The sequence below is a fragment of the Mustela erminea genome, chromosome X, assembly GCF_009829155.1.
Source record: "Mustela erminea isolate mMusErm1 chromosome X, mMusErm1.Pri, whole genome shotgun sequence".
Classification (NCBI taxonomy): domain Eukaryota; kingdom Metazoa; phylum Chordata; class Mammalia; order Carnivora; family Mustelidae; genus Mustela; species Mustela erminea.
In genome coordinates this window covers 112,076,661-112,363,726 of record NC_045635.1, presented here as the reverse complement: position 1 = coordinate 112,363,726, position 287,066 = coordinate 112,076,661, and the positions used below count along the sequence as shown (strand labels likewise).

General features: G+C 45.5%; 1 protein-coding gene and 2 pseudogenes across 1 annotated transcript; 2 read left to right on the top strand and 1 right to left on the bottom strand.

Moving 5' to 3' along the window:
• Positions 1–50,899: 50,899 nt before the first annotated feature.
• Positions 50,900–67,832, bottom strand: LOC116582364 (annotated as a pseudogene).
• Positions 67,257–173,547, top strand: GPC4 (glypican 4). Its single transcript, XM_032330368.1, has 9 exons — positions 67,257–67,990; positions 139,505–139,663; positions 152,986–153,377; positions 164,465–164,630; positions 169,427–169,557; positions 169,698–169,844; positions 170,439–170,575; positions 171,183–171,358; positions 171,459–173,547. The coding sequence occupies exons 1-9, from the start codon at positions 67,831–67,833 to the stop codon at positions 171,659–171,661; spliced, it is 1,671 nt and encodes a 556-aa protein (XP_032186259.1). The 5' UTR covers positions 67,257–67,830; the 3' UTR covers positions 171,662–173,547.
• A 66,695-nt stretch (positions 173,548–240,242) lies between these two features.
• LOC116582363 lies at positions 240,243–286,790 on the top strand (annotated as a pseudogene).
• The last annotated feature ends 276 nt before the right edge of the window (positions 286,791–287,066 follow it).

The following is a 287,066-nucleotide window of genomic DNA, read 5'->3' as shown; positions in this document are numbered from 1 at the left end:
CATCTGCCCCATGGTTTCACCTCTGTCTCCAAGTAGGCAACTCCTGGATCTTCCTCTTCAGCCCAGATCTCTTTCCTGGGTTCCCAGCCCATATATCCAGCTGCCTCCCCTGTGGTTCCACTTGGTTGTGGACCTCACACACTCAACGTGCCCAGACAGCACTCACCCCTCTCCCATCATTCCAGAACTACTCCTCCTCTGCTCGGTCACATGAGCCCAAATCCCTGGAGTCTTATTGGGCTCCTTGTTCCAAATTTCTATTCGGTAACAACAACCTACATATCCTACTTTGTGGATGTAGACCATATGCCCAACAAAGACTTCGAACACTGAATTAATTTCTGGCCAAGCACTCTAGGTAATACACTGCTCAAATAGAGCATGCTCATAAAATATTTTCAACTCGGGGGCACCTGGGTGGCTCAGTGGGTTAAGCCTCTGCCTTTGGCTCAGGTCATGATCTGACCTGGTCCTGGATGGAGCCCCGCATCAGGCTCTCTGCTCAGCAAGGAGCCTGCTTCCCCTTCTCCCTCGGTCTACCTCTCTGTCTGCTTGTGATCTCTATCACTCTGCCAAATAAATAAATAAAATCTTAAAAAAATATTTTCAACTCCCCTGCATACTTGACCTGTCTGAAATATACTTCCTAGGTTAGGAATGAGAGGTGGGGCCCCTATTTCTGGGACCCATTCTTTTCTTTCTATGCCTACTACCTCTTCCCTTGCCCATGACCTTGTTATCTCTCACCTAGACCATGACGAGAGTCTCCTAATGGGTCTCCCTGCCTCCAGTCTCCCCTAGTTCTGAAATCTATTCTCTACACTGACAGCGGGGTAAACTTCCAGAAGCACAGCTCTGATTATGTTGCACCTATTAAACAAACAAACAAACAAACAACAACAACAACAAAAAACTCTTCAGTGGTATTCCTTTAATTACACATATAAGCTAAAAATCTAAACTCACGGGCAAGTATTAGAGTGCCTGGTGGGCTCAGTCAGCAGAGCATGTGACTCTTGATCTCAGGGTTTTGAGGTCGAGCCCCACGTTGGGTGTAGAGATGACTTAAAAATAAACTGATTTTAAAAATGAATAAGTAAACTCATAGGCAAGTGTTGAAGATCCTTTGTGATATGGCCCATACTGATTCTTCCAGACTCATTTATTGTTCCTTCAGGGGCACATCAAGAACACACTCTTCTTCATTGCCCTCTGCCCCTTTGGTCATGTTCTTGTTCTATCTGTCTCCTTTGTTCCCTTCCTGTCCCACTCCCACAACAACTGACAAACCTTTATTCTCCAAGATCCAGTATAAATATAATCTCCTCTGTGAAGCTTTACTGAACTTTCCCTGACATAGTCACTCAGTTCCACTTAGTTCAACTAGCGCACGCTCAGCCCCTATTACACATCATGCGATATTAAGCACAAGGGTACAATAATGATTGTACTAAAGGGGCACCTGCCATGAAGGAGCTCATAGTACTGTGGGGTGGGGAGGGCATGTTAAGAAAAAATGACCAGACAGCATAGGCAGTGCTGTGGAGAGAGGATTCTACAAAAGCAATGGAAACACCTATGAGGCAGGGAAAGGTATCGTGAAGATGTGAATTGTGAGCTGTGTCTCCAACGAGGTTGTGAGGTGAGCTAGAGGAGCTAGAGGATGCAGAAGAAGGAGTGAGCTTGAGAAAGAAAATGTTGAGTTTGGTTGAGTCTGAGGTACCTGTGGAACCTCCCAAAGACACTGAGAAGGCAGGTGGAAACACTAGGGGTCTGGAGCTCAGGAGACACTTGTGAGCAGCTGATTCAGATTCAAGAGATGTCAGTGTTGGTGGTAGTGGGATCCCTGGGTGGGGGGGGATGGGAGGTCAGACTGGGAGGGAGGCTACTGCACACACAACTCCTTTTCCACAGGCTGCTGCACTCTTACATCTCACGTGCGCTCTGCGTAGCACAACTACGAGTTTGAGTGCAACTCAAGGGTAGAGGTTGAGGCTTGCCCATGTTAGCGTTTCTGCTTCTCCCCCAGCGCCTTCTCTACTGCCTGGCATACAGTAGGTGCCCCATAACTGCTCGAACAGCAGTCACTGAGATGAGGGGTGGATGTCGAGGGACTGTAGCTGTGAGGGACCATAACATTCGTGGTTGTGTTGAGGGATGCTATCAAGAATCTCCGAGGCTTTGAGATGGGATCCAGAAGAGGTTAGGGAAAGGGCTCAACTGAGAGAAGAGGGCATCAAGAAACAAGTGGATGTCCTCCTCAAAAAGCTTTCAAATGAACAAGGTCAAAACTGCCTCGTGTTGGGATCAGCTGTGGCACAAATAGATCAAAGCTAAAAGTAGCGTGTTTCTGGAAAAGCAGGACAAAATCGGATTCAGGAAATCACAGGTTTGTTTCGCTCCTAGCCCCGAGTGTGCTGAGGTCAGGCAGGCAACAGGGAATGAGCTCCAGGGGAGCCAGGCCTCCATTGCACTTTCGGCAACTGGGTCACGAGAAGACTAGGGAGAAAGAGAACCCCACTTTGCCCCAGAGCCTCTCAACTTGTGTCCAGTGCACTGGACCATGGGCTTTGACAAATGCGGACACTGGGAAGCAAAGAAGTCCTCTGCCAGCTGGCTGAAAAAGGCTAACGAGGACCAAATGTCTTCTCACTTGGTTTGGGGAACTCATCACTCAGGACTGATTGGACTGGTGATGCCAAATGCTGTGGGCTTAAGCACTAACCTGCCCGAGTAACAGCTTTATTTTCAGTCAACATTTTCCTCTATTTGCTTTGTATCGCATCGTATCCACTAACCAATCCCTCAATCCAGCCATCAGTCCATCATATTTTGGGGGGTTACTTCCACATAAGCTGTGGACATGAGTACAGTCTCCTCCCGAACGCTTGCATTCACACAATTAACTAGCATGAACGATGCATTTGGTCTTCTTCCCTTGAGGGAAAATTTGTACACAAGAACTGCACAAAGCTTCGGTATACCTGTGACGAATTTTATTTTGATGATTATACACCTGTATCTCCCAGGGTCCTATTGGAATGGGAAACCTGAGTCACCCATGCAGCCCTTGGCAGACCCCACTGTGGACTGCGTTCTGAGGTCATCGGACCGAGGACCTAATGCATTTGCAGCAGAAGCTATGGTGATCCTTGTAGGTGGAGTGGACACTAGTGTGGAAAGAGCTGGTGAGCTTTATTGAGTACAACAAATGCTAGAGAGGGCACAGTTCTCGGGCACCTGGATGGCTCAGTTTCAAACAAACAACTTTTGATTTCGGCTCAGGTCATGATCTCAGGGTCCTGAGATCGAGCCCAGCATCTGGCAGGCTCCCTACTCAGCGGGGAGTCTGCTTCTCCCTGTGCCCCTCCCCTTGCTGGCCCTCGCAGCAAACCTCAGAGTGGGGAATGGGAGGAGAGAAAATGGTGAGGAAGTCATCAGGTTGAAATTCAAGTGTAAAGAGTTGAGCATTTTTCCTTCCCACCTCACTAAATCTGGAGTTGACAGTAGTTTCAACCAGACCGGTGAAGGTTGACCTTTAAACTCTCTGCGGAAAAAGCAGGGATGGACCAGCAAGGCAATGGCTAGACATCTGGAGGGGTCTCAGAAGGCAGGTCTCCAGCCTAGAGACACCAGGACTTGGTGTTTAGCCGGGATGTGCTCCCGGCTCTCAGGACAACCATTCCTGTCATGCTCAGGCTGATGAAGATCTTTTATGTTTTTAAAAAGATTTTATTTATTTATATGCCAGAGAGAGACCACACAAAGGAGCACAAGGAGGACAGAGCTTGTCCGTCCCAGCATAGGCAGCCTACATTAGAGTCTTTCTTGGAGAGCCCTGACATCATTTATTCAAGCAAGAAGTTACATGCTGAATCTGAATTCAAGGAAGAGAGCAGAAGCCCCAGATCCCACCTGACCAAGTCCGGGCAACCCAGAGCCACTGTGTGGTCAGAGCCAGAAGCCTCCGGCCCACGGGCACTGCCGAGCAAGGGAGTGCCCAGCAGGGGCTTGCTGGGGTCCTGGGGCCGACGGGGGCCTGTGGATGGATTCCCTTCGCCGGGAGGAGAGAGCTGGAGCCCAGGGCCATTGAGCAGTTCCTGCTGGGAGCTCAGCTGCTCGCCCACTGCCAGCGCCCGGTGCAGAGGTAGAGACGGGACAGCAGTGGGGGCTCCTGGGACGTCAGACACAGAAGGGGTGAAGTCTCACCGACAGCAAGCTGCCTCTGGGCTCCCTCTGGGTTGGCCTCTTGGCTCTGTTGATCCAGGGCAAGAGAGAGATCCAGGCCAACTCCAGATTCATCTTTCCGTCAGGGCCCCTCAAGCATGATGACCCAGCAAGTACTCCGTAGTGGCCCCATAGTGGCAGAGGGAGAGGGAGAAGCGGGCTCCCCACCGAGCAAGGAGCTCAATGTGGGACTTGATCCCAGGACCCTGGGATCATGACCCAAGCCAAAGGCAGATGCCTAACCAACTGAGCCACCCAGGTGTCCCTGATAAAGATCTTTTAAAAAGTATTTGAAAGTTGAATTTTTTGCCAAGTCCGAGTACACTTCCTTCCTAGTTTTGGTGATTCAGGGCAGTCTGATGTCTTGTTCATTATAGAAGGAATTCTGTCCTGGAGAAAACTGAAGGCTGAAATGTGGTTAAGGTCAAGGCTTTATATAGCTGGCAAGGCACTCCCTTCTCTCCTCACAGACTCAAGTCTCGAGCTACACATAAGATGCCCCCACCCAGGCCGGCTATCTTTAGCAGTGCCCTGCTGACGGCCTGAGCTAACCAAGTGGGTCAGATGCCACAGCCAAGGGCAAGGAGCCTCTCCACCATGGTGACTACTGACCCACAAAACAAGTGTCGATTGTAGGTCACACACAATTATCAAAAGAGACTTCTGTTGCCAATGACTGCTTCTTAAGGGGAAGGAGAAGGTGTTGGGACCCTGTTTTTACCGTCTAGCTACCCACATCAGATAATTAAGAAAGTGGACCTAACGCTTGATTCCACACGTGTTCTATTTTAAAGATAGGCTTCCTTCCTTCTGGTGGCTCGAACGAGGAAGGGTACGGAAGAGAGTGCCAAAAGGAAAATGGCTGGGAGGGAAAGGAAGATAGAAAATAATTGGAGGGCACCTGGGTGGCTCAGTTGGTTAAGCATCTGCCTTCAGCTCAGGTCATGATCCCAGGGTCTTGGAATCGAGCCCCACATTGGGCTCCCTGCTCAGCAGGAAGTCTGCTTCCCTCTCCCCCTGTGCCTCTGTCCCTCTGCCTGCTTGTGCTCACTCTCTCTCTCTGTGTCAAAATAAATAAAATCTTAGAAAGAAAGAAAGAAAGGAAGAAGGAAAGGAAGGAAGGAAGAAAATGGTTAGAAACATGGGCACCTGGGTGGCTCAGTTGGATAGGTGTCCGACTCTTAGTGTTGGTTCAGGTCATGATTTCAGGGTGGTGATATAGAGCCCCTCACCAGCTTCCACACTAGGCGCAGAGTCTGCTTGAGATGCTCTCTCTTCTTCTGTCCCTCCCCCTGCTCTTGATATCTCTCTCAAATAAAATAAATAAATGAAAATCTTTTAAAAAAATTACTGAGGGGCGCCTGGGTAGCTCAGTGGGTTAAAGCCTCTGCATTCAGCTCGGGTCATGATCTCAGGGTCCTGGGATCGATCCCCACATCAGGCTCTCTGCTCAGCGGGGAGCCTGCTTTCCCCCCATCTCTCTGCCTGCCTCTCTGCCTACTTGTGATCTCTGTCTGTCAAATAAATAAATAAAATCTTTAAAAAAAATTATTTAAAAAGATAAAGTTGGAGGGGCACCTGGCTGGCTCAGCCAGTGGACCGTGTGACTCTTGATCATGGGGTCATGAGTTCGAGCCCCACGATGGGCATAGAGAAGACTTTAAGAAAAGTAAAATATAAAGGGGAAGGGGGGTAGGGGTTGGCAGCAGGGGTACTGAGAAAAAGAAACTGGCAGAGAGAAAGGTAAATGGGTAACACGGAAATGGGAGATAGACACAACAAGGGAAAGAGAATGAGACGGATAAGATCGGGGTATCAGCCAGGCCAATCTTTTAATTTTATTGAAGGGGAAACTGAGGTCCAGAGAGGGGAAGTGATTTGGCCAAAGACCTGCTGCTGGTTAATGCTTGACTGGCTAGAAGTCAGTTCTCCAGACTCCTGGGTCAGGAGCTTGTCCGTCCCAGCATAGGCAGCCTACATTAGAGTCTTTCTTGGAGAGCCCTGACATCATTTATTCAAGCAAGAAGTTACATGCTGAATCTGAATTCAAGGAAGAGAGCAGAAGTAGTGGCCCCGAAGTACCCGGCAATTCGCAAGGAAGCCCAGTCTAACCTGTCTCCCTCCCGCAGCTTCGCAAACTTTTTACTGAACTTTCCCAGGGCTGGATATAATTAGGCACGGAATCAGAGATTCCTGAAGCCTGCCATATGCCTACATATATACCCACACGCATGTGCAGAAAATGCTTTTGATCCCCAAATCTTATATAGAAAAGCTGCTTATAGTGAAGTTGCTTAAAAAGCCCTCATCTAAGTGGTACTTATCTTTTTCAGGAGTAAATCTGGATTTAATTCCCACTCAGCCTCATCCAACCATATAGGCAAAGATCCTCACCCGCCTATTCTGCTCTCAAAACCCTATGGAGTCTTCCTTCAGATCACTCCCAGGCTTTGAGTTATATGATCCGGGGAGGGTGAGACAAAGAGTCAGTGCTGCAAGTAAGGGCTGAAATGTCCTAGGTGGCAGGAAAAGCTGAGTAGAGTGACTAGCACATAACAAATGCTCAGGAAATATCTGCCCTAGGAATCCTTGCTATCAGTCAACCCAGCCTTATTTTGTTACAGCACAGAGAGACGCAGTGACTCGTCCAGTATCAATCAGCTGATCGGTGGCACGGCTTCCACTAGGTCATGCGTCATTTGTACGAAAGGGGGATTTTTCAAAAGTAGGATGCTTCCAGAATCACGATCTCCTAGGATTGCCAGAGCCATCTCCTTGGATCTGGCCCCCAGTGATAGGCTGAAACTGCTTGCGATTACCACCCACTAGTGTTAGTCCCACCCCTGGCTCAACCTGGACGAAGCCACCTGCTCCTACGTGAGAAAGATTCCATGAGGGTCAATGCAGCCTCTCCCAAGCCGCAGATCCTTCAACCGTTCTCCACTCTCACCATCCCCATAACCCTCCTCTGGTTCATCAAAGTCCTTCGGACATTATCAGACTGTGCCACCTCAACCAGTTCCACCAAAGGTCTTTTTCATAGAACTGTTGTCAAACTGTGTCTCCCTCAGCTTCTTTGTACAACCGAATCTTTGTAAACTCAGCCCAGCACTTCGTGTGTGTGGCCCACTATCCAAGTTGCGATCACCAAAGAAAGATGCCATTAAATTCCTCTGGGCCGGAAGGCTTAGGGCTCAATGTGGAGCCTTGAGCTCAGTGATCTTCCATATTGGCTTTTTTCCTACCAACTATATTTTGATCTTTCAGAAAATCGGGGTAATTTCTGTAAACCGCTGGCACTTAATGGTTTAACAGTGAGTGTTAAACCTTGTTGGGAAGATTGGCATTTATTAAGTGACTACTGTGTGCCAGGCACTGTTAAGTGCTTTATGGATACTACTGCATTTGTTCTGAATGAGGCTCAGGAGAGTCCACTGCCATCAAGGGGAAGAGCTGGGATTACAGCCTAGTCCTGATGAACTTCAAAGGCCATGTTTTTTTCATTTACACTAGGGGTTCTTAACCTTGGCTGCACATTGGAATCACCTGGGGAGCTCTGAAGCCTCCCAACACCCAGGCCCCACCCCAGGCCAATTAAAGCCGAGTCCTTGGAGGTGGAGGCGGGGTCTGGACCTAAATGGGGTTTAAAGCCTCCCCAGGTGATTCCAGTGGAGCCGTCAGAGTGCACTTTCCACCACCATACACAGGTCTGGCGTGGCCGGGAGTGCACTGCTGAGGCTCTCCGCATTTTTAGCACTGGCTGCTTAGAGGAACAAGGATGAAGTCATGGAAGGTGCTAGCGTCTTCACAGGGCGGTGGAGGGCCTAAGCCTGGAGCTTCCTGTGCTGACAGAGGAGATGACGGCTGCCTCGGAAACTCCAGTCTAACCTGGACCTCTCGAAGCTTCTGCGGTTCATTCCTCTGAACCACGTGCCTTCTCCTGACTGTTGTCAGCTCCAGAAGACAGGCCTGGCCCATCTTCTGCGTGACCAGCCTACAGGTGGGTCCTCCACATTCTTTGCTGCGGTGGGGGCGTTTCTGTGTTTCTTTAACAGATCAGAACCAACGTCCCGGGGTTTGGGTTCCCTCTGGGAGGTCTGCCTGTGGGGACAGAGACTCTGTGTGTCATCCTTCCTGTCCTCCTCGGGCTGGTCCTTCCAGGGGAGAGCTCCTGATCAAGGGTTTTCAGAATTAGGAATGGACATGATGCAACTAAGAAAATAATTTGTATATTAGTAGGAGGTGCAAATCCCCAGAGAGCCCAATGGGAAAGAAAAAAAAGAAAGAAAGAAAGACATTCCGAGTCAATGGGAAGTTGTAAAACCCAGCACCGTGAGAACAAAGGGCACAGCATATGGAATAGCTTAGGGGAGGGAGGGCAGCCGAGCCCGTGTGGGAACAGCGCAGGCTCCAGGGAGACACCTAGATCTGCTCGGAGAGAAGCCAGGAAGCCTTGGGAATCTGAAAGCGTCAAAGGAGACGTGTTTGGAGTAAATCCCCAAAAGATGGGAGTTAGACTATCCGTCTTCTTCCAGTTCTTAATGCGCTTTCTGGTTTTTCCTGGAGGTCGTGTGGGCACGCGGGGTGACTTGCTCACCACCCGTGGCACCCCATCCGGCCTCCGGCCCCCGCCGGAGTAGTTCTTTTGTCAGCAAATCCTGGATGTTGGTTTCCCCTTTGACAGCAGTCGGGGCTGTGTGAACAAACCGTGTATGTCTCAGAAACCTGAATGTGATCCCACAGTCGGCTCCCTGTCTAATTTAGGTGAAATACACAGGTTCCCTTGGACTGTGGCGAAAAGGGGACCACAGAGCACTTGGCTCAGTAGAGCGTGCAACTCCTGATGTCAGGGTTGTGGGTTCAAGCCCCACGCTGGGTGTGGAGGTTGCTTAAAAAAATAAATAAATAAAATCTTCTGGGCACCTGGCTGCCTCAGTCGGGTCTACCTTTGGCTCAGGTCATGATCCCAGGGTCCTGGGGTCAAGCCCCATGTCGGGCTCCCTGCTCAGGCAGGGAGTTGGCTTCTCCCTCTCCCTCTGCCTCTGCATGTGTGAGTGCTCTCTCTCTCTCAAATAAATAAATCTTTAAATAAACTAAAATCTTAGAAAAAGAGGGGGAGTAACAAGTGGTATTCTTTTTTCTCAACCTTCCTTCCTTCCTTCCTTCCCTCCTTCTGTTCTTTTTCCTTCTATCTGTCTGTGGCCTTGAAGGAGTCAGGTAATGTCACCCCCGCAGACCTCCATTCCCCCGCTGTTTGCATGGGCAGACACCAGCAAGAGAGACTTGGAAGATAAACATAACATGTCAACACATTCAAAATGTTTCCCTCGCATGGCTCCCCTCTCACACTTCTTTCTAGCACTGGAGACATGCGACATTTCCATGGGAGGAAGGTCTCAAAATAGCAAGTAGTAAACAGCGCAGGGAGCCGGATACAGCTTTGCCCGGTGCCAGCCCTCAGCCCTGCTCCTCTCCAGAGGGAAGCCAGCTCTTTCCAGCCCCGTACAGCTAAGCCAGGAGACGGGGTCAGATAATCAATGGCAGGTGTCACACCCCAGAATAAACCTGTAGGAAACAGAGGAGCATATACAACCCTTGAGGTTCGATTGCTCAAGGGGCAGCGTTGGCTGGCACGCTATGAGGACGCCCTGCCGGGGGACCGGATGGTTAAATCCCAAGTGTCCTTGGATCAGCGAGGAAGGTGAGGGGGGAACGGAAGGAACCCTGGGAAGGGCTAGATCAGGGAGCTTCCCAGCCAGGAGGGACTAAGGGAGACTACGACACTGTTTATTCAACATGCAGCGTTCATTTTTCCTAAGTAATCTAAATGAGTTAAAGAGAAAAAAAATCATCCTACTGGATTGAGTCCATCACTAAATATTTGGGACACACGCTGAAAGGTTAGAAGCAAACTCCTGCAAAGAAATGATTGCTGGAATGAGGGAGTTGGCTACCAGAGGAGGCCTGGGACGAAGGCCAACAATGACCCGAGAGAGAATGGGGAGCAGTGAAATGATCCATGAAGTTTCTTGGCATTTTCCAGCACTCCTGGAAAGAGAGAGGCTCATCAACTTCACGGAAGAATCTCCAAACAAATAGCTCAACTGTCTCCAGAAATGGGCTGGAAAACGGGACTGAAAGTTGTGGAATGACTATTTCAAGTCTGGTGTCTGGGGCTTTCTACTGCGGTTTGGGGCACCTCCGACCCCGTTTGCCCGGTGACATCCCACAAGTGGTTTTCGCCAGTCCCACCTGGACCTACCTTCTGTCCCAGCTTCCATCATGGTGAGGGAGTGGGTTTGAGCCAGGGATCTCCTTTGCCTCAAAAACAAAAACAAAAAAACAAAAACCTACTGAAATGAACCCAAGTGGCATTTGACCAATTTTCCAACAGAAACCTTGTGACGAAAGGGGAGAGGGACCAGCATAGTCAATGTTCGGTTAGACCGAATTTACACCAAAGCCAGAAAAAGTGTCCAGATCACACTTTCTAGTTTGCCCTGGGGTCACCTCTTAGCTATTGGAGTGTCCTTCCAGAATTCAGGGACCAAGGTGCTGTGAGCCAAGGGCTGAGCGGAGCACAGGGAATAACCCGGGGTTGGCACAAAGAGGCGGACAAAGAAGTAGGTACAGGAACAAGGACAGATCTGGACCCCCACCGTGAGCCAGAGTAGAGGCTAGAAGGTGTATGAGAAAAAAGCCTAAGAGACCCCAAAGACACTGGTGCCTCCAGGCATGGCCCCACTCATGGGGTCATCCTCCAATCTGTAGATAAAATTGTGCCCTGAAGGATACAGTCTTGGTTAGGACAATAACATGACTGGCATATTATTACAAGTGGTATAGGCTGAAGTATGTACTCCCGCCCCCCAGAAAGAGATCACAGTTTCTTGTCGGGGAGCACAACCCCCAAAGCAGATAATGGAAGACTAGAAACGGAGGTGTGGGCACACAGGGACTACTTGCCAGCATTCCTGAGACCAAAGTGAAGCATCACCATGGGGCTATCTTCGTGGAAAGAGGCTCTTGTGCACCTTTAGTCCTGAAGGAGCAAGATGAAATATCCTTCGATCTCTCCTCCAAATCTGAGCTTAAAATTTACCTTAAATGTTTTAGGATAAAGTCTACAGTCTTATTTAGGGCAGTTTCCAAGGATTTCTTCTACTGAAGCAATTTGTAAATGTTAGATGTCTAGGCTTTAGCAAAGCAAAACAATTATGCTGGGTTTTTTTCCCCCAAATGATTTTATTCATTTATTTGACAGAGAGAGAGAGGATCTCCACTGAGCAGAGAGCCTGATGCGGGGCTGGATCCCAGGTCCCCAAGATCACAACCCAAGCCGAAGGCAGACCCCCAATGGACTGAGCCACCCAGACGACCCATCAATTGTGCTGTTAAACCCCAAGTAGCACAGAACTAATACCGCTGAAAACATGTAATGGGAAGAGAAAATTTATCACTTCCTCAAGGCTAACCAAGACTGTGAATTCGGATTGGGAAACTCTTAGCAACGGGGCTTTGAGGTTTCAACTCAAAATACTCAAGGGAGTTCTTTTGTGTCAACCGGGGGTGGGCTAGAGGATGAGAGGTGGACTCCTGAACTTGGGGGAGCGTGGCTCAATCATCACACTCTGCCCTTTCTGGGTCACAGCTACCTTCAGTACAAGCAGAGAGGGTAGGACTAGAGCAGGAGCCAGTATACGTTTTCTGGGAAGGACCCACTAGTAAATAATTTCGGAACTACTGTCTCTAGCATATTCTTTCTTGTCCTTTTGTAACAACTTTATTGAGATCAAATATGTACGGAGATTTTATGGTTTCTTCACTTAAATATATAAATTAGTGGCTTTTCTGGGCATTCACTGTGGTACAACCAGCACCCTAATCAATTGTTTTCAAGTTTTATTTTATTTGAATTCCAGTATTGTTAATGTACAGTATTGAATTAGTTTCCGGTGTACAGTAGAGTGATTCAACATTTCCATACATCACTCCTCATGACAAGTGCCCTCCTTAATCTCCATCCCCTATTCGGCCTATGCCCCACCCACCGTCCCCCTGGTAACCAGCAGTGTGTTCTCTATAGTTAAGAGTCTTTTTCTTGGTTTGCCTCTCTCTCTCTCTCTCTTAAAGTTTTATCACTACAAAACGTAACAAACCTGTACACATTAGTAGCCACTCCCATTTCCCCCATCACCCCCAGCTCTAGGCAACCACTAATCTACTTTCCATCCCTATATGTTTGCCTGATTATAAATGGAATCACAAAATATGTGGTCTTCGGTAAATGGCTTCTTTTACTTAGCATAGTGTATCCAGATTCATCGTTGGAGCAGGCTGTATTAGTACTTAATTCCATTTAATGACCACATGATACTCTATTGTATGGATGGACCATACTTTGTGATCCTTCCATCCACTGATGGACGTATGGGTTGTTTCCACCTTTGCACTATTCTGAATAATGCTGCTGTGAACACCCACGCACAAGGTTTGTGCAGACCTGTGTGCTCAGTTCCCTTGAGGATATACCCTAGGAGAAGAATTGCTGGGCCATATGGTAACTGTATGTTTAATCTTTCGAGGAATGGCCAGACCATATTACAAATTGCCAGCACCATTCACCCATCCCACAGGCAACCTATGAGAGTTCCAATGTCTCCAAATTCTCACTGACACTTAATTATTTGTCTTTCCGATTGTAACCATCCCGAGTGTAAAGTAGTATCTCGCTATGGTTTTGATTTGCATTTCCCTAATGACTCATAATGCTGAGTGTCTTTCCACGTGTTTATTGGCCATTTGTAGATCTTCTCTGGAGAAATGTCTGTTCATACCCTTTGCCCATTTTTAAACTGGGTTACTTGTATTTTTATTGTTGAGTAGTAAGTAGGTTCATACGTATTCTAGATACAAATCCCTTCTCAAACATATTATTTGCAAATATTTTATACCATTCTTTGGGTTTAAAAAATTTTTTTAATGTAAAAACCGGGGCACCTGGGTGGTGCAGTTGGTTGAATGTCCAACTCTTGGTTTCTGCTCAGGTTGTGATCTCAGGGTTGTGGGATCAAGCCCCACATGGGGATCCGTGCTCAGCACAGAGTCTGCTGGAATTTCTTTCTCCCTCTGTCCCTCCCCACCACGCACTCCTGCATTCTCTCTTTCTAAAATAAATAAATACATCTTTAAAAATGAATGAATAAATAAATGTAAAAACTACTCCAGGCTCCTGGTTGGTTCAGTCTATGAAGCATGTGATTCTTGATCTCAGGGTCATGAGTTCAAGCCCCACACTGGGCATGGAGCCTACTTAAAAAGAAAAAAGTAAGTAAATAAGAGTATGAGCTAAGTATTTTTCTTTTCTTTCTTTCTTTAAAGATTTTTATTCATTTGAGAGAGAAAGCATGAACAGGGGAACAGTAGGCAGAGGAAGAAGCAGAATCCCCACTGAGCAGGGAGCCTGATGCGGGGCTTGATCCCAGGATCCTGGGATTATGACCTGAGCTGAAGGCAGATGCTTGACTGACTGACCTATCCAGGTGCCCCAAGGATTTTTCTTTAGAGCAGAATAAAGGGAAAGATAAGCTATCCAAAATAGTCCTTGCTAATGGTGAAAAAAACCTTCCACACTATACCTTGAGTTTAGCTTTCTCTCTACTGACCATTCCACAGAAGTATCACATTTGCCCAGAAATAAACCTTCACATCTATAGTCAATTCATCTTTTTTAGGATTTATTTATTTATTTGAGAGAGAGAGTGTGTGTGCATTCAGAGCAAGGAGCAATGGGAGAGGGACAAGCAGACTCCTTACCAAGTGGGGATCCTGAAATGGGGCTCATGACTTGAGCCAAAATCAAGAGCCAGATGCTTAACCTACTGAGCCACCGAGGCACCCCATATAGCCAACTGATTTTTTAAAAGACTTTATTTATTTGAGAGAGAGAGAGAGAGCATGAGAGAATAAGAGATCAGGAGCAGAGGGGAGGGGTAGAGAGAGAAGCAAACCATTTGCTGAGCAAGGAGTGGGATGTGGGACTCGATCCCAGGACCCTGGGATGATGACCCAAGCTGAAGGCAGACACTTAACATTTTGCACATGTGCGTCCGAAAGAATAAAGTTGTACCCTTACCTTCCATCACATTCAAAAACAAATAAATAAGTAAATAGATCAGAGACTCAAATTTAAGAGCTTAAACTACAAAACTCTCTGAAGAAATCCCAGAGGGTTCTTTGAAATGACACCAAAATCACAAGGCAGCAAAAGAAAAAAAAATAAATAAATTGAACTTCACCAAAATGGAAAACTTTTGTGCATCAAACAACACTGTCAAGAGAATGAAAAACAACCCAGACATGGGAGAAGAGATTTGTAAATCCTACAGCTGATCATTATAAACCTCCAGGAGGATCTAAGAATTCCTATAACTCAAAAACAAAAGGCAGGGGCACCTGGGTGGCTCAGTGGGTTAAGCCTCTGCCTTCGGCTCAGGTCATGATCTCAGGGTTCCAGGATCGAGCCCCGCATCAGGCTCTCTGCTCAGCAGGGAGCCTGTTTCCTCCTCTCTCCCTCTTTGCCTGCCCCTCTGCCTACTTGTGATCTCTGTCTAATAAATAAATAAAATCTTAAAAAAAAAAACCCAAAACCCAAAAAGACAAACCTCCCAGTTAAAATGGGCAAAGGACATGAAGAGACATTCCTCCAAAGAAGATACACGAATGGCTTATGAGTACATGAAATGATGCTCAACATCATGAGTCATCAGGTAAATGGGATTCAAAACCCCAGGAGATACCAAATCATACCCATCAGGGTGACTACAATAAAAAGGGGGGTAATAAGTGTTGCCACGGATGTGGAGAAATTGGAATCCTCATACATCGCTTGTGGGAAGGTGAAATGGTACAGCCTCGGCGGAAAGTAATTTGGTGGCTCCTCAAATGTGAAACCTTGCATGACCATTGGATCCAGCAACACCACAGCTAGGTATATGCCCGCAAGGAACTGGAAACAGAGATTCAAACAGCTATCTGTACCCCCATACCCATGGCATCCTTATTTACAAAGGTAGAAACAAGCCAAGTGTCCATCAACAGGTGAGTGCATAAACGGAACCCATACAATGGGACATTTTTCAGCCTTAAAAAGAAATGAAGTCCTAACATATGCCACAACCTTGGATGGGCTCTGAAAGCATTGTGCTAAGGGTGCCCGCCCGGGTGGCTCAGTCGGTCAAGTGTTTGCCTTTGGCTCAGGTCACGATCCTGGAATTCCGGGATCAAGCCCCACGTAGGGCTCCCTGCTCAGTGGGGAGTCTGCTTCTCCTTCTCCCTCTGGCCTACCCCCCCACCCGCTTGTGTTGGCTCTTTCCCTCTCTCAAATAAATAAATATAATCTTAAGAGGAAAAAACATTATGCTAAATGATATAAGGCAGACAGAAAAGGCTTGGAGGATTCCACTCATACTAAATATCCAGGACGGGCAACTTCGTAGAGACAGAGAGGAGATTAGGATGATCAGGGCCTGGCAGGAGCAGGGGAATGGGGAGCTATTGCTTCATGGGTACAAAGCTTTTGTCTGGGGTGATAAAATATTTTGGAAATAATAGTGGTGTTAGTTTTACACTGTGGAATTAATTCATGCTACCGAATTATATACTTAAAATGGCTAAAATGGTTGCTTTTTTTTTTACCAATTAAAAAAAAAACAGTAAAAAGAGGCATTCTTTTTAGCCCCCAACATAGTGAGTTGTAATGGTGAAGAGGGTTTGAGGGGTTAATGAGCAAGTCCCTGGATTGGATTAAGAATGTCCAAACAAAGAAAAAAGAGGAAGGTAACCCTCAGAGTGAGGCGTATACGTCAGGTAAACAAGCATCCTGGCCAGAAGCAGAGAACAGAAGACTCCTGGCGAGTCTGGGACCCCTGCTCACCATCAGTCTGGAGGATGTAGTCAGGTCCACCAAACACAGCACAGGTTCCTCAACTGCTTCTGGTCCACTGTCTAGGGAACACCTGTCCTCCAATCTTTTGACAGAGGGGTGCTGCAAAGCTTACAAGTCACAGCCACCATTCAGCCCCAAAGAGATGTGGGAAGCCAGACCAGGCAAAGGCCACGAACCGAGTCTGTGTACCAGAGGAGCCAGCGCCACTGGCAGTGGGGGGGTCTCATGACCGTGTCCAGCACCTGGTTACCCCTCAGGCACATGTGCGTCCGAAAGAATAAAGTTGTACCCTTACCTTCCCATGGTCTCAGGTGGCTTGGACTGTCCCATGGTCTCAGGTGGCTTGGACAACCGAGAGCTACAGTATTCATTCTCATCTGCATTTCGGATGAAACATGTCTGCTTCCATGTGGTTCATGAAACCAAGGGAGTCCGTGTCCTTATCTTCTCGTCTCCCAGTCCCTCAGTTTCCCTACTGGCGACCCTGCCACTTAACTACTCGCACCTGCCTGTTTGGGGTGGCCCACATCCCGGGACCGGGTCTTGCAATGCCGGAGAATGGAACACACTTCCGCACAAAACTGGTCTATATTCTCTAGGTCTTCTGGTTTGAGTCTTGTGTTTGTGGAGCCAAATGCTTACCAGCTTCTTACCTTCTCCCCTGTACCACCCTATGGCCCCTCCCCCCATTTCCTTCTTTTCAGTTTCGGGAACGGTCTTCCCACCTGCTCTTAGTCTCACGGCTTACCTTCACCACCAGGCTGGTGTTGTTCTTGATCGGGGCTCCCTGGGCTTTGCCCCCCTGCTTTATGTAGCCATGTTACCCCGGGGGGGTCTTTACTCCGGGTCCGTCCACCTGCTTCAGAACACCAGCTCTAATCTGACTGCAAGTTTCCTCTCTCCCAACCCACTCTGTGATTACCTTTGCCTAGAGTCTTAGCTCTGATGGATAATACCTTTCTTAGTCCTGGTGACAATGAAACCAAGGTGTAAGCCCAGCCCTTTTAAATAGAAAATAGATCTCTTAAATGTTGTTCCAAGAAGCCTAAAATTATAAAGTGATGACGAACATCCCAAGAACACATTTTACTCCCAGTTACTTTTGGAGCTAAATGCGGTCACTAAACATGCACTGGCAACAACAACAGCTTACCCAATAGACAAATTCAACCTGTGCTTAGCGCTCCTATGAAGTAAGGCAACCCCCGCCCAAAATAGTTGAAATCATTTGAGATTTGGTATTTCACAAATAGAATTGAAGGAGTCATTGTGGAAAACCCAGAATTTGTTGGGTTTCCTTATACTTATTTTTTGCTGAATATTGTTTTTAGTTGATTTACATATACCAGCAGGCATCAGAATTTCTCCACACCTAGGGTCTCCAAAGGTTTTTTATAAAACCACGGACGGCCACCTTGTGACGGAGATATGCGGATTCCCCATAATCCCAAGGGATAAAAGTGATCAAGTTCCAAAATGGGTGAGGTCTAGGTTGGCACATTTGCTTCAGGCCATCTCTTGGATGCAGAAGCTGAATAATTGAAATTCAAAGCTAAAGCAAAGCTAAGACTAACAGACGTCCAGGTTCAGGTTTCAGCGAGTCACAGAAAGGCAACTAAAGTTCAAAGAACAGGCATTTGGCTCTATTTTTTTTCTTTTTATAAAGAGCTCTTATGAAAAGAAAGTTAATTTCTGTGACTCATAAACAGAAGATCTCCAAAGCTCCATAAGGCTTCTATACAATTATGTCAGAATGACTTGATGAGAAAATCAATAATCCCATGTTTCCTATGAGTGCATCTGTGAATACGGTATGCACTTCATGAGAGCAGGGTTAAGGAAACGGTGTTACTTGTCAAGGAAAGAAGGGGACTCCCTCTGGTTAGTAACGAGAGCATCTTCACGTGCACCAGGGTGCCCAGATTTGACTTTGCCACACAGCAAGAGCATTTGTGAGAAACAGCAGCTCATTCTCCAACCCCTAGGTAGGTCCTAACTTGGGCTGCTAAGAAATTATGGAGGTAAGCCATGTGGGGGTTCCCAGGTGTGGAAAAGCCTCTACACCCTCTACACCAGGAATAGGGGAGAACAGGGAGGGCCCCCTAGGACCTCACAGCACTGAGATAGAAAATACAAGATCAGAAAAGAAGACTCAGGCAAATGTCCAAGAAAGACTCTAATATTTACCCACTAGCTTACTTGACTTCTACATGTTACCACAGCATCACAGGGAAAAAAAAAATCCTTTCTGCAAACATGAGAAAGGTTACCTCCAAAGAAGATGTCAGTTGCACATAAAGGTTCAAAGAACACACGCATTGCAATATCTCCAGCGTCTTATTCTTACAAATTGTTTCTGAAAGTGATGCCAATGGCCGGTGACCCCGAGTAAGCTCTCGGCTGACTTCAGCCACCCTCCACCCAGCTTTGGAGCCCAGTCAGCTCCTCGTCTCCAAGGGCCTTCTAAAGGAAAAGGAAAAGGGCCTCCCCAACTCCGAGGAGCCAGAGCAGTGCAGGGAGATCAGGACCTGAGGAAAACAGGCCGAGGGGACAGTAGTGGGAGGGGGAAGCCCCCATTTCACTCAGGAAGGATGGATCCTATTCTCCAGGTCCAGCTCCAGCCCTGAGAACAGAAATGAAGGAGGAGAGACCCAAGCTAGGTAGGGCCCTGCCTCCACATAGCTATCTGAGTGCCTTCCCTCAGCCAATCAAAGGTCCACTCAGGCCTCTCCCATAGAGTCCAAGTTCCTATAGCCAACTGTCTGCTCAGCTCCTCCATGTAGATGTTGGGTAAGTTTCTCCAACTGACCGCGCCAAACCCCAGATTCTGGGTGTTTGTCTGCCTTCTTCAAACGCATCCACGGTGCTCTCAACCTCTCTGAATGCAACTCTGTGCTTCCAGTTACTTGGATTGAAGACCTGGGCCCCCTTCTTGACTGCTCATTTTCCCTCAAACCCTACATCCAATTCATTAGCAAATACTGTTGGCTCCATCTTCAAACTGTATCCGGAATCTGATCACTTCTCATCTCCACCTCCTCCGTGGTGGGGCCACCATTGTCTCTGCCCTGGACGACGGCGATGCCCCCCCTCCATGTTTCTACTTTTGTTCTCCTATACCCTGTTCTAAACATGGTGGCCAGACTAATCCACTTTAACTGTACTCAGACCATGTCACTCCTGCTCAGCACCCTGCCATGGCACCCCATTCCATTCACAGTCAAAGCCAAAGTCCTAATTATGGTCCATGAGACTGTACTTGATCTGGCCTTCCATTGCGCCTTCTTCTACTGCTTCCCCTCATGCATTCCACCCCAGCCACACCTTTCACATTGTTCCTTGAAAATGCCAAGCACACTCTTACTCTATAGAGTCTTTGTTCAGACTCTTTCCCCTTTCTGGAATTCTCTCCTCCATCCCAGATCCATTTCCTCCTTCAGTTCTCCACTCAAATGGTACCTTATTTAAATGACTCCCCATCCCCACTCTGGAAATTCACAACTCTTTTCTTCAGGCTCCTTTTCCCTTTACCTGTGATTACCACTTACCACGTAGCTAGTTTAGCTTTGATCCCTCTAGTATATTTGGGTCTTGAGATGGGAAAAGTTAGACTTTCTTCTCTGCAGGAGATAGGGGCAGGGAAACCTACTCTTTTCTCTAGAAATATTCCTCAGTGTCCAATGTCTCCTGTTCCTCCTTGCAAAGCCAGAACCATCGAGAAGCTTAGAGTGGCATAGGGGTTGGCCCTACAACTCCAGACAGATCACAACTGAGGCAACTGAGCTGAACAGCTGCTTGGCCCCCATTCAGTGGGTTCTGCAGTTCAGGTGGGCCAGCTCTGGGCTGCAATACCACTGGCTCACCCCCAGCCTTCTCTGTTGCCTATCCCCATGAGTCTGTAAATGCTGCTGGATTAGGGTCCTCCTCTGTTTGGTTCACTGTTGTTTTCCTAACACTTCTATCAGTGCTTAGGGCAGAGTAGATGCTCAGTAAGTCTTTGTAGGATAACGAACGAATGAATCCATGAAATGAACCAGTACCAGAATGACCTTGCCTCCTGCCTGTATCTGCATCACAGCTCTTTCTGCATTCTTCTCTCCCAACCTGTCAGCTCTCCCTGGCTTGACTTCCTCAATTCTTTTTGTGTTCCACCTCTTACGATAACTTTTCCACATCTCCTCCCCATTCCCAGTCCACAGCCCAAGCGCTGCCTGGACCGCCAGTACGGTTGGTGGGGACCTCAACAATGGCCATCCTGTCCTGTTCACTGGAGCGCCTACTGCAGGACAGGTGTCATACTCAATGCATGGAGCACATTCTATTTGAGCCCAAGAACAATATGTGGATGACATCTCCAAACAAAGCCAGCTACCCTCCACGTGCCCTCAGATCAGGCCTCCTCCCTCTGACCAAGGGAAAGGGGTGCTTTTTCTGCCCTTGGTGCCCTAACTGGTGACCCGCCCAACTGACCTTCCTTGGCTTTGCTTCCCACGATCCCATCCAAGTGCCTTCAAGAGCAATCTCCCAGAGTCTAACTCACCCCATTCATTGTAAGGCCCAAGTTCTGACTCTCCAGGACACCTCGCCGCGAGCCCACCTCGAGGATGACCCCCGGGAGGACTGAAGCCTGGATTTCAGCTGCCGGTTGTAGCGAATTCTCCCAGAGTCCCAGTTCCCATCCTGTCCTCTGACAATCCAGCCCAAGGGACCCACATCACTGTGGAGTGCATTCTCTGTATGTTTTGTCTCTCACCGAAGATTTAAAAATCTGTGCATGGGAATGGAGTGAAAAGCATTTTTGGAAATATTCAAAACATGCATCTCTGTTCCTCAATGAGAACCAAAGCCGAAGATGTGACGTTTATAGGACCTGTCAGTGGAAAAGATTACTTTTCTTAAAATACATTTGTTAAATGATAGGTAAAACAGCAAACGGATGGGAACCTACAACTGGGAGACATCACAGGAAGGGGGAAATATGATTTTTATTATAAACATATGCATTTTATTATTTCTCCCAGTGAGGATGGGGATTGAGAGGCTGCAGCTGTGACAGGGCAGGGGGAGAGCCGTATTTTTAGACCTGTCACTTTAAAATATACCTTCTCCTGCTTTGCAGCAGCCAATCTCTAAACAAGGCCCTCTTGGAGCCTGAACACAGGCGAAGATGAATATACACGGGAAACAAATGACTAGCTCCCCTGGCCCTCAGGAACCCCCGGGGCTGCGTGGCCGCCCTAGAACTTGGCTTGGCCCCACCCCCACCCAGGCCCCACTCCAGCCAAAGCCTCAGGCCTTTGGGCTGGGGCGCAGCCCCTCTGGAACGGTGGGAAACACCAGTGACTCCCTCACCTCCCCTCTCTAGTCCTACCTGGTACCAGGTCCTATTGGTTCTTTCCCCAGAAGCCTCTTCTGCTGGGAACAAACAAGGGGCTACCGCTTCGTGGGGCCGCCTATGTGCTGTGGACACATTGCCTTTCATGTACTCCAGTTCCCCATGAGCCAAGCACGGGGATTGGCCCAGTTTACAGAGAAGGAGACAAGTTAAGGTTTCCCACTCCAGGTTAAGGGGCTTGTTAGTGGTGGGTGGAGGATTTGAACCCAGGTATGCCTGGCTCCGAAGGCCTTGCCCACGCCCTAGGCCGTGCCGTGGCTCCAGCGTGCCGGCTGCCAGCCTGGGCGAGGTGCTTCCCACCCCAGGGCCACCTCGCTGCCACCGCCCCCCTGCCCAGCCGCCCCGACGTCAGGACACGGAGCCACAGCCCAGGCCACAGATTCTTCTTTCTCCACCTCCCCGCCTTCCTAGGGTCCTATCGATTCACTGGGAATCTTATTCCAGAATCCTCACCCTGGCCCCGAACACCCTCCTTGAGCACCCCTTTCTCTCCAGCTTCTCTCCACCAGTTACCCTCCCTCGTCTCCCCCTCGTGGACACCCTTGCAGGCCCTGGTCACTCCAGCCGCAGTGTCTCTGCTGATGCTGTCACCCTCCACCGCAATTGCCTTCTGCCTACTACGCCCCCCAACCCTGGCTTCAGCCTTCACCAAGGACTCTGCGAAGAGGCGAGCCCTCTCTCATGGTCAGATCTACTTCTTGCGTGTACCCTCCATTACAGCTTCAAATTTTCTCATGCGGCTCTCTTCTGCCGGCAACACGCTGACCTACTCCTCCTCTGGTGTGTGGTCTGGGCACCATATCCGGGCACAGAGCAGGTCCCCCATGGTTTCAGGCTGGTTTTGACTTGATGCTACTGAGTCCCGGACTACTGGGGTTTCCCCAAAGCAGAGTGCGGCAGGGGAGCGAAGGAACCCTTCAGGAAGCCACCAATTAGTTCACAGCCCTGTGGCCATCTCCACACCCGAGCTGGCTGTCCAGGGAGCTGAAAAGCACTGGGTCAGGCCTTTCCACCAAGTGACTGGTCTGTTCGCATCCTGAAGTCAAGCAGTGCCTTTCTTCCTGGTGGCATCCAGAACCAAAGGCACTCATAGGCACAAATAGGAGTGACAGGCACTTTAGTACCAACATGTCATCACCTACAGGGGACGGCTCCGCCAGCGAGAAGATGAGTTCTCCAGCCACTTTGCAATGCCTGAATTATGGGTTTACTCAATCTCTCACGCTGCCAGGCTCAACATTTTCGTTTACTGCTCTTGTTACCCTTGGCGTGGTTTCCGAGCTCGGGAAGGCAGAATTCTCCCAGGCTCGCAGCTCCCTAGGGACTCCAAAAAATACCTTGCCTTAAACTCCAGCTCTTCCTTGGTTCATAGGCATCTCTGCCCCTACCCCCACCCACCTGCCCACGATGCCATCTGGGTTCTCAGGCCTGCAGAGAACATGTCCATGTCCACGTCTGGGTGCTTGTTTTCAAAACCATTTCCTAGTGAAATATCGTCATTTTGGGAAACGAGTCTGTCAGGAAGTCATTTCAGGCAAAAATCAAATCCACAGCACTCTACACAAATAACAAACAGCCTGCAAAGCCCTTCAGTGGGACTCCAAGGGCTGCTATTTGGAAGGGAGGTCAGGAAGTGAAGCATAAACATCTCATGTTCTAGAAGGCTGGCCTGGGGGCTGCGTACAGATGTGAGAAGCCACAGGCTCTGGGGCCTGGCCTCTGAGTACCGTCTCTTTATTTTATTTTATTTATTTTATTTTATTTTTATTTTATTTTGGGGGGATTGATTTTTGGCCACCAGGACACTGAGTCACCCGGACCTCAATTAACACTGGAAATGCTACTCAAACAGATTGACTGTTTATCAGGGTGATGGGCCATTTTCACTGAGTATTTATTTTTTAATTAGCCAAAGTGCTAATTTGCTTAGCGTTACTTGGCATAATGGGTGCTGAGAGGTCTTTGAATCTTCAGATGGTCCCTTTAGTCACTCGCTTTCCAATTCACGCTGGCTCCTTAGGCATTTTGCAGAAATGGATTAACTCTATGTAGTCCAACACCTTTGTTTCCTGAAACTAGTGTGAAAACAAGCACTGTGACTCCTGGAGTGTCTCAAAAGGAAGATGAGTTAACAATAGTAGACTCTTCTCAAAACACCTTTCATTGAAAGAGCACAGCGTATTTCACGAATGCTAACTACTTAAATCTCCCCCACACCTGCATCCTGAATCTGGACCATCCAGCTAGATCTCCCTGGATGAAATGTAGTCCTATCTAGAATAAAATCCCCATGCGGAAGCTATAATTGCTAGAGTTTCAAGTTGACAGTTTTTGGTTAACATCCAAAAAGTTGCTAATGCCGTAATGAGATCTTCATTGGAGGTCCCATTGGATCAAGATCTCCCTCCACGTCGCCCCCCCCCACCACCCCCATCTAAGTGGAAAGGTGATGCTTCCAGGCCTGTGTTTCTCAAATGTAACCCATGGGCTGTAAGGTGCCTTCGCTTTTGCAGGGACTGGCTTGAAATGCAAGAACAGGATGTGCTGATGGTTGGGTGAAGATCCTAGGCCAGAGCTAAAAGCAAATGGGAAGTGGAGGCAAAGGCTGGCCGAATTCATTCTGACTTGACTGCTAAAAATTCCCCAGAATTTGTAACTAAGAGAAGTGGGAGTTCTCCTCTACCACCGCCATCACTGGCCTGGGAAAAAAAGCGATGTGGCTGGTAAGGGAATCTAGCTACTTGGTGTAAGAAGGAAGCTGTGGGACTTCCTGGCTGGCTCAATCAGTGCATCTCTTGATCTCGAGGTCATGAGTTTAAGCCCCATGTTGGGAGTAGAGGTGACTTAATTTAGAAAAAGAGAGAAGGACGATGTGACCACAGGAAAGGGTGGGCTCATTTCCTCATTCAATTTATGATACATGAAGACGTCTTCTGGTCCACCTAAAGTTCCCTGACATGCCTTTACAGGAAGGCCAGGCTCAGGAAGTTCAACATGAAGTGGATTTCTAGGGTGTTGGCCCTAGGGGAGTGATTTGCATGCTGGTTTGTTTTTACCATGGCTCCCTGTCCCTTGGGAAAGCTTGACTTACTTGGCAGCTGACCTTGATAGAGTCTTCAATGCTACTCTGCAATCGTATTTTGGTCCTTAGTCATCTAAGATGATGATGACGACGACGACAAATCTAAGACTTGTCACTCTTCAAATCTGTGGCCCCCCTCTGCTTCCCCCACTCTTAACAGCATGCCTTGCAGATGCCCTAACAGACATACATGCGTCGGAATAGGAACTTTCTTCTTCCCTGCCCTGTCTTCCGATTTAAATGTAGGTATGTGTTTCCCAAGATGAGGGTGTCCTACCTCATCTCCAGTGTCTTGATATCAATCCCTCCCGGCTTGGAGCCCTTGATACGTGGCTCATGATGTCCAATTTCTATGTCTTCAAACTTTCCCTCTCTGCTCACTTCCTCCCCCCAATCCATAATTGTGCTTAAGTCTCAATTTGGAGGAGTCATCTTCTTTTGCTTGCCCATAAAAGATTAGATTCCACAGAGCTCTGTCCTCAGCTGGCTCACAATCTCCCTGCTAATCTGATGCACTCCCATTGTTCAAACACCTCCAAAACACCACATTTCCCTCCGATAAGACCCACAGCTCTCTCCCTTCATTTTGTTATGAGCTCCAGGCCCGTGTTTCCAAATGCCTTCCGATGACAGAGAGCTCCACCTAGAAAGGTTGAGACAAGGCCCATAGGCCTTTCAACACCTGTCCAAAGTGAAAACACCTTCCCTATCTCCCACTCTCAACTGGGTCCTTTACCTGTTTCCCCTCTCTCCATTGATAACAACAGCCACCAGACACCCGGGTCCAAAACATGGAAGTCACCAGCACTTGGCTCCCTGATTTTGTACATTACATCGGATATTTACATGTCCATTCTACTTCCTTAATATCGCCGTCTGGGAATTCCGTTCCCTCTGTCCGTCCATATTGTAGTAGTCAGGTAGTCATGTCATGTCAATTCTACCTGCTTAACAATTCCAGTGGCTTTGTTCTTTATTTGCCTCCCAATTTACTGATTTTTTTTAATTTATTTTTTAAGTAGGCTCTACACCCAACACGGGACTCACTCATGACCCTGAGATCAAGAGTCACAGGCTCTCCTGACTGAGCCTGAGAGGTGTCCCTGCACTATTTCTGCAGTCATGTGACTGGTCTCCTTGTTCCCTCTAGGCCCCTCCAATCTGTCCTCCCTAATGTAGAAAGAGCTGACCAGCGCTTCCTGTGAACTAACCCGGCACGTTATCTTCCCTCTACTCTAAGTCAGTCCTCAGGACAGCACGTGTTACATGCTATGATCATCTGTTCGCCTGTCAGTGAGCCTCCCACTGGATCTAGAGCTGCTTGAGGGCGGGCTCACTGTTTACTCTGACCCACTTTTAATTCAGAGTAAGTAAATGTGATTCTGTTTAGCTGCATCCAATAAAAGACATTGTCCCCATACCTACCAGAATGGCTAGTTTTTAAAAAAGACAGATAATACCAAGTGTTGGAACAACTTGAACTCACATTGCAAGGCTGAGTATAAATCAGTACAAACACATTGGAAAACCGATGTGGCCCTAAGACAGCTAGGTAGGTAGATGGGGAGAGAGAGAGAGAGTCTATGAATAAGGCACATTCACTTTTAGGTATATTCCCAACATAAATGTCTACATATGTGTACTCAAAAGACATAAACAAGGGCATTCACACAGCACTATTCATAGTAGTTCCCAGATGGACACAACACAAATGTCTGTTAACAAAAAAATACAATATGGCATTGAGAAGGAAGGAATGATTTCTATTAAAAACATGGAGAAGGAGCAGCTGGGTGGCTTCATCGTTAAGCATCTGCTTTTAGCTCAGGTCATGATCCCAGGGTTCTGGGATCAAGCCCCATGTCGGGCTTGCTTCCCCCTCTCCTGCTCTGCTTGCTTGTGCTCCCTCTCTTGCTGTGTGTGTCTTTCTCTGTCAAATAAATAAATAAAATCTTAAAAAAAAAAGTGCTTGGAGAAATCGCACAATGTTGTGCGAAAGAAGCCAAACCAAGGAATGCACAATGCGGAGTTCCATTCACAGAGAGTTAGAAGGTGGGCACAATTCCTCTACGACATCAGTTGTCCAGTTAGTGACCATCCCTGCAGGTGACTGCATGACTGGGCGGGGACGGAGAGGCTTCTATGAAGCTGGTAACGCTCCGGTTCCGAGCTGGGTAACTGCCACGTCGCTACGTTCTGACTATGAAAATTCATCAAGCTGCCACTTAGGAGTCGTGTGCCTTTTTATACATCTGTTATATTTCGTTGAAAAGTTCATTTGAAAAAAACGCGTGTTTTGAACCATAGTAGCCTCATCTTTGAAACTTTTCAAGCGTTCTCGGAGCTTCGAAAATTTTAAGGTATTTCACGTCCAAGTCATCTCTTGAAATCCGTTTCGAGGATGGCTTTCATCTCCCGCAGGGTCTGTTGCTGTTCTCCAGACGCGGCTCTGCGCTGGTCATCTCTCCCCCTCTCCACCCCGCTTCGTCCTCTCCACTAACACCCACCACATCTGCTCACACCCTCCTCCTCTACTCGAAATCCTTTAGGGGATCCTCTTCGTGGAACAAAAGGCCCGGAAACATAGCCACAGACAGGAAGACGGAGGTTTAAGAGAAAGACAAGTGTGGTAAGGAGGGAAGAGCAGGGAATCGACAGCTCGGGTCAGACCTGCAAGAACAGAGACAGGTTTGAAAGAACAACGCGCGATCAAGCGATCCGGCCCCGGAGGACGTTCTCCCTCCGCTGGAGTCGATCACACTGGAAGACTCCAGTCCGTGCGGCGAACCGTGGCCACGTCCCACTAACTCCGTGCTCACTGCTCACCCCTCCACGGGTAGCTCTGGTCAGGATGCACGGCTGCGAGGGCCACCCAAAAGCTGCAGGGACTCCCGGTGTCCCGCAGAGCTCTCTGTGCGCCCCCCCACCCCCGCACACTCCAGGGCTGGGACTTCCTTCCAGAGTCGCTGAGAGCCAGGAACCCGCAGAAGAAACCGCAGCCCTACCCCAGATCTCAGCTCCTCCCCAAGTGCATAGGGCTGAGACAGAGACACTGTCCCCTCTATTCTGTTATGGCCTCAAGGGCGTGAGGCTGATGCCCTTCTGCGGACCTTAACCCAGAAGAGGTACCGCCTCCTGCCAACCCCTTTTTGAGCAAAACTCTCATTTTTCAATCTGTCTTTAGTAAGTTCACCAACCCTTTACTCTTGAGCCCACAACAACTCTTTCTTGGTGTTTACTATACATTACCCAGATGGATTCGGGAGAGAAGCAGGTGATCATACACCCATAGAATGCTCCTGTTTTATATGATTGATATATATATATATATATTTTTTTTTTAATTTCAGTGGCTATATAAACACATTTGGATATACACACATGAAAGTATATATGTGTATACATATATATACACATATGTGTATATATATGTAATCCAATATAATTCAAATATACATATATATAAATGTGTATATATGAAAAATATGGGGCACCTGGCTAGCTCAGCTTGTGGAACATGAAACTCTTGATCTGAGTTGTGAGTTCAAACCCCACATTGGATGTGGAGTCTACTTAACATATATATATATATTTTTAAGATTTTATGTATTTATTTATTTATTTATTTGTCAGAGTGACAGAGAGAGAGCAGAAGCAGCCAGAGCAGCAGGCAGAGGGAGAGGGAGAGGCAGGTCCCCCGCTGAGCAGGGATTCCTGACATGGGGCTCGATCCCAGGACCCTGAGATCAAGACCCAAGCTGAAGGCAGATGCTTAACTGAGTCACCCAGGTCCCCCTAATTAAAAAAAATATATATATTTTATATAATATAAATAATTTATATATATAATATAATAATTTATATATATGGAAGTAAATATACCAAAATGTTAATTGTGTCTTTTAGAAATGAAATTATATGTAGTTTTATTTTCTTCTTTGTGTTTCTCTATGTCCTATCATTTTTATTTATTTATTTATTTATTTTAAATTTTTTAAAAAATGTTTATATATTTATTTGACAGAGAGAGAGATCACAAGCAGACAGAGGCAGGCAGAGAGAAGGGAGAAGCAGGCCCCCTTCCAAGCAGAAAGCCCGATGTGGGGCTCGATCCCAGGACCCTGAGATCATGACCCGAGCTGAAGGCAGAGGCTTAACCCATTGAGCCACCCAGGCGCCCCTGTCCTATCATTTTTAAATGCACATACTTTTTTTTAACAAGGAGAAAATCCCCCAACATCTTCTTTTACTCAAAAATTAAAGGGGTCACCTGGGTGGCTCAGTGGGTTAAGCATCTGCCTTCAACTCAGGTCATGATCTCAGGGTCCTGGGATCAAGCCCCGCATCGGGCTCTCTGCTCAGCAGGGAGCCTGCTTCCCCACCCCCCTTCTCTCTGCCTGCCTCTTTGCCTGCTTGTGATCTCTGTCAAATAAATAAATAAAAATCTTTTAAAAAAATTAAAAAGCATTTCCACTTCCAGGATAGCAGAATAAGCTGTTAACAGCACAACCTCCCTGAAGATAACAATTACAAATTACTCAAAGAGAAAAGAAAGAAACCTAGAGATTCTGCCAAGTAAAAAACAAAACAAGAGGCACCTGGCTGGCTCAGTTAATAGAGCATGTGACTCTTGGTCTCAGGGTTGTGAGTGTGAGACCCATGTTACGTATAGAGATTACGCAAAAAATAAGTAAATAAAATATTTTTTTAAAAAAACAGGCAGATTTTGGATGGGAACTGAAATGGGGAAGAAAAGACTGGTATGGGGTCAGTTTCCATTTTTCTAGCTTATAGCCAGAGCCCACACTACTGTTACTGTGTGACACAAGACAGCTAAAACGCCAATAGAAAACCTTTCTGGGGGTGTCTGGGTGGCTCAGTCGTTAAGCATCTGCCTTTGGCTCAGGTCATGATCCCAAGGTCTTGGGATCGAGCCCCTGCTTGGTGGGAAGCCTGCCTCTCCCTCTCCTACTCCCTCTGCTTGTGTTCCCTCTCTCGTTGTGTCTCTCTGTCAAATAAATAAATAAAATCTTTGGGGGGAAAAAAACCCTTTCTGGCCTGAAGAACCAGATGTCAGAACTCAGGGTAACTACAGCCACTTGAAAATGCCAGAAGAATTCAAAGGAGGGAAGCAGAACAGAAAAGGCCCATACTCTGTGCATAAACTTATATGTAGCCAAGGTCTCTGGCTGACCCCAGGACCCTTGAATCATACATGCCTAGGGCAGACTCAAATCACATTACGGCTAGGGCTAAAAGATCTGAACTGATAACTGAGCTGAGCTGGCAAGATAGAGTTTGCAGTCTGAGCCTCACCAACTTAATTCCTCACTAAAACAAAAAACATGAACACTGTTGGAGGACTATACAAAAATCCAGAGACTCTATACAACCTGACAATTACAATGTCCTGCATATGATCAGAATTACCAAATATACAAAACAAAAGTAAACGAACAAAAAACAAAAACAGGGCACCTCGATGGCTCAGTCGGTTGTGTGCCTGCCTTTGGCTCAGGTTGTGATCACAGGGTTGTGGGATCAAGCTTGGCATCACGTTCCCTGCTCAGTGGGGAGTCTGCTTCTCCCTCTCCCACTCACCCTGCTTGTGCTCTCTCTCTCTGTGTCAAATAAAATTCCAAAAACAAAACAAAAATAGGAAAATGTGACCCACCCATTCTAAGGCAAAAGGCAATCAGTTGAGCTCAACACAGAGATGACCTGAAGTTGGAATGATCAAGCAAAGATTTTGAAGGAGGTATTCTAATGATGGTCAATGAGGAGAAGAAAAATATGCTTGTAATGAATGTAAAAAAGAAGGATATCTCAAAAAAAAGGAATAGAAACTATAAAAATGAATGAATTTTCAAAACCAAAAAGCATAGTATTGGGGGGAAAAAAACCCTGAATGGACTCAAGAGCACAGTGGGAAAAGACAGAGAAAAAGGGAGCAAACATGAAAAGATCACTAGAAATATTCCGGTCTAACGGAGAGAGAACAAAGATCAGAAAATAAAATGACCAAAGCCACAGGGACCTGTGAGACAGTGTCAAAAGACCTAACATAAGGGAATTGTCCAAGAAGGAAGAAAAAAAATTAATAATGGCAAAAACATCCCAAAATTTGGTGAACACCAGACTGGATAAATATGAAGAAAACCATACCTAATGCATCATAATCAAGTAGATGAAAGTCAAGGATAAAAGGTAAATCTTGCATGTAGCCAGAGAGAAACAAAATATTATATAGAGAGAGGAATGAACATTCAAAGGACTGTAATCTGCTTTCCAGAAACCATGAAGGACGAATATAGTTGGAACATCTTTAAAGTGCTAAAAGAAAAGCTGTCAACCCAGAACTCTACAACCAGTGCAAGAATCTTTCAAGAATACAGATGAAGGGCACCTGGCTGGCTCAGTCACTAAAGTGTGTGACACTTGATCTCAAGGTCATGAGTTCGAGTCCCACCACGGGTGCGGAGATGACTTCAAATAAAAAATCTTTTAAAAAACAAAGTAAAGATGAAACAAAGACATTTCAAATGAAAGAAAACTAGGAGAACTAGTTGTCAGGAGGCCTGTGCTATAGGAAATAAGCTCTTCAGACAAATGGGAAATCATACCAGAGGGAAACTCAGAACCTCAGGAAAGCAAAACAAAAGCAATAGTGACCAAATATAAACTCGGTAATCAAAGTATTCATTTCGCTAAATGTCTAGGTATAAAATACTGCAGGGGGCTTAAGGACTTACAAAAGATATCAAAAGAATTTTTTTTAAAGATTTTATTTATTTATTTAACAGATGGAGATCACAAGTAGGCAGAGAGAGAGGAGGAAGCAGATTCCCCGCTGAGCAGAGAGCCCAATGTGGGGCTCGATCCCAGGACTCTGGGATCATGACCTGAGCCGAAAGCAGAGGCTTTAACCCACTGAGCCACCCAGGTGCCCCAGATATCAAAAGAATTTACTGAAAAGACAAGATTCACATAGTATCAGTAAAGCCATATGCAGCTTCCTACTATTAAAGACATAGGTAGTCTCCGGTCTTCACTATAAATATGTGAAGGCTTTAACCAGTGTGGCTGAAGGAAGTGTCTCAGAGCTGATCAAAAATGGATCACTTTGTATGTGTCTCAAGGAGGTCTTTGTTTCCCAATGGCTGGTCTGTACTGGGGTAGTGACTTTTCTCTTCTCTCTGCCATTTTTAACAAAATGCATTGCTTTTCTTCTTGTCCACAGGGGATACACGTGCACTGCTGGATACCTGGAAACTTCTAGTTTTATCTAGAAGTGTGATTTACATATACAACTGCAATGAAACATGTTTGTTAAGTTTTATTGGATTCAAAACTAAAAGTTATGATGAAATAGAGTTTGAAAACAATTACACAAATAATTTTCAGCTGCCCACAGGTCCTGTCCCCGTGCTTTAATAAGCCACCATTTTGCATCAGAGATGTCTCAAGAATTCTTTCTTGGTCATTGGCTCCGGACCTCACCCCAACGAACGTCACTTATACTCTAAAACTTCATCGTTTGGTGCCCAAATACGGAGCTTTGAGTCTTTATACCGGGACTCTGAGTTTCGGGGCAGAGTTGGGAAATCATGGGCTCAGGTCTTTTTTGGCACTCAGCTGTGCTACCTTGGATGAGTGGTGGTGCAGATATCAAGCAAACTCTTTTTCTGGCCAACTCTAACATAGAGCTCTAAAAGTAAGGAGATTTTGGAAACTGTTCTTAACAAAGATGGAGAGTATAAGATACTGAAATGAGTACGTGCCATATTAGGACTACTTCTTTAGTTTTGATCAAATGAACAATGCATAAAATGGAAGCACAGCTGAGATAGAGCTTCAGCTAATTACCAACTCTTACACAATATGAACAAGAAATAAGTATTTAATGTAATAAGTCGCTCTTGTAATTTTAGCCCACTTGACAAATAGTGAAACTGATACTGGAAGTAAGGGGCTGTCTAAACCAAAAGTCAAAAATACGTATCACTTCTTTTATTATTGGCTAAGAAGGAAACAGATCTAGAGAAAGAGTATTTTCAATGGTATTTTTTCAATGTTTTTCAATGGTATTTCATAAAATGCCCAATGGATAACTTGGAAAACATATAATGACACAATAAAATTGAGGTTTTACATGAACACTTTTTGAAATAGAAAAAAATAATTTTCGAACACAATACTCAAAGAATTGTGGTTATAATATTACTTCTATACACTGTTAATGCAAATTGGCATGATCTTCTTAAGAAGCAAAATGTTAACAAGAACTCTTAAAAATGTTCTTCCCACTTTTGGAAATTTCATTCACAAAAAAAAAAAAACAAAAAAAACAAAACCCAACAAGAAACGGATACCTGGCTGGCTCAGTTGGTTAAGTGTGTGACCCTTGAGCTCAGCTCAGATCTTGATCTCAGGGTCGTGGGTTCAGGCCCCGTGGTGGGCTCCATGCTGGCCATGGAGCCTACTTTGAAAAAAGAAGAAGAGGAAGGAGAAGAAGGAGAAGCAGCAGCAGCAGCTCTGCCTATGCAAGTGTTCAATTGAGTATAATGGCAAATAGTGTGAGGCTGAAAACAACCATTCCCAAGAGGAGGGAAATGACTCAGCAAACAACTGTCCATTAATAGGATAGAATATTGGGGGAAATTGGGGCACCTGGGAGGCTCAGTCAGTTAAGTGTCGCACTCTTATTCTGGGCTCAGGTCATGATCTCAGCATTGTGAGATCAAGCCCTGCATCAGGCTCTGTACTGGGCATGGAGCCTGCTTAAGATTCTCTCTCTTGGGGCGCCTGGGTGGCTCAGTGGGTTAAAGCCTCTGCCTTTGGCTCGGGTCATGATCTCAGGGTCCTGGGATCGAGCCCTGTATCGGGCTCTCTGCTCAGTAGGGAGCCTGCTTCCTCCTCTCTCTGCTTGCTTCTCTGCCTACTTGTGATCTCTGTCAAATAAATAAATAAATAAAATCTTTAAAAAAAAAAAAAAGATTCTTTCTCTCTCTCTCTCTCTGTTCTTCCCCTTCCCCGCGCCCTTAAAAAACATATTAGGAAACTCTTGAAATACATTATGTGAAAAACAAATAATAGCATATAAAAATGTGTGCACTCTGAGACTCACTAACAAAAGCACATGCTTATCATGATCATGACAGTACACATAGACATATGAATTCATTTGAAAAGCTTTATTGACCATTTACTTTGTACCAGGTATTGTACTGTGTGTAGGAGACACAAAGGTGAAAAAATATGGTCCCTGCTCTGCAGGAGATGTGGTCTGAGTGCAAGTCATACAATCAAAGTGCAAAGTGTGGGGCACGTAGCTGGCTCAGTCAGCGGAGCATGTGACTCTATCCCGGGGATGTGGGTTTGAGCCCCACGTTAAGTGTAGAGATTCCTCCTAAATAAAACCTTTAAATAAAGTGAAAAGTGTTATAATCCACAAACTGCTTTTGGATGGCAGAAGGAACATCAAAGCGTGCTGAAAAATAACGGAAGACTTCACAAAGGAGCTAAGACATAGGTGGACAAGAATGAAAGGGAATATAAAGACCAGAGATCGCCTGTGTTGGGATGGAATGATTAGGAGTCATTTACTTTTCCAATCTCAAATTCTTTATAATATTAGATGCGTTCATAATAAAAAAAAAAAAACCTGGAAGCTGTGAAAATAAAACCTTTTATATCTGGCCACTGTGGAAAAGCTGTGTGTGAAATAATGGACAAATATATTGTAAAAATAAAGAAAATACATTTTGAAAGAAAATGTGAGGATTCTCTGGGCACCTTTCTCCTCCTCACGTCACACCACGATGGGCCAGGCAGCTCTCCAGAGGGGGCAACGACATTTCCTGGCCCCCTGCGCATGACGCTAACACAACGTCTACCCTAAATGGTGGCCAACTTACCTCCATCACGAGGATTAGTAATAGTCCGGCGTCTTCAGTTTGGGGGTTTTTATTTTGTTTTGTATCTGAAGCTAGGAAGTAGCCATTCCAGCAGAACTCCTCAGATTTCCAGGGGGCAATACCAGTTTCGTGGGTTGAACGTTTGCCCCACAAAAAAATGCATCCGTGTCCTAACCTCCAGAAACTGTGATTATGACCTGACTTGGAAAAAGGGTCTTGGATAATGTAATTAAGCTAACGATCTTGAAATGAAATCATCCGAGATTTAGATTTAGGATGGGCCTAAGAGACAGAGGAAGAACTGGGCCAGGACACATAGAAAGAAAGCTGTGTGAAGATGGAATCGGGGATTGGAATCATGCAGCGGGAAAATGAGGAATGCCTAGAGCCCCCAGGACCTGGAAGAGGCAAGGAAGCTATGATGGTTAATTCTAAGTGTCAACTTGGCCGGACCACAGGATATCCAGATGCTTGCTCAAACATGATTACTCTGAGCTTTTCTGTGAGGGTGTGTTTCTGATGACATTAACATCAAATCAGAGGGCTTTGGGTAAAGAGATTGCCCTCCATAAGGGAGACAAGCTTCATCCAAGCAGTTGAAAGCCAGAGTAAAACAAAAAGATGATCCGACTCTCACCCCCAGCAAACTGACTTTCAGCTTGATCGGAGATATTAGCTCAGGCCTCAGCCTTCAACTGGAACACTGGTTCTCCTGGGTCTCCAGCCCGCCAGCCCACCCTGCAGGTTTTGGACTTGTGAGCCCTCATGTTCCTTATGATAAATCTCTATCACGCTCCATAGAATATACATATCCTATCAGTTCTGTTTCTCTGGGGAAGCCTGACTAACACCCAAGGATAGTCTGCTAAAGGCTCCCGAGGGGGATACCTTGGCTGACACCTTGTCAGACTCCCGGCTTCTGGAACTGAAAGAATGCACTCACATTGTCTTGAGCCTTCCACTCGGTGGTGGTTTCTTATGGTAGCCCAAGAATCTCAGAGAGTCCCCATGGCCTCTGACTTTTCAAGGATCTGGACCAATGGCCTTTGGACCATGTTCAGAAACAAGGACTTCCATGGGCATTTTAATTATTTTTTAAGATTTTATTTACTAGAGAAAGTGAGCACACGAGCAGGGGAGAGGGACACAGGGAGAGGAAGAAGTAGGCTCCCAGCTGAGCAGGGAGCCCTATGTGGGGGCTCGATCCCAGGGCCCTGAGGTCATGACCAGAGCTGAAGGCAGAGGCTTAACCAACGGAGCAACCCAGGGCCTCCTTCCATGGGCATTTTTATGTCCAACACAGGAGTCAGAGACATGTGCAAGAGTAAGAAGGCATAACATCATGGAAACACCCACACAGACCTGGATTCAAATCCTGACTCTAGCACTTACTCTAACTCTCCTGGCAGGGAGGTCGTGGAGAGCGTAAGAGCCTCACTCGACCTCCATGAGGCTATTTCTTCATCTAAGCAATGAGGGGCCCTATGAGGAAGAGACATCGTGTAGGTCACGTGCCTGGCCCAAGTACTAATGATAAATTGGGCCTCTTCTCCCTCCAACCCCTCCTTCTCCCCTTTGTGAGCTCCGTAGGCAATCCCATCTGGTCTGACATCCCGTGACCCCAGCCAGAATGCATGAACCACTTCTCCCAGCTTGTGGAGTGAGCACCCTGTTCTTGTCTCAGGAGAAAGCACCCTTTTACCAACACCCCCCAACACACACACACTAAAATCCTAACTCCTCCTGAAAGCACAGCTCACGCTCCCCTGCCCCAGGAGGTCTTGCAATGCCCAGGCCAGTGTCCTCCCTCCTTCCTCTGAACTTCTAGAACACATTCTCTGAACAGGTCCTCTGACTCTTAGTGGCGTCTACCTTTTGCTCCCTCTCTTCTGTCTGTGCAGCCAGTTCCCAGCATGCAATCAGGCAGTCTGGGAACTAGAAAACATTTCCCATAGAAACAATGTCATGGATGATTGTCAAACTAGCGGAAAGAGTACGCAATACTCTATTGGGCTTGGAGCTTCTGGAAGGCAGGCCTCCCACCCATTCCAAGTATTATAATTACGATCCGTTCTGCATCAGGAGAAGCAAGCTAGACGGTGCCCCTCTGTTCTGGTGGCACCCTCTTGCCTAGCCGCCTCCTGGACCCTGGCCCCCCAGCCTCGGCTTCCCCTGGGGTCCCAGCAAGGCCGCCTGCCTGTCGCCCAGGGCTCGGGGGACCCTCGGGAAAATTGGGTCACGGTGCGAGAAGGGGCCTCAGAGAGCCGCCAGGGCCCGTGCCCTGCGGTCAGGCGGGTCCGGGATGCGACCACCCCCACCCAGGCGGGGGCTGAAGATGTCAAGGCAGAGACCAGCAGCCCCGCCAGGCACCGGGCACAGAGCTGAAGCGGCCCAAAAGGTGCCGCCCCAGATGCACCAGGGAGGGCCCCAGGGAGGAGGCGGCCTCCTTGCCCTTGTGTGTGGCCTGGTGGCCATGGCAGCCTGCTGCGGAGGGGCTGGAGAAGCCGGCCTGGTCCACGTGTGGGCCAAGGGGAGGCTGGGCGTCTCTGCTGGGACAGGGCTGCCTTTCCAGCCCCTCCCCCTGCTGCTCAGGGTTGGGGGCTCTTCCTCTGGCCCGTGGGGAGACGAAGAGCAGCTCAGCACTCCGCCTGGGGCTGGACGGACACAACTGGGGTTTGTCCTCCGCTGTCCCATGGTCTGGCTTAACTCATTCATTGCTAGAGAGCAATATGATATAGTAGAAAGAATCCTAGACTTGGAATTGGGTAAACTTGTGTTTGCATCTTCTGCCACTTGGTTCATATATGATCTCGGGAAAGTTATTTCATTTTTCCAGGTTTTTTTCCTAATTTGGAAAATGGGAATAAAAATAGGGTCTTCCTCAAATGGCGGTTGTAAAGATTAAAAACATCTTTTAGAAAAAATTGTGGGGGGGGGCACCTGTGTGGCTCAGTGGGTTAGGCCTCTGCCTTCAGCTCAGGTCATGATCTCCCGGTCCTGGGATCGAGTCCCGCATCAGGCTCTCTGCTCAGCATGGAGCCTGCTTCCCCCGCTCTCTCTCTGCCTGCCTCTCTGCCTACTTGTGATCTCTCTGTCAAATAAATAAAATCTTTAAAAAAAGTAAAAATAAAAAAATAATTTAAAAAAAAATTTATTTTAGAGAGAGAGAGCAGGAGAGGCAGAGGCAGAGGGAGAGAGAGAAACTCAAGCAGACTCCATGCTGAGCACAGAGCCTGATGCAGGGCTTGATCGCAGGCCCCTGAGATCATGATCTGAGCCAAAACCAAGAGTTGGACGCTCTACTGCCTGTACCATCCAGGTGCCCCAAGCTTAAAAGTATCTTGAACACAACATACAGACGACAAATATTAGCACCCTTCAACTGGGGGGAGGGTTATTTTTTTAAGTAAACTCTACTTGCAACATGGGGCTCAAACTCACAACCCCTGAGGTCAAAGAGTCCCATGTTCCAGCGACCGAGCCAGGCAGGTGTCCCAACTCCCTTTCTTCTTTACCTTGATGAGCCATACCGACTTTCAAAAATCCATGTCAGGGCACCTGGGTGGCTCAGTGGGTTAAGCCGCTGCCTTCAGCTCAGGTCATGATCTCAGGGTCCTGGGATCGAGTCCCGCATCAGGCTCTCTGCTCAGCAGGGAGCCTGCTTCCCTCTCTCTCTCTCTCTCTCTCTCTGCCTACCTCTCTGTCTACTGTAATCTCTCTCTGTCAAATAAAAAAATAAAATCTAAATTAAAAAAATCCATGTCAAAACATTTGAAGGGTGGATCTCATTTTCTCAATTGCTCTAAACACTGCTTTCAGTAAATGTCCCACTGCCCAGCGTTTTTGCCAGTATTTTGCTATAGGGACATGTGGCTGTGATGTCATGATTTATATAATAGGCTCTCACCTGTCCATTCAAAGCCTTTTATTCCTTTGGTGGGCTTTTTTTTTTTTCCTGTGTCCTCTTCAGATTTGCTTTTCTCCTTCCTGCAGAACCCCAGGCTGGACGCAGGCCTCCGGGTGAGTTTTCCTCACTGCTAAGCGGAGTGGATGAATGCTTACTTGTTTCAGCAGACAGATGTTTCTGAACGAATAAAAGAGAGTACGAAATAACATATGTAAATCGCCCAGCATAGACCAGGGCTTCGATAGTGAGCAGCTGCTGTTATGATTATTATTACTTTTATTATTATTATTATTATTATTATTATTATAAAGCAGGAAAGGATAGGGGAAGACCCTTAAGAGGAAAGCTTTATCATTCCTGTCCCCTCTGGAATGCTGAGCTCCAGATGGGTGGACCTCAAAGGCCTATTCAGTCATCTCAGCAAGATATTGAGATATCCCCATCTAAAGTCAATGAAGTCCGCCCAGTTGTCAACTTGATCCCCGAGCCAGAGAGAAAGAGGAGGCTGGCCAGCCTAAAGTTCCTTTTAAAGGCTCCAGACAAAAGGTTAATAAGGAAGTGGGGAGACCCTTCCGGGTGGGACACAAAGGCAAGGCCCTCCCCTCAAGGAACTTAGACTCTCCCCTTGGCTCACTTCTTTCCCTATTATACTCACTTGTATGTTGTTTTGTAAGTGTCCTTAAATCTTTTCTCAAGAGAGTCACTTGGAGATCCCTAATTAGGCCTGTAAACCGGGCAGGGACAAGGGCCCCTGGCTTTTACTTCTTTTGTTCCCTGTGGCTCTCACAGCAGCTAGAACAGTCCTCGACACAGGGCATAGCCTCCATTGAAGCAGCAGACTGTCTGACCTTGGGGACCTGGTCAGCAGGCTAGTTAGAAGCCTCCGCTTAAGTTGTGTTAACACGACTGTGTTGAGGACTTTTGGGGACTGGGGCTGGCTAGCCAGGCTGGAGCAGATGGGGGTGGGGGAGGGGGCCCCGGGGGGAGGCTCAGTCATCTCCGGGAGTAGATGGGAGATAATTACCTCTACAACACGTGCCCAGATTACCTTCTGCGGCATTGAGTCTTTGACAGCAAAATGCCTGTTAAAAGTGATAGAAGCCGAAGGGAGGGCGCAGGAGGAGGGGGGAGGGGTCTGTTCACGCGCCAGCACACTTGGAGCCTTTCAAAGCCTGACCTTTTCAGGTGTGCTTAAGACTGTAACCAGCTGATATCTTTTGCGTGCTCCTACCACCAACGCAGTAAAGGCACTCACTCTATGGGACTTGGTGTGACATCTGCTTCTGGTGGCTCAAGAGTCATCAACCATACGAGCCAAAGCACAACATTCGGTTGACACTGCAAATTCAGGGCCGCCTTTTCATCTTGGGGTGAAGGAGAGCTCACGCGGGGTCAGAAAAGACTGCCAGTGGAACCCCTGAGATGGCATGTGATTTAGGGACTGTTGCGTCTTCTCTCGGGGGCCAGGGAACAATGCTCCTCAGTCCTGTTGATGGTGGGGGGGACACAGATTTCATCCCCGTGGTTCCTGAAGGAGGGACAGTGGAAGCTACAAGGAGGCAGATTTCCACTCTATATAAGGAAGAGCTTTCTAGCCCACTAGAGCTGTTCAAACCTAAATGGGTTGCCTGCTAAGGTAATGAGTTCTCCATGTGGGTGAGTGTTTAAGTTTCTGATTTTGTCTTCCTAACCACATATCCTGCTGCTTTGCCCAAATTTGCAAAACCGAGGCCCTAACCGCCCACGATTCAAAGGGACTAAGCATGAGACCATGGCATCCTCACCTCGGTGGCCCGCGGGTCCGCCGCCAGTCCTGGCCCAGAGGGTGGGGATTTCTCCCCGTAGAAACCGAGGCTGGGTCTCCTAAGCGGGGATCCCGGAGGAGGCGAGGCTCAGACCGAGCACATCCTGGGGTGAGTTAGGATGGTCCTGCTTTGACCCTGGGGGAGTTGGGCACTCCAGGTGCGGGGCCTTCCTTCTGATGTTGGACTTTCTGGGTGCCAGGCGGGTACGCTCGTGGAGAGTGGTTTGGACTTGCATTCTTCGGCCCCAAGGAAGAGCTGCCACCGAAGCAAGCTTGGCAAGTACATACAAGACATTTATAAACTCCCAACCATTTTTCACTAGCTCACCGGTCCCCTAAAGGATGTGAAATTAGCATTCTTGACCTTTGACCCTACACAAATCATCATTCCCTGAAAGAGTGGCTATTCACAAAGCAGAATTCAGCCACTCGGGCCAGATAGACTCCATCTGGAGATGTGGGCTTTGAGAGGCAGATTTGGAGCTCTATCTGGAGTGCCATCAAGTTGTAAATGCATTCGGCCCCCAAATGACTATTTATTTTAAAGAAAACATTAAAGAATTTTGGGTGCTACTTTCAATAATAATGCTTTACACTTGGGAGGGAGTATCCATCTCCATTGACAATTTACAAAGAATTTTCAAGATCCTGGACTTATTAATGAAAGGAGCAAAGACTCAGGCCACCACTGGAACATACGTGCTCCGTGAATCTGAAGATCTCAGCCGATAACTCACTGAGGCCCCTTGATTGTTTATATCCTCTCTTGCTGGCTCGGGACCCATTTCAATGCACTTCCATGAATGGGTACAGAGACCCTGTGGGTCCCCTCTGGGCCACCACCCATCTCCCCTTTGGCCGTTGAGAACATCAAGAGTGCCCTTTCCATGAGACTGAGAGTATCAGGGCTAAGGTGGCCATTCAGGACTGAGCCCTTTGGGAGGGGAGCTGAGAGGAACCCCACTCACCTCTACTCAGGCCCCAGATGCTAATGGGCAAGGGGAGGGGACAGAAGTGGGACAACTGTCTTGGGGCATAACTGGAAGCAGACTCAAAGACAAGAATCAGGGGAGAATCTACTGAGGAAGTTACCCCCTTTCATCCTCCAGCCAGCCCCCTGAGGTTGATGTTACTATCCCTAGTACATGGACAGATGAGAAACAGGCCCTGAGAGGCACAGGCACCTGCCAGGGGTCACACAGCCCCTTGCTTTCCAGACCTTTCTGTTCCTGGGGCTTCGCTGTGGCTCGCCAGCTGCCCCAGCACCACCTGACAGGGAAGAAGGCTGAGACCGATGACAAGAGATGCTTTCCCTTCCGGAGCGTCTGCGGTTCCCACGCACGACACTGAGCCAGGGACTGTCTGGAGCGGCTCTGCTCCCCCCAACCCCTGCCTCATACCTGTTGCCTCTTTCTGCATTGACTACCCGCCATGTACCCCAGGAACACACAGTCTTTAGTTTGCATGGCTCCCTCCTCCCCCTCCCCCATCCGGGACAAGCTGGAGCTCTTATCCTAGAATTCAACCCTCCCCGGAAGCAGGAATCTATGTGCTAATGTGTTAATCCTCCTATTCAAAAGGTCGCTACTTCCCTACTGTGGGGACCAGCAGTGGTGTATAACCCGCCCCATACAGTATTTCTGTCCTGGGGTGAGCCTTGTTCCAGCCTAATTATAGCACAAAGGGGAGTTTAGACCCACTCATGCAGTTGTTTAAATTTACTGGGAGCAAACAGGGCTAGGGGATTTGGAAGGTAGCAACAGGGTCCCGACTTCCAAGTTGGTGGAGACCACGAGATGGAAAACTAAGGGGACACGGGAGAGTCGTGCCTGTGTGGCCTCGCCAGCAAGATCCCCTGAAGGGGCAGGGGAGCGTGGGCAAATTACCCTACCGCCGAGCTGGGGCCACAGCTGGCCTCCCGGAGGACTGTGGCCCTCCTTCTGGAGTGCCATGGGAGCCTGTAAAAAGGTTGCCGGCACTGTGGGAACCTTTCCTGCCTGTGTGGGAAAGAACTGGGCTCGGGTTTCAAGCAGGCCATTCTGAGAAGGCCTGGGAGAAAGAAGGCTCAGAAAGAAGGGCATGGTGGGAGCAGGCCAGCAGGCTTTTCGGAGTGATGGTGACAGTGACTTCCCTTACTCACTGGCTGGGGCTTCCAAGTGACACAGGCCAGGTACAGTGACGGGCAATGGGCGCTTGCTCCTACTTTGCTCAACAAACAAAACAGAGGAGACTGTCTGGGAGAGGATAAGTACCTGGCATTCGCCCCCCCACCCCCCTCAGCGGGTCCTCTTCACTGGGCCTGGAAAGCTTCTGGAAGGGCCAGTGATTGAGGGGAAGGAGCCCCGGCCTGGGAGTCAGAGGCTGGGATCCCATCTCTTCCAGTCCCTGGCGCTCTGCTAGGGAACTTCGCAGCTCCACTATTCCAGAGTTTACCTCTTGAAGAGAGTCTTTAGATGTTAAAAAACAGGACAGGACATGCAACTAGAGCACACAGAGGACTCTCCCCACCCCCATCCTCCCCGCCTCACCTCAAAACTAGGAGCGCCATGATGGTTGGGCTTGGGTGGTGAGCGAGCGGCCTCACCCCCGAGGACACGCTTGTGTCTGGTCATAGAGGACTAGCCCTGGCTGCTCCTGAGGGTCCCTGGGGGCCGCTGAAGAACACAAGCCTATTATTGTTGCCCTGTAAGGACCTTCTGACTAACAAGAGACAAGTGCCTTTGAAATCTTAACTCTGGGGGCGCCTGGCTGGCTTAGTCCGTAGAGCGTTGGACTCTTGGTCTTGGGGTCATGGGTTTGAGCCCCATGTTGGGTGTAGAGATTACTTTTAAAAAGCCGGGGCGGGGGCGGGTTTGAGATCCTCATGAGCAAGCTGGGCAGAGAGGGAAAAAAATGCACCAAAATGCATCAGTGGTCAAAATAATCTTGGGATGGGGGATAAAGAAGTTTTCCCTTTTTCCTTACCTTTCCACCTTTTTCAGGAAAGTGCCTATGTCAGTTTTTCTAAAAACTGCTTTGCTCAAAGGAAGCTGGCCAGAGGCCATGATCTATGTGGCAAGGTGACTGGGGCCTTGACAGGGCTGACCTTTAATTTGGAGTTGTAGTAATCCACTAGCTGCGCATATCTAGTTAAATGTAAATTAATTGAAGTGCAGCAAAATTTAAAATTCAGCTGCTCTGTTGCACTAGCCACACTGCGGGGGGCCTAGGAGCCAGCTGTGCTAGTGGCTCCTGTACTGGATAGCACAAATATAAAATATTTCCAGCATCTCAGAAAGTTCTACTGGATAGTGTTGCCTTGGAACATCTATGGAAATGGGTTTGAATGGAATGGGTCCGACCTAACTACGGAGACAAAAAAAATATATTTTTTTAAGATTTTATTTATTTGACAGAGAGAGAGAGATCACAAGTAGGCAGAGAGGCAAGCAGAGAGAGAGAGGAGAAAGAGAGGCTCCCTGCCAAGCAGAGAGCCCTATGTGAGGCTCGATCCCAGGACCCTGGGATCATGACCTGAGCTGAAGGCAGAGGCTTAACCCACTGAGCCCCCAGGCGTCTCCAGAGACCAAATGTCTTTAAAGCATCTACTTAAGGGGAACCTGGCTGGATCAGCCCCTGGAGCAGGTGTTCCTAGATCTTGCGGTGGTGAGTTTGAGCCCCATGTTGGGTGTGGAGGTTACTTAAAAATAAAATCTTAAGGGGCGCCTGGGTGGCTCAGTCCATGAAGTCCCAGGGTCCTGGGAGCCTGCTTCTCCCTCTCCTTCTCCCTCTGTCACTCCCCCTGCTCGTGTTCCCTCTTGCTGTATCTCTCTCTGTCAAAGAAATAAAACCTTTAAAAAACAAAACAAAATAAAATAAACTCTGAGCAAAATAAAGCACTTGGAATGCTTTGCTTATAGTAATGGATTGTTCCACTTTATTGTCTCGTATTTATTCAAAGAGGCGAACTCAACCTCTTTGGGCAACACTTTGTTAGTTGTCACTGTATGATCGAAAGTGGTAAAACATTTTAATTGCTGAAAGCATGCTCTTACTGCTTTTCAGATAGTAGCTGGCCTTGGCACATCCTTCTGGATCCCAGATTTCGCTCTCATTCTAGAAGACAATCAGTCCGTTCCAGAAGCTGCTCTTTTGCAGGATGGGTGAGATCTCCTGAGAGATCCTGTAATGCCTGATAGGATTCCAAAGCAAACTGTTGCCCCCAGAACTTACTCACAGAAAACTAGACCTTACTGTGGGGGTGGAGGTGGGGGGCAGAATGGAGGTAGACAGGAGAGATGGGATGGGTAGGGGGAGAAGCCCTTGGCAACGGTGACATTTTGACTATTAGCCAAATGTTTCTAGAAAATGAAAAAAAAAATCTTCCTTCTATGGAGATCTGGAGTCCCTAGAGATTTTAGTCTTTCCCTCTGGCTCCTCCTGCAAATAAGATGCTGGGGTCTCACCCATTAAAAACTCCTCCTTGGGGTAGGTTAAATGTCAGTGACTGGGCTAGGCTACTGTGGCCAGGTGCTGTGCCAGGCACCAGGGACTCAGAAATGATCAAAACTCAGTGGTCGCCCCCAAGGAGATCCCTCTTGAGCAGGGGGCACAGACTTCTCCTCCTGCATCCAGTATGCTAGGTGCTACATACAGACACCGACGGAGTGCAGGGGAGCAGAGAGGAGGGAATGCTGCATTCGGCATGCCAAAATGAGAAAAGGTTCCTAGAGGAGATGCCTTGAGAACTACATAAAAGATGGGTAGAAGGGGGCACCTGGGTGGTGCAGTTGGTTAAGTGTCAGACTCTGGGTTTTCAGCTCTGGTCGTGATCTTTGGGTCGTGGGACAGAGCACTGAATCAGGCTCCAAGCTCAGTGTGGAGTCTGCTTGGGACTCTCTCTCCCTCTCTATACGCCCCCCTCCCATGTGTGTGTGCTCACTCACTCTCACCTTCTCTCCCTCTCCCTCTAAAATAGATAAATAAATCCTTAAAAAAACAGATGAGTAGGGGCGCCTGGGTGGCTCGGTGGGTTAAAGCCTCTGCCTTAGGCTCGGCTCAGGTCACGAGTTCAGGGTCATGGGATGGAGCCCCACATCAGGCTCTCTGTTTAGCAGGGAACCTGCTGCCCCCTCTCTCTCTGCCTGCCTCTCTGTCTACTTGTGATCTCTGTCAAATAAATAAATAAAATCTTTTAAAAAAAAACCAGATCAGTAGAAGTTAACTAGCCAAGAAGGGGTTAGAGGTGGGTATTCAAGGGAGAGGCCTGGAGCCATCTAACTTCTGACCTTGGGGAGTGGAAAGCAAAGACGGAAAGCCCATGGCTTCAGCACAGGGCAGAGGTGGGTAGGAGTGGGTGGACACCTGGGTGATGGGGTAGGCATGACAGGCCACAGAGGACCCTATGTGGACTTTGGACTTGATCCTGATGAGAATGAGAACCTACTGAAAGTCATACTGGCCAGAATGGACCAGAGGGGAGTAAGTCTGGACAGAAAACGCTAGTGGAGTGTCAGGCTCTGCTTCTCCTCCCAAGATACTTACTGGAATCACTCACTCAAGGTCTCTCAGCTTCCAACTGTCTCTATAGCCCATTCCATTGTCTCTGAGCATGTACGGCAGGAAATAGCCTCAGAATTAGCCAATAGGCTCATTTCCATTTATTTAACTGGTTTATATAATTGGCACAAGGTGCCAGGCACAGAACTATAAAAGAAGAATAAGGCATGGCCACTGCCCTTAACTCTCCTGCTTTTTAAATTTAAAAGCAAAAACGAAAACAAAACCCAGAGGGGCACCTGGGTGGCTCAGCTTCTTAAGCACCTCTTGATTTCAGCTCTGGTCATGATCTCTGGCCTGTGAGATGGAGTGGGCATTGGGCATGGAGCCTGCTTTTGATTCTCTCTCTCTTCCCCTCCGCCCCGTCCCCTCTCCACATGCACAGTCGCACACTCTTTCTCTTAAAAAACAAACAACAACAAAAACAAAAAAACAAACAACACCCAAAACATGACTTAAATAATGGAGAAATATATCAGAGGGTTTGACTGTAATTTCAACAGCAGTGAGTGTGATACTGCTCTAAGACCTCTAAACATGTTCAGAATTATAATGACTTCTAACAATAACTTTGGTAATACAAACACCTTTAGGTATTTAGATTTTCTGATTTGCCCAGAGAAGTGAGCCCATAACCAGAAATCCAAGTTAGCCAGTTCCTTCTCTGGCCTTGGATGTACTCCTTCCTCTGAGAAATGAGGACAGATCTAATAGCACTTCTATATCTGACAAGGCTATGCTAGAAAGTTTAGTATCGAGTCCCATTAACTATTTCCATATACACTCATATACGCAAAACATTTCGCCTTTCTGTTCTTTTTTTCTTTAACCAAAAAATTCCCCTTACTCTATTTCTCAGGAGGATTTGGTTCTCTTTCCCCCTATGATTTCCAGAACATTTCAAAACTCTTCAAATGAAAATATGCGAGTCATGACTTGTGGGTAGCAAGCTAGGACTTGTGGGGACAGTTAGGGGGAGGGCAAACTCTGAGATCTGCCAGCAATTGTTTTCTCTCTTGATTCGAATGAAGGAAAAGATCATGTTATTTATACAGCATAAGGTTCCAGATTTTCAGGAATGAAATCCGAGCCCAGCATGTCAACATATTGGTCTGGTCTGTCTTGGAATCTACAGTAGATGGATTTCTTTGTGCTGGGAAACATTAGGAAGGTCAATATTCTTTTCGGATTTTTTTCTTTTAAGAAAAGAGTTCATTCTCACACTCTAAAGTGGTGGTATTAGATATCATCCAGATAATACGCTCAATGGTCGTGCAGACTTCAGTTTCAAACATAAAGCCCCAGGGCAAACAGCTTTTACGTATTCAGTTACATGTTCTTTACTTTACCGATAATGTTTTTCCACAAATACTCCCAGCCTGGGAGGAGATACAGAAGTGAACAACCCAATGAAATAAAAATAATCGTGCCGTTAATAATAGTGAGTCCCAAATCGCAAAGAACCCAGCGAGGCACCGAGACCTGGGCATCCCGATCAGGGGAACCTGCTAGAAGCAGGTAGGTCAGAGGCCTTGGGGGGCGGGGCCGGGCGGGGCGGAAAGAGCGCTGGGCCCGGATCACAGGACAGGACTTCCAGGTCCTGGCCTCTTTCTGATGAGCTCTGCAACAACGTGTATAATCACTTACCCTCGCTGGCTTTCAGTTTTCTCATCTCCAAAAGGAAGGGGTTGGCCTGGACCTAGAGGAAAGGGCCCCCGGAGCCCAGCACAGCTGCAGGCCTGCCCCTGGTTCTGCCCCTGGCCAGTGTGGAACCCTGGACTGAGGTACGCTGGGTATTAACGGGATAATGTTTTCAAAGCGTCTGGCCCGCAGTAGGCAGCACTCTGGCTTCCTCTAGAATTCCCTTCCAGCGCTCGAACACCCCGGGCCCCCATCCAGTTCCACTGTCTCCAAACTCCGGTCCGTGGCTTAGCAACAGCCCTCATTCGCAATCACTGCAGGGGCACACACACCTGAACTGCTGCTTTCAGTTTTCCAAATTGCCACTAAAACTTGCTTCCCGCCAAGTATTTGCCCCAATTGGGCATCCCCTGAAGTGCGTCGCCACACTTTCTTGCTTCCCGGACTCCGCTTTCACTTCTCTTCCCCCAGGCAGAGGCGGAGCGCAGCGGAGGGCGCCCGGGACCGGGCTGGGGACCGAGTTCGGCCACCCATTTCCGCCCCTCCAGGTGTCTCGGGGCTGGCCTGGGATGGGGCGAGTGTTTCCCACGTCCGGAGGGCGCAGACCCGGCCCATCTTCCGGGTACGGGCCTTGGGATTAGCAGATCCCAAAATAGGGTCCCTTGGGGGGTTGGTCTGTTGGCGGTTTGACTGACGTGGCCCGGGGAGAGGGCCGCTGCCTGGTGGTCCTTCTTTGGGACGGGAACTCCTTGCTCGGAATTCCTTAATTCCAGGGAGGCTTCAGATACATATTTATAAAAGTAACATATATAATTTACATATATTTATAACAGGATTGTAACCACATTAGAGAAACTTTGAAAAGCAGAGCAAAAGAAAAACCCTTCCCCATTTATAATTACAACTCCCAAACGCAGAGGCTGGTAGTATTTTGCTGTGTGTTAGTTCTGTTGTGTTCTTTGAGTCCTTTCTCAAAGCTTTCATTTTCTTAGCTCTATATTCTCTCTCTCTCTCTCTTTCTCTCTCACACACACACACACACACACACACACACTTTATGCACCTTGTTTTTCACGCTGTAAACTTTTCTACCTAGATGCATCATGGTCCTTATTATTTTAGTAACTGCAGACTACACCTAAGGGATTCAGTAGGATGTATGTTACAGTTTTGTTGCTGGCCCTTTGGGTGGTTGCTGATGTTCTTCTATTGTAACTAACACAACCAGGAATGCATATTAGCATAACATCTTGTCTTCACCCAAATTTCTTTTTTTTTTTTTAAGATTTTATTTATGTATTTGTCAGAGAGAGCAGGAGGAGTGGCAAAAGGAGAGGGAGAAGCAGGCACCCTGCTGAGCAAGAAGCCTGTTGCAGGACTGGATCCTAGGACCCCCCACCCCCATCATGATCTGAACTGAAGGCAGACAATGAACCCACTGGGCCACCAAGGCGTCCCTTCACTCAAATGTCTTAACATTTCCTTTAAGTCACGTCATAGAAATTGAAATAAAAGGTTAATGAGTATGAACATGTTCATGGTTCCATCGCCCTTGCCTGGATGCGTTCCTAGGGGTTGAACCAACGTAGGCTCTTACCTAATGGCAAGTGAGCATCCTCTCAGCCCCCAGGTCCCGGCGCGGGCTCTCACCTCTGTAAAAATGTTGGTTGATTTTTTTCCTTCCAGGGTAACCATCCCCCTGGAGTTTGATTACTAGTTTTGTCTGTGTTTTAAGCAAGCCTTTTGAAGTGAGTGGGATTTGAATGAAGAAAGATGGCTTCGTGAATAAAGCCTGGGAAGTTGTCCTGTCCTCATATTCAGGGAGACGTGGTGAGTTGAAGAAATGGATGGAAATTCTTCGTGGGGAGGAAGGGACCAGGCAGTGCGGGAGGAGTTTGGGAGGGAAAAATGGCGGTGCCAACCTCCTTGATGTGACCCAAGTCACAGGTGCAAGAGGCATGGATATAGAAGCAGCAGGTTGGACCAGTTAAAAGAAAAAGAGCCTGGGCTCCAGGCATGAGATCAGCATCAAGGATCTGGTCAAGGGAGGGAGGAGGTGTGAATTTTGGATTACAGAATCTGTCAGGTACGATGGGGAAGGAATCCTGCACTCTCTCATTTTTTTAATACTTTCCCTGTGCCCATGGTTTAGAGGCTATCTCAATGAATAGGAACCCAAGGAGGGAGGTAATATCATTATCCTCATTTTACAGATGTATAAACTGAGGGTCCGAGGGGTTCCCTGTTGCAACCAAGGCCACAGATGTATATTACAAGTGGCAGAAAGGAGGATTTGAAACCATGCCTTCCTACTTCAAACCTAGGGCCTTCAGGATCAAGAACAAGATTTGGACAAAGGACAAAAGAGAAACAGCATTTATCCAGGCCATGAAAGCCTGGGGTCAGGCCTAGGTGGAGAAAGACCAATGGTCAAGAGACGTGCTTTCCTCTCCCCTACATCAATGAAAGAACGTGTCTCTTGCTCCGTTTCAAGTGCCTCCTCTTTCTGTCCCAATTAAAGTAGAAACTGTGTGGGCTTAGAGGGCCTGTACTAGACAAAGCCAGTGCTAAGATTTTTTCTTTTCTTTTTTTTTTTTTTTTTAGAAATTGTATTTTATTATTTTTTTGAAGCAAGTTCTCCACCCAACATGGGGCTTGAACTCATGATCCTGAGATCAAAAGTCACACGCTTCACTGAATGAGCCAGCCAGGCGGCCCCAGAGTTAAGTTTTCAAAGGCACTTGTCTCCTGGCTCCTTATTTCAACTTCTTGTTATTTCACTAGAAAATGCCTTTGGGTTTGAAACATGGATTGTGTCAGATGGGTCACCAGTTCAGATGTGTTCTTATCCCCCTGCTTCCTATCGGGCGTATTGTCTTCGAAAGCACGGTTATGTAGCACATACCACGTGGAGATCTCAAGGAACCAGGGAAATATCTTAGTGTGGCTGGTATCGAGGCCTGGGTTTCCAGAGGAGAGGGCTCAGTGCTCACGGAGGTAGGAAACCCAGCCGGCCCCATTGTCTTCTGAGACCAACAAACTTTTATATAAAATAACAGTAATAACAGGTAATTATTTTGATCTCCATATTCAGATTCTCTCTCTCTTTTTAAAAAAGTTTTTTTTGTTTTGTTTTTGTTTTTTTAGTAATCTCTACCCCCAAGGTGGGACTGGAACTCACCACCCTTGAGAGTCGCTCCCTCCACCAACTGAGCCGCCCGGTGTTCCCCTCCACCGCATCTCTCTTTATTTCTATTCTATAAATATCAAAGAGATAATAATATTTATATTATATAAATATAAGAGAGAGAGAAATAATGGAAGGAAATATTCCAAAACATTCGCATCAATATGGTCTGTGGCTGCCCCGTGGTCTTATAGCAAATTGTAGATTTTGTTTTGTTTTTCCTCTGAGGAACAAGAGCCAACTTTTTCATTTGTTCATTTCTTGCATTTGAAGTAGCCCTTGATGGCATCCTTGGCCTGAGATTCTTTGCCCTCGTCCTTCACTATAACACAGCTGCAAGCCAGCCCTTTGTGGGGGGCTCTCCCCGTGTGTCCCTTCCACCGAGGCCTCCTCTCTCCCCTGTCTCTTGTTGTCATCAACCTTAATTAGGTTGATTTGGTGTTCAGCACAAAGGGCCTCCCCCAACTTGACATACACAGGCCGGTCACAGTTGGATGCAAGCGCACAAAGGTGGGCTTGGCCTTGTGGAAGGCTCTGGCAGCTTTTGTGAATTCCTGGGGCTAGGGCCATCCTGGACCAGGGCAGTCTTCCTCACCCCCTTATAAAACAGTATTAACGTCCAAGATGCCTGCAGCTGCAGAGCCTTCCTCCAGGACAGGGCTGGAGCTGAGTCTTGAATGCACCAGAGTCCAGGCTTTGGATCTGCAAGGAGAGAGCTAGCTCTTTATTATACTTTCCTGTGTTTCCCCAAACTGTGCATAACAAGGACGATGAGCGTTGGTATTTGGAAAAACAGTTATGAAAACGGTAAGTTATTATTTTTCAAGACTTTATTCATTGACTTGAGAGAGGGAGAGCAAGCAAGAGAGAGCGCATGATGTGGGGGGAAAGGCAGGCTTCCCACCGAGCAGGGAGCCCGGGATCATGACCTGAGGCAGACGCTTCACCTACAGAGCCACCCAGGTGCCCCGTAAGTTGTTATTATTATTATTATTATTATTTGCAGAGTTTCAACATGTTTCATTTTATCAATAAAAAGATTAATAATAAAAATAAACTTACTAGCTACTGTGTCTTTAATTTTTCGCAGAAATTTAAAGAACTTTCTAGATTAACCTTAGGCTATAACCCTTTTATTTGCATGATTTTTTTTTCTAGTCTTTTATAGTTGTCCATCATCCTGGTACCCAAAATATGAGAAAACGTTTACATCCGTTTTCTAATTTAACGTACACAAGAATGTTAATACGCCGTATCATGGCTATCTTGAAAATATATTCTGAAATCAGTCACTTCGCTACACCTCCTGTCACGACCGGAGTCCAAGCAGTTGTAAACTCTTATAACCCTGTAGGCATCTCCGGCTAAAACTGGCTCAACTCCCTTGAGTCCTAATCTCCTCAGTGCCTGAAGGCGCTTTTCTTGTTTTTTGTTTTTTTCATTTAAATTGCATTACACCAAAATTCTGCTCAAAAGATTTTTTTTTAACCAGTAGGAATTTTTATTTAAAATGCAGTTTATTAAGCACTATCTAGGGGCTCCATCACCTAGTCTATTTTTAGTTACCTACCATCTTTTTATTTACCTGGTCTATTTTTTTTTAATTTTTAATTTTTTAAATTTTTTTAATTTTTAATTTTTTTTTTACCTGGTCTATTTTTATTTAGCATTTAAAATGTGCTGGCCTGGAGCTAGGCACAGGGGGGTAGGGAGATTCATAGGGAAATGTGTAACTGTTTCATTGAGTGCCTGTTATTTTGGTACATCTTTTAACTTATTTATTTTATTTTTTTAGATTTTATTTATTTATTTGACAGAGAGAGCACATGAGTGAGTTGGAGGAGGGACAGGGAGAGGGAGAAGCAGATTTCTCACTGAGCAGGGAGCCCAACCCTGGGCTCGATCCCAGAACCCCGAGATAAGGACCTGCGCCAAAGGCAGATGCTTAACTCACTGACCCACCCAGGTGCCCTACGAGGTACATTTTTTTTTCCACAGTAATCTCTACACGCAACAAAGGGCTGGAACCCACCACCCCAATATCAAGAGTCACAGGCCATACCGACTGAGCCAGCCGGGCACCTAAAAGGTACATTTTTGATGCTTACTCATTTCATCCTCCAACAATCCTGGGAGATCGGTTTTTACTACTGCTAGATACAGATGACCACACCCAAAGACCGTGTGCCATGGCTGAAACTAGTCAGTAAGTTAGTGGAAATTCTGGGCCAGGAAAGCAGGCCCACCTAGTTCAAAGCTTGTGCTAATTATATGCCATTTTTCTCCCATAGTATATACACTCATACAGTATGATTCCTGGCCTTTTAGGCCTTACAGTCTAGTTGATGATGAGATAAACACACACAATACCCAGCAGCCACTGGTTACAGACACTCAGCACCGAAGTCCTTGTGCAGCCCAGCGGGAAGGTCCACTTCGTGAGTGTTTGGGGAGGTTGCTCTGGGATGCGGTGAATTCGGCTTTCCCTGACCCCGGCCTGGCCTCGGAAGTGTTTAGGCTTTGACCGTGGCTGTCCCAGATCATCCAATTGCAAATGGAGGTTCTATTCCAGTCTGCCTTTAACTCTACAGGCGGGGCTTCTCCAGCCTGAATGCACATACCAATCACCTGGGGATCTTATTAAAATGCAGATGCTGAAGGAGGCGGGGTGGGGGTGGGGGCTGGGAGCCTGCATTTCTTTCTTTTCCCCCCCTTTTTTTTTTTTTCAAATAGCAGGACTTTTTTGTTTTGTTTCTGCAAGACTTTTTAAAATTTTATTTACTTATTTTTAAAGTAAGCTCGATGCCCAATGTGGGGCTTGAACTCAAGACCCCTAGATCAAGGTCACATGTTCTACGGGACTGAGCCAGCCAGGTGCTCCTGGGAGTCTGCATTTCTAGGAAGTTCCCAGGTGATGCTGGTAATGCTAGCTTGAGGGTTGGGGAGCGAACACTAAATGGAGTTAAACGGACTAACCCAGACCCAGACCACCATCCTGTCTCTGAGCCCCAGGCGGAGTGCTGAGCTGCTCTTGTCTCCCCACGGGCCAGAGGAAGAGCCCCCAACCCTGAGCAGCAGAGGGAGGGGCCTCCCTTCTCTGAGCCTCATCTCAGTGAAAGCGCAAGGGGTCGTCCAGGCTCGAGTTGGGGCTGGAAAGGCAGCCCTGTCCCAGCAGAGATGCCCAGCCTCCCCTTGGCCCACACGTGGACCAGGCCGGCTTCTCCAGCCCCTCCGCAGCAGGCTGCCATGGCCACCAGGCCACACACAAGGGCAAGGAGGCCGCCTCCTCCCTGGGGCCCTCCCTGGTGCATCAGGGGCGGCACCTTTTGGGCCGCTTCAGCTCTGTGCCCGGTGCCTGGCGGGGCTGCTGGTCTCTGCCTTGACATCTTCAGCCCCCGCCTGGGTGGGGGTGGTCGCATCCCGGACCCGCCTGACCGCAGGGCACGGGCCCTGGCGACTCTCTGAGGCCCCTTTTCGCAACGTGACCCAATTTTCCCGAGGGTCCCCCGAGCCCTGGGCGACAGGCAGGCGGCCTTGCTGGGACCCCAGGGGAAGCTGAGGCTGGGGGGCCAGGGTCCAGGAGGCGGCTAGGCAAGAGGGTGCCGCCAGAACAGAGGGGCACCGTCTAGCTTGCTTCTCCTGATGCAGAACGGATCGTAATTATAATACTTGGAATGGGTGGGAGGCCTGCCTTCCAGAAGCTCCAAGCCCAATAAGAGTACTTGAGCTTCTCAGTCAGTCTCTCACACACAGAGGCACGCACACACACTTTAAAGAGCAGGCCAAAAAGTGTTATAAATAAAATTCTAGAACATGAGTGGGAGGAATAAACAGGAAAATTTCACTGTAAAAGATGAAAATGCACTAACTTCTTGAGGGATGGCATTGCTCAGCCAACCCACAACTGTGCTATTAACCAGAACCCAGGGGGCGCCTGGGTGGCTCAGTCGTAGGCGTCTGCCTTGGGCTCAGGTCATGATCCCAGGCCCACATCCAACACCCTGCGGGGAGCCCACTTCTCCCTCTGCCTGCCGCTCCCCCTGCTTGTTGTCTCCCTCTGTCTGTGTGTCAAATAGATAAATGAAATCTTAAAAAAAAAAAAAAAAAGGGAACCCAGGCTGTGCATGCTGTTGCTCTGCTCGGATTCTTTCCTTTCCTTGTCAGTATGTGCTAGAGACCACGTAAACCCTGTTGGTTCTCAGGGTAAGGCTAGCAGGAAGAGAAAGACGGCCTTTATGGGGACAGTGTACCGCCATGGCTCACACTTACGTTGCCAAGCATTCTTTTGGTCCAACTGGACAGGGATCTGAGCTGCCAACCACACAGGTGTGGCTCTATGCTCTTCCCTCTTTCTACTCTTCCCCAAGCTGACTGTCCCCCACTCCCCCCCCCCACCGCCCATCTCCCAATTCTCATCCTCTAGACCTTTGTGCAAGGCATGCTGTTTATCTAACAGGCCCACCTAGCCCTTTGAGATCTTCGGTGTGGCTATCTCCCCTCGCCTGGACCCACCCCCAGAAGGCCCAGTGACCTCACCCCTCCTCCGATCATGAGGACCCCCAGCTATCTGGAGCCAACACGCCCTGCCTGCCTTGTGAATTAGTGGTGTGGTCCCTGCCGACAGTGGATGCTTCTGGATTACAGTCCAGCCCTGTGGCTTATTCCCTGTTCATAATTATGTACTTGACACGTGACCTTTTCCAGAACTTTAAAAAGCAGAGTTGTCCAGGAGGCAGTCCTTGTTTTGATGACTTTAATTGGAGAAGCGTAATTCACTAGATGGCTGTGTAGATGGTTCATAACTCCTGTGACCTTTCTCCATCAGCTCATTCGCCTCTTGGTCCCCCCCCCCATTTTTGGTTTAGTGTTTGTGATGGGTTAATAATTCATATTTTGGGGGCCAAGGAGTATTCTCCAGAATAATATTCATAGTTCTAGAACTACTTTCGATTCTTCTACAAACTCAAGAGACGCACACACAGAGGTTGCTAGGAAGGAAAAAGGCTTTTGCATTGGCCTCCACAAATTAGAAATAAAAGAGCCCTAGAGAAAAGATTGGTTCTGAACAGCTCAGAAGAACTCTTAGAGAATCTGCTAAATAATATTTTTGTCTGCTGTTTGTAAATGTGACTCGCTTTGAAACCATCTGTCATGCAGTCCTTTGCAGAGAGCTGAGAAGTATTTAAATCTGTGAAAATGAGTATATTTTTGTATATACCAAAGCAGGATTTTAATGGGTCCCTGCTGCATGCTGTCCAGTGCATTCTTTGAAACATGATTTTACCCAATTGTCAAGTAACATTGAAAATGGAATTCAAAGAAGGGATGTGGCAGTGAATGGAGAGGGTGTGGTGCGGGTTGTAGCTGTGTTTCTGCACAGAGGAGCCGAGAGGCTGCAAGGCAGGTGGGGGAACAGGGTTTCTTCATGAGTCAAGGGGCCGGGTTGGAGTTTTTGCTGCTTTTCCTCCTGCTTGGGGAAGCGGCCCTTCCCCAGGTTGGGCGGGGGGGCGGTGAGGGGGGTGGGGAGGGAAGTGGGGCGGGACACTATGGCCAGCTGCTCCTCATTTCCTAGTGAAGTTCTAGCTTTGTGCAGCCGGCTTTGGGCATTACTGGCAATTCAGTGCCCCCACCTTTAATGACATCGCTGTTTTCACTGTTGCCCTTGGTCCCTGTGGCTAATACCCCAACCGAGCAGAACCCAAGACGCCTAAATGACTGGCAGTGGCTGCAGCTGTTGCAGCAAAAAATTGGAACATCATTGAAAAGGCTTCCTCATGTCGAATGGAGAAAGTAGGCTCAAAGGAAAACTCTCTCCAAACAACTGTGAGGCGAATCACTAGTGTTTCACAGGTGCTGTTGTGGGTCATGAGTTCTCTCTCGGGGGCTATGTCTTGTCTGCCCACTAAAATTGTAAGTTGCAGGGTGCCCAGCTGGCTCAGTCAGTAGAGCACACGGCACTTGATCCTGGGGTCATGAGTTCAAGTCCCACATTGGGCGGGTACTGTTTACTTGATAAAAAAATTTTTTTTAGATAAAATTGTAAGTTTCTTGAGGGCCAGGATCTTGTCTAGGGCAAAATCAAGTATCAGAGCTGGAAGGAACTCCAGAACCCCAGTCGCACAGGTGAGAAAATTGGAGTCAAGAATAGTAGCAAAGTTAGGACTCAGTCGGAGGACTCCGGTTCACAGCCCAATGACTTCTTACTGTGCCATTCTCCAAGTTCTGCCAAAGACAGCCTACTCCACCACTGCCATACCAAAGGCAACAGGATAGAACCTTCTCTTAACAATACCCAGCCATGGGGCACCTGGGTGGCTCAGTTGGTTAAGTGTCTGATTCTTGGATTCGGCTTCGGTGATGATCTCAGGGTCATGAGACTGATCCTTGCATCAGGCTCCACATTCAACATGGAGTCTGCTTGAGATTCTCTCTCCCTTCCCCTCTCCCTCTGCCCCTCCTGCTTGTGTGAGCACAAGCTGTCTCTCTCTAAAATAAGTAAATAAATCTCTTAAAAAATAGTAGGTTAGGGCACCTGGGTGGCTCAGTGGGTTAAAGCCTCTGCCTTCGGCTCAGGTCATGATCTCAGGGTCCTGGGATCAAGCCCCACATCGGGCTCTCTGCTCAGCAGGGAGCCTGCTTCCTCCTCTCTCTCTCCGCCTGCCTCTCTGCCTACTTGTGATCTGTCTGTCAAATAAATAAATAAATAAAAATCTTTAAAAAAAATAGTGGGTTAATACCCAGAAGAATCGGAAATCAGAAGATGAATGGATTAACAGATTATAGTATATAAACACACACTGAATAGCCTTGTAGCTAATGATTTATGCATCTCCTTGGTTATTTCCTTAGGATAAATTCCTGGGTATGCAAAAAATGGAAACACAAATATCCACCAAGCAATAAATGGATAAATAAAATGTGTGTATCCATATGAGAGAATACTATTCCGCCATAAAAAGGAATGAAGTATTGATGCCTGCTACAACAGGAATGAACCCTAAAGGCATTGTGCAAAGTAAAATGAGCCACACAGGGACCAATACTGTAGGATTCCACTGCATGAAATGTCCAGAACAGACAAATTTATAGAGACCTGAAGTAGGTTAGAGGTTGGAAGGGGCTGCTGTGGGGCAGGGTGTGGGGGTAGGGGGGAGTGACTGCCTAATGAGGATGGAGTTTCTCTTTGTGGTGATACATATTTTTGCACGTTAATAGAGGTGGTAGTTTTAAAACCTTGAATGCTTTTATTCATAGTACCTAAAATATCAACTAAAACCAGCAATTTTTCAAGATCATACCATTTGTATACATTTATTAAAGATAAATTAAAATGAATCCAACCTCTAAAGGAAATAAAGTCAGGAGTATAGAAATTAGATTTGATTATTTAAAATCAGAAATGGAACTTCTGAAAATTAGTTTTCTTTACTTTTTTTTTCTTTTTAAAAGATTTTATTTATTTATTTGACAGACAGAGATCACAAGTAGGCAGAGAAGCAGGCAGGCTCCCCGCTGAGCAGACAGTCCGATGCGGGGCTTGATCCCAAGACTCTGGGATCATGACCTGAGCCAAAGGCAGAGGCTTTAACCCACTGAGCCACCCAGGCGCCCCTGACTTTTTTAAAAGTAGGCTCCACATCTAGCACAGACCTCCCCAGTGGGGGGTTTGAACTCACCACCCTGAGATCAAGACTTGAGCTGAAGTCAAGAGTTGGAGGTTTGACTGACTGAACCCTCCAGGTGCCGGAACTTTTCTTTTTTAATGTAAGGTCTGCACCCAATATGGGGCTTGAACTCATGACCCTGAGATCAAGAGTCACATGTTCCACCAACTGAGCCAGCCAGGCACTGCTACAAGTTTCTCTTGATAAATTTTTCTTTTTAAGCTGCCTCCTTCCCTTGACCCTGAGAAGTCAAGGGGAAGAAAGTCAGGGTTCTCTTAGAGGTGGTGGAAGTGAGCAGGCATAAGCCCCTTCCTGGGTTCTGCCCGCTTTTGCCATTCCCCACCCTCCCGCCCCTGGCCCACGGAACCCTGTATGCTGGAATACGGCACTGGGTACTCTGAGAATTAAGACCATGACGGTTTGAATTATCCAAAGTCAGGCTGGGTAGCAGAAGTGTATATACATGAGCATGAGCAGGGAGGGACATGGGAAAACCCAACCCCCACCCCCATGCTGTGTGTGCAGCCTGGATTCAGCTAGATGCTCAGAAAGTCTGTGCAGGTTCCTAGTTTCCTCGCTCATTTGAATTCATTATTGTTATAGCAACAGTGCTGTAGACATCACCCATCAGTGGTTAGAAAATGACAAATGTCAAACTATGTCTGACCCTGACTCTCTTCAGCTCTTTTTATCTGTGGTATCTCTTTGGAATAAAAATGCCTACTCCCTGCTGGGTCTTCTTAAAAATGCACATTGTCTCTTCACATAAAGGCAGGGATGGTGGTGCTATGGAAAAAGAAGAAGAAAAAGAAGAGGAGGAGGAGAAGAAAAAAGAAAAGGAATGCCATCTGACTTTGCAGGTTTAAACTGCAAGTCTCACTACCTGTAGGGCTCGATTGGCATTTCATTAAGGACTTTCTTATGTCGCTTAAAACGTTCTGTCGCTTTCTAACGGAGCCTGGGTTTTGTGGCTGGGTTTTTTGATCCTCACAGCAGGGCAAGGGGGTGGGGTGGCGGGCAGAGACAAGGTTTCATGATGTTCAGGGCCGGAGTTGGGGAGGACACCCTTCAGATCCTTGGAGTCCTGTAAGGGGGGGCAGGGGTGCTGCCACCAGATCGCTTGTTTGTTTTTCCAAACAAAGTAGAAAATGAACATAAAATGCAGCTCACGCTACCACATGTAACTACGTGTCCTTTGCAATCTCGAGGCGCAACGTGCTTGAAACCTAGAAACCCTTGTTCCCTCTGAAATCCTGACTAAAAGGAACAAGGATAGAAAACACCATCACTATTGCTCCCGTTCTAGTCAGAACCTATGTTTTGCCTCTGACCGTCTTTCCCTGGCTTGAAATTTCAAATGCAAAAGGAAAGGTCAAGGTTGAGGTGGATGGACCAGACAAATGTCAAGGTCCCTTCCAGATCTCACATTTGAGTAGCCTCTGCTTGGACAGTGCTTGGCTGCCAGCCTCTCCTCTGTCCTTTTGCTCACGCAATTTTCTCATTGGCTGCTTGCGACATGAACAAGCTGTACAAACAATTTTGAAAAATGAATGTTTCAGAAGTACATTTGCGTGTACTGGTAGTTTATTGAATCAAAAGGATATGAAGAATTAATTTTCTTTCCATCAATGTTCCATTTATGTCGGATGGGCAAATTAGAGAAGAAACTCTCCCAATTACTTGAAATGCATGTTTTACCTCTAAAGCCGTAGGTCAAATCGTAGGCCACAAGCTAGAGTAATGACTATCTACGGCAATTGTTTTTGCCGTCATCAGGAAATGTACCCAGTGCAAAGTGAGTCCTTTTTTTCAGTACTTAGAAATGCCCTTTATAAATAGACTATAGATAACAGCTTAGGGATGGGGAAGACTAACCGGCTTTCCGTGCAGAGTTTGGTCTTTGTTCTCCTATGAGCGTGAGATAGGAGTCGTCGTTTTTTTACAGAAGTTACAAACTTCCTGAAACCTTTGCCCCAGTAGTAAAGTATGAGAACATATCAGTACCAGTGACATGAGAATGTCCATTTTACTCTTTGGGCCTCTGGCATCTCACCAGGAAAATGGGCACAAGAAACATCTTTCCTATAGTGAAAGGACCCTAGCAGATAAAAATAACTCAATCCCTTTGTGTTCAACAACTCGTATCATACAACGCTAACTGTGGAGACCAATACGGATATAATTCATGTGTTCTGATACAAAATTATTAGACCAAAGGGCGCCTGGGTGGTACAGCCCATTGAGTGTCTGGTTCTTGGTTTCGGCTCAGGTTGTGATCTCAGGGACATGAGATTGAGCCCCGCATCGGGCTTCACGCTAAGCGGCGAGTCTGCTTAAGTTTCTCCCTCTGCCCCTCACCACAGCCCCCCCGTTTTCTCTCTCTCTCAAATAAATATATCTTCAAAATTATTAGACTAGGGGGTGCCAGGGTGGGCTCAGTCGGTTAAGCATCTGCCTTGATTTTTTTTAAAGATTATATTTATTTATTTGACAGAGAGAGAGAGACAGCGAGAGAGGGGACACAAGCAGGGGGAGAGGGTGAGGGAGAAGCAGGGAGAGGGTGAGGGTGAGGGCTTCCTGCTGAGCAAGGAGCCCGATGCGGGCCTCAATCCTAGGACCCTGGGATCATGACCTGAGCAGAAGGCAGATGCTTAACGCCTTCGTCACCCAGGCACCCCAAGCATCTGCCTTCAGATCAGGTCATGATGCCGGAGTCCTGAGACGGAGCCCCATGTCAGGCTCCCTGCTCAGCAGGGGAGTCTGCTTCTCCATCTCCCTCTATGTGCTCACAAGTGCTCTTTCTTTTAAATAAATACATACATCTAAAAAATTATTAGACAAATATGCTATCATACTAAATAGCATTTCAATGCTGGCAGGGCTGGGTCTGAGCAAATTGTGAAGTGGATGGAATGTCTAATAACCATAAGGAGAGTATTAGCTAATATTTACTCTATTGAGCCCCAACTTTCAGGCCCCATGAGAGAAGGGATACTGTTTTATTCGTAACTGTGCTCCCAAAGCCTTAAAGAGTGTCGATCCCAATAAATACTTGTTGAGTGAAGGAATGATCGGATGGATAGCAAAAGAGGGCTGTGTATCGGTCAGGATGCTTAGTGCTTTCTGATTAAGTCCCTGTAGTTTCTACGCCATGCCTTGTGCTGAGGGCATAGAAAGCGCTAGGGGCCAAGAGGAATGCTTTTCATACGTTTTCTCTTGTAATCCTCTAGGAGGGGTAGGTGTGAGAAAAAAAACGAGGCTCAGGTAGGGTAAGTTACTTACCTAAGGACACATGGTCAGTAAATGGCAGAACCAGGACTTAACTCTCGAGGTGGGTGGGGGGTAGCCCCACTGCCTCACCTCTTTCACTGCCTTTCCCTTTGTGTCTTTTATGCATTTGTTTTCTGGTCTTCATCTGGAATCCCTGGATGAAAAAATGCTGGGCCCTCACCATGGCTGTGGCTGCTTTCAGTCCATTCTGTGCCCCCTCGCCGCCTCCCCAGATCATTGTTTCTAAGGCACCACTTCTGTCTTTTCAGTCTCTGTTTATACATCATCAGTGCTGATGGGATCAAGATAGCACTGTCATCCCAGGGTAACATGTCCCCGTTATCTGGCACCTTCTGCCGTGCTAGTCTTCCAGATGAACCTGGACTCAGCTAAAATCAGGTTTTCACTGGTCCCCACTGGCCCCCTACATCCCCACTCTTCTGCCTGGTAATTTCTCCCTGTTCTTCAGGGTCCAAAGGCAGTCCTACTCTCTCCAATCTTTTACCCATTAGCCTTGCACCGTCTTCCAAGTTTTCCTGGGTCTGTTTCGGGCTTGGGGCAGAGTGAGAAGTGACTGTAATTGAACTTGGACTCAGAGGGCCTCAATTTAAGGCTCTGAACCATTTTCCTCACCCATAAATTATGGAAAATAATACATATTTCACAGATAATACATGTGGAAGCAATTCCTAAACTCTGTAGTACTAAGCAAATATCAGTTATTATTAGGAGATTGGCTTCCCACGGAAGAGTTTTTAGGCAAGGAGTGGGAAGCTTATAAATGATGCTATCAGGCTGATTTTGTGACAGCCCCTTGGTGGGTGGATGGAGAGAAAGAGAGAGGTTAGAGGCCAGAGGCCAGAGGCCACCTGTTAGGAGGTTGGCTCTACAGTCCAGACAAGAGATAATGGAACCTGGACAGACCCTGATGGCCATGGAGTGAAAAGGAAGACTTGAAATGTCCAGGTGATTACAGAAGAAAAAGAGAGCACAGTGGGGACCATAGGCACAAACAGGAAGTAAAGTGGCTAGGTACCCGCTGCCTGTGTTTAAAGTTGTAAACACAGATGAGCTCTCTGAGGGAGAAGGAAAGGTAAGGCAGACTTCAAGTATTAGAGAAACTGAAGGGAAGTATGAAATTAGGAGCCAGGAACAGACTACACACATCAACTCTTTCCAAGTGACTGATCCTTCAATTACTGGTACTTCTGTAAATTTCCAAAGGGACCAAGAGGAGGCTGACAACCATAGAACAAGGAGTGACTTGGGATGCCCGTCCCAGGGGACAGGCATTGCCCTGTGTTACCCTCACCATTGTCTTTCTGCACGCGCACATAGGTCCCACCTCTCCAAGCAGACAGTCAGCTGTTGAAATGCCTCCGGTCTTCCAGCTTTCCAGGGCCTTCTCGGAACCCAGCTTGGTATATAGCAAGTGGTCAGCAGGTATTACTCTCTTGGCTGCTTAAAAAGGAAAGTCACAGCGTTGCGGGGTGGGGTGGGGTGGAGAGAAGGTTACTTGGTGAAATCTAGGCTGAAGAAGGGCATAGTTTATTTGGCAAACTTTCATCACTTCTTAAGTGGTCACTAACATTTAAAAATCAGGAGATTTCAAATACATTTCTAGGTCTTTTATTCCCGTGGGATACTGGCCCAGCAGGTGAACCTGTACTCTGCAGGCAATTAAAAAAGAAAACCTGAGAGAGGGCTTGCAGAGAAAACATGGACAACGCATGGTCGTGCTGGTGCTGAACTGTCTGGGAATTGATCTGGAAAGTGATGGGGTACCATGGGGGGAGGAGCAGGGCTCAGCAGCGGAGGGTTGGGGGATTGGTGTCAGAGGCTCCCTCTGATGGCTGGGGGGAAGAGGGATTGGGTAAAGGGAGAGGCTAGAGGGCTCTGGGACAACACCAATCCTAGGAAAGGAAGTCACGTTCTACTCGCCATCCCTGTGTTTGGCAACCAATCTAGCTCCCCAGCAGGCCAGGAGATGTACCCCCAGAGCCGAGAGAGTGGACCTGACTGAGCTCGTTCTTGGCTTGGAGGAGCTCAGCGGGCAGTGCATACGTTGTTCTCTGCACGCCAGTGAGCCTACCCCAGTGCCTTACCAGGAGAAATGCCTTGCCTGGGAGAAGCAGGTATACCGTAAATGTATTCTACCTAAGAGAGCCTTTGCGTGTGGGTCTGACCCAGTGCATTCGACTGTAAACGCCTTGTGGTGTGTATGTCTTCCCTCCTTCTAGGGATGGGCAGCATTTGGCACATAGTAGGTGCTCAGTGAACATTTGTCTGAAATAGGGACGCTCCTGCAGGATCTGGGTAGTTAAACTTTCAGAGCTGACCCTAAATGAGACCCATGGGATTTGGTCAGAGGCCTTAAAATTTTCAGTCTTGGTTCAGCTACTCAAGATTTCCGTGGCTGTGAATGAGCCACATAACCTTGTCGAGACCGTTTGCTCATCTATTTTTGTTTATTTTTACTTTGGATTTTATTTTATTTTAAAGGTTTTATTTATTTATTTATTTGTGAGGGAGGAAGGGAGGGGGGGGGGGAGGGAAAGAGAACAGGAGCAGTGCAGGGGAGAGGGAGAAGCAGGTTCCCAGCTGAGCAAGGAGCCCGATGCTTGATCCCAGGACCTTGGAATCATGACCTGAGCCGAAGGCAGAGGCTTAACAACTGAGCCACCCAGGCACCCCTATTTTTATTTTTTAAAAAGATTTTATTTATTATTTGGAAGTGAGAGAGAGCACAAGCAGGGGGAGAGGCAGAGGGAGAGGGAGAAGCAGACTTTCTGCCTGAGCAGGGAGCCCGATGTGGGACTTGATCCCAGGACCTTGAGATCATGGCCTGAGCCAAAGGCAGACCAGATGCTTAACTAACTGAGCCACCCAGGCACACTTGCTAATCTATTAAAACACACACACACACACACACACACACACACACACACACACACAGAAATTTTCTAATAGAGGAGTGCAGCTGAAGGCATTCTGCAAACGGTAAAGTACTATATGACCCAATGTAGCCTATCTATAAAATGGAACACCATCCAGCCACAGAAAGGAAAGAAGTCCTAATATCTGCTCTCACACGGATGAGTCTTGAAGACCTGATGCTAAAGGAAAGTAGCCAGACACAGGTCACATATAGCAAGACTCCATTTATACCAAACGTCAGAGTAGGCAAATCCATAGATCCATACAGCAGATTAGTGGTTTCCGTGGGCTAGGGGGTGGGGAGAGAGAATAGACTTTCCTTAATGGGTATGGTGTTTCCTCTTGGGATGATGAAAATATTCTGGAGCTACTTGGTGGTGATGATGGCACACCTTTGTGAGTGTGCTAAATGCCACTGAGTTGTATACTTAAAAATGGTGAAAATGGTAAAATTCACGTTTGTGTATTCTAAAGTTCCCCAAAAGTGATATAGGAGAGTTAATCACCTTGAGAAGCTGTTGGTTCTTATATTCTAAGTGCAGTATCCAATCCATTTTTTTTTTTGGCATTCAGATAACTTACAGCGTGGAGGCATCTCCACTAAGGAGCCTCTTCCTAAGAGAAAAGCTGGAGTGGGGGTGGGGGGAGGAAAGGAGGAGCAAGGGGCCATCTGAAAAGGGAAGCTGGATGGTATTTGTTTCGTAGATTGCCAGTTGTTCACCCTGTTTGTATTTAAATGAAAGGAGGCTTTGAAGTGGGAACCGCCTCTGAGCAGGGCTTGGGGTTCCTGTCTTGTGTGGTAAAGTTCAGACTTGTCCAGATCCGTTTCTAGCCAGGGGTTACTGTTTCTGGTGGAAAAGACTCAAGTTTTGGTTAATAATACATGAGCAGGAAAAACAGGAGTAAATTGGGCGGGACGGGAGTGGGGGGCAAGGAATGAGTTCCCCCTGGATTTGGGAAAAGCAGCTTTCAGATTTGGGCTCCATGGTTTTGGGGAGGATCTTTTTTCACTTACCGTCACTGGATTTCCTTTTGTTATTACCCTCGGCTGCATCTCAGATTGTATCATCTTTGGTAAAGAACATCTTTCAGTAAATGCATCAGTCAGTGAAAGTTAAAAGTGCTGGGCTAAGCCCTAGCGATAATCTGAATGGTATCAGTTTGAGAAAAAGGGGGACTAATGGCAGGAAATTCACCTGGAGGGGAGTTTGCATATTTAGAAAAACTCCTCTGCTAGTTGCAGGGTTAAATGTTCTGCCCACCCACAGAAATTGTAAGTTTCACTAATGGGTCACGGATCTGTTTACCTTGATGATCTCCAAGAGTTAATAAAATCTAGAAGAGTGTGCAGTGGGCATCCAAAACAATAGCTGACCTAAGTTTCTACAACTCCACAGAGCCAACATGTCAACGTGGTTTACAAACAGCAGTGGACGAAGTCTCAACAAACCCTATGAGGGTGATAATTGTAATGATGGTTCATATCTTCACCCTATGTAATTTTATGGGAATTGAGAGTCTAGCCAAATAATAAGTTCCAGCCCCTTTTATCTGCCCAGTTCCCAGCACACTCCCGAGGTGTCTGAGGCACTTCTCACCCTAACCTCTTAAAGCAGATTGTAACAATAACAAGGGTAATGACAAGTTCCCAATCTGCACAGTTCCCTTCATTAAAGGAGCCCTGGGAGCTTCAAAAACACTCATTAATGGAATCTGACAAAGCTGGGAAGGTGGGAAGACTCGCCCATTTCCAGTTTTCTGGTGGCTAAGTAGAGACTGGGTCCCAGAGACCTGTGAGTCTCTCTCAAGAGGCTTGAGGGCAGAAGGGGCTTGGGGTCTTGGGCTACCTTTACTCCACGTGACCTGGAAGAGTAAATCAGGGTTCTGGACCCACACCCCAGTTGCATGCTATTAGCAAGTCGCTCCCTTTCTCTGCGCCTCAGTTTCCCTACGTTTAAGACGAAGATTTGGGCCAGGTTTCCAAAGTCTCGGAGGTCATCCCTGAATGTCCCAACGCCTCTATCCTGGGGTGAGGGGGGAGGGCTGTCCCACTTCAGGGTTTGGTTAGACTTGTAGCAGAACCGGGCGTGGCAGGGGGAAGGCGGGGGAGGAGAATGCCCGCCGGGGTTCGGAACAAGTCGGTGCTCATGGAGCACCGTTGGATGGAAAGCAGATCTGAGAGGGCCAGGTGAGGGTCTAGTGCCAGCTGGGAGTCCGAAGTCCCCTGGTGCCTGCAGCGAAACAATGCGAGTCATGTCAGCGCCTTCCGCTCCTGGCCCAGGAGCTGTTAGGGGCGTCCTCGGGGCTGCGGGGCGGCTGGGAGGGCAGGTATCGAGGCGGGAGGGCTCCCCCGCCTTTGGCCCACGGTCAACGAGTCAGGTGGCCGCGCGCAGATAGCCTGTGACTCGGCCGCGGGCTTCGGAACAAGTGCCCAGGCGCGCGGTCCCCCCAGGACTTCGGCCCTTCACCCGGGAGAAGTTAGCCCTCCCGCTTCGGGTAGGGGGCGGCGGGCATCTCCCGCCTCCCGGGGGAGGGGAGGAGGAGCGGAGGGAGGAGCCCCGCGGGGCGTGTCGCGCGAGGGAGCGCCGCGCGCCCGGTGCGGCCCCCTAGGAAGTGGATTTGGCCGCTCCGGATCCCAGCCCGCTTCCAGGTTTTCTCCCGTCCCGGCCCTGCGTGCTCCCGCCCGTCTCCGGGCCCCCACCCCCCCGCCGCCCGCCGCCCGCCCCCCTCCCCCTGAGTGCCGCCCGCTGGGCCAAGTTTGCCGAGCGTCGCCGCGCACGCCGGCCAGTCAATCAGCGGCGGAGCTGAGGAGGGCACAGCCGCGCGGCCGAGGGCAGAGTGAGCCGAGCGGAGCCGAGCCGAGCCAGGAGAGCGGACCCGCGCCGGGCAACCCAGAGCCGCGCGCAGCGAGCGCCCGCCGCCGCCCACGCCCTCCGCGGCCCCGGCGGCGCCTGCCACCTTCCCCTCCTTCCCCGCGCCCCTGTCCCACTGCCGGCCGGCGTGCCCCGTCCGCCGCCCCGCGGAGCCCGGAGCCCACCGGCCCGCGCCTCCGCTCCCGTGGGCCGCGCACCGCCTCCACGCCCTCCGCCTCTTCCCCCCCGGTCGGGCGCCTGGCACCGGGGACCGTTGCCTGACGCGCGAGGCCCAGCTCCACTTTTCGCCCCGCGTCTCCTCCCGCTGCTCTCCCAACTCCTACCCCAACTCCCTCGCCCTCTCGGTCCGCTCGCGAGTCTCCGGCCCCGCGCCGCTCGGCCCGCGCTCGCCACTCTCACCGGGTTCCCAGAGGTGGGAGCGCGTCAGCCCCGGCCCGCACCATGGCCCGGTTCGGCTTGCCCGCGCTTCTCTGCGCCCTGGCCGTGCTCTGCACCGCGCTGCTGGCTGCCGAGCCCAAGTCGAAAAGTTGCTCGGAAGTGCGACGGCTTTACGTGTCCAAAGGCTTCAACAAGAACGATGCCCCCACGCACGAGATCAACGGTAGGTGGGGGTCCTCCGGAGGCGTGCGCGGAGGCAGGCACCCCGGGGAAGGGGCCGCGGAACCCCCGCGCGGCCGCAGGTAGTCTGGGGCGGCGGTGGGGGGGGGGGAGCCGTGGGCAGGCGGCAGAGAGCGCGAGAGCGAGCCCCGGGGCAGCGCGGCCGCCCGGGACTGCGAGGCGGGGTGCCCCGCCGCCGGACCTGGTGCCACCCCGCATCTGCTCCCGCCCCACCGCGCCTTCCCGGACCCGGGGAGTCCCGAGGACTCTGGCCCGCAAAGTGCGTGTCACCGGCTCCGTCGCCTGTTCCGGGTTGAACTCCTTACTGGGCTCCCCGCTTTGTTGTGCGGGTGACGAGAGGCTGGGGGGGGGTGAGGGTCGCCGGTGGGGTGTTTGTGTGTGTCTGTGTGTGTGTGGGGGGGTGGCGCAGCCTACAGCGTGCCAGCTTCCCGGGGACGCCAAACGTGGAACTCCAATGGAGGTTTCATTGATGTTCTTTTAAAAACCCTCTCCCCGCCTCTCCTCTAGCGCTGACGCGGATTAGGAGTTTTAGTAGCTACAGCGGCTTTAGAAGTCGTGTTTAAAAAGCAAACGACTCTCTACCCCTCCAAACCCTGAATTTTGGGAACTCTCCTGCTTTCCGGAAGGTGCTGGACGGGAAGGGTACTTCCACTCCCCCCCCCTTTCTTTTTTCTCACCTCATTTTCAGGGTTAATTGCACATTCAATTACAAACCTTTGAAAGGACTGACTACAGGAAACCTGAATCCAGTTTGGAGATGGTTATGCAAATGGAGAAGCCTTAGCCTGTGAAAAAGTTCACCGGATTTGGGCGCTGGGGGGTGCGTGGGGGTACTGGTGAAAGCCCTTCTCTGAGCTCCGGGCCGGGGAGGCGGCTTTTCGGCGGGCGTCCTTCGCCCCTCCCTGCAAGGCGGCTGCCGCGGGTCCCCTCCAGGTCGCGGTCTCTCATTCGCGGAGGGCAGCTGTTGCGCGCATCCCCGCGGGCCGCACTGGAGCGGGCGGCGGCGCAGGTAGCCCGTTCGCCCTGAGGGTTCGGAAAGAACCGCGGATCTAGCTGGCGGCTGGCCAGCGTAACCTAACGGAGGAGAAAGCGGTTCGAGCCCCGGGGGGGGGGCAAGCCTCCATTCCGAACCTTTCATGGAAATGAGGAGAGTGAGCCTTTGCCTAGCGGTGCTGGTCACCCGGGTGGGGCGGGCAGGGGGGCGGCAGCCAGCAAAGGAAATACTGTAATTTTAACCAGGCGCTTCCAGAGGCTTAGGAAGACGTGGGGGTCATTTTTTGGAAAGGCTATTAATAACCTTGGAGATTAAGTGCAGTCATCAATTACATATAAATTACAAAGGTAATTGAGGGAAGTCGCTGGGCACTTTCCCAGTGTATTCAGCATCCGTCTAGAAATAGAACTCAAGAAATTGCCGGAGCAGCCTTAGGAGCCCGCTGCACCTTGGCAGTTATCAAATGACTCGCACACGACTGATTAGAGACTGTTTGCCCTTGAGCTGCTTGTCTTTTTGCGAACTCAAGTATGTCCTCACAGCGGCACGATTTTATTGGTTGTGGAGCCCTGAAAAGCCCTCTTTCTTTCCCCTCTCCCTCCTGCCCCTCCAGAAGAAGTGAAGTGAACCAGCAGCCACTGAAGCTTGGGGGCTCCACAGGTCAGACCTGGGGTCTTTGTGCCCTGCACGGTTTGGGCCTGGTCCCAGCAGAGATGATTGGCGTGAAGGTTACAGTTGTCATTCCCACATTTTGAAGGGATAGAGGCAGCGATGCACTTAATGGGAATGTGACAAGTTTTCATCTTCTGCTCCTGCAAACAATATGTGCCTTTGAGAGGGACTGGAGGCATTCAGGGAGTGGGTTGTGAGAGTGCCCTCCCCGCTTTCTCCAACTTGGCTCTGGGCAGGCTCCTCATGGCAGGACACCTTCCTAGCCAGCATCTCAGGAAAAAGGAAGTTTGAAGGGTGCTCAAGGACTCTGCTAGGTGTTCCCTTCCATTGCCCTGGTGGCCAGCAAACACCTGAGCGGTATTTTTGCATATATGTCTATCTGGATATTTCCCCCAAAGATGGGAGAGTTATTAGACCAGCAGCAGGAAATGGAAGCTAATGTGCTCACACCCAAAACATTTTATTCTTTTTGTCTTGTCCTTCATCTCCCTCCCAGGGCTGCTGCTTTTATTTCCCCTTTTGAATGACCTACTGGACTGCATTCTCCTGAGGAACAAAGGAAGTGCCTTTTTAGCTGGAATCCTTGGAAGACCACCAAGGACTTTAGCTCATGCAGTGCAATTTCGCACCACTTTCAACAATAACAAAAATGCATGACTGAATGGCTCAAAAATGTGGAGTGTTAGAGGCATTCATTTGAGTCTAGGACACTGTCACAACACAGACAGACCCAAGTAAATACCTTTAGACGGCCAGTATAGAAACAGGGGGTAATCTTTATCATCACCCTGGCCTGTCCAGATGCATATACATGAGCCTTGTCTTCCCTGAGCTACGCTCAGATAATTTTGGTCATTTTGGGGAGCGTAGTCCATCCAGTGACTTGTGTACGACCCATGTCTGAATGAATTGCCAGGCACTTTCCCTGGCCAGGGGTCTTTGTATGTGGTGGTGGTGCTGGTGGAGGGGGGTGGGGTGGGAATGATGATCTATTTTTTTTTCCTATGCAAAAAGTTCAGGATGGTTTTTCAGGCAAAGGGTCATAACACCTGGGTGCCTAGCACCAGCCTTAGCCCAAGTTTAAGGTTTTATTTCTGACAGCCTTGTACTTGCCTTCTAGAGCTTTGAACAGGCTTTAAGAATACTGTGTTTTTAAGGAGGCTCAGTCTTTTGAGATCATAATTAAGGTAATTTTGATGTGCTCTCAAGGGTGTCAGGGAGCACATCATGCCGACAGGGCTCCAGGACCCAGGTGAGGTCCCACATTGCCTATCCGCTTGACCCCCGAACTTCTCAAATAATGGGGAGTTCAGAAGGGATCTTGAACACAGAGGATAGGTATTTGTTCAGCTTTCAATGGGCATATCTATTTGGAGCACCTACTATGTGCAGCATTCTGTGCTGGGCAATGTGGAGGCAACAAGAAGGGCCGGAGGGGCCTCCGGCGCTAGGACCTTTCCAGGCAGTATGGGGACAAGCCACACGTGCAGAATCCGAATGTGACACGGAGTGAGAGAAGTACCATCTGAGTGGCACAGATAAGGAGTAAGGAGCACCCACAGACTTCCAACGGAGAAAGGATTTGGGGCCAGATTACCAACTCGGTAGTGCTAGTTCACGAGTAAATTTAAAAATCTAACCATTTTCATTGTGCCTTCCATAAAGACAGGGTTAGAGAGAGGCAACCGTTGGCATTTAATTTTATTTGTAATTTTTTTAAAAAGTTTTTATTTAAGTGATGTTTACCTCCAACATGGGGCTCGAACTCATGACCCTGAGATCAAGGGTCACGTGCACTACTGACTGAGCCAGCCAGGAGCCTCCTCAGGCATTGGGATTTTATTACTAATCTAATTTTTACCAAAATTGTCTTTAAGAGTGAGACGGTTGGTTAGGGGTGTTCTGAAGCCTGCCATAGGTCTCTTTCAGAGGGACTTTGAAGGATACCAAGGAGAACTTTGTGCCATGGTGGTGATGCTGTTTTTTTTTTTTTTTCCTGTTCCCATTCATGTTCATGAGCAATGCACTTGCACACATGCGCACATGCACATATATGTGCCTCAGAGGGTTCGGGGAATGACAAGCTATGTTAGGGTTATGTGGCAGAAAGTGTTTGCGTGTGCTGGGGAGATAGGCATCCTTTTTAATGTAGAGTTGCTTACTGCATGTAAGACACAACATATGTCCTCAAGATTTGCATTTCCTCTTTCCCACTTGAAGTAGGTGGGTTGGATTTTGCAGAGAACTTGTGATCTTCTATTCTGTTGGAATCCTCAGTTTGGTTCCCTTCGTTTTATTTAAGAAAGAGGGTCTAACTGAGCCAAAGGACCTGTCAGCGTAGAGATCGTCTCAAGTAGTATAGGAACTACTTCCTGGACATGCTCAAAAAAAGACCTTAATAAAAAGTTCTGGCTTATGCAGCTCAATCTCTAGTTAGAACATACAAATATAAAATGTTTGATTCAGCATAATTACTATTTTCCTTTTTTATTTGACTCACATTGGGTTGCATGCAATTTCAGGATTAGCTGGAGACTATACTGAGGAATGAAAAGGAAGTTTCTTGTTGTCTCTACAAGGGAAACAACATCGGCGTTAATCTAAATCAGTTGGAAGGGAGTGTCTGGCTCCCCAGGAACGTTAACTGTTTTACCACTGAGATTTTTCCTGCATATGTTCACAAAAAATACATTTTGGCCTCAAGGAAAAGAGCTTGTAGCTATTGGTTGCTTTCTCTGGACCTGGTCCTAAGCTAAGGGCTTTACATATTCCCTCTTTTAAATCCACAACAACCATACGAAGTCAGAAGTATTATTCTCTTCATCATCTTTCCCCATTTTATGAGACGAGGAATCAAAGGGCTTTGGAAATAGATTCACTGGCTCCCAGCTGGTCGGTGGTAGAGGTGGGACCTGAGCCCAGGGCTAACTCGGTCCAGAATAACGGTCCATGCATTGTTGTATAGGTCCTAAGACAGAGTGCCTTCCCGAATCCCATGGAGGGCCGGCTTCAAAAATAGAAGCTACGAGAGGACCATCGACCAGCAAAAGACCATCCCAGCCCTATTTTGATGCCGATGTAGAGAGCGGATCCAGCCCTGTGCTTTGCAGCGAAGTATTAATACCCAGACACGGACAACCTAGAAGGAATAGAAATTGTATTTCCTGGGCCTAGGGGAGCCGGCGATGGTTTCTGAGGGGGGGGAGTGTCCTTAGTGAGACTGTTTCAGGAAGAGAATTGGTGTCCCTGCATTTCAAGTGTCAGCGAGGCCGGGGGCATAAAGGCAGTGAGAGCTGTTTTAAGTACGCAGTTCTCCTTAAAAAATGTTCTAATTCCCGTAGAGCGAACATACGGCGTTTCAGGTATACGATACAGTGATTGAACAGAAGGATGCAGTTCTTAACTGGCCTGCCTTCCTCTCGGCTTGTTACCCTCTCATTCCGTGCTGACCAGCACCAGCTTCGTTTCCTTGCCACGCGGCTCTGAATGGAGTCCTTCCTCCGCTTTGAGCTTCAGTGGCTTCAAGTATCACAAATGATACTTTCATTAAGTCACCCCTGAACTCCCCTTCCTCCTAGCTCTTTGCTTGAATCAGATGGATGGTCTTCGCCCGGACTGCCTCGTGTTCTAGTTAATGGTGCGTGTGGGCACCTGTGTGCCTTCTCGGCTGTGAGCAGCCGGAGGGCAGAGGGGGCAGCTCCTGCTGTTCTGAGTACTAAGTGGGGCAGCTCAAGGCAATATTCGGTAAATGCCTGAGGGGTGAGTGGTGGGGGATAGCCGAGACCGGTCTTTCGCTTTCTCTGCCAGGATCCCAGGGCCATAGTGGGGTTTAGGCTGCCTTGATGATAGATTGTCATCCCATGGTCTCTTGCTGTCTTGGGGATCTTTTGGAGCTAGACATTCGAAGTGAAATAAATTTACAGTAAATCTCAGTGATAACAGCGGTATAGCATATAATAAATGTTTTTTATTCCTTTTTTGCGGGGGGAGGATGGAGTGTTCCTCTTAACCACTTCATTAAAAACCAAGTGCTACAGGAATTTTTCGGCAAGATCCAGAATTGTTTTTCTTCTCGCTGAGATCTCCTTTAAGGAATAGATAACTGAGACTTGCGTGTTAGGCAATTTGGAGCGAATTTAGAAGAGTGATTTAGCACATTGGATTTGGCATGTAGAGCTGTTCAGTGCACACTGGTTACCTTTTACAAAATAAAAGCTGAAGTTTATTGTCTTTACCAAGCAAAAGGACGCAGGCTTAAGGGTATCAGGATATTTTATATAAGCAGACCCACTAAAGCACCCACAGGTAAGAACTAGCATTTCAATTCCACTTGGCTAAGCATCTGTTGCTTACTACAGAGAACATGAAAGTGCAGAAAATTCATGAAGCGATTCCATCCTGGAGGTAATTTGAAATGTTATATTTAAGTTCTGATGCATTTAATTCAGCAATCTGGTGGGAGAGAAAAATCAAAGCGATCCATCAGGCAGGTATTCAACTTTTGAAAAAGAAACTCTAACAAATGTTAGAAATTAGGGAAAAAATTGAATGGAAGAGTTATCCAAAAAAAAAAAAAAGTCCATAACCTCCAGGAAGCCTGGAAACTATGTAAAAACATCTTATTGGAAGCCCAGATAAATGTGTGCCAGACATCAAAAAGACCAGCTGCTTGGGGGAAGAAAAAAAGAAGGCGGCATGACTAACTGGCAGAGTAAGAGAGGCTGCTTCAGGGGAGAAGGAATCTTCCACAAAATGGAAAGAGCTTTGGCCAGGGGGATAGGGGGAAGGCCGCGAGGTTCGGCGGGGCAGGTACAGACTAGAAAGTGAGCTAGCCGAAGGAATTGGAGGTGCACCTTGCAAGAGGTTTGAAAGGAGGCCGGGTGATGATCATGGGGGAAAGGGTGGGTTGGGAAGTCCAGCCCATCAGAGGCAAAGCAGGAAGGCGTCTTTAAGGGGAAGCCATGCCTGATGAACCTCTCCCCTGGCAGATATAGTTTAGGTTTTCACGAATTATGCAGTGGGATTCCAAGGCAAAGAATAGTCAGAAAACGCATTTCCTTTGGGATAGGTGGGAGTAGTTTTTTACGCAAGGAGGATGTGGTTCCCTGGCAGGGGCAGTCCTAGTTTGGCCTTGACAGATTCCATGTCTGATACCTTTGCTCGGGTTCTCTCTCCTTTGTCTGAAAAATGGGAGCAGGGATATGAGAATGCTGTATTAGAGCAGAGATTGTCGACCCTGGCCACACCTTAGAATCACCTGGAAAGCTTTGAAAATCTAACGCCTGGGCACCACCCCCAGACAAATTAAATCATACTTTCTGGCAGTGAGGCTAGGCCGTGATCATTTTTAAAAGCCCCCCAGTTGGGGCGCCTGGGTGGCTCAGTGGGGTTAAAGCCTCTGCCTTCGGCTCAGATCATGATCCTAGGGTCCTGGGATCGAGCCAAGCATTGGTCTCTCTGCTCAGCGGGGAGCCTGCTTCCTCTACTCTCTCTCTCTCTCTTTCTCTGCCTGCCTCTCTGCCTACTTGTGATCTGTCAATTAATAAATAAATAAAAGTTAAAAAAAAAAAAGCTCCCCAGTAGTCCCAGTGACCCAGCTCCCCAATACAGCCCTGGTTGAGAACCACTGCCCTAGAATTATGCCTGAGTCCTTTCCATCTCAGATTCTACGATTCTAAATTTTCCAATGAAATTCATCATAAAGTGTTGTCTCAGAGGAGAGCTTTAATTTAGATGCAGTGCACACTCATTTTAATTTTGGCTAACTTGGATTTAAGAGGAAGGTCTGAACTTGGAAAAAAAATATTTTTTAATCAAGATGCAAGTGACGCATAGCCTGGGATGCTTCGCTGCAGGCAGAGAAGTAAGCCGAGGCCATTGAGAGTACTTTGGAGAGAATTAGAAAGGAATCCAGTCTTGCTTGTCATTTATTAAGTGTCAGTGTGCTAGGTGATATTTCTTTCCTTTCTCCTTATTGGTAAGATAAAAAGGATCTCTTTATCCCTTACTTTAATGTCCTCTTTGCCATGTGTTTATTCTCTTCAAGTATCTTATCAAGAAATAGAAGTACAGTAAATCCCTAGGCTTCTGGCCGGCACAGCCATCCAGAACACAGCTGGGAATGTGGAAGTAAGCAGAAAAGCTACAGGATGGAAACAGCTGTCATAAGGCCTGTGCATTCTACTTGGAGACAAGGCCTTTGGGAATTTATCATCAGCAATCAATGATTGAGTAGCTCTTCTATCAAGAGTAAAATGCTAGGTGCTCAGGATTCAAAGAGGTTTAAAAGGAGCCAAGCTTTTGAGGTGCTTGCGTTCAAATTGGGGGGGAATGGTGAGAGGATAGAACAGTTATCTGCCTTCCCAGTCCCTGGCCGGTGAGAAGTAGCCTGAGAAGTAGCCGGTAGTGCTGGTTGGGGAGTGGAAGGGTCATGGGGTTGGGGGGGGGGGGGCGATGATTTTTAGAGGCAGCAAGACTTCTGGGAGAAGTGAGAGTGAAACAGGGCAGGGACAGACCCAGGACTTGCTGATCTTGATGGGGCCAGTGGCAGAGGGAGCTCCCTAAGTCCTGGGGCACTAGGGTGTTTTGGGGCAGTATTCAATCAGAGTGCTTGGTATCATTACCTAGTTAGAGAGTAGACCAGGGAAAGTACACCTATTTGAAATCCAAACTTGCCCTTGAAAGAGAGGAAGGTTCAGTTCACTTACACATTCACCATGGTAGGGCACCTCGTTTCCCAGCACTGGATCGATAGGGTCCATTCTGTGTCATTTTGTCCTTTTTTTAAAAAAAAAAACGTTAAAGACTGTGTATTATTAATTTAGTGGCTTACTCACTTCAGAGCTTTTGGTTGGTGCTCTCCTAAGTCCTCTAGAACATCCAGGTTCCATTTGGTTCCTAACTCCTGCTACTGCCTGCCGGGCTCTGCTTGGGACCCTGAAGTCAGAAGAGGCAAGAGCTGGTTTTTGGTTAGAGGGGACAGGTTTAAATATTTGAATATTGATTTCCCTTTTAAACATCTACCAAAGTGAGTAAATGGATAATGATAATTAGAGAAGCGCTAGAGGTTATGGATAGGAGTACACACATTGCATGGTCCTTGTGTTTGACCATGTGCCTCATTTGAACCTTTAAAAAAAAAAGCCCTTCTTTGCCCCTTCATGCCTGATCTGAGGCCATGGATCTCCAGTTTCTGTCACAGGCAGGTGTTCGAGCCCCATTTGTGGTTCGAAGATAAGTTCGAGCAAGCTTTTTGACTTCGGTATGTTTTGAATATTTTTCTGTTTCTCCCTTTTCAGTGAACTCAGGCGAAGCTGTTTATTTTAAAATTTCTGCGTTTAGTCGTAGACGCCTAACAAAAAAGGGCAAAAGACAGAATCGTCTTTTCAAACCTGGAAACTGAGTGTTACTTCTTGCTTGGTGGTGGGAGTAGATTACTTGATGTGGTTTGTTTTAATCCTGAGGGACAAATGGTTGCTGCTTCTACTGTCCATTCCCAATGTTAAGAGGAACCCCGCTGTACCTGCAGCAGTGCTTTTGGGAAAGGGAGGCTGCTTTTGCTCCTCCTGGTCCTTGCTTCCAGCTTTCTACCGGGAGCTTACTTCCTGCCACGTCCTCAGGAGGGGGGGCGGCGGGCCCCTGGGCAGGCTTGGTTTCATCTAGTCTACCTCAAGGTCACCTGTCCTCACTTCATCCCAGCCATCCTTTCCATTCTAGTCCTTTCTACCCCAAAAGCTACTCTCTCCCCTGGCTTTCGCCAGCCTCCTTAAGCCTGACTTCTTTCTTCTGTGCGGGGATTCTGGGCTGCAGGGAGCGCAGGCTGGAGAGTGGTGGCTTTTGGACCACAGAACTTCTCCTTCATTCTCCAAAGCCTTGACATGGGCATCCCAGCGAGCCCTAAGCCATAGGACTCCTCTCTTTTCCTCCTTCAGTTGTTTCTATCCCACCACAGTTTGTCTCCCGTTTGCGTTTGCAGCCTTGTGTTTGGTTAGAGACGAAAACAAAGCTCCGTGTCTTTGCAGACTGCAGTGTAAAGCGTGTGGTTAACAGTTACTACTTGCCACGGTCCAGTCTGAGTGGGAGTGTCATTTTTCTTGGCAGTCACTTCACAGAAAGTCCTGCTGCTTTGGTGCCAGAATAAGCAGTCATTACATTCCTTACAATTTATAGTCAAATTATTATCTGCTATTGTTAAAATTGCCTTAATTATAGAATATTTCCCCATGCTAAGATTCTCAATTGCGAAACAAGACAACTTTTCGCGGGTGTACTCTGAGCACCCGTGCTGCACAGTCGCTCCCCGGCCGGGATGCTGGAGGGACTGAGGAGGAACAGTGTTTTGTGTCCATGGGGTTCATGCAGGGGGTTCGCTTTCGACTGACTTTGAACCGAAGGCTCCCCCAGTTGGCTGCTTGGTTATTGGTCAGCCTCATGTTTTCCCCAGTTGGGGGCTAATTTTTTCTTTTTCCTGCCCCTTCAGGTCCGCGGGGCCTAGACGCTCTGGGAAGAAGGCTCTGCTGGTTGTGGCAGACCCAGTAGATGGCCTTGTATCTCTCCAGATGGAGGGCAAATGAGGAAGTCACAGCCTTCCAAAATAAGGGACTGGGTCTATTTTCTTGTGATCTGAACGGAGTCAGGAGACTGGGCGGGAAGGGCATTCTGTGGAGATGCTCTTGCACAAGCTCTACCTTTGGGCACCGCTTTCAGGATGTGCCCGGAGCCTGGCCTCCTCTCCCCACCTGGGCGGCTACTGCCCTGGCCTCCTCTGCCATCAGCCCCTGTCCGGTCTGTCTCCGCACATCGGCCAGTACCGTCCTTCTCTGTTAACGCTGACTTAGACCCTATCATTCCTCTCTTCAGAGGGCCTCAGGGGGGCTCCCCTTGCCATCCAGAGGGAAAGCCAAAGCTTATGAGGCCTTATAGCGTCTGCCCATGGCCCCCTCCCATGCCAGTCCACACTGTCTTCTCTTCTGTCATTTCCCCCAGTGCCCCCCGCGTGCCGGCCTCTCTGTTTCTTTGCCCTTATCCTTGGCACCTAGAACACTGCTCCCAGATAGCAGCATGGCTCACTCCCTCAAATGTTTTGGGGCTTTGCTTGCCTATTCCCTCAACTAAGAAGCCTTTCCTGACCTCTGTGTAAAGTTGACCCCCTACCCCAAACACACACACTTCGTCCCTCTCTGCTTTAGTCTTGGCAATTACAGTTGTGACACCTGTTTCCAAGGAGAAGGCCTTGGTCTTCGGAATGATGATCAGGGTGGAGCGTAGTTTTCTTCAGCATTTATCCCTGTAGGGCTCTTCTCGTCTCCCAGGAGTAGTGCTTTTGGACCCCATCAGGAGAGCCCCCGTTAGACACGTGAATGGCCAGGGTCTTGTTTCTGTCATTGGGTCCGCAGGTGAACTCTGGAGTACTTGGTGAAGCAGAGCAGGGGAGATGGGCCAGGCTGGTAAGGCTCACATGGAACACTCTTCTCAGGTAATAAACCTCAGCCATCATTTTAGGGGTTGGGGTGGCATGGGCACCCCAAAATGCAGATGAACTCTTGTGCGTTTCTTTTTCCATCCTTGGAGTGGGTTGCAGAGGAACCATGCCAGTACTGAGAGTCCTGAAGCCTTCAGGTTTCTGGGAAAGTTTGGCGTCCATTTTTAAGCCAATAGAGATCACAGAAGTATGATATTTTGAATGACGAGTGGCCCAAAATGAAGCCCTCGGGCCAGCTGTGATTGCTACAGGATTCTGGTTCAGCAAATTGTGGACCAGGTGCACCTGTCAATTGCTAGCAATATTCCTGCCCTCTCCAGGGCTGTGTCCGTGGTGACCAAGCATGCAGAAGTTGCCCAGAGGGAAGGAAGGAGCCAGCTCAGGGAGCGAGTGTCCAGGGAGATAGGATTATAAGCAAATACAGCCCCAGCAGTAAATTTGGGAAGGCGAATCCCTACTGTGCACCTCAGCTCTGAGAACAGGGCTTTCTTCATTTCAAGAAAGATGGGTTTTCAGATGACTTATTATTATTATTTTAAGTAGGTTCCAAGCTCAACGTGGAGCCCAACTCAGGGTTTGAACTCACAACCCTGAGATCAAGACCTGAGCTGGGATCAAGAGCCAGATGCTTAACCCGACTGAGCCAGCCAGGTGCCCCTCAGATTACTTGTTTTTAAAATTGAAATAGGATTGATATTTTTCAGAAGTTCACTTTTAAAAGTAATCTCTGGGGACGCCTGGGTGGCTCAGTTGGTTAAGCAGCTGCCTTAGGCTCAGGTCATGATTCCAGCATCCTGGGATCGAGTCCCACATGGGGCTCCTTGCTCAGCAGGGAGCCTGCTTCTCCCTCTGCCTCTGCCTGCCATTCTGTCTGCCTCTGCTTGCTCTCTCCCCCCTTCTCTCTCTGATAAATAAATAAAATCTTAAAAAAAAAAAGTAATCTCTGTGCCCCAAATGGGACTCAAACTCAGAACCCTGAGATCAAGAGCCTCCTGGTCAAAGAGAAAAAAAAAGAGCCACATGAGCCAGCCAGTTGCCCTGTGATATTGTTCAGAAGTTTAGATTAACACGGTAAAAAGGACCCTGTTTTTGTTAGTTTGTTCAGGAGCTTAGAGGCCTGATGAGGAAGGAACTGAGGCTTGGAGTGTATATGGGCTTGACCTGGCGAGTTTACTCAAGAGGGCTGGGAGGAGTCATGAAATCCCAGTATTTCAGTGTTTCCTGGTGACAAGCCAGGGTTTCTAGTCGTCTTCTAAGTCAGACCCATCCAGTTGTGAAGGGCAGTCTGCATGGCAGTGACACAGAACTGACAGCGTTGTAGTAAATTGGGGGCATATGTTTATATGCAAGGGCCAAGTCCTGCTTGGACACGGAGATTAAAGTTGCCCTATTGTACTTTATTTTTTTATTTTTTCAAGTAGGCTGTATGCCCTATGTGGGGCTTGAACTCATGATGCTGTGATTGAGAGTTTGCTCTACCAATTGAGCCAGCCAGCTACCCCTGAAGTTTTTATTTTTAATATTAGTTAATTGATGGGAAGCACACAGGTTGAGAAGCAAAGAGAAAATATTTAAAAACTTTTTAAGGATTATATTTATTCATGGGACGCCTGGGTGGCTCAGTAGGTTAAGCCTCTGCCCTCGGCTCAGGTCATGATCTCAGGGTCCTGGAATCGAGCCCTGCATTGGGCTCTCTGCTCAGCGGGGAGCCTGCCCCCCACCCGCCTCTCTGCCTACTTGTGATCTCTGTCAAATAAATAAATCTTTTTTAAAAAAAATATTATTTTTATTCATTTGACAGCACAAGTCAGGGAGCAGCAGGCAGAGGCTCTTGCTTGCTGAGCGTGGAGCCCAACATCGGACTTGATCACAGGACTCTGGGATCATGACCTGAGCCAAAGGCAGATGCTTTAACTGACTGAGCCACCCAAATGCCGCAGAGAAAGTGATTTTTTTAGAATGAGGATGGGACATCTGGCTGGCTCAGTTAGTAGAGCATGTGACTCTCTCGATGTCCAGGTAGTGAGTTTAAGCCCCATGTTGGGCACAGAGCTTGCTTAAAAAAAAAAAAAAAAGTCTGAAAAATAAAATTGCCCTATTTTAAATATGAATTTAAATATAATGATTATGCCCTGTGCCCTATTTAAAATACTTTGGCTTGCTCTCATTATAAGGAAAAGTTGCCTGATTAAGGCTAGAAATAAGCATTTTTTTTTCTTGTGTGATCGATCAAATGGTCTCTGTGCTGTCAAGTTCTCCTGGTACGGGCTAAGATGCATGAGTTCATGATAGGGCAAGCCTGTCCTTATCGGTCTAAACATAGCTTTAACTTTGGGGAGGAGTGATTGTCTCTGCTTTTATTTTTTAATTTTTTAAAAATGATTTTATTTATTTATTTGACAGAGAGAGAGATCACAAGTAGGCAGAGAGAGGGTGTGGGGGGGGGAAGCAGGCTCCCTGCTGAGCAGAGAGCCCGTTGCGGGGCTTGATCCCGGGACCCTGGGATCATGACCTGAGCTAGAGGCAGAGGCTTAACCCACTGAGCCACCCAGGTGCCCCTCTGCTTTTATTTTTAAAGCAGACACAATATGTGCTGTTTTCACCAATAACCTTTTAGTGTTTCTCTTGGAGCCCTGAGATTTCCTTGATTGCTTCTAAGCTTAAGAATGAAGTAAACCCACGTGAGATTCTGGGATAGTGGGGGCTGAAGCCGAGCTTGTTCAGCCCAGCTGGGTCTCTAATAAAAAGGTTTTGCTAGGGGCACCTGGGTGGCTCAGTGGGTTTCAGCCTCTGCCTTCAGCTCAGGTGCCAGGATCGAGCCCCGCATCGGGCTCTCTGCTCAGCAGGGAGCCTGCTTCCCCTCCTCTCTCTCTCTGCCTCCCTCTGCCTACTTGTGATCTCTGTCTGTCAAATAAATAAATAAAATCTTAAAAAAAAGTTTTGCTAAAAGCACATGAATGGCCTAGATACAGTATTAGGAGATGTTTAACACCTAGAGAGGGGGAGAGATTATTTCCGAATATTTAGGAACAACTGTTTTAATTGAAACCGTTGTGTTATCACTATGTCTCTGCTTATTAAAGTAAATCTCTAAGTTGCTTCGGTTGCTGCTGCTTCCAGGGCAGGGATCACTTAGTGCTTGAAAGTGATAAGTGTGCATTTCTTTTCTTTTTTGAAGATTTTATGTATTTGACAGAGAGATACAGTGAGAGAGGGAACATGAGAGAGGGAACACAAGCACAGGGAGTGGGAGAGAGAGAAGCAGGCTTCCCACTGGGCAGGGAGCCGGATACGGGGTTCGATACTAGGACCCTGGGATCATGACCTGAACCCAAGGCAGCCGCTTAACGACTGAGTCACCCAGGTGCCTCAGACAAGTGTGCATTTCTTTATAGAGATATTGTATAATTGTAGAGCTATTGTAAAATATTAGATAGCTGAGCCCATATTCCCTTTAATTAGCCAAATGTATAGAAGGTATTTCTATAATTGACCGTATTAACACGAGAGACTTGTGGCGCATCTGCTGTTAGGATCGAGTATTTGCTTTCCTTCTTAAACTTCCAACAGCTGTTATGTCCTCGTATTTTGCAGAAAGGGAAAACAGCCCCCAAATTGAGATGTGTTTTTAATGTGAGAGGAATGCAAGCTGATCACTAAGAATAAAGGGAAATGATTGCATTTGGCACAGTTATTAATTTCAGAAATGTCTTTGAATCTGTGCTATATGTTTGAGCGTTATGTCACTGCTTTGTGGCTTCCCGGGGTGACATTTAAGAACTGTAGATTTAGAACCTACATTTCACCAAATAGAAATTGCCTCAAGTATTAAGTATTTTTTCTAACAAAAATTGGTTGTAAAGGCATTTTTTACCATTTGCAACAGTTATTTGATGTGTGATCAGAGAGTTATGTCAAACCTTAAATTTGTATAATGTTGTGTATTTAGTCGTGCTCTTGTGGAAGAAAGTGTAACCCCCAACTGCAGACAGTTTCCAAGGGACCATTAAAATGTACTTTAAGTATTTCGATTGTGATTATCATTCTTTGAAATGAAGGGAAATTTTGGTCAATTTAAATAAGGAGGAATAGCAGGGCATTTTACTCCAGATAAATGTGAAATGTTGGAAATTTCTTCAGATGCCATGTAACATTAAGTGGTTTTTTTTTAGTTGTATTGAATTTTGTCCACTGAAGCATTCGGTTTGGTGCTGGTGTTCCTTTTTAAACAATTTATCGTAACCCTGACCGGGCCTTTCACATCTCTCTTTCTCTCCTCATATTTGTTTCGTTTAATCAGTCAATATTGATCATTTTTCCCCATTTAACAAAAACAACCAAGAAGAGACTGGCACGATTTCATCAGCCTTCTAATTGCTTTACTAATGGAAATCTGTTGGTCCTTAAACATCAACGGTGCAGTTTTAAAAGGAGCTAGTGACCCATCCGTCCACCATATGTCTTTAATTTTTAAAAATCTGGCACGGCCTGACACTTTAAGAAGTTGTGTCATTTTCTTCCAAGGTTTTTGAATTTTTAATTGTGATATAAACCCTACCTACTTGAAATTATTTGATCTATATTCAACAAGATTGCTACAATCCTGGCGATGAGGGTTGTTGATAAGGGTTGTTAATTATGATCTTAGTAACCATAGACCTCATGTACCGAACCCTCGCTATGGGTCTTTTTTGAATTCATTATGTAGATGAACCTATTTCATATAAACAGAAAAGAAAAAGACCCATGGAGGGAAGATGGAATAAAGAACTTGAAAAACATTATTACAGGGAATGAACATCATTACAGGGAATGAACCATCCACACTTGACCAGAAGGTTTTGCAGTTAGCGGAGTTAAGACATTAAGCCAGTTCTGCATTCTCTGTTTATCTGATCAAAAGAAACCTTAACAGCTCCTTAGGCGAGACATTTCCTTCTTCTTGCTAAATCTAGAAAGTATTTGTTACAGAGATTCTTAGGTCCAGCAATAAACAGTGTAATAATCAGTGTCATCAGTGATTTCATTTCTTGTCCTGTAAAAACCCCAAGAAACAACCCTTGAGAAGTCCGGTCAGGCTTTCCAGCCCACGTCACTGTCTTCGGTCTAAAGAGTCAAACTCTTCTTATCTTTATTGGTAACTGCTTTCTTTTTGTGTATGAATTCATATCTCTTGGTCTCTGAGTCCAAGCTCTCCTGCTAAGTAGCTAAGAACCCCATGATAACCGCAAACACAGCCATCTGGAATGACCAGAAAACCAGAGTCGCACACCAGGGGAAAGGTGACCTGATCCCACGGGCTGAAGCCACTTGAGATCTAGGAATCCAAACCGTCTGGGGGATGTGGATAGTACTTCCTCTGTTCCTTCGGCCGTTTTTCTTTTCCTTGCCCCAGCTCTGCTCTCTGCACTTTGAACCTGGCACTGAGTTGCTGTAGTGTCATTTGGCCTCCAGAGATTATGGTTTATGGTAGGTTATGTTTTTTTCCAGTTGAGAAGATGGTAAGATAACCAATGACAAGGGAGTAAATTCTAGATCCTTTGCTTCTCGCAGTCAGTTCCCTCACACGTGTATCCGTTTGCACTTGGTTTAAAGTGTAGAACATATGATTGGGTGGATCTGTTCTTTTTTTTATTATTATTTTTTTAAAAGATTTTATTTATTTGACAGAGACAGTGAGAGAGGGAACACAAGCAGGGGGAGTGGGAGAGGGAGAAGCAGGCTTCCTGCTGAGCAGGGAGCAGGATGCCGGGCTCCATCCCAGGACCCCGGGATCATGACCTGAGCTGAAGGCAGACGCTTAACGGCTGAGCTACCCAGGCACCCCATAGATTTGTTCTTTTTAACATGATATGAAAAATGCTTCGATAGTTCTGTACAGTTACAGTTCGAATGGCTGCATAATATTCCCCAAAGTAAATCCACTGTCTACAATCCTCTATTTTGGGCTCCCCATATGGACACTGAGATTATTTCTGGTGGTTTGTAGGTGTTCATGTTTGTGTGTGTGTGGTTTCATACCGATCACAACAGCGAAGATCTTTATTCCTCCGTGGTTGGCTTCTGTTGCATAACTTCTTGAAGTTCAATTTGATGATGAGTTTCTTGTTTGCTTTTTGTTTTTGAACTTCCAGAAGGCGTAAAAGCATGCAGCTTCCTCTTGAGCCCAAAGCCTAGCGCAGCCCAAGCCCAGTCGTTGTGCTCCAGGTCTTGCAGGGGGAGAGAAAGCGGAGGGTGTGTGTGTGTGGGGAAATCTGAGGTTTCACTCAGGTTGTTGGTCAGCTCTAAGAGTTCGCTTTTCCCCCAGCGTTTCCCAGATGCACCCTCTGAGCTCTTGCCAGGAACCTGCACCTACTTTGGTTCCTAAAAATTTCATTCAGCAATCTTCCCAGAAACAGATGAAATGTTGGCCAGTGGGAGAGGATTCAACCCGAAGGTGAGCACACATTCGTTGCCTGAAAGGCAGCGCCTTTATTCTGTGCTTCTTCTTCCCTTTACAGCAGAATTTCCCACATGTCTGTGTGTCTCCCTTTAAAAAACAAAACACAACAAAGGGGGGAAAAAAACCCAAACAAAACCCTTCCTAAAACATTTGTCATCTAAACAGAACTTCCTAGAAAGCAGTGTCATTGTTTCTAAAAGGAGGAGCTCGTAATAACTCTGCATTCACCCTCCTCTCCCACTTTTTTACAATGAAAAGATTTTATGACTATTAGTTGTGAAATGGCTTAATTCAGCTTCTTATTCTTTATGGAAAATAACTTTGCTATGCCTAATGTCTGCCTCTGGTCAAAGGGCGTTTCCTGTGTCATCGGCTTCCACGGTTTGTCTGCTCGCAGCTTTGTGATGGGTAGGGTACAGTCTCGCCTTTTAAATTGTCTGCTTCGTCTTTTATCTTTCAACAGGTCCTGGAAAGAAATCGTCCAACGGCTTCTTTCCAGTGTCAGTTTTTGAAAGATCCGTGGCTTGCTTTATTTTGACAGGTGGCTGGTGAAAGAGGTGCTTTTAAAGGGCAGGGTGGGGGAGGAGGGGCAAGCGGGAAGGGGGGTGGGGAGGGGGAGGGGAGCTGGGGTAGCTGCTGCTTTTGGGGCTGTCTGACAAACGGCGGGTGATTAGTATGCTCCTTTCCCTCAATGCGGCCTTGAAAGAGGAGTTTGCCAATAAGGCCTGCAGTTGGAAGACAGCTGGACCCTTTTTAGGACCATTTCTGGCTTTTCTGCCTTTTACCGGGGGACCCTGTACAGAAACAATGAGGACCCAGGAAAGGCGACTGGGTAAATGAATTTCCTGTAATGCACAGGAGTGATAAGTCCTTCACAACCTCGGTATCCTTAGCAGGAGGAGCTGTCCCCTTGGGAGTCCAGGCCAGCATGGTATCCCACTTGGTCCCATAGACCCTGGTGTTCAGGGTCATCTCCCAGTAGCCCTGATTGGGCTTTAGCTGTGCTCTTTTCAGTTGAGACTACCTACCAGGGATAGCAGACTGGCCAACGAGTGGCTCCTGGATGAGTGACCACTTCTTTGTTAAATGCGAAAGCACTCCCCACCTCTTAGAACCTTTGGTTGTTGGTAGCCTCCTGAGGTGGTCATAATTTGTTTTTAAAGATTTTATTTATTTATTTGACAGAGATCACAAGTAGGCAGAGAGGCAGGGATCATGACCTGAGCCGAAGGCAGAGGCTTTAACCCACTGAGCCACCCAGGTGCCCCGATTGTCATAATTTTTCATAGGACTTAATGATGTTCTAAGAATTGCAGCTATGTAGGTATCCCTTTAAATCTTCCCTCCTGTGCCAGACTCCCCCCCCCCCACCCCTGCGCCTCTCCTGCGCCATTTATGTTCAATTTACGTCTTGTTTTATGTGCACAGCACAGAATTCTACAATAATAATCCAGGTGGCTTGAAGAAAGGTAAAATTTTTCTGATTCCTGTGTCCTTCCTCTGTACGCAATCATTTTTTTTTTTTTGGTACCATGGACTACAGTACATTTAACAGATTAAAGCCTGTTAATAATTAAGAGCAGGATGTAGGGTGTGAGTGGAGTTAAAGAGGTAACCAGGAGGAACCACGGCAGTTACACTAGTGCATGATAACTAAAAGGATCTGGGATCCAGGCAGTTCTTTTCCAGAACCCCTTTTCTTGTGCTCTCCCAACCCTGGCTTACTGTCCAGACCCCCTTTTCTTGTGCTCTCCCAACCCTGGCTTACCGGCGGCCTCTTGGGGAAGAAATGGAATGATCAGTGGGGGTGAATACAGGAGTGAAAGCTGTCCACATTTGCCTTTTTTGTGCTAGAACTCGGTTGCAACAATTATTGGAAAGGGGGCCGTCTGGTGAGGCCGAGAAAGCTCTCTGTCCTTGAAGGGAGGCTTGTTGCATGGTGTTTTTGAATTCACTGAAACTTCTAGAGCCCTAATACTAAAGATGTCTCAGTCTTGTAAGTGAGGGCAATTGATAGCAATAATAATAAAAAGGTGATTGCGGGTGGGGGGGTTTCTAGGAACTTGACAACATATATAGAGCTTTTAATTCCTGTACTGACCTTTGCAGAAGGTCTAAGCTACTGTCTTTCCAGTTTGATGAGGGTATGTGCTTTGGTGAGTGCTGTGAAGTGTGTAAACCTGGTGATTCACAGACCTGTACCCCTGGGGATAAAAATATGTTTATAAAAAAAAATTAAAAAATAAATAAAAAAAAAAGTAGTAGAGAAACAAACAAACAAACAAAAAAAAAGAATTTCAGAATTGTTACACTCCGAGCAGGCTGATTTTTGTCTTGTTTTGTTTCACTTTTCTTTAAGTGGACACAAGCTATAACACAAGAACATAAGCATATCCCTGCCAGGAAGCTTTGGGCCCAGAGCCAGGAGACCTGGGTGCTGTTCCCTGCCCTGCCACCGACCGGCTGGGTGATGGGCTTTCAGGAAGTCAGCGTGTTAGGGCCCTGTTCCTGGTGTTCAGAAAATGAGGGCTTTGAACTTAGCTGGTCACTTAGATCCTGGCCAGCTCTGATATTCTGGGTTTCACTGCAAAGGCGTTGCGAGCTGATGAGATGATCTGGAAAGATAAGAGGAATGGAAGGAAAGCCCTTTCCTCATTGCATATGTATTCTTGAATACAATAAAACCTTGAAATGAGCAGTTCTGGGTAGCTGAGCTTTCTGAATGGTTTTTGTCTCCCTCCTTGCCGTCAGCTGTCATTCTGCACTGCTGTCAGCGTGCCTGCTTTTAGCCACTTCTGTCCCTCCTTCTTGGCTGCTTCCCTTGTGGTCCTAGAAACCTTAGCATTAAGCTTGGCAGAACTCTATGCCAAGTAAGCGCACATAGGTTGTGAGGAAGGGACTCTCCTAGGACTCCAGCCCTTGGACTTGGGCTGATCAGAGCCTTTGGGGGTTTATGTTTAGGCTCCAGATAGGCAGTGGGTCACTATATCTTCATCTGTCTTAGGCTAACATTAGTGTAGTTAATAAGCACATTTCTCCTCTGTGCTAATTAATTAAGAAGGAGAGCAGGTGGATAAGAGGAGGCAGGGGAACAGACCTAGGAGAGGGGGCTTGGTCGGGGAGCAGGGACGCAGCCTGTCCTTGGGGCCAGCCCTCCAGCTAGACCTGCATCAGAAGACACCTCGTCTCATAAAAGAGTAAAAGAAGAAGCAAAGAAGTTTGCGGTGAAGAGCTGGGCCAAGTTGCTCTTTGAGAAATCTGGAGGCACACTTTTGAAGCTTGGATTCTAAAGAGAAAGCTGGCTGGGGGTGTGGCTCTGCCTAAAGCCGGGCACTGGGCCCTGCAAGCTGCGCAGCCAGTGTGTGTGTTCATGGTTTGCTTATCTGGCCGGTGCCTGGCCGTTCTCACGCAGACTTCCCAGAGGCCACGGAGACCCCATTCCCCTTGTCTCGGGTCGTAGGCCCGAGTGGGAATTGGAGCCAAAGTCTTCTTTCTTCCAAAAGTTATAAACCACAAAGCATCAACATTCAGATACATACCCTCATTCCAGAGTTTCTTTAAATTGCCCCTGCACGAAACCAAACTCAGATGATCAGCCACCATGTTCAGAATAGTCTCTCCAGCCGACGGACCCATCGCAGGATGGACCCACGCTGTGGTGCTGGCCACGTGTGTATTTTGTGGTCGCCAAAGTCGCCCTTTACCACCCCTCCCCACCCCTGATCTTCCTACCTTTCCAGTTTTATGTTCCCCTCTTCCCACACCTCGTACTCTGTCTACACGTAGCCAAGTCAGACTGCTCATTTCCAAGGACTAGCTAGGACTGTGGCCTCTTCTCGTCTCCCATAGACCTTGGCCTCCCATTTTCTCTGATACCCCTGGGTGGACATCTCCCCTTCTCCCCCAGAACATTCTGCTGTGAATGAGTAAGTGGAGAAATGAATGGACATCAGGATAGTGAATTGTTCGTTGATTCCGCAAAGATTTTATTAAACATCTTCTGTGTGCCCTGCCAGTGTCCAGTACTTGGTATATAAAAACAAATAAGATATGTGCTGTATGTTAGCTGCCAAAATTTAAATTAAAAAAAAAAGAATAAGACAGACACAGTCTTGGTTCTCAAGGAAATAATCCGTTATATTAAAATTGACTGTTGGTTTTATTGCCTCTACAGGATCGTAAGCTCCCTGAAGTTCGGTATCGCGTCTTGCTTCGCTTTATAATCCTGTTGTGCCTTGCGTACAGTGCAGGGACTCAATAAGTGTGTATTAGCTTGATCTGAAAAGTATCCATCTTTTTTCCCATGACAACAAAGGGCATACATTCCCAGAAGCCCTTTCCAAGGCGACATCCTTGGCGGAGTGCTTTGATCTAATGGTGGGGATGTTAGACTTCGAAGCACGTTCTTCCCTCCATATCGAGCGGACTGAAAACACTGAAGATTAAGACTGCTCACTGCCAGGTAGAGGGGCAGGGTCCTCTTCCCAGTGTGAAGCCTCAGAAGCAAGGACTTCTGCCCATTTGTGTTCCTGGATAAGTGCCATTCCAGCCTGCCACCTACCTTGTTGCACCCAGAGTTGCTAAAGTGCCTTTAGCTGCAAACCTTTATTTATCCCTTGAAAGGATCTGATGTCATCTACATACAGGAGAGCCCAGCCATAGAATCTTCCCAGGAAGACAGTGGCTTTTAGACCACATGTGCGTGTTGGAAGCCAACTTCTGATCACGTAGCTCTTTTTTTTTTTTTTTTTAAAGATTTTATTTATTTGACAGATAGATTGCAAGTAAGCAGACAGGCAGGGAGAGAGAGGAAGGGAAGTAGGCTTCCTCTGAGCAGAGAGCCTGATGCAGGGCTTGATCCCAGGACCCTGGAATCATGACCCGAGCCAAAGGTAGAGGCTTTAACCCACTGAGCCACCCAGGCGCCCCTGATCACCTAGCTCTTGAGCTTGAGTCTACCATGAAGGCGATAGAGCTGGGGATCATTCACACCGAGTGTAAGTGGATGTTCAGAGTTAGAAACGGACGAGCTTACTGGGGGAACTCTGTTAAACGCATTTGAGCTTTCCTGTATCTGGAAAATGCAGGGCTGCAACCTCAGAAGTCTGGCGTACCGTGTGATTAATAATCAACAAACATTTCAGAGTATAAATGATAAAATTAAATCCAGCTTTCATTTACAGGAAACCCTGCCTCTAGTACAAATTATAGACTTATTAGGTTTATCTGGCCGTGCCTGTCCTTTAAGTGGTGTATAATTATTCCTAAACCTTTCAGGAAAGAATTTGAGAATAACATTTTAAACCCATAAGCCCTAATTCACTAACAAGGTGGAAATCTCATTTAGTATTCTTGGACTCTTATTTATTTAGTTGATATTCAGATATTAACCTTTACTCACCAGACTCCCTTCCCATTTGCTGCTGTTTCCACTCTGGTGGTGATAAACAACAAGGAATTAATATCACTACAAAATGCTTTAGGAGGGGCCCCTGGGTGTCTTAGTTGTTAAGCGTCTGCCTTTGGCTCAGATCACGATCACAGGGTCCTGGGATCCGAGTCCCGCATTGGGCTCCCTGCTCAGTGGGAAGCCTGCTTCTTCTCCCAGTCCGCCTGCTTGTGTTCCCTCTCTCGGTGTGTCTCTGTCAAATAAATAAATAAAATCTTAAAAAAAAAACCAAACAAACCCAAAATGCTTCAGGAGAATTATTTGCAGTATATAATTGAAACCTACTGCTGTCTTTCATGCAGCAATACTACAATAACAGGAAATACTGGGAGACCGAAGGAGAGCCTTTCAGCCCACCCCCGGGATAACTGTAGGCTTCCGTCCATGAAGCCACTTTGCTCTTGTGAATGGAGGCTGATGGCCTTGTGAAAACAGGGGCCTGTCAGGATCTGGCTGATCATAAGTCAGTGTGGATTTAAGCGGCCTGTTCACTAGGGGTGCAGGGACCCCTTCTTTATGTGCTGCACATTCCAACTTCAGCCGCAACCACTGTGCCACATTGCACAAGGAGTCCCTGGGTAAGGGGACTGGGGGCTCCTGGCTGCTGCCCGCCACCCCCCCCCCCGCCCGAGTATTAAGATAGAATCGGGTCTCTAATCGCCATGAGAACGAGCTTGGGGTCCTGAAGCACCGGGTAGATTAACATGTGAGTCATTTATTTTTTTTTTCTCTGAAATCTAATTCTGCATCAAATTAGCTCTAGTCTCAAAAACAAACTAAGCAGACCAGAAACTGGACGAGGGGGGAGTCCTTTGTACTCACAGAATAGGTACTTTTCCTTCAAGTGTGTCAGAGCGAATTAGGACTATTAATGCCTTAACAGCTCTGCCGGTTATTGAGCTGGTCCTTAAAACAAGGGAGGCAAGGGGGGTCTGAATAGACAGATCTCTGACTTAATAGCCACTTCTCAGGTTGTTCTTTAGTCTCTGAGTATATGCACCTGCCTCCCATTTCCATTAATGGCATTAAGAGCTGCATATCGCGTGTAATACAGGATCATCAGGGTCTTTATTGCCGCTCTTTGAAAGGGAATAAAATCATGTCCCTTTCATTCTCTCTGAAACATTACGTGTTAAAATTAAGAGCCCTTGTGCTTTGCCCAATTACTTTCCAGATAAAGTTTCTCGATAATGCGCCTCGAAGTAATTTTAATTTGAACAAGCAAATATGTATTCTTTGTTTAACCATTTTTCAATTCCATTTGTGTCCCTGCTAGAATCCCCTGAAAGAACTGCTTAGATTAAAAAAAGAAAGAAAGAAAACAACAAAAAAAAACCCCCAAGTAAAATGGACTCCAGTGTCCTCGCTGTTGTGGAACAGCTTCCCCTCCCCCCGCAAGGCCCTCGCGTAGGAAAAGTGGCGGCACAAAGGACCAGCATCAGTGCCCTCAGTGCAGCCGAAATCCCAGTCCTAGCCCTCTGCCAAGCTGGTATTATTTTAGAAATGTCCTTTAATTTTAGCATTAGCTTAATTATACTGATGCATCTATAATCCATCCACAAATCAAACATTAGCTTTGGCGGGGAGGTGGACAGTGGGGCAGCTTGGCAGTGTGAGGGCTTACGTTTGAGCTAGTACTGCAGTGCCCACCCTGGGTTGAGGCCGGGGAAGGTGGGGCGTGGGAGCGGGGAGTGGCAGGGGTGGGGGTATTGCAGTATTTACCTCCTAAGCATCTTCTCCCAGCTTCACAAACCCCTTGGAAGACGATTGTCATCTTCATTTTTCTGATTGGAAACCGAGCTTCAGTTTCCATGACTGTAAAACAGGATCATACCTTCAGAGCTTATGGGGAGGCCAGGATCATAAATGTGAAGACACTTTCAGTGCCCTGTGAATGGGAGACCTTGCCGTTGTTAACACAGTTCCTTCTGGGCGCGCCTGGCTGGCTCAGTCTGTAGAGCCTGAGACACTTCGATCTCAGAATTGTGAGTTTGAGCCCCACATTGCCCATAGAGCCTATCTTAGGGGGAAGAAAAACCCAAAAACTAGTTACTTCTGTTTTGTTTATAAGTACTTTTTTTTTTAAAGGTTTTATTTATTTATTTGACAGAGAGAGATCGCAAGTAGGCAGAGAGGCAGGCAGAGAGAGAGGAGGAAGCAGGCTCCCTGCTGAGCAGAGAGCCTGATGTGGGCCTCGATCCCAGGACCCTGAGATCATGACCTGAGCCGAAGGCAGCGTCTTAACCCACTGAGCCACCCAGGCGCCCTGTTTATAAGTACTTTTAAGTTGAATTCTAAACCAAAGAACTAATTCTTTTGACTGTTCCTGATGTTTAACAACTGAATTCCTTAGTGTTCCCTAAGACCATAGCGATTATGAACAATTTTATGCTCCCTTTCCCCTGCCACCCCATAAAAATTGATGCGCAAGCGTTACTAGGGCCCCCAGGTTGCGAGCAGTACTGAGTCCTCCAACTAAATGCTCTACCACCAAGTCCAAAAGACCACATTCCCACGAGAAAGTGCCAGAAATTGGTAAGGAAGGAATACTAGGCTCTCCGAGGCATCAGTTACCCGTATCAAGATACATCTTAATATTTTTGTGCAAGCAGAGGTGCGTTCGGTATGAGTCTGGGCATAGGGTTCCAGGCCCTGGGAGGGGGCTCTGAGTTCGAGAGGGTTTTGAGGGGAGGCTGAAGGGCTGTGCTTCCCGGCAGGGCTAGAGACTGTGCTGAGAAAGCCTTCATTTTTAAGCCAGTCCAGATACTCTTCCTGTTTTGTTGGGAACAGAGCAAGTGGTGGGTCAGAAAGGGGAGAGCCGGTGGAGAGCTGGTGCTGGCCGGGGAGAGATTTCAGGAGGGGGTGGGGGCGGATGGGTGTGCACGAGAGCGGACCTTGGGGCCCGTAGCTCCTTAGGGCCCTTGGTTCCTGTTAAGTTCTTTGATGACACCCTTGGGGAGTGATTCCTGACCTGGGACCTTTCAAGGTCCCTGCTTGTACACACAGTTCACCAGCCTAAGGTCTGAAGCCTTCCGGAAAAGCTTTACGTGTGCCAAAGACCATGCCCAGAGTCTGCTTTTGGCTTGGGCTCTCCCTCCTACTCAGGTAATTGTGCCGCCTTATGTAACTTTTCAAACTGAAGACAGACACATTTATAACAACCCTAAAGTTCCTCTCCTCTCTCTTTCCTCTTTCAAAGTTTGAACTTTGAGATCCTCAAAAAAAAAAAAAAAAAAAGCCTTTCTTTTAAAAGAAATAACTTTAAGTCACTAGAGATTTAACAACAGGGTATGGCCCCACTCTGGTCTCCCACTGAAGGACAAGACTGTGTGACAAGGATCCCTGAGACAGGCTTAACTTTTAAAAATTGGATAGTGCTATTCTCGCCATGGAAAAGAAAGAGAAATAGAAAGATTGTGTGGCTCCCTTTTACACAGGAGTCAAAATTGTCACAATGAGTTAGGCCTTTTACATTTTATCTTGTGCATGGCCATTTGCCTCAGATAGTGTGTTCATTTGGACGCATTAAAGTGCAATTCTTTGTGTATTTTGAGTTCTCTGGAGAGAATTCTCATGTTGCATTGTCACAGTGATGAGTGTACATGTTTCTGAAACGGTTTTCAACTTTTAACTTTGATTTTAACTTTGATTCAAGAGGTCTTAATATTTTTAACGGGCATTAGTTTTTAGAGAAATTTTAGGCTCCTAACAAACTTGAGCAGAAAGTACAAAGAGTTCCTGTGGACCTCCCACATAGCCTCCCCTTTCGTCAACATCCTGCACCAGAGTAGGACATCTGTTACAGTGGACGGATCTACAGTGATGTAGCCTCGTCACCCAAAGCCCATTCCTTATATTAGGGATCACTCCTGGTGACGTACTTTCTCTGGGCTGGGACAAATGTGCAATGACTTGTATCCATCACTATATTATCACACAGAGGAGTTTCACTGCCCTGAAAATCACGTGTGCTCTGCCGTTCATTCCTCCCTCCATACAACCACTGGCAACCACTTGATCATTTTACTGGCTCCACAGTTTTGCCTTTTCCGGACCATCCTATAGTAAGAATCATGCAGTATGTAACTTTTTCAGTTTGGCCTGTGTCACTGAGTAAGACAGATTTAAGCTTCCTCCGTGTCTTTTCAAGGCTTGATAGCTCACTTCATTTTAGCCCCGGGTAATATTTCCTTGTCTGGATTGCCACAGTTTACTTCTCCCATTTACCTGCTGAAGGCTCTGTTGGCTGCTTCCAGGTTTTGGCAATTCCATACAAAGCTATAAACATCTGTGTGCAGGTTTTTGTGCAGAATAAATTTTCAGCACATTTGGTTTTGTAAGAAACTTCCAAGCTGTCTTTCAAAGTGGCTGTGCCATTTTGCATTCCCCCCAGTGACTAATGAGAGTTCCTGTTGCTTCACATCCCCAGCACCTTCGATGGTGTCAATGCTTTGGATTCTGGCCATTGTCATAGGTGGGCATGGTATAGCATTGTTTTCACTGGCGATTCCCAGTGACCTATGATGTGGAGCATTTTCTCATATGCCATCTGTAGATCTTTTCTTTCGTTAAAGATTATTTATTTATTTGACAGCCCAGCTTCCGAGAGAACATAAGCAGTGGGGAGGGAAGAGGGAGAGACTGAAACAGACTCCCCGCTGAGCAGGAAGCATTATATGAGGCTCGATCCTAGGACCCCGAGATCATGACCTGAACCAAAGGCAGATGCTTAACCAACTGAGCCACCCAGGTGCCCCCCGCTGTAGATCTTCTTTGAGATACCTGCTTAGGTCTTTGCCCCATTTTAAAAATTAGGTTGTTTTCTTATTATTCTTAATACTGTTTCTTCCTATGACAGATGTGGACTTGGCCCCTTCTGATTGGCAGCTGGAAAGTGTGATTTTGGTTGCTTCTCCCACTTAGATACATAGGGTCTTGGGTAGACCATGCCTGGTATGTGTTCCCCTGGTTTTGCCAAAGGGTTCACTTTATTAACCTGAAGTTCTGGTGGAAGGTCAGGTAAAAAGTTAGTGATTGACTAAGTGTGCAGCCAGCACTTACCCTGTGGACTGCACAGACATTGCAGGAAAGTACAGTCAGTCCTGTTGTAACACAACATACTCATTCCTAAAGATCACTGTGCTCTGCAAAATCGGGCAGTAAAACCACAGGTGTGGGAAGATTGGGGTTAGGGTACGGCACTAAAAAACTTGACTGGGGGCATATTTGAAAACTAAGGAACCTAATTAAAAACAATAGTGTAGTTTTGCACATGCTAGGTGATTAGGAAATCCATGAATACTACAAATACGGTGCAAGGAAGCAAATGTGAAATTCACATGCTCATGGCTTCCTAAGAGATTAATCATATTGGAACGAATTCACATTTTCAAAATGAGCATTAGAGCCTAGCAGACTCATGACTACCCTTTGACGTTTTTTTTTTTTTTTTCAAAGATTGTATTTTCTGAGAGCGAGAGAATGCCGGGGGAGTGTTGGGGCATGGAGGGGGCTGGGATGGGCAGGAGCAGAGAGGGAGGGCGAGGGACAAGTGGACTCTGCGGAGCTTGGAGCCCGACTTGGGGCTCAGTCCCCGGACACTAGAGATGACGACCTGAGCTGAAACCAAACCAAGAGTCAGGTGCTTAACCAACTGAGCCGCCCCAGAGCCTCTCCTTGATGCATTCTTGAGCATAGTAGGTCCCTTTCATTCTAATAATAGCTTCTCACAAATGACCTCCTTTGTCGGTGCTTCCCGAAGTGCTGCCATCCACGGGTCCCTGACCACAGCTCTCCTCACTAGACTGTCCACTCCCCAGGGGCCTCTTGGGCAGCTTGCAGGGGGGCAGGTAGCATGCCAGGGAGTTTTATATTTGTTTACTCAAAACTGCTGGTGTGATGAAGCATTGGCCGGTGCTGAAGGGCGAGAAGGCTTCCTTGGAGGCAGGAGGACTAGGGCCGGCTGCCTGCTTGCGCCCTCTGATGCACGGTCTTCACAGAGTCATTAGAACCGTATTAGCCGCAGTCTCTCCAGAGCTTGGCATGGATTTTTGCAGGCCTGGATTCAGTGGTGTCTGCATCTCTCTTCTGTGCATTTTCCCCCTGATGGATTATAGAAACCTTTTTCTTCCCAGGGAAACTTTCGATCATGTTAAAGACTCATTTTCAAAGGGAAAACAACGCCTTAGAGAGGAATTTGTTTTCAAAAATAGACATTCCCATTGCATATAAATATATAGACAAGCACTGTGACGACGACAACAACATGCTGCCCTTCTGTTCTGGGAAAGAAGTACCTTATTTTCTGTATGGAGGGAAGGGTTTCTCACAAACTGCAAACGCTCCGTTCTCTGTGTATCCATCCCTGTCACCCCCCTCCCCAAAAATGCTTTGGACTCGGAGTGACTCTGCTATTCTCTGGAAGCCTTGGCTGAGATAGATTCTTAGCTTTAAAACTTTTTGCCATCCAGAAGCTACATCAAGTTTATGAGGCTGCCGTGCTTGATTGGGAAGGGGTCCTCGGAGGTGGGGTCTGATGTTGTTTTAAAAGGTTTTGTAGAGAAAATTCTAGATTCTCCAGTCTCCAGGTCAGAGCCGTCCTGTTTTCATGGAGCCTCCCTCCATGATAGGATTTGCTACTTAGGACCACGCTGCTAAGTAGCAGAAATGTTGACAGAAATGTCACTGTTCTAGGTAGAGAATAGGAGCTGGTATCTTTGCTCAGGTTTTGATCCTTGGCTCGCCAATGGCTTCTCTTACTTGAGAACTTTCTATGTGTCAGTATTAATTTCCATGTGTTCCCTCCTTAATTCTCACAAAAACATGGTTAAATCTATTTTGCACTTAATGGAACTGCGACGTCTGCCACTTGTGTGGGATTAAGCAACATGAACTTCAAACCTAGGATTTAAAAAAAATTTTTTTTTTAAAATGAAATCTCTACCCCCAGTATGGGGCTCAATCAGACTCGTAGCTGTGAGACCAGGAGTCACACACACCACCAACTGAGCCAGCCAGCTGCCCCAGGATTTTTCCTTTTTCTTCTTAAAGATTTTATATTTATTAGAGCGCAAGTGCGCACGTGATTGCAAGACTGGTGGGGTGGGCGGAGGGAGAGGGGGAAGCAGACGGCTTGCTGGGTGGGGAGCAGGACATGGGGCTCTATCCCAGGACCCTGAGATCATGACTTGAGCTGAAGGCTGACACTTAACTGACTGAGCCAGCCACCCAGGCCCCCCAGGATTTTCTTTTGTAACTTTTTTTTTTTTTAAAGCGTTAGCATCTTTTTTTGGTTGTTTTTGTTAAGATTTACTTAATTGATTTTAGAGAGAAAGAATGTGAGCGAACATGGAGAAGGATGGAGGAGAGGGAGAGAGAAACTTGAGCAGACGCCTGGCCGATCTTGGAGCCTGGCACAGGGCTCGATCTCATGAACCTGAGATTATGACCTGAGCTGAAACCAGGAGTCAGACGTTTAACCAGCTGTGCCACCCAGGGTCCTGTTTTTTAACTCTTTTATTTATTTATTTTTTTTCTTGAGGTAAATTTCACATAACAGAAAATTTACCATTTCAACCATTTTAAAGGGTACAGTCCTGTGGTGTTTCGTGTGTTTACAAAATTGTGCAACTGTCAACAGTCAACACTCCAATTGTAGAACATTTTCGTCCTCTCAGAAGTAAAATTCTGCACCTATTAAGCAACGATTCTTCATCTCCCACCGCACAGCCACTGGCAATTATTTTATTTATTTATTTTTAAAGATTTTATTTATTTATTTGACAAAGAGAGACCACAAATGGGCAGAGAGGCCGGCAGAGAGAGAGAGAGTAGGGAAGCAGGCTCCCTGCCAAGCAGAGAGCCTGATGTGGGGCTCGATCCCAGGACCCTGAGATCATGACCTGAGCTGAAGGCAGTGGCTTAACCCACTGAGCCACCCAGGTGTCCCACCACTGGCAATTATTAATCTTCGTTCTGTCCCTATGGATTTTGCCTGTCCCGAATATCCCGTGTTAATGGAATCCTACAACATCTGACCTTTTCTGCCTGGCTTCTGTCACTTAGCATGTTTTCAAGGTTTATCCCCAATTGTTGGATCTTTTGGCACTTGATTTCTTTTTATGGCTGAATAAGATTCCATTGTGTGGGCATACCATATTTTTCATCCACGTGTCATTTGGCAGACACCTGTTGCGGCTAGTGCTGCTGTGAACATTCACTGGACCCGGGACCTGGGGATCATGACCCCGAGCTGAAGGCAGACACTTAATCACCTGAGCTACCCAGGTGCCCCTGGCCGTTTGTGTTATCAGTGAGGTTTCTGGTCAAGAGTAGGCTATTAGTAGTTAAGTTTTCAGGGTATCTGGTATTCAGCAGATTTTTGACTGCGTTGGTGGGGGGTGGGGGTCAGTGTTCCTAACCCCTACGTTGTTCAGGGGTCAACCGTGTACATGTAACTAGGAGTGGAGTTGCCTGGTCATATGGTAATTCTACGTTTAACTTTTTGGGGAGCTGCCCAACTGTTTCCCACGGTGGCTGTGCACCATTTTATGTTACCGTCAGTGGCGTGTGAGGTGAACACAGGTTTTCCTGACTCTAGAGGCTGGGCCCATTTTTCTTGGGCCATGCTCTCTCACTACTAACTTCCCCAGGGCTCCAGCACCCCCTCCCCCTGGCAGATCTCCCCTCCAGCCAACAACAGAAGCACGTGCACAGGTCTCGTGTTTTGGGGAGAAATTGTCGGTTATAATATAGATTTGGCTTGGGGAAGGCCAACCCATATCTATCTTATATGATATATCTCGAACCCCCCATTTTGAGGGTTTGAGATTTGTCAGTGGACATCCTCCTCTTCCTCAATGTCCCATGGTGGTTGAGAGTATAGGTTCTGAACCACACACTGTATGATTCCAGTTCTAAGAAAAGGTCCACAACGGGCAAATCTAGAGTGTGTAGGAGCAGTGACTACTGTCTAGCTGCTTAGGACCTAGGAAGTGATGTGATGACTGTGGTACGGGGTTTCTTTTTTGGGGTACTCTTGATTGTGGTGATGGCCACACAACTCTAAATGCACTAATAGCCATTGGGTCGCACACTTTAAATGGGTGAATTATAAGGCATGTGAATTCTATCTCACTGAAACGTTACAGAACAGCATAGGCTCTGGAACCTTCCTGCCACTTACTAGCTCCGATCTTAGGCAAGTTCCTTAGTGACTGTTCCAGGCTTCACATTGGTGGAAGGAGGTAAAATAATTGTTAGGTACCTACCTCATAGAATTGTGATGATCAGAAGAGCTAAGACAGATAATACGGTGCTTGACTTGGTGCCTGACACAACAAGGGCTTGAAGCATGTTGCTAACTATTAATATTAGCATCATAAAATAGTTTTGAAGGTCCAGCTGATAGACGGCATCCATGATAGTGCAACAAAAGCAGGAAATGGGGACAATTCCTCTTAAAACTTAAGTTCTTAGTTCAGCCCTGCTGCCAAGGGACATGCACAGTACAGGACAATGTAATGAGGCAATGATTCGGATAGTAATGAGAGATATGAGGTCATGTGGCAGGGGGTGCTGGGTAGACCTGGGGGCTAGAAAAAGCATATCGGTGGTGATGTGGGAGAGGAAATTGTATTAAAAACGCTTCTCTGCCCTCACTGACAACAGATGTTGGGAGGTCTTGGGCTCTGGGCTCCAGGGCCTCTGACCCCCTTGAAATTCTCTCCAGTTCCTTTGGAGGTCATGATCCCACACTCGGAGGAGTCCTGGTGTAGATTAGCTTCCTTGGGCATGTTTTCCTCTCTCTCTCTTGAATGCCTCCCTCCCCAGGCTTTTGAGGACCTTGGAGGTAGGTGCCCATACTAGTAAAGAAACCAGCAGCTTTTTCAAGGGAAATGGAGGAAAAGTCCAGGACGGGCGACAGGGATCTTGTGAGTGCCAGGAAAACAGAACAAAGCAGTCCGTCCAGGGGCTCTCAGGTCGAAGGCCCTCCCCTCCAGAAAGGGCATGCCACCGCTGTCTGCGCTTGTCCTCGCGGGCTCCAGGCCTCCCCAGGCAGTGTCGGTCAGCCTCCCACCCCCGCCCCAGCTCCTCGAGGTGGCAGGCTCGCGGCACGCATGGAAGGGCTGGAGAACCCTTCCAGATGGCCAGCAGTGAGCGCAAGCGGACAGGGCCCGGGTGGTCGGGGCCCCCGCGAGCATCCTCAGGTCAGATCCGTCATCCAGGTGGGAAGGATTCCATCACCAAGGTGGGAAGGCTGTGTTGGCCTGGATGCACACTTGGGCGGTGGGGGCCCTCGTGGGTAGCTCAGGGCCTGATGGCCGGGGAGTGGGAAATGCCACTGGCAAGGAGCGGGCAGCCCTGTCTCCCTGGGGAGCTGTCTCTGGGCGGTGGGAGAGGACCCCAGGGTCAGATGTGTGGCTTCTCCCTGCCCTCCCCCCACCCCCCATTCCCGGCCTGCTGTCTGTCCATCAGCTGCAGGGCTGTCGTCCGGAGCATGCGGGCTGCTCCTTGGCTTTGAGCCAGTGGCGAGCTGGGAGCCTGTGACTTTGAGACTTGGCCCTTTTCAGTTCTCTTTGTTCGGAAAAAAGTTTCATCCTGGCTCTCTTCAGTGGCTGCCGAGGATTAGGAGAACCCCGGGGAGACTTGGCTATAGGACAGCTCTCAGAGCTGCGCTGGGAAATTTGAAGAGGGGCCATTTCTCTCCGTCTGATTTCACGTTACCTTCTTCTCTCCCTTCCTGAACGAGTTTTTACTGTTGCAAACTCTACGGTGTAATCCCCTGCAGCTACGGAGGGGATTAGACCAGTAACTGGACCAATAAAATATTTTAAGGACCGTTATAATGGACAATATGAAGGAAAGTTTCAAATCTAGGCACTGGTTTTTTTAAATAGTCGCACCAGTTAGAGCCACTGCTTGCTTTCCTGGGTTAGCATTTCTCATTCTTCGGGGGGGAAAAGTTCCGCTTTTCAGTGGCTGGAAAGCATAAGAAAGAAGGGAGGCTTTGCTCTCCTGAAGAGAGCTTGGGAATTGGATTGCTAAAGGGCCAAGGGCAGTGGTATTCCTAAGTACAAGTGGGCCATTTTCAAGAATGTGTAACTACTTGTAGTTTTCTCCAGTTAATATTCTTCAGAAATGGAAATTGCCTCAGCTGTAAAGTGGTTTCCTAGTAAGCTTTCTTTTTTTAGTGGCAGTGGTTTTTTACCTTTAAAAAATGCTATTTAGTCTATGATTATGAAGAAATTGTTTTTGAGAATCTGGTCACCACAATAGATGGGCAGATTTTTGCATTTTCCTTAAACTGCCCTTTGGTATAAATCTACAAAAAATGCCTCTATCCATCTTGTTACCACGTTTCTTTTGGTTCTCGGGGAGAACTTTGCTGTGAACTGCTTCCATTAAAATTATTTCCTTGAGGACACATTAACAAAGCAGAAAGCTGTGGACTACTACATATACACATACCAGGGGTGGGTAGTTGGGTTTTTGTAATCCCACAATACACAAATGTTGGCAGGATTTCAATGATCGTATTAATCCTGTGAGATTCTTTGTCATGCATGATAGATGATATTTACAAATTGAAGTTCGAAATGGTCAGAAGCTTTGAAGACACTTTATTATGCAGTATGTGGAAGTGTTTATATTACTTGTTTTAGATGATATTGGCCAACCGGGCAGCAAAAAATATACAGTCTCCTAATAGGCTGCAACAGTTTCATAACAAACCTGCAGGTTCCTGGGGAGTTTTTACAGCCTAAACCAACAAAGTTTGTCAAAGGTTTTGCCAAGGTCTTAAAACCCTGTGGATACTTGGAGGCTTTTGGTATCTCCTGTGAAATGCTAGCCCATTTTATATGCCATCCATATGCTTGTTGAGTGACTTTCTTATAAGGTAAATTTCTGTATTGGGAACTTAGAGTGGAATCTGATAGCCCTGCCGTGAAGAGCTCCTGGTTCTTTAAGGGCTCTGCTTGATTAATGGGAAAGGATTTGAGCATAATTAGGAATCACAGTGCGTTTGAAGACTGGAAGTGGAAGCCCAAGAAGGGTCACTGATTCGTTCTCAAGGTCCTAGAGGCAGATTGACTTGTTTCCTCCCAACATGTGTAACCAACTGTAGGTTGCTTTTGTTTTCCCTTCTCCGCGCCCCGCCCCCATCTCGGCACCCCCCTCTCCATTTTGGGTACTTCCAAGCTTTTAAAGGTTTCCATGATCAAAGAAGCTGGGTTCACCCTGGCCGTACTCTTTGTGACTTTGCACATTTTATTTCTCTCTTCTTTCCCTGTCTCTCCCACTGGGCTTCTACCTTCCTGTGACTTTTTTTTTCTTTTTTCTTTTCTTTCTCCCCACCGCCCCAGCCCTTCTCTAGAAAGTCTCTTCCATAGTGTTCCTGAGTTGTAGAATAACATGGTACTCTGGACACAATCGCATTACCCTTTTGTAGAAAGAGTAGGGCTGTGGGGGGGGGAGGTTTTGGTTTTTCTTAACCCCTCCTTGACATGCCAGGCACTTGCAACCACAACGGTATGATAGATCGGTGGCTTTTTCTTCCCCAGTTTTATTGAAGTATAAAGCATATGCTATAACACTCACTCCAAGTGTATAATTCAGTGGTTTTAGGATGTTTCCAGAGTTGTGTGGCCATCACCACAGTCTGTTTAGAACTTTTTTGTCACCCCAAGAAGAAACTTTGTACCTTTTAGCAATCAGTCTCTATTCTCCTTCTCTCTGGCCTAGGCAGCCACCAATCTGCTTTCTGAGTGGAGACTGACATCTTGGGAGCCCAGTAGCAGTCCTTCCCTGGGACGAGAGGAGTCACTTGGCCCGCCCACTTGCTCACCTTGGTGGTGGCCTTCCTGATTTTTGCCCATTCTTCCTCATTAGCTGGGCCTGCTGCTGACTGCTGTAGAGGCAAGTCAACTTGAATGAAGACGAGTGTATTCTGCCCTGCCGTTCCTCTGCTAGAGGTGCCAAAATAGGGCCTTGGAGAACCTCGGTGAACTTTCTCTCTGACGTCTGACTTCCTGCGACCTCATTTTTGTCAGAGGACTGCTTACTCTTTGCCCCTAAGCTCTGGTCATGGGAAGCCCCGGACTGGAAGCTTTGTCAAGGCAGGGACTTTGTAACCCAAGCTCCAAGCTATTAGTACATTTCTGATCAGTGCCCAAAATGGGATACAACAAGAATTTATTCTGATATCTGCTTTACATGCAGTTTTTTAAAATGAATTCTACAGTCAGGTTAATGAAAGAAAAGCACCCAAAAAAGCACAACAAGAACAAAGAAAAGGACAACAGCACAAATAAGCTTGATTAGTTAACAGGGACAGGTTTGTGTCAAAAAGCTGGGGTAATTCTGGGGTGTCCGGCTCTTGGTTTCAGCTCAGGTCATGATTTCGGCCTGCCTGAGACATTAATAGACTCTCAGGGTGCACTGAGTGAGTGAACTTCCATAGTGATAGTAACAACGATCGAATGACTCTAGTTTTCATTTTTTTAAAGATTTTATTTATTATTTGACAGAGGGAGAGCAAGGGAACACAAGCAGGGGGAGTGGGAGAGGGAGAAACAGGCTTCCTGCTGAGCAGGGAGCCAGATGCGAGCCTTGATCCCAGGACCCTGGAATCATGACCTGAGCCAAAGGCAGACGCCCAATGACTGAGCCACCCAGGGGTGCCCCTGGTTTGTTTGTTTGTTTGTTTGTTTTAGATTTTATTTATTTATTTTAGAGAGCGAGCATGGGGGTGGCAGCACAGGGAGAGGGAGAGTCTAAAGCAGACTTGCATTGAGTGCAGAGCCCAACGTGAGGCTCGATCCCATGACCCCGAAATCATGACCTGAGCTGAAACCAAGAGCCAGACACCCCAGAATTACCCTAGCTTTTTGACACAAACCTGTCCCTGTTAACTAATCGAGCTCATTTGTGCTGTTGTCCTTTCTTTTCTTTCTTTCTTTCTTTTTTTTTTTTTTGTTGTTGTGCTTTTTTGGGGTGCTTTTCTTTTATTAACCTGACTGTAGAATTCATTTTTTAAAAGATTTTATTTATTTACTTGACAGAGATCACAAGTAGGCAGAGAGGCAGGCAGAGAGAGAGGGAAGCAGGCTCCCTGCGGAGCAGAGACCGATGCAGGACTCGATTTCAGGACCCCGAGATCATGACCTGAGCCGAAGGCAGCGGCTTTACCCACCGAGCCACCCAGGCACCCCATGTAGAATTCATTAAAAAAAAAAAAAAACACGTAAAGCAGATAATCAGAATAAATTCTTGTTATATCCCATTTGGAGTACTGATCAGAAATGTACTCTTTTCTCAATACCTTTTGTTTCCTGTCCAGGAGCCAACAACATGAGGCTCTGTGAAGTGTCAAAGGGGGGGCGGGGAGAATAGTAGAAGGTTTAAAGTACCAGTTAGTTGTGTTTTTACTTTCCTACTAATGCTATAGTAATCTGTGTGGCAGGTAACCGCTTTGATTCGTTGCAGCTCTTTATCTGCGGATGAGCATCTGGTAAGGAATGCTTGTACTTGCAATCGACAACATGCCTGTTGCAGTCAGAAAATAAGTGGGAGTGAACAGTTTCTATCCCACGTTCCTTGGATTGCTGTCCCCGAGGGCCTGGCATAGAAGTCAAGAAAGTCCCAGTAACTGTTAATGGGGCTCCCCCAAGAGCTCAGGGCGCTCTGAGCCACAGCACACCCTCCCTGCCCTCCAGCAGCCACAGAAATTCAAAAGTGAAGCCCATTGGGTCATTCGGTTTCAATGTTGCCCAACAATAGGATATTAAAAGCCGCACACTCAGGAGGAGAATATTGAAAAGTGCTTTGAAGTTTTAAAGCTGACTATCTAAAATATCCCGGCAACTTTCAAAAAGTGACAAGCAGCCAGTGCAACGGTTCCTAAGACATGTGCTTGCTCTTAAGCAAATGCCTAAAATGTTCCTAATTTGTACCAGAGACCTTATCAAAGGGCTTTGCAAAACTTCAGTTCGGCAATTACGCGTATTAATTGAGCTTAACCTCTTGAGTCATGGGGCGGGGAGGAGGGAATTATCATTTTGTTCTACTCTCAGCTACGGAGGCAGGTGAACCTTTCTAAGAGTAGACAGTGGCCTAGTGGGAAAGGATTTGATAAGAAAAGGAAGGGAATTTGAGAGAATCCTCTTTTAGAAGTTGGCACGGCTCTCCTCCAAGAGCACTGTTCCAACTGTGCGCTGAAGACGCGCGCGCGCTCCGAACAAAAATGTTCAAACCCCAGCAGTGCAAACCACCTCGTGTTAAGCTTTGGATTTTCACTGCTCCCACCCTCAGGCCCCATTTTAGCTCTGATCCAACTAGGAAACGAGCCTTTTTGAAAAATGGCTTCCACTGGCAATTCTTAGGAAAGAATGTTTAACAGTCCAGGAGACAAAACTGCGTGTTAGGAAAGTAAGTGACATGCATCTTGGTGTCTGTGGCCTTTATGTAATAATAACTTGTTGTCCCAGAATTAGGATCTGTGTTTCTTCAGGAGAAGCTTTTAAGTAGATTATAAAACAGAGGGTCAGAGAAGTATTTTAGGAGATGCAAGGTATCTTTGTAAAGACAGCTGTCAGCAACCAGATTTTTAAGTATTGCAATCTTCCTTGGGAAAGATAAAGGGATAGTGGTTTCTTTATGGGTGAATGGAGATCATAGCTGTTTTTCTGTGACATGTGGCAATAGAGCAGTAATCTTTTACCATATTTTGCCATTTAGGAAAACTTATAATTTACTTTTGGGGTGTGTGTTTGTGTCTGGGAGAGGGTGAGGGTGAGAGAGGGAAACATGTTCCCTTTATGTCCTGTGTCTTGATTTTTAATCATTTCCAGAAAATTTTAGGAACTGGGAAAATTCTGAGTGAGCTAGTAAGTAGATGTTAGTATTGAACCAGAAACTGCATTTTCTGGCGTTTTCTCTGCGAACATCTCAGACTTGTGGTTCCCAGGAGCAACCCTGAAGCTGACTGAGGCGGGGGCGGGGGGGCGGGGGCTGGTCACTAGTAGGTGTAGGTGGTTGGAGAGCGGGTTCTAAGTGGTGAACTTTGGAGTGGTCAGGAGATTTCTTTCTAGAAAATGAACCCCAGGATGTTATGATTACCCTTAATATATACCCTTGGGGTGTATATTACAAAACAAAAAGACTTTCTGAAATTTAAAAGCAAAATTTGGGTTTCATGTAACCTCTTCCAGGCTGTGGAGTCCGGGTCTGGGTGCAGCAGCTCGGTGTTTGGGCACAGTGATGAAGGAATGAATGCACTCATTTAGGCTAGGAACAGCAGTCATTTCTGTGAAATCACCTGCAGCCCCCCGGCTCAATTTTAGAATGACTTTTTTAGAATGTCCCGGGAAGTAAATTTCTTGTCTTGGGGCCTCGGTTTCTGTTGGGTGAGTTAATTGCCTTTTCCTATGAGAAACATGGAGACTGGTCGAGTGGCCTAAGGTTCCTTGTATAACCAATTTGGAAGAAGAGAAATCCACTCAAGCATACTTTTTTTTCCCTTATCCAAGAATTGATACACCCGTTTGAAATAGAATTGATGCACCCATTAAGGACAAGCCTCGCGTATAAAGATGGCTTTATTTATAGTTAGAAGTGATGGTTGCAGGCTTTTATTTGATGTGCTTGAGATGACAAAGTGTGAGCTTGTTATAGCTTTGGGGCATTCTAAAATTCTAAAATTCTAAATTTCTAAAATTCACCCTAAGAAAACCGAGTCAGAGCTGCTTCTTAGCACTTGGTGGTTATGCCCTATCTTGTTTGTTCCTGTGGTCTTGGTAGACCCTGAGAAGAAGAGATAGTGAGGCCAGTCTAGTCCTAAAAGTCAGGAATTAAAGTAGGCTTTTAATTAACAGTTTTTAAATTTACCATAGTTTCCAATTACATTTATATTTGAACAGGAAGGCGGCTTAGGACTTGACTTCATTCCCTAATGCGCTCCTGAAATGCTGAATGGGAACTCGCTTCTAAAGGCTAATTTCAGATGTGTGTAAGTGCACACATGCACGCCCGTCCAGACGCAGGGCAGCTACGCTGAGATGGCATAGCTTGATGAATTTTTCAAATATTTTAGCAAAGGTTTCAGAGCACTCATGGAACAAAAGCATTAAGGATTGCTTGTCATAGTTAATAAAGTTTGCTTGGATCTCACTTAATTTTTCTGCTTCACTTCACAAAGTAATTGAAACTTCCTTTTTGCTTCAAGCAAACCCCCCCTTCCACCCAGAGCTACAGTCTTAAAAAGAACATCTCTGTTGGTTAGCAATTCGGTGGAATTTTTCTGAATGTAGAACTAGGTCCTCAAATCGTTATTGAGCTAGTGGTCATTCAATCCTTAGAAGGGAAATGAGTTAAATCTGCAAGTGGCTTCTGGAGGCCAAAGAACATCTAAGGAGCAAAAGGGCTTATTAGAACTCGAGCACTGAAAGCATCTCTTGAGTAAGCCTGGAAATGTGATCCCAGATGAAAAGTAGAGATGATGGAACTGTCCCTCTGGAACAAAGAAGTTAGGAAAAACTGAGCTCCAACTGGCAGCAAAACTGAAGATGAGTAAAATGACCAACTTCTTGTGCTCCATGTCTAGCTGTGCTGCTTTATTTCAAGTGGTTCTCTAGAAAATTGCCTTTTCCAACAAATAAAAACAACGCTGCAACTCTTAACCGACTCTTGCAAAACAGCTCCCTCCTTCCTTCCTTCCTTCCACCCATGTTTTGTTCTGGGTTAACAGTAAAAGACAAAACAGATTGTTGACTTTACCAGAAAATTTTCGGGACAGATTTTGCTGCTGTGGCTGCCGAGGTGGACAAAAACCTCAGATTGCATATCCTCTCTTCTCCAGGCAAAAGCTTATTTTTGGAGCGATGTGGGTGGGTTTTGAGGAGCTCTTCTGTTTTTGTTTTAAAGCATTTGGTAAGAAGACACTTGACTTTGAAATTTTATTTTCATGTGTACTGGCTTGAGAGACCTGACCTCCCACCTCCACTCAATCTACCTTGTCAACTTTCATTTTTAACTAAGTAATCAGCTAGTTGACATAACTTGCGTATTTTAAAAGCAATCATATGGGAGTAATTTGGCCTTTTTTTTTTTATCAAGTTGAGTGTTAATTATTTTGATCTGCCTCTTGAATGGTGGGTTGTTCATAGTAATATTAGTCGCAGCTGGGCTGTGAGTGCTCGCCCCAACATTCCTTGGTTGAATGTTTCATAGGTCACTAAACAATTTTCTGTTGAAATGATTTATTTAAACCCCAGTTCTCAACCTGTCTTCCCCCATCCCTAAGGATAATTAAATAGCCAGTCCTGTACGTCTAACTGGTTACTTGCTGTTCACGAATTCTCATTTAAATGTTCATATCATATGCACAGAGAATGATTTATCCTGGGAAGAAAGCTTTGTAAATACTGGGTTTTTAAATTCAATTTAAATAAATTTTGAAGAGAATAGCTCCATGGATTGAGCATAGTACTTTTATCATCTAAGAAAATATTGAGAAAATTTCTTCAATATAGAGTAATATAATATTGGGTGGCTGACACTTTTTATTACTTTGACATGGCTTCTTTTTTATTTTTTATTTTTATTTTTTTAAGATTTTATTTATTTATTTGACAGAGATCACAAGTAAGCAGAAGAAGAGGCAGACAGAGGGGGGTGGGAAGCAGGCTCCCCCGTGAGCAGAGAGCCCGATGTGGGGCTCTATCCCAGGACCCTGAGATCATGACCTGAGCCGAAGGCAGAGGCTTAACCTACTGAGCCACCCAGGTGTCCCGGGTTCTTTTTTCTTTTAAAGACAAAGTGTGCATGTGCATGTGCATGTATGGGAAGGCGGGTAGAGGGAGGGAGAGAGAGAGAGTGTGCTCCAAGCAGACTCTGTGCTAAGTGTGGAGCCTGACTTAGGACCCATGACCCCGAGCTCCTGACCTGAGCCAAAACCAAGAGTCAGATGCTCAACTCACTGAGCTGCCCAGGCGCCCCCACTTTGACGTGGCTTTTTGATTTTGTTCATATATCCAAGTGCAGAATCCTACCTTACACATAGGTGTGCAGGCGGAAGGGGTCCTAAATTACAGTTCTTTAAGGTATGCAAAACCAAGGAATTTCATTGTGACTGCATTATAAGTCACTATGCAAGCGAAGCACTTGAAAAATATTTTGACAGTCTTGACTAGGTTTTCTTGCCATTTTTTAACCAACTGCATCATAATGTTAGGTTTCTTTGCTTAGCTCACACTGTCTAAAGGTTACAAGTTCAGTATCATTTAAGACAGACTTGAATTATCTCATGTAAATGATGGTTCTGTGAGAACTGTAACTTAACAGAAATATAAGAAAAATAGGAACTAGGGGCAAAAGCCCCACAGGGTATAAAAGGGTCGTAACCTTTCTCTGAGCAGGCGAACTTAACTGATGTAATAGTTTTTCAAGAGCGCTCGATCGTGTGAAGGAATACGGTAACAGGATTGAAAGCAAACATAAAACACTAATAAGGATTAAATTAACTGTACATCCTACTTCTTGGGGGGATTAAGGCTGTGGTTTTCTATGAAATTATTTAATTGCAAGTGGAATAAAATGAATTCCCTGGTTTTGCCTGTCATAAAGTATTGTAATTTATGACACCTTCCATGTATAGACCCATGTATAAGGTAAGATCTTCTCTTAGATGTGTGAACAAAGTCAAGAAGCATCCAAGCATAGAAAGACATTACCTGGGGTGCCTGGGTGGGTCGGTTGGTGAAGCATCTGCCTTTGGCTCAGGTCATGATCAGTCTACTTCTCCTTCTCCCTTTGCCTGCCACTTCCCCTGCTTGTGTGCGCTCGCTCTCTCTCTCTCTCTCTCTCTCGCAAATGAAAAATTTTTTAAAAATGTTACCTAATATTATATTACTTTATATTGTTCTCTCTCTCTCTCTCTCTGGAAATAAAAATCTTCAAAAAAAGTGTTACCAGTATTATATTACTTTATATTGAAGTAATGTTCTTTTTTTTTTAAGTGATGTTCTCAATGGTTTCTTAGATGATAAGATCACCGTGCTCTTAAAAATCTTAAGAAGGAAGCTGTAAATGAATTAAAAAAAAACCTTCTTAGATGATAAGGAGTAGAAAACATGTCGACACATAGCTGATGTTTTTTAAAGGTTTTATTTACCTGTTGGAGCAGGAGCAGGGGTGAGTGGGTGAGGGAAAGGGAGAGGCAGAAGCAGACTCCCCGCTGAGCAGGGAGTTGGACCTTGGAGATGAGGACCTGAGCTGAAGGCAGATATTTAGCGAACCGCACCACCCAGGCGCCCCTGAAAGATGGCTGATTTTATGAATAGCCCTTTCGTGAATTGAAAATATCCTCTTAGACTTCGTTGTGGAGGTTGGCAGGAATGCGGGCCACAGTCAGTGTGGATGTTGGGAGCACTGAGAATTGTGCCATATTGTTGTCTCTGGAGTGCCTTGTTCAGGGAGACCTGCATTCTCGTTGAAGGGCCTACATGGGCCTACATTGGCCTTCCTGGTAACTTTGTATGCTGTCGGGAAAAGTACCGAGCACGCCAGTTCTTCTCCATTTCAAGATGATTCACAGCTGGAAGAGATGGCAAGGAGTTATGTGGGTTTTTTTAAAAATTTCCTTCTTTTTCTTTGAAAGAATCTCAACAGAAGATGATTATAGGTAAGGGAGGGCTCTTTGTTCCGGTTGGCCCGGTGCAGTTCAGGCTCATACCTGTTGTCCCAGCATGATGGTTAGTAGGGCCCCCTTTCACTCTCGGATGTGTCCTGGTGTGGACTGTCACTTAAGGTCACCCTGAGGTCAGGAAATGGGATGTTTGCGAAAAGAACCTGAGTTAAAAATGAATTGAGATAGTTTTGCTTCAAGAAAAAGGCTAAGTGAACTTTAAATTAGCCTAAGGTGGAATGAAGCACCAGCAGGTTGACCTCCTGGCCGGGCAGGTTACGCGAATGTTGGGAGAATGCTTCTCAAAGAGGCCAGAAAGCTGTACATACTGCTGTCTGACAAGGAGCCCTACTGAATAGAGTTGAGTCTGATTCTGACGGCGTGCCGGGGCCATCGTTGTGAACATCCCTTCTCATGGCCCTCGGCACGCGTGCGGATAGAGTCCCAACTCTGACTCTGTTCTGTTCTGTAGGATTCCTTTTCAGACATCAGTATAGATGGTTTTGGCTCCCTCCACGGAGCCTGTGTGTGCAAGTTGAATGCATGGTATGCAGCCGCGTCCCTCCAGGGCCTGCCAACATTTTGTTTTTGAAACGAGCGGTAAGGCGAATCTGCTCTATGCACCTCCTCCCAGGGCACAAGGAGGAGTAGCAATGAAGCGTTCTTTCCTGTTTTATTTGTGCACTTTGTTTTTTAAAGCTGGTTACAGTGCTGTAGGCTAAAGTGTGAATTATGGTTTTGTGCCCAGCGATCACATATCATCAGCCTCGGGAACACCGTAAGACCCCGAGCCGTGCAGAAATGTCCAAATAGTGTAGAATAGGTGTTTTGGAATCAGATTTATGTGTTTATTGGTATGGCATGTGGTTTAGTGGCCTTGGAGCTAGGAGACTGATTCCTGCACGGTATTAGATGACCGTGGATAGGTCACTTAATCCTTCTGTGCCTTCGGTCCCTTTTCTACTTTCTGAAGCTTAAAGAGGATACAGAAATCCTCTTCTGGGGTTAAAGAAGGGAATTGCTTGCTTCTAGGAGATGGATGCACTTGCTCAGCTTCGTGTCTCACTTGCCAACATAGGGGAGGCCCCGAGCAAGCATAACGCGCTTCAGGATGGGGAGGGCCCCTGGACAAGAATGTGCGCCCCCCCCCCTGCCGAGTGTAGCGGCGGCTGGAAAGGCTTTCATGATTAGGTCTAGTTCTTGGGGCACTGGGGTGGGTCAGCTCTCTTTCCAGCAAACTAGAGCCTTGAGTGGCAGGACCCCCAGTGAAGCCGTAAGCCCGGGCAGGGTGGGATCCCAGTCGAGCCCTTGCTGAGGACAGGAAAACTTCGTTATTTGGGCAGCAGTGGGTGAAGACAGTTAAGCTACTTGCCAGCAAATATCTCCAGAAGATCACTCGATTCCCAGGTAGCAGCTGGTAAGTGCCCCCGAAGCAGTGCGGTTCGGAGGGGAGTCCGCGCAAGGAGGAAGGACGGGGCCACAGATCTCCGGGTTTTGAAAAGTGCCTGAGCTCATAATGTCCAGATTCATTACGTAGAAGTTTTGGAAACCCTCGCAGCATGATCTCCAGGGAGTCGCGTGCCCCTGTGGCTCACGGTCGAGGGCTTCAAGTGTGGACCGTTATGGTGGTGTGAACAGGCTGATTTAGATCTGCTGACTTCCGGTTTCAGGGGCTATTAGAACACTTATTAGGATTTTATTATTTCAGTCGATTGCAAGTGATTTCCCTGGATTCCTTTGTATTGAAGTCTAGTTGACACACTGTGATCCATTGGTTTCAGGTGTACAACCTAGTGATGTGCCCGTGGTGTACGTTAAGTGGTGCTCATCTGTAGTCCCCATCTGTCACCAGACAACAGTATTATAATATTACTGACTAAGCTCCCCATAGGACGTATTTATTAATTTTGTCCCGAGGAGTTTGTGTCTCTCAGCCCACCACCTGTCTGGCCCATCCTACACACCTTCTTTATCCGTTCATCTGTGGATGGGCACTTAGGTTGCTCTGATATCTTGGCTCTTATAAATAATGCTGCAGTAAACAGGGCGCATCTGTCTTTTCCATTTAGTGTTTTCATTTCTTTGGGCAAATACCCAGTATTAGAATTACTGGATTCTATGTTATGTCTGTTCGTAATTTTTTAAGGAGCCTCCATACTTTATCCACAGTCACTGCATCGATTCACATTCCCACCAACAGGGCAAGAGGGTTCCCTATTCTTTCTTTGTTCTTTAAAGATTTTATTTGTTTATTTAGAGAATGAGCAGGTGAGCAGGGGGAGGGGCAGAGAGAAAGGGAGAGAGAATCTTAAGCAGCCTCTGGACTGAGTGTGGAGCCTGACATGGGGCTCGATCTTAGGACCCCAAGATCATGACCTGAGCCAGACACTCAGTCGACTGAGCCACTGCGTCACCCCGACAGTTCTAGTTCCTTACATCCTTGCCAACACCCGTTATTTCTTGTCTTTTTGATACTAGCCATTCTGACAAGTGTGAGGTGATATTTCATTGTGGTCCTGATTTGCATTTCCCTGATGATGAGTGATGTTTTGCATCTTTTCATGTACTGTTGGCATGCTGCATATCTTCTTTGCAGGGGGAGGGGGAGTCTGTTCATGTCCCTTGCATATTTTAATCAGATTATTGTGTTTTCTTTGGGTGCTGAGTTTTATGAGGTCTTATATATTTTGTATATTAACCTCCCATCGGATGTATCATTTTCAAATGTCTTCTTCCATTCAGTAGGTTGGGGTTTCCTTTTGTTGATGGTTTCCTTGGCTGTGCAAAAGCTTACTCTCTTGATGTAATCCCAATCTCTTATTTTCCCCTGGATTCTTTTAATTGAAAAATTGCATAGAGAAAGACCCAGAGTACACTAGAACTGGAAGTAGCCTATAGCGCATCCAGTGTGAAAGGGCAAACTGAGACCCTAAAAGCTAAGTGCTTTGCTTGGATACAGTTTATGAAATTGGTCTTATGGCCTTAACCTCCATCCTGACAGACTTGCACTGAGGGTAAGTTAGTCTGTCAGTGGCCATGGGAAGAATGTTTTGCTTTAATTCATTACTGCTTTTCAGTCCTTCACCCTTTGATAGAATGGGAATCATATTCTGTTTGTCAGTTGTGTAAGTTTAAATTGGCTTCTAAAGCAAAAGTCTGCAAAGGGGCCCGTTTATTATCTCTACAAATGTGCCCCCATTAGCTTTGGCAGGCTTCCAGCCCTGCAGACGTAATGGACTGAAACCTCTGCCGTTCCCAGCTTTTGGCATTCAGAGATTGGAATGTATAAACTGAACCACCCTGCGGAGGTAGACATAGCTTTAGTCTTATAATCTATTAAAATACAGCTACCCTATTTAGCCTGCTACTAAATGTAGAATGTAGAAGTTGCCATTGAACTTAGAGAGGCAGGGTTAAGGAAGAGGAAGTACGCTCACTGCGGAAGGAATCAGAAATACTCAGATTTCTCTATGTATCTCTAAGTACCTCAGTCAACTAAGAAATGAAAGCTTGGGTCTATGTCTGTGGTTCTGAAAGCCTTTCCAGCCCTCCCCTTCATCCCAAACAAGTATTTATCGAGGGCAACTCGGTCAGCTCCCTTGGCTCTTGGGGTGCTCAGGTGAGTAACAGAAAGCCTTGGCTGCTGGAGAAGCACTCAGTCTGGAGCTCATTTGGCGGCTGATGTTAACCGCTCTGCCCTCCACGGGAGGCCCCTGGGTGCCCTTGAGCCACAGAAGCATGGGAACGTAAGATCTTAGAGCTCCTGTGAATGTTGGAGCCAGACAGAAGGTCAGAAGTCATGTTATAAGAATGAAGTCTTTGAGAGCCAGAGGTGGGGGGACTCTTGCCCCCAATGTACACAGCCACTCTGTGGCCGCCGGTTCGAGGACCACGGTTTCTCGTCCCTTCCTCATGGCTCCTTAAATGATACTGTGTGGGATTACACTTGTTCTTTTGGGATCCAACAGAGTGTGTGGTTTGGTGTCCTCTGTGATGACCATTTGCGGAGTACATAAGTGAGAAGGGATCGCCATCCTTTTCTAAACCATTTTGATAATTTGTCTTAAGTACGCCTGGCTCATTGAATTTTTTTTTAAGATTTTTTAAATTATTTATTTGACAGAGAGAGATCACAAGTATGCAGAGAGGCAGGCAGAGAGAGAGAGAGGAGGAAGCAGGCTCCCTGCTGAGCAGAGAGCCCGATGCGGGACTCGATCCCAGGACCCTTGGATCACAACCCGAGCAGAAGGCAACGGCTTAACCCACTGAGCCACCCAGGCGCCCCTGGCTCATTGAATTTTTACTGGCAACTTTATCTGCCCACACGGTCTCAGGAACGGGCTATGGTCTATTTTACCAATGATTGCCCCACATGGTGTGTTCTGTAAGTGAGACAGTCTTCAGTGTGCCAAGTCCTTGGCGGACCTGTAAATCCACAGACTTTGGAAAATACCTCTAAGACCCACAGGGTGGGAACCACTGAACAGAACCATTGAAAACATATGTGTATGCTTTTATGTAATGATAACATTTGGAGCTTGGGTCTTGGAACTTGATATGATGAACTGAAATGCTTTTAAACTTGAATCATCTCCATGCATACCTGATTCGTGCCTTCACTGCATTTGACCTGAAATCCATGAAGCTGATAAGAACTTGAGAAGGCCGCTCTGATAGCACGTGAACACTCGGAGCTGATGAAGGACCTGCTACAGTATTTCGTCCTTTCTGCACAGCTCCTGCGGGATTGCTTGCGAACATCTCACTACCCAACCATTTGCCACGTCTGATCTTACTGTTGAAAATGTATGGCCTCTGACCTAACATCTAGGGTAGGACGTGGCTCCATCTTTCTGCAGAGAAAAGCTTGCGAAACAGCTGCAACTATTTAGGAGAGATGAGTAATGCAGAAAATAGTGCATATTTGCAGGTTTTAACAGGCTTGTTTCCTTTTTCTACCAAAAAGTAAAGAAAAACCTACAGGCTGTGATTTAGGAAAAAAAAAAAAAAAACCTTTGAAAATAAAATCATTCTAACTTGAGCTTATTAAATAAGAGTGGAAATGCTTAATATTCTCATATTCTGAAGCGATTTCCCTGTCAATGTTCATATCCCGTCGCAGAGGATCTCCTGGGAACAGGGAACCTCTAGGTAACCAGGTTTCAAACTCAACAGGCTTTCAAGATAGTTTTGATGTGGACACTTGGTAGGATGTTGTCGTAACTGGCATGGAAATGGGAAGGAGAGTGCAGGGCTGGCATGATCTGTACTAGACTCTGAGCTCCTTCAGGGCAGAAGTGGCTCATATCTTGTCCTCGGAATTTGGCGCCATGCCTGTCCTATGTGAGGTAGCCAATAACTGCTCACTGACTAGAGAAAGAAAGGATATCTCATGGGAATATAGACAGAGCAAGCATGGGAGTGGTGAAAGGTTAATGAAATTGGGATGAAAAGGTGAAGTTGTAAAAATTAGGTGGAAACCGTGGGGGTGTGCCTTCCAGGCAGCCACCTAAACTATAGTTGAAATGGAATAAAACGTTAAGAAATAAGAAACTGGGGAGGTTGTAAAGAATCACTTATTTGGCTTTGGGGCTAAAATTCTGCAGCTGTGATCAGGGAAAATGCTCTGCTTAACAGCCTGAGTAATGAATAAAAAGAATTTTCAGAATGAAAAGAAATCAGCAAGCTCCGTGACTTTCCATAGAAAGGCCCATTGCTGCCCACCTCCCCATCTTTGACAAGAATGACCTTTTACCCATCCAGGCTGTCCTTCTAAAATGAATTGATACTGTTTGCATTTGTAGGGTCTCTTCATAGAGAATAGGATGGTCTTAAATGTCTTAGTTACCCTAGGAAGCATAGTTTTTAGCTGTGTCAGAAACAGTGGATATTCTTAGATTTTCAACAGCATTCATATCTAGATCTCTTTGAGATAATTCATTGTGTTCCAATCCAGAAACCTATGTGTTCCTATTACCATTCCTGAAAGATGTAATTCATATGGGAGTTATTAAAGAAAGGTTCATATCTGATTCTTATTTACCATTTCATTCCACTTTTACAATTATGATGCGTGTGTATTGAAGTTCAGAATGTCTTGTCTAAATTTTAGGATGAAAACAGGAAGTAGTGACTAAATTTAAGTGTGTTTTCTTATTTGAGAGATTTAAACCCATGTTTTGGAGTTTGTTTTGTTTTGGTCATCACTCCCAATTTAAATGTCATTGTTGTTTCTGGTGGCCAGAACAGCTAGCTTGTGGAGACTAATAACTTGTGTTAAGCTCGTATCTGAGGCCAGTCCGGATGGAATTCTTAACTCCAAAAGGTCAATGAGCGACAGATTCTCAAAGTTCAGCATAGAGTGGTCTGTGTGACCCAGGGCTTCCACTGCTAGGTATGTATATACCTAAAAGAATTTGAAACCCTTTGGGCAAAAAAAGAAACAAAAAGAAACAAAACTAAGGTTGGATATTATTAAGATTTTAGTGTTGCCAAGAGAGTTTCTGGTCAATGTCTGTATCCAACATCAAAATAAAAATCAACTAGTTTAATAAATAATTTAACAATGATTGTGGCTGCATTATTCAGGGTTGTGAAAAGGTAGAAACAGTCGAAATATCATCGACTGATAAACAGATAAACAAAACATGGTATAGTCCACACAGAGGAATAACATTCAGCCATAAAGGGAAAGGAAGCACTGAGACGCTACAACAGATGAACCTTAACAACTTGAGGCTTCACGAAAAAAGCCAGTACAGAAGGACTCCATGTTTTATATTTCCTTTTATATAAGATGTCCAGAATAGGCAAGCCCACAGAGACAGAAGAGAGATTAGTGGTTGCCTAGACCTGATGGACATGGGTGGGTGGAGGGGATGGAGTGGCAGTGACTGCTAATAGGTATGAAATTTCTTGTTGGGGTGATGCATACGTTCCAGAATTAGATACTAGTGATTGCACAACTCAGTGACTAAACTAAAACCCAATGAACTGTACACGTTAGGTGCATAAGTTGGATGGCATGTGAATTCTGTTTTGATTAAAGAGTAGTTGGGGGAAGATATTAAAAAATATCTGGGGCTGGGGGATAAGCAACAGGTCTAGCTCCATGTTGCACTCATGAATTTCCCATTTGCTTTTTCCTAATGGCTAATGTCAGGGTTCACTGGATTGATAAGGGATACAAAAATTCCAAACTGGATGGCAGGAGACCCCAGGTAACTTAGTAAGCCATGCCTGCCGCCTTGGACAGTTTCACCATATTTACAGGGAACTTAAGCTTTTCTTACATAGACTGAAGGACTCTGATCTCAGGGTCATGGGCTCCTTCCAGTTCTTAGTGGTCGGAAACTTTGATAGCCTTTACTTTACATGGAACCTTGGTTCACTGTTTTCCATCCTCCAGAGAATGCGGGCAGTGTTGGCAGGTGAGGAGTGGGTATATGGCATATTTTCAGAATAAAGGCCTGAGGGTATTTGGAGAAGTGTGAGAGAAAAAACTAGCTTGTCTTTGTCTGTTTTGGTTCCCATAACAAAATCCCCGAGACTCTGTGGCGTAAACAACAGAAGTGTATTTCTCAGGGTTCCAGTGACTGGGAAGTCCCAAGGTCAGGGTGCCCCAGAGATTCGGTGTCTGCTGTGAGGGTCCCTGGGGGCCCTTTTATAAGGGCGCTAATCCCATTGAGGGGGCTCCAACCTCATGACCTAACTACTTCCCAAGTCCCACCTCCAACTACCTACACATGTTCGGTGTCAACATGTGAAATCGGGGGTGACACAGGCATATTCAGCTGATACAAAGCTATGTTTGAAAACAAACATTTGTCAGATCACTGGCTGAGGGCGTGCACGTGTGGTTCATTCCTGTGACAAAATCGTTAATGCTCATGACCCTTACCCAGGCGCCTCTTGACATCTCTGCCGTGGCCTTCCCAGCTGGCTGTCCTGGCCCGGCTTGCTCTCCGAAGGGCGAACCACGACCAGCATTTGTTTTACCAAAAGGCCCCTTCCCCCTCCCCCTTCCCTTCCTACTCTTAGCCAGGCTCTCCAGACTCGACTTACCTGTTTCTTGGGGTGGGAGACAGATGTGCGGTTGGAAGGAGCTCGAGGGGGGCCAGGCCCACAGCAGCACCCACGGAGCTATGCAAGAGGAAACCAGGAATTGACAAGCTTTCACTGAAAAGTCACCATTGTGGAGGTTGTTATGAAATAAAGATTGTGTGAGAGCCACTACAGAGGGTTGTTTTCGGGACAGCCCTCACAGAGGATGTTTATTTCTCTCCGAGCCGCCCGCAATATGGTAAGCTTTTCATCCCTTCTTTAGCAAGGCATTCCTCTTGGCGCTTTTAGTGTCTGATCCTGCTAAGAAGTAGGAAATGTTAAGAGGCCATTGTTCTAAAGAAGTGATCTCCGAATATCAGTGCTAAGTGTCATCTGTGGCCACACACGCGTTCATTTATGAAATGCCCCGTGAGAGACCGGGAGCAATGATGGGTTCCCATCAAAGTTCAGTCTCCAGACCAGGGCTATTTAAAATTGTAAAACCGTTCTTACTGCATTCTGTACGGTGTTATACGCAGGGTACGGATATGGCTTGTGACATTTTGTATACTGGCATTTTTGGGATGGAAACGAGTGAGCCGCTGGTTCCCCCTGCCCCTTCTCTGTTCAGTTTCTTTTTTCAGTGTCTTTGTTTCCATTATTGTATTTGATGTGTCGGGGAGTCTTTTCCTTACTCAGAACCCTGCCTTGTCACTTTCTCTTTTCTGTGAGAGATGACTAGCTTTTGCATTTGGGTACTCCGATAGAAAGGAGAAGGAACGGTAGAATTTCTGCAGTTTAGTTTTCCAGAAAATGTTGCTATTTTGGCCTTCCATGCTGTTACCCAGTGTTTGTTCCATTTCATTGCCCAGGAGCAGTTAATACACGTTACAACGAAGACCAGAAATGGTGCTTTTCTGGTGCGCACAGCGGCTTGTCCTGAGGCATGTGGCTTGAGAGATGGCTTTCCTTGAGTATCTGATTTTTGTTTTCTTCTCGGATATGTTGGATCTTTTTCCTTCATCAAACCCAAGTTGTCTTGAGAGAAAGAAAGAATGGTGTAAAGTGCAGTTAGCAGAGTCTCTCTTCCCAAAGGGGAAAATATGTGTTTGAAGAAATAAAGAAGCCCATCCTGAGAAATAAATGTTATTTGCATGTTTACTTAACTCTTTGCTCCTAAGAAGTCTTCTGGGATTAATGTTTTTGGTAATATGAATCGGCTGTTTGATGTCTTTTGAAAGGAAAAAACCGCCTTGCCGCCTGGGTCCGTTCTCTGGTCACTTGTGTCTCTGGCAAGGACACCATGGTCAGGTGGAAGGAAAATGAATGTTCTTTTTTGGAACACAAATTCAAAGCATCTAAATATATACAACACAAGTGAATTTTCCTTAATAAATCACCCTGTTGACCTGCTCTCTGAATACATCTAGAACTTTTGTGAAGCTTTTGAGTTGCATCCTGTTCCAACTGTTGACCTTAATGCTTGTGGCTTTAAAATAACATCTTCGTTATCTTGCTTCATCTGAAAAGGAAATATTTTGAGTAAGAGATTTTGCCAGATAATTACCCTTTCACATATCAAACTGTTTTAAAAAATGTTCTAAACATTTCAATGAAAATATTTCTGGAATATTTATTCCCCTGGCTTATAAACAGAAGGATTAAAAACTGTAATCCGTTAAGGAAGACCTACGGTCATAATCATGAAAATCATGTAAGAAATGGTGCACTAAAGCAGTGATGTCCTCAGGGCTCTGTTTAATTCAGGGCAGAACTGTATGTCCAGAAATCAGAGTTGGTTAAATATGCAACTAGAATACTAGAATACTAGAATACTTGTGTGCAAAATAAAGGCTGTGTCTCAGAAGGTGGCTCCAATATTCTACAGTAAATTTCACAGATTTTGAATGTTTTTTTCTTGTCCTTTTTTTGGGGGGGGGTAGACCAAGATTTCCCTTGCTTATTGGGTGGTTTCAAAAGTTGAAGCAATGTGTGAGTGAGCCATCGCTCTACTTCTAGGGTTGCTGATTGAAGAAGTTCAGTGTATCAGGAGGCTATAAAAAGAACACTTTTAAAGCCTCTCCATATGCTTGATTAAAAGAAATAACATTCCCATCTTTCCACAGCGAACCTTAATTTATTTTCCTTTGTCTCTGCTGCATCCCTTAAAGAATCGCCCCAGTCTTGTCAACCAACCTTTGAATTTTGCTGATCTCCCCTCTGAACCTTCTAAGATTCAGTACCTGGACATCGGGGCATAGGTACAGGGCAATCTTTTCTGTTGCGTTTTTAGCACCCCTGTACATTTTGTCTTCAGGGTCCCCTTTATCCAGCCGCACATTTTTCTTGGGCTGCGCACCCCAGGAGCTCGGGTTTATTAGATAAAAGTGATCTGTCTCCTTCGCCAAAATATTTGATTTTTCTCTTCCCCCATAGGCTTTATTTTTGTAAATGTGCAGTGATTGCACCTTTATTGTCAAGTTTGCCAGCCTGCTTGATATGGAAATGAGCCTTACTGGTTTCTACTTCCCAGGGTCCCTTCTGGAACCCTCCTCATGAATAGGAATCGAAGTGACAAGCACCAGTCCCTCGGGCACAGTGGCTGTTTGTAAAGACGGCCTACACATGTTGGCCAAAACAATTTCACCCTTGACTTATTTCAGAACTGGCTGGTGGATACCATCTGGTCACCGTGATTTATCTACTCCTGGTTTGTTGATTAGATGTGTTTACCACTATTTGATCTAGTACCTCTGACCTGCCGAGTTCAGTGTTCTGGTTTGGGAATGCGGATCTCCTTAGAAGACAAAGAATTCATTCAGTCCATCGACCATCTCCTCTTTAGTCCGGTGACTGTGATTGAGTGGGTCCGCCGATGCTCTGAATGGCTTCCGCCTTTTGACAGAGCGCAGCCTCTTACGCTCTTGGCTCGCCACTCTCTTGCAAGTTGCTCCTGCCTGGTTTTTAGTTCTGTGGGCTTTTCTCTCTCCTCCGTCTGGACTAGCCTGTTATCTCATCAAAGATACCTTCACTGCTTTTCACTCTGCCTTTTAGCCACGCGAAAGCTTCCCTTTCTTTTCTCTCTACAGCCCTCTCGAAATCTTAAGGACTTGGGAGCACTTACTCTGAGGTAACAATAGGTGAGGCTTGTTTTTCTGTCTATTTTTAAACCAGTCTCCAGGCATCTTGCGCGTTGTTTACTCTTGGAACCCTTTCTCCCTCAATAATGCCTGGTTTTGCCAGAGCTTCTTAGCCTAAAATAGGAAAAACACATTGAATCAGTTTGGAACTTTTCTCTTCCTCATCACACTGTTGAATTTAATAGCTCCGCGATCGCCCTCACAGGCCTGGTGCCCCTCCGTCCTATATACTACTCAGGACCAAGGCCAGGGTATCTCCCGGAGCACCTGTTCCTCCCTCCCTCCCCGCACGCTCCGCCCACACATTCTTCTAGAAACACTTGTTCAGGAAGCCCTCGTTTTTCATCTTGGCAGGTTAAGCGTTATGTTGATGAGTTTTCTTTTTCTTATTCATGTCTGTGGATCTTCTGTATAATTGTAAGGGGGTAAATGGAGGGAAATCTATGGTACCCGTCTAAAACCTAGCAGAGGAAGATGTATTTGACAGAAATATTTAAGAGATAGAGCATGAAGAGGTGATCAGGTGCTAAACTGACAGACGATCTGAGGTCGATACACTCTCATCAGAAACATCAAACAAATAGGCACTTAAATGCATCACAGTTGTGCGGGGAGCTGTCGTTTCCATCTTTGTTCTTCCTTCCTTTGATGTGACAGGGAACAAACTCCCTTCATCTCGGGCTGGGCTCATCGTGGTTTTTTCCCCCCTTTTCCTTTTTTTTTTTTTTTCTCTAACATACGTTTATCCTCAGATATTCCAAATTTCTGAATCATCTACCTTTATTGGATAGAGCTTTTGGCCAAACCACTGCCATGAGGGAGGAGCCAATGTTTTTTTTGTCAGGACAGTGCAGGGGACTGAATGCTCACCCTACACACACACATTTTCGAAAAAGCAAGATGCATGTTTAAGGAAGGTAAATATTCCTGTCTTTCACTCTTGCGAATCGTGAGTGCAGCAATTCTAGAATGCAAACTGTTCGTAGTTGATAGGTAGCGATACTTGGATGTTGATACCAAGTTGAGTCCTCAAAATCCTTGGGCCAGGCTATATAAAATTGCTTGCTTACCTGACCTTTTTGACCTAAAACAATGGCAGTTTCATATGAAGCAACCTTTATTTTTCATTAATCTCAAGGTTAGAACAGGCATTTCAGAACTAAAGAAGAGATTGCCTAGCATGTAATCCCAGAGTGGTATTGCAGTAGTCTGGATTTTTACCAACAGACAGTTTATATTTGGCTAAATAAAGCTAAATTGCTCTTTGGTGGGTAGTAAATTTTAAAAATAAATGCTTCCGAAGATGACGACGACTGCTAGTAGTAGTAACAGTAATAAGAAAACAACTTAATTTTCTTTTTTTTTTTTTAAAGATTTTATTTATTTGACAGAGAGAGATCACAAGTAGGCATAGAGGCAGGCAGAGAGAGAGGGAGAAGCAGGCTCCCTGCTGAGCAGAGAGCCCAATGCAGAGCTTGAACCCAGGACCCTGAGACTATGACCCGAGCCTAAGGCAGAGGCTCTAACCCACTGAGCCACCCAGGCGCCCCGAACAACTCTTTCTTTAAGTGTAGCCAAACCTGAAGCACAGAAAGGATCCCCCTTCTGGAGAATACAGAGTTCTCTTCTGAGGGCAGTATTTATACTGGCAGTAGCTAGTATTGAGGCACCATATACATTTACTGCTTTTCGTGATTCTCTGAGGTAGGTTCTGGTTTTGTCCCTATTTTCTGGAAGACTAAATAGTTTCCAAGTGAAGAGACTGACCCAGAATTAACACAGAATTGAGTTCAAATTCTGTCCTTTTTAACTCTAAAGTCCTTATGCTCTCCGTATCCCATGGAGCCTGCCTACCCCAGACTCAGAACAGGTACTGTGTGTAGAAAGCTTTTCTAGTCCCTTTATTTGGTGAGTGTCCTCTCCTGCTTGCGACTGTCTTCATTTGTTTTTTTACTGAAAAAGCAGCTGGGCTTCTGTCTGCTCTCCCAGGGCCACCAAATTTGTCAGTGCTATTATAAGAGTTTTAACCAATAAGCAAAATGCGTCATGACCTTTTTTTTTTTTTTTTCTCAAGAAAAAAAAAGTGCCAGGCTTATTTCGTAATAATCCCTGGCATAATTTGTGTTTCTTTTTGCTCCCACAAATCCTGAAATCATGAAAATCCTGAAAAAATCATCTCACAAGGATGAAACCATGCCCTTTTAAAAACAAGTTTTATTTGTTGGAGAGTGTTCTGGCACACACAAGAGTGTGAGTGGGGGAGGGGGGAAGGGGTAAAGGGGTAGGGAGAGGGAGAGAATCTGAAGCCGATTCCCACCACTCCCTCCGAGTGCGGAGCCCAAAGCAGGGCTTGATCCCCCCCCCCCCCATCCATGAGATCATGACCTGAGCCAAAACCAAGAGGCGGACACTTAACCGACTGAGCCACCCAGGTGCCCCCAAACCATGCCTTTTTATAAGTATGCCCTACACTAACCCTTACCCATCTGGTCATTTAGGCAAAGTGAAAGCTCAGACTTGTGCTACCAAGCATCTCCCCAAATGTTTGTGAAACTTGAGCTCGAACTGTCCTTCTTCCCTAAGCTTATGGTAGTATTATCATTCTGTATGATTGAGTTTATCACAGTAGAGTTACTCTTGAGTTAGGTTCATTGATGTTTTTATATTGGGCCAGGATGATATATTAAAAATAGAGATATCTATGGACAGAAATCTAAGTATTTTTCCCTGTTGCCTGGTCAGACTCATTCTAATTTAGGCCACTCATTTGCAAAAAGCAGGGCTCATAATGCTGGACATTTGCTTTCACTTCAGCCTTTGAAATGGCCCCTTTCCCCCACATTGAAATTGATTTCCAGAATATGATTTAAAATCTTGCACTCAGGTAATATATGGGTTCCTTTAACCTTGGCTAGACTAGGGATTATGATGTAGTTTCAATTTAAGATTAGGAAGATTAAGAAAAGAATTAAGATGGGATCTTGCATGGTTTGTGATCCTGTAAAAGACAAAGAAAACAAAGCGAGCTCTTCTCTTTCATATTTCTAGTTACTGGTATCCATCTAAGTACATGAAAATATGTACTGAATTCCAGCGGATAGGCACAGCACCACCCAGTGTTGCCTTTAAACCAAGACTGACTGTTTGTCTGTTGCCGATTGTTCTCATCCTTATAGACTTTTATTTTTATTATTTTTATTTGGTTCTTTGAAAGTAGTCTCTACCCCTAACACGGGGCTTGAACCCGCAACCCCGAGATCAAGAGTCGCATGTTCCACCGACTGAGCCTGACAGGTGCCCCATGACCGTTTTAAAAATGACCTCTTGTTGCTTACTGTGGGAGCAGACAAACCAGGATCTTGTGCAAGTCACACATGTGTCTGCAAAGAGAAGTTTACTCTTTTATTTTCCTTTGAAGTACCCCTAAGTATACTCTTAAAATACATCATGGACCACATACCATTATTTGTTTTCCACATGGGATAAAACATCTTGAAGGGGAGAAGCTGAAAACAAGTATATTAAACTGAACGACCTTTTTTTCTAGCAGAAGGTCCTGGTATGAAATTGGTCCTTGAATTTTGCAAAGGAGGCTATATTTGCAGCCTTCCTTTTTCTAAGAAGGGCCATTTTAATAATTTTTGCTCTCACATCAAAGACTTTTCATAATTATAGCCACTAATTGCAGGAGTAATGGTGTGCCATCTGCAGGCTCTGTGTAATGGAAACTAGAGAGGAAAACATGTCCCTCTGCCTACTGAGACTCACCGTGGAACCTGAGGCCCCCGTGCCAGATTGCCACCCCTCGGCCCCGGGTCCGACAGCATCTTCCTTGTCCTTCTCCCTCACCCGGTTCTCATCTGTTCTTTCTCTCTCTCTCTCTCTCCTGTGGCCTTCATGATGGGTCACGTTCTGGGACTTGGGGGGAGTGACTGGAGCTTCCCTTGGGGACCAGATATTCGACTGCATTAATTGCTTTACAAGTGAACAGTTGACCCATGACCCCAAAAATATACGGAAGGCAAGTTGGATACTGACGAAGTGAAAGGAGCATCCACTTACCCAGCCCAGGCAAGCTGTCTGATGTGGGACAATGAGCATCCGTCTCAAGCTTGACTCTTGCCCAGGTTTCTGAAGCTCTGCCGCCTGCCTTAAGTCCTACGATGGCACCGTTCTACAGTGACTCCAGTGTCAGCCCTATGACAGCGACTTTCATTTCCTCTTAGAGGCTCATCATCCCCACCCAAAGCAGAAATGGTAACAGGCAGCCCTTCATTTTTGATTATCTGACAGTTCTGCACTCATGAGGGCCGGTCACCTCTGTTGCACTGGTGTTTTTCGGAACATTCGCATCTCTGTGGCCCTGGGGTAACTGTGAGGTCTCTTATCTGGAGGCCTGCGTCTGAGGATGGCCAGGAATTGAACAGGCCTGTAGGGACTTGAGTGCAGAGCAAATGCCTGGTTTCTTTCTTTTCCTTGTCACTTGCTGGCAAAGCAGCAATCGCTGTTCCATCGTCTTCTGTAAGGAAGTAAATTTTTTCATGTCATCAATAAGTAATCACATTAATACTTCAATTTAGTGCTCAAGATCTGCCTTTACTTTTTCCTCTCTGTGATACTTAAGAAATAAGAGCCAAACAGTAGGTGGTTGGCATGGCAGCGGCCCAGCTGAAGAATTCCCTAATTGATACCTTACATTTTGCTTCAAGCACCTTTTTATCAGAGTTTCAGAGCCCAGAACAAACAGGGATTAATCCCAGTGTGGCACAGAGGAATTGTGTAGTATCTCAGCTCCTTTGCTGTTTGGTGTGTCGGTCACTTGAAGGCATAAAAGCTCTCTCTTGAGACCTCGCTTGCAAAAATTGAATGGGGCATGTCAGTGATTTATTGCCTGTTGGAATATAAGTTTAGGGAATCTCAGCCTTAAATGACCAGAGTCTGATACTTGTAAAAATTAAAGCATTAACACCGTCTGAGAGGTGGGGTGTTTTAAAATACATTTGAATGACTAGTGACCTGACATGTCAAGCCAGATAGCTTAAAAAAAAAAAAAAAAGCATTTGTGTGAGCAGTTTTCGCTTTGCCGATTTTGCTTTGTTGACCAAGAAAGGTAGCCAAACCCGATCCCCAAGGAGTCTGCTTATTCCTTTTGTTACGGGATCCTGCTTTTGAGCCCAGACGAACATCTCCTGTTTTGGACGACTCAGAAAATGAACACAGCGCATCTGGCAATGCATGGGTTGTATTTGAGTGTGTGCAAGTGCAAACTCTTCCTCCCAGTTTGTCCAGAGGCACCTCCAAAGAGCCCATCTGTTGAAGCCCCAGAGTGAGAAGCATGGGTTGGGTGGATTTCCCCGGGATAGTGTCAACTCTCCTATCTTTTGAACTTGAGTTGTTCTAAGAGAAGATCAGAGGACCTTGGAGATTCTGAGGGATAGGAGCTGCAGGAATTCCGATTATGGAGTAAGAGGGTGAAAGACAACGCCTGCGGAGCAACAATTAAAATCCGTGTAACTTTCAAGAGTAGAGACCACGCCTTTTGCATTTTCTGCACTGGTGGATGGCACAGTTTCTGTGTTGCCAAACTGGGTCAAAGTTTAGTCTGGGTAAAGTGAACCGTTGTTGATTGAGGCCTAGGGAAAGTTTTAAGGCAGCTTTCTCTTCCCAGATAATCTCTTGCGATGGACTGTGGAAGTAACTAGTTCCGGAAGTGATAAAGATACTGCATGTTTTTAATCCTAAGGAACAGATCAAGTGTAATCAAATCGACAGATCTGATCCTAAAGGAAAGATTCTGAAATGGGGGATTGAGTGGTGCCAAGGAGCTAGTAGATTGCCATTAGGATAAATCCCGGTCAGACAGGGCTTCCTTGCCTAGCCAGGTAAGCTGGGAGAGTCTCTGTAAAGAGTGGGACACCGAGAACTTAAGCAAAGTCAGTCTTCTGGGAAAGGCAACATCATTTCTCCAAGGCGGAATCTATGCTTGGCTAATGAATGACCTTGTGGTTTTCAAGGGACTAAAGCATATGTGGACAAAGGGAAACCAGGGCACATGGTCTCCTTGGGCCTTCAAAAAGCTGTTGCACACCAAGCCAAGGAAACTGGAAGTAATGGGCATCACCACAGGAGTGTGGCACTGTTCGATCAAACATTATGCAGCAGCTGACTCCGAGGAAGGAAGCCAAGGGTATGGGGAGAGAATTCTCTGGATAGCTATATTCGTGGTGCCTGCTCCACAAAATTAGGACCAAGACGTTTTACTTAGAGCTCCAAAAAATGACCTAGAAGAGGAAGTATACTCTGCAAGCTCTGTCAACAGATGTTTTCTCAGGAGCAAAGAGCCCACTAAAAAGGAATAAATTCTAGGGTGTATGACCCCAAAGGCAGCAGGCCCCCAGGGGTTAGGGTATTTGATAATGGCGAGAAGAGGAGCTTTTTTGAGAGTTGAAGAGACTCAGCCTGGCAAAAGGAGGACCCTGCACCTCCTCCATCTGCCTGTGCTTAAGCAAGATGCCGAATTTTTCCTCCCGTGTTATAGAAGTTGACCCCTGTTCAGCTGTGGCTCATGTCCGTATGTGTGGAATGGAGACTAGTGAAGAGTCCCTCGGTGCAGAGCTGTGTTAGAGTAAGCTGTAGCTCACTATGACCTTGAGCAAGAATTTTGTGAAAGTGGATTTTAAGCGATGCCACGAAGTACAAACACTGTAAATGTAAATGTTTCTTTCCTCTTCACCATTTTATTGATGCCTGCCTAGAATTTTTATTTTTTTTATTTTTATGTTTTTAAAAGATTTTATTTATTTATTTGACAGAGAGAGAGCACAAGTAGGCAGAGAGGCAGGCAGAGAGAGAGGGGGAAGCAGGGTCCCCGCTGAGCAGAGAGCCCGATGCGGGGCTCCGTCCCAGGACCCTGAGATCATGACCTGAGCCGAAGGCAGAGGCTTAACCCACTGTCCTGGCTAGAATTTTAAAGAATGGTTCCTGCCTAAAGAATGGTCCATGCCACAATTCGTGTGGCATGAAATCTGATGTTGGGAATCATTTCTCTTTATGTGAGGCAGCAGACTTTGCTCTCACTTAGTGTAAAAGCTGTCTAGATAGCCATTTGGAGAAATATCTTTGGGAGGATTCCTGCTTAAGGAGTATGTTGTTCTGCAGATATGTTTTTTGTAGGAAGTAGATTTACTGAAAACCTGTTGTCATACTTTTGGAGGGAGGAATTTTAGGTGTGTCATGAAAGAGAGTTAAAAAAAAGTGGAGGGTTTTTATTTTCCTAGGCACCCAAGCTGAAAGCAATTATGGAAAAAAAGAGAAGCTACTTTAAAAAATGTTCATGACCCACATGACCCATGTAGCATATATGAAATGGGACATATTGATATTTGCATTAGGGGAAGTGTCTGTCTGTGAACTCGCCCATCCACCAGCTGCATTTTCTTCCACATCTGTGATAAACTTGGGACTCAGCTGCTGACTCTTTCTGATCTTGCTACTTAACCTAAATGGCTTTGGCAGGTGATCTGAGAACGGGGCTCCTGGGGGGGTTCCCGGAGAGATGATTTAGGAATAATAAGGAAAATCACTCCCTGTTTTTCCAAGGACACTTTGCCCCATCCACTTTGCCTGTAGTCTTAAGTGATTGCCTGCAGGAGACTGCTCATGGGGGCAAACATTAAGACTTGTGCATAGTAGGGGTTGTGCAGAGAAAGAGCGAGATGCTGGTGGCCAGCATTCCCCACACCCTGGAAGTCCCTGTGGCCCTCCAAGCCTGGCCTGACAAGCTGTCTTAGAGATGACCCCACCAAAGCCTCCGTCTGCCAGGGATTGTGATCCAGAAGCACTGTTGGGTGTCAGAGAACAGGGTGTTCGAGCCAATGAATGGGATTTTGTCTCTAGGCTACTTTTTTGTGGGTCGCTGAATATGTAACTGAGGCATTCGCAACCCTTTACCTCCAAGCATTCTGTTAAATTGTGAGTCCGGTGAAGATTACAAATTGGTGTTGGAGAGAAACTCCGGACTGGAAAGCCGTCTTCTGTCCGTGGTAAAGCGAGAGAACTCCGACTTTTCCTGCCTGCCCCTAGCCAGCCCCCCAGCCGTTCCCACCACAGTTCTGTGAGCCTTCATTAGCACCGACTGCTTAGGTAGTGGGCATCAGAGCCCCCGAGTCCTTGAGTTTTAGGTTAATCCCCAGTAGTGCTGTTTCTTTTGCGATTCCTGGGCCTTGAACAAAGGGGTTGTAAATGGGCAAAATCCATGCCGATGCTCTCTCTGCTCTTACGTGACTGTAACCTAGGTCAGAGTTTGCATTTCCCGCCGCTCGCTCGCTTGGGTGATACTGCATTACTTTAGCAAAGCTTCGGTTTACTACTACTAAAAGGGGCTTCCAAGATGGCCCGATAGAAACTTTGGTTCATAATTTGCTTATCATTTAAAAAGCGCTGAAAACCCTGCTGATTTCTATCTGGAGTGGACTTGAAAGTGGATCTGAATGCTCGTTGGGTGATGCATGGAGTTGGAAAGTAGCAACCCCGACTCTTCCAACTATACTTATAGGAAGGTATTCTTGGAAAAATATAATACAACTGATTTTCAAAATATATGTGTTTCTGATTGGCCTTCTTTAGCCCACCTTGCAGGATTAGTGGACCTTACAATAATTGGCAGTCTTAAGCCCTCCAGAGCTGTATTTTGGCAAGGTTTTGCAAAATACTAACTAGCTGCATTTCTCCTACTGATTGGTAGGTGATCTCAAATGCTACATCTGCATAATAACTATAATTTATGTGCTTTCTTATGAAGGCTTGGGTCAAATGACTGAAAGCTTTCGATGTGCCTCACACATCCCATGTGGTACTTCCACTCCTTTTTGCAAAGGGGCGGGTGGATTAATGTATATGCTGCCCCCGCCCCCCTGGGAATATTAAAACCCTTTAGAGATTTTCTTTCTTTGTTCCTGTGAAGCAGAACATTGTATATTCCTCCTGGGGTTCGTAGGTAGCTTGGAGGCAGTGGAGTTACACAGCAACCTGCTTTTAGGCTCACTTTGTGGCTTCATAGATTTAGATCTGAAAGTGAGCAGAAACCATTTTGGTAACTCTTGAGACCGACGGCAAGGAATTGTTTTACTTTTGGAACAAATAAAAATTAGAAAAAGAGTAAAGTAGCAATTGAGGGATTAGGAAAATCACCCCCAGCAAACCATAGCTTAATGTAGCTCTGGCTAATAAAATTACACCAAGTATTCATATTTTTTAAAAGCCTGATTAAGGCCCCCTCCCCCCACATTTACCCCTTTTTCCTTTGGAAACTGAAGTTTGCTTTTAAGAAATAATAATAAACTTTTTTAATTCTAGAATAGTTTCAGATTTACAGAAGCTGGGAGGCTAGCGCAGGCAGTTTTCTTACCACTAGCATCTTACCTTAGTGTGGTGCATTGTCATAATCGAAAAACCAGCGCGGCTGCATTATTATTCTTTGAAGTCCCCATTTAATTCTGATATTCTGGTATTCTTCGTTTCTTTTTTATTTTACTAATGCTTTTACTGAGATATAATTCAGATCCTAAATGATTTGCCCATCAAATATATATAGGGACTTTTAATATACCTGCAGAATTATGGATTCACCACCAAAAGCAATTTTAGAAAATTTTCATCATCCAGAAAGAAATCCCCTACCTTTTAGCTGCAGTCTCTCCTTACTTCCCATTCCTCTAGGCAACCCACTAACCTCCTTTCTGTCTCTGTGAATTGACCTGTGCTGAACATTTCCTGTAAATGGAATCATATGTGCGGACTCTTTGGTGGCCGGCTCTCTCACTTAGCACAGTTTTGAGGTTTTGTTTTGTTTGTTTTAAGATCCAAGACTTTGTTCTTCCTCCTGGCGGAGTGATCCATCATACAGATACGGACCGTTTCGCTTGTCCCCATGGATGGACATTTCGCCATTAGGCTGATACTGCTGTAAACATTCACGTACAAGTCTTTGTGTGATTTCCTTGGCTTTCCCCCAGTGTCTTTTTCTGGTCCAGGGACCCACCCAGAATACCTCATCTTAGTCCATCATCATGTCCCCTTAAGCTCCCAGGGCTTTGCTTTTGGTGGCCCTTCAGATGTCTTGTGTTTCTTTTTCATCCGTTCTCTCACACTTACGCGCACCGTTCAACGCCTCTCATCTGGCTGTCTTGACTCCCCTTAGATCCACCCTTGAACAAGAAACTTTCCTGAACTAGCCAGAGGACAGAAGGTGCTGCCCTCCGGGCCCTTCTTCCCTCGGCGGGTACAAGTCTCTTCCTGGATGACTTCAGTAGCTCATCAGGGTAGAATAGATGTTCTTTCTTTCTGCGTTTCCTCATTGCACTTTTTACATTTATGGAAAGCTTCCTTGTTTACAAAGGGCTTTGCAAGGCTCTGGTGGGTGAGCGGCTTTTCTTGCAGTGGACGTGCCTGCAGTGAACCACGTCCAGCTGAGACTCCAACCCGGGGCCTGGCTTGCCACGTCAGTCTTCTTATCCCAAGACTACCATTACCACCAGCCTTGCAGAATGAAAGATCCAAATTGCGTTAAGTATTTGGAACCTTTTGAAACTCAACTTCCTAAAAACCCCTTGTAAAGAGCTAAGTTTTCTTCAAAGCCCAAGTGAGGCAGGCACTCCGTTTCGGCAAGAAGGAGCAACGTCAAATTATAGTCTTCTTACGTTTGCAGTTGACGGAGTGCTTTCCGGTCTGTTCTTCTCAGATATTCCCCATGGCAGCCCTTCCCCTTAGGGTGCAATTTGTGTCTCTTTTACCAATGGCATCTGGTTGTTTCATTGGTGAAAACCAGTTGGGGTGCTGAGAATGCCCTACAAATCATGCTGGTGCAGACGAGCCTGGGTTCTCTGCCACCATGTCCCGAAGCGGTTCCCTCCATTCACAGCTCTGGGGGGACCGGAAGACTAGAATCTCCTCGTATCTCCTACAGATGCAGGAAGCCAGCGCCTGAGTGGTGACTACAAGCTTCCTCCTATCACCATTCCCCCCAAATATGTGAGAATCGGAGAGACATGTTCTTGGCATCTGGTCGGACTTCTAAATGAATTTTCTGAGAAAGACCTAGAATGTAATTGTAAGATATAGTGCAAAATAGCCGAATTGGTAGTAAATATAGTAAAGCTGCTTATTTACAAGTGGTGAGAACTGCTCACCACTTGTAGCACTTTCTAGAGGGAAGTGGGTACAAGCAGCCGAAAATCCACAGATGTCAGCTGCTCCCCATTTGTACCTCGGAGCCAGCCTTCTGTGAGAGGAAGCGAGCGAGGTAAAGCGAGAAAGCACGTGTCCAGATTGTTTGCCCCCGAGTCTTGGTAAAGGATGGACTAGATTCCTTATCCTCAGGGTCTGCCTATTTAAGCACTGATCTGAAGAGCTTCCAAAAGGAACCAATACAGGATCGAGTAGTAATTGATGGTGATTGTCTTCATTCAGCTTTGAAAACCAAGGCATTGATAACAAGACTAAAGAGAAATTACATAGAACTGGTGTGATTGAAAAAAGTTTGCCTCTTCCAAGGGATTTTATTTATTTATTTATTTTTTGGTTTTCAATGACATAGAGTTAAGCTTTAAAAGCACGCTTCATTGATTCTCATCCAAGCCTCCGAGGACAGGGCTAGGGGACCTTTTTTCTTTAGAAGGCCACTGACCCACAAAGAAAAATCTAATCAAGGGCCATGTACAAAAAGCAACTTAATTTAGGTGCTTCCTTAGAAAACCATAAAGCATTGAACTTACCTGCTTTTTAAATGAAGATCAGGGAACTCTAAATCAACAAATTAAAAAAAAAAAAAAGGAAAAGGAAAAAAGCCTCTGGGTTCATATTCAGGGCTGTCCAAAGCTACACAGGAGGGTGACGGAGAACAGTCCAGGCAGAGGGAAGGAGTGAAAGCAGCCAGGAAGCGATACATGGACAGAAGCCTGCACACAGCAGGGGTCACGGAAGGAGGAGGTTGAGCTAGGGAAACCGAGGAAACGAGAATAGCTCTGGGTCATGACCCGCTGTTCACCTGAGCCATTCTCAGAGCAGAGCTCTTCTGTGGCTCTGCTACTCAAGCCTTTCAGGTACTAATTCTTATGGCAGTGTCTGTAGCAGAATTACTTAGGGCCCTTAAAAAAAAAAAAGCACATGCCTAGTACTTACCCCCATACTGTCTGCCCACCTGTGCCACATCAGGTCCTCTTGTTCCTGTGCTCACTCTCTCAGCCCAAAGCAAGCATCGCTCCATGTTTCGTGAGAAAGGATCACCAGCTTTAGAAAGATGATCTCTAGAAAGAATAGGCATTTGTCCTTCAGACACCCCATTTTAGGAGCAGTCACAGACAAAGAGAATGTCTTTAAAATAATACTTGGTGCCTTTTTGATATAAACCATTTGGGGCACTTAAAGTAGAAATATTCAAGTTCAAGATCGAGAGTGCTCTTCCAACAGAGACAGCCAGGTGCCCCAGAAGTAGTCAAGTTTTATTTATTTATTTTTAAAGATTTATTTATTTCTTTAAGCGTGAGCTACTACGTGGAGCTTGGGGTGGCTAGGGGCAGAAAGAGCGGGGATCCCAAGCAGACTCTGCATTGAGCACGGAGCTTCAGACAGGGCTTGATCCTATGACGCCGAGATCGCAACCCGAGCTGAAACCAAGAGTGGGACACTTGACCGACTGTGCCGTGCCACCCAGACACCTCGATGTTTTAAAAACCAATTGAGTGGTTTTAGTTCTAACCAGAATGTGGAGCTCGGATTCCATTTTCAAGTGCACCAAGACTGACCCACCCATCACTTCCTCCTTGAACTTTCCATCAACCGAAAGGGGTTGCGGCACCAATCCCCCAGTAGCCTACGTATGTCTAGGGATTTAATTCACAAGTGTGTCTCAGACTGTGTTTGTCTCAGGCAGGGCTTTGGACAGGGATGTCAGATTACATTTTCAAGTAATACTTTTTAGAAATACAGACCGAATAAGTGGTGTGTTCCAGCCTACATGGGCAAAAGTGGCCTGTTGGAGTGGGCTTCTTGAAACCAAGAGGAAGACAACTTTGCCAGAGGCAGCATTAGCCGAGTGTCTACCCTGTTGTCATCCTTTACACAAGGTGAGCCTTTCACCATTAGACAAAGTCTTCCTGGAAAGACCTTCTCTCTGAAATGAAAGCGGACTCTCTTTCATTAGTTATTGCCAAAACAAACATGGACCCCAGTGTTCTGGTATAATCCAGAAGGTCCTGCTAAGGGCCCCTGATGGCTATGAAACAGGCCGAGTACCCTGGCTGTGCTGGGCTATCTATTTATTTATTTATTTAAAGATTTTTATTTATTTATTTGTGTGAGAGAACATGCACACAAGCATGGAGTGGGAGAGGGACAAGCAGACCCCATCCAGAGTGCAGAGACTGACGTGGGACTCCATCCTCCAGCCCCAAGGTCCGGTGGTCGGAAATCAAGAGTCAGCCACCCAACCGACTGAGCCACCCAGTCGCCCAGATAGGCCTGACCTTTTAGATGCTCTGTTGAATACATGTGTCCGTGGAAATAGCAGGTTACTGGTAACTTTTATTGCTATTAGACATTTTTGAAAGGTGTCTTCTCAGTGTAAAATTCCTATGGGTCAGTTTATACCCATCAATGTCTAGCACCTTCTTAAGTATAGAAAATTATTCTTTCCTGCTGGCTCTGAATTTTCTGGTTTCAGGTTGTGTGAGTGTGTGTGTGTATCCGTGTGTCGCCGAGTGTGTTATGCATTAGGGGTGGGAAGAAGGTGTACTTTTCCTTGGGTTTAGAAACCTTTGATAACATCCCTGAAGTGGCCCCTTGGTTTATTATATGTGTGAACCCTATTAAGATTCGGTGAACGTAGATTTTTTTTCCAAACTCGTGAATTGTTTTGCCTTGGAAATTCAGTGTATATCCCAATGGAATCTTTGCAGGCGTTTGAAAACCAGCATGTGATGAATTTTAGCCTGTGACAAACTTAAGAAGTAGCTGCTCCCTTAACTATAATTCATTTAAATAGCCCTGCGGTGTCTTAAGCTCTCACTCTGAGCATTCCAATTAGTTTTCTGTGTGGGGTGCGAGTGTGATGGATTATTTAACCCAACTATAGCAAGTTGGGTTCCTTCATGTTATTTCACATGTCAAGACCGTGTTGGGGGAAATCCTCAACCCTGAAACCTGGAGACGACTGGATAGCTCTCTGTTAATTATGTGCCTTGGTACCAAGGGCCTGCTGTGAACTTGTTAAGCCAGGGAAGAGGGAGTTTTGTTTTTGGTTGTAACAAAGGTGTTTGCAGAAAACTGAGCCTTAGCAACCTGCTTCTTTGGCTAATGAGATCTGAGACACTGCAGCTTCACAACTCCTAAACTCTTATACCCAATCATACCCCCCGCCCCCTGCCCTTTTTTAGTTAGATTGATCTGTTGACCAAGAGTTTCAAGAATGCCGAAAGAGACTTTCAGCAGTTTCTGGATGAAGAAGTTGTTTGAAGATTGTTTCCCTCCACCTTTTCCTAAATAGTCCTTGATTACTATAACCACCCCCTTTTTGTGTTGCAGCAATATTCTCCCTACGTTTTAATTGTCGAGAAGGAAAGATGATCAGGCACACGTATGATTATGTAATTATTTGCATACGTGCTGTAGACAGTCCTGGTTTAGCCAGATTAAGTTGCTTAAGTCTGTTTCATCTGCAGTGCCCCACCTCTCCAAAGCCACTGCGGTATGTATCTTAGGTCAAGGTTATTCTTCAAAACACAGTCAGCCAGGAAGCAGCAATGGCCAGCTCATGGGCCAGCGCATTTCCTTGGCTGGTGGTGGTTGAGTGGCCCTTCATTCTCCAATCCTTTATTTATTGCATCCACTTATGGGAGACAGGTGCATGTATCTTCAGCATATTCCGTTCCTGAGTTCCCAAGGTCTCGATTTGTTTTCAGACCTTTTGTCTTGCATGGACCGTGGTTGGCAATGGCAGAAGGGGCAATGGCAGTAAGTCCTTGTAAACGTCTGTAAAATTAGATCACACCAATTCATGGCAGTGTGGCTCGAGGGGTAAGAACTATTGGGGTGCAGGTTTCAGTGGCATCCCATTTCTTGGTCATTATGAGGGAGAAGTATGGTCTCCGCAAAGCACAGTTGTGTTCTGTGGCAGGAGGAACAAGGTGTGGGTGAACTTTGGGATCTTAAAAAAAAAAAGAGAGAGAGAGAAAGCCCTCCAAACCTTCCTGTCCTAACCACAAGCAGAATGTAGTCGGTTTAGAGGGAGGGAGATACCTTGTGGGTTGAGCTGCTGGGTTGAGCTGCTGCGGAGTGATGCATCTTATGGCATTTCTCTTGACTCCTAGGACTATATCACTGCGTGAAGATGACATTTATTGGAAGCCATTAGTCTATACTGGGATGAGTGGGCACTTATCCCGGTATTATAAGGTCAGATGGTGTCTGACAACTGCACAGGATGTGCTGAACGAGAAAATCTAAAATATAAGGGTCATTTGCCCTTAGCCTTTGTGACTTATCATAGCCTGAAATTACCCAGTGTGAACTCCCATTGTTTTCTTTTGGCCAACAACTCCTTGAGATCTACTTACCCCTTTGCTTCCCCACAGTATAACTACCGCTGGTGTGTTCGCTCATCATGTATTTGGCTGTCTTGTATTTTGTTTTTTAATTTTATTTATTAGAGGGGGGGAGCACAGGGGAAGAGAGAGAGAGTGAGAAGCAGGCTCCCCTGCTGAGCAAGGAGCCCAGTGTAGGACTCAATCCCAGGACCTGGGATCATGGCCTGAACCAAAGGCAGACACTTATTTTTTTTAAAGATATTATTTATTTATTTGACAGACAGAGATCACAAGTAGGCAGAGAGGCTGGCAGAGAGAGAGGAAGAAACGCAGCCTCCCTGCTGAGCAGAGGGCCCCATGTGGGGCTCAATCCCAGGACCCTGGGATCATGACCTGAGCTGAAGGCAGAGGCTTTAACCCACTGAGCCACCCAGGCGCCCAAAGGCAGATACTTAACCCACTGAGCCACCCAGGCACCCCTGACATGTACTTTATAGATCATTCTTCATTAGGGTACCCTCTCTTGGAATGTAAACTCCCAAAAGCTAGAAAAACTTACGGTCATTTGTTTGACTCGTACAGTATTTAGCATAGAATCTTGAATGATTTCTTTAATTAAAAAAGAAAGAAAAAGTATGGGTTGATCTTGAATGATAGTGTTTATTGGCCACACCGATTTTCCTGTAGTGTAGCAGTCTTCTTGATTCACATGTTCTTTTGTCTGTTGTGGGTGGCTTTGTTATTTTAGCTTTCCCATAAGGGAATGGGGTGCTTACAGTTTATTTATCCCCCAACATGGGGCTTGAACCCATGACCCTGAGAACAGGAGTTGCATGCTTTACCCGACTGAGCCTGCTAGCTGTCTCGATGTATTTAGTTTTCCTAAAACTTTTCAGATCCACACAATGCCTAGGCTTTTGCGGGAAAGGCGTGTGTGCACTAAAGCCAAACTCTTCTCTTTTGGACTTGATGAAGGATGATGGGAGATTGATTGTCCTACAATTTTATCTTCCAGGTGATCATTTGAAGATCTGTCCCCAGGGCTATACCTGCTGCTCTCAGGAGATGGAGGAGAAATACAGCCTGCAAAGTAAAGATGATTTCAAAAGTGTGGTCAGCGAACAGTGCAATCAGTTGCAAGCCGTCTTTGCTTCCCGTTACAAGAAGTTTGACGGTAGGTATGGGAACTTTGGCCCAAGTAAGCAGCAGTATGTGCTTTGTCCTTGAATCCATTTGACACCTTTTCTGCAAGTCATGGTTCAGAGGTGACAGTTCAGTTTCTACGACTGCTTTTTCGGAACTCCCAAGACTTTCTCCTTGTTGGATCCTAAGGGCCAGTTAGCCTTCCAGCTTCACTGCTGGGATCCGTCTGGATGCACTAGAATCTGTATGGTAGGCATTATGGAAATATGGTTGCAAGGAGCCAAAAAAGAGATTGAAGTAGTTTAATTTAAGGGCTTTCATTTATTTTCTTGGGTGAACACAAAATAGTGCTGTTGACGCAAGTCACTTAAAAAAAAAAAAATCTCCCTAATAAAAAGCAGGCAGGCATCTGAAGACTTAGAATAAGCATAGAGATTCTGCAGATGCTCGACTTCAAATTAAGTTGCAAACTGGATTTCCCAGAGATAACTAGAATTCCTAGAAGCCCCATAGAACACAGATAGGGTTAAAACTCGGCTCTTGAGTTGGCACGCAGCAGTGGCCCAGGAGTAGCTACTATATTTATAATTGTTGTTAAGCTGGGCTTCATCCCTTAGCTGGCACTTTGGCTTAGTGTATCCATGTAAAACCACGACCAAATCCATTTCAGTCCCCTGTGCCAAACGTGAATTCTCATACACACGCTGTCTTCTAATAGTGAAGAAATCGCCCATCTGAGCCAAATGAGCGGCACGTCAATCATATCTAAAGCAATGTTACTGATGATAGACTTGAAAAACTCTGGAGTATGGGGTCCAAAACACCTCAGGATTCTCTTCTCTGGTGCTCTTCACTCAGTTTGAAGATTGTTATGAAGTAGATTTAATTTTAATAGGAATGATTTCCTTTGTGCCTGTTTTAAAGGCCATTCTAATTACATAGTACCTTTGAAGCATGCTTTTCTTGACATTATGTGTGGTGAAGAAGTACAAGGCAAATTTTTGAGATGTGAAATGTCTTTGAGTATTTCTGCAAAGGGCTTGTTACCATGGTGAGAAGTTGGACTAAATTAGATTTATATAGCTGATAAGGCAGTCCCCAGCTAAAGAACAGGTTGTATTTCAAATGTTGGCTTTTGAGATTCGTTATTTGAAACTTATAACCGATTTAATAGGTGTTAGGTTCCCAGGCTAGGCCAGGAGAGCATATTGAATTTGTAACGTAGTTGGACTAAAGTTTTCTCTGTAGCGTGTCATTTATCTATGCCATTTTGCCACCAGTTACTGTGCAAAATCGTATTCAGTCTTGATTTTATGTCCTTTTTTTCCTGGATGGGTGAAAATGTTCTATGTATCTATATATCCTGTTTATCAGTCCATACCCCCCCCCACACACGTGTGCTGTAACCATTAAATGTACTTAACAACATGTTAACACCATGGGAAGGTCGGTGTTATTGTCAAAAGACATCATTAGGCCACCTCTGTCTCTCTTGGTCCCTAAACTGTTAGTGTAATTATTGAGTCTCTCTTGGTCCCTAAACTGTTAGTGTAATTATTGAACAGACTGGTAATTTACTTGACTCTGGCATTTCTCATTCAAGACAGTAACCGTAGCATTTTCTTTGAGGAGAATACTTAGAAAGATAATCAGATGGCCATCTCTGAAAACTTGAGATGCTGAAATACAAAAATGACCCCTTGGGTTTAATAAGGGCATTTAGATGGGGAAAAGTCCTGCTCTTCACAAATGGCAGGCCCGTTGGTAGCATGATGGAGTGAAGATCAAGCTGTTTTCAAGTTCTGCCACCTCCGAGTGGCCCCATTTCCTGTTAGACATGTCTCCTCCAATTGTGGAGCCCATGGACATTGTGACCTCTCTCACCTAAGGGCCTGCTGTTCAAGCTGTTCTTTCCCCTTCCCACTCCCCATGGTTTTCTAGCATTACTCCTATGACTCCAGTGTGTAGTTTTTAAAAAGCCATACAGAGAAACACTGTCAGTAAGTGTTAACATATGTTTTTTTTAAAACGGATGGAAAAACAGTTTCTCTGGCCTTTCCCTACCAGGTTTCACATTCAGTAAATGTGTTACCACTGTTTCTTTCTCAGTTTCAAAACTGGTCATGAAAATTGATTGTGAAACCTTAGTTTGTTTCTTCTGACTTCAAATTAAAACATGGCGTAGACAATAAAGGTAGTGAGCACAGAGTAAATTTCTTTTGAAGGAGTAGTAGTTGAAATGTGTTTGGCCTGGAGATCAGAACAGAGCTGGAATGCATTGCCTATTTCATGCCTAAAGAGGAGGTTGAGTGAAATTGTACAGGGGCTGTCTTGATGCTCAGAAATCCAAGGGCAGGGTGCTTGGTCCAAGAATGGTCCAGGCCATTATAAAGGACAAGCCCGAGGTTATTGATGTGAATGAAAGAGAGGAGGTTGGGCCGAGCAACAAGATGGCCACTGGAGAACCAAGCTGGGGTGGCCAAGTGGCATGAAGAAGGCTGACAAGTCTTGAGGAAATAGGAGAGGGTCACATGGGAACCTACAAGGTCAGGCAACTTCAAAGGAGCATCTTTTGCCATCTCTAAGCTATGATATAAATTTGAAGTGGTGACCCTGAGCCCAGGCAACTTCCTCTACCATCAAAATTCCAAGTCCTGTTGATGAGATACCACTTCTTTCTATGGCCGGAACAGGTTATTTATTTATTAGAGAGAGCGCACACATCAAGCGGTGGGTTGGGGCAGGGGCCGAGGGAGAGGGAGAAGCAGCTGGATCCCAGGAGCCCGAGATCATGACCTGAGCTGAAGGCAGACACTTAACCGACTGAGCCACCCAGGCGCCCCTGTTAGAAACTTTTCAACAAAAATAAGGTTCATAGGCTTTTAGCAGGTCAGCCTTCTTTAACTAGAAACCATTCCATGACCTCAAATCTCTATCATTCTTCCTCAAGGAGCTCCGGAGTTCTAGTGCCAGTCTTGGTGTTTCGGAGCCAGTTCCCTTATCTCTAAAGGCTTTCTTTTGTTCTACATTTTTAATTTTTTTTTACATGTTTAATTTTTCATTGTTTGCCCATCTAAAGAGATTATACAGTCTGTAAATCTATTTTTAAGTTCTAAACTGTGTGCATGCATGTGTTTTCAGACCCAGCTAAAGTACAGAAGCATGCTTCCTTAGGCCGCATCCCTCCCCACCAGAATTCTCAGGATTCTCCTATTTTAAACTTGTAGATCTGAGTTTAAGGTCTCACCTCTTTATTTTTCTACACTGTAGTCTCCCTTATGTACACTTGAACTGAGGAAGTTCCATACCAGAAGTGTACTATCTTAGGCTAGAGACCTAGAGCCAGAAAGGAAGCGGCAGAGCTAGCTGCTCCCCCTCTTGGTGGGTTCTGGGAAAAAAAATTTTTTTTCTTTTTTTTTTGAAGTAGAACTGCTAATTAACATAGCTGAATGGGTTGTCTCATGAATATGCTAATCAGATGCTCAGTTCAGGGGGCTTTGAAAGAATTGCCAGGCAAAGGAGTAGAAATAATAGAAGTGGGGCATAATCCTTGTTTTAGGACCACAACATAAAGGCCCACCCCAAAATGTCGTGTTTTGTGAGAGACTAGTTGTTTTTAAAAGAAGCATAGTTCAATCAAACAACCCAAATAGATGGTTAAAAAGATTAGAGCTGCCACGTTAAATATATCTCTGAATCACATAGTAAAAATGAAGTAACAAGTATGAAAATACATTTTTGCTTCACTTCCGAATCAAATGGTTTGTATGCTGAGGAAATCTTAAGGAAATGGAGATATCTGAGGCCAGCCCATTGCAAAAAGTGTTAATTCCTCATTTTAGGGAACAAATGCAGTAACTTCAGGAAGCAGAGCACATTGAATTGTCAGCCTGGTTCCGTTGTGAACCCACTGTGACCCACGGCAATTAACTGGGTCTCAGTTTTCCCATCCATAAAATGAGGGGGTTGAGCTCGATGGTCTCTATAAAGACCCTTTCAGTTCTAAAAATTCTGTGAATCTTCTAAACATGTGACTGGACCAGCTGCTTTAGTGAAAGGTCTCACAAGATGTTAATTAGCCGCCTGTCTGGTACCCTCTATTTTCCTGCTATCATTTCTTAACTCCACTACTTTCCCCAGGTCTTTGAAAACCCTCCCATGAGCCTGAAGCTTGTTAACTCGAATAATAGTAGAAATTTTCTGAATTAGCTTAAAACGCACATAAAAGAAATAATTGTCTGTCCCATCTATCTGCATGGGCCAAGTGTAAATCAAAGTGGCCACCCTTCCCTTAAGCCCTCAAGCCCCCTTGTTTTCTATCACTTCACAAAGGCAGGACGCGTCGCACTCTGCAGATTTAGCCAAATCTGTGTTTTAATCACTGACTGGAAGTTTCCCAGAGTTCACAGCGGCCAGCCCTTCATTAGGCCGGTCGGGAAACCAGCGACCAGTGCTGAGCATTCACAGGCCCATGAAAGCAGTGACCTCAGTGGGAGGAAGCTGGCCACTCACCTTAAAAGGCAAATGTGTCCGACTAAGCTTCATGGCCATTAGCTAAGCTGAAATTTCTGGAATTTTCCTGACCTCTGACCACCACTATTTCTTCAGCTACGTCCTTTTATTCTTGTGCTCTGCCTCTCTATGGCGACTGACTGAAGACCCCTGGGGAAGGTCTTTATGTATATTAAAAGGCAAGTCTTAAATATCCTCTAAAATAAACATGTAGTAGGAATGCAGTACATCCATCCATCCTAGGGGTGACTTTAAATTTTTTTAAATTAAAAAAATTTTTTTAACTTTGTTTTTTCAGTGTTCCAAAATTCATCGTTTATGCATCACACCCAGTACTCCATGCAGTACGTGCCCTCCTTAGTACCCACCAGCAGGCTCACCCAGTCCCCCAACTTCCGCCCCTCCAAATCCTCAGTTTGTTTCTCAGAGTCCACAGTCTCTCATGGTTCGTCTCCCCGTCCGATTTCGCCCCACTCCCTTCTCCTCTCCATCTCCCCATGTCCTCCGTGTTATTCCTTATGCTCCACAAATAAGGGAAACCATATGATAGTTGACTCTCTCTGCTTGACTTATTTCACTCAGCATAATCTCTTCCAGTCCCGTCCATGTTGCTACAAAAGTTGGGTATTCATCCTTTCTGATGGAGGCATCATACTCCATAGTGTATATGGACCACATCTTCCTTATCCATTCGTCCGTTGAAGGGCATCTTGGTTTTTTCCACAGTTTGGCAACCGTGGCCATTGCTGCTATAAACATTGGGGTACAGATGGCCCTTCTTTTCACTACATCTTTGTCTTTGGTGTGGGGTGACTTTAATCCTCACCTCAGATTGGATCCATTCAGATGTTTAAGAAAAATGTGTTGCTTTTTTAAACCTCTTCTGTAGTGCAGTGGACAGCATTTCACGGGACAAGTATCGGAGTTGGAGAGAGAGACAGAGACACATGCTAGGCCTTCTGGCCATCCTGCAAATGTTGCGCTCTTTCCAGATCCTAATGTCGGGAGTCTTTGATTTCGTGGGACGGCACTACTCCTCTTTTCTTTACCATTCTATTTTCTTTTCCTTCCCTGTGAAGGGGACTAAAATGCCAGGCATTTTGGCTAACTCTTTTGATAATCTCTCTGTGAAACTCAATGAAAAAGAGACATTGGCAGCTTACTGTAATCAAATCAAGAGCTCAGACAACACTCACATTTCCGTATTGTCAAAGGTTTTCTGCCCTGTGAGTTGTTATCTGAAGTGTGACCAATTGTGGCGCTAGCGTTGGCTATCTCGCCGGGTTGGGAAGGCCAGTGAGGCTCGAGGGGAGCCCCTAGCCCCAGCGCTGTGGGCCTCTGCTGTTAGCTTTGACTTCTTAAGGAGTCACAGCATCAGCAAGAGGCAGCTCATCTGTTTGGAGGCAAGTAAATAAAATGGAAGAGCGTCAGCTGAAAGCCTTTTATCTACTTTGTTGGTTCACTGCACTTTGAGCCTGGGAGTGGAGAATGCTGTTGTTCCTCTCTGCCCACCTCCTTCTCTGTGTCTGTCTGGCCAGGCGAAGAAAAGGGCGTATTTGATCTAGCACTGCCTCCCAACTGATTGACTGGGGGAATTCTCCAGCCAGTTGGGCCTTCCTTGTTTATTGTCCCGGCCCAGCTCCATCCCCCTCCCGTGGAAAGTCGGCAAAGCCATCGAAACTCTCAAAATAAATATGACTCAGAGTGTTACATTTGCACACCTTTTTCAGAGGTCAGTGTGTCAGAAGTCTTGAAAACATACCCTTTGAGTTAGTCATTCTACTTTTCTACTTTTCCGTATTTATCTCAAGGAAAGAAAGATTTCTGTGCAAGCGTGTTCATCACAGCATTACTTCCAATAATGACAAACAGGAAATCTGTCTAAATGTCCCATGATGGCTCTGGCCCATCCACATGCAGTTGTTACCGGTGAAGTTTCTGAAGGATCTCTAATCCCGCAGGAAACGCTAAGCTCATGGTGTCACCCGAGAACGGGGTACAGATACAATATGATCTCAAGCCGGTAACAGTACATATCTTCATAGGAAGAAGAGAATTCAATAAAGCATCATTGTTGTGCTTTAGTACTGGGGTTATTGGCAGTATGTTTATATTTTCTTTGTATCTTACCAGACTTTTTAAATGGCTGCAATTTGAATGGGACACTTAAAATTGTATCTTTTTAAATGAAAAAATGTAAGAAATGCTTTGGTGGCATTTGAAGAAAATATCTGGGTGGGGTTTTTTTTGTTTGTTGGTTTGGTTTTTTGCCCCCTAACATATCACACTGGTCACTATAGACCCTATGTAGACAGAAAAATGCATGGAAACCTCCAGCAATTAAGTTAAATGAATGGAATGAGGGAAATAAAGTACTTTGTGAATACATGAGGGTACAGTATTTTTCTGGTTATAAAATGTCACTGAAAAATTTGGGTGAACAAATTTGAGAAACGTCTGTTGAAAAAAATTACCCCAGGTCCGTAACACCTGTTATATTTACGTCAACATTTTTGCCTCGTCTTTTTTGTGCAGGTAGATGCAAATTGGAATCCTAACAGATTACAGTTCCCGTGTGTCCCAGTTTTCTCTTGATAATAGGTCATGAGCACCTAGACCATATGAGAAGGTTTCTGTGGGAGTTTGTAGAATAGATCCACATAAAGGTTAGTATAGGGAACCTCTGGGCTGGCTGCTCCAGCCTCCTGGCTTCCTTAACTTAAGTCCGCCTCCTCTGGGCACCTGAGTGAGAAGGAGTACGTGCGTCAAAGGGAACTGGCTAGCTGGTGCTGGTGTACCCTTGATACGGATAACATGGGGTCCAGGAGAAGGCTTAAGAGCTATGACCCCATGTCCCAGTAGCTTGGGACGGGTGCCACGGGAGATACCATAAGGATCTTTAGCATTCAGAATGGATTACCCAAGAAAATGAGCGTTGTGGACGTTCACAGCCCCTCGTGAGGACTGCAGTTGGCTGTGGCGCTGTCATCCTAGGGGAGGTCTGTGTATGTGTGATCAGTTGACGAGCATTAGTCAAGTACGTGTCCTTTTAGTACATCGCACCCTAGCAGGCACTTTGGAGGGAGTAAGATCATGCCAAGACAGAGGAAAGTGCCTGCGGGAAACTTCAGCAGACATTACCGAAAAAGCAAGGCAGCGGGGGAAGATTATCAGAGACCGAAGTTTGCGTTTCTTTGCGTTTCATTTCAGTGGGTAAGATGCTTGTTTCATTTCCTTTTTCTCTTTCATTTGTAGATGCTTAACGTTAGCCATTCTTGCTTAAATGCGAGATCTCCAAGGAAGGGGTGACTAGAACTCGAGTTTTCTTAACAGGGAGGAAAGTATGATTTGTAGCACTTACAAGGAGCCTGCTTTTCTCAGGAATTTTGTCGAGGTGGTAACTTACTGTTCGCACGCCGTGCCAGGGCTGTGAAGCACAGTCTTTACAGTAAAGGGGAAATTAATCCTTCGACGGAAAAGGAGGTTTCCTAATAATATAAATACAAGGTGGCAATTTATAACACGCAGCCAAGTGGATTGAGTAGAAAGGGCTTCCAGTCTCTTAAGGTCGTGGGTTAGTTCTAGAACGTTTTCTAGCTCATTAATCAATAGCCAGTCGATTGTTTATAATGGAGTAACTAATGGTGTTTAATAGCAGAACTGGGGCCTTTTGACCTCTGTCCAGAATTCTGAATGTTTATTTGATGCAAGATGAGTGGCTGGGGATGGAGAACGCGATGTTCCCCTTCGTGGTTTTAAAAGACAGGATATTGCGTAGAAAACTTTTATATGGAAAAGGCGACCTCTCGTTCTAGTTTTTCCCATGTTAAACTGATACTACTGACATTCAGAATAATCCATTTTAGAGCTGGAAAATACTTGCAGTCCCATAGCTCAGCCCTTGTACTGAGCGGACTTCTGGCAGATGAAATGCGTGGGGAGGGTTGGGGGTTGACCTGCCCGCTTCATTCTTAATTTTCCTTTCCCCGATTCTTTGCTTAATCTTTAACCCTGATCTGTGTTTATATGTGTGTGATGTGTGTGATACTCTCTTTTAATATAAAGCCTCTCCCATGGGCTGAGGTTTCTCCCTTCGGTGTCTTTCACTTGGTGGTCGCTGCCACCCTTGCAGATGTCAGGGACATTTCACCACACTGGAAGCTGGAGCCATTAAGCATTTCCTTTGCCTAAATTGCTCCCAGTTTTATAAGGCCTTGGGTCTTCTTAACTGACCTCCAGCAGCTTTGGCTTAATTTATGTTCCCCGAGCTGGATACTATTCGACTCTGCCAAGAAGGATAAAAACCAGCCTTAAGAGATTTTTAAAGTGACTGTAGATAGGAAGAAACCCTAAAGGTGACAATAAGAACCCTTCGCTGATTATAAGAATTACCATTTATTGAGATCTCTGGCGTGCTGGCCATTATCCATGAGGTGAGCAGTAACAGCCTTATGTTATGGGTGAGGCCCAAGAAAATCAGTGACGTTAGATCTTCTGTCCATTCAAGGCCACACAGCTCATAGGTGAGGGATCCCACACTTCGCCCATGTTTCACCCCGTTTCGATATGCAGCATGTTACAGTGTTTGTGTTTAGTGCTCACCCACGAGTCCTGGGAGTAGCAGTTGCTTGATCCTTAGAATGTAAACACTTAAGCTGAAAGCTGAGGGAGAAATACACCCTGATCAACTTTGACTCCGTCTTTCAGATACCTGTAGCATCCCTTGAAACAGACTCCCTCCCTGGCATTTTCCATGAATACAAGCAGTTGTCACAAGGGAGATCTAATTCCCGATGATCCAAGCTTCTGATGGTTGTGGAGTCCTGGGTACACTGCTCTGGCCAGTCCTCTATTAGCCACCAAGTGTCTTATAACTGGCTTCAGGCATAATGATTAAGAAGGAGTCATTGCTAGGTGTCTGGGGCCTGGACAGTTGTTCAGTTAAGACCAGACCCTAATCCTAAATTCTGAATAATGGGGGAGAAAAGTGAAGATGAATGTTACAGTGATTAGTGAAGTTGCTACTGATGGCCGGGGACCGGGACCAGGACCCGAATGTCTAATTCCTCATTGAGAAGGAAGTATCCTAGTAGGAAAGGAGGAGTTATACACGAACCTGTGGAAGCTGGTAGTTTGATAGGAGGAGATCCCCTAGCCCCTTTTCTCCTTTTTCCTCCTTACAGCAAATTATTATGCTTTGGGTGATATTGGACGTAACCGGTATGGATTTTGGAATTTAAATTATGTCTGCCATCCTTACATGGTCTCTGGGGCAAAAGGCATAGATCGAATAGTCTCATTTAACAGGGTCAGTAAAAGTAAGGCAGTTTGGGTCCTTCAGGTCCCTTGGCTTTTGTTCTGTTAACTTCCGTAGGCAAAAGAGATACTTTAAAACTCGCTGTATGAAATGAAGGATTAAGGATTTTATAGGTGCTTTAAAAGTCTCTGCACGTAAAAGCACGTGTGGAGTGTTGGCGGTGTAGTAAAGGTGAGCTGGGTGAAGGAAGGAAGTCTTCTCGGGAATGTTGATTACAGTCTGATTGGACAAGAAGGTTAAGATGCATGATACAACTGTGTGCTTCGATTTGAGCCCGTAATAGCCACTCAGTTCGTACTTGTCAAATTGCGTGGCCATTAGGAGGGATTCATGGATCAGATTTTAACTTGTTAGGTCAATTTTATAGAATTTTTGCATATGGCCCACTCAAACAATCTTTGTATTTGCAACTTATATGGCTATACTAAAGAGTCTTAAAGTGGATCAGAAAGGAAATCAATGTTCTGAACAATCAAAAGAATTAGAACATGTATGTAGCACCAAATTAACTCCTGTTTAAATTAACATCACGCACAGCACACACGCAATCCTATGTGCTTGCACACAACCCTTCCTAGACAGAATTTGAGTCATGGGAAACAGAACACGTTCCCTGGTGGTACTGGACAGAGGGCATGCTGGTTTGAAATCCATTCTCTCAATTAGATCACGTCTCTTACACTCCAAAGCAGCTATGTTACACAGAGTAACAACTAACCCATGGGTTCTTGATCTCAATGAGGAACTCTAAGACTTTTATTTTTTTCCCCCCATCAGATGCTCAGTGTCTTGGCATTTCTTTGACCTGGAGCCCTTTGGAGCCTGAACAATGAACTCTGACACTGTACAGCTGTTTTAAATTAAAACACCTCTGAAATGCCTCCCTGCCCCCACCCTTAAAAGCTATACAACTGTGGGTGCCATTCCCTAGTCATGCAAGTGTGTATTCAGAGTTCCTTATTACATGAGTCATCAGAGCACATGGCAAATAATTTCCAACATCCTACTTCTACCCTAAATGATGTGTGCCTATTTTATGAGCAATATAATAAAAATCCAATATTAGGGAAGGACCTGTGGTTGCCTTTGGAATCCTCTCTTCTGGATTGCGAAATACTAATAGCAGGGGATTGACACAAGGCTCGCGGATAGATCTCAGTGACCAGCCTTTAGTTTTCTAGCGCGTGCAAGCTACGTGTGCAGCCTACGAGGCGCGTACTGACGTGGCTTGGCGTTCCTTCTTTATCGTGTCCCCAATGAACCAGCAGCTAGGGCAGGGCTGCTAGGGAATTGAGCAAGGTATGGGAAGTGGACCAGATGACACTTTCATGTTGCTTCTTACCCCAACACCCCACCCCCCAGCTTTGAATTCTAGGAAAGTACTACCTGCCTTCTGGACACTTAGTTGAGAGACTTCCGTACAAGAAAATTTATCCCCCCCACCCCAAAAATTAGAAGTGACACCCAAGAATGCAAGAAAGACATGGAAAAAACCCAAGTCATTGGAAAGACGTTTTCCTCTAATTAAAACGCTTAACCCGTATGCTTCATGTTTAGCACCGCCCCGAGCTGGTGTTGATAGCTGTTGAGGGGTAAAATGGGACACGCTTCCTTGGCTAGAACAGTGGTTCTCTAACATTAGGGGAACCAGAGTCCCAGGTGGCTGGGCTCCACCCCCGGGGTCTCTGATCTGGTGGGTTTAGGGTGGGGCCCAAGAACTTGCATTTCTGACAAGGGCCTTGCTGATATGGTGTTGCTGGTGGCCTGTCGTGGGACCGCACTTGAGAATCACTTTGGATTCTGGAGAGAATTAGAGGCCTCTCAGGTACCTGATTTGAGTAATGCTTTTCATATGGTTCCCCTAGCTCCTTGCGTACTTTCTGGTCTTCTTCCAGGGAGCGACCTTGGGTAAAAACACCAGGCCGTGCTTGTAATGGAGGACACGAGTTGACTTGCATGCCTCTCCTCAGGTTCCCCCCCCCCACCGCCCGCCCGCCCTTTTTAGCTTTTCAGAGGGACTCCATTTCTCCTCTCCTCCTTGAGGAGCGCCCAGGAAATACAAAACAAGAGAAACTTCAACCAAAGGGAAAGGAAAGAGCCCTTCTCCCCACAGGAATACCCCACAGACAAAACACACATAGTTTGGGAAGCCGGGCTCAAGGCACCATGTGGTAATGAGCTGGGGGCACGAGTATGGAAGCTCTTGGAAGTACGCAGAGACACCCACACCCCTTCCAAAAGGCTTACAGTGTTTTCAGTGCAGGTTTTGAGAGACTACTGGAAAGTAGTTTTCAGCCTCTCATTTGCCTGCCGGACGTAAGAAGATAATGGATAATGGCTCTGCCACACTATTGCATTTCGAGAAGATTGCTAATGTTCTTCTGGCTTCAAAGGAGGCACCAGGTTTTTTCTTCTACTCCATGTTCTCTTGGAGGCACTTTCTTAATGTGGTCCTTATAGTTCGCTTTAGTATTTATTACATTCTCTGCTTGTAAACTTAATATCTTGAAGTGTTTATTTTTATACCAGCCATAGATTCATTAAGAATGATTGTTACAGATACACCATCAGCTCTTTCCTTCTTTGAACTGCCTCCCAAAAGCTTCAGGAAAAACTAATTTGCTCTTTGTACTTAAGAGATTAAAATCTTTCAGCATTCAGGCCAGAAAGTAAATGTGGAATAACCAGGTATTCTTACGTATTTTTCTCAGTTACTTTCCTGTTGCCCTGTAAATACACAAAATCCGTGCTTGAGTCTGCTAGGCATTGCGTGTCTCTGTCCCTCCTCTCCCCTTTCCCCACCCTTTTCCCCCTCTTCCCCCAACAAAGAATCTCATGATGTTCCCATATGAATCCTTTAAGAACCCACATTCAACTTGGATACCCCAATTTGTGCTAATGTCACAGGGAACACCTGAGAACTTCTTTTCAGAAAACCTCAGCGCTAGCTTTTGTGGTATTTCATTATGTTTCTTGGCCTCCAGCATGTACTAGGCAGTGTTCTTGCGTGTCACGTAGATGTAAGGGGAAAAGGAAAAAAAAATGGGTCCGAGTAAAACAACATGTTTTGAAAATACCTGTCCAGGTGTCAGGTTTCAGTTAGGAGGCATCGTTAGCTTTGGTTTCGATTCTTGCTGTAGAAAGTACTGGCAGGCCTCATGTTTTAGATCTCATGTACCCATTTTTATCCAGCTCTTTATTTACCTTGTGACTGAACGAGAGATGTGTGTGTGTGTGTGTGTGTGTACTTACATTCATGTGTGTGTATTTTATATTGACTCCTGAGAAGTTGCTGGTCTAAAATAATTATTTTCCCTCTCTCTTAGGTGTAAACACGTGTCCATGACTTTGTGGCTTGTGACCTGGCTTTCCTTTCACTGACATTAAAAGAAATCCACCTTATATATGAGTGTGTTTTCCAATTTCATTTTGACATTTTTCCCCCAACTTTCAAACTGACCTGAGAGACACTTTGTTACTTAATTACTGAAAATGTTTTCTTCCCTTTTTTCTTTTGTCTTTAGAATTCTTCAAAGAACTACTGGAAAATGCAGAGAAATCCCTGAATGACATGTTCGTGAAGACCTATGGCCGCTTATACATGCAAAATTCTGAGCTATTTAAAGATCTCTTTGGGGAGCTGAAGCGCTACTACGTGGCGGGAAGCGTGAACCTGGAAGAAATGCTAAGTGACTTCTGGGCTCGCCTTCTGGAGCGGATGTTCCGCCTGGTTAACTCCCAGTACCACTTCACAGACGAGTATCTGGAGTGCGTGAGCAAGTACACGGAGCAGCTGAAGCCCTTCGGAGATGTCCCTCGGAAACTGAAGCTGCAGGTTACGCGTGCGTTTGTCGCCGCCCGCACTTTTGCTCAAGGCTTAGCAGTCGCGAGAGACGTAGTGAGCAAAGTCTCTGTGGTAAGTGCTCTCTGCATCCCACGCCTTTGTTTCTGTTGTTTCATTTCAAAAGAGAGTTTGGGGGGTGCTAAGGGGGCGCATTCGATTGGGCGTCAGACTTTTGATTTTGGCTCTGGTCATGCTCTCTGGGCCGCAGGTTGGAGCCCTGGGTCGGGCTCCAAGCTCAGTGGGGAGTCTGCATGGGGTTCTCTCCCTCCTTTGTCCGTCTTGCTTGTGCTCTCTCTTTGTCTCTCACATAAGTAAGTTTAAAAGGAGAAAGTTTGGGAGGTTGGAAAATCAATAGAATTCCATGGGCTGGATAACCATTTTCTCCTGTTCTGCTCTCTTCTTTCTCTTGGCCTTTCCCTCACACACTTTGTTCTGATACAGGTACATCCTGGAGTTAGGGACCGTGCTGTGATGAACACCATCCCATAAACGTCATTCTTTCCAGCGCTTTCTCTGGTAGCGATTCTTGGAGGCAGAATGCATGTTCACTTTGGAATCTTAATTTTCCAACGTGGGTCTACCATGGCCATGCTCTTCAGCTCCTGTTCTCCTTCCCCTCCAGAGAAAGAAGCAGGCGGGCTCCCTGTTTGTTTGCTTTGAGTGACTGGGTTTGGGGCCCCCGCCTTACAGTCTAGAGCCGTATTGAACATGCGTTAGTATGGGTTTCCTTGTTTTAAGGTGTACTTAGCGCTCTTTAGAAGGCAGAGCTTTTTACGACAGTTAGTGGGTGCCCCGTGCTCTTGACTTGCAGCTTTGTTTATATAAAGGGTTACCAATGGACAGAATGAAAATCATACTGTGTAGGCAAGGGCAGGTGCAGTGGGGCACATTTCCGTCATTTGTAAAGTAAAAGAACTGGACAGTGTTCTCTGAAGCCAGCTAAGGAGGTCGTTCAGGGGCCTCCTTCCAGAGAGGAGAGGCAAGGGAGATGGGTGCAGCCTTCCTGGATCGGAGACTCCGCCTCTGTGCCTTTCCCTCCTGGCCGCACCAGAGAAGCGGTTCTATTAACTATTCTCGCTTTTCAAAGTAGAGGGTTGTTTTATTTTGTTTTGTTTTTAAGATGTTATTTATCTATTTTGAGAGAGAGAGAAAGCAGCAGGGGGAGGGAGAGAGAATCTAGAGCAGACTCCCTGCTAGTGTGGAGCCTGGCACAGGGCTCCATCTCCCGACTCTGAGATCATGACCTGAGCCCAAACCAAGAATTGTACAGTTAACTGCCCGAGCCACCCAGGTGCCCCTCAAAGCAGAGCTTTGAGCAAGATTTCAAGGGAGGAAAAAGTTCTCTGGCTCCTTCAGTCCCTGCTCCCCCAGAAAAAAAAAATGAAATTTGAAAACTTCCTGAAGGCCTTTCTTCCTCTTACCCTTCCGTGACTTGATATCAGCAAAGACACAGTAATCTGGGGCACGTTACCTTAGGAAGACTGATCTTGGCGCTGTTACATTTCAGCTCTCAAAGGAAAAGCCAGATTATAATCTGTTCGCTCAAAAACTTGCAGACAGAAGGATAAGCAGCTCCTTGTTTTGAGGCCTGAAGGGAGTGGCCAGACAACTGGAATATCAATCTGATGGCTTATGAGAGAGTTCGTGAGAGTTCGGGTGACCAAGGAATGTAGGGTCCAAACCAGGATGCTTGCTGTCTAAACCATGAGGTTCTTATTAGCTGTCCCACCCAGATGGCATCTGCCGCTACGTTTGAGGCAATCGGGGCTGCCTTGAGCAGACCAGGCTTCCGCGTTACCCTAGTTAGAGAGGAAACTTTGAGGTTAGTCCAGTGAAGGTGAGATTCTAAAGAATTGTGTACCATCAGAAGTAGGTGTTTCTAGGATGTTCCATCCCAGGACTGGGTGAGAAAGGAGGCTTAGCTGATTGGTCGCCTTTATTCTGGCAGGTCTGTGTATTCCCTCTCATCTCCAGGCACCTGAACTCTCAGGGAATGCCAGTTCTTTCCAACATGTTCTTGTTGACTCCTTTTTTCCTGATACTCTCCTTATAAATGGTGGGTGAGAGCAAGTTGGGGGGGGCGGTGATGGTTATAATTAAAGGAATAATCTGATTCCTGAACTTTGGCCAACCTCAGCAATCATTAGGAATCCTCCAGATGCTCATCTCAGAGCCCTGAAACAAGGCACAGTTGTTTACATGGTAGCTCACCTAACACACCAACAAGTCCTTGTGTTCATCCTCAGCTGAACAGGCAGGGAGGCAGGGCTGTGTGCTTTGAATGAGAGAGAGAGAGAGAGCGCGCGCACGTGCGCAGACACTTGAGCCAAAGAGAAAGGCATGAAGTAGAATGTCCTTTGCAAGCATCTAAAAAATGGTTGCTTTCCATTAGCCATCCCTCTTTCAGTTCTTGTGAAGAGGAGACCAAACCAACAGAAGTCTGGTTCACTTCACTTTGCTAGGTGGGAGCCCCGCTTCAGAGAGCTGAGGTTCCAGAAACTCCAGCTCATGGTGGAAGGCAGTAGATGAAATAAGGAAATGATTTAGAGACCCTTCATTGCAGATTTATTTATTTTTATTTTATTTTTTAGGGATTTTATTAATTTGGGGGAGAGAGAATGAGAGAGCGAGCATGAGAGGTGGAAGGTCAGAGGGAGAAGCAGACCCCCTGCTGAGCAGGGAGCCTGATGCGGGACTTGGTCCCTGGACTCCAGGATCATGACCTGAGCCCAAAGGCAGTCACTCAACCCACTGAGCCACTCAGGTCCCCTCACTGCAGATTTAGAAAGTCAAGGGCTTAGAAGGCTTGCTGTTGTCCATCCTACCCCGCCCCCCAGGGTAGGGAGAAGGGAGCAGTTGTGGCTTCCCCGTGTCCCATTCTTCTTGACATGGTTCTCAGAATTCATGGTGGGAAATCCATAAGATTGGCTTTTGTATATAAGATTCAAACCCGCTTAACTATACAATAAAGAGTATGTGACTCAGAACAAAAGAGTCACAATTTCTGGTGTTTTTTTCTGGTATGAATTTTTTTTTTTTTTAGCAAGAGATTTCCTGTGCACCTTAGTATTGTTAAGTTGTTTGAGAAAGTTCCTTTCTAAATATAACCCTAAATTTGCTTCAGAATTGATGTGTAGTCTATGTTCATTGTATTTTCTAATATCGGCGTAAGAGATGTTTGTGTAGTTATATGAGAATACAATGAATACAAGGTATAAGGCTTAATTTACTTTGAGTAAACATTGCTTGCCAATTGTTTAGTTAAAAATACTCTTTTGTGTCTACTTGAAAAGTTGAATTTGTAACTGGAAACTTTTTAGTACTGTTTTGCTTCCCTACTGAGCTTCTTCTAGACTTAAGGACTGATTTGAAATCAAACCGTCCGACTAAGTTGGGTCATGCTATCTAAATGACATAAGGATAAGATACTCAGGCATCAGGTCAATTTCTATAGGAGTTAAAACACAAATTATTGAAAAATTTCTCATTTATGCAATGTTTCTGGCTAGAATTATGTAAGGAACACTTGGATATTTGAGGAAATACTTATTAACGTTAATTTCTGGAGTATGACTACCAAATAGATTTTAATTTAAGATACCGTAGTATGGGGAAGACAGTAAATGATCCGACTAGCAAAGCCTTATTTCAAGTTGTACATGTTGGAAGCAAAGTCTGCAGTTGCTGTCCAAGGGTGGTCTGCAGGCGGGACTAGAGCAACTGAAGAACTAGACATTCCTTCTTCTGGTGTCAAGTAGAATGAATTACCTTGGGCTTGGAAAAGACCACTCAGAGTGGAGAACATTAAAGACAGTCACCTCACCCGCCTCATCTACAAAGATGTCTCTGAAAGTCAAGTATGAGAAGCACTGGGGTCTTGGCTTAGTTACCGCCTACTTAAAACATGTTCCCACTTTCTCTTTGGAAGTGGATGCCCTGTTCTTCCAGATTACTTTTGCCACACAAGGGTTGCAGGTAAATGCTGAGCAATGACTTGATTATCACTAAGCCTTTTAAAGGCCATTGGCACCAGTAAGCTAAGCTTAACTTCAAGGGAAAGTCATGGCTCAGTCCAAGTATCCTTGCCTTGCTTCAGATATTTTGGGCCCAAACATGGGGTGACTGCAGCTTACTCCACTGAGCTTTACCATTGCAACTGCAGAAAAGTCCCTTTAATGAACAACAAATGGTTCAAGAGCACCCTGGCACTATACGTCTCCGTATGACTTAGCCCTTCGTTATTTGTCATGGTTCATGATGCATTGCTTATTTACCTGCTCTAGCAGCAGTTTTGCCTGGAAGGGTGAAGTCTGTTGCGGTCTTTGAAGAATGCACGAGTGGTTCCATGCACCATGAAAATGAATAGCTCCTGTGCCAAAGAGAGTTGCATTCTCATGGTTTCAATTAACACTGACATAATGGGACTATGTCTACTCCCCCACCCCAAACTCCAGGGGCTATAATTAGAAAGCAGTTCCTTACCATTGTGATGTCTAAGTGATTGTCCTGCCTCGAGAACAATTTCCATTCCCCCCACCACCACCCGCCCTTTGATCCCGTCTGTTCACAGTGCCCCAACACCTATAAGAGTACTACACAAGTTATTTTGCCATTTCCTGCATCATTATAAATGTACATTGTAATAAAGTTCTATCCAAAAAGCTTTTAAGAAGCTGGGTGTAGACACTTGTTCAACCCTGAGTATTTGTTTACACTCATAACCTTAAACAACCAGAAGAGGAAGGTGGGACTCTAACTGATAGTGGGGGAGGAAGTGGGGCTTGGCAGGACCGGGTGGAAAGGGTTAAGGACTTGAGACAGCGTGCTCTCAGGACAAAAATCTCTCTTTTTTAAAATTTTTTTTTAAGGGTTAATATAAGGATGCTTCTGTTTTATCTACAGCACATGGACAAATACTCCTGAATGGGCCCTTGTTTGTTCCACATATTTTGTTATGTCTTTAAAATTCTGTTATCAGGGCACTAGGAACATCTCATCCTTCTTTCTTTGTGTGTGTGCAGTGAATTCAAACTGGGAAGTTGTTGGGGCACATGGGTGGCTCAGTCAGTTAAGCATCTGGTTAAGCATCTGCCTTCGGCTCAGGTCAGGATCCCAGGGTCCTGAGATCGAGCCCTGCTTCGGGCTCCCTGCTCAGTGGGAAGCCTACTTCTCCCTCTTCCTCTGCCTGCTCGCTTGCTCACTCTGTCTCTCTCTCAAATAAATAAATAAAATCTTAAAAAAAAACCCTAGGAAGTTGTTGAATAAACTCATCACATCTCACAGCATGTTTGGGTCCCCTATCTTTTTTTCCCCCCATAATTTGGGGAAATATTTCCCCTTATTTTTATTGGGTGCTTATGTTACCAAGCAACAGAGAAAATCTAGGTCTTTTTTGTTTGTTTGGGGCGATTGGCTTTGCAGACCAAAAAAATGTTGCAGCAAATGTATGTAAGGGACTGAAATAAACTAAAAGGAAATGTGTTTTTAACTTGAGTGCAGTGTGTTGACTGCCATCACTGTGCAGTGTGGCTTAAGGCTCGTTCGGAATTACCAAAATGAAATCCAGGCTGCACGGAGAGGTCTTCTCCAGCAGTTTTACTTTTCCAGGCCGCTTGCAGTAGTTTTTAATGTGGTGGTTAGAAAATGCAGGTTATTGAGTAGAAAGTCTCGATCTATATTAAAAGTCTTTGCAGGGAAGGAGACTTTTCTGTAGAGTCTTTTTATAGCAAAAATGGTGTGCAGATGTCTGTTGGGGGGCAGGAATGAGTGTCTCACAAAAGGGAAATGAGGATTCTAACCCCCGCTCCCCCCACACTCCTACTGACTTTTTTTAACTGTGAAACATAGACAGCCTCCTAAAATCCCAAGGCACTTCAATGCTTAGAAAGACCTTGATCAGTCTTGCAGGATTTTATAAGACTTGGAGATTGGCTGTTAATATCTTGTCATTATGGGTCAGTAACTTAGATAGATTTTGATTTGAGGACATAGAGAAGTATTGAGTCCAGAGGATATCCCGTTTCTACCGTACTGTCCCCCCAAACTAAACAATTCAGACCACCTCATTCTTACATAAATAATGTCAAACCCCTTTTCTTACATATAACATCCCACTTTTTAGTAGAAATTAATCACCTCTACTGCATAACCCCCAAGTCTTTCAAAATATTAAAACTTTGGTGAGATAGATGTACTGTTTGCTGGCATTTTTGTTTAAGTGAGCTCTTTTTTTCTCTCTCTGGGCAACAGTGTTTACTGGAGCTTTTGAATTCTCTGTGAGCAGGAGCCGGTGGGTGGTGTGTGTGTGTGTGTGTGTGTGTGTGTGTGTGTGTGTGTATATATATATATATATATATATATATATATACATATACATATATAATCCCCCCCCCGTCCCTGTGGTATCTCGACCCATTGTGGAGAATAGAGCATTGGCTGAGTAAGTCCTTGTTGTTCATTAAACAGTATGTCATCTCATCCAAGGGGTCGGGTCTAGTCAAGCACATCCGCCATGTGGGTGAATCCTAACTTGCCCTCCAACATAAAAATGATTTCATTTGGTCACTAAATTTGAAAACCGCAAATTCTTGCCAGAAAACCATCCAGCCTCATAGCTGAGCGTTCGCTGTGTGTGGTTCCCCTGTGCTAGGTCTGGGTCCCTACGGAGAAGGACCATGTTCCATGTGCTGCCCTCGAGTTTCTTTTCATTGTTCCTGAAATGCAGTTACTCAAGGAAGCCATTCCGATGCACATCAAGGAAGCCCAGGGCATGGGCTCTAGAACCAAAATGGCCACATTCAAATCTTGGCCCTGCCCTTGAAGATCTCCTGTGAGTCCCTTAATCTCTTTTGACCCCTGCTTTCTCGTGTAAAATGAAATGATAATATGCCTCTCATATGATTATCGGGAGGCTTAAATGAGTTAATACACGAGTTAGTACATGCAAACTTAAATGAGTTAATACATGCAAAGTACTTAGAAGAGAGCCTGGCACATAGTAAGTTTGTTTTAACTATCGTATATCAATAACATCAATAAAAGCTCTCAGTAGACAGGCAATTCTGACGTAGAATATCCTTCTCTTTGGTTTTGACATGAAGATTCTTCATGATCGTGAAACCACAGAAGCAAAATAAACATTTTTTCCTGAGACCATGGATTCATTCTTTGTATTAGTGGTTCAGAGGGGGAAGGGAGGAATGTACAGTACAGTTTTGGCTCCTTTGTTTCTAAATGTCATTTAGAGAAATAACTACTATGTAAGAGAGGTCTGAAACATGTGCCTTTTAGCAAAGCACTCATAACCCCCCCCCCCAATCCTACTGGCATTGGGGCTCAACAGAGGCTTCTAAACAGAAGGAAAACCTCAAATGTTAGTCAAGAGCTGTGGCACAAAGGAATAATTATGTTGAACATTTTAAGCGGCATGTTGGGCCACAGAGCATCAATATATAACTGACGATTAAAAGGCGACCTTGGAGTATAGTTGCCCCTTGTGTTAATCCCCACGTGCAGGATCTACCACTTGGACTTGGGTCCCCACATAAATGTACTTTAGTAGGTTATTTAGGGACTCCAACAATTGATTTTGAGGCTTAGGAGGGAGTGACATGTGAATGAACTTGAGTTTCTTTTTTTTTTTTTAATTTCTAATTTTTTAAGGGTTTGTATTTATTTGAGAGAGAGCTTGCAAACGAGTGGGAGGAGAGACAGAGACAGAGGCAGAGGGAGAAGCAGAGTTCCCTCTGAGCAGGCAGCCTGACGTAGGGCTCCATCCCAGGACCCTGGGCTCATGAACTGAGCCAGCCAGGTGCCCCTGTACTTGAGTTTCTGTTCAAAATAAATAAAGCCCCAGAATGAAGCCCTTGAGGATTCAAAGATAAGCAACCATTTTGTTTCTCCAGTGGGTACTCCAGAGCCAAAAAGGAGAAGTGGTTCTTGGCATCCTGGGTTTGCCATCCTGAGCTTGGCTGGGTCCATGAGATTGGGGACCTAGACCTAAGGCCTGGGGGGTGGTCACATTATTGGTACATCTTGGGGGTGAACATCACAGGGGACCCCTGTTTCTTTCCACTTCCTGACTGTGTTAAAATCATTCTTCAGGGGTACCTGGGTGGCTCAGTCAGTTGAGCGGGGAGCCTGCTTCTCTCTTTCCCTCTGCCCCTCCCGCTCACTTATGCTTGCTCTCTCTTTCTCTCTAATGAAATTAAAAAAAAAAAAAAAAACACCACGATGCTTCTCTGTGCCAGAGCCTCATTCCCACACAAGGGTCTTGTTTCCCAATCTGAATAATGTGAAGTCATGCATAGTGCTGTAGGTAGTGGTCCTGAGGCCAAAGACTTGAGTCTGATTTTCTCCAGCTGGGTATTGTGCATGTCCTTGCCCATCGCTGTTTTCTTAAAACTTGCCCATCTCTCTTCTCAGCTCCAGCATTTAGTATCTCCATAACATGTTATAGCTGAGTTCTTCATGATCGTTTTTAGTAGTTAGACAACTGGTCACATGCAGAGCACGAGCCAGTACTTAGCAAGCGACTGAAGTGGAAGCTGTCCGCCAAACCCAGTTCCATAATCTTCCTTTAATAAAACTCTACTGTGTCATTTTGTTTGGTCCCGGGCTTTAAACCTTGAGCAGACACCAACCTGTGCAGACCGGGCCTGCTGCAACACAGATTTGACTTAGAGTGGAACAAAGAATAAAGCGGACCACGAAGAGTTATGAAAAGAAAGCTGGTGGTGGGGAGGGGGGAGGGGCGCATTTGTTGAATAAAACTACCACGATTTTAGATTTTTTGCTTATTTTCTACAGGCCCATACCATTTTGGAATGTGTTTGTGCTTTCGAGAGCAGGTTCCCCGCTCTAATACAGAGATTCCTGCTTGCTACCTAATCACAAGTACATTCCAGAATAATCCCCAACACGAGATAGGTGCTCAGTGACTAGTTGTTGACACTTGAGCTTTGCGCATGTTTCCGTAGTAGGGCATGGTTTCTGCTGAAGCAGAGTATCCAACAAATGCCACAGGTTCTTCTCCAGTTTCTCGTAGGCATTTACCCACTAACTCTTCACCTCTCTGAAATCCAGCCAGTTAGCGGTATGGTCAATGTGGAACTGAACCCTAGCAATGGAGGGGAAAACAAGTGTGCCCAAGATGGGAGTTTCACAGCCTGTGCTGAAGAAGGCAGGGAAACGTGATCTGTCTGGGAAATGTGTGGCCTCACTTTTCTCATCTCTTAAATGTGAGAGTCCTACGGTGTGACCTCTAAGGCCCCTCCCAACCCTGACTGCTGCGCTCCTGGGCTTTTCCAACCACCTCCTGCCTCCAGGCTTGTGTGCTCCTCTGTAAACTGAGGGGGTAGGACGGGCAGGTGTTGAAGTCCTAACTATTGGTGACTATAAAAGAGTGAACTTTTGGTTATCCAGAAAATCTAGCCCTCCAGACTGGCCATCCCCCCCAGGGTATCAGGTAGCCAAGATTTCACTGCCCATTAAAGCACAATGAAAAGACTCATTTGAGCCTGGGTTCAAACTGCAGCGGCAAAATCCTCCTTCTTGGGAGGGGGTGTTGACTTTGACCTACACAATTAGCGCCTCGCTGTTGGAGGCTCCGGCCCCGCCCGCTTCAGGCTGGCGTTCTGGTGGGGCTAAGAGGCGGGCTGTGTGTGTCCATCAGATAGGAGCCAATGGTGTTCAGGTTTCCTCCTGACAGTTCTCATCCCTTGTTCCTGTTCCGAAGGGTAGTGGTGATAAGCAGTGTCCCAAGTCACACTCCACGGCAGGTGAAGGTCATCCCAGCATCTGTTCCCTGCCCGGTATCTGCTATCAGAAGTTTGCTCGGGACCTTGGTGGGTACTGATAAGAGGGGAACTCACTAACCCTTTGATAGCGGCTGGGAAAGCAGAGGGCGGTGCGGAAAGAACAGGAGGGTGGGAACCCCCGGGGTAGCTGCCGGTGCGGGGCGGGGCATGATGGCTGGCCACCATCCTTCCTATGCACTGATGAAGATGCAGGGCAGGTGGCCTGCGCTCCTGTGTGCCTCAGTGTCCCTGGAGAGAAGCGGAAGAGGACAAGAAGCCTCTTTTCTCCGTGGAGGGTGGCCAGTACCACTTTTACCCTTGTGGCTTCCCTTCCTCATGAACTGCCCAGTAGTATCTGTTTCTGCCTGGTCTTCGTGTGCCTTTCAGTTCTGGCCACGCACACAGTCCTTCCTGGGCAGCCAACCCCAGGCACTTGGCCTTCTCCCTGGCGGTGGTGGTCTTCCTTCAGCTGGCCAGTTAAACCCAACCCTTTCTCCCCAGTGTAACCAAAGTCTCGTCTCTTCCATTGAGCCTTGCCTGAGCACTCTGCTTTACTGTTCCCAAGCCTCAGAAGGGCTTCACCTCAGCCCAAGTTTAAGTGTATTCATGTTCTTTAAAAAAAAAAAAAAAAGATTTTATTTATTTGACAGAGATCATAAGTAGGCAGAGAGGAAGTCGGGGGTGGGGGACAACCAGGCTCCCTGCTGAGCAGAGATCCCGACACAGGGCTCGATCCCAGGACCCTGAGATCATGACCTGAGCTGAAGGCAGAGGCTTAACCCACTGAGCCACCCAGGCGCCCTGTATGCACGTTCTTGCCCGCAGAAGACATTGAGTTTTGCCTTCAGCACAGCTACTGGTGTTGAAGGGATCACACACTAGGGACCCTGCTACACCTCGATGCCGGTGGGCTAAGTGTCCAAGGCAGACACTGGTGGTAGGGGCCACAGCAGGCCATGCACAGTGGGCAGGAGAAGGTCGTCTCTCCACCTGTGTCTCCTAGCTGATCCTGGAACCGTGTGTGTACGAGGACTTGAGGACTTCAGAACAATTGAGCCACATAAAATGAGCGAGAGTGAGCGTGAGTGAGAGACAGAGCGGACGGAGGGAGCATGGGCGTCTCCGGGGTGTGAAGTGTGTGTCCCTGGGTTATTAAGGGTCAAGTGGTGTTCTTCCCTCTCTCCCCACCCACCTTCTTCCCAGCATACCCTTTCCTTCTCTCTAATCTGCCTCTTACAAGTAACAGGCCACGCCTGCTCGGTGTTATCCATCCCAGCTCATTCTAAGTCGAATTCATGGCCAAACCCTTAAGGTCATCTGTTACTGCTACCTCACCACTGTATTTGTCTTCCCCCAAACTAGGTCAATCCCACAGCCCAGTGTACCCAGGCCTTGCTCAAGATGACCTACTGCTCCCACTGCCAGGGGCTCGTGAGTGTGAAGCCGTGTTACAACTACTGCTCCAACATCATGAGAGGCTGCCTGGCCAACCAAGGCGATCTTGATTTTGAATGGAACAATTTCATAGGTGAGTGAGGGAGGGAGTTGTGTTGCCAGAGAGCTCAGCTTCCAGGCACGGGGAATATTGTAATTATCGTCCATGAAAGTTCTTCTGTGCCTTATTTATGGGATGCCAGGGTTCTACGTTTACTTGGAGTTTGCACCATTCTACAGGTAAGTGTTCCCTTGAACTGATGGTGCTGGTATGGAAGACCTCAGACCTAGCAAATACCAAGGTATCAGAAAGAGAATGTGACTTTTTGGCATTTCCTCCCCGAAAGGTCTGTTTTAGTTACTCATCATAGGCTTGTGTCCCTGTAAATGCTAGAGTATGGCCGTTACTGACTGAACTTTGAAATCACCTGTCACCCTGGGACCGAAGCTTCTATATAGTGGCCCGATGCCCGTTGGATGTTTGAACCAAGTGAAACCTGACTGGGAGGGAATCTAGGGGTTCTCTTTCTCCAGAGGATTTCACAGTAACCCGAGTGCTCTAGCCAGCTCAGACAGCAGTGTAATCCAAGAGGATTCATCAGCACCAGTGGGAAAGGACAATTTAAGGATTGTTTACAGGTCCGGCCGTCGAGTTTGTTGATGTGCCCTTAACGCACAGCTTAGTCCTGAAAGCTCCATGACGGGCATGGGGGCTCCTGGTCCTCTGTGCTAGTGGCGCTGTACATGCGCGCGTGCGCACACACACACACACCTAAACGGCTCACGAAACAGACTCGGCTCTTCCTCCAGCGCCCAGTCACGTTTGAGTAATTGCAGAACATAAGTGGCTTCTTTAGAAGCACCTGTTTTTCACTTCCTTGTTCACGTCATGGGAACGTGTGTGCAATTTGCTGTCACCTTTCGGACACGGGATTGGACTCGGGAGAGAAGGCTTCTTACTTTTTAGTCTACATGAGAGCTAATTACCATATTAACTCTGTTTGCAAATGCATCAATAAATTGGCTCCAACAGATTCTTGAACACTGACGGGGTGGGGGGTGGGGGGTGGGGGGGCAGAGAGAGAGACATATAGCACTTCAACACAATTGTAGCCTAAATAGCTCTAAGTGAGAAGACCTGTGAAAGGGTAGCCAGAGGGGGTGCCTGGGTGGCTCAGTGGATTAAAGCCTCTGCCTTCGTTCGGCTCAGGTCATGATCCCAGGGTCCTGGGATTGAGCCCCACATCAGGCTCTCTGCTCGGCAGGGAGCCTGCTTCTTCCTTTCTCTGCCTGCCTCTCTGCCTACTTGTGATCTCTGTCTGTCAAATAAATAAAATCTTTTAAAAAAAAGGTAGCCAGAGGCGGCAGAAGCTCTTGCATGGATGGCCCATCGTGCCCAGAAGGAAGCCATGGGAGAAATTGTGGCTTTAAAATTGTTCCCTCCCTCCCCCCACCCCCAACCCCGGGAAATAAAAGCTCATGGCATTTCCAGATCGGAAGTTGATGTTTCAATTTTCAATTTTTCAATCCCACCCTCACTGCCCGCCCCCCACAACCCAGATGCCACATTTGAAGTTCCCTTCTGCTAAATTCATTTTTGTAAATGTCGGTTCGCCTTTTAACTTTATAGCACCTAATGTGCTCGTTCTCCAGGAAAAGGAGGAGAATTCGCCATACAAACAGTGCAGAGCGACAGCCCCCGAGTCTTGCCAACCTTTCTACGGACTGGTCACGAGACTGGTCACGAGTGAGGGGCAGAGGGCCGTGTTCCTTGCACTGTTCTCTTGTTCCAACGTGTCTGGCAGAAACTGTAACTCATTGTATTAAAATATAAATTTTCTCATGCTCCTTTTTTTTTTTTTAAACATTTTCCCAAAGAGTTTGCAGATCCACGACAAATCAAAACTGCACTGTGCCTCGCTTAATTAATGTTTTCAAGCAAGGAGGAGTGAGTTGCGGTGGTTGTTCTTGTTGAGAGTTTTAAAAACTACGTTTGTTCTCTTTCAAGAAACAGAATTAAACCCGAGTGGAAATTGATAGGATTTCTGAATCCATTTTCCTCAGTTCTTTGAAATGATCCTCCTTGGAGGGATGAGGTATATAATTGTATCTAAACTTAATTTTTAATGGGTATTTTATTCTTTCTGTCCCATAAGCTGATCTCACAGGCCAGGGGTAACAGACATTGTTAATCCCCAGTGCTTTTTTATGAATTTTCACCAGGGTTTAATTTGCTCTGTGGTTGTAGAATTCAGTCCCAATTTACATGCCTCTGCTCTAAGTTCTTTTTTTTTTTTTTTCCCTTCGCAAAGAATTTTTCTTTCCCCTTTAAACGACTGCAGTTAACGAATGGTGATGGGCTTTTTCCCCAACTTCTTTAAAATCAGATCTTGGGGTTAAGTCGGGAAACTGCCTTTTGTTTTCCCAGTGAGTCGTGAGCCTGAAGATGGGGGTTTGTGAGTCCTGGCGGCACAGCGCGAAAGGATTCAGTTTGCCTGGTGTGAAGGGGATTCTCTGTGGACGGGTGGGGATGACCTCCTGCCCATAGCCTGAGCGCCAAAAGCCTGTGGCTGGACCAGGCCCCCGAAGAGACAGGCTCAGTTTTCCACATCTGCCTTCTTGCTGCTGTGTCCTCCTTTCCCTCTTGAATTGCCACCAGCCTTGATCCAGATGGATCCAAACAGTTGGAACACCCCAGACTTGGTTTTGTAAGAGGCCGGCTCAGAAGGTCAACGCAATACTCCCCACCGCCGCCACCACCGAGATGAAGTCAGTTTCCGGACGAGCTTAAATGCTGCTCAGTTGCACCTTGCTTTCCGTCACGTACTGTGGTTTGCCTTAACCTTCACCTGACGCCTAGCCAGCCTGACTCGTGTCGCACATTGTGGCCTGCAGGACTTCCGTGCTGGGATGTTGGGGTGTCAGGGCTGCCGGCAGGAGGCAGGGGCCGGTCAGATATCCTGGAAATAAGAGACCTTTAGCCTGGACTCACCATCTTCGGCTCTCCCTCAGGGCTTCTGATCGGGGCTGGCCACTTGTAGGGAAGGGCTGCACTGAAAGCTAAGCGGGACTCCCCCCAGGGGTGGAGGGGCCACTCTCTGCATTCCTCAGCTGCCCCGTGCAGGACGCCATGGCACCGGCCCCAACAAAGGCCCGGCTTCCCTCCATTCCCAGAGTTGACAAAGACGCCAAACAGCCAGAAGAATCGGGTTTATGTTTCCTTTCAGTCTTTCACAAACACATTAGTGATCCGCCTTTCCTCACCGGTAGGGGAATGAGTAGTTCCAAAATGCACTGGATCCCCCACCCTTGCTTAAACCTCTGCATTTTGGATGTTGATTATCTGTCTATTCATAATATTTTTATTTGGAGCAAGCGACTTCCTCTACAAAGAATGTGCTTTCTGGACGTGGCAGTCCTTGACGCTTTGACAAGGATGAACACGTTGAAGCGATGCTCGACTTGTTTACAAAAGTCTCCCTTTGCTAGCCCATCAGAAGCAATTTCCCCTCTGGTACGATGCTATGTTCATGCCGGCAGCCTTTATTTACTAAGAGGTAGGAAGCATTCCTTTATTGGTGCTTACCACAATGCAGTCTGAAACTTCATTTGTGACTGCTTTTCAAAAAAAGTGCGTTTCAGGGAAATCTGTTAGAGAAATGACCCCTATGCCTTTGGCTGTTGTGTTGGGTCTGTTTTAGGTGGAAGGTGAAAGGTTGATGATCAAATTGGGTTTCATGGACAGGCTGCTGCCCAAAGTCCTTTACACCAGAAAGCTGAGGTAGAAGATGGTGGTGGCCTGCAGTCTTCTCTGAGAAGGGCATAGAGGCTTCTGGAAACTAGCCCTCCTTGCTGGGAGCTATCCTCGGCCTACCTGAAGACTGTGGATAACCTGGGCCTAAAGAGCCTTCCCTCCCAGGCCTTAAGCACCAGAGTTAAAAGGAGAGCGGACAAGTGGAAAAGTTCAGTGCTTGTCCAGAGTGAAGCACCCTTTTCCTCATTTCCAGTTTCCTCGAATTTTGACCAGGAAATATCAGTACTAAGCCTCATGATCCCCACGAACACGTATGGCAGAAAAACAAGTACCGCATATTTTGTTTTAAGAGATTCAACGTGTACTAAAACATTCTAGACTCCTCCAGAAGGCCAAGGTGACTCGCAGAGTCATCCACGAAGACTCACACTGGGCTTTTTGCAGACTGTGTCTTCTGTTGTCACCTCACCCAAATGAAAAGAGGCACACGTTTTGCTTTAAATCGAGGCCCTTGTGTTTGAAATGGGAAGTTTATCTTAATACAAAATTGCATCTTTCAAATTTTCATTATTTGAAAAGTCATTAGAATTTCTCGGAACACTGTCATTTGTACTTTCCAACTGTGCGCTCAAGGAGCTGAAAAGGTTTCATTTAAAAAATGAAAGAAAGCAAATGATATGCCAGGATTTTAACGGATTTATGTTTCTGAGTCTTGTAAATGGAACCTAAATGAAAAGATCCCAGGAAGTCACTGGCAGAAGTGGCATGTTGTTGTGCCCCCGGCCGCAGGTTTGTCTGCGGGAGCTGGTGCAGAGCCTCACAGCGACAGCCAGCGACACACACAGGGAATGAATAATCAGTGTAATAGAATGTTCCCAATTGGGTTTCCTCTCTGTGGAATAAAGCATCTACCTGGCCATTTCACCCTTTAGAGAGCTAGTGAAACACGGTGACTAAATGCAGCTTGGTGTTCATAGAAACGGATATAAAAACCCGAGTTGATCAGGACACGTGCGTTCTCCCCTAACCACCGCCCCCCAAACAAAGACAGGGTGAGATAAGCAGACTGATGACCCACAGCCGAACTCACGGTTTACTTTTTGTGCTGTATTGTTTTTCCCCAAATGTCCTGTTAGATGCGATGCTGATGGTGGCAGAGAGGCTCGAGGGTCCTTTCAACATCGAATCGGTCATGGATCCCATCGACGTGAAGATTTCCGACGCTATAATGAATATGCAGGAGAACAGTGTGCAAGTGTCTCAGAAGGTAACGAAGGCAGGATAACTGGCAAGGAGAGGCAGAGCCCTCCCCGCCAACCCCTCTTCACAGCCTCCCCTCACCCCCCCGACCCCACCCCAGGCTTGGGACGCACCTTCCCTAATGTGACCGTGTTTGCTTCGATGCAGGTTTTCCAGGGATGTGGGCCCCCCAAACCCCTCCCGGCCGGCCGGACCTCCCGTTCCATCTCCGAGGGGGCTTTCAGCGCTCGCTTCAGACCGTATCACCCCGAGGAACGCCCGACCACGGCGGCTGGCACGAGTTTAGACCGACTGGTGAGCACTTTGGCGCAGGAACGGGCGTGTTTAATGACAAAGAACCGAAAGCATTTGCTCCAAATGCAGTTTTAGTTGGACGTCTGTCAACTGCGGGTCTTTCAGGTGAAACTTTCCAAGCAGATTGCATGTGGATGTCCATAAATCTGCCTCTCATTTTCTGGCTCATAAAGTCCGTACGTTGTTAGGAAACGCGGCGCATCTACTGTGCCCGTTAGAGGGAGGCACAGAGCGGTGGGTCGCCTCCTCGTTCTCAAGAAGCCCCTGGCGCAGCGGGAGAAGCAGGCGTCCCCTGAGAAAGTCTCCTCATCCCGCGGGGCCTGGAGGCTGGCGGGCCTCAGACGGTAGCTACGAAGAAGAGGGAGAGTGGACAGTGGGTCTGCGCCGCTCCCTCGGGGCCTGCATTCCAACCATTAGTTCACTGGAGTGGGTTTGTTCTTTCTGTGTAAATTTGATCTGCGTTTTTCTCTTGTGACGCGAGTTGAAAAGGAATTGCCTAGCACTCTGGAGCTACTTTAGAGATGATCAAAAGACACATGTGTAGGCTGTTGCGTGTTTTTACAGAGGTCTCTTTCCCTCCCCCTCCCCCATGAGGTTACTGATGTCAAGGAGAAGCTGAAACAGGCCAAGAAGTTCTGGTCCTCTCTGCCCGGCAGCGTTTGCAGCGATGAAAGGGTGGCCGCCGGCCGCGGCGCCGACGACGACTGCTGGAACGGGAGAGGCAGGAGCAGGTGAGCCGCGGGCGGTGGGGGCTCGCGGGCCTGTCACACGGGCGCCACTCGGATGTCACTCGAGGGAGGCGTCATGAAGTACGTGACAGTGGGTAGCAATAGCATGGTTGGCTTCTAAATGTTCTAAGAACAGGCTTTGCTCTGCAAGCCTTGGGAAGGCACCCGGCTGTTTGCGGAGAGTCCTGGGCCAGAGGTCTGTGATGGTGGCTCTGGGCCAGCACGAGGACTGCAACTCAGGGTTCTGGTAGCATCATCTTTCCAGGGTTTTAATGCCTATGATTCTCAGCCCCCCCGGCCTGGCCTCTTAAAGCTCCAGTTCCCCCAAAGGCCTCATTCTCTTCTTGGGTGATGTCTTATGTAGCCACCCCTCCATACCCAGTAACTCTCCTAAGTCCCCACTGTATCGGCCCTTGACCCTGACCCACCAACGTCCGTTAAAAGGAGTAGCTTTCCAAAAGGTCCCCGTCAAAGTGGAGAAACAAGAAATGGGACAACTTTCCCCTGAATTGCACTCAGTGGGGATACTAGAATCAAGGCAGAATTGTCTGTGATCTTCTGCGACTTTGAGCTTTACTCATCATCTTAACGGGGTCATTTTCCATTTCAGATACTTGTTCGCGGTGACGGGAAATGGCTTAGCCAACCAGGGCAGTAATCCGGAGGTCCAGGTGGACACCAGCAAACCAGACATACTGATCCTTCGCCAGATCATGGCTCTACGGGTTATGACCAGTAAAATGAAGAACGCTTACAATGGGAACGATGTGGACTTCTTTGATATCAGTAAGCACCTGTGGTTTGAAACTTACACCTCGTTCTCGTCCACCGTGTGATGAGAGCAAGTGGAATGAAATGTCTGTTCCCTTTTTTTTTTTTTAACTAGGTGATGAGAGCAGTGGAGAGGGAAGTGGAAGTGGTTGTGAGTATCAGCAGTGCCCTTCGGAGTTTGAGTACAACGCAACTGACCACTCCGGGAAGAGCGCCAACGATAAGGCCAGCGGCACTGGCGGCCTTGCCAGGGCACAGCCCTACCTTCTCGCTGTCTTCTGCAGCTTGCTTCTGGTCATGCAGAGAGAGTGGAGATAATTCTGAATCGTAGAGAAAAAGTTCTCTTCAAAAAGTTAAAAAGGCACCGGTTATCACTTTTATACCATCCTAGTGACTTTGCTTTTTAAATGAATGGACAACGATGTACAGTTTTTACTATGTGGCCACTGGTTTAAAAAATGCCGACTTTGTGTTTTCATTCAGTTTTGTGGGGAAAAGGGACTTGTATGTATAAAGGCAGTTCCTGCTCTCCCAGAATCATGTTAAACGTGGCTAACAGTGTAGGTACAGAACTGTAGTGAGTTGTGCATTTGTGATTTTATCACTCTTGTTTGTTTGTTTGTTTGTTTTCTTTTTGTTTGTGGGTTTTTTTTTTTCTCCTTCAATTATGATCTCACCTTGTTTCTTACAAGAAAACCAGGGTCCTTTATTGGCATGTAACATGTACGTATTTCTGAAATATTAAATAGCTGTACAGAAGCAGGTTTATTTATCATGTTATCTTATTAAAAGAAAAAGCCCAACAAGCAGTAAAATGTCCATTTATCCCTGTTGATGGGTTGCCTTCTCTGGAGAGGAGTGGATATGATTTTTTTTTATTATTATTAAGTTAGGACAGAGTGTGAAGGCACAAGGGGGCTTCTGAGCCGCTTGGTAGGTTGGATTCAGGCTTCAATGCAAGAAGGCTCTACTTCCCTGATAGTCGGGGACTGGAAGACACTGCAGACCATACTCGTCTTGGTTGAACTGAATTACATAAACTAAGATCACAGGTCCGTTTCTCGAACCCGCTTATACTTAGAGCAGAACCCACTTAGAAGAAGATTCCTTTTCAGTTCACTCTCCCTAGGAATATAGAAGGCGTTCCAGATGTCTGAGTTATCACACGTTCACACGTAGTTTAGGGGGTGGGTTTTTGTCTTTTTGTGTCTTATCCAAGCAAGTTAGCAAGCCGCTGTGTGCTGGTCTTCATGTCCACACTGACCTGCTTTGATTTCCTATCCCAAAGGCAGAAATAAGTGACCAAGAAACTCATTTGGTCCCCCTTGTTACAGCGTCCCAGATTTCACACCCCACCGTGTAGAATAGGGAACTCTCTGAGGGCCAGCCAGAACCGGGGTACAGTCTGGGCGCCCCAAACAGCTGTCAGCACTCCTCCAGCAAACTTCTCGTCTGTGCATTTGCGTCTGGTTTTGGATCCCTGTTTTTGTAAAACAAGGTTTCTAAAGTGTCCTACTTGAGTTGGCTCCCCCAGGCCCATCTGATCAGAACGGCAAAGGGCTTGCTGTGGGTCATGGCCATGTGCTACCCTGTCAGCCAAGAAGTCCGCTTGGGGCCGTCTGGGGGTCCAGGCTTTTTTCACGTGTTGTCGTTGTTGGCAGGCGGACGGGAGGGACTAGCGAGCCCAGAAGACAATAGCTTAGTGGTGATCCTTAGCCACGATTCTGGGGGCGGTGCGGGGGGGGTGGCATGGGGATCTGGCAAAGGCCAGAGCTGTTGGCCCAGGCCAAAGACAACCCCGTTCCTTGTATCCTTACCAAATGACAGCTTAGAAAACCATGAGAATGGAACAGCTCCCTTTAAAAAGGAGTTCCCAGAAAGTCTTCAAAGAGGGAAGATCCTGCAAGTCTCTTCCTGTGTTAGGCAGCCAGATCTCTGACGCCACAGAAGCTAACACCCACGGAGGGTTGGTTTGTGTTCCTGTTGAATCTTCGGTTGTTAGACTAATTCTCTATTTTTATATTGAAACATAATTACTTGATAGCTCAGGGTCTACATTTCATTCAGCTTTTCACACCAAATTCTTCAAGAATGGTCAACATGGAATATTGGGGGCTGTTGTAAACAGAGGCTTAATTTTATTAGAAGTATGCAGTTATTTATTAAAGCATGATGTTAATAAAATAGGCATATTCTGGCTGGTGTGTATAAGTGTTTTTTTTTTTTTAAATCACAGAAGACCTAAAATTGAAAAGGTGCTCCATTTATGTATGAGGAAAAATGAATTGTAAATAGCTAAGCTGCCTTGTGAGAACTTGGAAAATGTGCTGATACTTAGTAACTACCTCAGTTGTGAGGAATTTCCTTTTTAGCTTAGACTGCTATTACTTTGACTTGGTAGAAATGAATCTGGTCTCCAAAATGTGGCTCAAAGAGTTATCCCCGTAGACCTTGTGAGTTGTTTTTAATTTAAAACCTTGAACTCTGCCCAGCTGTTTGCTTTCAGTCAACTTCTCTACACCAATAACATTTTCCGAATTAAATATTCTTGAAGGTTCTTCTGGACTCTCACTGATTTGTTTTCTTTCTTTGCATTTTTTCCTGTTACCCTTTTATTATTTAAATTGTCTCTTGCTTTTGAACTTGAACTATGAAATAAACAAATCATAGATTTTTCCATTCAGATCTGACTGGATAACTCTTGGCTCCTAACCAGCTGGCAGGCTCACCCTTGCACCCTGTCCCACCCCTGCCCCGTAAGAAAGAATAAACGCAAGCTGAATATTCTAAAATCTTAAGAGTTCAGAGTATGAGGTAGAATAAAAGCTTTGTTGGTAGACCTGCCTTTTCCAAAGTCTCTGTTAATAGCATGTGACTTTGTGTTTTACAAAGTCATTTGGAAATTATTTTTTCTTTCCAACACTTCACCACCCTGTACCTCAAGAAAAAAACATTTTTAATGACTCTCAGATTTACATTTTATTTCAAAAACAGTCCGTAATTAGCACCTATTATTTGATAAAAGACAAAAGTACAAAGAATTGACGTGCAGTTAAAAACTTTCGTCCCTGCATGTTCGAAACCTAACAGTTTACGTGAAGAAGATTTTTGTCGTTTGTGATTCTAGAACGGACAGAAAAATAGATGTGGATGATGATGTGCAAAATTCTGCTTGCCCCTTGTTGTCTGCAGAATGCGCCCACTTGCAGAGCTCAAGGTGTGGGAAGTCAGTGACCGGACCTGTGCACATGCGCAACTACCAAATAAAACTTTCTTCACTGAAATAAAGGAACAAGGGCTGAAAACTATTTTTTTCAACTTCAAACCTAGTGGGGAAAATACACCTGTGCATTCTGGGATACACTTTATTGCACAAGTTCAATTTCTACTTTTAATCTCCTAGTTATTTTCTTCTGGAAGTCTTTACAGAGGTGCAAAATCCCTGAAAGATAACGTGTGGTAATCTAGGAATTCCAGCCCATCAGTAAGGCCAATCCACGTAGTATTTACTTGTCTAATTTTGCTTTCCATTAGGTAATGTTATGACAGGGTTTAAAAACCAAAATCTACATAAAGATATAGAGGGAAAGGTTTCCTCCTGTTCCCACATCCAACCTGTCCAGTTACCCCACACTCTAAGCTTACTAGTTAATGTGTGTGTATGTATATATATATATGGAAAATTTGGAAGAAAGCATATATGTATGTATATGTATATGCCTATATATATCTTCCAAAGTTTCCTTAAACATACACAAGCAAATATGGAGATTTTCCCCTGTTTTCTAGGTCAGTTACATTATTGAGGGATTCCTAAAGATGCGGAGTCGCATTTTAAAGACCTGGCTACTCAGTGGTACCCCATTTGGGATTTTTCTTTATTTTGGCCTAGTTGAATCGAGGTGATTTGTTTTCAAGAAACAAACCTTGAACTTAAGGACTCCCCTTAGAAAAACATAGTCCAGTCTATGGCCCTACCACCCTGAACGTGCCTGATCTCTGATTTCGGAAGCTAAGCAGGGTTGTGCCTGGTTAGTACTTGGATGGGAGGATAATGTAGTCCTTTTTTTTTTTTTAAGGTTTATTTTAGAGAGTGAGTGCGCATGGTGGGAGGGGCAGAGGGAGAGGGAGAGAATTTCAAGCAGACTCCACACCCAGCATGGAGCCTGGTGCCAGGCTGGATATCAGGACCTTGATCATGATGTGAGGAGAAACCGAGAGTCAGATGCTTAACCCACTATACCACCCAGGTGCCCCCAGGGTAATGTTCTCTTAATGTTTCCTCAAGCCCAGAGGCCTTGAAGCCACAGCCGCATCATGCAGGCTGGAGATGAGAATATTAGGGAAATGAATACATAGATCTATAAAGGAGCTGTCTGATGGCCAAGGAGCCATTAGAATATGCAAATGATTGTCAAAGTTATGTCATCACATTAGGTTGAATCTTTATTCATCAGTGTTTGGAGACACTTTAGTCAGTAAAATCTAGGGGAATCCACTTCTCAGCACGAGTGTCTACATGTGGCGTTAAATGCACATTTTACTTTTGACTTTCCCTGGAATCCTGGGCAAAGGCACAGGGCTGTTGAAAAGCAAAAAGGTTTTCATGCGTCGGTCCTGCCAGGTAAAAGCTGATGGGAGTTGACCGATCTGGTTAAAGAATAAAGAGAACGCGTATGTGATGCCCACGGTGCTTTTCAAAGGGGTTTTAAGGTATTGTTTTCAGGTGTCTGGGGAAGTTTTTGTAGGAACTGTGTTACTGTGTTTCTTACATGAGGCAGAGCTGGGAGTGTGTGTGTGTGTGCGTGTGTGTGTGCGCGCGCATGCGCGTGCATACCCCTACATAGCTATATCCATGTTTGTGTCTTTTCAAACACTTAATCCCAGGCAAACCTTACCCTTTCACTTAAGGGCTGCCTTCCCCCTGCTGTCAGTGGTGTGTGCTTGGGGAATGCAGACTAATTTTAATAATAGCCTAAGGGAAACATAATTAGGAAGGTAAGCCTCCTGCCAAGAACAAACTACACACACGCACATATAAAATGCATTCCAGATAGAATTGCTTCGGTTTACTACAGCCTGGGCCTTGCTTTTTTGTACCAACATTGATAACCCAAAGCTCAATGTAACCCACTGTTCTCGGGGACTCCCCACACAGGGCAGTTGGGGCCGGGTCGACCACAAAGGAAGAATGCCGGTTGGTGGGTAATCTTCTGGACAGTGGCTTTGGGCTCTGAGCCCGTTCGCTGCACTTGCCTTTCTAGGTCTTGAGGGCCCCTGCCCTCATCTCGCTTTTAAAATGTAATGAAAAACTTGTTTCAGTTCTGAATAATTTGCAACAAGCTCTAGCTGCAGCAACAGAAAGTTATTTGAATGTATTTACTGTAAAAAAAAAAAAAAGTTCTTGTTTATTCACGGTGAAGCAGGATGAACCCGGGTGAAGGCCACTAAGGCCAGGCCACGTCCATGGTCACCAGTAGAAGTCGCTCCATTTTGCCCCCGAGTATAAGGACTCAAAGACATTACGTAACTTTCCCAAGGGTGACCTACAGGTAAGAAATGTGAGAATCAGATTTGAAACCAAGGTTGGCTGGCCACCAGAGACGGTTTTCTTTTCTTTTCTTTTTTTCCCAAGTACCACTTTTTCTTCCATTACCCTCTTCCCCTTACTCTGCTGTCATAGTCCTCAGGAAGGGACAGGCCTGTTGGGCATGCTCTATGTAGTAAGCACTGTCCTGGACGTGCAGAAGGCCAAGTTAAAGGTCATGGCAAACTCTGGCTGACCAGTTGACCTGAGTCCAGGTGAAGGAGTCAAGGGCTACCTGGTGACAAAGCTTCCTTTTCTTTTGTCTTCTTGGTTTATTTGATTTTTTAATTTTGAAAATTTGTTATTTTTTTAATTTTTAGAGACAAACCTGGTCCAAAAGGTTTTCTAATTGCACATGGTGACTCTTTGCTCGGTGAACGTGAAAGCAAGAAGAGCTCGGTTGATAGTGCATAGAGACCACGTGGCCTTTATGCTAGTTCTGAAAGAACAGGCCTGAAGTGACCCTGTTCATCCTCTGCAGGAAAGCCTCCCGTGACCTTGTGTGGCAGGGCTCTGCAGCTGCCCGGGCAGCTGCATTGTTGGGAAGGGGCCCTTCACTGAACACTTAAGCAAACACTATCTGTTCAGAAAAATACCACGGTTTACATATGGTAAATTCATACCTGCTTAATCAGCTGGAGCTTAGCGAGGGGGTAAATATATCTTTGAGATGAATGGCCCCCGGTGAGTATAATCTGGGTTTCTTAAAGAACCCTCAACAGGATTTCACTTTAAAAATTATGTGTCAGTCAGAAATTGGACACAGAGAACCAAGATCGCAGGCAGTGTCGCAATACGTGTGTTTCTTCAGGACTGGTCTCAGCGCACATTAGAAAAGACCATGTCCAAAGCCAAAACCTGTGAGGGACAAGAGAATTCGACTCGCCATTTCCCACCCAGAGAGGGAAGCTGGAGGCTTTTGTTGGTTGTCCTTTGAACGCCTGTACTGGCGTTCCCATCAGGGAGTATGTGCTGAAAACAACCGGACAGGTGCTGACCTAGAGGTGCTCACACTCTAGCGTTTGACCTCAACCTTGATCCAAGGTCCAGAAAGAAACCTGGAAGCCAAGGAGGGACCGTGGACTCAGCCTCCTGATGAAAGCCAAGGGACGTCTCACTCGTCTGCAACCATGTTATGTGTACCTAGGGAATCGAGTAGTGACTTACGAAATCAGTTCAACACAGGTGCTGAAGGCTGGTGGTGATGAACTGATGGCAAAAAAAGTCCCTGGATTCCAGAGGTGGGTCTGGGTGGTTGTGGGTGAAGCAGGCAGCCCCTGAGGTGGCCATCAGAGATGGTGTTACTCTTCTCCAACCTGCCCCTTGGGCCATTGACCCACATGTTCAGGGCTGGATGGGCCCTTATGTGCCGCACATTGTCCATGTTCCTAAAAAGGAACTTGGAGAACTATAATTTATGTCCAAAGAATTCGAAGGTCCCTAATCTGTTGAAACACACTCCACAGAAGAAATTATCAGAAGAGGCCAGCCCTTGGTTAGCAGAGATCACTAATGGCAGTCCCTCTGGCTCTGGGTGTGTGTGGGGGTTGCCGAAACCACATGGGATCTGAGGCAGTAATAGGATTTATTCATTTATTTAGAAATGTACAATTATTAAAACATTTTTTAAAATTCTGGTATCGGTCATGTCCAGTGTCATAGGAATTTCAGGCACGCGATAGAGAGATTCAGTGGCTCTATATACCACTCAGTGCTCATCACGATAAGTGTCCCCTTGGCAGTAATGTCATTTATGACACATCTGGCTTTGGTCTCTGTGTGGGAGGACAAGTGAGGATCTAAGAGGGGTCCTCACTCTCAGGAAGCCTGTCATTCCACCAGGGACATGAGGGTCACCCAGGAAACATGCCAGTGAATACAGAAGTTCTTGGCTGCTCTGCTGATCAAGGGAGAACAGCATACAGTGTGGGGGACAAGGTGACTTTGGGGGGACAGGGCTCTAGCTGGACTTGAAAGGAAGCGGGGAGAGGGAATGATCCTGGGAGTTCCTTGTGTGCAGGGTCCATCATTGGTTCTTAGTACACTTTGGATGCTACAGGTTGCTCTGGAATTGAAGGGCCAAGGGCAGAGAGGTGGTCTGAGGACGGTGGTGGGCTAGATGTGGCTTGACAAGGGGTGGGAAAATGAGGTGTCTAAAGAATGAAGGTAAAAGGGTACCCGTCTGGCTCAGTCAGTAGAGCATGCGACTCTTGACTCAGAGTTGTGAGTCAAGCCCCACAATGGGTGTAGAGATGACTTAAATAAATAAAACTTTTTTTAAAAAAAAAAAAGTAAAAATTAAGAATAGAGGGGTGACTGCGTGGCTCAGTGGATGATGCGTCCACCTTCAGCCCAGGTCATGGTCCTGGGATTGAGCCCAGCTCAACTCCCTGCTCAAGTCTTCTTCTCCCTCTCCCTCTGTGCTCCCCCCTCCCTCCTGCTCGGGCATGTCTTCTTTATCTCAGATAAAGAAATAAAATCTTTTTTTTTAAAGAATGGAGGTAAAGGTTTGTTAGTGCAGGTCCAGAGAAGAAGAATAGGGTCAGAGTCTGAAGTCCTCAAAAGCCAGGCAAGGTAATTTAAAATTCAAGTGGGCACCATCTAATGGAAATTCTTGCTTAGGTCTTGACATGCTGCCCAGGGTGTATAAAGATAAACTAAGACACCTGTGGCATGGATCCCATGGCGCTGACCTTGGGCTTGACAGTGCTCAGCACTCTACTGTCCTGAAGGGGCTCAGCTCCCCTCACACCCCATAAGCTCTGCCCCCCGATCGTCCCGATTAGGAGCTTTATGGTAAAGACAATCCGGTTCCACACGGTGGGTACTTTCTGGACGTCCAGGCTCACAACGCAATCAGACATATTACAAGTGGTCCCCCCTCCGGCCTCCCGCCCCGTCACACCCTTGGACTGCAGCCAGCCACTTGGCTGTGTTATCTCCATTTCTTCAAACACTGCTTCCAGCTCACCCGCAGAGCCCCAACCCCACAGGCATCCCACACTTGCCAGGCATCTTAGGCCACTCTCTTCGGCTCTGGCCTCTTGGTTCTGGAGAGAAACAGAGAGAAGCATCTCTGGACTCTGGTTCCCCAGACACCATCCCGCAGGGACTTGGGATTTCAGGGAAGAAGGGAAACTTCTTCCTTCAGCATCAGACAGCTAGCCCGCAGGATGAACGGATCAAATATGTACCAGATTAAAGAGGGGCTCCTCTGATGAGGGGGTCAAAGGGGCAAGTCCTCGACAGCTTATGTCACGTTCCCCCTGGGGTGGCCTGGATCACAGCTGGAAAACTACAAAGGAGCTGCTTGACTTCTTTTTTGGGGGTTTTCTCTAAAATGAGGTCTCTCCATGCTCTGGCTATGGCACAGGATGGTCACGAGGAACCATTAGCAAGATGCACGTGACGGGGCTTTGGGGGCTGGAAAATACCATGGAGCTCCAAGGAGGAAAGTGCCTTTCTGGGGGCCTAGGGTGCCGGGAGCAGCTCCATGACCGGGTTGGGCACACGAGTCTCCATGACGCCTCAGGTCCCTACATGAGGGATGACTGTATTTCTGAGGACGGGCTGCTGAACCCCACCTCGGGCCATGGGCACAGGTTGGAGCCTGGGCAGGAAGGAGCTCCTGCTGAGGACTCGGAGATGGACCGTGGCCCCATCGGCACTCTCGGCACCCCCTCTGGGGGCTACACACCACATGCATTTGGAAGGGGACTGCCCCGTCTACCCGCCTTGCCAAGTGATAGCAGGAAGGCTGCGTTTAGATCAAAGCCTTATGGGTTTTATACAAAATAAGCAGATGGAAGTGTGAAGCCTGGTTCTTCCCCACAAGAGAAAATTCTGAGTCTCTAATAACGACTTGTTATTGATTTGAGAGTTCAAAAAAGGATCGGCTTCAAACAGCCCAGGCACTGTCCTCTGTCCCTGAAACACACCCCTTTCCACTCCTCTCCACCTGGGCAGCTAGGGGAAAGGGGTCCCACACCCCGAGCCTCCCTCCTAGGAGGCCGGCAGCCAGGACACTCAAGGGGGCACCCGTGCCCCACGTCACTCCAACTCTGTCCCCAACTTCCCGTCAGACTCTGAGTCCCCAGGGGACTTGCCTCTCCTTTGTGAATCCAGGCTCTTCTCTCCTGGTTGCCTAGTGAAGCTCCACCAGCTGCCCTGATTCTGGGGTTGATAGGGAGGAGGGAGAAAGCTGTGCAGAAGTGTTTCCCAGCATCCAATTTCCATCCATACTTTATCCAGAAAAATCCTAGGTGGTCTCGGAAGGGCAAGGAGTGAGTAGGGTTGGGCTGCTACCAACGAAAAGCCCTCTCGGGCCTTCTGGGTGTTTTGCATGTTTCCTCTTATGCTGGCCCTGAGATCTTTGGTGTTTTGAGGGCTAAGGTTTTGGGGGTGTGTGGGGGGAGGAATGAAGGAAAATGGACTTCCACACATATCCTGTAGCAAACAGTAGCCAATATCCATGGTTCTTTAGCATGACAGCCTGCTGAGTGGAAGTCACTTTCTAGAGGAATTGGAAGGTGTCTTCATTGCTTCAAGCTGGGCAAACGTGAAAGCCAGTGGACCATTTGTACCTGGCTTAGAGAGAAAACAGTGAAAAGTTGGAACAGCTAGGTTAGATATTACTGTGAGAATTGGCTGAATTCAGTAGGGAGCAAAATACTTCTCCCGGTAGCTTATGTGGCCCATGGGGACCCTTCTTGACCTAGTCCACAAATGTTGACAGAGAACATGCTATGGGCCAGGCGTTGTTCTAGGCACTAAGGATACTGTTACGAAGCAAAGTAGACTCGGTGACCATTCTGGTAGAGCTCGCCACGAGAGAGGGAGAGAGACAATCAGATAGTCACAGTGAAGAAGATCTAATTACAGAGGGAAAGGGGACCCTTGCAGTGGGGAAGAATCAAGGTAGAGCCCCCAGGGAATGGCCACACCCTCAGTTCCGGTCACGGTACCAGCCAAGGTCTAGGGCAGCGGTTCTCCAACTTGAGCGCGCATCAGGAAGTCCTGGAGGGATGGATAAAATGCAAGTGGCCGGGGTTATGCCCAGAGTTTCTTCGAAGCCCAAGAGTTTGCAGTCCTACCAAGTTCCCAGGTGCTGTTGCTGGCTGGAGGCTATGCCTTGAAGATTATTGGCCCAAGCAAAGCAGTTTTTTTTTTTTTAAAGATTATTTATTTATTTGTTTATTTATGAGAGGGATAGCAAGAGAGAGTACAAGCAGTGGGCAGGGGGAAGAAGGAGAGGGAGATGCAGGCTCCCGACTGAGCAGGGAGCACCATGTGGGGCTTGGTCCCAGGACCCCAGGATCAGGACCTGAGCTGAAGGTGGACGCTTAACCGACTGAGGCACCCCGGCGCCCCAAGCAAAGCACTTTTGAGCCTGGCCTTTGATACAGAGCACACAGCCCTGTGGGCAGTCAGTCAGGGGCAACTCCAAAGAAACACCTGGAAGAAAAGAATCAGGTAAATTGCCCAATGCCCAAGACTAATCGTCTTGCCCCACTGAAAGGATAGGTAGGCTTTAATATTCCCCAAGGGAGCCCAAGTTCTTTTTTTTTTTTTTTTTTTTTTTGAGCCCAAGTTCTGTCCACCACACGTCAGACTCTGGAAAAGGCCAGGCAAGTGGGGTGCGGAGGTGGGGCGGGGAGGGAGCGGGGAGGGAGGTCTGGTTTCATTAGGGATTAAGGACTTCCCACCACAAGGGAAGCTTGAGTAAGGTATGGGGATGCTTCCAGAGCGGTAGTAGAGGGTAAGGATGATTCAAGCACTTGCCTTGTCTGTCTTCCTGGAGATCAATCCCAGAACACATGGATGAGAAGGCTGGCTTCACCACATCTCTATACCCCGTTGAGAGGACAAGATCCTATCAAAGCTTGTGGTACTAGCTAAGATGTTCTTGGCTACAAGCGAGGATAAATCCAACTCAAAATGAGTTAAACAATAAGGGGTTTATCATCTCCTATAACAAGGAGCTGCCATGTAAGGATCTCCAGGGATGGTTATTTCTTGATGTTATTATCAAGGATCCAGATTCTTTCCATATTTCAACTTTGCCAACCCTAGCACGTAGGATAGCTTCCCTCATGGTTAAGAGTTGGCAGAAAACATGGCGTCACGGTTAAAGTAAGAATACATCTTGGCACACCACTTTCTGCTGGTAGCAATAAGAGACTTATTTTGTTTTTCCTCAGGTCTCTTTTGAAGAGCTAAGAAATCTGTCCTCGAAGGTCCCCTCTTCCTGCAAGCATCTCCTCAGCTCTCGTTGTCTCGAATTGGCTCACCTGCCCTACGTTGCTGAGTAGAAAGGCTAACCAAGATTCATGCCCTGGGCTGAGGCCAGTCCTCTCCGAAAGTCATGGCTTCAGCGGGGAGGAGAGGCACTGAACAAATCAGGGGCTGACTGAAAAGCAGGAAGGCTATAGGGTAGGCCAACAACCGGCTTGGCTAGACCTGCACACTGCTGGAGGGTAACACTAGTTGGAGCATAGGATGCTCTTGCTGCATGCCGGTCGGAGAAGCGGAACATTACATCAGTGCCTTAGCCAGCAGGAGCTTTGGCTAGGATAGGAAACTTCATGTTGATTCGGGGGTTCTGGAATGTACGCAGAGCTACACGGAGATCAAGTTATCATCTTTTAGACATACATCAACTCAACTCAGTTCCCCCAGTCCCTTAAAGGTCGGCCAGGTCAATCTTTAATCCTTGATGATTGATCGTCCTCTATAATAGTCCTGCCACGTGGTTGTCCGGCCCCTGCTTGAACACTTCCAGGGATGGGGATCTCACTACCTATCACACCATTCTATCTCTAGGCAGCTCTTAATGTTAAAAAGTGTTTTCTTCTGACTCCAAAATGTACACACATGTACTGTTTGCTCAGGGACTAAGTGGCAGAGACTTTGAAGTTGCTGTCAGTGTTTCCACCGTAAATGGAACTTTTCAGATGTTCCTAACTAAAATTTCCTTGCAGATTTGTACATGTTGCCAAGAGATACTTTAAAAAATAAACAATCAAATAACTCTGGGAAAATTTTGGCTTGTCTGCTTTAAGATCTTTAGATATTTTTCATAATTCAAACCTGGTTTTGGTTTGAACGGTTTAAATTTTAACGAGAGATTAGACCATAGCATAACCTAATAACTAACATTTTCGGGGGAAATGTTTTAAGGAAATGCCTTGTGGTATCAGCTTTAAAAGCAGTTGTTGTGGGGCACCTGGGTGGCTCAGAGGGTTAAGTGTCTGCCTTTGGCTTAGGTCATGATCTCCAGGTCCTGGGATTGAGTTCCCCATCAGGATTCCTGCTCAGCGGGGAGTCTGCTTCTCCCTCTCCCTCTGCCTCTCCCCTCCACTCCTGTGTGCGCATGCATGCGCTCTCTCAAATAAATAGATAAAATATTTTATTAAAAAAGAAATCATTGTACGTAGGACTCACATTGCTCCTTCCTCAGTTAGACTGGAGAAGGCCAGCTGAACTGCTGGTTGTCCCCATGGGGGGAGGGGTCATTGCCCTTGGTGTCACCTCAGAGCGAGACTACAGTGGTGTATTTGGTGTGTTCACATGGGCCAAGACAGATCAGCGGCTTGGTTGGCAGCATTGACTGCCATGTTAGGGGCAGGGTCCCAGAGAGGGCCAAGCGGACGTTTGTGTCCCGGGGACCCTGTTCTCCTCTGACTGCATAGATCACCACTGGCTGGCCAGACCAAAGGGAGTTGTCAGGTTCACCAGGTCCTGGATTGTGGTCAGTTGTTTTCAAACGTCAGTATGATGCTGTAGAAAGACGGTTTCCTATTTCCAGCAGGGAAGAGTGCCCTTAAGTACGCCTGCATTGTCAAAAATGCAGAAACTTTTAATTTCAAGGTTGCTTCCATCTCTAATGCTATCTGCTCTTTTCGCCACCTTCCTGATCCGTGTTCCTTTTCTCCTCCAACCTGGAAGCCGCTATCCTCGGAGCGAAGCGGCCTCTCCCCTCCCCCTCCCTTCTTTGCGCCCACCCGACCCAAGTGCAGATAAGGCTTTGGCTTTGGCTTTGGCTTTGGCTTTGGCTTTGGTTTTGGTTTTGTCAAAATAGGGTTAATTGGTTAATGCAGACTCACACTTCTCTAGCAGCGGCCGAGAGCCTGACGCGGCTTGTGGAATCAACCTTGTGAAAACTGCTCCCACTTTCCCAAAATTACACTTGACCTTTCTTCTTTAACAAGTGTACCTTCATTTTTCCAGTGGTGTCTCTTTAGGTTGACGCCTCAGAACCTTAGCCAGCGCTCCTGCTACCCCGTAGGGAATGCCTTCCCAGCTTGCAGTATACTTGGAGTTGTCCCCACTTAGGGGCATATCTCCTGCCACTGATGAGGGATATAGTTTTTTTTAATAGCCAGAAGTTAGTAAAGGTCATGCCTAGAGCGCTGGCCAAAGGGCTCCCTCACCAACCAGATCCGTTTGCGTGGAATACAAGTGCCAAGAAAGCCAAGTTCTCATGGAGTTCCCTCAACCGCAAGGTCAATAATTTTGCTCAGGCATGACTGGATGGCTCAGTGCATTGTTTGTCCTACTCTTGGTTTTGGCTCAGGTTGTCATCTCAGGATCGAGGGATCCAGGACCTCGTCAGGCTCCGAGCTCAGCGTGAGGTGTATGTGTGTGGGGGGTGTTGGGGGGTTTGCTTGAGATTCTTTCCCCCTCTCCCTCTGCCCCTCCCCCTACTCATGCTCTCTCTCCCTCTGTCTCTCTCTCTCAAATAAAAAATAAATAAAACTTTACACACACAATTTTGCTCAGGAATGAGATGTAGTTCTGAATGGAAAGGGATTTTCCTTAGCCGTTTTCTCAGAAATGGTTCAGGAGGCAGGCAGGTCACATGAACAGTGCTCCAGGTCACAGGAGTGTGACAGTCTGGCTGGAGCTAGACAACGACCTCTCAAGGCACCCCTGCCCTTGGAAGGAGCCAGCACTCCTTGGATGTGCACGTTCTGCTCTTTTGTGACAAGTCATCAGTCTGGCGCCGGCTGGGAGGATGCCTCAGGAAGGCCTGTCAGCTTGGTGGCAAGCTTCCTCACGAGGTCTTATCCAGCCCCCTCCAATGCTGGGCTCTGTCATCTTGTCCTCTGTGACATCCTGCCCTGGCAGGCACCGCTGGCCCGGTCAGACCCATCAGAGATGCCATCTGTGTGATCTCTCACCGACAGATTCTGAGACTCTGAGGGAAAAAAATGTAAGGAAAAGCAAGTTTCATCCCAGGCGCCCACCCCCCAAACCCCAGGGGCTCTGATGGCCTGCTTTCTCTCCTGGAGCATCTGCATGTCAACTGGGAGCAAAGTATTCGGCTGAGGCCATGACATTGTCATTTAGGGATTTGAGGCAAGGGTGGACAGGAAGGTCAGGACTCGGGAGGTTCCTTCCAAGTTTCCCAAATCACTCATTAGCTCCGAAAAACCCCAGCCGCTGGACCATTTCACATCAAGAGATCGTGCCGCCAAGAAGGTCTCCAGAATCTGTTCATGACTGACCAAAAGGAAGATGGTTTCCATGCAGTCTCTACTTCCGGCTGTCTGCTGAGGGAAGGCACGGCTCGCCCCTGTTCACTGTTATAATAACAGGCAGGGCCCTGTCTGGTGACGTGGCCAGACTTGTCGGGTGGCTCGTGGAGTGAGCTCTCAGGGCTGAGGGCACCGTGAGTGGACGCCAGCCAGACCACCGTGGCCCAGGCAAGCTGATTATACAGGCGGATCCCTGCTCTGGGGCGGGCTGGGCTGGTGGGGAATTGGAGGCCGGTTTAGCATTCGACCTAATTTGAGGCCTAAGTAAAAATGCGTGTTCGGTAATGGAGGCACTCATATTGAAAACAGGTGGTGTTTGGGCTCTTGCCTACGCTCTGAAATGGTTTGTCTGAGGCCCACAGGCTTTTCTGGTTCCAACGTCTCAGCCTGCTGTGGGTTTGGATTTCCACTAAGGACAAGGCCTACTTGAACCTCTATTCTGAAGGGGCTCCTTGAGGGTCACCAAGGATGTGGAGTTATGGTCAAGTTGCAGGCCTTGCCTAATGGAGGAAGAACTGCAAGAGAAAGGAGGGGCTGCCTGTCTGGGCAGCAAGAAGCTCACGTTCTGCCCTGTTGGCCCATAGGTGCACCCCGAGATTTGGGGGAGCAAATTGGTGAAGCAACTGCAAAACTTGAGCCCCAACTCCATGCCGGGTGCTGTGTGGACATGTGGGAGAGAGAAAGCTGGGCTTCTCTGCTAACGGAAGATAGAAGTAATCCGGAGAATGATAACAGTGGAAGGTAACACAGCTGCCAACCAAGTAGTACTGATAGGGCTTTTTAGACACTTCTCTGTTTTATAAGCGGAACTGATGGACCCCTTGATACATTGAGATACATTCCTTCCACGGAGAAAGATGTCAATCAGGTAAGAAAGAAGGTTTTTGTTTTTTTGTTTTGTTTTGTTTTGTTTTTTAATGAGAGCTGGTTATTATTTAAATAATGCATTCCTTTCTTTTCTCTGCAAACCATAGTCTCATCTTTACCCTGTGGTGTGTTTATTGTCAAGGGCAGTCGAGCATAAGAGGGGGATCGGTCCCAGTGTTACTACTTATGAAGTCTATTGCATTTGTATGCCTACTACCCCTATGCTAGCTGATGTGGCCTAAGCATTTTTCTTATTTCATCATTTCTTAAAAAGAGAAAAAAAAAACCCACCTGTCATTGTACATTGGGCTGAAAAAAGGGAACGTGGGGACTCTGGCACCCCCAGCCCACCCTGGAAACCTACTTTGGATCAAAAAGGACAATTAGGTTTAGATAATGCTTGGGTGTTTGAATGTGATGTTGAAAGTCTCTACCTGCTCTCAACTTTGGTGACTTGAAGACCACTCAGTGGGTTACATTGAGCTCTACACAGTAAGGGGAGGGTAGCCAGGGGCTTAAGGCTACCCCATGTTTGTAGGCATCACCTTTGAGTATGGCTTTTTTTTTCAAGGCTTTGAACACAATGAAGAAAATAAATTTCCCATGACATTTGCCAATGTGTTGGGCCACAACTGGCCATCTGTTTGGATGAATGGAATTTCTGGGAAAACTCGCGAGATTTGACATAGTTCTGGTTTCCAGTGCTTCCTTGAGAATACAAAATGTCTGCCTTGTACAAATCCCCACGAATCTGCAGATGGATGTCTGCAGTGAGCTAGGCAAGTCTCTGCCTTCGGTTCCCACTGGGTAGTGGTGAACTTTGTTTCATGTAAGATGAGGGGCAAGTTTGGTGCGACTTTCTGGTTCCCATCCAAACGCCCTGCAGCCTCTCTGTAGCCCGTGGCTCTGAGCCCCCAGTGGGAGAGCAGAGCTGTGTAGCCTGAGGGGATCTGAGATTGGAAGCCATTTCGTTTATGACCATTTGGGGGTCTTAAACGCTCCTGGGACGGAATGGGTCTTCTTAATTTTGTTGCTGAGTTAGTTGGGTAATTGCTTCAAATTCTGTTTTGTTCTGCCCGGGGACTCCTGCTCTTGTCTTTGTTTCTTGAGGACTGTACTTGATTTTCTCTCTCGAATCTTATAAAGGTGCTCTCCACAGTGGCTCCCAGGGGCCCCTTCTTAGGCCATGTTTTCTGGTACCTGGGAAACCACCGCTGAATCCTGGTCCTCATCAGTGACTGATGGAGGGTGACTTTTGATCTCGGTCATGGACTTTCCTGTTTTTGAAAGATTTTGTTTATTTATTTGAGAGAGAGAGCACGCAAAAGCAAGGGGAGCAGCAGGCAGAGGGAGAGAGAGAAGAAGGCTCCACGCTGAGCAGGGAGCCCCAATACGGAACTCGATCCCAGGACCCTGTGATCAAGAGCTGAAGGGAGACGCTTAATTGACTGAGCTACCCAGGCGCCCCACCAAGTCATGAATTTTTCAATGACGCCTACCCAAACCGGCTTCTGGAGGACACCTCCTCATCAAGAAAGGACCAAAGGTCTGAAGGTAGTCTATGCGGTGTGTGAACAGAAGAAGGAAAAATGGGGTGTGAGGTGCCTCATCTAACTTTTGGGAAGATTTCTCTTTTGGGAAGATTTTGGGAAGATTTCTCTCGCAAATGTGTGTAAAAACATACATTGTGGATTTGCCTTCTCTAGCATGAATTAGCCAAAGTCACCTAAGTATTGAACTACATAGAGTATATTGGAGACCTTTTCTGGTTTCTTTATGCTTCGTAGAAATTCCCATATTGTTAACCAGTCATTTCTAAATCCAGGAGAAATTAGTCATATCTGTAGACATAAAGAGTAGGGGCACCTGGGTGGCTTAGTTGGTGAAGCGTCTGCCTTCAGCTCAGGTCATGATCCCAGGGTCCTGGAATCGAGTCCTGCATGGGGCAACTTGCTCAGTGGGGAGCCTGTTTCTGCCTTTGCCCGCCACTCCCCCTGTTTGTGCGCTTGCTCTTTCTCTCCGTCTGACAAATGAATAAATAAAATCTTAAAAGAAAAAGAAGAGAAAAGGTAGAGGTATGGGCACAGTATAAGCACTTCCATTTATTTTTCCTGAGACCATGAAAATAGAAATGAAGTTTTGCATTTACCAAGTTTATTAGGTTTTCTGATTTCAGAACAAGATAAACTAGGTTTTTCCTTCCCAACTGTAAGCTAGAATTTAAATTGAGGCCAACCTCATCTTCTTGGACTTAGAAACTATTTTCCGGGCAGAGTATTTTAATGCACAACTTCCCTTGTAACTGATCAGTATATACTAGAATGTTTGCACGAATGCCTTCTTCGTTCCATGGCAAATAAGGTGCTGATAAGACAGACGCAGAAGCAAAAATATAACCACCTGTTCAATAAGGAGTTCCAGAGGGGAGAGGGAGGGGAAGAGAATGTGTGTGTTCCTGCACCCCTGGCCCAAGGGCCTTCCTGGCCCAAATGACCTAAGTCACCAAAAGAAAAGTTGGCGAGTCCCAATCAGTATATTCCCAAATTTCGTGGCTTTCTTAGGAGGTTGCAACCAGACAGTGGGCAATTCTCCTTGGCTTGGGTGGGCATTGTTCATGGGTTCGTTGGCAAAAGTAAAGTGAATGAATTGCTTGAATGTTCTTTGAAGAGGGCTGGGCAGGCCACAGCTTCAGAGATTTATCCAAGTCTGGACGTCGGTTTGGGAACAAAGGAGGAGGGGTGCTCTCCCTAAATCATATAAACCCAGGGCGGCTGGGTGAAGGTGAGGCCATTTTCGAGAAGCCAGCATGCTGTGTTCACAGCTCCCCTGGTCCTCCCTTCTCAGTAATAGACTTGGCCATGACAGGATTGACCCAAAGAATTTCCCGAGAGCAAGGCCTTGTTATTGGACAAATAATGGTTATTAAGAATGTGAAGTTCCGTGCTCACGTTGTATTTGGTTACACTGACTCCCTTCAGAGCCAGAGTCCGGATGGTGTGCGCGGCTTTACCATGAAATGATCTCTATGAAGAATTTCCTTTTCCCAGGATCTTTGAATGAAATGGATACCTAACCCTACCCACTATTGTTTTCTCCCGGGGTGGACCTGGAGATCCACCATCTCTTTGGAGGAGAGATCAAGCAGATAAGCACAAGGGATCTTCAACCAGCCAGGATGGACTGCACTTGAGAGCAGGAATGTGAGCGGGGTCAATGACTCCCTCCAGCTCTTGATACCCTCAAGTCTCTGGTGGAGGGCTTGGGGTAGGAGTTTGTGTGTATGCCCCTGTATAGAATCAGATAAGCCAGCCCTCTCAGCTTGGGGTGGTGAACAAATTTGATCAAGAGACCCTTTTTGTTGGCATCTTCCCTGGACAAAGCCTGCCAGACACGGCCTTTAATCAGTTCCCTGCGTAAAGTTAGCCTACCATGAGCAACAACCCTCCTAAAACATTATCAGCCGGCCCACCGCTGCACTGTTTTATTGATGAGATTATCTTCAAAGACAACACAGAGAAGATCAACAGAATTTAGATGATACAAGTTAGGGGTGCCCCGCTGGCTCAGTCAGTAGAGCATGTGACTCCTGATCTGGGGGTTCAAGCCCCACGATGGGTGTAGGGCTTACTTAAAAAAAAAAAAAATCTATGTAAGTTACAAAAAGCATACTTATTAGACCAGACAACCTGGAGAGGGGAGTTCACGGTTTTGTAAGGAAGGAAGGAATTACAAGTCAGTGTCAGAAACCTCCTATAAACTATTCTAGGTTGTTGCTTGTAGTTTTGTTTACATATGCTTGTAGCAAAATATAACCCATGCCATAGGTTCAGTCATGCTCAGTGCTCCCCATTATCTTTGTGACACCCTGTCTTTACAGCCTCCTCCAGGTGTTGTCATAGAAATGGCCCCACCATGGCCCTGCCTGCCTCCCATCATCAGGCATCGTTCCTTGACCGGAGCTGCTCGGAGATCTCCTCTTTAACCTTTTGAAGCCCAGTAGTGTGTGTGGGCTCTGCATTCTTTCCCAAATACGCAAAAGCCACCTGTTTGATAATGTGGTCCAGAGTCTTGCTGGGGCTCAGTGTCAAGTTCACCACTCTGCACTTGCTGGAATCCACCCATATGTGCGTCTATATTTAGTTGCCACCATCAACATTTTCCATCTCTTACATGTTTTGCCAACTTTTGTGTGGGCTGTTGCTTTGACCTTGCCATGAGGTTCTACGCATGCAGGGGACCCAAAATAAATAATTCAAAGACCCCTTGTTCACCGCAGTCGGCAGCCTCTCCAACCTATCTCATTTCAGCTGTGGGTGGGACCCGAGCCGGGCATGCTAGAGAGAGAAACAGCTAGTGGGCAGCAAAGTGGCCGAGGGTCTTACACCCACACATTGGGCTGTTGTCCCTCAGCAGAACCGCTCCCTTACAGAGACACAGTAGGGTCCATTCTCACGAGGTGGGCTGCTGGTGGTGGGGTAGGAACTGCTCACAGACGCCAGAGCCACAGCATTCTAGAAGAGCCCCACCTTTAAGCTGCTTGAGTGGGACAGATTGGGGATAGGGACTATTCCTGGGACATCCGGAAGAGGGAGGAAATGAGACTGTGTAGGTCCCTCTTCTTAGATAATTTCCTCCTCATCTGCTTCAAGTAAATATCAAAGGCAGAGGAGCAGGGAGAGAGGATGTTACCAAAGGTGAGGCTTCAGGGGCAGGGGAGCATGGCGAGAAGGGTCTTATTTACGGAGCTCTGTATACGGGTGGTTACATGGTAGCATCTGGAACAATGCCCCCTGTTGAGACAGCGGGGGTGGGGGGTGGCTTGTAAACAGCAGGAGGCTGGGGCCCAGGTCTGTCTTATTCTCAGTTGCAGTCCCAGTGCCTAGAACCATGCCTGACACACAGCAGGAGGCCAAAAAGTATTTGTTTAATCCATGACAATAAATAGGATAATGTTGCTTAAAGAACAAAGCAAGAACAAGACAATAAACTGGTTGATCCCCTTTGAAGATGTGAGGTAGCTAACTCATTTGGGAAGCTGTGCATGAAAAGAAAGCCTAGAGCCTTTATCTTCCCTCCCTACATAAACCCTACCCCAGAGGGTAACTAAAAACATTAGGAGGGGAAGACTCATTTAATAGAAAGCATTCCAGCTAATAAATGAAGAGAGAGGCAGGGTTGGGACGTCAAGTGCTTGTATCCACTCATCAATCAGTGGGTCTAGGCATTGATTACCAATTGTATTAGCATCCCAGGCAGAGTGACAAGAACATAATGTGTGTTTCCTGATGACCCCTGCGACACCACCTCTGACGTAGCTTGGCCCAAACAATTGAACCTGAACCTGATCAAGCTTCTTTTTCTAACGTGCAATTGACAAGAAATCTGGGAACAAAGGACTGCGTTGCAGTTAGTAAAACCCAACCTAGGGGAAACAGGACAAGACAAACACAAGAGAGAAAACGGGAGAAAGAGGAAACGGGGACCTTATCGATTTTAAAAGTCTTAAGAAACATATTGACCAAGTACAATGAATGAATTTGAGTTTGATCCTGCTTTGAACAGGTAAATTATTTTTAAATGTAAAAAAACAAGGTGAAGGGTAGAGCTGTCAGCTTGACCAGCTCAGGGACTGGCCCAAGGCACAGGGCAGCCGGACTAATTTTAGTTCCCACCTGCTGGTGCAAACAGCACTCCAAGTATTCTGCCAGGCTTGACTGGAATTAGTATCTGCTCCATTTCAAAGCTGCAAAAAACCTGGATGGGAATCTTTGAGCGAGCAGAGTCCACATTTCTCTTCCTTGCTGCTGTCTTCCCAGTGCCTAGGAAAAAACACGAGGCGCATAGTAAGTGCCCTACAATATTTGCGGAACCGGGAGAGCTGGATTCTCGCCCTGGCTATGCCACGAATTTGCTGTGAGACTGGCAGATAGTTGCTCTTTCTCCGGGCTTCATTTCTTCACACAAGCAATGAAGGGACTGGTCCTGTAGCCGGTAAAATCTCCTTCCAAGTTCACATAGTCTGTGATGAGAGAAGAAGCACTGCATTTCCCAGAGATCTGACCAAGCTTAACCCTGGATCGATCCATCAGAATTATTTAAATGACACGAACACCATAACTTTTCCTACCTTACACCATTAAACACCCTCCCTGACCACAAGAGAAAGACAAATGCTTTTGTTCAATCATTGCACCCTGATGGGACTCAGGTTTTCTTGTGAACTTCAAGTTTGCTTTCTGCTAACAGGAAAGGGACCACATTGACCCAGTGGTTGATTGGGTCCCCCCAGGGAGCCAGCTGAGTGAACGTGGAGCTCCCACCGGCCAGGGCAACGTAAGGGGCTGGAGCTCATTAAACCAAGGGGTGAAACTTCCGAGTTTCCGGAACTGCTCAACAACTGAGTGAGTGAGTTCTGCCCTAGGGAGCGTGCCCATGGGGGTTTCCTTAGCTAGCCTCGGGGTAGGTCTAACTCTGTACCCAGGAGCAGCTTCCCGGGTCTCAGATCAGAGGAGCTCCCAGGGAAGAGGGAGGATCACAAAGCCCTGGGCCGTAGGCAGGGCAAGCAGTCCTGGTTTTCCCATTTATGGAAACAACGCTAAGCCTCCCTCCCCACTCCTCAGCCAGGCACCTGCTACCAGCTCCCAGCTCCTCTTTATTTATGGGCTGGGAATGAGAGGAGGGCACAGTGATCTCAGCAGACCCCTTGAGGGGACAAGGACACCCTTTGGGGATGGTGGTCTAACTGCCGCCCACCTAGAGGCTTATTTCAAGGCCAGCATTGGGTCACCCAGAAAAAACACTTGTAACTCCACAGGTTCTATTTGAGAATGTGTTGCAGGATCGATCCCCCTACACCGGGCTTAGGGAAGCTGCAGCCTGACGAGTGGCCCAGAGCTGGACACTGGTGGCATCTTTGAGAGTGCAGGGCAGTTGGAACCGGTAGTCCGAAAGGGAATATTAAAATGGAAAAAGGTGTCAACATGAAGCAGCCAAGTTCACTGGAAAGCTCAGACAGGGTTAGGAGAAAGAAAATGCGAAATTCGCCCAGCAAGTGATCGGTCCTGACTTACCGCACTAATTGGCGTGGAACTTTCCTGAGGGTTACCTTCTAGTCTGGTGATGGAGCATCACGTGATTGAATTGTGCTGGCTCCAAATTGATTGCTTACTTAGTTTGCTTATTTATGATTTGGTTTCAACCCCATCTGCTTCCCCCAAAGGATTGGAGGCGGCTTTCTTCCCTAGTTAATTTTCAAAGCAGAACCATTTTGAAAGACCTTTTCACACTGCAGCCAGCAGCAGGAGCCGGGCCCCAGTTCTGGTTACTGAACTATTCAGCATGATAAGTATTTATGGGGCACCTGTGTGCATAGCTCTGTGGGGCTACAAAGGGGAGAGAAAGGCTGTCTCTGCCCTTTCTACTTGGCCCAGTCTACTCCGGGGGCCTCGGGAACTTTAAGGGGTGGGAAGCAAAGGTGAGAACCTCAGAACAAAAGGGGACATGTGGCAATTAGGAACTCAGAAGTTTCCTATAGAAACTGAAAGATGGAGGGGCCCTTTTAGAGATCACCACCTGTGTTTCCCAAACAGAGGTTAGCCGACCCCCAGGACTCCAAGACAGTGTGCTGCGGTGGGGTCAGACTTGAAACCCCAGGAGAAACATTATGTCTTCTTTACTTAAAGATATTGATTGGCGAGTGGAGGCAGGGAGAGACCTTTTTTTTCTTTTAGACCTGTCGTTTTTATATTAAAACGGCACAGAAGCATTTTAAAACTGAAAAGAGGAGATTTCAAAGAAACCCCCTGCTTTTAGCAGACTGGTTCATATTATGCTCAGAGCCTGCCACCCTCCATCCCTCTTCAGGGGGCACTTGTATAAGCTTTTAGTGATATCTCAATGGGAAAATTTAAGAAGCTTTGTAATGATTGTGCAACCCAGCATTGTCCAATAGAAAAATGTGTGCCACACGCACAATTTACATTTTCTGGGAGCCACATTAAAAAGGGGGAAAAAAAAGCAAGATGAACTGAATTTTAGCAATATATTTGCTTTAACCTGATATAACCAAAATATTATCACTTGAACACATAATCAGTATTTTGCAACTTACTAATGAGATCGTCTGCCTTCCTAGGCTTTCCCTACAAACCTCTAAGTTCTTATCCCAGCTCTTTTCTCTTCCTTTATGGTGTAACTGTTCTCTTACTTTGAGAAACAGGCAGGCAAAGAGACGAGCGCGCATGCGCACGGCACAGTCTTGGCTCACAATGCTTTGCTTTTTCCTCTCCGCACTCTGTACAGCGCCACCTTTCCAGCCCCACCAGAACCAGAATGCTCTATGCTGTGGCCTGGTGCCGCAGGTGCTGCCTTCGAGGCTTCCAAGCCAGACAGCCCCACCCCGGTCAGAAAGGAACGGGTGCCCATGGGTTCACGCGGCAAGCCACTCGCTACACACACGCACGCACTCATGCATGCTTGCACGCACGCATGCACGCTCACTCTCGTGCATTTTTCTTTTTTTTATTTCTTTTTTTCCTTTTTTTTTTTTTAAGATTTTATTTATTTATTTGACAGAGAGAGATCACACATAAGCAGAGAGGCAGGAGGAAGCAGGCTCCCCACGGAGCAGATAGCCCTATGAGAGCTCGATCCCAGGACCCTGGGATCATGATCTGAGCCGAAGGCAGAGGCTTTAACCCACTGAGCCACCCAGGCGCCCCTCACTCTCGTGCATTTTAAAAGAGGAGCCTCATCCCAGCCCTCCTCCAGCGCGGGACCCTTTCCACCCTAGGACTGCAGTGCTGGGAAGTGTCCGTTCAAGGTGCAGTGGAGAAATGCTGCATGTCATTGTGAAAATAAATGAGAAAATACAATGAATAGAAGGGAGGTGAGGGAAACGCACCCACAATCCCTCTCCCCAAACATAATCACAGCTCAGAGGGTTTCCTTCCTGCGGGAGGCCTTTGGATGGACCTCATACACTTCCAAGGAGGCCCAGCTGCCAGCGGGACCTCGGTGGCAGTCGGGCTCCTTCAGTGCCTTGCCCACAGCATGGGCTGCCGGCCAGGGCTTCCTAAGGAAGCGGAAGCCTCCCAGCCCCTTGCCACAGGACTCCCCTCCTTCGGCTCATGAAACCGAATTGAGACTCTCCCATTTGGCTTCTTTGCGAGCTCCACGGGCAGCCGAGGCCGGAGGGGTCCTCTGCAGGCCAGAGCCCCTCGGGCTGCGCTTGCGAGGGGGCGAGCCTGAGCTGCTGAAGCAGGAAGCGCTTTGGTGGGGACGCGCATTGTCCAACTCCCCCAGGCAGGGGCGGCCTGCGGAGGTTCCTTGACCTCAGTGGCCCCAGGCTGACCCCCTGCCAGAAGAGAGGAGCCCGACTGCCAAGAATGCAGTGGAATCCCGCTGAGGCTGGAGCCGCGGCCGAGAAAATGTGCGGAATGCCATTTGTTAAAACACACTGGCCTTTAGACAGAAAAGCTCTTCGGGCTGCAACAAAGGTAGGACGCATTGTTTCAGGACTAAGGGTCTGATCCAAGTTCACTTGTCTGTCTCCAAAGGAGGACGGCAGCTCATTAAAAGCAGAGCAAAGTAGCGGAGCTGCAGAGATGACTTGAACTTGACAGACTTCCCACCCTGTCTCCATTTGGAGCCGGATGTCAAACCTCCTGTTTAAAAAAAAAAAAAAGGATGACAAAAACCCCTTGGGCTATTCACAAAAAGGGGTATTCTTTTAAGGATCAGTCCACTGATAAACGGTGTAAGGAAAAGATTTTGAAATTACTATTATCAAGAAAATTGCCATTATTATTACTATTCTTTCAGGAATGATCATTACTATTAATTTTCATTAACTTGGGTTCCCATTTTGGTGATGGGACAGAGTGTGTGTTGGGGAGAGGCACCCGGTAGAAGAAAGTCATAAACATTTGCGGAATACCCTCCAGTTGGCAAACCTTGTTCAATAAAATCACTTTTTCCTATATTTAAATAAAGTGCCACCCTGGGAAGAAGCGGAGAAGTATGGGCCAATATTTCGGTGACATAGGAAACTGAGGCCAAGCCCGTGCTGACCAGGCTTAGAGAGTAAAGATACGGTTATTCACACACTCAGCGTTGCCATCATCATCCTGTCGGTAATAGCTGCGACAGATGGTGCTTCCTTCGTGCCAGATAGTGTGTGTTTTTTTAAAACATTTTTAAATTTAAATTCAATTAATTAACATATAATGTATTACTGGGTTCGGAAGTGCAGGTGTGTGATTCATCCGTCTCCTATAACCCCCAGTGCTCATTCCATCCTGTGCCTGCCTACGTGCCCATCCCCCAGCCCCGCCATTCCCCTGTCCCCGTCCCCTTCGGCAACCCCCAGTTTGTTGCCTATGCTTGAGAGTCTCTTACGGTTTGTCTTCCTCTCCGGTTTCGTCTGGTTTCAGTTTTTTCCTCTCTTTCCCTAGGATCCTCTGGTTTCTTAAATTGCACATATCAGTGAGATCATACGGTCATTGTCCTTCTCTGGCTTATTTCGTGGTCTAAAGGGCTTGGGATGTATTTGCTCATTGCACTCACCACGATGCTATGAAGGAAGGTTTTCTTACCCTTCCCATTTCATAAAGGAGGAAACAGCAGCACAGGGCTGTTGGGGACCTTGCCTGAAGTCACGCAGCTGATAGGTGTCAGGTCACAGATTTGAACCCCGAACCTGGACAACTCCGACTTCTGGTTCCCCTCGTCCTTTCTCCTCAGCAGAATGGAGAGAGCATCTGAGGCCTGTAGACCCTGGTCCGTGGCGGCGCTGTCATGTGTGACCTCAGCGCATAGTCCTTGCAGCATTTACCACGTGACTGCTGTAGGTCTAGACTGTGTGGGTGTAGGGGCGATGGCTGGTGGTGAGAGAGAAAAGAGAGCTTTGAGAAGTGTACTTATTTCCTTATGATAAGTGTATATATTTATTGCTCCTGTCCTCACTGTGTTTATGCTCTAGGGTGATGGACAAATGTGTGAACATCTAATGAAGTGGAATGGGAAAGGCTCAAGGGAGGTGTTGGTAATCTGCTGGCGGAACCGGGGCCCCAGCTTGATGCGTGAAGGGAAGAAGGACTAGAGGTTGAATGGAATGCTGAGGAGGTTAACTTTTACCTGTAGGTGATGCGGGACCGCTGAACGATTTTGAGGAGAATAAGAGAAGGACGTGATGGGCCCTTCCTTAAAGGAAGAGGATAGGAGAGACAGGGCTGCATTCCTTCTGGAAAGTTCCTTGGAGAATCTGTTTCCTTCCCTTTGCCAGCTTCTAGAGGCTGCCCGAATGTCTTCTTAGTAAATGGCCCCTTCCTCCATCTTCTGAGCCACAAGTACAGCATTTTCAAATTTCTCTCTCTGACCTATTGTCTCTGACTCTGATCGTCCTGCCTCCCTCTTATGAGGACCTTGTAATGACATTGGGTCCATCAGAATAATCTAGGATAACCTCCCCAATTCAGGATCCTTCACATAATCACATCCGCAGGCTCCCTTTTGCCATGAAAGATCACAGGCCCTAGGGATTAGAACCTGGGCATCTTGGTGGTGAGTATTACTTACCCTGCCATGCCTAGGCTCCCTGAAACCACCTATTTCTCAAATAACTTACAGATGAAGGGGTGCACATCAGCTCTAAAGATTTAGGTTTTCTTCCTGGCACTTGATGAAACTGTGTCAGAGACATCATATGGGGCAAGAGTAGTCACTCCACGACTTTCCCCTGCCACTCACAGGGGTCTCTGACAATGAGACATGTCACTGACCTCAGAAATGAGCCACTTGGGGGAGCACCTGGGTGGTTCAGTCATTACACGTTTGCCTTTGGCTCAGGTCACAATCCCAGGGTCCTAGGATCGAGCCCCGCATCAAGCTCTCTGCTCAGCAGGAAGCCTGCTTCTCTCTCTCCCACTCCCCCTGCTTGTGTTCCCTCTCTCACTCTCTGTCAAATAAGTAAATAAAATTTTAAAATGAGAGAGAGAGAGAGAGAGAGAGAGAGAGAGATGAGCCACTCTGGGCCCGTGACTGGGCTATTGCTGGGCTCAGAATGAAAAATTTAAGAATTGAGGGAACCTCAAAAGACTTTGACTTTGACTAAGTCAAAGACTTTCACTGAGCTGCTATTGTTTTTTCTTTTCTTGTCTAGGGACTTTGCTAGCTGCTAGATACATAACCATGATTAAGACTTGGACCTGCTCTCAAGATGCTCACAGTTTAGTGGGGAGGGCAGATTAACAATGCGGTTATCATGTGACAAGTGTCCATATGGCTGCATAGCCTCTAGAAAGTTGAAGCCTCTATGAGGCTTCAGGACGTCTGGAGGGGCCAATCTGACCCAAAGGAAGGAAGAACCAATAAAGAGCTAACATACATTGAGAGCTTTAAAATTCACCTAAGTGCTTTCCATATGTAAGCTCATTCACACCTCATAAGTCTCATTGTGTCTGTGTTACAGACGTGGTGCAGAGAACTTAAGTGACTTGTCCAAGGTCACACAACTGGCATGTGCCAGAGCTGTGATCCAGGCCGAAAAAAGATGGCTTCAGAGACCCTCTTTTTAACTACCATGGGATATGCGGTCTGCTTGAAGATATTCTGCTTGGGTTGGCTCCCTGGGCGACTGGGATGACTAAAGCAGAGCTACCCTTGACTTCAGAGTCCCTGAAAAATTTGTTCTTGGAAATAACCAGCTGGCTCTTCTATGAATGACTCTAGCCCCTGAGGAACTCTGGGAGGGCAAGCCAGTCTTCCTGTGTCACCGGAAGAAAACAAAACAGGAGAGGCAAATACGGTGGTGAAAAGAAAAAATCCCCCCCCCCCCCCGCCGTATCCCTGAGAGAAAGCAATGTACTATCAGAACTCCGTGCGCACGCTTTTCGTCTCCTTGCGGGGTTAAGGAAGAGTTGACTAGATAAATATCTTGACTGGATGCTGAGCAAATGAATGGTGTAAACCCAAATGCCTGGATGAATTAAAGAGAATGTCTCAACCCCTGTCAAACACTGCTGATGTATACACTTACATAAAGAAATAATATGCTAATCAGCATAATCATTCTTCATAATTCAGTGGACCGTCCGAGGACTTCTATGTAATCATTGTGTTAAGCTCAACCTAATGACTGTATGAAAGTAACCTTGGAACGCGCTCATGGGCTCTGGCACAGCCCACGTCTGCTTCCGATCACTTTGTGTATGCATATAATAAGCTTTGGGGCTTTAGCATTCCTGGACGTTTAGTTTAGTTATTTTATCAACTGTCTTCAAAGGGGTCTTTGAAACACTTCTTCCCTCCACCTCATGTTTCATAGCATTATTTGAGCTCAGCGTGTTTTGAATATATTACAGCTGAGCTTCTGGAAATAAAGTGGAAGGTTTTGAGTGGTGTGGTCTCTGGGGTCTCCACGAGCCTGCCACCAGATAAATACCTGTCTTTGGAGTCAGTCACCAATGGCCACTCCTTCTGATTCCCAGGTGGAACGTGCAGTCCGCCCTCATGCCTGCTGCACCGGGTACGGACCCTGTCACAGCACCTAGCACATCGCCCAGCACATGCCGTGTGTGCACATCTGGCTCCTTCCCTTCACTCTTAATGGCTCCAGGGCAAGGGCCCTTTCGAAATTTATTTCTAAAGCTTTTTCTTTAAAAAAATTTATTTATTTATTTTTACATCATTTGTTTTAAAGCCATCTCTATGCCCAGTGTGGGGCTCGAACTCACCACCCCGAGATCAAGCGTTTCATGCTCTTCCAACGGAGCCCACCAATACCCCTTCTAAAGCTTTTTTTAAGTTGAAGTATAATTGATGTACAATATCTTATTAGTTTCAAGGGGGCACATCACGGTGATTTGATATTTTTACACGTTAAATGATCCCCACAATAAGTCTAGTTATCACATGTCACCATACAAAGTTGTGATGATATTTCTGACTATATTCTCTATGCTGTACTTTTCATCCCTGTGTCTCACTTATTTTATAACTGGAAATTTGTACCTCTTAATTCCCTTCATCTACATTGCCCACCCCCAACCCATAGCCACCAGTTTGTTCTCTGTATCTATGAGTCTGTTTCTGTTTTGTTTTGTTTTTAAATTCCACATATAAGTGAAATCATAGGATATTTGTCTTTCTCTAACTTATTTCTCTTAGCATTATAGCTTCTTTCCATCCACATTGTTGCAAATGGCAAGGTTTCATTATTTTTGATGGCTGAGTAATAGTCCATTGCGTATGTATCCCCCTTCTTCATCCATTCATTTGTTGATGGGCACTTAGATGGCCTCAAGCTTTTTTTTTTTTTTTTTTTTAGATTTTATTTATTTATTTATTTGTTATACAGAGATCACAAGTAGGCAGAGAGGCATGCAGATAGAGAGGAAGGGAAGCAGGCTCCTTGAGGAGGAGAGAGCCCGATGTAGGGCTCGATCCCAGGACCCTGGGATCATGACCTGAGCTGAAGGCAGAGGCTTTAACCCACTGAGCCACCCAGGCGCCCCTGGCCTCAAGCTTTTAACAGCCCTTTTAATTATATGAGTAATACCTGAAAAATTCCCTTATAACAAAAATAAAGATAAAACAACTTTTCTTTTTCATTCCCCTATTCCTGTTCCCTCCATATCTATCTTAATCCTTCTGTTTTGTTTTAAATTTAAATTTTATTTTTAATTGTGATCACAAGGACATGACATTAAATTTACCATCTTAATCATTTTAAGTACAGTCGACTTTTGAACAACCCAGGTGTTAGGAGCACCGACCTTATGTGTGGCCAAAAATCCATGTGTAATTTTTGATTCCCCCAAAACTTCACTAAGAGCCTCCTACTCACTGGAAGCCTTACAGATAACATAAGCAGTCGATGAACACATATTTTGTAAGCTGTATCTATTATATACTGTATTGCAATGAAGTAAGCTGGAGACAAGAGAAGAAAATCATAAGAAAAAGAAAATACATTTACACGACTGCCTTGTATTTATTGGAAAATAGTCACATCTAAGGGGACATGCACAGTTCAAACCCGTGTTGTGCAAGGGTCAACCGTATACAGTGCAGTAAGTATATTCACGTTGTTGTGCAACAGATCTCTAGAACGTGTTGCTCTTGTAAAAGTGAAAACTATGCCCATTAAACACTACCCCCACCTCCCCTACCCCTGGCAACCACCTTTCTACTTTCTGTCTCTGTGACTTTCACTACTCTATGTACCTCATAAATATGACTGTACAATATTTATCCTTTAGTGACTGCCTTATTTCACTTAGCATAATGACTTCAGGGTTGCTCCATGGTGCAGCACGTGTCAGAATTTCATTCTTTTAAAAATTTTTTAATTTTTTAATTTTTTAAGTTTATTTATTTATTTGACAGACAGAAATCACAAGTAGGCAGAGAGGCAGAGAGAGAGAGAGAGGAGGAAGCAGGCTCCCTGCTGAGCAGAGAGCCCCATGCGGGACTTGATCCCAGGACCCTGAGATCAAGACCTGAGCCGAAGGCAGAGGCTTAACCCACTGAGCCACCCAGGCGCCCCCATTCTTTTTTAAAAGTTGGATCTTATTCCACTATATGGCTATTATTGCCTTTTGTTTATCCCTTCATCTGCTTCCGCTTCTTGGCTGCTGTGATCCGTGTGCAATGAACACGGGTGTGCAAATATCTCTGAAATCCTGCAGTAAATTCTTACTGGGTGGAATTACTGGCTCATAGGGTAATTCTATTTTTTAATTTTTTGAGGAGCCACCAGACTGTTTTCCGGAGCCGCTGCCCCAGTCTGCATTCCGACTGACAAAGCACGAGGGCTCTGATTTCTCTGCATCCCTGCCAACACTTGTTGTTTTCTGTTCTGTTGATAGTGGCCATCCTAATGTGTGTGCGGGGATATCTCACTGTGGTTTTGATTTGCGTTTCTCCAATGATTACTGATGCTGAGCATCTTTGCATATGCTTTTTGGCTGTTTGTGTATCTTCTTTAGAGAATTATGTGTTGCGGTCCTAAATTTTTAAAAATTTTTTAGAGTGGGGAGGGGGAGAGAGAGTGGGAGAGAATCTAAGGCAGGCTCCATGCCCAGCACATCTGAGCCCCTTGCAGGGCTCAATTTCACATCCCTGAGATCAAGACCTGAGCTGAACCAAGAGTCGGATGCTCAATGAACTGAGCCACCCAGGTGCCCCTCCTTTTCTTATGTATTTCTTTTTTTAAGATTTATCCATTTATTTGAAAGAGAGAAAGAAAGAGCATGAGCAGGAGGGGCTGAGGAAGAAGGAGAGAGAATCCCAAGCAGACTCCACACTGAGTGTGGAGCCCGCCTCGGGACTCGATCCCAGGCCCCTGAGATCATGACCTGAGCTGAAACCAAGAGTCAGAGACACTCACCCAGGGACTCCTCATTTTCTTATTTTTAATCAGTTTATTTACTTTTGTTGTTGCTAAGCTGGACCAGATGCATGATTCACAAATAATTTCTCCCATTACATAGGTTGCTTTTTTTATTAATTTTGATTATTATTGTTTCCTGGGATGCACAAAAGTTTTTAAGTTTGATGTAACCCCATTTATTTTTACTTTGGTTGCCTATGCTTTTGGCGTCCTATCCAGAAAATCACTGCCCAATTCAATGAGCTGAAGCTTTTCCTGTCTGTTTTCTTCTGGGCATTTAGAGTTTCAGGTCTTAAGTTTAGGTCTTTAATCCATTTTGAGTTGTTTTTTTTTTTTGTGTATGGCATAAGGTAAGGGTCAACCTCATTCTTTTGTATGTGGATATTGAGTTTTTTCTCTACACCATTTATTGAAGGAAATATCCGTTCCCCACTGTGTGGTCTTGGCACCCTTGTTGAAGATCATTTGACCATATATGCAAGGGTTTATTTCTGGGCTCATTATTCTGTTCCTTTGGTCTATACGTCTGTCTTCATGCTGATAATGTACTTTCTTAATTACTATTACTTTATAGTAGGTTTTGAAATCAGAAGTGTGAAACCTCCAACTTTTCTTTCTTTGTTTAAGGCTGTTTTGGTTGTTTAAGGTCCCTTGAGATTCCCTATGAATTTTACCAATTTTTCCTAATTCTATAAACAATGCCATTGGCATTCTGATGAAGATTGCTTTGAATCTGTAGATCCCTTTGGGTAGTATGGACATTTTAACCTTATGTCTTCCAGTCCATATACATAGGATGTCTTCCATTTATTTGTATCTTTTTTTATTTTTTTAGAAAATTTTTTTTTTAGTTTTTAGTGTACAAGTCTCTTACCTCTTTGATTAAGTTTGTTGCTCAGTGTTTTATTCTTTTTGATGCTAGTGCAAATGAGATTGTCTTCTTAATTTCATTTTCAGATTGGTTATTTTTTAACTTATAGAAATGCAATTGACTTTAATGTGTTAATTTTGTATCCTGCCACTTTGCTGAAATTGTTTATTAGTTTTAACAATTATTTAATATGGAATCTTTAGGTTTTCTTTTAAAATCTGTGAGCAGGGGTGCCTGGGTGGCTCAGTGGGTTAAAGCCTCTGCCTTTGGCTCAGGTCATGATCCCAGGGTTCTGGGATCGAGCCCCGCATCGGGCTCTCTGCTCAGCGGGGAGCCTGCTTCCCCCTCTCTCTCTGCCTGCTTCTCTGCCTACTTGTGATTTCTGTCTGTCAAAAAAATAAATAAAGTCTTTAAAAAAATAAAATAAAATAAAATAAAATCTGTGAGCAGATAATTTTACCTCTTTCATTCTAGTTTGGATGCCTTTTATTTCTTTTTCTTGCTTAATTTCTCTGGCTAGAACTTTCAGTACTCTGTTGAATAGAAGTGGCAAGAGTGGGCATCCTTGCCTTGTTCTGATCTTAGAAGAAAATTATTCAGTCTTTCACTGTTGAATACGATGTTAGCTATAGCCTTTATTATATTGAGGTAGTTTCCTGCTGTTTCTAGATCGTTGATTGTTTTTACTATGATCAGGGGCTGAATTTTGTCAAATCCCTTTTCTGCTTCAACTGAGATGATGTGGCAGTTCTTTGGTCCTTCATTCTGTGAATGTGGTGTATTACGTCGATTGAATTTCATCTGCTGAATCTATCCTTGCATTCTAAGTATCAATCCAATTTAGCCGTAGTGTATAATCCTTTTAATGTGCTGTTGAATTCAGTGTGCTAGTATTTGGTTGAGGACTTTTGCGTCAGAATTCATTGGGGATATTGGTCAGCAGGGTTTTTGTGGGGTCTTTGTCTGGCTTTGGTATCAAGGTAATGAATGTTGACCTCATAGGATGAGTTTAGAAGTGTTCCCTCCTCTGCATCCAGATCCTTTTCATGTACTTACAGAGGTGTGTCTATGTACAGAAATCTGTAGTTTTGTTTAGAATCTTTTCTTAAAACTTAAATGATCTCAGAGTGGGCAGATTTATTTTGTTTGGTTTGGTTTTCATGCAAGGGTCAGGTGGAGAGCTTTTCATGGTGGAACACACTGAGGCCTCTCCATTCTTTTAGGTGGCCACACAGTCTTTAATTCGTGTGTAATTTGTCTTCTATGTCTCAGGCACTGTGCTAACCTTTAGGTGTCATGGGGGAAACACAGTCTTGGTATATACCTGTGAACAAGACAAGCAAGACCTCTGCCCTCAACAAGCTTACATTCTAGTTGGACAAGAAAGACAGTAGCCCACTGTGTAAGTTAATTTCTGATTATGGTAAATGCTATGATGAAAATAAAAGGGTCATGTGATGACATGGCCTGGAGGTTGGACGGTTCTTGAGTTGGTCAGGGAAGGCTTTGGGGAGCCATCGATGTGACATGTACATGTTTGTTGAGTAAATGAATGGATACATCAATAAAATATTGACCAAATGAATAAGTAGAAGTGAGTTGGTTTCTGGTAGGAACATGTTTATCATCCCATAATGGATATAGCTTTATACAGCTATAGCTTTCTATAGACAGTTAACTGTCTTCCAAGGATAGGCCATGGGAGAGATAAGACCAGCTGTCCCAAGGTTTGATGATGTTCTAGCTCAAGAAAGAGCCATGTGAGTCAACTTTGGAGTTTTTGCTACTGGGTAATTTGAAGCTTTGAAGTTCATAAGCAGATGGCCTTCTGCTAAAGGGAGGGTTTTAGAGATGAGATTCCATGAGTTGAGTGTGGCTGATGTCACCTGCGTACCACCACCCGGCAGAGATAGTTACAGGACGTGTACCTGTAGGGAAGGTTGGACTGAGAAAAAGGGATGAATTGAAGGGCACTGGAAAAAGTGAGGAGTAGCTAAGTGGCATCAGACCTTCCCAGAACAGGGCCACCACTGGGGATGATGGTATCAGCTCCCTCTTTTTATCTAAGGTTGACTAAGAGTGAGAAAGCCCTGTTAAGCTTCCATTTCCTCCCTCACTGAGAGGGACACAGATAGGAGTAGCTCCGTCAGGAAGGCAGGAAAGCCATGGGAGCCACCCAGACCGAGCTAATGTCAGGCCAGAGACACCATTCTAAGTGACACTGTAGCCTTTTGGCCCCGGGCAGATAGGAGTGGCTAAGGACTGAGTGGCCAGCCCAAAGCATATCCTGTGGCTTTGCCCCTAGAAGCGTGACAGTAGCAACTTCTGGCCAGAGATGAGACTCCTCACTTGTCAAGGTCTTGTGTAACAGCACCCACGGGGATTTGGCTGGGTTTTCATGAACTGCTAACCTCATGGGGGTGTTCTGATGTTTCTCTTTGGATCCCCAAAGGAAGTTACATATCCATGGAGACAGACACATATTTTCTCTGAAAACTCACTGTGTGACTATGGCCCCTTAAACATATTCTCCCATAATCAGGCATGGATTCAAACCACTTGAAGTACGGCACCATTTGGAATCCTCCAATAGGGACGCCTGGGTGGCTCAGTTGGTGAAGCCTTTCACTTCCACTCGGGTCATGATCTCAGGGTCTTGGGATCAAGCCCCTGCCTCAGGTTCCGCACTAGGGAGGGAGTCTGCTTCTCTCTCTCTCCCTCTACTTCTCCCTCCACTCCTGCTCTCTAGCTTGCTCTCTCTCTCTCTCTCAAAACAAAGCAAAACAAACCTGGAAAGGGAGCTGGGAGTCCAGGCTCCCAGCCTGTGACATTTCACATGCCTCCCAAACTCTCTGGACAGCAGCTCGCTCACCTATAACATGATGAGGCTGGACTAGAGGATTTCAACTGCTTCTTCCAGCATGAGATCCAATGATTAGACGATTTTTGAAAAAGTAGATAGAGTCCCGTGGGGCCCGTGGCGATTTCATGAAAACCACAGAGGTCAAATAGGTCCAAGCCTCTTGGGTTCGGAGGAGGAAATGTAGGACATTATTTACAAGATTTGCTAGATCCTGAAGTCGTCGGGTTTGTCAACTATGCAGTGAAGAGGGAAATGAGAAACCCAAGATTAAACATGAAGGGACAAGAAGAAAAGATCAAAGCCTTGGTGCTTTATTCCCCAGTTGCAAAGTGCAGCTGTCGGGACTTCCCCCCAAGGCGCTGCCCTGCCCCCGCCCCCCACTCCCCTCGGGCTATTGGGAGCCTGTTCTTGAATGCAGCCGCAGAATAAAGACCCAAGAGCCCCGCCCTATTCAATGGCATTTCTCTACCCTTTAAGGACTGTGCTAGCAGCCAGTTGGATCCTGAATCTCAGGGAGCCTCTCATCTTGTTGCCCCTTTTCCTTTGTTCCTAACTCTGGAGGACGGGGCTTCATTCCTGGCAGAGTCCTGCAGAAGACATGGGTGGGCGACTCTGATGGTCAGCGTTTGGGTTATCTCTAGTTTTTCCAGTTTGGGACCAATTTGTTCCCAATGGTGTGAAAGTCTCTTTTCAAGGAATTGTTCCTGAATATTTGGTAGGAATAAGAGATGACTGCAGAGTTGGCTCTAGTTCCTTCCACTGCAGATGAAGCTATGGTAACATTGAACTATTTCCTCAATGCAGTGGAGCACAGAAGCTAAAGGGAGCTGTATCTCTCACTTGGCCACAGAAATTAAGTGCAGGGAGCAGAAGTTTGGGAAATTGGGTTTTAATCTTTGTGATAATTTTTTTGCAGTAATTAAAAAAAAAAAGAATAACAACTTGGAATATTCTGCTTTTTATTTTGATGTTACTTGGTCTAGAGTAGGTAGCCAATGGTGGGAGCCCTTGCAGAGGACCCACATTCCATATAGACCACAGCGTCTACACTGTGAAATCGAGGAAGGGATGCCCAAAGTCCTGGGTTGTGGAGTTGCAAACATCGTTCCTGCCAAAGTGGAAGGCCAGGACCACCCTGGACAGCACCATGACTCAAAAGATTGGGTCCTGCCAAAGCCACCTGTATTCATCAGTCAGCTCTTTTTAGGGGTGGACTTGCAGTCTGGGCCATGGTGGCCACAGGGAAGGTGAGGCCAAGGAAAGGGATGTGGGAATAGTTATACTTCAGAGACAGTGAAAGTCAGGTCCATACCATCATAATAATGTGAGTCAAATGAATTTTTTCGTTTCCCAAGAGCCTATAAAAATTATCTTTACACTATACTGTAGTCTCTTACGTGTGCAAATAGCATTATGTCTGAAATAACAATGTACATACCTTAATTTAAAAACAATTTGGGTTTAGGTCCTGGCGGAGTCGCCAAAAATAAATAAATAAATAAATAACAAATAAAAAGAATTTCGGGGTGCCTGGGTGGCTCAGTCATTAATTAGCTGCCTTTGGCTCGGGTCATGATCCCAAGGTCCTGGGATCGAGTCCCGTATCTGGGTCCCTGCTCCACGGGAACCCTCCTCTCCTACTCCCCTTGCCTGTGTTCCCTATCTTGCTGCCTCTCTCTTTCTCAAATAAATAAATACATTTTCAAGGTAAGAAAAAAGATTTTGTTGCTGAGAAATGTTAGCCATCATCTGAGCTTCCAGCCAGTCGTCATCTTTTTGCTGGTGGAGGGTCCCGCCTCCATGTTGATGGCTGCTGACTGATCAGGGTGATGGGTGCTGAAGGTTGGGGAGGCTGTGGCTGTGGCTGTGGCCGTTTCCCAAAATAAGACAACAGTGAAGTTTGCTGCATCGATTGGCTCTTCCTTTTCACAAATGATTTCTCTGTAGTTTGTGAAGCTGGCTGATAGCATTTTACCCGCAGCAGAACTTTAAAATTGGAGTCCATCCTCTCAAACCCTGTGGCTCTCTTATCAACTAGGTTGGTGTAATATTCTAAAAATGTTGTTGTCATTTCAATAATCTTCACAGCATCTTCACTGGAAATAGATTCTATCTCAAGAAACCACCCTCGGGGCACCTGGGGGACTCTGTCAGTTGATTGTCTGCCTTCATCTTAGGTCCTGATCCCAAAGTCCTGGGATCGAGCCCCATGGCAGTGTGGAGCCTGCTTGAAAGATTCTCTCCCTCTGCCCCTCCCCCCAAGATAAAATAATAAGTCTTAAAAAAAATAGAATGGTGAATCCTTTCCAGAAAGTTTTCAATTTACGTTGCCCACATCCACTAGAGGCATTATTATCTTCGGCAGCTCTAGCCTTACAAAATGTATTTCTTTTTAAAAATATTTTATTTATTTATTTATTTGAGAGAAACAGATAGCAAGAGAGAGCATGAGCGGGGGTTGGGGGTGGTGGAGAGAGGGAGAAGCAAGGTCCCTGCTGAGCAGAGAGCCTGATGTGGGGCTCGATCCCAGGACCCTGAGATCATAACCTGAGCTGAAGGCAGAGGCTTAACCCACTGAGCCACCCAGGTACCCCCAAAATGTATTTCTTAAATAAGACTTAAAAGTTGAAATGACTCCTTGATCCATGGGTTGCAGAATGGACGTTGTGTCAGCAGGCATGGAAATAACATGAATGTCATGGTCTATCTCTGTCAGAGCCCTTGGGTGACCAGGTCCTTTATCAGTCAGCAGTCACATTTTGAAAGAAAAATTTTTATTTCCTGAGTAGTCGTTCTCAACAGTGGGCTTAAAATATTCAGTCAACCATGTTGTTTGCAAACAGCTGTGTTGTCATCCAGGCTTTGTTGTTCCATTTATAGAGCACAGACAGAGTGGATTTAACATATTTCTAGGATTTTTGGAATAGGAAATGAGCCCTGGTTTCAACTGGAAGTCAAAGGCTGCATGAGCCCTTAACAAGAGAGTCACACTGTCCTTTGAAGCTTTGAAACCAAGCCTTGACTTCTCCTGTGTAGCTACGGAAATCCTGGCTGGCATCTTCTCCAAGATAAGGCTGTTCCGTCTACATTGAAAATCTGGTGGTTAGCGTAGCTAGCTAGATCTTCTGGATAACTTGTGGCTTCACCTCATACTTTTCTGTTCTGGAGACAGCTTCTTTCCCCACACCTCATGAACCAACCCCTGCTAGCTTCCAACTTGTCTTCTGCAGCTTCCCCACATCTTTCAGCCTCCACAGAATTGAAGAGAGTCTGGATTTTGCTCTGGGTCAGGCTTTGGCTTAAGGGAATATGGTGGCTGGTTTGATTTTCTCTCCAGACCACTCAAACCTTCTTCACATCAGCAAGAAGGCTATTTTGCTTCCTTATCATTTGTGTGTTCATTGGACTAGCATCTTAAATTTCCTTCGAGAACTTTTCCTTTGCCTTCACTATTTGGCTGCGTAGTGGAAGAGGTTTATCTTTAGGTAGAGCTCAGCCTTTGGTGTTCCTTCCTCACTAAGCTTAATGATGCCTAGCTTTTGATTTAAAATGAGAGACATGTGACTCTCCCTTTCACTTGAACACCTAAAGGCCACTGCAGTTATTAGTAGGCTTAACCTTGATGTCACTGTGTCAGGGAATAGGGAGTCCAGAGGAGAGGGAAGCTGGTGGCTCGCTGGTCAGTGGAGCAGTCAGAACACATGCTTTTACCAGTTAAGTTTGCCATCTTATAGGGGCATGGTTCATGGTGCTCCCCAAATAACTACTGTAGTGACATACGAGGTCATGGATTGCCACTCGCCATTACAAAAATAATAATTAAAAAGTTTAAGGAGTTGTGAGAAAAAGAGAGTTTGTGAGAAAAAGTTTGAAGAGTTTGTGAAAAAAAAAAAGAGAGTTTGTGAGAAAAAGTTTGAGAGTTTGTGAGAGAAAGTTTGAAGAGTTTGTGAAAAAAAGTGAGAGTTTGTGAGAAAAAGTTTGAAGAGTTTGTGAGAAAAAAAAAGAGTTTGTGAGAAAAAGTTTGAGAGTTTGTGAGAGAAAGTTTGAAGAGTTTGTAAAAAAAAGTGAGAGTTTGTGAGAAAAAGTTTGAAGAGTTTGTGAGAAAATTTTGAAGAGTTTGTGAGAAAAAAAGTCTGTGAGAATTACCAAATAACAACACAGAACCATGAAGTGAGCAGATGCTTTTGGGAAAATGGCAACTGTAGACTTGCTCGACACTGGATCACCACAGACCTTCAGTCTGTAAAAAACACAGTGGTCACAAAGCGCAGTGAAGTGGGGTGTGTAAACCGAGGTATGCCTGTCGCCTCACAAAGCAGCTGTGGGGATCAAGGGCCCGGGCACACCCCATCCTGGGGTAATAAGGGAGTGGCAACTGGAAACTCCACGGATGAGAAGGTGCTTGGGGAGCTGCCAGGTTAGGAAAGAAGAAAGAGATGAAGGCATGTGTTGAGGGGGTATGCTAATGATATGACAACGCTGGAGGAAGGGCAAGAAAGAGACTCACAAAGAGAGAAAGAGAGACACAGACAGAGGTGGTGGTGATGTGGCTCCAAGTAATGAAAATATTTAAAGTAAGAGCAGAGCTATTTATCTTTTTCCTCAGATTGGGCTGGGGAGACTTGACTGGGGGTGTGGCTTGAAGGCCTGGCCACACCAGCCTCCTTCCCTATCCTGCCCGGTCCTGTTATGCTCCTGAGGCTTTGGTCAGAGGATTCTCTCAGTTGTGACCTCTTGCTCTGGTGGCCTGCCTGTTCTTCCTCTATCCCCCTCCCCGCCAACTTCTGGTGCCTTCTGTGTCTCCTCTGTCTTTCTTTGGCTTTCCTCAAAACTTGGCCGGCACTACCTCCCCAGGAGCTGCCCTAAAGTCTCCCATGTTTAGTACCTCTACCAAAATTGAGGATTGGGCAGGACCCAAGGCTTCCAAGGCATGGTGACAAGGAAGGACATTGAATATGTTGTGTGGGCAACAGGAATGTTGGCCTTTCTCTGCACAACTGACAAGCAATCCGGAGCCTGCCGAGTTTGTCAAATGTAGCTCTTACCCCCTGCTGACGTCCTCTGGGGCCTCCCATGAAGACGCTTCAGACCATCGGCTCCCAGTCTTGCTGCAGATGGGCTTTAATAAGGTCACGCTAATGGTATTTCGTCCATCGCGGTAAGATCTGTAGACGGCCCGAGTCGGCACACATAGGGGAAACCCCCCAAAAGCCAAATGAAGAGCCACCTCGGGTTTACTAGCCCCAAAGTGAACATGCTTTATAGACTCCAAATGTGTAAACCAGGATTGTCAGCTCTTCATGCCTCTAGCTGATTTCCCAAGCCCTAATAACCCTATCAGCAACATGTGGCCCTTCGGGCCCCTCCTGGAGGTGACAACTGTGGGTAAAGTTTGCCAAGGGTGGCAGAAAAGGGACCACACTTTTCGAGACCTCAGCCCGGAGAGATGGTGAGCCTATTGCCAAGCAAGCCCCTCAAAAAAAAAAAAAAAAATCAGGCCCCGTGCTGTGACCAGGCCGAGTGTGCTTACATGAACGGCGAGGGGGAAATATTTGACATCGGGACTGTTGTATAAAGTACAGGACATGTGTTTGCCAGAATTATGACAACCACTACTTTCTGTAAACCCAGGGAAGGGCCTCTGCAGGATTGCCAGGAATGCTTTGGAAACCTGGTCTTGTTCCTGCAGCTCTGTGTCCCCCTACCACCCCCCACCCCATACCCCTCCAAGTCCTCACTCAACTTTTGGTAGTATTTAGAAGGCCTTGGTCATCACTGAAGGCAAATGATAGAACACAGATTTTGAAAAGGACAGCTTTGCCGTTGCCAACATCATGGGCATTGTTTGTTAGAGTTTATTGGTTTTGGATGAGAGTAGGGAGGAGAAGGAAAACCATCAAGCCCTCCTGCTAGAACTCTGTGAGCCACAGGACCTGGATTCTGCTGGGCCAGCATCTGCCAGCGCTAAAGCAGGCCCTTTCTTTCTCGGTCTTTCTCTGTGCACTGTTTCCTGATGCTCGCTTTCTCTGCATAGACAGAAGCAAACACAGAGATTCTAAACGGTGTTTGGGCCCCTCCTGGCTTTCTTGTCATGTTGCTTAAATGCTTTAAAAGAAAAAAAAAAAAAAAAAGAAGAGCAAAGCTGAAATTTCGGAGAGATTCTTATTTAATGCTGCATTGTAGAGAAGAATTTCTGGTATGACAGTGGGTTGGGTATAGACTAAAGGTCTAGAAAGTCTCTTCCCCTATGACCATCCTAGGATTCTTTGATGTCAGTATATCCTAAGGAAGAAAAAAAATATCAATGTTGTCTTCAGGGAGAAGAATTTAATCATGTTGTTCATGTTTCATTGTGAAATTATGAAGACTATTGTAGATATTTCAACCAGTCAGGATGTCACACCCGCGTGGTGTACGTACGGATGTCACGCACATTGTGTCTTTGTGTATATGTGTGACTGTGTTGCGACTTGAACGTGAATCCTGTCCAGGACTGGGGTACTTCTTAAGAATCTGGTATTTCTTCAGATAAACACTAGGTGGCATGGAGAACTTGATAAATAGAAAACACTAATATCACAAATTGGAGAACAGAGGATGACCCTCTCTTTCAATTCGCAGCCACTGTAAAATCTCCCCGTCAAAGTTCAAGAGAGACACATCAGCAATACGGGGAATGTTGCCTAATGACACGTTCCCAAGGAGAACTGGGCTGAAGGAATTCGTTCACAAAATCTCTTCGTATAATCTTTTTCTTGAGTATCACTTTATAAACACGATGATAAATTCAAAAACATAATTGTTACCATGACCAGATTCCTTAATAGAAAACAGTCTATTTCTGTCAGTGCGGACGTGTTTTTCATTTGAGAAATCCGGACAGACTTTTCCCCTCCCTCTTTTCCTTTATGAAATCAGCCAAGGGAGCGGGGCGGGGGGGGGGGTGGGGGCCAGTGGGGAGAAACAAAGCAGACTCTGATCACTCTCCTCCAAACATCCGTTTGGGTGAAAAAGCAGAATTTTCCGTGCCATTTTGACCTTCCTAACATGTTCATTTCCCTGCTATCGGGGCTGAGAGAGGCGTGACTATCTTTGCCATGATCTGAGTGGGAAAACCTAGGCAGCAGGTGTCCTCGCTAGAGTTCAATGGCTAGACCACTTCTGCTTAGCAGATCCTGGAGGGAAAAGCAAAGCTCCATCACTCCAAGACATGCTTCTGGCCTTCTAGTCCTCAAAGGTGCCCGAACATGCATCATTTGCAGCCACGGAGCAATGCCATGGCCTGACCCTTGCCAGGCAAGCCGCAGGCTAGAGTCAGAAGTTAAAGACTGTGTTCCTTCGAGCAATGGAGAGTGGCATCTTCCAGACACAATTTCTGAGAAGAGGAGGCAGGCAGAAGTCATCCAAAAGGCTTCAGCTATGCTAAGGGCGGCTCTCTTGAAATCCCACACCTGCTCAGAGACCTGCGGTAGATAACCGAGTCCCTCAGGTCTGGTTTTCTTAGAGACAGCGCTCAGGTGCCCGGCAACTCGAGTGTGTGGCTCTGCTCTGCCCTTGACCAGCTGTGTGATCTCTCTGACCCTCCCTGAGCCTCTGCGTCCTCTTCTGTGATATGGGAACAAGATGGGTTGTATGGAGGAGCAGATCAAAGGGAAGGCACTTTGTGGGCCATGTCATTACCACAGTGTCATTTTTTCGAGAAGGAGTGGGAGAATCTAGACCACGCTTCTCTTGCCTTCTCAGTCTGAGCAGAAGCGGCAAGAATGGGACAATCCAAGTGGGCAGCCTGATCCCAGGAGCGTGACTCCAGCTGACTGTCCTCCCCTCCAGCATTTAGAAGATGGCACCCTGAATTTTTGCATTTTCTAAGTCTCTCCCTCTTGTCCCCTCACAGAGGAAATTTTGCGTCCACGATCTCTTTCAACCCGCTTTAAAGAGCAGACTCGTACCTATCCACTTTTTGTTAATTAAATCATGTCACTCTCCAAGGAAGAGAATTTAAAACTAACACAAATAGACCAGCAGAAGCTAACAGGTGTTTTCAACTCGTAGGAATATTTCCTTTTTTGAGGGTTTTGGGGACATTGTTTTAAAAATTGTTATCATCTGGTAGCATTTTCTCTGCCACTTTGGACATCTCTGTTTTTCTGTTTCTTCTCTAACCCTGGGAAGGAAGCGTTTGCTAACACAATTTCAGCAAGGATTATGTCCACTTTGTCAGTTACTGCATCCTCAAAAGGGCACCTGGGTGGCTCAGTGGGTTAAGCCGCTGCCTTTGGCTTAGGTCGTGATCTCCGGGTCCTGGGATCGAGTCCCGCATCGGGCTCTCTGCTCGGCAGGGAGCCTGCTTCCCTCTCTCTCTCTCTGCCTGCCTCTCCGACTACTTGTGATTTCTCTCTGTCAAATAAATAAATAAATTTTTTTTTAAAAAAAGGGGGGATGGTCTGGTTTAAAAATTAATCAGGGACACCTGGGTGGCCCAATCAGTTAAGCATTGGCCTTCAGCTCAGGTCATGATCCCAGGGTCCTGGGATCGAGTCCTGAGTCAGGCTGCCTGCTCAGCAGAGTCTGCTTCTACCCCTCCCTCTGCCTGCTGTTCCCCCGCTTGTGGTCTCTTGCTCTCACTCTCTGTCTCTGGCAAACAAAACAAAACAAAACAAAACAAAACAAAAAAAAACACTTTAAAAAATAAATAAAACTTTATCACATAGGGGTTCCTGGGTGGCTCAGTTGGTTCCTCTTCCCTCCCCCTGCTCATGCTCTCTCTTTCTGACAAATAAATAAATAAAACCTTAAAAAAAAAACTATACCACATGCTAAATGATCAGTTTTTCAAATGTGGATTTTTTTTTTTTTCCCCTGAGGGAGAGTCCCTCTTTTCCCCTCAACATTTTACGGTGAAAAATTTTAAACATATAGCAAACTTGAAGTATTTTTTTCAGTGGCTATCCATACACCAACACCTGGATTTGGCCCCCAGCGTTGGACTGTGTTGGTTTTGTCATTGATGGATCCAAACATCCCTCTGCTATCCATGAATCCACCTTCCTTTCTTGACCCACAAGAGTGGGCTTGAGCCAATTGAATTTGCTCAAAATGAGAGCGATCTAAGGGACTCTTGCAAAGCTTTCACTGTTTTCCTATTTACTTTAAAAGAAAAATTGGGACGCCTGGGGGGCTCAGTGGGTTAAGCATCTGCCTTCAGCTCAGGTTGCGATCTCGGGGTCCTGGGATCAAGTCGGCTCCCTGCTCTGCCAGCCTGCTTCTCCCTTTCTTCCTATGCCTCTGCCACTCTCTCTATCTCTCATGCATAAATAAATAAAATCCTTAAAAAAGAAAAAGGAAAATCACTGTTCCCCCAAAGACTTCATTTTCCCTGGTGAACTTCTGCGTAGATACAAATACAGGGGCTTTGTGCCTCCTCGGGCAAAGGATGAGGGGCAGCTGTGCTAATGGACTGTTAGCCTTGGCCCAGTGAGCCCAAGGTCAGACTGTCCCAGTTCTGTGCTGGGCCTGTGGCTCAGACTACATGAAGAGCTTTCCGGGGCTCTGGTGGCTTCGATTACCACCTAGGTGACCACACGAGTGACTGGCCAGCGGCACGAGTGTACTATTGCTGCCTCTCCTGCCGCTGCATTCTCCTTGAAGTCAAATTCATGTCAGTTTCACCATCATTTCCCTGGGTTAGCCATGGGTAGTTCGCAGTTTGCAACCCCAAACTGTCAGGCTTTTCTTTGGCCTACAGGGATAGCTGGCCACCTACCCTGGGGTGTTGTCTTCCACCTGTATGCTTTGGTCTTGCTTTTTAGTGGCCCTTCTTTATCATACCCACAGAAAATGTAGTAGGCGCTGTCTGACTATCTGCTCCGAGCTAGCCTACCCCCAAATACTCTATAAGTATTCTAAAGAGCTCAAAAAGTTTTTCTTTTTTTGGAGTTGTTGTCTTACTGCTTAATATGTATTCATAAAGTATTCCAGCAAAAGAGGCTGTAGCTTCTGGGGAAAAACCAACCTATTACAGCGGGTTTTTGTTTGCGATTTGTTTTGTTTTGTTTCGTTTATTGTTTTTTTTAGTTTCAGAGGTAGAATTTAGTGATTCATCAGTTGCATAGAACACCCAGTGTTCATTGCATCACGTGCCCACCCATTTACCCTGTCCCCCCACCCCCCTAGCTCCCCTCCAGCAACCCTCAGTTTCTTTCCTAGAGTTAAGAGTCTCTCATGGGCTGTCTCCCTCTGAATTTTCACCTTATTTCATTTTTCCTTCTCTTCCCCTACATTCACCTGTTTTGTTTCTTAAATTCCACATATTAGTGAAGTCATATGACGGGTTTCTCTGATGGATTTATTTCCCTTAGCGTAAAAGCACTTCTTAATAAAAATTCTTAATGTTGCATTGTAGTAGATCTCGGAGAGGAGAACATGACTGAGGGTTAGCTAAAGACATTTATACTAAAGTGTGAATGGCTGATAGACTCTTGTCTTCCCAGGGAGTAATTGCATTTTAAAGGAAAGGGGCTTATCAGCTCAAAGGGGTCTTAAAGTGGTAGTGTATGTGGGCTATCACAATGAGGCTCATCCTAGTGACCCTTGCCTACTTCTGGACCTGTACTCCCTCAGTTCCCTTTACCTTTATGTACACAGAGCAAGGACTTGTTATCTCTCTTTTCAGAGCATTTGCCAATCTCTGCCCTAGAGCTTCTCCCTTTGTTTTGGGTTTGCTTCCTGTGCCACTGCCTTGAGTAAATAACATCTTCAAGGGTCTTAGGTAGTTTCTGGAAAGTTTAGGAGTTTTCTAAGCATGGAACAGATACACAGAACATCTGGATGATAGGCTCCTGGCAATGCTTCAGGGGTCCCATTGTCACCGACAGATGGGTCCCATCTGCCGGGATGGGCATTTGGAAGCCCTTGAAGTTAAAAAGTCTCTGTTTTAATGGTTTATCTCAAATGAAATTTGGGGAGTATAGATCCCAATATGGTGCTCCAGCTTTCTGTGCCGATTTCCAAATCTTCACAAGGCACCAAATGCGTGTTCTTCATTTAAAAGTGATTACTTCTATATTAGAAAGCTTTATTCAGGTTTCATTGCCAACATAACCATAAGGGCCCCTCCAAAACTTTTGTACTTGTTATAATATATGTTTTTTCAAAGCACTTTTATGTACATTATCTTATTTGAGACTCACAGCAGCGTTGATGGATATGCAGAGCAGAAATAGAGTTAACCACTTTATAGAAGAGGAAATGGAGCCCCTGAGAACTGAAATGACTCACTCAGGGTCACACAGCTAATGAGTAGCGGAACTCAATCTCAGATTGCCTGTCTCCTCTACTGTAGGACCACACTAACTGAGTTGATAAGGAAAGCCAACTTCTGAGAATACTGCTTGTGTAAAACAGGAAGATTTGGGTTGCAGACAGTTGGTATCTGGTCTTGAGCTTGGATGGTAGTACTTCCAGTCTTCCCCCATAACTGGGCTTAATGATGATGTAAACTCGGCAGAATGCTCTAGCTAAGAATTATTACAGAAGAAGTATGTTGAGCTCTAGGGCCAGCATGTTGTATGAGATCCAGGTGGGATCTTTGCGCTGTCCACTCCTACAAAACAGGATTAATCCCATGCCAGCAGATGACTCGCTACCACAAATCTCAAGACAGAATGGATTAACAGTAGTCCAAGCCACTTGGCCATCGTAATTCTCCACTTGGGTCACCTTGTGAGTCTCTCAGACCAATCACTCCACCTACCTTAGTAGACCAGATGGTTCACAGGGTCACATTGTTTCTGTCGTCTCTATAGAGAAGTGACCCACTTTGGATGCTGAGAACAAACTGGGGAAGAGCTGATTTCCAGTCTTCTCTGAGGACTCACATGCTGTTTTCCCAAGAGCCTCTTACTGGCATTCAAGCCAAACATTATAGACAGGGCCTGATTACAACACTGTGTTTGCTGTGATTTCAAAGAGAACTTGAAAATCAAACCCAATCTCTTATTGATGACCTTTTAACCCTTCTCTACTGTGGTTGAGTCACTGAAGTGGAACAGATACAAATAATATTGTTTATCTTTAGGCTGGATCTACTTGTGATTGAAATAATTGGTTGAAAAGTAAAAAATGTAGCTAAAGAAGCTGTATGTATGTGTGTCTGAACTAGCTAGAAATGCAGTGAAATCATCTGTACCTACACACCGAAATCAGGAGACCGGTTTGTAAGCAAAGACGCAACCTAGTTTTAGAACATGTCTAGCCCATCAAATAGGATAGCTAAAAGAAGGTCACTTCTTTGGGGGGGAGGGTCAGATGCAAATGACAGATCAAACTAGGGAGGAAGACTTCCTTTTAAAGAAATGGCTTTATCAAAGATAATCAAAAGAGATTTCGATATCGTGCCCTACTCTAAAACCCAACTCCTGCCACTCTGCCCCAGGATCTGTCTTTGATGCTGAAAATCTTACATGATCAGAACTGATTTGGGTCTCAGCATTCAGCAGCAACCACCAAGTCAACCTGTGATCCAAATCATTCAGATACCGTGCAAGAAACCAGTCATGGAAAGCTTAATTTTTTCCCCTTCATCCCCAAATTTCTCAACCTCATTTGGACAGAAATGGAAAATGACATTTCAAACTTTAATCCCTTAATATGTAGTCTGGTTCTTTCCAAAGGTTGCAAGGTTTCCAAGTTCTGGAATTCATAACTAACTAACCATATGGAAACAGAATGTTCTACATATCTTGGCTTCCCGAATATTGTCAGAGTACGAGGGACTCTCCATTGACACTGCCCAGGACCATGCGTGCAGGCAGTCCAATGTGCAGCTTTGCTCCTTGCCAGGGCAAACCCTTTCCTCTCATGTCCCTACTGAGCCAAGACTCATGTCCCTACTGAGCCAAGTTCATCGAGTGTTACATTTCTACCACCAAGCCTCTGCCCTGGCGGTTCCCCCACCTCCTGGCCCCCCATCCAGGATGTCCTCCTTGCTTATCTTTCTAGATCCATCCCTGATTCTACCTTCCCGTGATGATGGCTTTGATTGCTCCAACCAATAAGGATCTCTCTAATGCCTCCTGGCTCTTGGAATTCATTATCTCTATCACACAAGTCAAGATTCCTTCTTCGTCTTGCTGTCCCGCCCACCCTCCTCCAGCCCATTTCAAATTACATGATGACCACACAGCTCAACTCCCAAACTAGTCTCTCAGACAACAAGAGTGGGCTGGCTGTATCTTCACTTTGGGGCCCCTCCTCTTTCGAGCAGGTTAAACGCCTCTCTGCTCTTCCTTCAGTTTCTTCATCTAGCAGGAACAGTGGTCTCTTTCAAAGGGTTGGGAGAGAACATTTGCAAATGTGCCACCAGCCCAGTGCCTGGCACGTAGTAAGCAGGTGACCACTGGTGGATATTTTTATACTTCTCCACGGTATCTACTCTGTGCCGGGCACACACCAGGTAATGGATCAGGCCTTGATTAACTGATAGATGCTTAATGCAGTATTCCTGAGAATTTGACAATAAAATATTTCTAGCATTATAAGGCTGGGAAAGCTCATTAAGAAGAAGTCATCTCACTATGATGTATTTATTTATTTTTAAAGATTTTATTTATTTATTTGACAGAGACAAGAGAACAAGAGCATAAGCAGAGGGAGTGGCAGGCAGAGGGGGAGGAAGAAGTGGGCTTGATCCCAGGACCCCAGGGTTAGAACCAGAGCTGAAGGTACCTGTGTGTGTGTCTGTTTGGATGGATGGATGGATGGACGGATGGACCGATGGATGGATGGATTTATTTAATGATGTATTTATCGATAGGGACATACGTTCACTGTTACTAGGCCAAAAGGCAGTTTCTTAAATGGGATGTTTAGGGTGTGTATGCATTTATGTGTGTGTGTGCATGTGTGTATAGTTTTTTTTTTTATTGAGAAATATACACCAAAATGCTAACAGCGGTTCTCTCTGACTGGTAGAATTATAACCAGTTCTAACTTTCATTTTGCTTATCTGGATTAATTTTCTATTATGAATATATACTACTTATATAAGTAAGACATCATAAATGATTTTTAGATTATCATATATGTATTTTTAAAAGTCTGAATATAGATCAGCGTGGGAGGTAGGGAACATGCAAAAATGGAAAAAATTGGGGTCTTGGGACATGGGTGCTTTCTCTCCACCCAAAATTTACTCTTTTGTTATTGTTTCATTAACTTTACAAATTGAGTTTTTAGTTTATGGAAGTCATACTCTATGACTCTTCTCTCTATTCCTATGCTTTTATGCTGATCATTCATTTCTGGTCAGTAAATGGTTAGGTTGTTCTTGACAAATACTATTCTGAGAAAAGAATCTTTCTCAGCTTCTAGAATTACCTCAATATATAAAATGGACTACCTATGTCCTGGCCAATGTGGTAAAGTTTCTTTCTGGTGGACCCTGATTATTTTGACTCTGTTGCTCGCTCGGTGCCATGTGGATCTTGTCAAGATTTTTCTGAATGGTTCCATGGTTCTGGATACAAGCAGCTCTTGTCCCCGGTAGCCCAGTCAGGAGTCCTGCTTGTGCGTGTCACCCCACTTGGGCTGCCTTCTGTAAGGCTAGACGCACCATGTCCACCAAGGCTGCCAATGCCCTCGGGATGCACCCCGTCTTTTTTCTCCATTGTCTGCTCTCTTGGCCAATTTACTGCACTAGACAGCATGCCACCCCCCCCCCCATCCCAGCTGTGCCACCTCATCATGGTGGCCAGTTCAGGACAAGGATACACAACTTTGAACTAGATTTGTAGCAGGGGTTTGAGAAGTCAGTGAGGCCAAGACCAAGAAACACAGGGGAGGGGTGAGGAGTCTCATCCCTTTCTCTGTTCTTTGGCTTCAGGAACAGCTGAGCCTACGCTCACAGCCATTGTCTGGATTTTACATTCATAACTGCTTTCCAGTTAACAGCAACACACAGGAGGCTATTTAAGATGGCAGCGTAGGAAGACCCTGAACTCAGCTCCTGCAACAGACACAAAAAATCTATAGCTTCAGGTGGAAAAAATTCCATCTCAAAAAGACCGGAACAGTACCTGAACAAGCTCCTCCACAACAAAGGATAAAAGTACATGTAGAGATGAGTAAGAGAGAAAGAGAAAGAGAGAGAGAGAGAGAGAGAGAGGGACATGGCCTTGCCAAAAATACCACCCCAGGTGCCACAACCCACAGTCAGGAGTGATCTCACAAATGTGGAATGTCTCCCTGAGGAGCAAGAGGTTTGTGGCCCACATCAGGCACTTCAAACCTTGGGACCTGTCCTCAAGAGATGGGTGCCCCAAACATCTGGTTTTGAAAACCAATGCGGCATACTTCCGGGAAAGCCACAGGACTGGGGGGAATGGAGGCTTTCTTCCCAAAGAGCTTGTGTACACGTTCACTCGTTCTGGGACCCAGCACAGAAACTGCAGTTTGAATAGCATCTAGACCACAAGGGAAGGTGATTCATCTGCAGGAGGGGCAGGAGGCTGCTGTGTCTCCCTCCAGGCAGGAGAGGTGGGTGGGTGTCATTTTTTTTTTTGCATTCTCCCTCTACCCTGCTAGTGCCAGTGGGGGTGCTGTCCCCCAAGCATTACCCCACCACAACCTACTGAAGAGGAGAAGATATTTGCAAGTCGCAATGCAATAAGGGGTTGCTGTGCTAAATATATAAAGAACTCCTACAACTCAATAACCTAAAACACCAAACAGTCCCATTAAAAAATGAGCAGAGGATCTGAACAGACATTTTCCCATCAGTGGACATCAGGAGGCCAACAGACACATGGAAAGGTACTCGACATTACTCATCATCAGGGAAATGCAAATCCAAACAACAATGAGATCTAACCTCACACCTGTCAGATGGCTAGTATCAAAAAGACAAGAAGCAAGTGTGAGGATGTAGAGGAAAGGGAGCCCTCATACACTGTTGGTGGGAATGTAAACTGAGGCAGCCACTAGGGAAAACAGAATGGAAGTTCCTTAAATAATTTAGAATTAAACCAGCACGTTGAGCCAGCAGTTCCATATCTGGGTATTTATCCAAAGAAAACAAAAATACTAATTCAAAAAGATATATGTACCTATATGTTCATCACAGCCTTATTTATAATAGCCAATATATGGAAACAAACTAACGTCCACTGATGGATGAATAGATAAAGAAGATGTGATAGACATACACACACACAGACGCGCACACACACACACACACACACAATGGAATACTACTCAGCTGTTAAAAAAAGAAATCTTGCCGTTTGCAGCAACATGGATGGACCTTGAATGTCTTATGCTAAGTGAAATGTCAGACAGAGAAAGACAAATACCATATGATTTTACCTATATCTGGAATCTAAAAAATAAGGCACATGAACAAAGGAAACAGAACTCACAGAGAACGGATTAGTGGTTGCCAGATGGGAGGTGGGTTAGGCAGTGGGTAATATGGGTGAAGGGGATCAAAAGGTATGAACTTCCAGTTATGAAACAAGTCATGGGGACATAAAGTACAATATGAGGACTTCATATTGCAAATTTGAAAGTTGCCAAGTAAGCCTTTACAGTTCTCATTGAAGAAAAAAAAATAATGTTGTAAACATGTGACAGAGGGCAAAGAGACAATGTATGATTATTTCACAATGTATACCAATGTCAAATCATTATGTTGTATACCTTTAATATAATGTATTTCAATTATACTTCAGTAAAAAAAGAAATAAAAAACAACATGAAGTATTTATTGAGTGCTTACTATGAGTAAGCCACTTAACTATACAAGGGAACTGTCCAGTGATCAAAACTGACCAAACTTCCTTTCCCCATGGACTTTATTTTTCTTTTTTCTCCAAATTTCCATTTGCATTCTAGCTAGTTAACATAGAGTGTAATTTTGGATTCAGGAGTAGAATTTACTGATTCATCGCTTACATGGAACAGCTGGTGTTCATTGCAAGTGCCCTCCTTCCTCCCCATCCCCCAACCTGGCCCAGCCCCAACTCCCTCCATCAACCCTCAGTTTGTTCTCTAGCGTTAGGAGTCTCTTATGGTTTGCTTCCCTCTCTCCTTTTCTTTTTCCCCTTCCCATATGTTCATCTGTTTTGTTTCTTAAATTCTACATATGAATGAAATCACATGATATTTGTCTTTCTCTGACTTATTTCACTTCTCTCCACATAATACATGCTAGCTCCATCCACGTCATTACATATGGTGAGATTTCATTCTTTTTGACAGCTGAGTAGTATTCCTGTGTGTGTGTGTGTGTGTGTGTGTGTGTGTGTGTGTGTACCACATTTGCTTTATCCATTCATCAATGGACATTTGGGCTCTTTCCGTAGTTTGGCTATTGTTGATAGCGCTGTTTAAAACATCGGGGTACATGTGCCCCTTTGAATCAGTATTTTTGTATCTTTGGGGTAAATACCAAGTAGTACAATCACCGGACTATAGGGTAGTTCTGTTTTTAACTTTTTGAGGAACTTCCACACTGTTTTCCAAAGTGGCTGCTCTAGTTTGCATTCCCACCAACAGTACAAGAAGGTTCCTCCTTCTCTGCACCCTTGCCAACATCTGTTGTTTCCTGTGTTGCTAATTTTAGCCATTTTGACTGGTGTGAGGTGGTAGCTCATTGTGGTTTTGACTTTTATTTCCCTGATGATGAGTGATGTTGAGCATATTTTCATATGACTGTTGGCCATCTGTGCGTCTTCTCTGGAAAAATATCTATTTATGTCTTCTGCCCATTTCTTGACTTGATTATTTGCTTTTTGGATGTTGAGTTTGATACGTTCTATATAGATTTTAGATATTAGCCCTTTATCAGATAAGTCATTTGCAAATACCTTCTTTCATTCTGTAGGCTGCCTTTTAGTTTTGTTGACCATTTTCTTTGCTGTACAGAGGCTCTTTATCTTGATGATGTTCCAATAGTTGATTTTTGCTTTTGTTTCTCTTCCTCTGGCAATGTGTCTAATAAGAAGTAGCTGCAGCTGAGGTCGAAGAGGTTTCTGCCTGTGTTCTCCTCTAGGATTTTAGTGGTTTCCTGTCCCGCATTTAGGTCTTTCATCCATTTTGAATTTGTGTGTGTATGTGTGTAGTAAGGAAGTAGTCCAGTTTCATTCCTCTGCATGTGGCTGTCCAGTTTTCCCAACACCATTTGTTGAAGAGACTGTCTTTATTCCATTGGACATTCTTTCCTTCTTTGTCAAAGATTAGTTGACCATAGAATTGAGGGTCCATTTCTAGGGTCGCTATTCTGTTCCATTGTTCTATGTGTCCATTTTTGTGCCAGTACCACACTGTCTTGATGATCACAGCTTTGTAATAGAGCTTGAAGTCTGGAATCATGATGCCTCCCGCTTTTTCTTTTTCAGAATTTCTTTGGCTATCTTTTGTGGTTCCATACAAATTTTAGGACTGTTTGTTCTAGCTCTGTGAAATGTGCTGGTGGTATTTTGATAGGGATTGCATTAAATGTATAGGTTGTTTCAGGTAGTATAGACATTTTTAAATAATGTTTGTTCTTCCAGTCCGTGAGCATGGAATTTTCCCCTATTGCTTTGTGCCCTCTTCAATTTCTTTCATAAGTGTTCTACAGTTTTCAGAGTACAGATCTTTTACCTCTTCGGTTAGGTTATTCCTAGAAATCTTATTGTTTTTGCCCTCATGCACATCACATACTCAAACCCAACAATGCCTTTCCAATTCTGATCAAAAAAGAAAATAAAGCAGATGAACTCAGAACCAACTGACTACAGTTTCTCAGCAGAGCAGCAGATCTCGGTGGCCTTCTCTCCTTGTTTCACTTAGGTTGTGTTTCTGCCAGGAAATAAGTATTTTCATTATGAACATTGCTTTTAATCTACTCTGAAAAATCATTTCAGAAGATAGCCCAGTGGCTGGGATTTCAGCTTGTGGAACAAACTTCCTAGATGCCCTGAGGAGGTACATGAACTTGTAACCCATCTTACTCCATGTAGGTGTACTGCAGGGAGTACGGTTTTCTAATAGCGGTAAAGGAGAGCAGCGTCTCGGTGCCTCAGTCGGTTGAGCATCTGACTCTTGATTTCAACTCAGGTCATGATCTCAGGGTCATGAGATTGAGTCCCACAGTGGGCTCCATGCTCAGTGTGGAGTCTGCTTGGGATTCTCCTTCTCCCTCTGTCTCTACCCACAGCCCCCCAGATAAAGAAATAAGATCTTTAAGAAAAAACAGTAAAGGAGAATACATGAATGCCACACAAGAGTGCCGAGGTGGCTCAGTCAGTTAATTGCCTGTCTTTGGCTCAGGTCATAATCCCAAGATCCTGGGATGGAGCCCCACATCAGGCTCCCTGCTCCACGGGGAGAAGGGGGCTGCTTCTCCCTCTCTCGCTGCTGTTCTGCCTGCTTGTGCTCACTCTCTCTCTGTCAAATACATAAATAAATCTTTTTTTAAAAAAAGAATGCCACACAAGAATATATATTGCCTACTAAAGGAGAAATATTTTGTATAAAATTTAAGTGACTATGTTACAACATGATTCCTATATAATATTCTGATTATATTTATATCTTGATTTAAAAATTACTAGAGTATGGGGGTTTTCAATGGAAATTTAACTAAGATGTCCTGTATTTAACAAAGGTTATTCACAGTTTGGCTTGGAAAATGATGTATCAAAAGGTACAGATTCATCTATTGGTCAGTTTTCTTCAGTGACAGTGTGTGTGTGTGTGTGTGTGTGTGTGTGTGTGTGTGTGAGAGAGAGAGAGAGAGAGAGAGAGAAAGAGAGCAATCAGAGGGTACGGAGAATCGTTTTGTTCAGAGAACTTGGCCCGAAGCTTCTAACAATGTCTTAACGAATCTCCTGGCATTGGAATCCAAGCATTGATTTTTATTAAACTTCGGAGGTTTTGCAATTCTTGCTGAGCTGAGGTCAGAGCTGGTGGAGGGTTGCCCAGCTGCACACCCTGATAACCACAGCCTCTTAGTATATGGTCTTAATAGCTAGTGGCACCTCCTCTTCTTCCTCCCTACCGTGACTGTCATTGCTTCAGAAATGCCCCCAAAATGGCACTAAATGATGTGCAAACACACCAGATGGATTGCTAATCTCTTTTCGAGGCTTCCTTAATGGTGCATTCATAGCCCCTTGGAGCAAACTCAATTTCTCTCTGTGCACTCTATTTCCACTTTTACCATTCTAGAAGAAATCATTTTGGCAAACGCATTTTGTGACTTGGATGAAAGGTAATTTATACAATTGCTTACCTACTATGACAACAAGCAGCGACTCGAGTCACAGGAGGATGGATGGCTATTCATCAGTCACAGCTAAGACACATAAATGGTCCCGAGCCTTTTATGAGGCTTGAAGCTGTGAACTTGAGAGCTACTTCCGGCAAATCTGGTTTCTTCAGATGGGGGCAGGGAACAGGAAAAAAAAGTCGGCTCTTTGGATCTTCACCTTTACACTGATCAGCAGATCTTAAGAGAGACTGAGATGAGCCCAACAGAGGATAAAGCTTAGATGGTACCAAGGCCAGATGCCACAGCGCTAGGGTCACCTGGGCCAGGGACGGACCTGTGGTCCAGACCCTGCGCCACCCCCAACAGAATTCCAACTCTGCTCAGAAATGTTGCTTTACACATCAAGCCCAGTAGAGCTGAACATTTATGAAATATATTTGTATTGATAATTAATTAAATTTCATGTATATTTTATTTTTAATATATATTTTAATAGATAATTATAAATATTTTATTCTATATTATTCTATGTTAAATATAATATTAAATATAATTTATGCGTATAGACGTATTTAAATACATACACATGTACAACTTTGAATAGAGTAGGTCTTCTCTAGGGGGGCTGGGTGCATTTGTTCTAAGCCAATGGTTCTCAACTCTGACCGCACACCTGGGAAGCTTTTAAAATTCCTGAAATGTCCAGGCTTAACCCCGGACCAATTGAATTACAATTGCCGGGGGTGAGACCCCAGAAGCCAGTAGTTTTCTGAGCTCCGCAGGTGATTCTGATATGCATCTAAGGTTGAGAACCACAGCTTGAACCGGTTAAGGCAGATAAAGGCACTGGGTCTCTAACTTTAGTGCACCTGGGAAAGTTGCTAAAGTGCAGATTCGGTAGAATTGGCTTTGGGGCCCGAGATGCTGTATTCTTAAGAAGTTCCCTAGGTAATTCAGAGGCTGGTGATCCATGGACCACAGGTTGAGAACCCTGGCTAAAAAATTCTACCCTGGGGGCACCTGGCTGGCTTGGACGCTTGATCCAGGGTCGTGAGTTCGAGCCCCATATTGTGTGTAGAATTTACTTTAAAAACATTCTGCCCCAGAGCTTGTGTGCTTTTTAAATTGTTTAATGTCATAATGGCCTTCTCCTCTCATACAGCTCCCTCTTCTGTCAGTGCCCACGTGGGAGGTTATGGTATGTGGCGGTAATCAGGTGGATAAATTCAGACGCTTCCCCCTGTCACCTCCAGAAGAAACAAGACAATAGACCAAAGGGGTGCTGAGGCACAGAGTGGAGGGTGAAGGGGGACAGACATGAATTGAAGAAGAAGCCTGGCTTGAGTAGGTGCTGGAACGGGAACCCAGACTTGGAGTTAAGAAGTCAAGCTCTTGCAAAGCCAGAATACGGAGTGTGAAAATGAATAAAGGCAAACCTTACTTAGAATGGCATTGAGTCACAGCTTACTTCACATTCCTGGGCAGGAAGAAGTTCACTTTACTACCTCAGCAGGAGGAAGGAAGATTTTCTCCTAGTCCAGCAACAGCTTAACCAATGAGGCACCATCACCCGCCTGAACTCCCCACTTTTCTCCAATAGACTTTCACTCAGAGCGGCCTCTCCCTACTTTCTCTTTTTTCTCTATGAAGTGATGTTCCTCTCCCTGATTCCCTGGACTTGCCTATGGTTTGTCCCAGCTTGCATGTCCCAAATCGGGATCCCTTGATTCCCCCAATAAACCCATTTTGCTGGTAAGATAACCAGGTGTTTTAATTTGAAGCTTAACAGAAGGATTGGACAGCAACACCCCCCCCCTCACCCCCCTACCAAACAAAACATAGAATTGACTTAGCCTGGACCTAAGGAAAGGCATCCAGACCAAGGATTCCTGAATAAGCCTCCTCAGCTGTATCCAGCTCTGTCCCCAGCATCTCTTACCTGTATAGCCCCGACAGCGTTGTTTTCTTGCCCAACCTTATGTTTTGCTGACCTCTAGGAGAAAAGTCTGAGCATTGCCATCACTGAGTTACTACAAGGTTAAGGCAAAGGGCTGGGGTGGGAGGAACTGGAGCCATAAGAAAGAGATCCCAAGCAGATCTCCTAGTTACCTGTGCTCCCAGTTAGATAAGTGTCACGATTTAGAGGATTAACATCAACAGGCAGTCAGCAACCTCCTAGTTCAGGTGGTGGGGCTAGACATGAACGGTAGCAAGCCCAGAAAAAGTCGGTAAAAAAGATTTCTGGAATGATAAAAAGGATTATTCCATATCAGAGCCCCTTTAAGATGATTGGTGTGTGGTGGCCTTGGAATGTACTTTCTCGTATCATGTCTCATCATCACCAATACAGAGTTAAAACATTAGTCGCGGGGCGCCTGGGTGGCTCAGTGGGTTAAGCCGCTGCCTTCGGCTCAGGTCATGATCTCAGGGTCCTGGGATCGAGTCCCGCATCGGGCTCTCTGCTCAGCAGGGAGTCTGCTTCCTCCTCTCTCTCTCTCTGCCTGCCTCTCTGCCTACTTGTGATTTCTCTCTGTCAAATAAATAAATAAAATCTTTAAAAAAAAATTAGTCGCTAAGTCTGAGGATAGAAGGCAGGTTGAATTAAGGTAGAATCATATTACTAAACTGGATATTAAAAGACGGGCCGAGAGGGTACCTGTGAGCGGCAGGGGCTGGGGGTTAGTATGTGGTAGGTCATTAGGTATTATCATGTAGATAAAGGCTCACTAGTAGGGTGAACACATAGCCTTGAATCAAGGCTACAGTGAATTCAAGGATACTTAGTAGGATGACGTTAATGAAAGGCAATCAGAGCTATGGTGGGGCTGACGTTTATTAAACTCTTTTTTTTTTTTTGAAGATTTCATTTATTTTAGAGAGAGAAAGAGAGCAAGTATGATTGGGGGAAGAGGCAGAGGGAGAGAGAGAATCCCAAGCAGACTCCATGCTGAACATGGAGCCCGATGTTGGGCTTTATTCTCATGACACGGAAATTACGACCTAAACCAAAATTAAGAGTCGGAAGCCCAACTGACTGAGCCACCCAGGCACCTCCAGGGCTGATGTTTATTAAGGTCAAGGATGCTCACTCTTCTGATTAAACGGATGTGTGGGTGGTCATTCTGTGTACTTCACTGCTCATTCCACAGACTCCGTTGGTATGGAATTGGAGTGTATAGTCTTTGATGTCAGGGTAATAAGCAAATTGTTACATGGAAAGGAGCATGGATTTTTCAGACTATGGCTCCAATCCTGCCTCTGCCACTTAAGGATGGTGTGCCCTCCCCTGGTCTTCTGTTCTATAGTAATGCCTCTGTTGGTTACTTCTGTTGGGAGTGGGGAAACATGAAATTAGGGAAGGCATCAGAGAGGATATGCCTAGGTTACTTTCTTGTTTACCCTGAACTTTCCAGAATTTCTACAACCTCAACACAAGTGGAGACTTCTAAGTACAAGCCTTTTGGGGCCTTTCTGCCATTTCAAGCCCAGGGCTAACTGATCCCAGAGGCCCCAGCACTTCCCTGCTCCCTGATCTCATGTTACCCCATATTTTCCACCTCATGACAGCAGGAGAGAGCCAACTGCCTGTGGGCATGGGAAAAGAAGATCAGGAAGGCTTCATACAGGAGGCTGAAGGGTGGACATTGGAAGAAAAGGACATTCCAGGAAGAGGCAACCACACAAATGGTATGATCCGTCTAGCATAGAGACCTAAAGTATGGACATTGGTGCTAGAGAGCCATGGGTTCAAAGTCTAGTCTGGCCATTTTCTAGTTCTTCTAATGATCCCATCCCTCGGGCCTCTCTCACCCCACACCCAACCTCCCTATTCTATGGATACTCTCCTGGCTGCCCAAGCTCAGTCACATAGTTGCCCATTCTGAGTATCTGGTCTTCAATGACTGGACAATGCCCTTCTCCATTCCACTTACACTGCGTGGTAAGAACAGTCAAACCATGACTTCCTAGCAATGAGGTCTTGGGTAAATTGCTTAACCTCTACAAGTCTCAGTTTCCTTATTTGCAAAATGGGATATGAAAAGTACTCCCTTACAGGGTTGTTTTAGGATTCAATAAAATGCCATGTATAAAATCCTTAGTATCACACCTGGAACATAATAAAGTCTTAAGACATTAACTCACTATAGTATAGTTTTTGCTGTTGAATTTTTACAATATGGGATGAATGTGTGAATAAAAGCTGACATTACTCTGTGAATGAGAATTAGAGAAAGAATTTCCAATCCTGTACATGCAGTTAGGGAGTATTTCTGAGGACTTCAAGGGTCCAAGCTTATTATAGCTAAGTTCTCACTGTCTTCATTCATTCTACAAAGATTTATTGAGCACCTACAGCATGCCAGGGATCGTGGTGATTGTTGGGAGCATGGTGAGAAAGATGAAGTACCACAGTACCACCCTCCAGCCACCTGGATCTTACATTCTAAAAGAGAGAGAGAGAGAGACAGTCCATAAACAAATGAAGAAATAAGCATTAAATCAAGTGACCGCAAGCACTAAGGCAGAAGCCAAGCAGGAAGTATCATCTGAGCTGAGATCCAAAAGCATGAGACAATAAGAATGAGTCATGGGGATATTTGATGAAAGAGCCTTCTGGACAGAGGGAAGAAGGAGTGCAAAGCCCTTGAGTTTGGAACACCCTCGATGTGTTTAAGGAACAGCAAGGAGGCCTTACGAGTTGTATAAACTCAGTGTTTCCTTAAAGGGACACAGGGCCATCGATATCTCTATATTTCGAAGTCCTGGATACTGGGAAGTCCTGGAGAAGGCTCAGTGTGAAGTATGATGATTCTTTGTGGATTCTCCAGTTCCTGGCAGGCTGCTCCTTTCCTGTGCCATGGATCTTGGGGTTATGCCTGCCTTTGCTGCATGCAGTGGGCCCAGGGTACCCAGGAAAGTGGGGGAGGACTTACTTTGGTTCTCACTGTGAGGCTAAGGACCCAAATGAATATACTGGATTTTTATGGGCCAAGGACTCATCCTTCATTCATTCCTCCACTCAACAAACATTTATAATGTACTTTCTTGGGTATAACTGTGCTAAATTCTGTGAAAGGCAGAAATAATTCTAAGACAAGAGGCCCATCCATCTTGAAGTCTTTTTGGAAACATTTGGGATAAATCATAATGTTTTAGATCTATGCAATCCCAGTCTTTAAGGACTAAATGGGGTGAGAAGACATACATATCTGAACAGCTAATGAAATAGTAATTAGTGATAATATTAGCCCTAGACAACTGTAGCAGAAACAGCACAATGCAGCAAGTGACGATATACGCTAGCTAAGTTGCTCAGATAATGAAGACTCTAGCAGTTGGTCAAGAGAAGCTTCCTTGAAGTAGAGTGCCTTGGGTTATGCCTTGAAATACATGCAAAGGCAGAGAAGAAGAGAGAAGGAACAAGAAAGCAAAATGCCAATGCTTTGAGATGATTACTCCTGGGAAAAATGTATGCTAAATCAGTTATACTGGCCAACGCCACCTTCTCTGCCATTAGGACCCATGGTCTAGAGCTGTTGTAACTTTTCTAACACTTTTGTTCTCTAAAATCTTTATTATTAAGATTTTATTTATTTATTTGACAGACAGAGAACACAAGTAGGCAGGGAGGTAGGCAGACAGAGAGAGAGGAGGAAGCAGGCTCCCTGCCAAGCAAAGAGCCTGATGTGGGACTCGATCCCAGGACCCTGAAATCATGACCTGAGCCGAAGGCAGAGGCTTAACTCACTGAGCCACACAGGTGCCCTCATTCTCTAAAATCTTAACAGTTTGGGTGCCTGGGTGGCTCAGTGGGTTAAGCCACTGCCTTCAGCTTGGGTCATGATCTCAGGGTCCTGGGATCGAGTCCCGCATCAGGCTCTCTGCTCAGTGGAGAGCCTGCTTCCCTCTCTCTCTCTGCCTGCCTCTCTGTCTACTTGGGATCTCTCTCTGTCAAATAAATAAATAAATAAAATCTTTAAAAAAATCTTAACAGTTTATGCATTCCATGTAATAAGTGAACTCTAACCAGCAAGATAATAGTATCACCAATTTCCCAAGAACCTGGGCCTAGGGTAGCAATTGACCTCAATCCTAATTTGCTTCTGGTTTATACAAATGGCTCCAAATGGCCATAGGAAGATGGATTCCCTTTTTCCAGCTTGACAAGGCTGTGAAGGCAGAGGTGACTAAGGCTTTTTTTTTTTTTAATGTCTGAGCAGAAAAATATCTACAAAGACCCAGAAATACCTAGGTCCAGTGGCTTTGGTTGGCTTTTCCACAAAGAACACTGCACTCTAGTCTCTTGGACAAAGCTGGATGTTTCCTTTTAATTACAGCAGCATACTGAGAATGGACAGGATTCTTACTTTTGTTCTTATGTTAACTCATACCATTCCTTCAGTTTCCTTCCTATTCTTTTTCCTAGAAGATACTTTTGGAAATCCAAGTTCTCTCAAGATGGTGCCTAGGATAATGAATTCCAGAGATGAGGGGAGGGAACTCATCTGTATTAGTACTGTTAGTATTTGTGTGCATTGGTTTTTAGCTACTCAAGCTGGGCAAGGAAGCCAAAATCTATCAAGGACTCCTGAAGTTAGAAGCCATAAAGCCTAGTGGTGGAGAGTCTGGTCATATTAATAGCCTATTAATATAATAGCTACCATTTATTGAATTACTTACATGGCACCAGGCTATCTGATAATCTGATCTTTCCAGTACCTCTGGAAAGTAGGTACTATTCGTATTCCCTTTTTGTAGGTGGGGAAACTGAGGGTCAGGGAGACTAGGTGACGTCCCAAGTTATTTCTTTTTAAAGTTTGTTTAGTAATCTCTACTCTCAATGTGGGACTCAAACTCATGGCCCTGAGATCAAGGATTGCATGTTCTTCCAACTGAGCCAGCCAGGTGCCCCATTGCCCAAGTTCTTTTTTTTTTTTTTAAAGATTTATTTATTTCAGAGAGTGAGAGAAAGAGGGTGGTGTGAGTGGGAGGAGGGATAGAGGGAGATCATGTCAAGCCGACTCCGATGTGGGGCTTGATCCTATGACCCCCAAGATCACCAATGGAGTCAAAACCAAGAGTTGGATGCTTAACTGACTGAGCCACCCAGGTGCCCCTGCCCAAGTTTTTATAACTAATAAGGAGCAGTTCTTCTGGTGGCTGGTTAGTTTGGAGGTCTGAGTCCTGGCTTGATCTTTCTAATTTATGAAGAGCTTTATCCCCCTTGCTGCAAAATTGTATGATGAAACCCCTACCCCATAAAGCAGCTATGTGATGAAATTAGGGAAGATTTGAGAAGTTTCCTGGGGGCTGACATATAGTAAGTCCTTAGTAAAAGGTAGCTGCTCTATTTTATTTTATTTTTTTATTTTAAAAAATATTTTATTTATTTATTTGAGTGAGAGAGAGAGAGAGAGCACGCACAAGTGGGGGGAGAGACAAAAGGAGAGGGAGAAGCAGACTCCCAACTGCGTGGGGAGTCTGACATGGGGCTCAATCCCAGGACCTAGAGATCATGACCTGAGCTGAAGGCTGATGCTTAACCAGCTGAGCCACCCAGGCACCCCAAGGTAGCTGCTCTTATTAAGAATCTGAGCCTCAGGTCTTTAGACCATCGTTTCATGATTGTCTCTATGCTGGACCATGTGCAAGTTTCCCTGAGTGGCCAGAATGCACATCTGTGTGTATCTCCCTCATTTGCTGGAACAGCATGCATGCGCCAGTGCAAACACTGGGGTCGGTGCCAATTCCATTAGCCTGGGTAAATTGGGTGGGGAGCTTTTGACAATTGAAGGCATTCATGTAATATTCCTATTGGAATTTGTTGTGTGTTGGCAAATTGGTCCTATGGGAACAGTGCTTCTTCAGAAATCCAACGGTTGATACAAAAGACTTCGGGCTCTGCAGCGCATTCGGTGATTCCGATCGTAGGGGAGAAAAGGTCCCTTGCAATGAGACATAAGTGCCTTTCTGTATAACATTTGGTGACTTTGATGGGCAGCTCCTGGCACCCATAGCACTAAGGATTATGTCTCACTCCATCATGAAAATCCTGTTATGTGGCGTATGGCGCTTGTCTCCAGATCCACAGACTGTGATGGGGAGCTTATGCAAAATCAGGCCAATGGAAAACCAAACGAAGACTCACAATCGTGCTTTTTCCTCCAACATTGAGATTTCACTTGATGCAAAGCTCGGGGCACGACACCTGACATGGGATGAAGCAGAGTGAATCAGCACAACCTTCCCTGCTGACCTTTCCTCTCCCTCTTCACGGTCTCCTCTTAACTAGTCTTTCCTTTATATCAGCTACGTCTTCTGAAAAATATTTCACATACCAAATCAGTCGTCTCTTCAAGAACATTCAGTGGCTCCCGGTTGCCTCCAGCACCAAGAGCGAACACCTCAGCCTGCCTCTTTTCCACAACTGCGATCCTCACTTCACTGACCCATTCGGTAATTTAAAAAATCTGGTATATATTTATCATGCACCTACTATGTCCCAGCACAGTGCTAGGTACTGGGACCATGTCTGTGAACCAGGGACCTGCTGTCTTAGTCGGACTCTTCTGCTTCTCGCTCTTCACCTGGTACCTGCTTATTCTATTGGGGCACCTGTACACACTGCTGATCCCCTATGGAAATGTCTCCCCTTCTCCTCTCTGCCCATGTATGCTTCTCACCACAGCGGCTAAAATCGCTATCAAAATGCAAGCCTCCCCCACACGCCCCACACCTAGAGGTAGCAAGCAGGAGCCCGGGAGGGCCTGCTTAGCGCAGAAGGCTGAAAGATCCATAGTCAGAAACCATCTGTCTAAAGCCTTTGTGTGCAAGTAAAAGAGAAAACTCCCAAAGACTTTACATGTGCTAATTCATTTCATAAAGGCTCATTAAGTAGGGAGGAGGAACCCAGGTCCAGGCTAGAATGATCCCTGAAGGTGATAGACAGAAAATACGGCAAAACTTTTGTTATCACAGACTGTGTATGTGTCTTGGGGTGGGGAGGAGAAGACGCAGGTTGGATTGATGGACCAAAACTCTAGCCATCTTTGGTATGCCATTTTAGTGACATGAATTGCTTTGGAACAAGTGGATAGGACTTCCTCATGTAATTGCATTTAGACTTGGTGATAGAAATGGAAATCTGAAATGGAAACAGCGGAGCCCGTGACAGTCATTCAGCTAATTGCATACTGAGTTGCTACTATATGTCAGCCAAGCCTGCCCCCAACATATGTGGGATCCAGGACAAATGTACAAAGGGAATCCCACGTACCATATGTCTAAAGATTTACAAGTTATAAATTAAGCTAACACTGTTTAATAGAATTTGTTCTGCCTTCCTACCTCAAGCAAATACAGCCTATCTTTATCACGATGTGGAAGCTCAGGTTCAAGTTTAAAATTCTTGGATTCTGGGGCTCCTGGGTGGTGCAGTCGTTAAGCATCTGCCTTCGGCTCAGGTCATGATCCCAGGGTCCTGGGATTGAGCTCCACATCAGGCTCCCTGCTCTGTGAGGAGCCTGCTTCTCCCTCTCCCACTCCCCCTGCTTGTGTTCCCTCTCTCTCTTTCTCTGTCAAATAAATATATAAAATCTTAAAAAAATAAAATTCTTGGATTCTGTAGCATTCCAGACTGAACAGGACAGCACAGATGGGTCAGCTGTCGGTTCCCAGTCCCCAGCCTGACCTGCTGACCCCTTCTCTTCCATCCCAGCTCTGTCCTGTCTTATGAGGGGCCTCACGCATGTGTGCGGATTCCCTGGCCCTCCCGTGCTGTGTGTTCCACCCTTACAAGGATGGACAGGGGACAGGGACCTGCAAAGACCCTAGAAGCAGGCACAAGGCCATTTATTTAGGTAGGAAATTCCTAGGTCCTGGGCACTAGAAGGGAAGGGCACGACTCTGGCTGGGCATGTTTCTTTGATCCAGGGGATTCCTGCTTCCGGGAGCAGTGCAGCCAAAGGAGGGCCAGAGCGAGGCTTCTAAAGTATGGGGCCAGGTGCCTGCCTCGGCATGGGAATAAGGTGATTCCAATAGGTGCTTTCTCCCCTGGAAACTTACAACATGGCCAAACAGACATACAGGTATGTAGCCCACTCTAATGCAGTGGGATAAAGAAGTGTCCTCTGGGCTGAAACCAGGAACAAAGAAAGGGATACAGCAGGGGAGGATGGATCTGAGGAATGGCAAATCCAGGAAGAAGAGCCAGAGAGCAGGCTATCAAATGACTTTTCTTTTTTTAATGTTTACCTTGGTGTTCATTGAGATGTGATTAACATTCGGTCAAGTACTCAAATTGCTACAGCACCTGCAAATTCTCTCTTGCCCCACCCCTTGCCCGTCAACATCCCCTGCCCAGAGGTAGCCACCATTTCCACTTCTGGGGCTATAGATTACTTCTGCCTCTTTTTGAGCCTCATAGAAATGCAATGGTATGATATGTATCTTTGCTGGTTTCTTTCACTCAACAGTGTGTCTGCGAAATCCATTCATGTTGTTTTGCATAGCTGTAGTGTGTTCTTTTTCACTGTTGTGCAGCACTTAACGACATTAAAATATGACCTTTCATTTGTCCATTTTATGTTTGATGAACATCTGGGTTGTTCTCAGTTTGGGGCTGTTACGAATAGTGCTGCTACAGATTTTCTCATTCATGTATTTTAGTGAACATTTATGTCATTTTTTAAAGTTTTTTTTTTAATCATTTCAGACTTTAAAAAAAAAAAACAGAGTCTAATTGCCCAAAAACACTTAAAGCCTTAAAGTATTTAAATTTCTTTTCTGTTTTCTGTTATAGAGATATAAGCAAAATATATACTTAGCCAGTGATCTGTGTTTATTGTTTGAAATAAAAGAAACAGTTGGTCATCAGATTTACATTTTATCAGTGCCTTTTAAAGCCTGTGGTCCATAATTTCCCATTGCTTGCTTGTTTTTCAGAAAAAGCTACAGCTCTGCGGCATCTGGCTGGCTCTGTCAATAGAGCGTGCAACTGTTGGTCTTGGAGTTGTGAGTTCAAGCTCTGTGTTGGGTGCAGAGATGTCTTAAAAACAAAATCTTGAAAAAAAAAAGAAGAAGAAAAAACTATAGCTCCTTGCATTTCTAATCAAATATTATTATTGAAACTCCTTTTATCCCTTCTGCATTCTTGAAGCCAGAATGCTTTCTGCCCCACCCTTGAAATGTTGGAGAAATTATCCGATTTCTCCCATGCCTGCTTCTGCTCATAAGCCAAGGCCATGAGAAAAAGGCTGGGTTCGGGTCTTCACAAGCCTCTTTCCAAGTGAGTTAATGGTAAGTCTGAGAGTCTGGCTATAGGACCTATAACTCATGATTTGTAAAGGCCTCGATTTTTAAATGTCCATTGCCAAGTAAATAACCAAAACATACACACACACGTACATGAATGTGTTGGGACCTCCAAAGCAGAAGCATCTTTGCTTAAGGTAGCTTTAATGCAAAAATGGATGACTGATAGGCCAGTTAACAGCAAGTTCCTCCCATCCATATGTTTTATGTATTTCTCATGCTTGCTCTTCCCACACCAACCCTACAGTGTAATACTCAGTGTGCACAATGGATGTTTGCTCTGTTTCCCAGAAGACAGTGGTGTTCACATTGAATGTGTTGCGCCATTGCTGCTCTTCACAGTTGCATGTTGCCAAAACACAGGATATTTTCTTCTTCAGGATCAGAAGCCTATCTCACTGAGATACTCAGGGTTTTAACTGCCACCCAACACAACAGGTGCTGAAAATCTGTGGATTCTTACTAAATACTTCTTGCTTGATGGAAGCAAAATACCTAGGCAAAGGGGAAGACAGAATAGACTATCAATCCCTTGGAAATCCCTGCTACACCATTATTCTAAGATTTTCTCACTGTTTGCCAATCCAACAGCATCCCTAGCTTTTTGTACATTTCATCCATATGTTTCAGATGCATGTATGTTTAAATTACTAAAAGGCAGATTTAGAAAGGCAACCTATTGTCAAAGATCCCTTAGGATCCATCTGATTTAACTACGAACCAGATGTCTCATTTTCCCAGTAGGAAATAGACTTTGAACTTGGAAAGTTCACATTCTGTTTTCTACCCATCTCAACACAGTGAGAGGATTTGCAAATTGGTCAAGTGAGCCTCTTCTATCCCAGAGCAATGGAGCATGGTTTGCATTGTGTGGGCTGTCACAGGAGAATGGGCTCTGTTAGGAAATCTGTGTTCTGCTTCAAATTCCTCTACATATTCAGGATGACCTCTGGGAAGTCACAAGTTCTGGAGGCCTTTGTTTCACTATTAGTAGACAACCATGCCTTGACTACAATGTCAGGTGATAGAAAAGAGAGGTGCAGGATGTTTTCGGCTTGCTGAGGGAAAGATAACCACATAACCCCCAAAGGCAGGCTCTCACAGTAAATAAATCTTTTAAAAGATTTATCTATTTATTTAAATACTCTCTACAGCTTTTTTTTTCCCGCAATGGGTTTGCCGCCAGAACACAGGTGTCGTGAAAACCACCGCTCAACCTAAACCAGAATGGGGAAAGAAAAGACTCATATCAACATTGTTGTCATCGGACACGTAGATTCGGGCAAGTCTACCACTACGGGTCATCTGATCTACGAATGTGGTGGGATCGACAAAAGAACTATCGAAAAATGCGAGAAGGAGGCTGCTGAGATGGGAAAAGGCTCCTTCAAGTATGCCTGGGTCTTGGATAAACTGAAAGCTGAACGTGAACGTGGTATCACCGTTGATATCTCCCTGTGGAAATTCGAGACCAGCAAGTATTACGTGACCATCATTGATGCTCCAGGACACAGAGACTTTATCAAAAACATGATTACAGGCACATCCCAGGCTGACTGTGCTGTCCTGATTGTTGCTGCTGGTGTTGGTGAATTTGAAGCAGGTATCTCCAAGAACAGGCAGACCCGTGAGCATGCCCTTCTGGCTTACACACTGGGTGTAAAACAACAAATTGTTGGTGTTAACAAAATGGATTCCACTGAGTCACCCTACAGCCAGAAGAGATACGAGGAAATCGTTAAGGAAGTCAACACCTACATTAAGAAAATTGGCTACAACCCCGACACAGTAGCATTTGTGCCAATTTCTGGTTGGAATGGTGACAACATGCTGGAGCCAAGTGCTAATGTAAGTGACGTCAAGACTTCTAGAGAAAGTGATGGGTCAAATTTTGACATTAAATGACAACTCTTTGGGGAACGCTAATGGACAATCTTGTTTTTAGATGCCTTGGTTCAAGGGATGGAAAGTCACCCGTAAAGATGGGAATGCCAGTGGAACCACACTGCTTGAAGCTCTGGATTGCATTCTGCCACCAACTCGTCCAACTGACAAGCCCTTGCGTCTGCGTCTCCAGGACATCTACAAAATTGGTGGTATTGGTACTGTCCCTGTGGGCTAAGTGGAGACTGGTGTTCTTCAGCCTGGCATGGTGGTCACCTTTGCTCCAGTCAATGTTACAACTGAAGTCAAGTCTGTTGAAATGCACCATGAAGCTTTGAGTGAGGCTCTTCCTCGGGACAATGTGGGCTTCAATGTCAAGAACATATCTGTCAAAGATGTTCGTCGTGGCAATGTGGCTGGTGACAGCAAAAATGACCCACCCATGGAAGCAGCTGGCTTCACAGCTCAGGTGATTATCCTGAACCATCCAGGCCAAATTAGTGCTGGATATGCACCTGTGCTGGACTGTCACACAGCTCACATTGCTTGCAAGTTTGCTGAGCTGAAGGAGAAGATAGATCGTCGTTCTGGAAAAAAGCTGGAAGGTGGTCCCAAGTTCTTGAAATCTGGTGACGCTGCCATTGTTGATATGGTTCCTGGCAAGCCTATGTGTGTTGAGAGCTTCTCTGACTATCCTCCTCTGGGCCATTTTGCTGTTCGTGACATGAGACAGACAGTTGCTGTGGGTGTCATCAAAGCTGTGGACAAGAAGGCAGCTGGAGCTGGCAAGGTCACCAAGTCTGCCCAAAAAGCTCAGAAGCCTAAACGAATACTATCCCCAATACCTGCCACCCCAGTCTTAATCAGTGGTGGAAGAATGGTCTCAGAACTGTTTGTGTCAATTGGCCATTTAAGTTTAATAGTAAAAGACTTGTTAATGATAACAATGCATCGTAAAACCTTCAGAAGGAAAGGAGAATGTTTTGGGGACCATTTTGTGTGTGTGTATGTGTGTGTGGCAGTTTTAAGTTATTAGTTTTTAAAATCAGTACTTTTTAATGGAAACAACTTGACCAAAAATCTGTCACAGAATTTTGAGACCCATTAAAACAAAAGTTTAATGAAAATAAAATACTCTCTACACCCAGTGTGGGAAGCAAACTCATGAACCCCATGATCAAGAGTTGTAAGCTCCACCAACTGAGGCAGCCAGGTGCTCCTAGACTGGGAGCCTGCTCAAATGTGATTGGGTCCCACGCATTCATATAGACTCCTATGGTATTAGAAGGATCTACAGAGAAACTGTCTATCTCAATTGTCCATCTGGCCAATAAGCTTTTTCATAGCATTTTAATAGACAGACACAAGGCCTCTACTTAAATGCTACCTGCCAACAGACTTCAAGCGGCCCTATTCTTTGTTGAACCACTTTTGCCTTTAGTACCATTTTTCTTAAATTCAGCTGGAACCCACACCTGTGAGGCTTCTGCTTCATACTCCTGATCCCTTCCTCTGGACTCATGAAGTTCAAGTTCATGCTTTCTTCCACATGATGGCTCTTCAGATATTTGAAGACTGCTCTCATCACATCTCTCCTTCTGTGGAAAAAAGTTACTTTCCATAGCATCAAATTCTACCCCCATACCAGAAACTTGCTGAGCTGAAAATGGTAAGATTCAGGGATCTTTGACATACTCCCGGATATCCCCCTAATAGGAGTCTCATCCAAGCAACACCACATGCACTGTCCTGAGCCAAGGGGATCAGAAGGTGAGACACACCTCCTTGAGCCATTTCTCATGTACGCTGAAGGGTCAAAAGGGCTTTGTGTTGAAAATCCTGTTTGAACCCTGTGGATTCTCGGGTGGACTTGAAATTTGTCTGCAGAGAAATTGTTGATAGCAAACATTAAACAGAGCATAAGATAGACTGATAACCAAATGATGGCCAATCTTTTATGCAAATGAAGGGGCAGATACTTGTTGAGTAGCTGCAAGGCTTAACAGTTTGTAAATGAAGATGCTAAGGCATAGAGAGGTTAAGGTGACTCTTCCCAAGTCAAGAACCAAGAACTTGGAAACAGTCTTGTAAGACTTCTGTCTGTTCCACTAAGCCAAACTACCTTCCCTTTCATGTGAGAGGGCAGGAAATATCTTTTCCCAATTCAATCCTTCTTCCTATAGGTGATCTGAGGTTGTTTTGCTCCGTAGAAGCACTGGGTGTACCTTTGCTTTCCTGAGCCCTGGGACAAGCTTCTGGATCCTTCCAGTAACCAGCACCTGCGTCACTCACCTCAGTAATGGCTCTGCTGAGACAAGAGGTGTCCGCAAGGGCTGGAAAGCTTTACTTATATCCCAACCCAAACAAACGCAGAGGGACCAGAATCTCTTGGGAGGGTGGGGGTATCAACCAAAAGTTTAAGTCATTGACAAGGTCCAGGGCTCACATAGGTCCTTGTTCTCAGAAAGACCCAGCACTAATTTCAATGTTCCATTGCCACCACTTTAAAATTCTTGAAAAAAAATTTTTTTAAAGACTTATTATATAGAGAGAGTATGAGTGTGAGTGAGGGGGGAGGGGCAGAGGGAGAGGGAAAGAAGGAAAGAAGCAGACTCCCGCTGAGCACGGAGTCCAATGCAGGTCTCGATCTCATGACCCTGAGATTATGACCGGAGCCAAAATCAAGAGTCAGACGCTTAACCAACTACGCCAAACAGACACATCCTGAATTGTTGAGAAATTTTTGAATAAGGGACCCCCACATTTTTATTTTGCATGAGCTCCACAAATCATGTAACCAGTCCTGATAAGGCCAGTCCTCTGCTGACACAGGGCAAGAAGGACCTCTGTCCTGGGCCCCACACTTAAAAGACCCCACCTACCCAGTAGTGCGCCAGTAAGTGTTTAATAAATGTCTGTGCAGAGGAATTGGAGGAGGGGTGCAGAGGGCAAGAGGTCTGTAGTGTTTGTGACTTTCATGGTGTAACCAGTCCCACCACAGCTGCCTTCCAGCCATCACTGTGATGTCGCCAAGCCCCCATTGAGAAGAGATGCCCCAGCTGGCTCTCCCAAGCTGGCCTGAGCCAGTTCTGGTACACTGCTGTGACATAGCTCAAATGCCAAATGAATGAATGAACGAGGGACTCTAAGAACACACGGATGTTTCCGTAACTCAGGATTCATAATTCTAAACAGCCACTCTTATGAATAATTCTATTCATAGACACTTCTCCATTTCTTGGCCTAGTTCCCAAGCCAACAACAATCACAACAGCAAAACACATCTGAAAATCGTGAAGCTTCCTGGGTTGTGGAGCTGCTGAGGTCAGAGAGGGACACCATCTTGGAGTCCAGAAGGGATTTGAGTGTGAAGGTTAAAAAAAGGACAAATTAATTTCTAAAACCCTATTTTCTGATAGAGTAACCACAGTAGACTCTTCCATAGCAAATTGTTTCCTGACTTTCACCTCGTGGTTCTGGAGGCATTCTCACATTAGCACTGAAGTCACACCACTTGTGCTTGGTGGCTGAGGGACATTTTGCAATAGTAAATCATTCATTTATCACTCTTAAATCTTTGAATATGTAGGTCTATATCAGTGGGTGTAGGAAGATTCCAATGGGCATTGAATACTGTAATTGCAAATAGTTTAAAAAAAATTTTTTAAAAAGATTTTATTTATTTGACTGAGAGAGAGATCACAAGTAGGCAGAGAGGCAGGCAGAGAGAGAGGGGGGAAGCAGGCTCCCTGCTGAGCAGAGAGCCTGACGCAGGACCTGATCGCAGGTCCCCAGGATCATGACCCGAGTTGAAGGCAGAGGCTTTAACCCACCGAGCCACCCAGGTGCACCACAGATAGTTTTATTTCTATAAATGTATGTAGTAAGATTGAACCCCAGGACAACTGACTTCTAGCAAAATAATTTAAATATCATTTAATTATTATTATCATTGATTTCATTTAGTTTAAAACTTGAATACTCTTTGCTATTTATTTAGTTTGCCTTTTTAAGAATTTGGATACTTTAGAAAAGCAACGTTTTTGAAAACACAAAAATATTTTAAAGAATGTGTGCATGTATTTTATTTTGGGATCAAAATGTGTTGACATTTTATATATTTAATACAATTACTTTTTTTTTTAATCCTTTGGCATGGGCTGACAAACTATGACCCACAGGCAAACTGCCCTGCCTATTTTTGTAAATAATGGTTTTTTAAAAAGACTTTATTTATTTATTTATTTATTTGAGAGAGAGTAAGCAAAACAAAGACAGAGAGAACATGAGTGGGCGAGAGCAGAGGGAGAAGCAGTAGACTCCCTGCTGAGTGGGGAGACTGCCACAGGGCTAGATCCCAGGGCCCTGGGATCATCACCTAAGCATCTTTTTTTTTTTTTTAAACGTATTGTCTAGGGGCGCCTGGGTGGCTCGTGGGTTAAAGCCTCTGCCTTTGGCTCAGGTCATGATTCCGGGTTCCTGGGATCGAGCCCCGAATTGGGCTCTCCGCTCCTCGGGGGGCCTGCTTTCTCCTCTCTCTCTCTGTCTACTTGTGATCTCTGTCTGTCAAATAAGTGAATAAAATATTTAAAATAAAATAAAATAAAATAAACATATTGTCTATCAGAACATTGGGTTACAGTGGCAACAGAGTAGTTGAGATAGACCTTATGGTCTGCAAAGCCTAACATTTTTATTACCTGACCCTTAACGGAAAAACTTTGTGGACCCCTGCTTTTTTTTTTTTTAAGTTTTATTTTTACTTATGTAATTTTCACTCCCTACCTGAGGTTGGAACTCATGATTCTAAAATCAAGAGTCACATGCTCGTCTGACAGAGCCAGCTGGGCGCCCTGGCTGATCCCGACTTTAGAGCGTAACTGACAATTCCACAAGTTATATGAAGGACCTTGATTTTAATAACATATAATACAAACAGGGAGTTCACTGTAATAAAGGCAAGAAAAATAAATTTTATGGAAAAAATAAAAGATAAGTTCTCCATTATGCATGTCCATAAAGTATTGTTCATCTAAATATTTTTGGCCCATCAAAAGAAAAACCAGGGGCACCTGGCCTGCTCAGTCAGTAGACTCTGTCCTGCAGAGTCTCAGGCTCTTGATCTCAGGGTCATGAGTTCGAGCCCTAACTTGGGAGTAGAGTCTCCTTAAAAAAAAAAAAAAAGAAGAAGAATATCCAGACATGCATAATCACAATTAAATTTAATCATTGATATTTTGCTGACTTCCAAAAGTAGAAAAAAATCACTTGATACATATTCATTGATCTTTTTGTTATAAAGGTGTCATTGTCAAGGTAGAAGATGGACACAGAACTTACGTTATAATCTGTTGCCTTGGTTTACAATTTTTAATTATTAGGTGTATGTTACATGGGCCTCTGTTAGTGCACTTGCTCTGGGCCCCTCAGATGATAGGGGGTACATGCAGAGGCTTGGTGGGGGTGTCAACAATTGGTTGTCAAGAGCCAGTTCTTGGTCTACTGTGGTCTTGTGCTCTGAGAAATGTTGCCAATGCCTGATGAGAACAGCAGAGCCCACCTGCCTGCAGCCACCACAGGACATTGACACAGAACCCAGTAAAGCACTTGCTATGGATTGCATGGTGTCCCCTCAAACTTCATATTTTGCAGCCCTAACCCCCAATGTGGCTGGATTTGGAGATAGGCCTTCCAGGAGGTCAAGAGGTTAAGTGAGGTTGTAAGGATAGGGTTCTAACCCTGCAGGACTATGGCCTTGTAAGAATAGAAAGAGATCTCTCCCTTTCTCTTTCTCTTTCTCCCTCTGTCCACCCTGCCTCCCTCTTCCCCATCTCCTGCCTTGTAAGGACACTTTGAGAAGGTAGCCGTCTGCAAGGTGAGGAGAGAGTGCTCACCAGAAACCGATCTTGCCAGAAACTTGATCTTGAACTTGGCAATTCCAGAACTGTGAGAAAATTAATTTCTATCATTTAAACACTCCCCCTGTACCCAACTATGTTTTGCTGTTAGAGCATGGAGAGAGGACTACCATGTGTCTGAGACTGAGACGCAGGTGTGCGTGCACTTACACACACACCGTGGGAACCACGAGGGGAAGGTGTTGAAGAGGGGAGAAGCAAGCCTGAGGAAGGAGAACCTGCACAGCCCAGTCATTAGCCCACTTGGTGAGTGGGGAGCAGTTGTGTCTAGAGGTGGGAGGGAGAGGCTACTATCCCTCTAGTTCTCTTTCAGGTTGGCAACTTGTGTAGCCTCCAGAGTGAGGTGTAGATTGTGGTCTTAGTCTATTGATTGTCCCACAGCCTGACAAATGCTACTGTGTCTTATTAACTCCTTTTCTTCATCATCTCCGTGCCGTCCCTCCAGGAAGCCTTAGGGCAGGTATTTGGGCAGAGAGAGGAAAACCGGATTCCTCCACGGCGACTTTGTTGACCAGAACATGAAGAAAAAAACCTCGCAGGAGCCCAGATCCAGCTTTCCCTTGGGGAACAATGGCTGGGAAGAAATGATAGATGGCCCTAGGGGGGACAAACACATCTGCTTCTCATCAGTCCCCTCTGGGTGGCTGGAGGCTCCTGGCTTGCCATCAGGGCATATCTACCCAACAACCATTTGTTGCCTAGAAGCAAGATGAGTCTGTTTGATTATTTTCAAAGCAGGAGGAGGGAGCAGTGATGGAGCTTATGTGGATTCGTGGTTGCGGTGGGAAGAAACTGGGTCAGAATCTCGGTGGGGAGACCTTGGTTCCATGACAGAAGAAGTATGGTCAGGGGTGGGGCCAGCACAGGGAGCTGTTGCTTTCTTCAAGTCCAGACCCTCAAAGAAACTTCTTTCCAGCCACAGGTTGACCTGTCTGCAGTTAAAACCGTGAGAAGAGGGGCACTTGGGTGGCTCAGTGGGTTAAGCCTCTGCCTTTGGCTCGGGTCATGATCCCGGGGTCCTGGGATTGAGCCCCACGTTGGGCTCTCTGCTCCGTGGAGGAGCCTGCTTCCTCCTCTCTCTCTGCCTGCCTCTCTGCCTACTTGTGATTTCTGTCTGTCAAATAAATGAATAAAATCTTAAAAAAAAAAAAACAACCTTGAGAAGAAGACACTGAAGTATTCCATCAGACAGGGAAGGCAAGTGATCACAGTGAATAATGAGCTGCCACTGAACCGCAGGATAGCTATCATTAAACAAGCGTAATAAACAGAAAATAATAAGTGTTGGCAAGGATCTGGCAGACCTGTTCTGGCGGCACCAATATAAACTGATTAGCTGCTCTGGAAAACAGTTGGGTGGTTCCTCAAAAAGTTAAAAAGAATTATCATATGATTCAGCAGTTCCAATTCTGGGACTGTAGCCAAAAGAACCAAAAGCTAGGACTCAAACAGGTATTGGTACAGCCATGTTCACAACAGGATTATTCATGACAGCCAAAACATGGAAGCAGCCCCGTGGCCATTAACAGATGAACCAATAAGTGCGATGTGCTCTACGCACACAGTGGACTGTTGTTCAGCCTTAAAAAGGAAGAAAATTCTGACAGGCCCTAAAACGTGGATCAACTTTAAAGCTGGTATGTTAAAATAAACCAGTTGCCAAAGGACAAATACTATATGAGTCCACTTATATGGGGTACAGAGAGGAGTGAATTGCATAGAGATGGAAAGTAGCATGGCAGTTGCCAGGAGCTGAGGGGAACAGAAATGGGCAGTGGGCACCAAGTTCCTGTTTTGCAAGATGGAGGATGTCCCGTGAATGGATGATGGCTTTTGTTACACAACAGTACAAATGTACTTAATGTCTGAGCTGCGCACTTACAAATAATTAAAATGGGAAATTTTATGGTATGTATCTTTCACCACCATTTTCTCAAAGGAGAAAAAGAGAGGGCAGGCAGAAGGAGGTACCTTTTTCCTATGCCATGACATTTGTCAGCTGGCTTCTCTGGATATCTGGATATCCAAGCTGGACCCTGATTATAGTCACCTTTGGAGCCCGTAAAAATAACAAGCGTTATGAAATCAGAATCTCTGGAGTTATGTCCCTGGGCATGGATATTTTTTGGTCTTTTTTTTAAAAAACATTTTTGTTTATTTATTTGTCAGAGAGAGCACAGTCTTAGAGAGCGGGACACAGAGGGAGAAGCAGGCTACCCCCTGAGCAGGGAGCCCAATGCAGGACTTGATCCCAAGACTCTGGGATCATGGCCTGAGCCGAAGGCAGACGCTCAACCGACTGAGCCACACAGGTGTCCCTTGGTCTTTTCTTTTTAGGTAGGCTCCAGGCCCAGCGTGGAGCCCAATGTGGGGCTTGAACTCACCACCCTGAGATGGAGACCTGAGCCGAGAGGAAGAGCTGGATACTTAACTGGCTGAGCCATCCAAGGGCCCCTGGGCATGGATGTTCTTAAACGCTGCCTAGGTGATTCTTACGTGCAGCCAGGGTGGGGAACTACTGCCTTAGATACTGCCTGCAGACCCCTGCAACTCAAATTTCAACATTTTTGGTGGTAAAATATACTTGACATGAAGTTTACCATTTAAGCCATTTTATTTTTTTAAAAGATTGCATTTATTTATTTGGCAGAGAGAAAGCACAAGCAGGGGGAACTACAGGCAGAGGGAGAGGGAGAAGCAGGCTCCCTGCTGAGCAAGGAGCTTGATGCAGGGCTCAATCCAGGACCTCAGGATCACGATTTGAGCTGAAGGCAGACACCTAACCCACTGAGCCACCCAAGCACCCCTAAACCATTTTAAGTACAATTCAAGGGCACAGGATATGTTTGTGTTATGTGAAGCTATATTCCACCATCTAGTTCTGGAACTTTTCTGTTACCTCAGAAGTGAACTGGACACCCATTAGAAGTTACTCCCCATTCAGTCTTCCCCCAGTCTTTGGCAACCACCATTCTACTTTCTGTCTCTGTCAAATTGACCTATGCTAGATAGTTCATATATGCAGAATCACGTGATACCTGTCCTTTTGTGTCTGGCTTATTTCGCTCAGTGTGTTTCCAAGGTTCATCCATATCATAGCATGGATCACTACTTCTTGCCTTTTTAATGGCACCATAGTATTCCTTTGTGTGGATAGACCACGTTTTTGTTTATCCATTCTGCCAATGGACACTTGGGTTGCTTCCACCTTTTGGGTATTGGGAATAATGTCACCGTGAACATGGTTGTGCAAGTATCTGTTCAAGCCTCTGCTTCCAGTGCTCTTAGGTATATACCTCAGAGTGGAGTTGATGGCCCATGTAGCAACTCTACATTAAGCCTTTTGAAGATTCTCCATTTTACATTCTCACTAGCAATGTAGGAGGGGTCAAAAAGATGGTGGCAATCCACCCTAGGAGGAGAGAGAACACTACCAAGGTCCCTGGTGTTTAGGGAAGGCACTGGCTGGTGCTTACTCTTGAGCCACTTCCCTTTGGGTCTTGTCTTCATACCTTTAAAAATCGTATTGAGAGGGGCACGTGGGTGGCTCAGTGGGTTAAGCCGCTGCCTTCGGCTCAGGTCATGATCTCAGGGTCCTGGGATCGAGTCCTGCATAGAGCTCTCTGCTCGGCGGGGATCCTGCTTCCTCCTCTCTCTCTCTGCCTGCCTCTCTGCCTACTTGTAATCTCTCTCTGTCAAATAAATAAATAAAATTAAAAAAAAATAAAACTTGTAAAAAATCGTATTGAGAAATCACCTCCTCTTTTTAAATTAAGTCTTACCATGGAGGTCCCACCTTGGAAGTCTTTTAATCCCTAAAAGAGTTTGGAGAAACCCCAAGGCACTGAGAAGGCTGCACAGCACCTCCTGGGGTCCTATCCCAGAACTCCACTTGCCCTCAAGGTGCTACCCTGGTGTTATGGGCATCTGAATGAGCAATCTCCCAAGGCGTGGAGGGAAGTCTTCCCAGCCAAGCAGCAAGAGAGAGCACCTCTTCCTGCCTTCTGGCCTCCTAATATGCTTTGCATTAAAATACCCATTTTGGCTTCGTCTTTGAGTCAGTTCTTAGGGGAGCAATAAAAGATGAGCCATTAACATATGGCCCATGGAAATGTTGAGGACGGAGAAATGATGATAATTTATTCAATTTAGTCCTTTTCTGCACTTTTCCCACACGCCAGCCTCGCCTGTGGTGATAAGCGTCCTAATCTCTTCCCTCTCTGGGTCTCAGTTTTCCTATCTACTAAAACAAGCAAGGAATCCGCAAGAAGCACCTTCCAACTCTAAACACTGCATGAATCACATTCAGGCAAAGCCTGGCTCTCACCAACTCCAGGCTCCCACTCTCTGCGATGGAGTGGTAAGCAACGTTCTGGGAGACATTTTCTTTCCCGGGTGAAATGGTATGAAATCAATTTCTTTTATAATGATACCAGGCTCAAACCCTCCAAAATTGAGCTCCACCCTTGGATCTGTTGTAGAATAAGGTTTTATTTGCAGAATTTTCGTGTGACCTTTTCTGAGGCAGAACAGTGTGTTGGGGGGTGGGGTAGGGGAGTGGGAAATGGGGGTGGGAAATGCTGGATTGTGATTAACCAGATAATGAACCCCGTCTGCTTTTAATCAGCCCCTTCCTGTTCTCCCAGACCTCTAAACTTTTAATATTAATGGAAACAGATTTGAATTCTGGAAAGAGCTATTCTGGAAAATAATTGGATATTTACTAGGTGAAAAGTGAAATTGTACAGGCATTTCATAGGGTTTGGTATTTGACAGGTGCCATTTTTCTTTCCAATGTCTTGCATACCTCTGTTTTATAAACCAATATGGATAGTGGCATAAAAAGATTACAGGTTTATGTGGTGGTGAGGCCTGGGAATATGTTCAAGGAATTGGGGGTTGGTGGGTAGAGAGAGAGAGATCTTCAACTGTGGACAAAGCTGAGGTGCTGGAATTAGTAGGGCAGAATTATTTGAAGACAAAGAATGGTGGGTCTTTAAAAGAAATAGAGCCATGTTCATAAATGGGAATTGTGCCCAGAGAGAGAGTGAGAGATGTTACCTATGGAACCTACCTATGGAAGTCTGACTCCATCTAGGAAAGTAATGACTCCCTTGGTTTCCAAAAGGACTTTGTAGTTACATGAGGTAGGAAGGCATTAGAAGAAGTGGGGAGTTTTATTGAAACAAAGGGCAGACCTCTCCAGGGTTTTAGGCAAGCAGAGCAAACTCTAGGCAGATCTGTTACAAAGGGAAGAAAGAGGGCTGCGCCAGTGGGTTGACTCAACCCTCTTGGGTTCTTTGCCTTGAGGTCCTCTCCCTTCAGTTGTTACTGCTGGGGGCATCATCACCTGCACGTCTTTCTCCTTTGTGTTTCTCCTTTAAAGGTCTGCCCCTAGTGTGGACAAAGCACTTCTTTAAAGAATTCCTCTAGATGTAGTTGGATCAGGCAGATGTGTTAAACAAATTCTTTTGCTCTCCATGTAGGAGAGAACCCAAAGGAATACTTCATAAAGAGTACAAGCAGGCTTTCTGCATCGACATTTTCCTGAGGCTGCTAGAATTTACTTGTAGTCCCAGATAACTGGGACTTTACCAGAATCTTAGCTGCTTTTTGGTCCTACTGGCTCCCCGATAGTCTCCACAGGGTGGTTGCCATCTTATTGCCCCCACAGAGAGTGGGAGCACCTGGTCCTCTTTTCCTTTTTGTTTTCACAGCCTTATTTTTTTTTCCTCCCTGGTTCTGGTTTTCAAGCCGTAGGATGCTTCTCGTTTTCCATCTATTGGCAGGATGGGGTGTGTCTTTCATCTGTGAGTGCGACGTTGGTCACAGGCAAGCCTGGGCAGGAAAGTCTGGATGGCTCAGTGCACACCGAGCCACCGCTTGGAGAACAATGGAGCCTCACACCCACTGATGAAATAGCATATTTAGGTTTTGAGGGAGACAGAATTACTTTGCAGGACTTTATTCATGACCTTTAGGGAGGACATGTAGGAGACTTAGGCAAGTACCCCAATCATAAAAAATGGCTTTCTTCTGTGAAGGAGTCTTGGATGGCCATATGTATCATTTGGTCTTTTCAAATATTTTTAGGTGGTTAGTTGGAGCAAAAGACGAAATATTTTAGCTTCTGTGAATTCACGAAGAAGACGGTGCATTTTTAGCTTATCCTGGAAACTAGGTCTTTCAGAGCACTATTCTTGCAGATGTGGAAATTGAGGCCAATATGGAGGAAAGAACTTGTCAAAGTCACTTGGTAAATCACCAACAGAGCCAGGCCTAGCCTCCAGGTTGCTTGAGCATGAGGACAGTGCACTGCCAAGTAATGAATTTGGGGGGACAGAATTAAGGCAATAGAATTAAGCTTTTGGCTTAACACAGACATCAAACTGAGGATCAAGGACATCAAAATATTGCTTTCTAATACATGGTTCTAAAGGTTCCCGATTGGTACAGGAATCTTGAGCAAGAAAAGCTCTCTTCATTCCCACATGTTTCAGCTTTATCACTTAGTCTCCGCTGGTTACAGCCAAGAGCTAGTCCCTGCTGGAAAATTTCTATTATTTTCTTCTCCAATTATTGCTTCCACTCCTCTAAACTTATACAGGACACTGTGTTCATTCCATAAAATTCACAGAACGTATGTCTGGAGTGAATTGGGTGGGGGGTCGAAAAGGAGAGGACAGAAAGGGAGAGGCTGGGTTTCCTTGCATCCATGGGCCAAGCTCAGCCAACCAAAGGCAACAGCTTGGGTTATGTTTTCTGAGTGCTCATCTTCAATACACTATTTGACCTGATGTTGACCAGATCCCCTCTGAGGACCACCTCCCCTAGTCTGCAACTTTCTCACTCGGTCAAAACCCAGCTGAAGAAACCACTGCCCATTTTGTAGTTGGAATAATAATACAGCTTATCTATGTGCCAATGATTCACTTTGTGGAACATTTATGGCAATTTTTTTATTGAGGTGAAATTCACATAGCATGATATTAACTATTTTCAGTGAACAATGCAGCGGCATTTAGTACATTCATGATGTTGAGTAACCACCACCTTTATCTAGTTGCAGAACATTTCCATCACCCCATTCCCCTCTTTCCCTGTCTCTGGCAACCACCAGTCTTCATTCTTTTCTCTGTTGCTCTACCTATTCTGGATATATCATATAAATTGAATCATACAATATGTGACCTTTGCAGTCTGACTTCTTTTACTCAGCATAATGTCTCTAAAGTTCATCCAAGTGGTAGCACAGATCAATAACACTCCATTCCTTTTTATGGCTAAATAATATTTCACCACCTGGGTATCCCACAATGTATTTATTCAGTCATTCTTTGATGGGCCTTTGGGTCATTTCCACCTTTTGGCTATTGTAAATAGTACTGCTTCTGAATATGTGTGTACATATGTTTGCTTCAGCAGCTGTTTTCAATTCTTTGGGGTATATATCTAGGTGTGGAATTGCTGGGTCATATAGCAATTCTAGATTTACCTTTTTGAGGTACCATATGGCAAATTTTTAATATCATTTGGACTTTTCCTGACCTCTTCTCAAGCCCCTAATATTCCCACATGCACAGCTGTAAATCCTCAGGGCATAGTAACTGACTTGATTTTGTTTTTTAAGATTTATTTATTTGAAAAAAAAGATTGATTTACTTGAGAAAGAGGGGGGAGAGGCATTGGGAGAGGGAGAGAGAGAATCAGAGAATCTCAAGCAGACTCCCCACTGAATGCTGAGCCCAAGACAGGGCTCCCTCTCATGACCCTGAGATCATGACCTGGGCTGAAATCAAGTTGATGCTTAACTAAATGAGCCCCCCATGTGCCCTTTAACTGATTTTGAAATCAGTCTGTTTAGTACAAAATTAGTCAAATATAACTTTTCAAGTAAGTTTTACTGCAAAGTCATCATTAAACGCTTTCAAAACCAAACAGGAAATTCTTTTTGGGTTTTAGACCAGCATACTAGAAATTTTTGCACCATCCAATAGGGTAGCCATTGGGCATGTGTAAACCTTGAGCATCTGAAACGTGGCTGGTGAAACTGAAGAAATAAATTTTAAATTTCATTTTATTCTTGTTCTTTTTTTTTACTAAAAGGCAAATTTAGGTAACCACCTGTGGCTAGTGGCTATCCTAATTATGGTTCAGTATCTCCAATCCTTTTTAGCAGAATAAAAACTGAAGTTTATTCCCAAAGAGCATCTATTTTTCACATTACTGAAACATGACGATATATTTGGACATGATGAAAAATAACTTTACTTTTCCTTATAGATATCAAGCATAAATACCCAATGCTAGTAGAAGTAGTACAAAAATAGTATTTTTTCACAGTGTTGGCGGTGGTATAGAATTTTTTTCAATGAGCATTCATTCACACCCACATTCATTTATTTATATTATTGAATCAATGTTTTAGTTGAATGCTTATTATGTGCCAGGCAGTGTGCTATGTGCTGAGGACACAGTGATGACCAAGACATGATCCCTCCCTTCAAAAGTGCACAGCCAAATAGGTAACTACAAAATAACAACACACTGTAACAATAATGGTTTACATTTTTTTCAAAAAGATTTACATATTTATTTGAGAGAGACAGTGTGGGTACAGGGTGGGGAAGGGGAAAGTCAGAGGGAGAGAACTCCAAACAGAGTCCCTGCTGAGTGTGGAGCTCAACATGGGGACCGACGTGGGGTTTCATCCCACAACCCATGGGATTATGACCCATGAGATCACCACCAGAAAGGAAACCAAGAGTCCAAGTTAACCAGTTGAGCCGCCCAGGCACCCTGATCACGGTTTTCATTTTTTAAGCACTAGGTCCATGCTAAGGACTTTGTGTACATTATTTCATGGAATCCTCACAATAGCCTTTTGAGTCAGCCTCATTTTACAGACAACGAGGCTGTGGCTTAGAGAAGTTAAAGAAGTTGACTTCTGTTGTCCTGTGAATGCCATAACTGAGGTCTATACAAGACACACTTCCTGCACAAATAAGGGAGGAATTCACTATGCGTGGAGTGTGAGTAGGAGTGGAAGGAGGGAAACTGAGCTGGATTTTGAAGGATGAGCAAGAGCTATGCCCAACACTGAGCCATTTGGTTCTGTAGCTTTGAAATTTTTTGCACGTAATTGACCCAGCAACTCCACTTAAGGGAATTCATCTCGAGGAAATATCCAAAAGTAAGAGGGGAAAAAAAGCCCTACATGAATGAGAGTGTTCATATGTCTATTATTTATAATACTGAACTGTTGGAAACAACTTGCAGGTGTAACAACAGGGGACTGGTTAAGTGAATTATGGTCCCACTACTCTATGGAATATTAATGCAACCCGTGACAAAACTTGAAATGATAATTAAAAAGGCTAAGGAGCAATACCAAAAATATGCATTGTATGATGTCAAGTGATAAAAGCAAAATACCACATTGTATATTCACTACGAACACAATTATAAGGAACATGATTACGTATGGATAGGGCTACAAAAGACTGACCCACATGCACAAAGAGTGGCATTCAGGCCATGACATCCAGGGTAAGAGTTTATTTTGTTGTTGTTTCCAATTTTTGTTTACTATTATTTTATCTTTCACTATCAAATAAGTGGAAATTGTAAAAGGAGACAGCTAGCCTTTTCCCCTGGCTTTCATGTGACTTTTACTTGTTCCAAATAGTCATTTTCACTGGAAAATGTGAGATTCCTTTTCAAATGAATCAAATATGGAAAATATTGTGTGGTCCATTTTGTCTTAGCCAACTCAGAATTGGTCTCTGGGTAATGAAAGTAAGTTGAGAACTGTTTTCTTTGCACATGTTTGAGCGGTCTCGATTTCACTGTGATGTGCAGCAGAAATCACGTTGCTGTCAAATATTGGCTGGTGTTTATGAGGCCACGGATTTGGAATAAGAGAACTCAGGAGTGACAGTCATTCCATTTTTAAAGTGTCTTCCTCCTGGGACCAAAGTTGGACTCTGAGTGTATTTCTTTCTCATTTATGTGATGACATTAATATAAATCCAAGTCTTGATGTTGATAATGTGCTGCTGTTTATAGACAACAGCAGTTGTTGTTGGGACAATATAACTACACAATACAATGACAGTAATGCTGTCCCCTTGGTGCAATCTGTGGTAAGGCTTTGAGGCACGATCCTGTTTCCTGTAGGACTGCCTCAAGCCTGAGATAAGCAACGCAAAGTTTGCATTTTTGTTCAGGGTTTATTTCTCATCAACAAAATAGGTCGACAAGGAGGCTTGGTGTGCCATAGAGGGCAAGGGTGACACAGAGAGAGCCTAAAATCCTGGACACCCGTTCACTGGCTGTGTGACCTCGGGCAAGTTACTTTACTTTTCTATGCCTCAGTTTTCTCGTCTGCAAAATGGGAACAGTAATAGAGCCATCTAATAGGTTTGTTTTCAGTATTAACTGAGACAACACATAGTGCTTAGCCTCGTATATGACAGTAATAGCTTAATAAGTGGTGAGTGCTGGGGTGCCTGGCTCACTGAATCCGTGGAGCATGTGATTCTTGATCTCGGGATTGTGAGTTCGAGAGCCACCCTGGGTGTAGAGATGACTTAAAAATAAAATCTTTAAAAAAATAAATGGTAAGGGCTATTACTAGCATGTACAAGATACCATGCTAAGTAATAGGTTGTTTCCTTATCTTTTTTCTTCCATTACATTATACGTTACTTGAGGACAGGAGCTATGTGTGACTTGTTCACCATTGTAGCCCCTGTCCCTAGCACATGGTTTGGGGGCAGAGCCAGTTGCTCAAGAAATATTTGTGAAGGGGGCGCCTGGGTAGCTCAGTCTATTAGATATCTGCCTTCGGCTCAGGTCATGATCCTAGGATCCTGGGATCGAGTCCCATATTGGGTTCCCAGATCAGCAGGGAGTCTGCCTCTCTCTTCATCTGCCTCTCCCATGGCTCATGCTCTCTCTCTCTCTCTCTCAAATAAATAAGTAATCTTTAAAAAAAAGAAAAGAAGTATTTGTGGATATTCTGTATTCTTTTATGAGATGACTAGTCAGCTATAGCCCCAAGAGGAGGCTGAAGAGAGAGAGGCTCAGGAGCACAAAATCTATTATACTTACAGGGGCTAGAGAGGGAGGCACATGTGCCCCAGGGTCCCAAGGGAGACAGCACGTGGTCAAGAGGCAGAGCACAGGAGCAAAAAGGGGAAAACAGGGGTGGCCATTCTTGTGTTCCAAGGAGGGGCAGGGTGAACAGTTTCAGCTTGTTTGATGTCCATAGGCTTTGGGCTCCCGGGGTGGGCACTGGTTGTCTGGCCCCTGGCCCTGATATTGTCACCTGTGTGTGTAGGGCCCAGACAGAGGAGAGATGGCTTTGGACTGGTTGGTTTGCATATCAAAGGCATGTTCTTGATTAGGTCCCTGGCTATTTCTAAGAATTGACTACTCCAGGAGGGGCAGTTTCTCTCCAGACAGAAACATTTTCTAAAATGTGAGAACATTATAATGTATAGACAATTAAGATTAGTTTTAAACAGTGAAATGAACCTGTCGATTGCCTAGTGCTTTTCAGAAATACCAGGAAGCATGAGATGTGGTCCCTGACCTCCAGGAGTTTATAGGCATTTTGCAAAGGGGTTGGAAGAGGGCAGGGAGATCTGGCTAGGCCTCTGGGGATTTGAGGGAACAGGCACTCAATTCAAAACCAGAAAACCAGGTCTTTTTAATTTATTTTTTAAAAAGTAAGCTCTAGGCCCAACATGGGGGGCTTGAACTCATGACTCTGAGATCAGCAGTTGCACACTCTACCAGCTGAGCCAGCCAGGCGCAGCTGGGAAGCTGTGTCTTGAATATTAGTTCTCCCTACCAGCTATATGGCCTTTGGAATGCCAATTAATCTTTCTGAATTTCAAGTACTTCAACCCTAAAATCGGAATAATAATAATAATTTCAAAGCTCACAAAGTGTTATGAATTTATGTGACGAATGTATATGAATGTGCTTTGTGAACTGGAAAGCAGTATATATAACTAAAGAGGTGTTATTATTCTAAAGAGCAGGCAGAGCAATGCTGGGGATGGTAAGTTTCAGATAGGCAGAACTTTCTCTTTGAGGGATACGGCAGGTCGAAAAAGAGAAAGACCCCAGCTTCAGCGTTAGTTAGGTTTACCATTGCTATCCTGGCTTATCAGTTAAAAAATGATATTCATGATTCTTCACCCTTTCCAGATAGAGAACAAGCCCTAGGAAATGATTTTCATTTTATCATGTCTAATCTCTGCTTAAGTTGTTTCTAAGATTAAAGCAATTGATTGGGAACTCTAGAGTTTGACAAATTTTTCCTTCTGCTGAAATAAGGAATGATATCAAAGCCAATTTGGAAGTGCGGTATTGAAATGAAAGTTTGGAGGGTTGGTTTTTTTTTTTTTAATTAGGTCCCTCCCCTTGTCCTCAGCCTCCCACAGTACTCTTTACATTGTTTAGCCCATGAGCCATGTTAGAAGTACCAAACTGATTTACCCGGAGGAACTGGAAGGAAAAGCAGATGCACAGATAGGCACAGAAGGGTTCTAAGATTAACTTGGTTACTGGGTAAAGGAAAAGCAGGTAGAAAGAGAGAGAAAGAGAGAGAGAGAGAGAGAGAGAGAGAGAGAGAGAGAGAGATTGTCAGGGAGCAAGAATCCCTGTCCATTCAGAGGTTCTTCTAACTGGACTAAGAAACAAATTGACATGGGACAGATGAACAGGACATCAGATTTAATAGGCAGATGTATGGGAAATCCATATAGACATGGGAATTCCAAAGGCAGGCAAAAAGAGGTCTAGATGTCATCCTGAGCTAAGGAGAACGGGGTAGGGTCTGGGATTGCAAAGGAAAAGAATGCATTTCGCAGTGCAATAAGAAGAACAGATATTGCTAATGAGATGTTTGGCCTGCCATCCAGATAGGTCACTCAGATAAAATAAATCCCTGCTAATAACACTTATTCTGGGAAAGGTCCCAAATTTAGAGTTGTCTATGTGGTTAAGGGTGGGCAAAAGTTTCCCTGGAGCCGGCAGGGTCTCAAGGGCTTTCAGCCAAAAAAAAATCGTAGTGGCTACTTTCAGGCATCGGGCTTGAGCAGTGGAGACCTGAGTGAGGGTCTCCCCTCAATATCTATGTATCTATACAGTATATTCTTCCTTAAGTAAATGCTTCGCGTCATCAAATCCTCTTGGTGATCTGGGCCCACAGTGGCCCCAGAGCTGAATGCACACAGGCTCATTAGGGGACCCACCTAAAAATAACCATAGGCCCTAGCTGACCGATGGGCTACTTACAATGCGGCACAGGTACCAAAAAAGGAAATTCTGTACATTCCCATGCGTCATCACTCCCCTCTCCCCCATATGTAACCCCCCACCACTGCCTCCTGGCAATCTCTCTTTTTCTCTCCTGCCCACAGGAGGCACTGTGTATTCAATAATACACAGTGTGTATTCCCTCACTGTGTATTCAATAAACTTCTACTTCCTTTGTCCTGCCTTGGGTGAATTCTTTCCCTGCCAGTGCTGCTGGCCTCCACCGAATCAATCGATCAATCAGTCGATTGAGTCGCCCAACATAATCCACATGCCAAAGTGGCACATTCTTGAGAGGGTCTGTCCTGAACCCCTACAGTATCTATGTATCTATACAGTATATACTTCCTTAAGTAAATGCTTTGCGTTATCAAATCCTCTTGGTGATCTGCCATCACTGTTGGAATCACTAGGCTGGTGCTTTGTGTTTGGTCCAAGAAGAGTGGCTCTAATGATTCCCCAGTGCCTGGCACCACACACTTTCAAGCTGTTGCAGCAACCATTTTTCTGATCTGTTCAGAAAAGAAAACAATACAATGGTGACATGCAAATCAATTTCTACTTCAAGCATAATAACAGAAACTGCTTGATTCCGTGGGGCAGGAAAAATAATTTTCCCTCTACCTTTTTAGGTTCTTCGCTGAGAATCCTCCCCACCCCCTTATAATAAAAGACAGATTGGCAGGAGAAAAAAAAAGTTTAATAACATATGTACGTCCCACACACATGGGAGAGACCCAGGAAATTGGAGTAACTCTCTGAAGTGGCTGAAGTCATCACCTTAAAAAAACATTTCCATCTAAAGACAAAAGAAGATGTTGGGATGAGGAGTCAGTTATGGGAAGTGACTGGGAAAAGTAAGGGAAACAAGGGTAAGGTTGTTAGAGTTAAACTCATGACTTCTCCACCTTCAACAGTTTCTAGAGATTTATAGTACTCTTCCTCTTCTTGGCACAGCTGGGAATACACCCTTACAAATGGAGATTTCCCTTATAAATGCATCTTCTATTTGGTTCTCAGAGCTTCATCTGTGCCTGTTGTTCCTTAAAAACGATCGGCTCAAAATAATCCTTACGCTAAAGGAACATATCCTGTGGTGCCAAATTCTGGTCCCCTTCAATCCGATTACTTTTAATTTTCCTTCCCCCTTTAATGAATTGAGCTGGGACGCCATGTTGCTGTGGTAAGACAAACACAAAATTTGGGGTCAGATAGTTTGCGTTCTGAATTCTTGTACTGCTGTTTGTTAGCTGGGGAATGTTGAGGAAAGTCCCTGAGTGGACTCTGAGCCCTAGTTTTCAGCTGAAAAATAAGGGAAGTTTTGTGAGGACTTAATGTGATACTGTATGTAAAGCAACAGGCACGTAGTAGGGGTTCCAAAAATAGTTCGTGAGGAAAGTAAAAGTATGTTTCCGTTGTGTCTTCAAAAGAAAAAAAAATCACTGGAAAGAGAGGTAGTCTCTCTTGGGGCCTTTAGTAAGTTTTTGATGGTGGCCTTGCTCATCTATGTTACTCAACAAACACCTTTACACTATGAAGAGAGTACAAGTATCTTCCCTGGTCTGACTGGGGTCTGTGTGACAGTTGATGTGAAATGTTGGGGTCTGGGAGCGAATGGTCAAGAAAGAATTCTTGAGATGTCTTTGGTGCAAAAAAGGTGGTATTATTAAAGCATGGGGACAAGACCTGTGGGCAGAAAGAGTTGCACTGGGATTGTGATGGGTGACTGATTATATCCTTTCAAGTCAGGAGGGAGGTAGGGATAGCAGAAGTCCCTAAGGAATTTGGAAGCAAGGTTTCCAGGATGTTGAGGAGCTAGCTGCTGTTAGAATAAGGTCATTCAGGGGCACCTGGGTGTCTCAGTCGGTTAAGTGGCCAACTCCTGGTTTTGGCTCAGGTCATGAGCTCAAGGTTATGAGATAGAGCCCTGTGTCAGGCTCTCTGTTCAGTGTAAAGTCTTCTTCAGATTCTCTCTCCCTCTCCCTCCAGTTTACACACACTCTCTCTCTTACTCTATCTTAAATAAATAAAATCTTAAAAAATAGAGAGAATAAGGTCATTCACTACTGTCTAGTAAACCGTAGTCATGAGACCCTTCCGATGTATATCAGTGTGCCATATGCTTAGAGGATGATTGGTAATATATAAAGTAGGGTGTGGATAGAGTTAAAGGAAGTTTCTAAAGGCATTTTCTTATAATAAAGAAGACTTACAGGATCCTGGAGATGGGGCTCATGTCAAGCTAAAGTTGTCTTTTGCCTCTAGCAAAATATCATCATTGAGGCAGCTGGGTTCCTGAATGAAGGTCACTGCCTGTCCCAAGGACTTGTCAATGGGCTGTAAATTGTGAGGAAGTTTAATTTTCCCCCATATGTCTTTTGCCTTTGTTCTCCACATCAACAGTCTATTTCCTCCACGTTATAAGCTAATTCAAGTTTTTTGTGGAAATACATTAAGTTTTTAAATAATTAAAAAAAATTCTTGTCTCCCCGTCTTCTGCTCAGGTTACTTCTTTGAAACATTCTAAACAACACCAGCAGATTAATTGTCCTGAAACACCAAGCTGAGAGTCGCATTTCCCTACTCACTGGAGTCCAGTTGCTCCCCACTGCCTACCAACTTCAGTACTTGCCAGCCTGGCAGTCAAGCCTATGTCTGGGACCTTTTGACTTATATACTATGCTGCTCTCTCCTAAGGGGTTGATAGATGGCTAATAGTCAAAGTGGACCTTTTCTTGTTTCCTGTAGCATTCTCCTGGAAAGTGCTTTGGAAGGGAAAAATAGAAGGATATGGGGTTCAGGGCATGATGCTGCTAATTTGCCACTTTGGCATGTAGGTTATGTCGAGCTGAAGATGATTAAGGTCCAACAGACTCAAGAAGAGCTTTTACACGCCCCCCTTCCAGGTAGGGAACCTGTGCCAGGAAACAAGGAAGAGAGCTATTACCAAAGAGATATATATATAGAGATATATATATATATATCTCTATATATATATCTATATATCTATCTATATATATATATATATTTTTTTTTTACATTAAGGAAGATTTCTCTCCTTGGCATGGCCAACATTTGTTTACCAAACGTTTGCTATTCCCAACTTCCTGTGAATTATCTTCCTCCCCTTTGAAATCCCAGGTCCCTATCCCCTTCTTCTTAGCTCAAGATGGCACAGTAACCTCAATTGCCTAACCACTGGGGAGCCTGTAATGTCTTTGTGAAGTTCCTACCTGTACAAAATTAATTTTTTCCCCATGAATCTGTCTTATGTCAATCTAATTATTGGGCCAGCCAAATAACCTAGAAGGAAAGAAGAGGAAAGTTTTCCTCCCCTACAAAGAAAAAAAACTGGAGAATTACTATGGGGATTTCAGTATGTATGTACGTAGGTTTGCGTGCACCTGCGTGTCTATGTATATGGATCAGCCAACTTTTCTTATGTTCTAAGAAGAGCGTAAAGGGGAGAAAAATGTACCGCCCCCAAATATGTCTCCTTGGTACACTGACTATTTTAAGCTGGTTATTTTTTTAAGAGGGAGGGAGGGGCAGAGGGAGAGAGAAAATCCCAGGCAGACTCCATGCTCAGTGTGGAGCCTGATGCAGGGCCCTATTCCATGATCCCGAGATCACAACCTGAGCCAAAACCAAGAGTTGGAAGTCCAACCGACTGGACCACCCAGGCACCCCTAAGCTGGTTATTGTTAAGAAACAGTAGACACAGGTATAGCACCCCTTTTCTGAGGGTTGATTTTGTGTGCCAGCTTGACTGGGCTAAGGGATGCCCAGAGAGCTGATTAAACTTTATTTCTGGGTGTGTCTTTCATGGTGTTTCTGGAAAAGATTAGTATTTGAATCAGTGGACTGAGTAGAAAAATATCTGTCTTGACCAATGTGGCCAGGCATCACCTACTCCACTGAGGGCCCCAGCAGAATAAAAAGGCAGCTGAAGAGCAAATTCTCTCTCTTGCTTCTTGAGCTGGGACGTCTGTCTTCTCCTGCCCTTGGGCCTTGGAGCTCCTGGTAGGGACTTAGACTGAATTTACTACCAACCCTCCTGCTTCTTGAGCTTGCATGGGTCCTAGTGAGGCATAGCTCAGCTTCCAAAGTCACATGATCTGAGTCCTAGAATAAATTTCCTCTTATGTATCTGTATGTATACCATTGGTTCTGTTTCTCTGGAGAAGTCTAGTACACTTTCCCACACACCAAATCTGATTCATCACCCTGTCCTGTCGATTCTATCTCATAAATAATCCCTCAAATCTACCGTCTCTGCACTTCCTTTGCTGCCCCCTCTAAGGTATGGCCATCTTGGGGCGTCCAGCTGGCTTCGTCAGTAGAACATATGACTCTTGGTCTTGGGGTCATGAGGTTGAGCCCCACGTTGGCATAGAGCTTACCTAAAAACAAAAAACAAAACGACAACAAAACAGATAAAAAACAAAACAAAACAAAAGCTTCTCAGCCTCCTGTCTTGCTCCCTTTCTACACATTCTTTTCACAGCCGCCATGTAATCTAAAATAGAAAATTGGTCACGTCACGTCCCATGGCCATGCTTTCATGGTTGGTTTCTACTCCATCTTCGTCTCTCTCTCTCTCCCCAGCTGCCCCTTTCCTACCCCAGGCTGCCTAATCTTTCCATTCCTCAAAGACTTTATATTCTCTTTTTTATCCACACTTTTCCTTCTGCCTGAAGGTCTTCCTGCCAGCTCCTGCCTTGAACTGAATAGCTCCTATTCATTTTCAGGTCCCAGATTGGACATCATATTCTCTAGCATCCTAAATTAACCTCAAGTCCAGGCTCAATGCTCCTCCTAGAGGCTCACACATACACACAACCTGCGCTTCCCCTATTTCACTTTACGGCAACTGTGCATTTATGTCTGTGTCTCCTCCACTAGACTGTGGGCTCTCAGGGGACAGAAAGAATATCTGTCTTATTTATGGCTATTTCCCTCCCTATCTCTTCCCACAGTCCTTGATACAGTAAGAGCCCCGTAGTCATTTGTTGAGTGAATACTTAAGCTCCAGAAATTTATTTTGTTTTCATCTGGGAGAGCTTTTTTCTTTTTTAAAAGATTTTTAAATTTTACTTCAGGAAGAAAGGGCAGTGGAGGGGCAGAGTGAGAGGGAGAGACGGACTCTGAAGCCGACTCTCCGTTGAGCACGGAACCTGACACTGGGCTCCATCTCCCCTGAGACCATGACCGGAGAGGAAATCAAGAGTCAGATGCTTAACCAACTGAGCCACCCAGGCGTCACCCCCAAGGAGACCTTTTTGACACATGAATTCAAATGCTACCTGTGGTAAATTTAACTTCATAGAAGAAATTTTTTTTTAAAGGATTGGCTATTGTTCATCACAGTGAGTATAATGGTATATACCTAGCTATACCGATTCAGATATATAGATCAGAATAATGAAGACAGTTGCAGGGAGGTGGTGGGCCGGAGGATAACAAAAAGAAAACAGAACACTCTGCATTGTTTGAATTTAGACAGTGTATCTAGGAAACCACCCCCCCACCCCATATTTAAGCATTCCTATAACTGTGTTTACTCAGTGACTATGGTTTCCTTGATTTGGTGGTGGTGGTTTTGTTTCCCCCCCATGGTTTAAAATACCTTCAGCCAAAGCAGCCTTTATGAAAGCCCCCAACCAGATGTGTCCTTTCCATAATCTGAACTCTTCCATAAACCCCTTGCAGGGTTCTCATTATGATACCTAGTTGTTGCGATGATGAGGGTACGAGACTTACCACTTTCCTACTTTGTCAGCTCCTTGAGGGCAGGGATTGTTTTCTTTCATTTTTGTAGCCCAGGATCTTAACAAATGCTTAACACATAGTAGGATCTAGGGCATATATATTGAATAAATGGATGCAATAGTCAAAAGGATCCACCTTGAGAGCAATCGTTGGCAGCTCAGACAGAGGCCGAGACGAAACATCTCACGCAACAGAGAGGATGCAGAGTCTAGTTTGCTGGTCCCTGTTCTGGGCAGCAGCCATTGCCCTGTAAATGTTGTGCGTAGCCCTTATTTACTTAATTGGAACCTAACTGCATTGAAAGAAACAAGTGTAGGTGAATTGGACTTTATAAAAATTAAAAGTTTATATGCTGCAAAGGATTCGATCAAGGGGGTAAGATAAAAACCCACAGAATGGCAGAAAATATTGGTTAAGCCCTTTATCTGTTAAGGATTGGGCATGCAGAGTATATAAAGAACTCTTACAATGCAAGACAAAAGACAACCCACACAGGGGTGCCTGGGTGGCTCAGTCAGTTAAATGTCCAGCTCTTAATTTCAACTCAAGTCATGATCTCAGGGTTGTGGGATCGAACCCCATGACAGGTTCCATGCTCAGTGCAGAGTCTGCTTGTCCCTCTCCCTCTGCTCCTCCCCGACTTCCTCTCTCAAAAAAATAAATCAGATCTTAAAAAAAAAACAAATAAATAAAACTCAACCCACCCAATTAATATGTGAGCAAAGGATCTGAATAGACCTTTTCTCAAAGAAGATATACATATTTCCAACAGGCACCTGGAAAGATGCTCACATCATTAACCATCACTTCATGCCAATCAGGATGACAATAATAATAGTAATAATAATTAATGTTGGCAAAGATGTGGAGAAATTGGACTCCCCTACATTGCTGGTGGGAATGTAAATTGGTGCAGCTATTTTGAAAAATAGGCTAGTAATTTCTCAAACAGTTTTTATAAAGATTTTATTTATTTATTGTTTATTTGAGAGAGAGAGAGAGAGAGAGAGAGAGAATGAGCAAGAGCAAGAGCACAAGCCAGGGAAAGGGGTAGAGGGAGAGGGAGGAGCAGACATTTCACTGAAGAGGGAGCCCAATGTGGGACTCGATCCCAGGATCCTGGGATCATGACCTGAACTGAAGGCAGATGCTTAACCCACTGAGCCACCCAGGTGCCCCAGTTCTTCAAACAATTAAACAGAGATCATATGACCCAACAATTCCATTCATAGGTATGTACCCAAGACAAGTGAAAATGTTAACACAAAAACTAGTGGGTGAATGTTCATTACTTATCATGTTGCAATAGCTAAAAGTGGAAACAATCTGCATCGTGTAAGGAATTCATGTAACTCAATAGCAAAACACCAAATAACCCAATGAAAAAATGGCCAAATACTGAACAGATATTTCTCAAAAGGAGACATCCAGATGGCTAACAGATATGTGAAAAGGTGCTCAATATCACTCATCATCAAGGAAACACAAATCAAAACCACAATGAGATATCACCCCATACCTGTTAGAATTATTATGATCAGAAAGACAAAAGGTTAACAGGTGTTGGTGGGATGTGGAGGAAAAGGAACCCTTGTGTACTGTTGGTGGGAATGGAAATTGGCACGGTCATTATGGAAAATAGTACGGAGTTTCCTCAAAAAATTAAAAATAGACCTACCTTATGATCCAGCAATTCCACTTCTGAGTATATGGCCAAAGGAAATGAAATCAGTATCTCGAAGAGTAACCTGCACTCCCATGTTCACTGAAACACTATTCACAACAGTCAAGGTATGGAACGATTCTAAATATCCTTTGACAGATGAATGGATAAAGAAAAAAATATATATGGTGGAATATTATTAGTCTTTTAAAAGGAAAATCTTGCCATTTGTGACAATATGGATGAAACTAGAAGATATTATGCTAAGTGAAATAAACCAGATGCAGAAAACCAAATACAGTATGATCTTATACGTGAAATCTAAAAATGTCAAGTTTGTAGAAACAGAGAGTAGAATGGTGGTTACCAGGCCAGGGGCGGCAGGGGGCGTGTAAGTGTTGGGGGGCAGGGAGATGTTGGTCAATGGGGGCAAAGTTTCAGTTTTGCAAGACGAATACATTCTGGAGATCTAATGTACAATAATAGGAGTATAGATAACAACATTGTACTGTATACTTGCAATTTGTTAAGAGGGTATTTTTTTTAAAGATTTTGTTTTTAAGTAAACTCTACACCCAAGTGCAACTTCAACTCACAACCCTAGGTCAAGAGTCACATCCTCTACTGACTGAGCCATCTGGGCACCCCAAGGGGGTACATTTTTTTTAAAGATTTTATTTATTTATTTGACAGAGAGAGAGAGAGATCACGAGTAGGCAGAGAGGCCGGCAGAGAGAAAGGAGGAAGCAGGCTCCCTGCTGAGCAGAAAGCAGATCAAGCAGGGCTTGATCCCAGGACACTGAGACCATGACCTGAGCCGAAGGCAGAGGCTTAACCCACTGAGCCACCCAGGCACCCCGAGGGGATACATTTTAAGTGTTCTCACCACACACACAAAAGTGATAACTATGTGAGATGATCGATGTGTTAGTTTCATAAAAATGACTATTCCACATTGTATACTATGTCAAATCAAGTTGTATATCTTAAATACATGTAATGTTTGTCAACTCTACCAATAAAGTGGAGAAAAGTGTATGGACATATACAAATTAGACTGCCAAAAAAAAAAAAAGTGGAAACAACCTACTTGTTCATCAACTGGAGAATGTGGTATATGCTCACAATGGAATATTATTAAACCATAAAAAGGAATGAAGTACTAACACATGTTACAGATTGGAAGAACCTTGAAAACAGGCTAAGGTGAAGAAACATGTCAAAGAAGATCAGGTAGGCTGATCCGAGTGCAGTAATGTTTACAATTATTTGATCACAACCAATTACAGATTTCTTTGTTCCTTCTCCACTCCCACTGCATTGATTGACCTGCCTTAAAAAAAAAAAAAAAGATCAGGGAACCTTGGGTGTCTCAGTCAGTTGGGTGTCTGTCTTCAGCTCAGGTCATGATCTTAGGGTCCTGGCATGAAGCCCTGCATCAGGTGCCCTGTTCAGTGAGGATTCTGCCTCTCGCTCTTCCTCTTCATCACCCCCTCTCCCACCACTCTTTCTGTATTAAATAGATAAAATAAAATCTTTAAAAAAGAGATAATGTAATATATTATATATTATTCCATTTATATGAAATGTTCAGAATGGAAATCTGCAAATGCAGAAAGTAGATCAGGAATTAAGGTCTCACTGTCTCATGGGTAAAGGTTTCTTTCTGGGGAGATGAAGTTCTAAAATTCAATGGTGGTGGTGGCTGTACAACGTTGTGAATGTACTAAAAGCCACAGAATTGCCGAATTCAGGATGGCAAGGTTCACAGTATGTGAATTATATCTCAATAAAGCTGTTATTAGAAAAAGAGAAACAAATATAAATTTCCTATCACCCCAATTCATTTCCAGTCCTTGTCAGTGCTTACACATATATTTATTTGTGTATTTATAATCAGGGTGTGTGCAGTATTGTGTGCCATGCTTTTTTCACTTAATGTCATTGCACATACATTCCAGTGGGTCATATTAACCTAGTTTATATGTTTGTCAATTTTAAAATAAAATTTAATCAAAGTGTAACAGATTTGCTACATAGAAAAGTGCACAAGTAACATGAGTATAGCTTGGTGATTTTTCTCAGAGTCACCCATCTACTTGTCATTTTGCAGAGCGGAAATTACGTGCATCGTGGTGCTGTATTATACTTTGCATAGCTAGTTCCTTATTTGAGGGGACCTTCCAAGTTGTTTTTGACATTTCAAAATTACAAATAACAGTGCTAGGATCATCTTTATATGTGTTACTGTCCAATATACAGAGAATAACCCAAGTTATTTATATATTCTCCAAACCAAGATTATGAGATCAAGAGTATGTAAAATATCAGTAGACTGCTTTTTCTGAAAATACAAATTAATTTCTAGTTCCATGAGCCATATGTAACTGTACCTAACTCACCACAGCTTCACCAACATTAGGTTTTCTCATTTTACTCTTTACTACCCTAGTGACAAGGTGTCACTTTACATCTGTTTTGATTTCTACTCTGTCATTGCCAGGGTGACTGTTCATCTGTGGGGTGATTTTTGTCTGTAGTTCTCCTGCAGAAGCTCCCCATCTCCTTTGGCCACTTTTCTAGTAGCATCTGGATGTCAATTTTGTGTCTTTTTCTCAATTCCAAATGTATTTTATTATTTTATTTTTTTTTTATTTATTAGAGAGAGAGCAAGCGCACAAGCAGGCAGAGGCGGAGAGAGAAGCAGGCTCCTTGCTGAGCGAGGAGCTGGGTGTGGGACTGGATCCCAAGCCCCTGGAATCATGACCTGAGCCAAAGGCAGTGGCTTAACTGACTGAGCCACCCAGGCATCCCCCAAATGTATTTTAATAGCATGATCTCACCGATAATGTTTTCACATTTGTGTGTCCATCTTGCAGCTTTGGAAATATTTGTTTTACTTACTTAAATTGAAATACAATTGACTATATTTTATGTCGTTGCAAAGGTGTCTATTAAAATGTGATAAATGACAGCCTCCATTTATCTGATAAACTGTTTTCCCTCTTCCACAGCTGGGCTAAAAATGTGAGTACATTTTCTTCTTAATATTTTTATTATACTTAAGTCTTTCATTCACCTCGGATTTATTTTACTCTATGACTTAAACTATAGATCTCAGCTACTTTTATCCATACTGAAGTCCATTAATTAAGTGGTGATTTCTTTTTCTATTATGGTTTCTGGTTTGCCAGATATTGAGTTACTAAATAATCAGTTGTATTCCAGAGTATTAATAGTTCCTTGAGCATTTAAAATCCAAGTATATGTGTCAATGATTTGTTTAAAAATCTTAAAAGGAGTCTACAATAATTGTGCTCTTTCAGAAGAATTTTTCTAACAAGTTGTCCAAAGTCTATAAAACTGCTTTCATTTTTATGATGTTAAATTCATATACAAACATAGCTAACTTTACAATATTTGGTCCCTCAAGTATTATTTCTTCTTGGTAAATATCATCATTTATTCATGTCCTTTCTCTACTTCTCCCATCGGTATTGTGCCATTTTCTTTTAGTGTATTTTTTTTCTCTCAAATTAAGCGAATGACTAAGTATTTAATATGTTGTCATCATCTTGAGTCTCATTTTGCATTATATTGTCTAGCTTGGTGTCACTCTTATTAGGAATGCAACTGGCTTTTGTCATTTATCTTCTATTATACTACTTTGCTGAATATATTTATTTAATTTTTAATGAATTTTGTGTTGATGCCTGGGACTTCATTATATAATCCTGTCATTTGAGAGGAGTGATATTTTTATTTCTTCCTTCCACATACTTATAACTCATTTTCAATCTTATTTTATTACCAAGTTAATTAAGACTGATGAGAGAGACATCCTTGTCATATTTATGTTTTTAATAGAACGTCTCCAGTGCATCTGGCTCTTGATTTTATGTGCGTGTAATGATCCTGTTAAGAAAGATAATCTTTCGTATGTCAACTACATTTCAATAAAAAAAATTATACAAGACAGTCCTCAAGTCTCTTTTCACACTAAACATCATTTGTAGAATAAATAATTTACCTCGGGATAAAAAAATAAAGAAAGAAAAACTTCCATGCCTTTTTATTTTGTGTAACCAATGGAAGTTTTGACTTTTGGGAAAAGTCTCCTCACCATCTTCTGAATATCAGGCCTCAGCACAAACAGCCCCAGAGAGGCCTTCCCTCCTTCATGACTTTATCTATTGTGCCCACTCACCTCTGGCCACACTCTTATGTCACTCTGTCTTATTTTCGTCAGAGCACTTGTCACCATATGAAACTCTTCTAGTTAGCTTTTGCCTCACTGGCTTCCCTCCCCCATGAGAACAGAAGCTCCAAGAGAGGTGGGCTTTTCGTTTGTCTCCTTCACTGTTGCCTCCCCAGTGCCTAGAACAGGGCCTGACACACATGAGGCAGTCGATACATATTTTTTGAGGTATAAATGGGTATAATTTTATACTTTATCCATTAAACTGATATGTTTTCAAAATGTTTCTACGGTTATAACATTTTTGTACCCAGCTCACTCACAGTTTCTTTTTGTTATGATGTTGTTTAGAATGTTAGTGTCCATAGTCATAAAACTAACCTGTATTTTACTTTCCTGATATTGTTGTTTTTGAGTATTTAAATAAAAATCATATTTGCCTCATAAAACAAGTTTGGTGGTATACCTTTTTCTACATTTTTATTATTTAACTTACAGATTGTTTGTTTGTTTTTTTTTTTTTTTTTTTTTTTAAAGATTTTATTTATTTATCAGAGAGAGAGGGAGAAAGTGAGCACAGGCAGACAGAGAGGCAGGCAGAGGCAGAGGCAGAGGGAGAAGCAGGCTCCCCGCTGAGCAAGGAGCCCGATGTGGGACTCGATCCCAGGATGCTGGGATCATGACCTGAGCCGAAGGCAGCTGCTTAACCAACTGAGCCACCCAGGCGTCCCACAGATTGTTTAATAGAAGAATTGTTTCTTGGAAAAATTCTCCAGTGAATCGATCAGAGCCAGATGCCTGATTTTACATTCTTTTCTTTTCTTTTTGTTTATTCTTAAATTTCAGCTTTCTTGAGGTATAGTGACTACACTATTTGAATATTCCTTTTTCTGTCATTTCCTTTATGAATAGTCAATTCATATTAACTTTCCTGTGTCATAATTGGTATTGTATATATTGTGTAGGTCCTCTTTCCTAGCTACTGTTATCACTTTTATTAGCACATAGCTATTAATGATAATAACTCACCCAAGTCAATCTTCAACTCATTCAACAAATACTTTGGAATCATTGCCCTAGGTTCTGGTGGCACAAAAATGAGGAAGATACAACTGGACCACAGTTTGTAAAGTGTGCTAGTTAGTCTCTTGTTTGTGGTCCCCTCACTCCCACTCCAATCCATTCTCTGCACTTCTCTGTGTCCTGGGAGTTTGACCTCTATAGACTCAATCATCAAGGCTCTCCTGCCCTCTGGCTTCAGGTAAGATTCCGTCTTCTGGAGGTATGGGAGGTTGATGTATTTATTCTCCTGGCTTCCTGCCTTCTAGGCGGTGTTTTGATGGTGGCTTCATTCTTTGTCTAACGCCACAGCTCCTGTTAGGCAGCCCCTCTGTTACAGCTCCAGTTCTTGCCATGGTCCCCGTTAACCTTAAAAAATAAAAGCGCCAATTATTTTACCAGCAAAATGGGTTTATTTGGGAACAGCAGAGAATTACAATCTGGGATAAGCAAGTTAGGGCAATATCATAGGTAAGTCTAGGGAAAGAAAGAGGGGAAGGCTCTTTAATAAAGGGGACCAGTGGGCAGGGCTCTTGTAAACAGGAAGTCCATTGGAGTAAACTGGGAGTCCTAAGTATAGTGGCTTCTCATTGGCTGAGCTGTTGCCAGGGGGAAGAGGAAGTCTTCCTCCCTCCTAATGGGATGGTAAAGCAGCATCCACCTGAAAGGTCCTTCTCTTCATCCTGGGTCTGCAATTGACCAGGAGCAGTAGGTAGGGAGTGAGAGCTGCCCCTGGCCACCTCCCAACTCCAACTCCATTTTAGTGAGGTTTCCCTTTATTGATTTTAACATCCCCTAACATCATTTCTTTTTTTTAAAAAAAGATTTTATTTATTTATTTGACACAGAGAGATCACAAGTAGGCAGAGAGGCAGGCAGAGAGAGAGAAGGGGGAAGCAGGCTCCCCACTGAGCAGAGAGACCAATGTGGGGTTGGATCCCAGGACCCTGGGATCATGACTTGAGCCTAAGGCAGAGGCTTTAACTCACTGAGCCACCCAGGCGCCCCCCCTCCAACATCATTTCTAATCCTTGCCCCTTAGGGCTAAGGTGGTATTGTTGTTGTTAGCCCCAGAGCGCTTCAGCCTCCCTTGTTAGTTCCTTTAACCCTGGGGGCATTATTACAAACAGTGCCTTTATTAGTCTCCAGTAAAACCTTTTGGAGTGTGCCATCTGTTTCCTGCTGGGAGTCTGGCTAATACAAGGAGACAGACAAATAAATGAATAATTAAAGTATAGTACAAACGTGTTTTAATAGAGATATACATGGGGTGCTATAGAAACAGAAAAGAGGGCCATGCAGTCCCAAGTGTTTTAAATTTCTCTCCTATGTGTTGTTAAATTGCTTTTCTCGTCTCTGACTTATTATGGTTTTTTTTTCTTCTGTCTTATAAAGCATTTGACCAAAAATTCTGTTAATTTTTCAAAGAAACAGCTACTAATTTGTTTACCAAATATTTCTTCATATCTGTTCCATTTTGCTTTTTTTTTTTTAAGATTTTATTTATTTATCAGGGAGAGAGAGCGAGCACAGGCAGACAGAGGCAGAGGGAGAAGCAGGCTCCCTGCTGAGCAAGGAGCCCGATGCGGGACTCGATCCCATGATGCTGGGATCATGACCTGAGCCGAAGGCAGCTGCTTAACCAACTGAGCCACCCAGGCGTCCCCCATTTTTCTTATTTTTATTTGGCTCCTCTATTTCTATATTTTGGCTGGTTGCTTCATTTTCTTTTCTTTTATTTTTTAAAAAATTTTATTTATTTTAGAGGGGTTGGGGAGGTACAGAGGGAGAGGGAGAGAGAGAATGTCAAGCAGACTCAGTGCTGAGCACGGAGCCTGATGTGGGGCTGGATCTCACGACATTGAGGTTATGACCTGAGCTAAAATCAAGAGACCCCTGCTTAACCCACTGAGCCACCCAGGCGCCCCTATTTCCTTTTAAAGGGCTTTAGTTCATCATGTTTCTCTCACCCTCTCTATCTTACTTATTAATACAGGCATTTACAATGACAAGTTCTCCTTTAAGTACTAAATTGGCAGCATTCCATGTATTATAAAACTCTTTATATTTTCATTTAAAAACATTCTGTCATTTTGTATTCCATTTCCTCCTTGACTTGGAAGTAACCTAAGAGAGTCTTAAAAATTCGACATTGCTGTTTATTATTTAGTTCCACTCTTGCAATATATTTTTAATGTTATTTCATTATAGCCTGAGAATGTGCTATGTAGATTTTTTTTATATTTACCAAATGAACGTTTGCATTTTCTGTGTATGACTGATTTTTGCGACGTTTCTGTAGTTACTAAAAATAAAGTGTTTTCTACTGCTTGATCATGAGGTGATCTCCATGTGATAATGCTGTCCAGCCCTGTGAGGCACCTTCAAAAAGTTATCCCAGCCTCTGCTTCCCTCCCCAGGTGCCACCACTTAAAGGGAGATCACTGAAACATACCCTCTTTTTTTTTTTTTTTTAAGAGACCTGAACAAAGAACTAATCGGACTCAAACTTCAAACCTTGTCCTCTTTTTGTTTGGTTGGTTTTTCGGGTGGGGGTTAAGGAAGCTGCTTTTTTGTTTTTACTCTCCTAGCCACGGACTTTGTTCAATCCTTTCTGTTGTGCCTTGACCGAGTCTTGGGAATAAATGGATGACTGCTTCTTTCTTCCCTCTGACGACTTCAACTGCTCCTTTGAGTCCGCCTCAGGCAATGTGTCTCCTAGTTGCATCTGCCCTTCAGCATTGCGGTGAACTCATGGACAAATGCCACCTCCACATCTGTGTTTGGCTTTGTTTGTCCTTCACCTGCCTGGAACAGAGGTGGCTAGCTGGTCCATGAAAAACAATCCTGTTCCCTCTTGCACAGTGTGGAATTATTCCTGGAAGGTTGCTGTAAATCCAGGGACTTCATTTCCCAGCACCCTTTGCATCCAGGCGTGGTCGTGTTCTCTGCCATGGAATGTGAGCTAATATGCAATGTGTCACTTCTAGGCTGGGGCCTCTGAGAGCTGGTGGTGTCTTTCCACTCTTCTTTTCCTCTTCTGATGGCCAGAGGACTCTGGGATTCTTTGGCAATGGTAGGAACACAGATTGGAAGCAATTCGGTTTCTTAATTATCATGAAAGAAAGCTGCCCGTGAACCAGGAACATGCATGTTCTACTCTTTAAGTCAGTGAGAATATTCTAATGTGTTAGGTCACTGAAATGTTGGGGTTTATTTTTATTACATAAGCCACCATCGCCCTAATATACTGTGGACCATTCTATCTCAAGTATTAAGATTGCTAATTAAATTTAATTGGACTCTTCTGATATTTCTGTCAGTTTTGTTTTTCAATATATGTTGTTGCTTTGTACTTTGGGACCTAAAGATAGAGACTATTAGGTTTTGTTGACTTTCTCTTCATCTTCATTTTATTTTTAAAGTAATCTTGACACCCAACATGGGGCTTAAACTCACAGCCCTGAGGTCAGGCGTCATATGTTGTATCGACTGAGACAGCCAGGTGCCTCAGGTTTTATTAACTTTTTATTATGGCTTCCTTGTTCAATCTCCTATTCTTTTGCTGTGGTATCTATATTGTCTTATATGATTAGAAATTACTGTTTTACTGGCATTGGTATCAACTATAACAGACCTTAAGCCAGCTCTTATCTTTGAATCAGTTCATGTATTTCTATTTAAAATACATTTCTTGGGGTACCTGATTGGTTCAGTCAGTAGAGTATGAGACCCTTGATCTCAGGATCCTGAGTTCAAGCCCAACGTTGGGTGTGGAGCCTACTTAAAATAAGAAAATAAAATACATTTCCCCCTTTAAAAAAAAAAAAGGTTTATTTATTTATTTTAGAGAAAGAGAGAGAGAGCCTGAGCAGAGAGGCAGAGAGAGAGGGAGCGAGAATCTTAAGCAGACTCAATGCTGAGCACAGAGATGATGCTGGGCTTGATCTCACGACCCTGAGATCATGACCCGAGCCAAAACCAAGAGTCAGATGCTTAACTGATTGTGCCACCCAAGGTCCCTGTCCCCCCTACTTTTTTTTTTTTTAAAGTAAGCTCTACACCCAACATGGGGCTTGAACTCACGATCCCAAGATCAAGAGTCACATGCTCTACTAACTGAGCCAGCCAGATGACCTTGTCACTCTCCTTTATAGAAGAGAATTCAACCCACATATGTTGTTCCTATAATGGATACTCTGCCAGCAGGATGCACTAGGTGTGTGACCTTGGCCAAGTCTTCTACTTCCTCTCCACTTCAATTTTCTTATCTATTTTTTTAAAAGATTTCTTTTTTTTTAATATTTTATTTATTTGACAGAGAGAAATCACAACTAGGCATAGAGGCAGGCAGAGAGAGAGGAGGAAGCAGGCTCCCTGCTGAGCAGAGAACCCGATGCGGGGCTCAATCCCAGGACCCTGAGATCATGACCTGAGCTGAAGGCAGAGGTTTAACCCACTGAGCCACCCAGGCACCCCTCAATTTTCTTATCTATTAAATAGGAAGCACATATTACAGGATAGCTATGAGAATTCAATGAAATCAAAATCCAAAATCCAAAAGACAATTTGCTTTAGTTTTTCTAGAATCTAAACTATATTCCTTTTCAAGAGAAACTTCAATTTAGGTGGATCCTTGTGATAATAGCTTCCCTTCACATAGTTTTACATAGATTTTCCATTGTGATTTTTTTCTTCTCTAGAACATGAGGGACAAGATTTCCAGGCATCCTTTAGATATTTTTTTAAAAGGTTTTATTTATTTGAGAAAGAGCACCCATGTGCATGAGTGGGAGGAGGAGAAAAGGAAGAGGGAGAGAATTCCCAGCAAACTCCAAGCGGAGTGCCCATCGCGGGGCTCCATCTCATGATGCTGAGATCATGACCTGAGCCAAAAATCAGACTTAGACACCCAAGTGACTGAGCCAATATTTAAAGGCACTCTCTAAATATATATATCTATATATAGATATATATGTGTGTGTCTGTGTGTCTGTGTGTGTGTATATATATATATATATTTTTTTTTTAATTTTCCTTGGGTAACTGCATAATGTCCCCCAACTCAAAGTGGAAATAGTTATATTGTAGGTAGCAGGATTTGAACAAAGATTTCTGACTTGAATCCAGAGCTCTTTCCAGGGCATTAAGATTGCTAGGAGAAGATGAGGCAGTAACTTTCCTCTTCATCTTTCATTACCACCACTATTAAAACAAAGCCCAGAAACCAGTGACCCTTTACATAACTCAAAAAAAAAAAAAATCAAGGTGTCATAGACGGTTTAGCACCATTGAAGTTTGATTGAAATCTGGGATTTCCCCCCCCTTCAATTAACGTGGTAATCCATAGATATAATAGCTCTTTGGATGATTAAGAGATTTGGAAACAATGATGCAAGATAAGTTATAGGAGACACAACCTTATAATGCCGCTGATTCGTTATGTAATTGTCCTAAGCCTGAATGCTAGTGGCACCAAACAATGCTCGGTTGTTCTCAGAAACTTTGAGAGAGTAACTCTGGCATAACATCTTTCACTTCTCAGAGAAAATATAGCTTTCAGTCAGCAATCCAATTGTGGGTTAGGAAGAACGTTTTCTGGGGACAGAGAATGAGTATCCAGTGTTGTGGTTTTGCAGTGAGATCCATAATTGTGTGTTCCCAAGGGAAGAGGTTCAAGAAGGGCATCTCGGAGGGAAATTTCTGCCCGTCTCTGTGGTTCAAGCATGACCACGGGGGCTCAAAAGTAGATGCATGAGAGGCTAGAGCCACGCCTGATCGTTGAGGAAGGTCTTCTCTTACACGGTATGCTTTGAGGGGCAGTGGCAAAGTCTACCCTCCCTTCACACTACTCCCTCCCCACTGATGCTGGAAACTTCTGAGCATCCTTGTGTTCAGCCTTGCCATCTTTGAGGAGGGTGCTTGTTGTGATGAGTCCCGGTTGATATAAGGAATTGTTGAATCACTTTATTGTACACTGGAGACGAATATAACACAGCATGTTCATGAGACTGGAATTAAAATTAAAAAATAAAGTAAGAAAAAAAAAGAAACAATACAAATCGCCCCAACACCACCACCCATTAAGCTCCCAGCTCCTCCATATGAATGCGTTTCTCAGACCTATTTCCTTTTTTTTCCTTTCAGAAGCAAGTTTTGGTTGCTTCAGGAGGCAGGGTGGGTAGGGAAGGCAGAGAAAGATTTTAGCTGCCTGATTCACATTTCCCCTAGCCATTTTGGACCGGGTTCCCTTGGCCTTATTAGAAAGCCCTTTCACACATCATCTGCTCCACAAAAGCCTGAGTTCCTGGAGACGTGGGTCTTCACCCAGGAGCCCGGGAGACCTTTGTAGGAATTAGCCTTTGCGGTCACGTGGGTTCAAGACTCTCAGTGGGCCTTGTGTCTGGGAATGTGTGGGGCGGCGGAGCTGGCTGTGGAGCGGCTCCTTCATGGGCCAGGCCTGCCTTTCCAGCCCCTCTCTTGTTTCTCCACAGAGGGAGCCCCCTTGGGAAGAAGAGCTCCCATCAAAGGAGCTGGCGGATGGGGAGGGGAATGTGCCAGGAAATGGAAGACGAGAATGTTCAGATTCCAAAAGGGAAGGGCGGAGTTCAGAAGGAAACCACTGACTTATGTGTATGATTTCGTGTAGAAGAAAAAAATGTTACCTGACTCACAGCTGGTGGACGGGAGAAAGGAAATGGGGAAACTGTGAGGGGCAGGGACGCTCTTTGGTCCCAGCTCCTGAGAAACCAAGGCAGCTGGCCTGTGTGGGTTCCCTCCCAGTTCCCAAGGCTCAGGCCTCCTTGTGCCATTAGATCTCCAGGGGAGGCCCCGAGGCCAAATCATGAAGCGCGGGGAGTTGAGCTTTGCTGTGCTTACCTCAGCCTTCAGTTCCCATCCCCGAGGCCTTTCCTTTCTCTTCTGTCCCTTCTCCTTTTCTCATGATGAGCTGAATGCTTCTGAGGTGTCTCTAGTACCTTAAGAAAAAGAACCTGAGGCCTCGTTCAAAATTGCGGGGTGACAGGGTGACTGGCTGGCTCAGCCAGTAGAGCCTGCGACTCTTGATCTCAGGGTCTTGAGTTCAAGTCCCACGTTGCATGTGGAGCCTACTTTAAAAAAAAATAGGGCTGACATTTTCAAGTGGCATCTTTCCCAGGGGAATTTGCTACTCCCCCTCCCCCGCCCCCAGAAGACAGTGGAATCGGAAGAAACTACCTTACCAGGAGGCCTGACTCAGGAATTTCAGGACAGGTGAGGGTGGGGCTCGGTGTCCCTGGAAGGGCAGGGCCCGGTCTGGAGAAGCTCAAGGAACGTTCAAGAATTGTTGTGCCGGGAAGAGGGAATTCTGAGCCACTTTCCAGCCCACGGCTCTCTACCACCTCCCAGAATGCACCTCTCCGGCATTCAGACAACAGCATCCAGCCTTTCTTTCCGTCGGCTCCCTTCAGTGTACATAAGGATCCTTCAGGCGGAGGCTGTATTTGAATGAAGTCCAAACTGTGGGCCCTGCCTTCGATCAGAATTCAGACAAGCAGGGCAGCCCTCCAAGCCTCACCTGTTTGTGGTTAATCTCCACCAATCAGAGCCCGACCGTCTCAGCGCCCTTACGGAGAATGAAGAGTATCCAAACAGAAGGGAGAAGCTCCTAATCCCCTTTCCCAGGCCCAGAACCAGAGAGAGGTGAGCGGGGAAGATGGCTTTTAATGGACTCCAGGAGGCTCCTAAACAAATGTCAAGTTTAACATTAATGTGTTTAGAAAAGGCACCCAAGATCATTCTTTTTAATCTGTTTTGTAAACTGCCAGCCAGCGGGCCTCCCAGGATCATTTTCCATTTGTTGGGTTTCGTAGATGACAACGGTCCCTCAGAGGCTCCGGGGCAGCGGGAATCACTCTCCTATTGATAAGAAAAAAAGACAGAAGGAAAGAGAGGGGCAGAGAGGGAGAGGAATCGAGGAATCGTGAGAAGAGAATCTTAGAGCAAAAGTTAAATGTATTTAAAGACAAATTAATATTAGGAGTCAGCCTGGAAAAACATATGGCTTGAAAATGATCATTCCAGCCTCCGTTGGGGAGCCTTCCTCTCCCTCCGCCGGCCCCTTCGTGCCTCCCTGTGGAAGCAAACAGGGGTTCCCAGGCCCCGTCTTCAGGCGATTGTGTGCATCAATTGCTTTCTTGTTTGGTGAAGAGAGTAAGCCATTATTTACAGCTGTCTCTCAGGAGCCTTGGGGAGATGCAAAATAATTGTAGTTCCCAGCAATGTGATTAAAGTGTGTGTGAGAGATGCCCCCGCAGCCAGAACAGAACAGAAAAGTGAGGAAGTACTTGATTCCAATGGGTGTTTAAATTGGAAAAGCTCACATATGACTTTCCAGCCAAACAAAGGAGGCGACTTGAGGGACATCTTTAAAATACATTGTTAAAGCTTGTTGGGGCAAAAGCCTTTCTTGGATGTAAGCAATAGCTTCAGATTCGGGTCCCCAGGGCTGGCTGGAGCCAGGGGAAGCCCGAGCCCTGTGAATTATTGGCCTGGCTTGCATCTGGGAGGAGCCTAGCTTTAAGAGCGGGTCCTTCTGGACTCTTCCAAACACACAGCGGCTCCAGGAAGGTAGTCTCCACCCAGGCCTTTGCAGCCGAGAGAAAACCTGGGGCCCCTCGTGAGTGAGAAATGAGGAGAGGGGAGAAAGGGAGGGGAAAAACAAGAGGATGAACATTTCAAAAGGCCTGAGAAGAGCCTCCAGAGAATTCCCACTTTTCCTTAAATCTACTACTTGAATTTTAAGTGCATGTGCATTTTTTTCTCTTCTACAATTTCTTCATTAAAAACACAGGGGCAAATCCCTTTGCTGTGGACTGAGTTCAGGCTCATCAGCTAGAGAGCACACCTGCAGCGGGGTCGGGAGAAAGCACATTTCCTTCCCTCTCAACATTTGTCTTTTATTTGGACAAATCAGGAAAGGGAATTCCTCTCAACCCAACTGACTGACTCTGTGGAGGAAAGACGACCACTTCCCCTCTGGGGGCTTTTTTCCTCATCTTGAAAATGGAGAAGTGAATCATCTTTAAATCTTCCCAGCATTCAGTAGGTTTCCCTGGGGAGTGAGCTCTTCGAGAAGACACCAAGAATGTGAACCGATTTGCATTCTGGGACAGCTAGCATCTTAAGTCAGTCTAGTTTGATTGTCATCTCAAGGAATCCCCTAACAAGTAATGGTATACTTAGTCATTTTATGACCACTAATGGTTTTTATTAGACTGCTCTTCTAAAATGAATAGTCAGTGCGTCTCTCTATATAATCTGGTGCCGACAGGTTTCAAGTACATAGAATTGGCACAGGTCCAGGGTGTATCTGGAGCATGAGCCTTGGAGGTAGGCAGATGCGAATTTGAATCCAAGCCTCTCTGTGCCTCTTACTGGATGAGTGGCCTTCGACACATTATTGGATCTCCCTAAGCGTAACTCCTCATTTCTGCAAAGGGTTGTGGTGAAGCTCTTCTACAGTTGAGCAAGCACAAATGAGGCACTAGCACAGTGCCTGGGACATAGTACTTAAGCAATATGGCCGCCATCAGCATTTGCCTGCTGATATCAAGCAATTACTTGTGTTTGCCATGGTGGGTTGTTAAAATGTTCTTTCAGTGTTGAGTTTGCTGTGGGGTTCTATGCCTCACTCCTGCTCTCCCTCTAGCCCTGTCCATCCCTCTACCTGCCTTGCTTTCCTCTCTCCCCCTCCTCCTCAACCTTTCTATTTTCCTCCCTCCCCTTGTTCTCTCCCCCACCTCCCTACTCCTCTACACCCTCTCTTACAAGCAGCCTTTGTACTGCTCTTGGCTGCTTTCCTGGTTCAGTCTAACTCAGGATGTGACCTTAATGTTACTAACAATAGCAGTTCACTCCCACAGCCCACACTGCAAGCTTTCTCTGAAACAACTCATTTTATCCTCACAGTCCTGAGAGGTACACGAGTATCCCCCTTTTACAGATAATGGCACAGAACACAGAGGGAGATTAAGCGACCTGCTCAAGTTCAGGTAACCACTGAGTGATGGAAATGGAATTCGAGCCCAGAGAGTGTGGCTCCAGGACATGGGTTCCAGATCTGTGCTCTTTGTCATGACAGGACACTGACTTCATGAAGCAAAGAGAGGTGAGACTCGTGTGTCTCCACAGATGACCCAAACCATGAACAATGCACATACTGATAATTGAATAGACTTTGAATACGCATGCTTTCCAAGGTTATTATGCTCCAGCACTCGAACCTTTGCTGCTGTAGGTCATAGAGGCAGGAAGGGAGGGGGCAAGATAGAGTTGTAGAGGACAGTGGGGTGTGGGTAATGGGTCCCAATCAATGTGAGTGAAACTAGCCCCGTGATCCAAACCTTCCCAAAGTTGCATCCCTAAGCAAAGCCCTAAGAGCTCATTTACAGGCACCAGGAAGGTGAGCTTTCTACTTCCCAGGCATGTGTGTTCTTGCTTGTCACACCTTAAATGGACCTTGCCCTTCCTGTGGCTTCCTGTGGCAAAGGGTTCCTTCCCCACTAGCATTAACAACTGTTAGTAAGTCTTTTGTACCACTCAGTCAGTTGTCTCATCTGTAAAATGGGATAATGCTTCCCTCTTTTGTAGGGTAAAGTAATTGTGTGGACTTAGGACAGGGTGTGTAACGCACACTCAATACTATGCAAACAAAAAAGAAGAAAACAAAATATTCCAAGGCTCACAGTCACTGCTCCTAACAGGCTTCCAAAACGATTGCTTGTATCTCTTAGGATTTTTACTGGTCCACTTTATCCTCTAGCTGATCCCAACCCTACTCCCAATCCCTCCTCGAAATTCTGGTGCTTGGGGAGAATTCCTTGCTCATCTGGGGCATACTCTTCTTCACCTTTGCCAGTAACCTTTGACCTTTTTCTATGGGAGCTTAATCCAAGTGTCTGCTCCCCACTCCCAAGGCAAAGTGTATGACCTTATGTAAGTCATTTCCCTTGAATGGGCTTTAGTGGCCCTATATTAGATAGAAGGGTTGGACTTGGTTCATGGCACTTAACTCAGGGTCCCTGGAGGTCCCTTCTTACTGGGAAGTTATGTACATCTTTAAATGTGTTAGCTGCTACAGGCTCGGGGCATCTTCCCATTGGTTAGTTCTCTAAATTGGTTCAGATTTCATCAGTTCTATTCAATGAGTTGTTTCTTAGTGTAAGAGTCCCTAATTTATCTGCTGATGAAACTTACCTTATTCATTCTCCAAATTCATTAACCTTCAAAAATAGATTCGGGAATTGGAATTAGAAGGCGAGATTGATATTTCTTTGACAGTAATTTGTTAACCCTTTGGTTATCTGACAAAGTCAGGCAACAGGGAATTCAGGTTATCCAATGAAGTGCTGGGTTTCCTCCATATACAGAGAAATGGCTCCAGAGGAGAACTTTCCTCATGCAAGAGTGGGATCCGGGGTCTCCACTGTGCCTTAGTCCTTTCTAAGCCCAGATACTCAGTCCTGTAGACCAGTGGTCAGCCAACTGTGGTGCACAGTTCAAGTCTGGCCTGCCACCTGTGTCTGTACACCTGTTTTGCAAGCTAATAATGATCTTTACCTTTCATTCTTTTTTTTTTTAAAGACTTATTTATTTTAGAGAGAGAGCAGGAAGAAGGGCAGAGGGAGAGAGAGACTCCCAAGCAGACTCCCCACTGAGCTGGAGCCCACTGCGGGACTCAATCTCATGACCCTGAGATCCTGACCTGAGCTGAAATCAAGAGTCAGACCCTCAATTGACTGAAGCACTCAGGCACCCCATTACTTTTCTAAAATGGTTGAAAAATCAAAAGAGTACTATTTTGTGACAAGTGACAAAGCATTAGGGGAACACAGCACATGCTCATTCATACACCTGTTGTCTCAGGCTGCCTTTACATCACAACAGGGGAGGGGATTAGTTGTGAAATAGCCAGTATGGGCAGCAGACCTCCCAGCTGGCCTATTCCATATAATGTCTATCAGCCCCATCAGCCCTACTCTCAGAGACTTGGAAAGAAGTTTATGAAGATGCCAAGTTCTGGCTACCTCTGTACTACTGGAACAAGCCCAGAGGGGGACTAGCAACCCCTCAAACCCAGCCCATCTAATCTAGCCTCACCCTACCCTACCCCTACACCACCACAGAGTTAAACCTTGAACAGGTACAGGGCACCAAGCACTAAACCTCTAACTCCCTCATATTCCTGGGCAGCCCATTGTTTTGAAATGTTCTGGTTTGAGGTCCACAGGCAGATGGGAGGAACATTTGGCCTATGGAGCTCACCTCTGCCTTTGCTCCCAGAAGCAGAGAACCAAGGGGCCACACTGCTTTCTGCACTGATTTGTAGAAGGCGGCCTCAAAGAACAGAGTTGAGTCATTCTGAGAGCTTCCCGGTGGCCAACGGACTTCCACATGGAGATGGTCAACGCGAGGACCCTTTCGCCTTGCAAAGCACATGACTAAAGCCCCAGCCATTCCTCCCTCCATGGGCAGGTATAAAACCCTCATCCTTTCATGAACAAAATTCGTTTGATTTCAGAAATAAATTTAGAGGTTTAGCAAAAAGGCAGAAAAGCTGCTTCCAAGAGCCAAAAAAAGCAATGTTATTTCGAAGAGAGGTGACAACGTCTTCCGATGTCCAGAATTTGAGAGAACGGCAGGAAATGGTGGGTCACTCCCCCAGTACCTGTGTGGCCTGTAGCCCCTTGTTTATCTCACCCATTCCCTCTGGACTGTTTTTATCCTCTGTCTCTACTTGTGTCTCTGCCCCTTTCCCCTTGTCTTCTTTCACTTCCTGTCCTCTGCGTCTGTCCTCTCTGGTCATCCTCTGTTTCCCATCTCCCTCTCTCCTGGTCTCCCACCCCTCACCTGGTCATAATATAAAATGGAAGAAAACCCTTTAATCATTTGTAAATAGTATTTGTGGTTTCAGGTCCTTATTTTATTTTATTTTATTATTTTTAATTGCCTATGCTGTACTTTTCATTTCCATGACTTATGAACTCTTGATTTTAAAAACAGTTGAATGAAATGTCTTCTGTTTCTCTTCTTTATTTTATTTTGAAAAAGAGACAGATAGAGCACAGTGGAAAGAGGGAGAGGGAAAGAAAGAATCTCAAGCAGACTCTGTGCTGACCATGGAACCCGTCATGGGGCTCGATCTCATGAGCCTGAGATCATGACCCTGAGATCACGACCTGAGCCAAAATCAAGAGTCAGACGCTTAACCCACTGAGCCCCCAGGTGCCCCACGCACTTGAGATGTTATCAAGTCATTTAATACTCACAGGATGAAATAGGTACTGTTGTTATCATTCTCGTTTCAAAGTGAGGATGTGAGACACAGATACTACATGTCTTGTCCGAGGTCCTCCATCCTGTGTCTGGCAGAAAGGTTGAAATGCAGGCAGTCTGCATCCCAAGTTCATATCTTTCACCATGTAACTTAACTAACCACCTCTGGGGCTAGAAGGCCCCTAGTTCAAAGAAGGCACAAAGGTTTCCCCATTGATTACTCAGGCTCCTTGGCAGGACTTCATGCTTTGGGCATGTACATCTTCCACGGATATAAAGGCCTACATTTATTTTCCCAGAAAACATTGATAGAGATTAAGGGAAAGGTTGGAACCCTCCCACTGCCTCCTCTAACTAAAAGGTGCCAATGTTTTTCTTCTATTCAGCCTCCCCATGCCCCACACTAACCCCAAGTAGAGCCCCTCTTTTATTTATTTGGTTTTTTTTTAATCTTTTCTATTTTACGGGGAATGAAAAAAGCAGGTTCATGATTCTCCTGTGCCATTTCCAGACCATTATTCCGTGGCCATTGCTCACCAACCATGTTGACTTTGAAGCCTGATGATGATGACGATGATGATGATGGTAAAAGAAAACCTGGAGAGGGCAAACATTAGCCCAAAGTAATGGATTTCTTTTTCTTTTATTTGAGGGGGGAGGACCAGAGAGAGAGAATCCTAAGCAGGCTCCATGCCGAATGTGGAGCCCAACACAGAGCTCAATCTCATGACTCCAAAATCATGATCAGAACTGAAACCAAGAGTCAGACTCTTAACTGACTGAGCCACCCAGGCACCCAGGGAATGGATTTCTTAGGGTAGAAACATCAGTGTTTCCACAGACTATGTAGGAAATATTCTTAGAAATAATAATAACTTACTGTTTACTGAGCA

Coding starts and splice junctions, on each gene's coding strand:
- GPC4 (XM_032330368.1), top strand. CDS start 67,831: ATGGCCCGGTTCGGCTTGCCCGCGCTTCTCTGCGCCCTGGCCGTGCTC. Junction 169,558..169,697: donor GTGTGCAAGTGTCTCAGAAG/GTAACGAAGGCA, acceptor GCTTCGATGCAG/GTTTTCCAGGGATGTGGGCC. Junction 171,359..171,458: donor TGTGGACTTCTTTGATATCA/GTAAGCACCTGT, acceptor TTTTTTAACTAG/GTGATGAGAGCAGTGGAGAG.